The sequence below is a fragment of the Thunnus maccoyii genome, chromosome 6, assembly GCF_910596095.1.
Source record: "Thunnus maccoyii chromosome 6, fThuMac1.1, whole genome shotgun sequence".
In the NCBI taxonomy this organism is placed as follows: Eukaryota; Metazoa; Chordata; class Actinopteri; order Scombriformes; family Scombridae; genus Thunnus; species Thunnus maccoyii.
The window spans coordinates 22,825,165-23,038,437 of NC_056538.1; the positions used below are offsets into that span (position 1 = coordinate 22,825,165).

The following is a 213,273-nucleotide window of genomic DNA, read 5'->3' on the forward strand; positions in this document are numbered from 1 at the left end:
CTGTCAACCGATTAATTGTTGCAGCTCTATAGAAAATTCTCACATTTTGAGATTCAGTAAACAATGAATATTTAGTATTATTCCCTGAAAATTTACATAAACGATCAATTAATTACCAACATTTTGTTATCTGATGACTTGTTTCAGTCCTAGTGCACACAAACATACACACACAGATATTCTCCCTCCCTCTCTCTCTATCTCTCTCTCTCACACACACACACACACACGCACACACAGTTTTGATAATAACTGTATCTGTAATGGATCCACTGTGGTTAAAAATCAATGCCACAATGGCTGTGACTGCTGACCTGTATGTGTAGCAGGAGCTTTTTGATTGATTGCTAAACCATCAGGAAACCTGAGTCATCTCCTATGATTGTGCAGTAAACGTTGAAAATAATTCCACGAAGGCTTTGATTGGCTGAACTTTGCAACATTTTCTCTCCTAATTTCCTGTGACTTCTCAGTTTGTTTGTTTTTTTTTCCCCTGCTGTTGGGTTTTTATTTTAGAGTTGTTTATTTTCTGCATGTTTTACTTGAATGGCTGCCACGTTTTGACCTCATAAGCTTGATCTCATTAATTGCCTTGTCTTTTCTTGCAGTGGGTGTTATTTGTTTCGAGGTAGCTGGCTCACAGTTTGCGTTTCTCTTGCAATGCAATAGGTTTTGCTATTTATATGTTGTTTATTTGTTACCAAATATGTGCTGATTATCATCACACAGTCAGTGTCTCTTGAGATGATTTCTTGTAGAGCGAGCTCTACTGTACCTCTCCACACTTTTCACTGTTTGTTTTAAAACCTACTGCAAATTGTTCAGTCATGAGTAGTTTTAATTTTCTAACAAACACCTTCATAATTTAAATGGTCAAACAGTGTGTAAAAAAAAAAAAAAAAAAAAATGCGAAGAGCCTCAACATGGCTTTTAAGTGTAGTTTTTTATCATTAACTATATATAGATGTCTTATAAAATCTCAGAATCAGAATTTTCTAGGAGAAAATTGAAGAAAACATGAAAAGAAGTTGTTGTGTTTTTTTTTACAAAACATGAAAAGAAAATTCTGACATTGAATCACTATGAGCAGGTTATTGTCAGTCGTAGCGTAGCTGTAATGTACAAACTGTCATGGTATGTTATTCCCGTGAGTGAGCCTAACACAGGCCTTATAGAGTTAAACATGTTGTATTTTTGTATTACAGTAATTTGCTATCTGTTTACATTTGGTATTATTTGAGAAACATCTTAATGTGTGTGTGTTTTATAAGTCTCTGATTTGATTAAAGATCCCTCCCTTGTGCCTCTTTTATAAGTAGAGCATTGATGTGCTTGAGTACATGGGTCTGTGCTATTGGTAGTTGTTTCTGGGTGTTTGTTTATTGTTACTTAGTTAAAGATAGACTGCCATGTAGATCCACTTGTCTGAACATTGCAACTGGAAGCAACATACTGTGATAGTGGCTGATACTCTGATGCAAGTTCCAAGCAATTTTGATGTAAAAGTACACGCTTGCCTCAAATTGTTCCCTTCAAAGTGACAATGGACTGAGATCTTTGGATGAAAACAGTGTGTATAACAAATCTTGGCGTCTGTGGGCATTACCGATGCCCTCTTAAGTAGCCAACAACACTCAGTGCCATGAGAACACACATTCACTGTATCTATTCTACATGAACATGCACTATAAATGGATTTCCTCGGTGGACCAAAAGAAATAGAGCACTTTTGTTTGAAAAGGGTTTTTTCTTTGATCTTTCTATGTTGTGATAATGCAGATGTCCTTTTATTTGATGTGTCCTAGAAGGATGTGATTAGCATTGTTTAGATTATGTCAATGTCTGTCTACCTCAGGGCCAGATCAAAGCTCGACCTGGTGTCCAATCAGGGTTGTTCTTCTTGCCATGTGTGCAGTAAAATCCCTCTTCATTACAGCTTTGTAACACAGTGTGTGAAAGTGTTTTTTCTCAGTGTGGATTCAGGCACAACTCTGTATGCGTCAGTGTTCGGTGGCATGGTTAAAAAAAGAATAAAACAATTTACTATTTTATGCATTCTGTCTCATTTGCTGACTGTTTCTGGTGTCTGCTTTTAATAATTAACACACTTCATCAACACCACTCGTCATGCTCCAAATGTGTTCATTTGAACTATTGATTATATAAAAGTGGAACGATTTCAACTGTTTATTCATTACTTTTAGCTTTATATTTTAATCATATATTCATTTAGATTTTTATTTTTTACCATTTATTCACAACTTTGAGCTTTCTTTTTAATCATTAATTTATTACTTTTAGCTTTCTATTTAACCATTTATTCATAAACTTTAGCTTTCTATTTTAAATATTTATCCATACCTTATATTCTAACCATTTATCCGTTTACTTTAAGCTAAATATTAAGAATCATTCGCTTAATCGCAGCATATGTGTGTTCAGATGATACAATATGTGGATACATTTCTTTTTAATCAGAATTTCTTTTTATTCAAATTAGATAAGCTACTCCACAATCTTTCCATGTACCCTCTGGCAACTGCAGCTACCCTCTCCCAGGGTAGCTGTATGGTCTAACTCCTCTCTCTGCAGCCTCTGTGGTCCTGATTCAACCTCAACATTTCACTTTTACAGCGCTGCTATAGCCCTACCCATCATCTGCACAAAGACAAATGCTGCTGATCCCTCTTACCGGTTTATTGGCTCCTGCCACAAACCTTCACAGTCTTAAGCTGTTTACAGAGTTTATGTGTCATCTGGGCTACTTGCAAGCAGCTGGAGTCACTCCAGGCTCTGAAATGACCTCTGATGGCTCTCTGCCAGGGCCACAGCTGGCCAGTGTTTTATCCAGATGTGGAAGGAGCTAAGAATCACTTTATCAGATCTGCCAATGCTCCCTGCACAGCACAGTGAAAGTGAGACTGGTGAAACACAGTCAGACCTCTTAATTACAAGTACTGGCAGCATTTACTTTACATTTTTCTCATGCTGGGTTTTCATGTTCGCCTAATGCCTTTGGGATTGAACAGGTTATTGTGCCAGTGCAACGTGTTCTTTCGGTTTCCATTTCTATCATTCCCATAAAGTAGCCTGTGAGTGTTTTATTGTGTGATCTATTTTCTAGTTATATGACTTCAATCCCATCAGTTAAATTCCAGCCTGCAGTGTTTACAGTTTCTCTCTGCGATGATCATACTCTCTTGTTTTCTAGCGCAGTCTGTGTTTTTTCAGCTCACTCGGTTTCGCCACAGGGATAATTTAAGTTTCATTTTAGCTGCAGTTTATGACTACATTCAATTTTCTCCGCTAAACTCATTTTCCACTCAACAACAGCCTTAACATGGTGAACATATGCGTAAGTGCTATTGATATAATAGAGGAAAATCTTTAACACTGCTGATGCTCAATATGAGATTCTGTAAACTAACCAGGTCACATGGATGCTCTTGAACACTGTTCAGCAGCGTAACATCAGGCAGTGGTTTCCAACTCGGGGGTTGGTACCCCCCCCCAAACAGTCACAAGGTCAATCTGAGGGGTCGCAAGGTCATTAGCAAGGGACAAAAACATTTGTGCTGCATAAAATTATGTTTATTTTATATGGGGGTTTTTCATGTTTTAGTTTTAGCTCTTCAGTGAAATCTGACAAGGTAAAATCACTCACAGATCACACATTAATCAAAAAACGTTGGGAACCAGTGACATAAGGAATACAGCAGGTGCAGGAAGATGGAGGGTACACAACTCAAACTCTTGAACTTGCAAACACACAAGATGTGATTCATCTCAACCATCTTCAAAGAAACGTGCACCATTAACAAGTTTAGGCGATAGAAAATTAGCTATTTTTGAGATAAACAAGAGATAGATATGACTGCACTTGAGCAAAGTTTTACGCCATTAGGCTACTTCACTGATAAGAGAGCAGGCAAAGAGAAAATGAAACAGATTAATTAGTGAATCAACCTACAACGTCAGAAGAGGAAACCCCTTTAATGACTTTTTCAACAGCTATTGTGTATTTCTGAAATCAAGTATCAGTTTCTCTTTAGCAAACAGTGATGTCAAATTCATTCACATCTATTTTTCCATCATTAAACATCTATATAAATGACAGGTTGATTCATTCATTCAATCCTAATTAATATTAACTTGATGATCCAATTAATTCCCTGTTTACACTTTGTTTTAATGATCATCGTTCAGTTAATTAATTGCTTGATAACTCTTTTCAAGGCTCTCTGGTTCTTTCATTACCTCAGAGCTTTACATTAGATCCGATGTCAGATGTTGTTCACCACTGAACTCATAGCCAGAGCAGATGGGGGTTGAGTGCCTTGCTCAAGGGCATTTAGAGAGTCAACAGCAGTTGTTAAAAAAGTGAGGGGAAAAACTTTTAGATGTTTTCATTTGATCCGTCAATCTGGTCCGAAGCCTTTCTCTCTAGTTTTCTCCAACTTTAATTCCCATACTGAGGAATTAATTTAGTATTGTAGCGAATATGTGATTTTGACTCAGAGCAAACAGACGATCACCCCTGTGACCCCCCCCACCACGCATTCGGTCCAAGGCCGTGCTCAGTGGAGGAGCAGATTGAGTGGGAGCCAGTGTATGTAATCTCCTCAGTTTAATTAGAGTGAGCGTGGTGGGCAGCTAAAGTAAACCACATTACCCACCATCTGGTGGGGAGCAGCTCTGCTCTTACCCACCCTCACTATCATTAGCCTCTACAAGACAAGACACAAACACATACATGACAGCTATTTATTCATCCTGCCACTTTCAATACAGACACAACTGTATACTAGTTAGTTGCCATGATGAGGGACATACTCGTGCTTAGACCTCAAATGTAGTGTCTTGTAATCAGAGAACGCTGCACACTGAAATGTCCAAATTAAAATAGATGTCAACTCTGTAAAAGCCACATACTGTCCAATACAGGTTCTCAGACATTTCAACTTCGCCTTTTCATCCACTATGACCTCCAATAATAACTACAGCTTGTTCCATATGATGAATAAGCGAAAAGTCTATATGAGCAAACAGCAAGTAAACATCATAAATTTTATATTTCAAACTTTTGCGTGAATGTGGGATTGCTGAATATTAACTATGAATATACGGAAAAATAAATCTTACTTAACTGCAAGGTTATTCTCACCAGATCCTAAAATGAAAGTCTTCAAATCAGCCACCAGAGGGCAGTATGCTACCACAGCTGACACCCAGCCCAGACTGCAGGCAGGGCTCGAGCACGGAGGATTTACTGCTCCACAGAAGGCACAGCTCAACTGGCAGCCAGCAGAGCAGCACAATCATTTGGAGCACAGATGAGAGGAGCCTGGTGTGTGTATGAGAGTGTGTGTGTTGTGATAGAGCATAGGGCATAGATCAGTGGTTTCTGCCCTCACCCTCTGCTGCATCATGACCTGGACAGCTTTCAGTGTGCTTCACTTCTTGAACACATGATTGTGTCATGACACTGCACACATGCAGGGCCAACAACCTCAGCCATGCTCTGGGCAAAGTTAAAAAGGTCCAATCTGTAGTTGTTTAACACATAAATTTGATGTATATTCACATAAGAGAAATCAAAATACGCATTTTACCCACGTCTGCAGATGGAGTTTTGGACAGGGGTTTTTAATACTGTCTTAAATTTGTATGTGGGAGTTATTGATCCTAACTTTGACAGCCATATCTGGGGTGGTGCCAGAGGCCTTAAAAGTCACCACTGACCAAGCTGTACAGTAGTTGTGGCTTTCTCTACATTGCTTGCTCGACAACCCTCTCGTCTCTTCTGATGGAAAAAGACTATTATCACCATTTTATCATCACCGGCTGGAAGACGTGATGACACACCTCAAAGGTGTGGCAGGGTTCAGCCAGAAAGTTTGATCATATGTGGCAAGATTTTCTGTCCCATTTTCAAAATTAAATCTGACAAATCCCCATTAATGTGTACAATGTAACAGGACTTCCTTCTTTTAGTCTCCCTTGATATAACATACTTCTGTATTGGCTGGTGTTAATCAAGCAATCTGTGAGAACATTTTTATTTTGCACATTTATATTCTGAAAATTCAATAGAAATATTTCAATGAAAAATAAGCATTTTGTGTTTTAATATAGACATATTTCATTGCTCAAACTGATGCAAACCTTGAACAGCATCAGAAAATATTAATAATTAACTTAAATTCAATTCTCTTATAAATTATCTATATTATTAAAAACACCTGTCAATAAACTGGGAAATGATAACTTACCGCTTTTTTCTTTACATTTTGATGTTGGGACGAGTCTTTTATTGATGTTGTAGTGATTTCCAACCCCAGGGTGTACTATCAAATAAACGCACAAATACTATAGGTTAACAAATTAGTGTGGAGCTGTGTTAGTATAATATATTTACAGTTGCACCTATCAATTATCTACCAGCAACCAACCTCCCATCAACCTGAGTCAGTTGTAACATTGCATGCTTTGATTGAGAGTGCAAGAAAACTAGTTAGCAAACAGGCAGCAAAGTGGAAAAAGATGATTAAAAGTAATTAATGGATGAAATGACAATATTCTGCCACTCAAACTTGACCAAATCTACTGAAAAAAAGGAGACAGAGCCTAAATATTGTCAGTTCCAGGACCCCAGTGTATGAACAGACTGTTTGTGTAATTAAGAGTTTCCAGATTAATGGGGGTACATCAGATGAAAAACATTGGGAACCACTACATTTGGATTGTACACTCCGCTCTGCCCTGTTTGCATCTGTTGGCAGTCCAACCTTTAATGGCCATCTCTACAGAACAGCCGCAGCCAACAGCATCAGTGGCACAAGTCTCATGATATCCCACACATCAATGAATCAGTTTTAAATGCCTTGGTGGGCTGGATTTTGGCAGGAAAATCATCAAGGCAAAAACACCAAGTCTTAAAAGAAGCTTCCCTCTTTTCTGTTCAGTTAGAGCCTACTGTGGGATTTACGCGTGGGGACCTAGAGACTGAATTTGAGGTTTGGACACTGAAAGAGGCACGCATAGTAATGGCTGAGATAAGAGAGGAGCTGATCAAATCTCCCTACACCAAAGGGGGGAGAGTGCTTCTCCCTCAGAGTAGAGAGACATAGATGCAGCTCCAAACTGGGAAGCAGCCAGTCTCTTCACAGTGGAGCTTCAGACTGTGGTACATGAATAAATGAATGAATGTAGCCTACACTGGGGAGTCTGTGAAGCCCCCCCACGCCCTGCGCAAGGTGACAGACTGCTATCGTTGTTGTCACGTTGGGGGGATTAACTCATGAAATTTAAATTTCTGATCAAAAGATGAACATGAGGCAGAAGTCTTGGTCACTTATTGATCAATGAGCGGAAGCCCCAGATGACGATGTTCTCAAATTTCTTACTTTGTCTGATCAACAGTACAAAACCAACATATATTCACTTTATAATGACATAAAACAGTGAAAAGAAACAAATCCTCACATTTGAGAGGCTGGAAAGAGAACATTTGCCATTTTTGCTCGGAAAATGTCTTGCTTGATTATTAAAATTGTTAGCAATTCATTTTCTGTTGATTTACTAACTGATTGATCCACAAGTTGTTTCACTGCTAAATATAATAAAACACCTTAAAGAGCAGCCTCTACAATAACCATGTTAAATCAACACCTCTGTAATTACTAAGCCTTCATAAAGGTAGGATTTTTAGTCTGTTGTATTAGAGTGCATTCATTTAAACTGATGTAGGTGTAGCTAATAAACTGGAAACCGGTTGTAAAATGCCTGTTATTCATGAGCATTTCCTTTCAACTGAGGACCAGATTAAGTGGAGATGGTCTTTAAAATCATGAAGCACAATGTTGGAGAATGTCTACAGAAAGAAAATAAGATAAAATTGTTGTGAAACTGACTTGGTTCACTTTTCATATGATAACTTATGCCACAAAAACAAGTATGCATGCAAGACACACGAGGAATAAATTACTATTTAATGGAAGAACTGATTAGATACATATCCCCAAATGCAAATGGCCGCATTCATCTCACCCAAATGATTTCTAGTAAATGATTTCTATTTACTTGGCTGTCTGAGGAAACAAATGTCACCAGAAGAGGGAGACATCAAATTCCTGTGAGAATTACCAAACAAGCAGCTCTGTTCTTCTTGCTCTTCTTCTGTGCTCATTAAGAGCTTTCTACAAAGCCTTAATGGTCAGGCACCATCATATCTTAAAGAGCTCATAATACCCTATTATCCCACTAGAACACTGTGCTCCCAGAATGTTCCTAGAGTCCGTGAGAGTAAAATTGGAGGCAGAGCTTTCTGCTATCAGGCTCCTCTCCTGTGGAACCATCTTCCAGTTTGGGTCCGGAGGGCAGACACCCTCTCTACGTTTAAGAGTAGGCTAAAAACTTTCCTTTTTGATAAAGCTTATAGTTAGGGTTGCCCCCAGGCTTGCCTTAGACCAGCCCCTAGTTATGCTGCTAGGCCTAGACTGCCGGGGGACTTCCCATGATGCACTGAGCGCCTCTCTCTTCCTCCTCCTCCTCTCCATCTGTACACAGTCGTGTACCATTAATGCATGTTACTAACTCAGCATCTTCTCTCTCCTGTAGTTTTGTGTTTTCTCATCTCTCTCCTTTCTTCTCCTGCTGCTTTCTGCAGGTATTTTTGCCTCTGGAGCAGTAGAATCTGGATCTGTGATTACAAGCCATCGACTACCCCTGTGATCCTGCTCAACACCCACTGCTACAATTATTTTTTTCAGTCTTATTATCATTATTATTATTATTATTATTATTATTATCATTATTACACATCTCTATTTGGAACTTGCATTGTGCTGTTCCCTCTCTCTCAATCCAATCGGTCGAGGGAGATGGCCGCCCACCCAGAGCCTGCTTCTGCTTGAGGTTTCTTCCCGTTAAAAGGAGTTTTTCCTTGCCAATGTTGCCAAGTGCTTGCTCATGGGGGAATACTGGGTCTCTGTAAATAATATTGTGAAGAGTACAGTCTAGACCTGCTCTATATGAAAAATGCCCTGAGATAACTTCTGCTATGAGTTGCTGCTATATAAATAAAACTGACTTGACTTGATTTGACTTTGCCTCTATGGCCGAACTATTGAGCGCAAAGCTAACATTATCAAACATTATTAACCTCAGTACTCTGGTGGTATGAATTTCAGCTGTTTCTCCATCACAATTCAAATTACACTACTGCTGCAATTCCATATGACACCTGTTAGATGAGCCAAATAGATCTGGGCTATTTCTTGGATTCGGCTTTGGCACTCAGACGAGGAGGAATTTTCTTCCTGGCAGTTGTTCCCTTCACCTGGACTCCTGACTAATCCCACACCACACATATGTGAGATACGTAAATAAGGATCAAATCAGTTATTTCTTTTCAATAAAATCTCAATGTTTCTTCCGAGAAGTGAAGTGACGACAGGCTTTGATCTCCTATCTCTGCGAGTTCAAGCTTTTTTCTCACCATTTTCAAATCCCACAGTCTTCTTCATCTGAGTTGTCAATTATTCTTACTATTTTTAGAGTAACTGATTCATTTCTGAACTACTCAGGTTTTCTGCTGTATTTACTGCAACAACAAAAAAAAGATCTGAAATACAGAAATACCGTTTTGACAAAAACAGTCTGTGTGCTGGTTGAAAAAGTGAAGAGAGAAGAGAAAGTCTCATCTGTCAGCGGGCAGACGGAGCAGACTTCATTTTGTTCTTGAGTGTTGAGAGACGATAGCTTTGGATTCCAAATGACAGGCATTGACATGATATGAGACTTTTCAACAATCTGCAATAATGACCTTTTCTCAGAACCTACAAACTGTCAGGTAATAACAAGTCTTGGGTGAAAACAGACAATCTTTTGGCACAGGTAAAAGTGTTACCTAGCAACACCCGCTGTCCTCTCAATAGTCAGCTTGGAGGTATCTCTGGAGATGCTCCCCCCACCTACAAAGACCTGGTTCAGCTTGCTTCCACAGGCCCCATGACCCCCCTGGACAAACAACAGCCTCATTCTCTGCACCGCTGCTGACCTCATTGTCTCTTTGTGAAGGGAAAATCCAGAGTTGCATTCTGTTAAATGGTGCATCAACTGCGAGCGGGACAGACCTCTCTACCTCTGGCACAGGCCTACAGATGAGCCCGGACACCGCTGCCTTTTCCTCAGGTCAGCACACAAGGAAAACATGGTAAGAGAAGAGACCACAAAATATTCTCTACACCTTGCTCCATCTGTCTGCTGTATGCACTTCTGAGAAAAACACGTCTCTCACACTGTCACCTTCACTTGCACCCTCACAATTTACAGAAACAGATGCTGTTTACACATGTAGTATTCATAGCAAACTTGTATCACACTTGTTTCTCCTTATGTTTATTTTTTTTTATAATCCACATGCATTTTATGACCTAATTCTGTACAGCTGTACTACATTTCTACATTGCTTTTGCACTAATGCTAATTTCAGTGGCTAAAATTGCATGTTTAGATAAACTCAAGTGCTACAGTAATACAAGGGAGCAGATGGTATGGCATTTATTTAAATGGATTTTGTACTGTAATTGTATAATACCAAGTCTGCATCTTATGTCTATAGAGAGGTTTATTATAATTACTGTAATACTCTCAATATGTTGTTTTTGGAAACAGCTGCTCATTGAGAGAGTTTAGCCCAACAAATACACATTCAGTTCTGAATGATAAGACATTTCTGAAAAGTGAGAACATGAAACATGTCGAACAATATGCAAGATATGTGTCACATACACCTGTACACACCTACGGTTCTGACTCAATACATCTGGACTGGTCAGTGATGGCTGATATCCAGGATTACAATTCTCCTAATTAAATCTGACAGAGCCTGACAGGTGCTCTGTTGCTGAGGAGCAGATGGTCAGCAGGTAGCTTTTGTCTCAAATAAGCAAACTTGCCAAAACATCATCAATAGGAACGAGGAGTAAATGAGGTCTGACGTGCCTGCTGTAATTCTTACAGAGTCTTGATGGAGACACTTTATCAGTGATTGAGAACCCGGTGGCTGTCAGTCAACCCTTCCACTCAGAGAAAACAGCAGGAGTCGAAGAGACCAAGGGAGTGCAGAGCTGGTTAAAAGGGATTCATTCTACACCTCACAGTAAGCTTCAGTGATGATGAGTGGCATTAAACCTCTGACTACAACAGCAATCTTGCTTTATTACTGCAAAAAAGCTGCAGAAACATAATACCCTAACTGTAAAGTAGACATCTCCAAGTCCCTTTACTTTAAGTTCCCCATTTTAGCATTTATAGGCAACATTTGAACATTTACTAAATGGTTTATTGCACTATAATGTAGTTGTAAGTAGATAATGAGTACATAGTAAAATACAGATGTAATATTATGAAATATGTCCTCGTAAGAGAAGTTATAATTATTATACTCTATTAACAAACACTTGAAATGTCCATATACACTTATAACTACATTAATGTTCATTTATTAAATGTTTATATACTGCTTATAAATACAAAATAGGGGGAATTAAATATCAATCAAACCATCTGCAATGATAAGAAGTACAGCAGTGCTTCCTTATGAAAATGTCACTGAATAGATTTGCTTGTGTTTCAACTGTTAAGTGCTGCCCATGTGTAAAATATACCTTATTAATTTCTCTTTCTGTCTCAGTCCTGTGTGTCAGTGTACTATATATATGTAACAGTTGACATTTAATAACTCTTCTCAGCTCATCTTTGAGATCAGGCAGCATTAATTCCAGTCTTAACCATTGATTTAGCTCACAGGCTGGTGAGGCTCCTGGCAGCAGTGTGTGCAGTTGGACTCCTGGGAGGCTTAGCTGTAGGTGTCTGGTTTCTAGGTGAGTCATTGTGTCTGAGAAAGAATCGCTAAATGAGCTTAACAGGGACAAGCAACTGGAAACTGATGAGCAAAATGCCTAGTTACAACTAGTCTGGCTTCTGTGCGCTTTCAAGTCAATTCTGCTGAAATATTTTTGATTATTTAAATTAGTTTTTAAAGAACTGTGACAAAGACTTGTACTATTTTACAGTCGGAAAAAAATAACTTATCAGTGCTCTCTGACAAATTATACAATGGTGATACTGTTTCTAAATTATCTCAAACTTAACTTTGTCATTTGCATACTGCAATTTCTTCCAACATGGCGATCCAGATATATCTGAAATGAGCTAATATCTGCTAATATATTGGTATTGAAGTATTGAAATTAGTTTTAATCTTTAATGATACATTATTCTCATTTTTACATCAGTAAAACTTTCATTGGATGCAAAATAATTCATAACTTTGCATTCAATATCACCACCGCTTTATGGGTATGGGTTTAAAAATGAAGATCCCCAAAATTTTGATTGATAAGGGCTCATCAAAATATTTTTAAGGACCACATCAAAATGGATACTTTCTACAGGCGGCACTCCACACTAAGGATTGGGATATCTTGTCCTCTGCTGCATCAATTTTGACTATTCTTGTTTTAATCTGTCTCTCACAAGTCCCCAAATTTCATGGACTAATAAATTGCTGGAATACCCTCAGAGGAAATAGGCAAAAAACAAATACATAAATCATCATGCTGAGAATTGTTTTAGTGAGCTTTTTTTTTTTTTTGCTAAACAGCAGCACTGCCAGCTATGAAAATATTTCATTACTTTCCTCTCCTGCATCATAATATTGTATTGCTCTACCAGACAGGGTTTGTCTGTTCTGTGTACTAATTGTGGTTTGTTTTTGCTGGTGATTGACCGCCTCATTAACTACAGTATGTCTTTACCATATTTAGTCAAACTTCTACTGAGGCCCTCTTCCCCTCAAAGCCCAGTGGGACTAGGGGATGCTAAGGAGACGTCCTTCTGCAATGTGACAGAGGAGATTTCTATCTCTGACCCCAGGAAAGGTCTGTGTTACCTCCTCTCTTTGGTGTTTTTTTGGAGGGAAGCTTTGTTTCATTGTCTTATGAATTAACAAGCAGAGCAGGATTTTGTGGTTGCTCATTGTTATGCGATTCATCACGCTGGGTTATAGTTCACCTCTGAAGTGATTCTGAGTTGAACAGTAGCAAAATTATCATTCGATTGTCATTCGACAGCTGCTTCTTGTTGCCTTTTGTTCACTCTCGAGAGATGCCCATTGACCGACCAGAAAACATCACACATAATGATCTGTTTGTACTGACTGCATTAGCATAGATACTCGTTTTTCCTAATCATTTCCCAGTCATAGAAGAGGCTCGTTCATTACTGTTGACTGAGAGCTTGTCTCTGGAGGGATTTTCAATCAATCAGGTTCAGTGTTTTACAGAATCAGCCCGGAGAACTCCCTCCTGGAGATCCAGCTGGGGAAACTGCCCACCTGGCTGCCGGTGTGCTACGAGAGGTGGAATTCTTCGCTGGGAACACTGGTCTGCAGACAGCTGGGATATCTGAGGTATGTCTTGTACTCCTGACAGGATCACACACCGGCCCCCTGTTGCACTCAGCCCTTAACATAGATCGAAACTTATGGACCTATTCACTAACTTATAGTTTAATCTTAAACTGCTCTGCCAAGGTTGAATGCTTGGCTTATTTATGATCTGCTAATACCTCATTTACAATCTTGCTTCACACCTTATGAGTCTGAATTATCTAAATACTCACTCCCACCCATTTTGCATATGTTCTCCTTCCAGACTGACTGAGCATAAAGGAGTGAATCTAACTGATATTGGGCCAAACTATACTGATGGCTTCATACAAATTACCTCAGAATACAAGAGCAATCTGGAAAATATGTGGCAATTCAGGTAATGCAATTTGTCTGAGGACATCATATTCATAATGATGCAGAGGAAACTGTGGCTACTAACGCATTAATTATGCATCATTAGTTACCCAATTTATTTTCATTTAGGGGGAGCTGTATCACAGGGAAGGTTATCGCTTTGCAATGTTTTGGTGAGCAAATTAAACTTAACTTTTTGTTTGACTTTGCACCTAACACCAAGCCCTGTAGTCTCTAAATAATTCTTGAAAAAAAGCTTAATTTCAGTGCCAGAGAGAGTGAATGATGGCGCTTGCTGCTGCACTTTCTGACCAGTTCAATTCATTTTTGATGAATGGATCTCTGTGCAGAGTGTGGTACAAGAGCGAAGCTGCCCAGGATAATCGGGGGAGTCGAGGCCACACTGGGCAGGTGGCCCTGGCAGGTCAGCCTCTACTACAGCAACCGCCACACCTGCGGAGGCTCCATCATCACCAGTCAATGGGTCGTCACAGCTGCCCATTGTGTGCACAAGTAAGACTGCTGACCTTCCCAGCACTAAAGGTCAGAGGTTACAGACTTCACATAGGAGAATAATCAGTCATTAACAGCTGCACCACACAGGACAGATGACAATTCTCTCTTATCCTGTCCCTTCTTTCCTTTCTTCAAATGTCAGCTACAGGCTACCTCAGGTATCCAGCTGGGTGGTCTACGCAGGCATTGTGACCCGCAGCTCGGCTAAAATGGCTCAACACACAGGGTACGCTGTGGAGAAAATCATCTACAACAAGAACTACAACCACAGGAGCCACGACAGTGATATAGCCCTGATGAAACTGCGGACTCCGCTGAATTTCTCAGGTCAGTGTAGAAGTCTCCTTGAAAACTTTGCAAACACAGCACTCTAAAAAAAAAACACAGAAATCTCAATAGTATAGCCTCAGTTTACCATTTTACTTTCTTGTGCTGATGCCTTTCGGCAAACAAGCCCCAAACGGAGCACCACAAGAGTAGTACCCTCCTCCTTTTATATGGATGGCAATATTATATGTATCATTCCCAGGACTGGGAATTTATATTTATAAATCCTTCACTAAGTTTGTGTGTAAAGTTATACTTAGTTTTAGTTTTCTACTTTTAGTAACTTCTAACTTGATTCAAACTAGCGATATACTAAATTGTTTTGCACCATTAAACCTTAAGGAATGTGCTAGGAATGCAAAAGCAATCAACTACTGTATGTAAACAGGAAGTCCCTGGAGCATCGAAAGCTGTAACAGAGCTTCCTAAGATAACAGTTTTTGGGGCAAAACAACATATCAAAATGAACTGCCAGTCCTTTGTAAATGTAGGAATAACCTTGTTTTATTCATATATGAATACATAAAGAAATGTATATGTTTCAGAATCAATACATAGCATTCATGCAGTTTAGAGTGAGAGAAATATCGGATTATGCAACCAGATCTGGTCATTTATTGGTGTAATGTTTTGTAATTTGAGGTATGTTGTGTTATTTTTGTAAAATATAGTGTAAAATCTTCCCAGTTTACATAATTATTAGACATTTTGATCTACTGATCTGTCAGATATGCCGACATATTCCACACTACCTCTTACAATATTAAATCTAAACAGGTAAAACATCAGCAGCCAGTTGGTTCAGTCAGCTGTGCAACAGCTACAGTACACCTGGCAGCTAACAGGTATAAATATTTATTAACAATTCATCTCTATGTAAGAGCTAGTTTGTGTGATGCACTGTGTTTTAATTTAGTCATCAGTAAATCTCCACTTAGTAAATACTTAGGTTGTAACTAGGCTAAATTTAAACTAACAGCTGGTGCAACTGGCTCCAGGTGTGTCGTGAGTACGAACTTCTGTTGCAACAATGAACAATGATATGAAGTAGGCACTTTTATCAAACTTATGCAAACATACTGTATGTTGCATCATAATATAAAATCCTACTCTGAAACCACAACGTTGTACAGAAAAAATTCTATACACAAAATTCAAATGCACGCTTGCAACCTAAACAAAATTTACATAACAATAACTTGTGATCCCAACCACATTCAGAGTGCACAATGAGCTTGAGAGATCCCATCACAAGACAAAATCAAAACAGAAAAAAATAACTTGGTATGTGTTTGTCTCCCTTTTTTTCCCTTTAACTAGACACAATTAGACCCGTGTGTTTGCCTCAGTACGACTATGATCTTCCAGGGGGTACGCAGTGCTGGATCTCTGGATGGGGATACACACAGCCTGATGGTGGTAAGACGCTACTGCATCGCTCTAAGTTAACAGCCTAACAGTCTAATTCACACATCATAACAGAGTGTGCCAAGAGTATTGACCGAGCAGCCTTAAATGTGTGTTTTCTCTCTCTCAGTTCACTCACCTGACACCTTGAAAGAGGCACCAGTTCCCATAATAAGCACAAAAAAGTGTAACAGCTCCTGCATGTACAATGGAGAGATCACATCACGGATGCTTTGTGCCGGATACACAGAGGGAAAAGTGGATGCATGTCAGGTCAGATGCTTGTTTTGAACAGCACCTTGCATAGGCGTTTTAAAGAAGGATCTTGCCTCCGGTGATTTGTTTACAGTGAAACGTTGGCATAATGAAGGCTGGGTCAGTGTGTAACAATCGTCATCTGTATTTACCTCTCCAGGGGGACAGCGGGGGTCCTCTGGTTTGCCAGGAGGACAACGTGTGGAGGCTGGTGGGGGTCGTTAGCTGGGGAACAGGCTGTGCTGAGCCCAACCATCCAGGGGTTTACACCAAAGTGGCTGAATTCTTGGGCTGGATCTACGAAATGATTGAGGTACGCACATATTTACTCAGGGACTGTACTTATGTACAATTTTAGGGTACTTCAAGTATTTCCAGTTGATGCTACTTAAGACTTTTACTTTACTACATTTCAGAGGGAAGTGTTGTGCTTTTTAGCCCACTACATCTATCTGACAGCTAGCTTCTTGATAGTTTGCAAGATACATCAAGATACAAACAAATCATGTGTTCACCTAATCAAATGTAATGCAATGTTATAGATTAAACTACCCAACAGTATATAAAGTATTTAAAATTAGCTCTTCCTCAACCAGCTGCAACATTACAATTCATCAATAATAGTAATAATGATAATCCAATAATATAAAATAACATTCTGACAGGGGCCATTCTGCTACCTATATGAATGAATGAATAAGTTTTAAGTTTACTGATAATATGTATTTCTACTTAAGTAAAATATGCAGGATGTTTACTTGTCATTATATGTTAACATCAAGATATTGCCTCTTCTACTTAACTAAAAGTTGACAATACTTTTTCCACAAATATCAGACAGCCCTAATTAATTCCATACCCATTATTATGATTTTAATATTGTTAGTAACAAACAAGGAATTGGAAACTGAACAATGGAATATAATTGGAGTTGTTCACACTGATTGCTAATCATTTTTATTTCTCTTTGCAGAATTACTGAGGGATCATGAAGCACAACAAGCAGAGGACGCTACTAATAACAGAAACTTAAAAATAACTTTTAAAAAATAACATAGTCAGTATTTTTACTCTAAATGTCCGTTATATCATGTATACACAAAGGCAGGCTGGAGACATCAAAATGCATTTTTACGTTGTATTTTTCATGTATCAAATATAAATTATGGCTCTTATAACACTTTGTCCAGTGTCATTATTGAGTTGCAGCTCTTCTTGTTTTCTTCTTCATTGACATAAAAAAAACAGTTACAATGTCCTCTTCCACAAACTGATCATATACAGAATATCAAAATATTCATCTTACGGTTTATAGAAGTAAAAAAAGAAAAGCAAAAATAAACAAACTGAACTAAAAAGATTTTTAAAAAACCCAAAACAAAACAGGTATTTACAGCCATTGGATTAGAAGAAATTGAAGGAATTGAATCAATGTACTGTTTGACCTTTGTAAAAACCAAGAAGTTTGGCTTTTTACCTGTAAATTTGCCTTTATGAATGTGAAATTTAGCCAATAAAATAAAAGATTTGTAATATATAGCTGGTAATTCAATTTAGTTATCTTCTAGTATGACAATTAGCACAGCTGTTGATAAAGATGCAGCTCTTCTTCTCACCGCGCGGAGGCATCTGTGTGACGTTTCCACTCATCTAGTTTCCATAGAAACTAACAACATTAGCTAAACCAGCGTTAGCTCTTACTTTAAGTTGGCAGGAATTAACTAGTTTGTCATATTTTTAGTGATATTGCTGTACAAAATATAATATGTTAGTGTCTAATTAAATAGCAACACTGTTGACAAGTTGACTCTCTAACTTCAACTCACAAAGTTTATTGGTTTTTTTTGGTGTTTGACGTTCTTGTCAGACAGCTAACTAGCTAAATTAGTGTTAGATTAGTAAGTCACCTTAAGATGTCATTCACTGGCAGTACGGGGGCTGTTTTGCAGCAGGTCAATCAGTTTTGGTCCATGCTGGATGATCTTTGTGAGAATGACCCCGAAGCCTACCACAAGTTCATCGAGAAACAGATGAAGGAAGGAGCTGAATATAGTGCACCGCCTGAGCTCGACTCATGTCTGTGCACTGACATACTGGTACGTCACGTCGTTGCTAACTTTGTTAACTGTTAACTAAATTAATTAAATTGACTTAAGCCATACAAGCCTGCATACACAGTTCCTCACGACAAACGTTTTACTGAAAGCAGGGAGAACACAGGTGAGTCTCATTAATGATGGCTCCGCTCCATTTAGTTGTGCGAGTCGCTCAATACACAGGTGTTACACCAAATTCTGTTACCCAACAATTCAGTGACCCAAATTGGAATATCAGCTAAATTGACACTGCAAACAGTTAATCCTCTTGCATCATATAATCTGATGAAGCACAGATTTCAGCACGCCAAAATCACTATCAAAAATATCAATATGGAATCACCCTATTTAGTAACAGCTATCGAAATTAAGTAAAGTTTGTAATGGTAAAATAACCAGGTCACATAATGTATGGGTCACAGAATTTGGAGTAACACCAGGACCCTATAAGCACAAAAACGAAATGTAGTCTTAATGATATTAATGAGTTACTCCTGTCCATCGATTTGAGTAATGATTTGTCTGTCTTTTAGGCCTACAACTAACGATTATGTCCATTATCAATTCCATTCTTGATTGATTATTCAGGTTATAAAATGTCAGCAAATAGGAGAAAATTCCAATCACAAGTCCCCAAAGCCCATGGTGATGTTTTCAGATGTCTTGTTTTGTCTGACTGACAGTCTAAAGCCTTAAGATGAAAATCAAGAAAATATTTACATTTTAGAGGCTGGACATTTTGCCATTACTTAAATGATAGACTGATTACCAAAACTGTTACCAATTAATGTTCTGTTGATTGACTAGTTGATTAATCAACTAATTGTTTTAAGTTCTACTGTATGCTTGATACAAAACATCTGGGTTTTGCTACATATGGTAACGCTGTCACACCTGTAGCTCTAGCTGTTGCACCTGTATCCATTTACAGTGTCGAAATGTTGTGTGTTTTGACAGTTTTTTGACAGTACATCTGTGTCCTCAACAGGAGCCGGGGAAAGGGTTGTTATACATCAACATATGCAGCTGGAAACGTGTGCCTGCGCCTCAGGATCCCAGCAAGCCATTACCTGTGTGTGCAGGAAAACTGGAAACAGACACAAATGAAGGTCAGAGTAAAACACAAAGCCGCCCTGCATCACAAGCGACAGAAATGCCCTTTGTGTGACACAATATTGACATAAATTGGTGTTTTGCAGGCCGCTACGCTGTGTTGGATGTGGCATTAAACGCTTCAGTGCTACAGGAAAGTAAGAAAGACAAAACAGAGATGAACCAGGTTTATATGCTGGCACTGAGCTTTGCCCAGCAGCAGCATGGGTTCAGGTTATCTCACCAGTACACTGTCGTCAGCCATAGCCCAAAAAGTAACCCAGATGACTTGTACCGGCGCCTTGGGTTTCAGCAGAGGCCCAACACAGCCAAACAACCTGACACAGGTGGAGTAAAAAGTCAGTACCCTGAAAAGCTGCTAAAAGTTCTTTTCTTTGGAGCTACTTTTCTTTGCTGGTGCAGCTGTATCATCTTTCACCTCCTACCAGATTTTCTAATAATCCATAATGTTCTTTTTTACAGGCATACAGACACCAGCTGCCCTCCTGCAGCAGATCTCCTGTCTACGTTCAGAGAAACAAGACAAAGATCCGGCAGCACAAATTATCTGTAGACCTGCGGAGCACAAGAAGAAGGGTTTAATCCAGGTCATCTCCACCACATATCAGCAGCCTCAGAAGCCAGACTACCAACTAGAGGTGAAGACTGATACAGCAGGAGTTCCTTGCAACGTGGAACTGACAGTGGAGCTGCCAAAGGTTAGCTCCATGTCAGAGTGCCAGCTGAGAATATCCAAGGTTAGCGGATACACACTCCCCTGAACAGAGTTATAATGAACCATTTTAGAGTCTAGTGTATGTCAGTACATTGTTGGATGTCATAAAAAATACATCATTGCCCTGTTTCAGGTATTAGTCTTATAATGTGCTGAATGTATTTTTCTACACAGGAAGATGTCTTATTGGAAGTGGAGGATGTCTACTATTTGCTTTTGGAGTTCCCAAAAACTGTAAATGAAGACACTGCAGCTGCCATATTTAACAAGAAGAAACGAAGACTTACTTTAAAAGTGGATATTTTATGACATTTCAAAGCCAATCAATCTGAAGTTATTTGCCTCCATCAGCCCCCCTGCCATGATTGGGCAGAGGACGCTTCTGCTACTAAGAATACCTTCAATAACCAAAACAAATTAAATTTCTTCAATCTGAAATACCTTGTGAACACATGGAGGGACTTGTTCTGAAATAAATTTGTCAGTGTCCCTTTGTGCTGTGGGTTATGGGTTTATCTGCTGCAGCAAATTTAATTCTTAATGCAAAAAAATTAATTGACTTTAATGACAATCTGTGGGCTTTGGTTATTAATGTGTGGGTGTATGAGTGGAGGTGTAATGGCTAGAAGCTGGTGTACTGTGCCATTACCATGCGCCTGTGGAATAATTGACTACAAAATGATCCATGCAATAATTCATGTTTATTAAAACATCAAAATCGATGCAAAACAACAAACATCACAATTTGGCAATCTGGAACTTGTGAAAAATGTCAGTAAACACTTTTTTTTATTTTAAGGGTTGCATACTATGCATTGATTACAGATTTTTAGAGTACAGCTTATAATGAGTTATTTATTGTAAATCACCTTTAACTTTCTTTTTCAAGTATCACATTACTGACCATCAAGTCCCACACATTTATTTAACAGTTGCAAACAATGCCTAATATGCATTCCTTCATAAAAGTGATACCAGAGTGTCAAGTCAAATTCTTTATGAAACATTCACATTTAAAACATGTTTTTTATTTATCGAAATGGTGTTAGAGCCATTGGTCCCAGTTAACTGTATTATAAGTATTCTTTATCGTGGAATCACATGTATTTTCAGTGGAGTCCTGGTTCAGTGGGTGCAGCTGAGGTTTGTAGTGGTGATCTCTGGTTTTTTCGGATTCTACCTCCTCTCTCCGTGGTCCTCCTCCACCCACGCTACAATCTTTCCTTCCCAGCCAGGAACGACTGCTCCATCATGGAATACCTGCACAGCAACATCCAGCATTTACATATCCAAGAAAGCCTCACATCTATAATGTACAAAGGTTTGGATAGGAACTGAAAATGAGTACTCAGTGCTATCAAATTCTCTAGGATGGAGATCAGTACACCTGCAGTGTTTTGAAGTAGAGAGCAGGCAGAGCTATTATTAGCATATCATACTCTATAACTCGATTTATATTTACCTCGTGAAGCTGATATGAAAAGAAGCAGGGGCTATAATTTTACACCCACGCCTACCTCCTCTTTCACTGTGCCAAATTCTGGGTCGAGGGCCTTGAAGTGGTATCTGAAACTGCCTTGTCTGTCCACGGCAGCCTTGAAGTCTCGCAGTGTCACTTCGCCCAGCCTGCAAGAGCACAGCGTCAGTCGTGTGCAGATTTACACACACATACACCCACACAGACATTAAGCTTTTCTAGGATAAACATTTATTCAGCGCAGCCACTGAAGCATCCATATATAGCTCTGGTCATGCATGAATCCAACCACGCACTCTCAGCGTACAGCTCTAACTCAAAGAGCAATTTGCTTAGAAATCATATATGTTACAGTGAGGGACCAAACAAAAACACTATTTACACTATAAATCCATCATTTGAGTGTTTTTATTTTCACCTTTTTGGGATGTTAATCAGAAACGGAGTGAGCGAGCGATCAGTGAAGTAGAGCACTTTAGTGGAGACTGCGGTATCCAACCCCGGGCTGCTGTGGGAGTGTGCCATTTCTGCAAATAGTTATGAAAACAGCAAACACATTTTTTTTTTTTTTTTTTTACAAGAGTTGAAAATGGCTCTAGCCTCACAGCCAATAACGCCCTCCATACATAGTGGTGTAACTGAACGGCACAATTTGATTTAGCAGGCGGAGTTGAGATGGTGCAGAGGATGACAAATCCTAAACAAAACAAGGATTCTGTCTGTCTCACTTGAGCTCGGAGGCCAGGAGTCACGGTCTGTTGAGTTGGCTCTCCGTCCTGGTGATTTAAATTCCTCCTAGAAGAGGAAACAATTACTCATGATAAACAGTCGAGAGTGTCATTTGTTGTTGACTCATCATTCATCGGGTGACATACGTCGCTTTTTTTTAAAATGTACTCTGACATGATTTGTGTGTTTCTGTGAGCTAATGTACCCCTCTATCCTGTCTGCGTTGGGTTTCCAAAGAGTGTAAGCGGTCCATGAGACTGGACACACCCTGCTCCAGAGTGTCCAGGGTGTGATGTTGGGGGTCGTGGCCAGAAAAGCCGTCCCTCAAACTACGCAGGGCCTCCCTGACCAACTGCAGCTCTTCCCCCTGTGAAACAGCCTCGTGATGATCATACAGTTCATATCAAGCTAAGAAGTATGGAAGCCTATTTCCGCCAACAAAAGAGGGGGCAAAAAAATACAGGAAAAGTTATTCATGATAAAATACAAATACTCATGATGAGTCAAAAGTATGAGATAGTAAATCTAAATTATAAGATACTAAGATAAAGTCAAAGTCAGAAAAACTGAAATACTAATTAAATGGTTTTGTATCTTATGCATCTTCTACCCTATGTATTTTGACTTATACTTTATGTTTTATACTTTTTAATTCATGTTTTTATTCACCCCCATCAAAAGGAGCAAGATGGCTTTGAAAATAGCTAAAAATGATCAACCACAAAGAAAACATTTCATTTCCCAAGGAGCACAATGGCGCATTACAAATTATTAATTATTAAGTCACAATTTTGATTATATCTTATAATTTTAATTTAGTATCTTATGAATTTGCTCTAGTGCCTTACAATTTTGACTTAAGATCTTGTGATTTTGACTTAAGTCAAATAATGTGACTTATCACATAATTTAACTTCGTTAATGTCATCTAAGAATTTTAGACTTAGTATCTCATAAGTTTGACCTAGTACTACATAATTTTAACTTTGTTAATCAAGATCAAAAATCATAATTCTGACTTAGCATCTCACATGCAATTTTTAGTATTTTTCTTTTATTATGCATCCCATCTGGTCTACTTTTTTTCTTTTCCTGGCAGAAATGAGCTTCCATTCATAAAACATCAAAATCAACACATTAAACAGCAAATTATTGTATTATTACAAAAGGGTGAAATAATAAAGGGTAGGTCTACATACTGGAGCAATGCGTTGGAATGCTGGAGGAGATGTTGAAGTCACTGAGTTACTGTAACCACCGCTTTCACTCCTGAATGACTGTCAAATAGACAACAATATATGTAAATATGCACACACGGCTAGCTGAGTCAGTCTCATCTTTTAAAGGATAAGCCTGGTAATATTCTATAATTTTCTTATTATCCACAAATGACATTAAAAGATCAATTAATTGATCCTATTAAAAAGTATTGCCTCTGTAGCCATCACCTTATGGAGCTTATTCCTCTCTGCTATTAAGCTCCACTGTTGTCTAAAAACCATTAAAAACACATCAATGAACCACACAGTTGCACTGGGTGACATGTTCTTTCATTACCGTGGATATGGTCACTGTAGTTTATTGATCCCACATACACAGTTCTGTGGGCGTAAATACTAAGGTGCCAAATGTGTATTAAGCTGTCTGAAAATAGTCCCCTACTGAACTACAACCCAGCTGTTTTACAAAATTTCTTAATGTATTTTACAAATGAAACTATATATTTGCACAACCTGTTTTTACAGATTTATTTCCTCAGTAAGAATAAATGGGCCAGTAAATTTGTTTGACTTTAACAAAAACCTAGAATATCACCAGCTCTATCCATTAAATCTGCTATTAAAACCTACTTATGTAGACGAATTTTGACTTGATTTTACTTAGAGTGTCCTTCTTTCCCTTTTTATTAGATTTTATAATTTAATAAATATTATTAAATATGTGTAATACATTCAAACATATATTATAGAAATATTTAAATCATATCATGATCCATACCCGTCCATGGCTGACTTCATGGGCTTTGTGCTGAGCTTCATCGAGCTTTTGTTGTTGCTGCTGCAGCATTCTGTCCTTCCTCCCAAGTTGCTGCTATTGTGACAAGAAAGATAGATGATATAAGTCCGCCTGTGCATGCATGTATCTAAAGAATGCACTGAAGTGTAAATAATAAAAGACAATACCTCATATTCACTGAGTAATTTGCTCCGTTCACTCAACTTCTGTTTGAGCTCTGCCTGCAAGCAGACACATCAGCATGATACTGTATATGAGTGCTATATTGCTCTCACATAAACTGCAACTGTGGGTCAAGTCGGTCAAATATTTTATCATGTCAAACGGAAATCATCACTTGTCTCACATTTTCCCCTTCCAGCTGATCTTTGGCCATGTTGCTCCTTAGTAGTTCCTGCTTTAGCTGCAGCACAGCATCCTCCTGCACTGCCAGGCGCTGCTGCAGAGCATCCTAATGAGAAAGAGGGAGAGATCAAAGACAAGTCCAGAGAAGACCTGAATACAGATACACCTGAAACCACCTGCCTTATTGACAGCATGCATCCACCTCTAAACTTTATTATCTTTGTAAAGAAATTAAAATATATACAGTATATTACGCATGACAGAACGTGCAGAATCATCAGTTTGGGAGGGCACAGAAGTGGAATATTGAATTATATCCTTTAATCCATTTTAATTCACACACAAAGGACAAATTTAGAGTAAGAGGTTTACCTTGATGGCCTGAATGTGGCGCGCCTCCTGTTTGTGTCTCAGGAGTTCCCTCTAAGAGTGGCACAAATGAACAGAGACATTAGAGAAAGGGACCCTTTAGTTGTATTGCAGCTCATCTATTTAAAAACCTAATTACATTTACTTACTGTACCTTGAGATCAAGGGCTTCCTCCATGCTTTGGTCCAGGCGACTGCGGATTAGAACCTTCAAAGGGAGAGGGTATGAGCAGCGTAATTAGAGAATGGAAAAATGTCAGAACATAGAGGAGGCAGTGGGCCTGCATGACAGCGGGCTAGCAGATCAGAGAGATTCATTTGTGCTCTACAATAGCCACTCTCAAGATGAGTGATGGCTGAAAACATCATCACAACAGAAGGGCTGACACTGACACTTCACACAGAGTGGCGAGCAAGTGTCGTTTTCTCTAGTTAGCAGAGAGAGAGAGAGAGAGAGCACTGTACCAGCTGCTGTTCAGCGTTAGCTCGGTTATCTCCGAAGCTCACAGATCCGTCCTGGTCCTCTTCGGGGAGGGAGCCATTGAGCAGCAAAGCCTGAAGACAGACACACACATAGCCATAATTAAATATACATGGCAGAGAAGCCAGACATATTTCTGTGTTTGTATTTGTAAATACAGCAGTTTTGTATTTTTATACTTGGCTACACAACACTCTTCTCCTTTCAGTTGATCAGGCTGTGAATTGAACTAAACTGAACTGAATCAAATTGAAATACCTGTAGGAGTACACACACATTTCTTCCTCTCACCTACTCTAACCCACAAATATGCACACATACTACAGTATGAGCGCAAAACAAAAACTCATAATCATAAGTAAATAATTCAAAAATTAAATATGTGACTAACTAATCCATAACCCAGAAAGGCAAACAGACAGAACTCATCAGCTTAGCAGGAACACTGCAATGTGTTTGGACATGTTTGATACATGACAGTATTATGGGCAGTGTTTAGTGGGCAGGAACAATTATTTGTGTCACTTCACACATCTATTTTAAGTACTGTGCAGTGTGTGTGCACCCCTAGCATGACTAAATAACATTGAACACAAGGTGTCAATATTTTGTCCTTTAATATTACTTGAACAATGAAAAGAACTCCTACACACCGTCTCCCTTAGTGATGAAATATTTCTTAGATCGCAACGTTTTGATTTATCCAACCGTCACCAGGAATCTTTTTTAAGTGTGTCATCACCAGTAGTTACCTGAAGGCGAAACACCATCCTCCTGGCTTCCTGCATTTCCCTCTCCAGCTGCTCCTGGTGGGCATCCAGCTGCTCCTCCCAGGACTTCTCTTCCTCTTGCACATCATGCCCGAGGGAGGGACACAATCCGCAGAGAGACACCTCCTCTGAAAGGGAGAGAGGGACAGGGGAGATGAGGTATGGGAGCATTTTTGAGAGGGATTCATTGCATATAATCTTGCTGTACAAGAGTTGATGTGCAGCCAACAAACCTATGACAGATTTCTTCTCTGTCAGCTCAGATTTGTCATCCCGAGGCTCTCCCTGGTCCTCAGACTGATCATGGACTATTTCTTCTTTAGGGATGTCAGTGGACTGCGTGATAACATACTCCTCTTTGGGGGAGTGAGCAGGGCTGGCTGAGCTGAGACTGAAACAGATGGTGGGCACAGGCAGGAATGAATGTGTTTGCATCTCCTGCCAAATGAATGGCAATAAATAAACCTTGCAACATAAAATGGAGATATAGACTTTAATAACTCCCCAAGGAGCAAAAATATGTGAATTAATCCCATGGAGGGGCTAAAAATTTTAAAATATTTTAAATCATATCCGTTTTTAAAGACATAATGCCCATAGGAATATGGCATATCACAGACTATTTAACTAGTAAAAAAAATGATTCAAAAAGCAACAGAAAAGGATTTTAACCTGTTTAAATCTGAAAGCACACACAGAAAGGAACAGGAATGTATGCAACTCTGCCATTCTCTCCCAGGAAATTCTTGACATAGTTCGCTTGCCCTCTGGCCATAATTTCAAGACATAATGCTCCTTTGCTTTTCTGAATGGCTGGTTTTCTTGCAGTTTGTACAAATATGTGTTTTGTGTGAACGCAAAGCATCTCCAGAAGCCTGAGGTTCAGGCCGGCTGTCATCTTCACTAGGCTGTATTTGTAGAAATAGGATACAGCTATTCTGACCTGTGACCTATGGCATTATGCATGGTCCTTTAGCAGGGGATTCCTTCTTTTTCCCTCTTTGTATGTGTGGGAAAACCTGCCTGTGTCTGAGGAAAGAGACCTAAACTCTACGCTAGGGAAGGGATATAAAGAATCACAATTCATCACCCTGCTCCTCAGGCTAAAACACTAAGATGGAGAAAAAAAACTGTTGACTTAACTGTGGGATAAAACAGTGTTTAGAAACGAAAGAATGTCCCGAGGGATTGCATTTGCACGGTCAAACATGTTCCCCTTTTACATAAGCAGGAAGATTGTAGCAGATGACATTTTCTGCTTATCTAACTCTATTACTCAGCACAAGCTAACATCACAACAGACAGTATGATGGCGCTAGAGGAAAAGTCAGTGAATCACCAAAGTCATTAGGAAATATCATCTGGGCACCATGCTTATCTGTACCACGTTTCCTGGCAATTTATCCAGCAGTTGTTGAGATATTTCAGTCCAGGCCAAAGTGGTGAAATGAACGACATTCATATATATATATATATATGCCGCTGGCATGACTGAAAAAGTATAAAGATATAATTTGAGTTTTAATTCATGAGGGTTTAATTACATTAAAATTATCTGACTACATTCACCACACTGAGAAACTTCAGATAGATGGTTCCCTCCAGCCTCTCAGAAAGAGTTAGTGCACCAGGTCACATAAAAAACATGAACTTGAGTGTCTTATCAGATGCTGCTGTGATTATCCCAAAGTGTTTCTCCAAATGGGATCAAAGCAGCTGCCTTCAACTAATCTTGTCATTGCAGATGATGACATTATCAAGATACCCTCAATCAGTATCTCTGGGTGCAGCAGTTCGATAAACTCCCACAAACATATTTTAGAAGCCCGCTGCTGATCTGTTGCACCAAAAGAACACATACATCCACATAGATTTGGACCATAAACCAAAGATTAAGCGCTGGGATTTACACGAGATGAGTCCCAGTGCAACAGATTAACATAATCTGTACAGTACATTTTCTCCAGTACTGTGCTAAGTAGAAAGAAATGCTTCACGTTTTACTCCACTACATTTATCTGACAGTTTACTAGTTACTTTGCAGATTAATTTTACATTAAAAAACATATCATAATCTTATAAAATACAATACACTGTTCAAGATTGAACCAGTCTTTTTTGTTTGTGACCTCTTACAAAGACATTTGCCCTCTAAACGTCTCAGGTTGTTTAATTAAAAAATGTGTTTGAGGCTCAAAGAGGTAAAATATAAATAAAATATTTTTAAAAAAGCAAAAAAGCAAAGAAAAGTTAAAAAAAATTCAAAATTTTAGGCATCTTTGTATATTGACAGAATGAGGAGCTTTGGAGCTTTCCATCTACAAGCTATTAGTGTCTTGGCAGCTGTAAGTCCAGCTAGCCAGAGACATCTCTGCTTAACACAGAGTTCCAAGTTGGAGCTGTCATGAAGTAACAGGACTTCTGGCAAGTAAGAAATTGTTTTGGACCATATGCTTGATAGCATCTCTGAAACCCTCCTCCAGAACTCTGCAACCCTTGGGCACTCCCACACCATATGAAAAAATGTGCCCAACACATTTTGAGTGCATAGGGTGCAGTTTAATGATGGTAAAACTTTCATTTTATGCAATGTGCGGGTTCCTGGAAGATAGTTGCATGTTCTGCCAGATTAGTTTCCAATCTGGGTTGGAGCTATTTGAGGAGAGGTCTGCCTTCCACAGTGTGTCAATAGTTAGGGGCTTACAGGAGGCCTTATCCAAGACGGAATATATTGTCGAGATCAGTCGGCTGGGGTTGGTAAGAGCTGTATGAAATGGATTTGTGGAGAGAGGTATGTTCCAAGGCACACCTTAAGTGTGCATCGCTGTGCAGAGTTGGTGATAGAAAATTAAAAATGTGCCAGGTAGATTGAAATGTTTCTGGATGTCTTGAAATGCTCAGAGGCCCACAAGACCATAAATGTCAGAGAGAGCGTGCAACCCTTTACTGCTTCATTGAAGGAATGAAATTGGTTGGCTTCCCAATTGGAGGTTATTGTTATGAAAAATGGGAGACCAAAGATGCCAGGCATAATTTTGCAGTGCTTTTCGGCAGGATGCCAGGTGGAGATTACTTCAGTAATAATTGAGCCAAATTTCTTTCTTGATCGTTTGAGTAAACTGTTAAAGTAGATCAGATGTGAGGGTGCACCATGTACTCTTCCACTGGCCTCCAAGACATGCGAGAAGCAGGATTTAACCATTTGGAGACAGGGCACAGTACAAATGACCAGTGATACCACTGGAAGTTAGGTACACCAAATCCCACTTCACCTTTTTGTCTCTGGAGAGTTGACAGTTTCAGTCTGGGTTTTTTGTTCCCCCATACAAAACTATAGATGTTAAAGAGTGGGTTTTTTCCAGTAGTCTTTAGGTGGTGGTAAAGGTATCATTGAGCTAAGAAAGTTGATTCTTGGGAGGACATTCAGGCCCTGGCGGAAGCTACGAGATACAGACATTTTTTAAAACAGATGTTCCCCATCAACACCATAGCAGCAGAGTTTGGATAAAGAACTTGAATCATAGCACTGAAATGATTTCCAATCATTTCATTTCATTTGAATGTCTTGAGTGCCCATAGAAAATGCCACTCATGGCGATCAAAAGCCTTCTCTGCATTGAGAGAAAGGACAGCTGTTGAGGAGTCATTGTTATTAGAGAACTCAATGATATGGAGAAGCCGGTGTACATTGTCTGAGGAAAAGTGGTTTTTGATAAAACCTGTTTGATCCTCATGAATTAGAAAATTCATATATGGTTCTAATTGAGAGGCTAGCATTTTGGCATACAGCTTGATATGAGTATTCAGTAATGACAGTGGTCGATAATTTGAGCAATCCTGTGGATCCTTACCTTATTTTAAAAGTAGAGAGATAATGGCTATGTTACTGTTTTTAGAGAATGAACCCTTTGAAATTGCCGAGAGGATCATATCCAGCAAGAGAGGTCCTACCTTGGGCCAGAAGGCTAAATAAGATTCTGGAGGTAAACCATGTAAGCCTGGTGACTTGCCTTTATTCATTGAAAGAAGAGCTTCATGGAGCTCAGATAAAGATAAAGAAGCATCAAGATCAATGCAATCCTCCTGGGAAAGCAGCAGAAGCTGAAGTGGGTTTAAAAAGCTAGAGCAGGATTGGGTATCATAACTTATCTCTTAAGTATATCGAGAGGAGTAGAATGCACCAAAGATATTATTGATTTTTATTGGATCTGTAAACAATTTACCACTTTTTATTCTTTTCCAACCAATAAATCATCTCTCAACCTCTTTATCTTGTGACCCTTTGGAGAGGGCCTGACCCAAGTTTGAGAACCACTGGACTAAACTGTAAATAAAGTAGTTAAAACTAACTCCACCTCAACCAGCCACAACATTAATAAACTACTTACACACTGATTTATCAGTATTACTAATGTAATAATGTAATGTATAATAATATATCAGTCACAGCAGCCATTTCCTGCAGAATGAGTACATTTTTAAATTATATTTTTACATTGTAGTATTGGTACTTTAACTTAAATAAAGGACCTGTGTACTTATTTCATCACTGTTTATCATCATGAAAACTTTATATTTTCAACTAGAAGTAGTCTTTTATTTAGTGGTTAATTTAAATAAGTTAGTTAAATATAGCCTGTAATTGCTTTGTCTGGCAAATAGGCTACCAAATCTATGAAAATATGTTTTACAGTATTTTTACAGCCTTATTTAACTGTAGAAAAAACACTTTGTTATTCAAATAAAATGTAAAATCTTTGTCTGAATCATGAAATGGAAGAGCTGGTAATGGAAGTGAGACAGTGGTTGCTAGGCAATAGCAGCTCGGCTCACACAGACACAGGGACACACCCACACCTACTGCACTGTAAATACTGAACAATAACCTGCACAGTTTGGCTATGACAGGAATGTTGTTATGGAGAAATGCATTTGTCTGAGACATCACATGTAGATTAAGATGATATAGTTTCTTGCTAGACCGAATTTACTGTAGGCCCATATTACTGCTGCACTCATACATTGTTTACAAAAACAGCCACCTGGGTTGATATAATGTTCAAATAATACCAATAACAGCTCTTACCATTTCATCTGTTTCGCTCCCATGCTGGTGCTTACAGGCTTAACCTCCCACACAGTCGGAGCCCCGCATCTGGGTGATGCCCTGCTTCTCAGTCAGGACCATAGCCCAAACACAGCCAGAGGCAGCAGGGAGGGGAGCAGCCCTGAAAGCAGCAACCAGAGGAGTCTCCACGTCGCACACTGTGTTCAATCAGAAATAACAGCATGTTCAAATCCTCTCCAGCAGCATATTCCTAAAACATAAAGCTCCAAATCCCAATCAAAAGCCCTCAACCATTCCCCAAATCATACCAAGGCTCAGTCCGAGCTGGCAGAGAAACAGAGGGAGAGAGGATTGGTGTTCAGCAACACCAGCGACTGAAGTCTGCCTGGTTTCTCATTGCACTCGCCTTGTGGTTGAGCTCACCAGCTCCCATTCACGAACACAATGTTTTTTGTTCCTTGCGGACAAGAACTGATGCAGCTCTTGTGCATCTTTTTCACCCTTTTTTCTCTGCCGGCCTTTTTTTGCATTTATTCCCTCTGCCCTCCCTCCCTCCCTTTTTCTCTTCTGCTCTGTCGCACTGGCTTTGTATCAGTCCTTCCTTCTTTCAGTGTGCGAGGATGTCAGACATGGCTCTGTCTGGGTGTGTTTACCCTCCCCCCATCCCTCATTCCTCCTCCCTCCTTTCCCCACTGCTCTCTCCTTTCACAAGGAGGAGGGAGATTTGCTCCTTCTCCTTCCCTCTCCTTCCCTTGTTTGCTTTTTGTGTACTGTATGTCACTGCAGCTGAAATGAGAAACAATCCTGAACATATGGATTAAAGAGAGACATGAAAATCAATGCGATGAAGGTATTTGCTGAAAAAAATCACAGGCTTGCACAACATCATAGCACACATGCTGAAACATATGATAGGTAAATGTTATATTTACATAGTCTGAGCAAATAAACAAGCAACTGGGACATGGTATTTATAGAATTCACACGTTAGCCTGTAATTACAGCCCGCTTTACATTATTCATAATGTCCTATATGCAGAGAACAGCCATTTTCACTGCAATTATAAAATAAACTTAGAAAAAACATATTATTTGGAGAATGTAATAAAATATTAGAGCCATCAGATTGAACCAACATTGAAAGAGTGTCATGTTCATGATTTGAGCAGCGGGGAACAGGAACAAAAGATTTCATATGAGATGTGCTGCTAGTGTTAAGTATTCTTTTGAAAGGCGTTTTGGCTGAGTGTACCATCATTAAGATGTTAGAAATGTTGCTGGTGTCATCAGCAAGAATGTGAAATAGGTTTCTATGTGACTGCTCGCAGTTCTGCCAGTAACAAAGTGTCTTGAATTCTGTATGAGCACCATCAACACAGCTTGAATGAGCTGAAATTGTATGTAGACCAGCAGAATAATGCAGCATTTGCACTGTATGTTCTATGGGAAAGGCAAGGTTGCCACACAGACTGTCAAAGTTAAAACATGCATGTGTGTTTGTATTATATCATGTACGTCCCCTTCCACTCAAAAGTGTGTTTTGCTCATTGTTACTTCACTTGGATGTTTGAGCTTCACTGTGCAGATTGATGTAGGCTAGAGTTTAACACTAGCACACACAAGTTCCTCTGGCCCTGTTTACTCCTGGCATAAACATACATCTCCGGTGATCTGATTGCAAGTGGACAGCTCTAAGTGCGGTTACCGAAAAATCACATGAAGTCTCTAGTGCACATACTGAGAATGGACTTTTCAGTGAAGGAGACATCTTGTGTCCAGCAGTTTAGCTTTTGAAATTAAAAATATTTGCATATTCATAAATTCTGGATTTTTAATGAGGTAGAAGGATACGTTATGTTCTTTTAAAAATTTCAACCAAGTAATCAGACTTTTTTTATGCAAAAGCAACATCAAACACAATTTATTATTCAATGCAGAGTATTTTTTAAATGTCTTAAAACATATCTGGAGAGGATCTGTATGGGCACCCTTCTAGTGAAAAAAGTAAAAATAAAAAAAGAAAAGTCTAATAAACTGAAGAGCAGAATTGGGTGCCCTTTCAATGAAAAAAAAACCCAAAACAAAACAGGCCCCCACGTGTGATACCATGATGAGTGCCCTTTTAATGAACAAAAACAGTGTCCTAAAGGTGCCGTATAGGGTGCGCTATATGGGAGAAAAACATTGTGAAGAGTATTTTCTGAATCACCCTATAACATGTTAATCTTACTTGGAGATGTAGCCTTTTTTTTACCAAACATGCATCACTGTTCTCTGCTGATGGAGGCCCATTGAATTTATCAGGTGCCCTTTATATTTTTTTGCTCCTGTCCTTCAGATAGCCTGAGTCCACCACTGCCAAGCAGCCTTTTCTAAATCTGTAATTATTCACACTGAGGATCCCAAACATGAATACTGTATGTAATGCAGTACTTTGATTGCCCGGCACTTTATTTTTAGAAGAGATGGTTAAAATTTGTGAATTTGTGAAAACAGGAACATGCAGGGAAATTTGACTAGGCTTATACCTGTGAAGAGTAAAATAATAATCTAATAATCTTCTACCAAGAAGATGTATATAAAAAATGCACAGACACCTATTTGGTGGTTTTGAAGATCAGGATGAAATTGCTGAACTCCTACAAAACTATTGCTCTTACACTGGAGAAGAAAAGCTTAGTCAAAGTATATAGTTTCTCAAGAACGAGTAAGAGCACAGATGTTGGGCAGAAGGAATTGCTGGTGAAGCTACTGTATTAGTTTGGCAAGGTTAGTATCTTCTTGAAAAACCTTATCCTCCCCCCAAAAAACAGCCTTCATAAAGTTGTTACTGTTCCTATTTCATACACTCATTTCAATTCTTTTCAGTGCTGCTTTGAATGTTTTTTGCCCCAATATTAAAAAGACAAGGACAAATTCAGGTACAGAACAAGCAGACAATGAAGGTTTGGCAGACCAAGATGCGTGACTGAGGCGAAACAAAGTGTGTCTTAAACAGAAAATATTCGGTTCATGCAGGATGATATATGAGATGTGACTTGTGTGGTGGGAAAGTCATTCCACCTCCAGAGAGCAAGGAGGTGAGAAGAAAGTTGGTTCGCCACAGGGACAGCGTGTAATCGGCCAATTTGTGAGTCAAATGAGTTACTAAGATAGGAAGGATTGTTTGCATGGTCACTGTGGATTCTGATTGTTAATTATTATTGTGCCTGCCATGAGACAAAAGTTACCAATCTTTTTATATTTCAGTGACCTTCAAACAGATATACACTGTGGATTGATAAGATTTTGTCCCTGGGAATTTTAGTTGCCAAATACAATTAAAGAGAGAAGTCGGCAAGCGTTTATGTTATTGTTTGTGTGGAGAGGGTGAAAAATGATTTAAAGTCAGTTACTGTCATTATAAACCTGCTACACTTTACAAAAAATTATAGTGAAATTCAATAACAGAACTGTAGTAAAATATATATTTTGCTTTGAAATAAAAGAAACTGAAACTAGAAAACAGTCAAATCTTACACCCTGTAAATTTGTAAGAGAATTCTTTCATACAAATGTTTTTTTTTCATTCAAATATGTGCAAAACTTAATAAAAATATTGTGAAAAATGTTGAAAAAAAATCTAAATTCTGTGACAAATTTTGAAGATATTCTGCTAACTAACAAGCAACAAGCCAACATGAAACATCACATAATCTCCTTGACAGAGCTAATAAATGCTTTCAAACAAACAAACAAAAAAAACAACAACTTTCTGGAGGTGTCATGCTTGTTTTCCATTGTTTTCAACAGTTGACATGCTGTAACTGCTTCAAATCTGGTTTGATTTCAGTGAATCAACCAAGCTGCAAGAACCAATGATTTATTGTGAAAAAAAAAAGACTTCTTGTTCCCGAAAAGGAGATATTTTTTATGTGTTTACCTTGTTAACTCTACATTGGTTTGGATCAATCTGCTAATTCTTGTCAGAAGCTGTGATCAGTTATTGCCCTCAGACCTTATATAACTTATTACCTTATTAAAATTTGCAATCAACTCTGTCCGTTTAAAACATTCTGTATCAGCTGCAACTGTGTGATGGAGCTGCCTGAGAGACAGTTAGACAAAATTAAAATAATTTAAAATTCATCATAATTTAAAATAAAATAATACTTTGATTCCCACGGGGTATTAGAACCTATTCTTGAATGAAAGGAGTACAGTCAGCCTTCTCAGCCAGTGGTAATATGGAACATGTAACCAGTTAGACTACCACTTGGGCCTATTAATACCACTAATTAGGCTACCACTCACTTTTCATCCAATTGTGCCTTTAAAATATTTGCTGGTATAACTGACAATATAAATATAAATAGGCCAAAGCCTTTTGAATCAATTTGGGGTTGGTTGGTGCAAAGCGTTCCATCTTTCCACATACAGTTTATACTTTATGTTGATAATTACTATTTTAATCCACTGTGTTATGATATTTTCAGAGTCCTTTGTATAGTCACAGTGTTGATGGCTGATCATGCAGGTGAGGGCTATGTGTGGAACCAGGCAGTGCATAGTACATCTGTTTTAGATGGGTCAAAGATAGGTCAAGTCAAGACATGTATAACAATGTACACAACACCAAAGACTGGTAGTGGGGAGGAAAGAGGTGGCCTACTTTTGTTACATTCATCATGTTCACTGTTGACTGGTACGCATATGTAGGTAACACTACTGCATATGCGTATTCATTACCTCACCTATATAACATATACATGTATATCTATAGCTACAGCTACCAGAACCATTACTCCTGCACATATTTTGCACAACCTTTCTATTTTTACAACCCACAAGTCAAGTAGCCTAGTACTGTTATGTGTATAATGTTTATAATGTATATAGACTGAAATCCACTTACTTGACTTTTTATTTTGTTGTGTTTATTACTTCTAGTTCTTATCTTTTACCTTGTTTTCTGTACTGCTGTAACACGCGAATTTCCCCTCTGGAGATCAATAAAGTCTTATCTTTTTTTTTAAAAAAGAGACTTGGAACAACTCTCAAATGTTGTGTTTACATTTACAAGTATATCTTGTGTATTTGGCACATTTTTTTAAAAAAAGGAAAAAAAAGAAAATTACATTTTGTTCTTATCATACCTCAATGGGCCAACAACTGCTAGACCCATAGATTGACTCCACAGATAATCTTAAAATCCTTTTACTCAGTCTGTCAACTTTGCACATTCTCAAAACTAACAAAATCCAGGTTATTCTTGGATGTGCAGTATTGGTGGGTAGCTAACTGCTGTAACAACATACAAAGTGTGAATATCAGCACTTTGGAGCAGGAAGAAGGGGTATTAAGGTATAATCATGTTTTATGTTTACAAGCTGTTTGTGTTAAAGGGTTCAAGGTGGAGAGTTGACATGTTGTTCTCCCCTGTTTTAAAATCTTAGTTTACCATTACAGCTAACTGTACCTCATTCTTATGGAATTAAGTTTATGCATACAAGTATGTTATGTTATTAATCCTGTGAACTGCTTTTGACCTATAGCGAGCAGAGAGACTCCAGAACAAATTCACAGTAATAAGCCTACAGCATATCAAATTGTCACGGCTAACAAGCAAAATACTCACACATTAAGCAGAAATAGGCCAACACGGTCGTCCTCAGGGAGTCCTCTCTTGCTCTTTCTCAGCCCTGGTTTGGTCTGCCAACTCTCGAGAAAAGTATCTAGGTCTTTTGAGAACTGCATGAACTTGTTGACTCTCAGTGTGAATATAAAATATGGCTAATTAGCTAGCAGAGATGATGTACAATGATGGCCAACTTTCTGTTGTAAGTTAATTGATTTGATGTTTAAAAATGTATGAAGTGGTAGTAATGGTGGTTATATGTCCTATTTAATGCAGACAAACCTTTTAATTATCGTTTCAATGGTTCATATCCCACAAATAATATAGTATTGTTAATTTTGCAGGTAAAAAATTGCCGTTTGAATGTCCTCAAGCTGTGACAGCCCGCCACCTTCAGCACGATGATTGACGGACCGTTAAACCAATCACAGCTCGGTTTTTCCAACGTTCAGTGGCGATTGTACGACGTACATCAACGTTACGTACGTCAAAAAAGCGAAAAATGTGCTCAATTCTTTAATGAATTTATTCAACACTATCCCTGTTTCTCCAAATGATTTCTCTTTGATTTCTCTGTCCCCTCGGGTATTGTTTTGCTTTTTAAAGGTTTTAAGGGAGATAGCAATCACCTAATAGCCTACTGTTACATGCAACTGAAACCGTTGGGAAAACTTGTTTTTTATGGCAAACAAAGAATAAAAAATAAGGCAACAAGACATCATAACACCCTCTGCTTTATCATATTGCTTTGGCTATTGCCACATACGTTTTTGTTTGTTTGTTTTGTTTACTTACACAGTCAAAGAGATATCATTTAAAATGCTTCACAGGTTTTATCCAATTAATCATTATTTGCAGAAACTCAAGATAGACAGTAGGGAGCTCAGAGGAACACTGGTACATTTATTTTGGTCTTGCCTGCATACAAAACAACTGTGGAGTAAATTGTCATGATTTATTGTTGATTATATCTACCGTCACTTTACATTACTTTGGAAAAATGTGTTTTTTGGATTCAATGAATATGTCAGGTATCTCTGCTTGCCGTTCTATTTAATTAATTTTCTTTCTATTTAGACCACATTTTATTTTCACAAATCCAAATTCTTAAGCAAAAAGTCAAACTTCTCAGAGCTGACAGTCTATAACAAACATTACATTTCTTCTGCGTCTGAATGTACAAACAAAAAAGCTGTTAAAACGTTTAACCACTGAAAGCTTTATAAGATACTTATTTAACTATTTCTCTCTTTTTTGTATCATTGTAACCTTTAGTCCCCCTTGCATGTTTGTAATACTTGTTTCAATAAAGTTGTTAAAGAAAATGAAGTAAGTGGATCTACATGTGATTGGAAAGCATAATAATGAAAGGTATGGATATTGCGGAAAGGAAGAAACAATGTTAAGTACTGTTATGTATTATTGTATTGCCAGAAGTATGTTTCAGAGAGAAAAGTTGTAAAGAATACACTAAAAAAGACTGGAGAGCAAAATTTCCGATATTTTTAAAAAGTATTCAAGATCAACAAGACTGATGAATAGAACCCGATAAATATTAGTATTATTGTTTTATTTTCATTTGGTTCCTTTTAATTTATTTTATCATGACTATTGTGTTTATTGTTTTGATTGTAATTCTTTGTATAGTAGAAATATTAGAGGGTATAACTTTAGTGCACACTCCAGATCAGTGGGTGGCGGTAATGCTCCCGAAAGCTGTTTGCCAACCGCCAATCAAACCAAAAGAAGAAGAAGAACAAATAGACGTAAGCGGAAGTGAAAGAAGAAGCTGTGAACCGTGTGTTGTTATTCTCGAGAGCTACTTTCTTTCAAAGGTACAGCATGTTCACTCTCACAAAATCATTAAAACAGAATAGTGGTAGTTTTTAATGGTATGTTTACAACATGCACGTAGTGGATTTTTAATAGGTTCATTCTTGATGCTTGAATTTTCCTGTTGTATCTGAATATCCAACTATATTGGCTAGCGAGCTATAGGCTAAGGGGGAAGTGTGCTATAACAGTATTATACAACTACAGTGTTGTCGCTGTACTTTAATTTCATTAACGGTCGCTTTCTCTATAAATAATTTCTGTTTGTCGTTTGTCTCATGTCAGGTGTCATCATGTCAAAGCAGCCGCTGGGCAAGACGTTGTTGAGGAATGTAATCCGCCACACAGACGCTCACAACAAGGTGTGTGTGTGTGTGTGTGTGTGTGTGTGTGTGTGTGTGTGTGTGTGTGTGTGTGTGTGTGTGTGTGTGAGTGAGTGAGTGAGTGTGAGTGTGAGTGTGTCTGTGAGTGAGAGAGAGAGACTGACCGCGTAATCGAGTCCACATTTGGCAAGTCGAAGTGGCTTTTGAGCTAAACCCGGTCTAATGTGGTCTTCATTGGGTTAAAAAGCAGTGAAATCGCCCCTTTGTTGTTTCCACCAATGTGAAACTGGGCTTTAAACAGTTTCTGAGGGTATTCATGTTAATCTAGTCCAGGTCTGACAAGTTGACTGCAAGTGCAGTGGTTTTAGACCCGGTTTAATGTAGTCTGGGAAACCGTGAAATCATCCACTTTGTTCTGTTTTCATCAGTGGTGGAAGAAGTATTCAGATCCACTTAAAGGACGGGTTGATAGTTTTTCAAGTCTGTCTTAAAAATATCAGTCAGGTGTCCATATGAACACTGAAAGAGGTTTTTATTCCTCCTGTTCATACTGGCTATTAAAAAATCCCCTTCAAATGCGTGATGGGGGCTGAAAATCCACAGCTTATATGAGGCTTCAGCAGTCTGAGTTAGTCATATCAAGTGGATAACTACCACATTTGCAGTCTTTTTAGCATCAAATTCCCTCTTTGTGTTTCCTCGGACAGTGTTTCCCTGTTGAGCTGCGGTGAAAGTATGGTAATAAAAAGAGGGACTTTGGCACTAAAAAGACTGTAAGGTTAAAAGATATCTACTTGATTTGATTCATTTGAACAGCAGAAGCTTTATATTAGCTTCAGATAAACCTTTGAATACATTTTTGCACAGAAAGAGGACTGTGGATTTTGGCTACCATCACTTACATTCAGGGCACAAAATTAGCAGCCAAAAGCTGGTAAAATATGCAAGTGGCTGGAAGATTTGTTTCACTCACCAGCCAAAAAAATAATAGTAATCTACTGAGGGGCTGGTAAAATTTGAACATTCACTAGCCATTTGGCCTGTGGACAAAAAAGTTAATTAAGTGCATTATGAAGGGATCTTCTAATGGCCATAAGAAGAGGAGGAATTATGATGGCACGAAAAACCTATTTCAGTGTTCATTTGGGCACCTGAATATTGATTTAAGACAGACTTGGAAAATTGTGAACCCGTCCTGACAAGTTGACTGTAAGTGCAGTGGTTTCAGACCTGGTTAAATGTTAGTGTGGAAAACAGTAAAATCATCCTTTTTGTTCTGTTTTCATAAATAGAATAAAAGCCTCACAAATTTGAAATTGGAGTTAAATCAGCATTTTGCTTTTATCACAATTTATGATAACTGTAAGTTGTGGAACAATTGAGAATAAACAGTGAAATAGTATCCCTTAAGTTTCCCTCAATTTTTCCCCTTTCAGCATCTTTCTCTGTTGACTTTGACCACTCTGTGTCTCATGTCATGTTCAGAAAAGCAGCTGTAGGAGAGGTTATCCTTTGCTGTACTGTGACAGTCAGTGACAGTGTATAACAATGCTTTATGTCCCTCTGAAAACCATCACCGACATTGTCTGACACACTCTTACCAACATCAATGTGTGCACCTGATTCTGATTAGAAATGTTACAGCTTACTGCACAACATGATTGTACTGTTGATTTAATTGCCACTGCTGCCTGTCAGAGATGCAGATGTAAATACTCTGATGTAATTAACAAAAAACAGATGGAAGCACACAAGACATTCGCTTAGAAATGAAAAAATTGTAACTGTGCCACATGAATAACACACCAAGGCACATCTGTTCATTTAAACTTCTAAATGTTATAAAGTTCATTTGAAAGTAATAGAGATTTTAAGAAGTATTCTCCAACCAAGACATGAGAGTTAAGGCATAACAATGGCTGCCCCACCTTTGGAGCTATATTATGACTGTAGATTAGTAATACTGATATTTGGCAGCTGCTGTATTTTCACGAACTGCCTGTTAGTTGTTTACCATTGACAGATGGTGTTTTCTTTGCCCCCAAGTGTTGAAGGATGTATATAACCTCTGTAAATATTTGAATCCTGTATTGTTAAATTCTATTGGCGGATTCAGATAAAGCATTTCAAGTGTGTGTGTGTGTGTGTGTGTGAGAGTGTGGGTGTTTGTGTCCGTGTCTGTGTGGACTTTCATGTACTTACTTTTGTTGACAGATCCAGGAGGAGATGGAGATGTGGAAAATGCGAGGCTGGGAGGTCCAAGCATCTCACCACAAACATTTGCCAGCTACGGAGTGTGTAAGGTAGGAACAGAGAATGTCCCAGTTTAATTTTAGCCACCTGAACAAGAGTGACACCAAAGCTCATATGGGAGTAAGTTTCATAATGTAGCTCTCAGTTTAGAGAGCTGTTGTTACTGTATGTTTGCTTGTTGATTTATAGGTGATGGTTGTTTTCCAGGGGACGTATGCATTGTGATCGAGTGCCAGATGAATCTAGAGACCAGAGTCGAAGCAGAGAGCGCGTCTCGGACCATGATGACAGAGAGGCTCGATACTGGACTCGCAAACTGTATGAATTTGAGGCCAATGATCCTGACAGGTACAGAACACGACTGAATCCTCACCTGAATATTTTTTTGAGTGTTTTGTACAATTTGTGAAATTACATGAGAAATGTCCAACTGACTAATCTCTTAATTGGTTTCTTTATCATTGTAAGCGAAGGTGCATATTCATTGAAATTATTCATTTTAATGTGCCATATTTAGACAAAATTGACCAATCATTTTATTATGTTTTCACATTACAGATGGGGACATAGTGGCTTCAAGGAGCTTTATCCTGAGGAGTTTATAAGTGACAGGTAAGCAAATATGCAGCACTGCACTAAATAAGCAAGAAATTAATAAGGCAGCCTTTCTGTTAAAAATGTTCTCTGAGCCAAAGCTGGGATATCCCGGATGACATTATCATGGGTTATTTTCTTCAGACTTCACAAAGCAGCGCAGCGCCACAGAGGACATTTTACAATAAAAATAAAAAACAAATAAGCTTGATGTGTCAAATTGGTGAACTGCTCCTTTAAGTCATTATTTCATACCAAAACCTCCCTAACATTAATTTTGTTTTTATTTTAGTGAAAAAAACAGTTCCACAAAGAAGATTGGGCGACACAAAATTAAAAAGTCCAAGTCTGGTACAGAAACGAGCTTATCAAAACACTCCAAAAAATCCTCTCAAAAGAAGAAGAAAAAGAAAAAGAAGAAGAAGAAAGACGAGGAAGGAAAACGAAAGAGAGCGGCGTGCTCGAGCACGAGCAGCGACCGCAGCAGCGATGACAGCAGTGCGACCAAAGACAAGCAGAGGAGGAAAAGGACTAAAAGTCGACATAAAAATAAGAAAACTTCAAAAAGCAGAGGGAGAGAGGAGGACAGCAGCTCAGGGGACAGCGATGATCATGACAACAGAGAAAGGGAGAGACAGACACACAGTCGCAAAAGGCGAAAGCAGGACTCCCACAAAGACTCAGGTTTAGACTCTAAAAAGAAGAGGAGGAAAAACTGGAAAGCAGCAGGTGAGGAGAGCTCGGATGATAGTTCGGGAGACTGAGATGCACGCACAGATGCAAAGGACTGGTAACGGCCAGGAGAACTACTGCGGATTCCTTTGTTCACCTTTACTGCACAGAGGGCTTTTCTCTGCAGGGCCAGTCTGTATTATACTTTGTTAGACATCAACAAACCTGTGCTGTCGGTCCTCTCCGTGGGCGTTCTGTGTAGCAATATCTCACCACCTCTGCAGCGGCTCGAAGCGCACTGCACAAGAGTGCAGTCAGCATTCAGAGGCAGCGTGAAGAGGGATGGAGGGGTATCCACCACCTATCTCATGAAGAATTCTGTCCGCTGCAGGCACACTGATTGATCACTGACTCTCATCTCAGACTGTGTGCCTCATGTAGAGACTTGAATTGACCACTGTTTTTTGTTATTTAAAAAAAAAAGGCAAATTATGCAACTGTCCTCAGTCTCACCAATTATGATAGAATGTGCATTTGCTCATTTTTTTTTTAGATTTGTAAATTTTAATATTTGTATGTAGCACATTGTCATAGGTGAAAAATAAACATCTATTTTGCTGTTTTTTGTTTTTTTTAATGGTTTTATTTAATAAAATGTTTGAACATATATTTAGTTTAAAGCTGGTGTTATTCTGTATTTTTCTTATTGTCAGAAAAATCACTTGAAAAGACCAAAACCAACAGTACTATTAACAAATATGTTCTGTATTGCCAAAGCCTCCTCTATCATCTATGCCATAGAGCTCCATTGTTGTCCAAAAACAATTAAAAACACAACAATGAGCCACTGTGGTTGCACTGGGTGACACGTTCCTTCATTACCATGAACATGAGCACTGTAGTTTATTTTGATTAAATCCCACTTACACTACGCTGTTGCTGTAAATAATCACCAAGAGCACCAAAATGTGTATTAATCCACTGCTGAAAATAGTCCCCAACAAACTTCTGTTTATGTAACGTTAGCTAATACCTACAGTGCCCAGCTGTTATAGGAAATTACTGAGCCTTTTTTAAAAAAAAATGAAAATATATATTTGTGACCTGTTTTCAAAGATTTACATCTTCAGTATGAATCATTTGGCTTGGAGCTGAGAGCCACTGAGAGAAGGAAAGTCAGAAAGAAGCGGGAGACAGACAAACGTAATTTGTTTGGTCTTTTCTTGGGGTTTGTTGACAAAACAAAAATATAGCATATTGCAAGCCTCATCCTTAAACAGAAACGGTTATACACGTCTAAACCTGTGTCATGGATTTGACATTTTCATTTGATTTTGTAAACATACTGCCGCATGAATGTAAGAACCAGTTTCCACCGGTCTGTTTAGATAACATTCACATGTCAGAGCGAAATACAGCCATGTAAGGAGACGGCAGTGCAAGTCTAGATAACCAAGTTAATAATTCATACTCAAAATTACCCCCATTACAAGAAAAATTTTCCGATTTGAGGTCTTCTGATTTTTTATTTTCTTTTATTCAGGCTGTTTGTATAGAAATAAACAGGGCGTTCTCCTCTCCACAGGCCATCACGGATCAAAGGCCTGTCCCAATTTGAACATGCTGTCTTTTTATGATGCAGAACATATACCTTAACAAGCTGCTATTCGTGATCAAAGTGAATATATTTAGTGATTTGCAGAATTGCCCTTGATGACTATACAAGTCAGAGAGCACTCAAGAGTTCATCGTATGCTGAAGAGCAGCAGATTGTCAACCCCATATGGCCTTATTGCTAAGGTAATGTAGTACTTTGGGTGAATTTTAAGCCTCAGAAAGCAACTCAATAACTACAAAAACAACCCTGAACATACAAATTGAACTACATTCTTATAGACAGCACTATTCAAACCATATTAACATCATGTTCTGTGCCGCTGGTCAGTTTCTTTGTACCACACTTGTCAGACTACATTTAACAATTTTTAGACTGACAGCGTCTAACCTGGTAACAAGAAGTCAGCCTGTGCCATCTGGGTATTTTTAGATAATCTGATGCTGAAGGAAGTGTTGGTAAACCATTTTGAAAGTATGTGTGTACTGGAAAAGCCTGAAGCAGTATGCTGAGTCTGTGTCAATAGGCTAAGTGTTCTCTCTGAGCAGCAGAGAGTGGGCTGTGTCGAGCTTGGCTGCAACTGCCCGTGTCTTGGAAAAAGAAGAAAGTAAATGAAATTCGGCCGGTCAAATCAATGTTGACGGAGGGTTTTAAAACACATTGTCAAGGTTAATAAGAATTTGGCAAAGGGGGGAACATCCAAAAGTGACTTATGACTGCAAATACCTAGTGAAGACACAGTATTCAATATATTATGGAAATATACTGAACAATTTGGGCCTGTTTTTCTTGCTACGTAATAATTAATTAAATATATAAGTAGATTTCATACTATGACTCTTCAAACAGTAATAAAGTGACTGACAGAGAGTTTGCACTGTAATTGTGCTCATATGGTTGAGCTGACTGAGGTCATAGTGTTTCCAAATTAACAGAATTCTAATTTATGGTTTTAATTGTTTGCTATAGTTGGACACTATAAAGTAATGGGTCATTTACTCAATTTTCAGGGCACACACAGTGTTAGCTAGAAGAATAGAAACAAGCTAAAAGGAAATTATTTTAAATTTAAAGTATAATAAAGTTTTTTTTTTAAAGTATAGGTGTACAAACATCACATGTAGGTTCAAGGATTTTGTATCATGAGGATCAAATTGGGATGGTAATACTGTTTGTTTAATGATATTTAATAAATTTGAGGTTTTAAATCAGTGTGCAGATGTTATATTTTCATTTAGGAACGATGAAATCAACCAATCCCAGAAAAAAACTTGTTAAACTTCTGCAGAGCTGGACTATAATTTAAAGAGTAGTGAAATTTTAGAGTAGACTGTGTTTATTGTGGATAAGACTCCAAACTAAATGTGCATTAAACCATGTTCAGATTGGAATTCTCAAACACGTATCACTATGCATTAAACATAGAAAAAAAAATCACCTTCTCCAAGTCAAGGCACTTTTTTTTTTTTTTTTGCAGTCACTCAGAACTGCTGATGAGACACAACACACTTTGCTCTACTCCCACTGTTCACTAGCTTGGCTGTCCTGGCCAATTTTGAAGCCCCGGTGAAGTCTCAGTCTCCTCCTACCTAAGCAGATTTCGTGTTAGTTCGGATGAATAATAGTTACAGATAGGAGCAGACAGAAATGGTCAGCAGCACATTTCCACATTAGACATCAGCTGAAAAATTAGCACACCACAAATTGATAGCTGACATTACACCCTGAAGTTAAGTCTTTTTCTAACTGGAAAAAAAAAACATTATTTCATGCTATGTGAAAAGCTGATACACACAGTACAGAGAATGGCTTGGTTAAAGGTGATGAGGAAAAGAAAGGGCTGACCCCCTTCTTAAGACTCAATCCTCTGTCACTGCGGATGCAAATAGGAGATTCAAAAGGATTGAAAACCTCCACTGTGACTTATCTCTCTGGTCCATGTTTTATCTCTCAGTTGTCCACACAGCTCAGTTTCATCCCAGCCTCTGCTAAGTAGCTATAACCAGAGGAAGAAGGCGGCTTTTGTACCAACAGACAAATATCCCTCATCCACCCTGGTCATATCTTATCCCTGTTGTTGAGCCTTTTTGAGCTGTGATTGAAGAAAAACTGAATCTTAAATGCAGGATGCTGCTAATAATCATTATTAGTGCATTCTCACTAACTGAGCTTTGTTTCCCCCTAGTGGGATGCAACAGCTCTTACAGCCTTGTTAGTGACGGCTGGTTGCATTTGAATCCAGTTATCACATCCCTCGTCATCCCACACCCCATTCTGCTCTGTGGTCATTATTGTGCAGCTTTCACAGAAGTGCACGCCTTATAAATAGTGCTCAGGAATAAAATATTTATCATCTCAACTCCCTACAGTGGACACATACTACCGCTGATGCTGCTGCTGCTGCTGCTGCTTCTGAAGCGCAAGAAGAAAACGCCACTGGTGACACACGATACAGTTAACCCACACAAAAAATTTAATACCCTTCGTGAGGGGATAAATGGTCCAAACTTTGACATACTAAATAGGGGAGAGGTGTGATGACACAGGTTTTTAATGTAAAAACTTGCAGCCAACACCCAAATGCTTTGTAAAAAGTCATGTGACATATGACTTACTTACTTACATAGTTAGTACACATACACCAATGTTTTATTATACTTATATATGTCTTTTTTGTTTGTTGTCTTTTTATCTAGACCAGCCAGATACAGTACCGATTAATATACAGTCACATCTGGAACAATATTTAACATCATACAGTCCGACCGTCAAAGAGGAATCCGCAGTTTTTCCAGGTCCATCCTCTCTATACTAACATTAGAAATTATTATTATTGTATAGACTGGTGGTGATACTTGTCCTCGTATCTCGTGTCTTCTGTGCAAAAGTTTTTTTGAAAGAACCCAAAACATGATTGACATAACAGGATACCTGGCTGTTCACTTTACAGTTATGATGAAGTTTTGTTTTTTGTTTTTTTTTTCTCTTTTTTTCTCTTTTTAACAATTAAAGATAAACAGTCACATCCAAACGCCACACCCCCTTGGCATGTCACAGAGACAGAAAAAAATTAAAAAATCCAAAAGAAATGCTCCCCGTTTCAGGGTGGGAGGCAATGATGGAGAGGAAGGTTTATGACTACAGTGAGCAGCATCCTCCATTCGTACATTTTTTAGAATAAGGCACTGCTGCATAAAGAAAGGACATGGCCAACAAACCTCTCTGGGAGTATGATGGGGAGGCATGATGAAGGGAGACTGTGTTCTTCTCCAGCAACTCACAGAAAGTTTGCATGTGTAAGTACATGTACTTGTGTTTATCGTTTGCTGTATGCAGGTTAAAGTGTGTGCTTGTGTCGTATGGCATGTCGACATATTGTGTTTTTACATGTATGTTTGTGTGTAGCTTTCCTCAGACTGTGCTCTCAAGCATCCACTCAGTGCTGCTGAATGTAACTCTCCTGTTGGCGAGCGGTGATGACTCCACGTTGAGCTGGTTGGTGGACTTGTGCCACCTCGTCCTCGCTCTGCGTGGGTAACTATGACTCTGAAATATGGAGTAATCCCCTCCGTCAAAAGAGAATCTGTGCCTAGTTCGTGCCAGCTCATTAGGGAGTAATCCCATGTTGGCCAGGGAACTTTTCTTGTCCTTGAGCCTCGGAGCCTCATTGGTGCCAGCATTCGGGCCTATGAGACACAGGGACATGGTGGAGCCTGTCAGGCTACTGTCCGTCTGCGTGTCCTCAGATGGGGGACCGGAGTGCTGTGCATCCAGGCTGGTTCTTCTCTTCATTTTTTCTACAGTCAGAGGAGGCAGCTCCACCTCCAGGATGGCAGTGGTGGCTGCTGGATCCTCCTTCTTCTCGTTGTCCACCCTCAGCACCAGCGCCATGCACTCTTTGGGTGCCTCGGCTTCACGCTGGCCCTCGTCAGAAGGCTGCTTGGAGGTGGAGCGCTGTAGCCGCTGCTGGCTACCGTTGGTCTGGGAGTGCATGGTGGAGCTGACCTTGGTTTTGCTGTCCTCTGGGCTGCTGTAGGCCTTGTAGCGGATCATCAGGATGATGATGAACACCAGCACTGAAGCAACAATTATACCACCGATAATGATGATCATAGTGCCTCCCAGGAACTGGCTGTGCATGAAGCGGCATTGGCTGACCTCACTGGCCGTGTGGAACTGCACGCAGCCAACCACACGTGTGGCTGTTAATGATGTGATGCCATCGTCGTAAACCGCCAGCACACAAAGGTCATATTCCCGCCCTGCGGCCAGATCATTGATTAAGAAATTCTTGCTGGTAGATGGGATCATTCTGCAGAGAAAAGAAACAGTGCGGTGTTGAAGATGTAGAGGATTAATCATTGAAATTACAACGCCCACATTTACTGATTTGCATAAAGTGTATAAAATCACACAAAGGTGTGAGTTGCACACAACAAAAATGACAACAAGGCCACTGCAGTTCTAGCATTAAATATAACTAATTCTGGTAGACAAACATATGCACAACACTTCATTAAAGTTGACTTATGAGAGAATATGTTATAATATGAAACAGCAGTGAGAAATGGCGCCAGTGGGTTTTGTGTATAAAATAAAAGCGAAAGGTAAACTGCAAGGTGATAAATAAGGCAGATGAGGCTCACTGTCTAAAAAATACACCACAACAGCTGCAGGCCCGGGACAGCTGACGCATGATGTGGAGACAGTTTCGATGTGTGAATACCTAAGGTCACATTTTGACAGCAACCGCAAGATTACATGACTCTAAATACGAAGGAGAAAAGCATTGTCTTCAGGTCAACATTGGCGTTAATATAATTAGAAGCGTGTTCCTTTTCCCTACAGGCGGACTTTGATGGTTATCATTTGTAGGTAATAATGTACCACCTAAAGACAAAACAACACTCAGCTCCATGCCTAAACTGGATGAGAAAATTATACAGGAGAGCGACTCATTATATCTGATAAAAACCTGAAGAAAAAAAAGAAAGTCGACCACTATTATTAACTTGCTCCATGAATACATGAATCCTGAAATACTTTCCATCTAAATTCAGTTCATTTGCGTCACATATTGGATAAGAAACACATCAAATCTTTTCTCATATTTAAAAGAGTATTTTAATAAGGCCTACAAATGGTAGTTTTTGCTTTAGTATTTTAAAAAGGGTGAGCTCATTTTGCATTTCCATTATGTTTCCATTAATTTAGCCTTTTTTATTAACAATTGCATCCTAACTTATACATTAAATTGCAACCTAATATAGGAAACCTTGTACTTGTTGGAAAGTAACTAAATACATTTACTCAAGTGCTGTAGTTAAGTACAATTTTAAGGTACTTTACTTGAGTATTTTCATGTTATGCTACTTCTATATTATATTTCTACTTCACTACATTTTGGGTGGAAACATTTTTTAAAATCTACTTACTCCACTACATTTGTCTGACAGCTTACCAGTTACCTTACAGATCCAGATTTTACATTAAAAAAATATATAAGAAGCTTATAAATTCATTTTTCCCATTCATTTTTAGTTACTGTTTCACATTAAGACTTAACATCCAAAATGATCTAAAATATGATGCATTGTTATAGATAAAACTACCAAAAAGTATATAAAGCAGTTAAAATCAGCTTCACCTCCACCAACTACAACATTAAAGTACTGCTTACATGTTCATGCATGTTATAATGATCATATAATATAGGATATTAAGTACTTTACTTAACTACATTTTGTTGCTAAAACATCTGTACATTTAAGAAGTAAAATTGTGAATGCAGGGCTATCCTTTTAATGGAGTCTTTTTAGTTTTAGGAGTAGGAGTTTGTGTGTTTGTGTGTGTGTGTGTTATTGATCTGAATACTTCTTCTACCACTGTAGCCAAGCCTATCATTAAACAACCACATTTAATCACACTCTGTGTTGCAACCAATTAATGCAGACACTTGCTAACGATACAAAACAGTTACATGTAGTGAAATAGTTGGCCCTCGTGTTATTGTTTATTGCCTTAATGATGCTGAAAAGGCCTCTTAGTCTTTCAGGGTGCTGGGGTCAAAAAATCTATTCAGCAGATTGAAAAAATCTGCTCAGATGTTGTTGAAAATTGTACATTTTCTGCATGTTACAATACATTTTAATTTGTAGAAAAATATTCCTCCTCAGTTTATCCCACAGACTACACTATAGGGTTTCTGCTTATTTTTGGACATACTTGATCATTTTGCATCTTTGGGATCTGTCAATCTGCCGTAATGGACCGTTGTGTCATTAAGCAGATGGTAACTCCAGATGTCTTGCCTTTCCTCATGTCCCTGCTCTACCACCCTCCCCTCCCTTCCTACACCCATCCATCCACCCCCTTCACCATGGCTTACCTGTACACCAAAGTGTCATCTGCTGTGCTGTTGTACTGTATCTGGTACATCCTAATGCCGGGGATATGGCGCTCAGATGGCCAACGGATCACAGCGGAGGAGGAGGTCAGCTCATTGACCATTACCCTCCTGTCCTGTTTGTCGTAGCCCTTGGTGTCATTGCCAGATTTGGAGGAGGTGGTGATATCTGAGAGTCCAGGGTCCTCACGCATGTGGCCTGTGTTGTTAACAAACAGGGGTAAGGGGATCATGTTGATCTCAACAGCAGCTGTGTCGATGCCTGCGGCATTGGATGCCACACAATTAAATGCCCCGCTGTCCTTCAGAGTGGTGATGAGAATATCAAGGGTGCCATTTTCATACAGGATGGTGCGGGAATTATTATGCACCAACTTGCCGTCTGGTGACCGCCAGTGAATGTCTGGGTCTGGATCACCCACGGCTTTGCATTTAAGAGTCACCCCTTGCCCCTCCATCACATACGGCTTAGTGACAGTATGTTTGGTGATCAATGGAGGCTCACAGATAAACTCCTCCTCTTGGATGGACCAGAAGTATTTGTCCATGAGATGTTCTGGTGAGGCGCAGGTCTCCAGATCATCCTCTCTGGTCAGCCTGCGCAGCCACAGCAGCTCACAGTTACAGTGAAGAGGGTTTCCACCAAAGCTCACAGCCAGAGTGGAGGAGCTGGAGCCCTTGGCGTCAGACAGGACCTGAGCGTGCTGGAACAGGCTGTCTGGTGGCAGCTTCTGCAGCCTGTTGGAGGTCATGTCCAGGCGGACCAGCTTGGTGAGCAGCGTGAAAGTCCCAGCACCAATGTGGTCAATCAGGTTGTGGTCCAATGTGAGTGTGTTAATATTGGTCATTCTGGCTATGGCTTCCCAGGGCAGGGTGCGCAGATTGTTATTGGAAAGATCCAAGTCCTCTATGGTGGAAACAAATTCATCAAAGGAGGTGTGGGCCACCTGGTGGATCTGGTTGTTTCCGAGGATGAGGTGCCGCAGGTTGATCAGGCCTTTAAAGTGGTCGCTCTTTATGACACTCAGGCGGTTTCCGTCCATGTGGAGCGCCCGCAGGGATCGCAGGCCGACAAAGGCATGGGGGGTGATCTGGCTGATGGTGTTGCGGGACAGGGTGAGGTGGACCAAACTAGTCATGTTGAAAAAGTCTTTCCTGCGGATGATGGTTATGAAGTTGTCGGTGAGCCGCAGCTCAACGGTCTTGCGGTCAATGGTGGGGGGCACAAACAACAGGCCAGTCTTAGCACAGAGCAGAGTCAGAGTGGGGGAGAGGTGCTGGCAGATGCAGCGGCCGGGACAGCTGTATCCCTTCACCAGAGCTGCACACAGCAGCACGCACAGAACCAGCCGGTCCATTGTTGATGAGTTTCCAGGTCCTGTGAGTGAGACAGACAAAGGGAAATAGAGAGATGCACAGTCAAAAAATAGAGATCTTCGAATTAATAAATAGCATCATAGCCTTTATGAGAGCCTGCTGCAAAAATCCAGAGTCTGACCGAAATTGCTGAGAATACCAGCAAGGTATCAATCACAAAATGAAATGGAGCTTTTCTGAAATAATGGCACCTGGCATGATGAAAGGCTGCACCAACGCTGTCAGAAACCCATGTCTCTGTACCCTTTTAATGGAAATAACAATATTTTTTGTGCCACCAGGCTGCATCACCACTGAACCGTAAAATTCTTTGAATGATCACAGGACACTTTTCCTTTATTAGCTAACTCTGGCAAATACATTTCCATCATGTAACAAGGTTTGTGTGTTTTTCTTGCTCTAAATTCCACATCAGCAAGGAGAATTAAAGGTAGAAAAGGGCGCTTGTCAGCACTGCTCAAGGATTTTTATGACCTTTTCATGCTCTCTGCTCTCCCTATGCTTCAGAGATGTACTGCAAAATTAGACAGAAACCTGTCATGTAAATCACAGCAACAAAAAATAAAGGTGAAACGGCGGAAATAGGGCTTGTTTTCAAGTCTATCCGATGGGGGCATTATTGAATGATTCTCAGGTTTTGAGGATGTTCTGATTCTCTGATTCCCATTTAGAGGTATTGATTTCAGACTCAGAGAGAACACGCCTGTGGTGACAGGAGTAAAAAGTGATCCTTGGCTGTAATAACCATAAGAGACCCCTGTGGAGCACAAACGTTGATGTGCTGATGCCACATTGCCAGCGCTTTTACCCTCTTTGGCATCCATCTTGATTGCTAATGCCTTAAGCTTCACTGTTGATGAGAAAGCCTGTTAACGTTGATAAAGTGAAAGGACGACAACTGACTTCGCTTTTCTAGGTTTAGAGAATGACATAAGGGTTTCTGCGACCCGCCACCCCATCCAACCCCACAGGGTGACAACTTGGATCCCTGTCAGATCCAATATGTCAATCAACAGCAATAATTTTTTTAAGATCCAGCATAATTATTTTGATTCACTCAGCGAAAACTGGCTGTGGACTTTAAACACAAACAGTGTCTGATTTTCGCTGTTTTTGATGCTTTATCCAATTTGTCATGACTAATTTTAGCACCTCTTTATCTACTTTCCACCATGTTGAGGTGGTGGTGACGTCCTTAACACCAGCAATTTTGTCCCCCCATTTTGCCCAAAGCAAAAGCATCAAATGCTCGCAGAACCAATAGTCCTAAATTTAATTTGATTTAAAATGCCTGCGGTGAAATTTGTGGAATATTTTAAATGCCACATGTCAAAGCTCCTTTTCTCCTTCTGTCAGACTTTACCTTATGTACATTCTTTTTGGTGTGCACACAGACTCACCCATGTCTTGGTCTGAACACATTTCGTTTCAAGTTATTATGAATGTTCAAAATAGTGTGACAAGTGAGAAATTGCGAGGGCATTGCTGTCATTTTACATCAACCTGCGTTACTTTTGCCAGCCAGCAAAGAAAATTCTTAGTTGCTTTTCTGTTTCGCTCTCTTGCACTATCTCTGATACACACACACACACACATACACACACACACACACACACACACACACACACACACACACACAGCTGGCTTTCTACTGTCTGACAGACAACAGGGCACCTTATTTACTATGAATCACTTCTGTCCAATCAGAGCTCTCATTAAAATCTGGATTTATGTGATGTCATTTTCTTAGGGAAGTAGAACAACTTGAAGCACAAGCTCCCATCAGTGGGATCGTTTCCAGGGTGCTGCTCGAATTTATTCAACACTGGCAGTTGAATTACTTCTACTTCATACTACATTTCATTAGACCAGAGTGTGTTTAAGAAAGACACCAGCCCCCCACCTACTCTTGGTTTGTGTTTACACTTCCAACCATCTTGTTCTAACTCTGCAGGCTAAAATATAACCTCCAACTGTGAGAAAGAACCGCCCTAACTATTTTAAAGTCCACTTCCTTCATCTATTAAAAAAATATGCATGCAGGATAAAACAACATGCACATAGTTATTTTCTGTGTTAATTCATACTGAGGTTAAACCATTTTCTTGTGCAAAAACACACACTAGGTGGAACATATCCAACCCCCTTGAGAGAATTTATTTATTTAGCAAAGCTCTTTTATTGTTGGCAGCACAGTATGCCTGCCTTGTCAAAATTAATTCCCCAAATTTCCCTTTTTAAGAAGCTGAGAGAGTTATAACATTAAAGCAGGCCACAGAAGCGCAGATCATACTTCATGTTAAATAAAGTCCTATATAATAGTGATGGAGAGACAGAGAGAGAGAAATAATATATAAAACTGTTGCCCGTGTTTGTTAAATTTCAGTATAATAGTGACCTTGCTTGATTGTGTTATTATTCAGATGGTAACTAGACCACAAAGCTCATGGTTTCTCAGAGGACCATCTGTGCCAGAGCGTTTCCTGCCACACCGTCGAGGATACTCTATTGATCTTTCAGCATCTCAGGGAGGGGGAAAACTTTGTTGCCACGGCAACTCTGGTGTAGAATGTAGGTCTTTGAATTGCATTAAGATGATGTTGAGCCGCCTGAACAGCCAAGGCCTCAATCTTAATGGGTGCTGAGAAGGTAAGAAGGAACGTGAACAGATGTATGAATGGCCGAGGAAATTAAAAGAAAAGGGCAGCTCTACCTCACATTTCTATTTCTGCTTTATTGCTTAATATTAGTGCCGGCCACCAAATCGATATGTAGATAGCAGGAGAGAGCACAAGGTGAACTATAGTTTATGGGGTTTTTTGTGTCCAGTCATGCAGGAGCATCAAATTTCACAGAGGATTACTAAGACACATTTAATTTAAAACAACCATGTATTCACATTCTGACAATTTAACAATCTGATTAAACTAAAATCTTAATAAACAAAATTGCACATTTACCAACACCTATGCTTACACTGATACACATTCTATGCATGCATGCACATTTAAATATGCACATACTGTATGTACATATATGCTAGTTGTGAAAAATCAGCATCTGCCGCTGAGTTTGATAAGTTGAAGTGTCGTGTAGTTGTAAGTAAACTTTATTTGTAAACTCCACTTCAAGTTTCTCCCTATTTACTTGTGAACATAGCAAAGTGATCATTTTCATTGAAATTTGAAGATTTGCACCCTTAAGCCACCCATGAGTGAACCTGACATTCAACATTATGCTCAAGTTTTGATCTATACCAGATCCTAAAATCCACTGAATTAACACAGGTTCGAATGTTAAAAAAAAACCCTGCAGACCTGCAGAAAACAACCTCAAAATAACATGTAATGATGAATAAGATATGAAATGTTGATTGGATTTTAGCCAGCGGCTGAAAATAAACACTGGTGAAACAGCACACCCTGTTTTTTGACTCCATATCAAAATAAAAAACTTTTATATAGAATCTGGTTGAATTCAAAACATTCTATGGGTCTAAAAAACTTAAAATAATTTCGTAACACAGCTAACTGTGTAAAATCCTAAAAAAAACATTTCTTATTTTTAAAATATTCAGTATTGTTCAATTTAGTATTCAGCTCTGCAGATACTGGCTTCTTTATCTGTATGAGTTTTATTTGGATAGGACAGAAATATCTCTATTTCCAAATAACTATTGGATGGATTGTCATGAAAATTTGTAGAGACATACATGGTTCCCACAAGATGAAACCTATGGACATTGGTGATCCCCTGGCTTTTCCTCTAGCATCATCATCAGGTCCATCACTTTGGTGTTGGTGTTAAGGACAGTGAAAAAAGTTAAATAGAGGGAGGTGCTCCTGCATCAGGAGGTAGAAAGGTGAGATACATTTTCATTCTATATTGTTTAAAAGTGTTTATATAGTTGAGTCTTTATGACCAAGTTCCAATTTGGAGTGATCCTTGTTATTGACAGCTATGCATTGTGATTCATGCCCTCTGAGGCACAGTGTGACTTGTGTATAGCTCTTACAAAGTGTGATAAGTCTTGCTATATCTGCTTGCAGAATGTAGTTTATATTCTTGGGTGTGAGGGTGGATAACAAGGGGCCATTGGGAGCTGTCCTTTAACTAACTATCCCATGGTGCCCATTCAGTGCTTGTAGGAATGGTTTATCTTGAATAAAAGATGTAAATGTTTCTGTTAAACATCTGGCTGTGTGGTGATTGTCCACTCTGATACCAGAACAAACCGGATGAACAAAAGTGTCATTAGCATAACTTTGGACGTTCCTGCATCAAAGGTTTATCATACTACTTTTCATACTTTATATAGCTGCTACTGATCCATCAAAAAAATGTTAGGATCAGTCTGATCCAGATCCTGACCACAGATATGATTATTAAAAATTACATTTCATTAAACATAAGAGAATGCAGTCATCATATTTACATACATGCATAACTCTGCACAAGGCATGTGTCGTGAGCACATCACAACACTCAGCCACCCACACATGAACACAGGAGAATACGTGAAGAGACAAAACATCATATCTACACATTCATGGATCTGCACGTAAATACTGTATACACACAAACACACTGAACAAAGAAAGCAGTGCCCAAGAGGAAAAAACAAGGAGGAGAATAAATTAACAGTATATGCATGTTTTTCAGCTTGGTTTTCTGGCTCAGATATACTAATGGAAGTGTGTGTGTTTGTACTTTGTGCTCTGAAATATACTGATAGAAAATATGAATTTGGTCCTGGCTGCTTCTCATGAATTAAATCAAGATTAATTAAATCAAGGCCCAATGAAGGAGGATTACTTGGTGTTGTATTTTTAGATCTACATAAAGCATACAACAGTCAATTATGAGGTTTTAATATCAAAACTCTCTAAATTTAATTTCTCATCTTGAGCACTAGCATGGATGTCTTCATATTTATCTAATAGGATACAATGGGCCCTATTTTAACAATCTAAGGCGCATGGTCTGAAGCGCATGGCGCAATTGCATTTAGGGTGTGTCCAAATCCACTTTTGCTATTTTAACGGCAGAGGTCGATGCGCCAGGTGCATGGTTCAAAGGGGTTGTCTGTAGTCTCCTAATTAATCATGGGAGTGTTTTCGGCGTAACATGCAATAAACCAATCACAGTGTCATCTCCCATTCCCTTTAAGAGCCAGGTGTGCTTGCACCTTGGCAGATTGCTATTATGACAGTGCATCTGCCAAGTTGTAAGAAGGAGCACTTCTCTGCAGAGGCAACTGGATTGTGCGCAAAGGGAAAGAGCATGATCCATAACGAGCACACTGGCCTCTGCTGCTCCTGGACCCTCCTGTGGTCAGCCACAGACCACCAGTTTAAGGTCCTGTTCATTAATTTGTTGCAAATTTATCTTCGTTTGGTTTTTGAAAAGGGCTAGGATAATTACAGCTTTGGTTTCTTTAAAATCATTTTGTTCAGTCATGGAGTGACAGGTCAAATCAGCCAGGTTTTAATTGCTGAAAGTATGGAAACCTTATCACTGTGCTCTCAAAAATGTTAAAGAATATTTGTTAAATATTGTTCAAAAATTAAATCATTAATTTGAATCATGTAAAGAATCATCAACACAGTTATCAGGACTTGATCAGCTCTCCAAGGTTCTGATCTGGCTGCTGGCAGCAGCTAGAAGCTGTGCAGATTTATTTCCTTCGTTAGTTTAATCATTGTTTTCACCTCATTTATTTCCTCATGTGTTCCTCATGTCATCATGTATTGATGCTGCAGGAAAGTCGATCTGTGTTGTCCGCCTGTTTAAATACCTATGTGTATTGCCACGATTTGGTCAAATAATTAAACAATTTAATCCATCATTACTGTGATTAGTTAATTCTGCTAAATATTATGACCAAGCATTATGACATGTACATTTTAAATATATTAATATACACAATAATAATCTTTCACATTGTAATCCTTTTATTTGTTACCTTTTGCATGTTTGTGCGCTGCTGCGCATCCTGTGTGTGTAACAAGCCGAGTGTATGTTGTGCAGCTGCCTGTGTAGGTGCATATTACTGTCCTGATAATGCACCCTTGAAATAACAGTGAAACACTGCGCCATTGACTTTAGACCAGGTTTTTGTTGGTCATTAGCGCAATCGCTCTCTGCTGCCTGATAGTAATGCGCCAACAATGCGCCTGACCACACCTTACTTTTAGACCAACACATCCATGGGCGCACTGATGGGCGCAAGTGCCATTGCTATTTTAACAACGTGGGCGCTGGACGGGAAAATGACAACTGCGTCAGTCTTAAAATAGCAAAGAGACTTGTGCTGTGCCGGGTGTAAGATAGGGCCCAATGTGTTAAAGTTTGTGATGCACCATCCACTAACATGAAGTGCACAAAGGGTGTTCCACAAGGGTCAGTGTTAGGTCACCTATTATTTAGCCTATATATTAATGATTTCCCTCAACAGTGTCATGATGTAGAACTGCAAATGTATGCAGATGACACTGTTGTCTACGCACATGCAAAAAGAGCTGGCTTGATCAATCATGTCTGAGCCTAAATGCAAACAAGACAAAATGTATGTTTTTCTCTAACATGATACAACCTCGTAACGCTGATATTCTCATCAAAGGTGAAAGGATTGGCATAGTCACTGATTTTAAATACCTTGGTGTGATACTGGATCCAAATTTGAACTTTAAGAAACATGTTTAAAAAATGGTTAAAACTCTAAAGTACAACTCAGCAAATTTTAGACATATTAGAAATTGTCTATCTTTGGATGCAGCCAAGATATTTATGCTATGATTCTTTCCCATATGTCTTATTGCATTACATGTTGGGCTGGTGAAACAGCCATAAGACCTCTTGAATCCTTATACAAACAAACTCTAAAAACTCCAGACAAAAAGCCAATATATTTCCATCACTGTAGGGTACTGGAGAAATATAATTTACTGAGCTTTGAGAATTTTAGATTATTTTCAAATTTGTGCCTGGTTTATAAAATTTTAAATGGTTTGGCCCCTCCTCCACTACATGACTTTGTGTACACTCGCTCAGTAAATTCTATTAGATCCTCCAGAATATGGTCTATACGAGATTATACCATACCATTTTGTTGCACTGCATTCGAGCAGTCAGCATTCTCTGTAAAAGCCACAACTCAGTGGAGTGCCCTACCTGATGATATGAAGAGCTGCAGTATGTTTAAAACCAAATTAAAAAGTCTGCTAAAAGCTACTCAGCTCCGTAACCACTGACTCTACGTTTTATCTCATGGTCTTCTCATGAACACAAATAATCTTGCTTTTAATTTAACAAGCATACATTAATCATTTCTAGTTGACATTGTGAGTGTAAGTGATGTGCCATTGTGTGTAGCTTTGTATTTTGTATTATGTGTCCTGTGTGTTTTTTGCTTTGTACCGTTTGTTATTGTGCTGTTATATGTTTTAATTGTGATCTGCCGAAGGGACTGCAGATGAAAATGAGCTCTAACTCTGGTACAGTACATCAACTCGTTAAATTTATGTTTAACACTGTACATGGTCCCAATATATAAATACAATAAATGAATGTTCTCATGGTTCAAATATTTAAAACAGCGCTGCACACATAATATGAGCTCCACATGTAGAGGACACCAGAGCAGATAATTGCTTAAACAATCAGCTGCTCACTTATAAATGACTAAAAGTAAAAGCTCAGAGAATGTTAGAAACAATTTTAGCAGGAATCAAATGAAAGCTATTTCATTGTATAGGACAAGCTTCTGCGAGGATGACGATGCATTTTCGCAATTTTAGAGACAGTCAAATCCATGAAATCAGCAGTCAATCTTCTTTTAAGAGCCAAAAAAAAACTGATTTATTTTTTACCTGCTCAGTTACACCCACATGTTTAACACTGCTGGAAATTTTAATTAGTGCATCTATGAATTCCCCAGGATATCCTCCTAATTAAATAACCAGAGAGAAGCACAGGCTTTACAAATTGTACAATTATTCAAGACAACTCAGAATATCTAATAATTCACAGGAGTGTCACAAGAGGAAAACACACGCACACCCTAGTTTCATGAAAATTTAAAAAAACAAGCTCATAGTGTCTTTCTAATAATCGTCCTCTGTGAGAATAATTGAGTTTTAACTGCCATCATTAAACTGCACAGGAATGTGCTATTGCCTGTCAGTTTATATTCACTCAGATTGAAATACGGCCCCCTTGATTTGATCTTGAGATGAGATGGGTGACTTTAAAGTGCAGCTTTCCTCTGATTATCTTTGTATGGTTTGTTGTCATGAGAACCATCCTTGGCTGTTGATTGACAGAAACTATTTAGTAGTTCATTCATCGTTTTAGTGCTGCTTTTGCTACTTTTCTTTGTCTTACTGTATGTGTCTTACTGTAGGAGTTAAATATCACTTCCTGTGTCCACTATGTGGTGCTAGACAACATCCACGAATTATAGGTCTTGTTGCTGTATATCATGTGTGGACCACACCGTGTAAATTTCATGTTAATCGGATGATGTTTGTCACATAAGGCTGGCTTCCTGTTGTTAGTAAATGGCACTATGACTATGACTATGACTCAGTATTTACATGTAGATGTTTTCAGGCTTAAACTCTTATCAAGCATGTAAAATTTGGGATGGATTTTACAAAGTCCAGTCGAGTTACAACAACTTCTTGTTTCATGGCAAAACATGCAAATTGACTGGCATACAACGCCAAGGGCGTTCCATGAAAACTCAAAATTTGAATAACTTTCCATAGCAAAGGTCTTTAGATGACACAGACCAAATCTGAAGTTGGTCGGGTCAAATCTCTAGGAGGAGTTTGTTAAAGTACAATGCCTGTGAACGTCAAAAACTGTGCAAAATTGCACGGTAAATTCAAAATGGCTGACTTCCTGTTGGGGTTAGGGTATGGCTCCAGGAGGCTCTTTAAGTTTGGAGATGTTAAATCTACATACCAAATTTCATTCATCTACATCAAATTTAAAGGTGGGGCCTTGACTTTGAAAAATTTTCGGAGCCATTTGCCACATCCATGCCCAAGACCTATAAAACTTATAGTTTTTCATCACTGCCGATGCATGTGCGAAGTTTCATGAGTTTTCAATCATCTTTAGCCTCTCAAAAATGCAATTGATTTGGAAAAATAATAATTCCTTCAGATACAATAGGGCCTTTGCACCACTCGGTGCTTGTGCCCTAAAAAACAGCTGAAAGAAGCTCAAACACTCTCTACCAACTCCTGAGGGAAATATCTGGCTTCACTATGTTCACCAGCTAGTTGGTAACTTTGTCTGTCTGATGTTTGGTGATGAGCGGGTAGCGTACAGTGGGTTTATTAGAGCTTTTTTGTTGTTGTTGTTGCTGAAAACAGCTGCCTGCTGCGGCCAAAAACACAAAACAGTGGAAGGAATTGAAACAGTAAAGTTACAGTACAGAAAACCACAATGATGAGCTAAAAGACACCAAAACTAAAGGGGTTGCAAAGTCAGGTGATCAGGTGAGTTCATTATTATGAGCAACCCCATACATACAGTATACATAACCTTGTGATCAACTGTTAATATGAAAATATTCATCATAACTGCTTTAATTGACAATGAAAATAATAATTAGTTGCAGCTCTAAATTGCAATACTGTTAGTTTAATTTGTCAAAGTTGAAGCTCAGTAATATTTTGAATGTGACATTGAAAACAGTCATTGATCATATACAAACATTGCTGCCCTTGCCTCAGAAAAACATCTGCTCAGAGCTGCTGCATTGTAAGGATATTTTCTGGCCATGACTTTGTCAGAAAACCGTAAACGCCAATTAGACAGTGCAGGCAGTGAACTGCTAGCTGCCCTTGTGTGACTCTTGTCAGGATGCGGGCATAATTATTGACAGCTCAAGTTCATTGGAGTCAGCTCTGTCTCCACCAGTGGAGGCCTAATACAGGGCTCCACAGCCCCGGGGACTGGTGGTCGCATCTCATCAAGGGGGGTGGGAGCAATTGTCATAAACAGGAGGAACATTTGCATATTATAATTATGTCTGCATGCAAAGAGGGTCTTCTCAATTACATCCCATTTAAAACTTTCAATGAAGAACTGAGAAGCACAAACTATTACAACTCCATAAACTTTAATTGTAACAGCTTCCCCTAAACAAGATAAAGACCATTAGGATTACAGTGGAGCTGCATAACTATAATCATGCACGTCACTTGTTGATTGAACACTTAGGTGATTGATTGTTACCTTTTATCTGCTACCTGTTCCTTTTTCATTTGAATTCCTCCTCTCACAGATACATTCAACCCTGAATAGCTGCTGCTAAAGTTGCAAATTACTGCAATGCGAGAAAATGTGTTTTAAAAAATTGAGCTTTTCATGTTTAAATAACCAAAAAATAAATAACTACTACCAAAAACAAAACAAAACAACAAAGACAGCTAAATTAGCTAGTAAATCATTATATCTGACTGTTTTCCAAGAGTGTGTCATCAAAGTTTATCTGCTTAATGATAATTATTTAATTGATAATTACTCAACCATGTCACATATAAACACGATGTTACATGGAAAGGATCGGAGGACATACTTGTGATTAATGATAGTTTCACTACTCTGACAACAGGCATATAGTCGTAGAGAAGGAAATCTCAGAAATCTGGCAAAATCCGCCTATTATTTTCTTGATTAATCAATAATTGCTACTTCCATAACATGTCAGAAAATTGTGAAAAATGTAGATCATAATTTCCCAGAGTCGAAATTGCTAATTTTGTCTGACTGACAGTCCAAAACCAGAAAATATCTAGTGTCCTATTATACAAGACAATAAAAAACAGAAAATATATAAATGACTAAAACAATGAATGAATTACAAAAATTGTTGAATGATCTGATTGATTAATCACCTAATTATTTACATACATCATCATTTATTAAGAAATTCCTGTACAACAGCTCCCTAAACATGTCTACAACACTCAAATTATCAAAGGGGAAATAATCTTGATTTAATGTACATTAATGACATACAGTATGAAGGCTTTTTCATGTAAAGCAATTGCTTCTGGCTTTTTACGTCTCACAGACACAAGTACTACATTTCTACACAGAATACTGATTATATCCACTGAATTGTTCACTGAAATAGTCTCACTAATCACAAGGACCATATGATGCATGATGGAATTATTAGATATGGTGTTGTTCCAGTCAATCCACTTTATGCACAAATTGCCTCCACAATTAAGCCAAAAAAAAAAATCAAAAAACACGGACTGCTTTCCATCTGTTAGCTGTTGTGATGAATAGAATAAACAGGAATAGCTCTGCCCTCTGATTTACAATGGCCACTTGCCTATTTTAGATTTGCTGTGAGAGGTTTGCAGAGCTCGAGAGGAACTTTGCCTTTTTCACACTTTGCACTGAAGACACTGCAGCAATTATGTTAAACATGAACTATATTGTTTTATCTTTAAAGTCAAATGGTATGGTTAAAATGCTCACATGAGACAAAATGTTCTCCTAATGAATGCACTGAAATATATTTTTGCAATGTTGCCCCCAAAATACTTGATCTTTATCCTAGGGTTCCCTCTGAATTTGTTGTTTTTTGCAGTCATTTTAGAAGGTAGCATGTCCTGACATCAACAAATATCTTGACAATGCACAGTGTGGCTGTTACTCTTTTTCTCCATGTAGCAGTTACAGTGACACCCTCCTAGAGATTGCTGAAGTACAGTTGACATATTTGTCAAAAAAAAGGGAGGAAAAAAGGACAAACAAACAAGCCAAGATAAAAGCAGTTGCTTCTAGCAAACAATAAGAGGACAGACAGTGATTCTGAATGACACCCAGTTTATGGGATTTCTATTTCTAGGCTTAGTTATTTTAAAATCTAACAAGGGTCAGTGACACAAATTGGTGATGTTCAAAGTGTAGCAGCATGATTGTCTGTTCTATATGTGTTTTCTGGATGTGTTCCCATGCGGTGATAGTTCTGTTATCTCTTCATTGATGCATGTCTGCTTGTTCTCTACACTCATTATTTTGTCCACTGACTCGCTGCTTTATTGGGGCCCAAGCACTGAGTGGTGCGAAGCATGGACGTATAAAGAGAAGTGGATACAGCGTTGCAAGGCGGGGCCCCACTCATCCCTATGAAAGTTGCTCAGTGGTGCATGAAGCCAGAAAAGTTTGACTTCTTCTGCATAGCTTCCACATCTATAGGGCCCATAGAGCAAGCACACCAGCAACTCAGATACCCCCTGTGGGGGATTAATAAAGTATTTCGTATCATATCATATTTCCAATGGCCAAGCTGGCTACTTCTGGTTTAGCTCTCTGGCTGATGGGTATAAAACAATTCAATCGTACGTCTCTTCTAGACTTTCCAAATGTTATCGGACCAAATGGATCAAATGTATCCGCTGATTTATAGATGTCTCTTTCACAATGGAAGTCCATGCGAAAAAGTGTTTTTGGGCCCAATAGCATCACATGATGTTGTAATTCCACGGTTTGGCAACTATGTTGAATTGGCTACAAAGCCCAGTGCTGTTCCTGGGGGCTTGGTGCGAATGCCCTATTGTAATGCATGTTCTTCCTCCCCTTCGTCTTTCTTCTTCTTCTTTACACAAACGTCAGAAGTGGTGAAAAATGATGTTTTATGGGTCTTGGGCATGGTTGTGGCAAAATTGCTCAAGAGCGCCCCCCCTACAAAATTTTAAAGTTGAAACCCCCGCATTAGATTTCACCTAGATGTACCAAATTTGGTAGGCACATGTATCATGTCCAGACTTACAAAAAAGCCTCTGGGAGCCATACCCAAAGCCCAACAGGAAGTCAGACATTTTGAATTTACTGTGCAATTTTTGCATAGTTTTTGCCATTTGTAGGCGTTGTACTTTAACGAACTCCTCCTAGAGAATTAACCAGAGCGACTTCAAATGTGGTCAGTGCCAAGTAGAGACTTATTTATAAGAATTATTACGCTTTTGAGTTTTAATTGACATAGTGTGCCAGTCAATTTGCATGTTTTGCTATGAAAAGTTGTTGCGACTCGACTGGACTTTGTCAAATCTGCCCCAAGTTTTACATGCGTGATAGAAGTACAGGCACATCTATATGTTAATATTGAGTCATAGTCATAGCGCCACCTACTGACAATAGGAAGTCAGCCTTATATGACAAACGTGATATTCATGACGATGCATATGCATGTCAGGTGACCTCCACTTAATGTATTGCTGTATTAATGACCCACTTGTGTAGCACTGCCTATTGGCAACAGGAAGTGAAGCCTTATGTTACAAACTTCCTTTGATTTACATGAAATTTTAAGTGTGTGGTCTACATTTGATATGCAGGAACATAATGTACATTTAGTGCATGTTTTCTAGCACCACATAGTGGATACAGGAAGTGATAGTTATCTCCTACATGCAATGTCCAATATTCATGAAAAAGTATAGCCATGTCAGTAGCACTCTGGTAAATGTATTGCTGTGTGTCATCCGACCTCCAGTAGCGATACCACGTCTGCTGCTCCCTCCAACGCACATGAGGTGCAAGGGACCGTTCATCGCTGCTGAATTAAATTATTCTTGTCCTCTTGATCCTCAGCATTCCCTGCCCTCGTTGCTCTGTACCAACGAGCTGAATAGACCCTCTGAATTGGTGCCTTATGGTGCCACTTTGTGTGACAGTGATGCTGTGCAATCCACACTTGCTTTCAAATCCTCCCGCAAGGCTCCTATACTTCATTGATCCCGCTCTGTATGTACCCTACCCTTGCAAGGTATTATGTATGCCTGTTATGTGCTCCACTGCCACAGCATACTCTAGCAAAGAGCTGCTTTACACTGTGGAGTGAAAATGTATCAAACGTTTGAACTTAAAACCTCTCCTGGTTGAACAATACTCTATTCATACAACAGGACAGCCACTCACTGAGCATCATTAATGTACACAGTCTCATGTAATAAATGTGGATCACTGACCAACTTGTTCTATATTAAAGGAAACATTTCTGAAACAAATAATACAGACCATCTGTTAATCGCACATTTGAATAACAATCAAATTCCTCCCCTTAAAACTGTTACAATAATGCAAAGATTTGGAAACTCTTCAAACACAAGACCAAATACAAACACACACATACTATCACAGACCAATTGTTTTTGCGTTACCATACTAGATGCTGCCGACCTCATTAATCATTTTGTTTCTTCAGTAAATATCCAATGCATACCTTCTCATATGTGACTATAGCTTCATTTAATTAACAAAAACTATTGAGATTTATTACCAGCGGTATCCACATGAATAAATCTACTGTAAAAATCTACACAGCTCTAATTGATATAGAAGACAGTGGCTCAAATTCACTCAAGGCTGTGCTTATTAGTGTGTGTTACAACCCTCCCCACGAGCCAGAAATGACTGCATGTGATTCACACTCAGTGCACACAAATAATGGACCACACAGCTTCAATTTGACACACTTCATAGGAAAGCCTGTGCAAAGCAGGTTTAGGGAGAACTTTTTGTCAAACATATATTGTAGGTATTATATACAGTGCAGCGTGTCTGAGCTTCACTAATCCCATCTCTGCATCAAATAAAGCACCTTGCAATGTCAGTGCATACATGCACAGCAGGGGTGGGGCAGTAAATATGCATAAGGTGTGGATTTATCTACAGTTGGCTTTGTACCAAACGAATGAAGTGAATTAAACTGAACACTAGCTGCTTCCAACAACATCTGTTTGTCACCAGGTACCAGTTATTATGTGCTTTTTTTGTTTACTGTGACTCTCCTGAACCAACATAAGACTTCTGAGCACCGGTTGCTTTTGTATCATTGTCAGCACTGTATCTGAATTAGTATTTGTGCGTTTGGTTAATTGTTTTACTTTTGTTTAGGGTTAAGAAGTGGTGTCATGTTGGTCTTTTCTAATGTATTCTTTAAATGTAATCTTTAACAAAGGGCTGGATTATCCTGCTAGGGGGCCACAGGGCAAAGAAATAAGCTCTGGGCTCCTATTGCTCACTTTGACTGGTTGGTGATCCACCCTTGCTGTAACTACATTAAAGTTAACCTGTGGATTTTTTGGAAACAGAGATATGTTTACGTTTAATATTTCTCACCAAAAAAATCCTCATAAAGATTTTGCAGAGCCTTTGTTGAATTGCTACATTTCTTGGTGTGTATGTATCTGTGTATGAAGTCATATGCATAAGGTGCATGAGATGCAAACAAATAAGGGATTCACTCTTAAAAACATTGCTCCATAGTGCTTCTAGTGGTCAAAAACTCCTCAGGATACCTTTAAAGGGGACATATGCTTTTTGTGATTTTTTTAACAAAAAAAAGATGTCTGTGTTAATTGTGGTCAAAGTTCTAAAACTTGAGGTGAACATATGTAAAAATGCTCCCTGAAAGTCAAAAGCCCAGACTTCAGTCTGCTCTGAGTGCTTTGTTTGCAATGTAAATGTTAATTCAAGTGTTTAAAAGAGAAAAAAAAATCTTAAGCTACACCTACCAGGTTCAAACAGAGGTCATGTATAAGAAAGTCTGATATGCATGATTCTCAGAGTGAATAAGGTCTTTGCCATCTCTGCCTCCAATTACAGTTTGGGTTTTTATTGTGGGGAAATCAGGTCAATTCATTTAATCGATGGCATGTCAGTATAATTAGTAATTATGTGAATGAAATGTGTAGAATGACTGCAGACAAGCTCATGCCACACTCTGTGAGTCCCTAATCACAAACCTGTCAGGCCTGTTATTTGTGACTGAAAGGCACATTTAGCTCTCTCTCTTATCAGTCACATAATTATTTTTATCTATATTTTTTTCATAGCTGTGCACAAAGTTAATATGGCTCAATCTTTGTGATACATAGTCAATAGATTAGCAAAAGACATTACAGTCGATTTTACTTTCTCTATAATGGAAAGTCAGTGATACAAAAAAAAATGGATTAGCTGCTGTGTAAAATTGTTGATGTGTTGCAAACTTGCCAAAGGAAATAAAACTGATTACATTTTTTCTGACATTCGATCCTCCATCTGAGCATCTACTCTATATTGTTGCTACCACCTTGGTTTGTGTTGTATAGTTTGTTTTTTTTTACCCCAGGAAATATATTTACTACAATGTAAGAAAATAGATTAGCTCTATAGATTGAAATAATTTTACTGACCAATGTAAACAGACAGGAGCCATTAAATACTGTACAGTGACTTTGCCACCAGCTAGAGAAAGTTCATTATGGGTCATTGTGCTGCTGGCTGTACCATAAATAATTAGTTCACAACCTATTTGATGAAGGTGGCATTATCAGAAATTGCTCATGTTCTGTGTCTAGTTAATTAGTAAATTTGATAAAATAGCTGCTAAACCAAATTGCAGTCCAAAAGCTATCAAGTTAGGAACAAATTAAACCCAAAAAATGAGGACATCAGAGAACATTCAGGGGAGTTTGAGCCAAAATTGCTTTTTGGTTTTGTTCCCTTCATTGACAGTAAACATGAATTTCATTTAAGATCGTACATCAAGCAGTTTCTACATATTCAACATATCCGAAACGGGTGCCACTGCCTTATTCAATACAGACGCCTGTTCAGTTCGGGAAATGGTTTGTAAATAAAGCTGCTGCCTTGGATTTGAATTAATTTTCAAAGAAGATTTTATGACTTCCTAGGTTTGATGTATGATCTGAAACAGAGAGGGCAGCACATGCAGTAGCTCATGTTTTTGTCTTTTCGGTTTGATGCTCAGCTTTTTCTTGTGCAGAGTTAGTTTTTTTTTCTCAGTGATTGCGTGGGTTTCCTCCAGGTGCCTGATCTTTCATCTAAATGATTTACAAGGAAATTAACATATCGCTTGCTAATTGCTGGAATATGTAACAAATGGTATGGTCTTTCAGAACAACAGATATTTTATTTGTTTCATGTTTTCTGACTGATGGTTTTCATATGCTGCGGGAGACAGCCTCAGGGAAAGAAGTGAGAATAATGCAGCTATAAAGCATTCAGAACCAACACTGAATAAGACTGGGATACTTATGTTTCAAACACCACATTTCTAAAATCTACTTCATCCACTAACACAGACCATAATCTTGGACAGCAGGGCAACCTGCTCAGTGCCATTATTGCACTTTAATATAGCCCTGCCCGTGCCACTTGTCCATAATACTACATCCAGGCAAGCTCATTGTGCTGCCAGGACCACTTATAACATCCCTGCCTCATGTGCAGCTCCTCCTCCTCCTCACTCTCCTCTGCCTATGAGCCAATGCAAATTACAGTAACAGCTTGGACGTGAGTATAATCTCAAGTGGTGCGAGCTGGACTCCATGGCGAGGCATGCGGGCAGATGGAAGCAGAGACTCTGCCAGGCGTCTTTAGGGGCTCCCACTCTTTCTCCAGCATGCTAGACAATGGAGGAGCTGTGGCTCATAACCAGCTACTTGTCTACCACTAGCACGCAGCCTACTCCCTTACGCTGTATTTGGTAAATAATATGAAGGAAGGAGGCTCCTGTCATGGCCTTGTTTAGCTCAATGCACAGATGGACAGTGATATCGGCCACATTATATCATGAGACACTCACCGAGCAGAGAGGGCTGACTTGACTTGTGCAGAGACATGCACATTTGTGATGAAAGAGTAAAGAGAGCACACTACAGCAGTTTTTGTATGTTTCTCTGCATAGCAGGAGGTAGACGCCTCTCCCTTGAGCTAAGGTAGATGTTTATAAATACTCCTTTAAATAAACAACCTATTCGATTTGCATAAAAGATCATATCTGCAATCAGCGAACATTCATTTTAACACCTTAAGAGTAAAGCTTTGATTTTTTTTCAAGCATATATTATTCATAAATGCAGAATGCAACTCCAATGAGTTCGCCATTATTTCCAAAACTGTAGTTATGTGCATGAACATGCATCATCCATACAATATTCATGTAATATACACTACGACACATAATTACTTCATAGCCTAGTTAGATATGTCGTGGGTTTGGGTTGCCTCAGGGAGAACTATTTATTTTCAGTATTCAAATATGTTTAGCTTATGCTTGAGCGTCATTCTGTCTGTATTACTGAACTTTTTTTCACCGTCTCTAAATTCAGTAACTTCTGTCAGCGATTGCCAGGAGCGAGACATTAGAGTTTTTTCAGTCATTTGTGATGCCCTACTGATTTCTGAATGAAATTATACATTTATGAACTGTAAGTAGAGACATTTTCTGTGGTTACGGATACCTTTTTAGGTTGAGAGCTTGCCTCCTTGGATTCAAGCACTGCAGAGAAAGTTGCATGAATCTCAAAATGTGATGTACTTTTCATTGTGAATGGATGAGCTCCAGGCTTTACACTTGCATGACAAGTTTTTGACTGTTTTGCTCCTCTGGGAGATAGGCTTGTTTATGCTGACAAATTCTTATTGTGCTATTAATGTAAATGGATTCTTTAACTCAGTTGTGTCCCTTGTAACTAATGAGGATGCTTATGCAATAAGGTTGCACCTCCATGTGTCATTAAACGCCTCTGAATTTTTAATCATGTGATGATGCAAGTGAGGGAATGCCGAGACAAACATATGTGCTTTGGAGGAGTTCAAACAACGCCCTCCTGTATGCATACATACATACATACATAACAACAGTACAAAAGAATATGATGTATGAAGAAATCAATAGAATGTGAATAAGCTGAGCTGTGTGTTAAGATGAGGCTGTTTAAGTGACTCAGTCTTCAATGTGTCTGCCAACCCTGCATGCATCTGCACTAACAAAAAGATATTTGACTGAGAGAAAGAGAGAGAAAGCACCAAGACGCTGAGCACTACTCCCCTGGAGCTATGCATCTATTGTATCTGACTTGTGCTTGCACGCATGCAGGTGTGCTTGATTTTACCATATTTTCTTGCACTATTATTTCAGATAGCTTCAGCTACACCATTTCAAATTCACAAAGGCCTTGTTACTCTGAGACGTGCATGACATGGAGTGTGTAGCTTAATTTTCTACAAATGATTAGAGCTCCAGCAACAAGAGTCAGCTGCAGAGATGATACCTAACATGGCAACACGTGCTGTAAACCTCAAGGATACCCTGGGCTGCCACTCGACACTGCCTATCACCGCCCTCGATACTTGGTATTCCAGGACTGCAACACTAACTGCAAGACTCAGATTACTTTGACAAGCGAGGCAGACCACAGAACACAAGACAGAGGATGGGAGGCGTATATGCACAGTGCCGCCACTAGAATTTTGAATATGTGAGGGTAATAACTTGACCTCCTCCTCACTCTCCCCTCGATCCTTGATTAAAAACATGTATTCTCTACCTACTTACAGAACAGCATTTCCTCAGTTGTAGTACCATAATTTTGCGCACACAGAGATGAACTGGTGGGGAATCCTGTTGTTACGCTTCTTATCCCCCTCAAACTTGACAACCAGGATTAAACTTCACTTGAAAGAACTGCTGGGTGAAGATGTCAAAAGAACACATATGGGCCAAAATTGCTGTGCCTTCACAACACAAATTGCTTGTATTTGACAGGAAAAGGTGAATTTAATTCTTTTGAAAGGGATTTAACTATGGGAATTATTTTTCTTTTTTAGGACAGAAACAAGCAGGATGTCTCGTGGTGGGAAAAAATATGCAGAGTTATGCAGGGTGTATGACTGTTGTAGACACTGCTTGTTAGGCGTACGACGAGGGGGAGGGAAAACACTGAAGGGAACAGCAGTTATGTTCAATTCAGTAACACAAGCTGGCTAATTAGCATTGCCCTGCCATTCCCTTTGAACCAGAGGAGGACAAGTGGGAGCCATCATATTTCTTTGTTCTCATCACTGTTTGAGTCCCCCCTGACCGCAGAAACCACAGGGGTTCTGACCACAGAGGGTCAGAGGTAGGCAAAATAACCCCACCTCCCAGCCTCCACCTCCTTGAACTCCCCCTCGGGAATTACCCAGACATTCTCCTAAAACCACGCCCTCAGCAAAGTACTGTTACTGGCAGCACATCGGATCAGATATAGTACCTAGATGTAGTGGGATGACATTTTCAGGATGCAAACGTACTCCGAGTACACCAGACAGATGTTAAGGGGATACAGGTACCTACTGCACTTCAGATGCACACAATTATTCTCGGCTGACTGCTCTCTGAAGACGCAGCACAGATCATTAACTCTATCCTCTCATGGACGGGGTTTTAATTAATAGTTTCATGCTATATAATGTAAGATTGAAACATGACACAGCATTTATATTGCTGCAGTGTTTTGAAGGGTGTTTTATGGCACATTTCAGGTTAGTTAGAGATGCAGTCAATTACATTAAAACTCCAGAAAGAGCCTTTTTGTACCACTGATGGGTCATATAATTTGACATAGTTGGCAAAGTCAATAAAGTCCACAAAAGGTGCAAGGTCGGTGGGGTTTGCCTTTAAGTCTATGATTAGGTAGGAAAGAAAGTGTCTACTTTGACTGGCTGACTGACTGGATGAATTTGGCCTGATAAATATCACCAAACTGACAAGAACAAGCTGCAACAGACAGCTGCTCTGGTAGGCACAACAGATACATATTTTCTAAAACAACTGCCCTTACAAGGGTATAATTTACACCGGGGAATGGGGGAATACTGTACAAAATCCTAGATTTGTCTACTCCACTTTTACAGTTTCAGTTAGATTTTCTTACAAAAATCTCTGTGAACAATGAACTCTTACTGTCCAGCTGTCAAAATCCATATAAGAGAAAAGTAGATAAAAAATGTTCACACTGTGGGTTCACATCTAAAAGCTTAATGAACAGTGGCAAGCGCAGGAATGGGTGCTTTGCGGACTTATTTTTGCGCCTCAGGCTAGATACCCTCCTGTCTTCTAGGTGGACAGTATTGGGGTGCAGCCAGAAGAAGACTACAGACACTCCCAAGTTCAATAAAATCACCTCTGCATGTTTAACGGGTGAAAAAAAATAATTTCATCTACACATTTATTTAATATTCTCCTAGAACTGAACATCAATCTGTCATAAAGTATTATGTTTCTATGAAAGAAACTGAGAATGATAAGTAAAGTTAGCACATTAACAATGATAGATAATCAATGATATAGATTTAGACAGCATTTCTTTTGTGTTGTTGTTGTTATACTGCCATTATTTTTGAAAAGATGATGAAAAATTTCTTCCTTCCTCATTTATTATTTACTACATTGCTATAAATGTATAATAATGCAGGAAATGGCATTCACTTTTTAATTAAGAAGAACCTCTGACATCATTGTGTCCACCGATTTCTGAAACCAAACCTGAGCTCTTTAACACAAGTTTCACATCTGTTGCACTCACAAATTATACATAAGACTGTCTAATATACAAATGAAGAAATATACAAATTAAAAATTAATATACAAATAACAGCTTTAGTCTTTGTTTAGCATTATGCCTGTATGTATCTTTCTGTACATGTTTTCTGCTCTGTGTGTATATTAAGAGCTGCTGGAAACTTGAGTCAAATTCCTTGTATGCCTAAAAATACTTGGCCAATAAAGCTGATTCAGATTTGACAATCTCCACCCATCTGGCAGGGTAAAACAAATGCTACAGGGGAAAAAAAAAGAAAAAGCATCTGCAAATTTGACCCAGTTCTGCTCCGCACCTGTAGTTTCACAGTCTTCCCTGTAATAAATTCCCACCAGTGATCTACATAGTACCGCATTTTCAATCTGCTGATGCACCACTGCTAGCACATGTTCAGCATAGTTAGAGCTGCCCTTAATAAAGGCAACTGCAACTGCTCTGAGTTAATATGCAGTGACTTGGAAAATATGATAAATTCACCAGATATCAAGCCCTGGTCTCCATCGCAGGTTTCACATCAGCATCTCGATCAGCTGGCGGTTGGAGAGTCAGAGCTGAGGCAGGCGACTACTACTGGGCTCACAGGAAAACACCACCTAGAGGACAGGAGACATGTTTAGTTGTTTTGTTAGAATTAAGACATGTTACAACTGACACGAGCTAGCTAGCTTCGCTAAGCTAGCCAGAGGAGGGGTTTGTTTTAACATATTTGTTTATCATCTAGTCCTCGACAGTGTTCAAGTTTAGGAGGCAACATTCCCCAACACACGAGAGAGGCAGTCATACATTCATAATCTCATTGACTGAGCTTGCTCTTTTTTCCACTTGGCAGCTCGGGGTGCGATATGAGCGCTGATCTGATTATGAAACAACAGGAAAGAAGCATAAGTAGCAGGAGAGGCACCAGAAAAACAGAGTTGGAGATGCCATGACTATGAATGTGTGTCCTGTCATTAATATTTCACTGCATCATTGTAGCTAAAGGAGAACAAAGTGTAAAGGGGAGCTTAATGAAAAATTTATCATATTTTGACACTGCTTTGGAATTTATCTGTGCAAAACAAAGAGCGGGCAAGTCCTCCACTTGTGATGAAATTTTGTGACGGAGAAAATAGGGTGATTAATGCCTCCAAATAATTACTGCATGCTTTAACATAAGGTTATTTCCATTATATATGTACACATAACTGATGAGGATGGATGAGGTTTTGTAAGTCACTGAAAGGTGCAGTGTGCAGGACACACACTCCTTCAAAGCATGTAGGAGAACTTACAGTGGCTGCGAAACTCACAAACAACATGAAAGGCCCTCTCTAGAACCAGAACCAGTGTTTAGTTTGTCCGTTCTTGGCTACTGTAGAAGCATGGCAGGCTCCGTGGAAGAGGACCAGCTCCCTAAGAAGATATAAAAGGCTCATTCTAAGGTAACAAAAACACAACAGTTCTTACTTACTACTACTACTTACTTGCTTATTAATATTATATTCCATTTCTGCCAAGTCCATTCAGCTAGATGCCACTAAATTCTACACACTGCACCTTTAAGAGACTATTTTTACTGCGAAATGTTTCTTTCATTCTTGTGTTTTCTCAAAGGTGACTGCCAAGGTCATAGGCCCTCAGTTTCTCACTTGTCCTTAAAATCCAAAACAAGCTACATGACATGTCACAGCTCTGCCTGCAGTGCAGCTGCACGCAATCCAAGAGAGATTACCATATCGCTTGCATTTGTCTGCAGAGAGCCTTCATGCATTAAAAAACATAATTCTCCACTCAGGTTCCTCCAGCGCTACTGTACCATCCATTTGTATTCAGAGAAGGACTTCAGGCTTGTCACCTTCAGCCATCCCTCCAGCCAATTAAGTATTTATGACGCAAGCTTTTACTTTTTGATCACGTCACTTCAATCCTCTTCAATTTATGTTGGGCTGAAGTCAGTGCTGTCATGCCAGAGTATAAGAAATGAAGGGGAGAGACAAAGCAAGAGTGTAGGTGTCACAAATTTCATGGTGTATCATTGCATAGTATACAACACCATGCATGTTAACTGCTTCTACTCATGCCACAATGTGACACTGAGCAACCACTTGGAGGTGCATAAAGTTGTAAAAGTCCCTCACCCCTCCACAATGGCCTAACAACAGATTTTTCAGTTTTATCTTCGTTTCCAAGCATCAAATCATCACCTGGCCCAGTGTGATAAGTCTGGTGTCGGCTCAGGACAAGCCGGTCTCACTTAATCTCCAACATGGCTCCATCAAACACTTCCCTGCTCCATTTTCTCCTCTCGCAGCCACAAGATTTTACCTCTCTCCGTCTCTTTCTTTTTCTCCCCAGGTCCTTATATGAAGTGAAAAGATGGAAAAGAAATTCCTCAGTGCCAGGCAACTTTGGACAAAGGACATACTCTGTTGAGTTATTATCCATCCCTGCTACTCTTTCCTATCTGGGCAAGACAAAGACAGTTGTTAGGGATCGTCCTGTGCTTCCAGCTTTGTTACTTAGAGAACTGAGATATGACAACAGGGGCCAGGCCTTCCTTTTTTACTTTGCTGCAGTGTTATTCTGACTTGATGTGTGTGGCATAAAGAAAATGAAAGGCGAGCAGGGTTGCAGGAATGATTTATTGACATTTATTTTTCAAGCTCTTTCATGAGAAAACAACCATAACCTTAAAACTCACCTTAATGATCAACATACTGTCTTAAAAGATGAGCAACACGAGCATGATATGTATTTCATGGGCTTAGAAATAAAACTTGATTGGAAATAGTCACAGATGTACCAACACTGGAAGGATTATCTGTCCGTGTATAACAATTAGAAAAATAAAAAAGCAGCGTGGTATTATTATATTAGAATGTAAAAAAGATATATCTGAAGCAAGCTTTCTTCTAAATTATGATTCTATTGGAGATTTTCTAGGAAAACTTTGCCAAGAGCAAGTATCAGGAAAAGCGGATAAGAGCTGCATTGATTTATTTAAAGATCGGTATATAATAGAATTGTCTTTTTATCCTCCTTTTTTAACCAAGAACACAAGATTATAAGAAATAAGAAATTACATATTTAGAAGACAATGTCAGAATTATCTTATTACTGGCCTAAGGAGAGGGGGGATTTTTTCCTTCTTAGATATCAGCTCTGCAAAAGAAAGCTCTGCAAAAACCTTTGTGCATCTCATTACATCAGATCCTGGCCATCAAGGGAGACAAAAACATGCCTCGGAGCTTCAATCAATTATAGATTCGAGTGAATGCATTTATATTGGAGATAGGCAGCTTTCTTCGTGCTCCATTTTCCAGAAATCGACACAGCAATGGCAATTCCTGAGTTTACCGCCAGGTAAGCAAGGACCCACAGCCTTTAATAGGCCACATCAGTACGTGAAATTAATTCCACCATAACGACGTGAGGAGGTTTTTGTGTATTAATTACAGACTTTAATTATTTTCAATTTGCCTGACAGGAATAAAGGTTTTGGTTAGAATTTAATTTTTCAGCAAGTACCTCCTTTCGCTAACTGCAGTGATCACAGAGCCTGAGATGAAGACAAGCAATAAAGCAGCCGCAGCTGTAACACACTTATTAAAGGACATTCTCAATGTCATCATGACTCAGCAGTGGACACACAGAGCTACTCACTCAGGAAACAGTGATGCTGTTACGAGGTGTAGAGTAGCCTGATAGCTGTCATAACTATGAGGTGAAACTCATTCTCAGCAGAACCATGAAACTGCATGCCATCAGACCATTCCTCTTTTCCCCTGGCTTTATAGTAATTTACTCTTCATGCCAGCACTTTGATTAATGACTTGATATACACACAGGATCATATAAACTATATGGCAATGTATCAATCATAATACTGGATGTATTCATGGATTTTAACAGCTGTGTTGCCACAGTCAGATCCTAATTACATCTAACTAATAGAGTTGCATGACCCGAAACTGTGAACATATTGAAGATATGTCTAATGTATTTAAGCACATCACATATATTTACATATATATACAGTTCATTCATTAGTTTCAGTATTTTCAGACTCAACTGGGGACAAAACCACAAAAGTGAGGTGATTATTAAGGACAAGCAGCTGTTTTTGTCTGAGCCGTTTCCGCTAATCTAAAACACCATCAGACTCTAATGAACGCTTCTATCCCACTGAACTGAGCTCTTTACTTGAAATGAGACAAAACAGTTTGAAGGAGAATTGCTTGTAGGAGCAGTTTGATTGAATAATTAGCTTTTTATTAGCTTCTACAAACCTTTGGCATTAAAGGTCAAGAAAAGATAAATGGTGTGTGCGTGCGTGTTTGTGTGTGTGTGTGTGTGTGTGTGTGTGTGTGTGTGTGTGAAACCCAGCTAATCAATACTCATGAATCCTGCTGGAGGACAAGGTTACCAGGAGCAGGCCTAGAACTGATGGAGCAGGTTGGGACCACAAAAAAACCCCATTCTCAGTGATAATTAAACCTGGTTGTATTATGGTTAGACTCTATCAGACAAAGGCCACTGGATCACATGTAGAGGTCCTGTGTAATGCATCAGCTGAAGGCAATTTCATCCAATCACACCAGCATGGGTTAAGTTACAGGTCTGAACAAGCAATTAGATTTTACTAACATTACAATCAGATCCTGAAAACTGTGGAAGTGGTGTGTTTGCATTGTGACTGGAATCCTTCCTTAATGCAACCAGGGTTGCAACTAAGGATTATTTTCATTATTGTTTTATTTGCCAATTATAGTCTCAATTATTCTATGAATCTTTTGATTGATAAAATCAGAAAACAGAGTCACGTTGCAGCCATGTCTTCACATTGCATACTTTGCCTGACCAACAGTAGACAAAGTAAACAATTTGAAAATGGGTCTTAGAGGAGGTTGTATTGCTGTACAGATTGTAAAACCCCTGAGGTAAATTTATGATATTGGGCTATATGAATAAAAATTCACTTGACTTGGACAGTCAAAATCTGAAAAAGAAAAAAAAATCAATATACAAGGATGTTGGTAAGACTTTATGAATATTTCATATTCATAGCAGAATATCAATCATTCATTTCCCAGTTATGGATGCTTCACAGGATGAGTTATAGTTGCTGACCAGCACATTTATAAATGCTACTATAGTACAGTGTGTTATAAACTGTTCATTAAGTGTTTATACACTGCTCATGAATGCTAAATGGATGGGAGTGATAAAGTGTTACCAGACAGGGTAAAGTAGCAAATGCTCACATTTAAGAAGCTGCAGCCATGAAATGTTTTGTAGTTTTTGCTTGACAAAGTATTTAAACAATTAATTACAGATGCATTTTCTGTCCATCAACTAATCCAATAATTGACTAACCTTTTCAGCTCTGAGTTTAACTAAAAGAAGTAACCACCCAAGATGAAAACTACAGCCACATGAGACATAAAACAGTGATATATAGGCCACATACAGTAAAGAGATCTCATTATTTTGTTGGGAAATGAAAATGCTACCCTGTGAAATGTCTTTGAGATCATTTTTGGCTCCAACTACATTAGAATACTATGGGGAAGGATTGGACATGTTTTAGAGATATGATCAGCCAAAATCTTGTAAAACCTCAGAGTAAGTCAAAGCTTACTAAACATCAAACATCCTGATATGGTATTAATCCAAAGCAACTGGCAAGTGATGAATCATTAAATCTTAAGATTGCAGTAAGCCGATATAAATAATAAAGCTGCTTACCTTTGAGCGTGTTTACATTTTTATACTAAAACATAAAAGGCAGCATCAAGAGTAAGTGCAATAATAAGTATTTATTTTTTGCTCCTTTAAGAGAACATTTATTAACATTACTATTATTAAATCTTCATTTTACTCGTTAGTTAAGAAAGTATGTTCCTTTTTGACCTTAGAAATAGTAGTCTGTCAAAATCCCAATTTACATCTTTTACTAGAACTTTCCACCATATCAGTTTTCATCAGCAAATTGTGTTTGCTCAGTTGTCATGGAGATGGATCTGCAAACTCACTAACTGTTCTAATTTCATCCACAACACCTTTAGGGCTTTTCATTCTTGCTGGCCTACAGTTAGCTCCACCTGCTGATGTAGTTGAAAGCTTGTCAGGGGTTGTGACATTTTTTACTCCACATATATCATAGGTAACATTCATATCATCACCCTCCCTGTGTTGATGATGAATCAGTGTCTCGTGTGTTTAAGATCCAAAGAAAAAGAACAAATTGCTCACTAGGATTAGATTTCACATTTCCCTAATTCCTGGAGGATGGTTTTGCAATGTGGTTCCACCAATTATGTGCGTAATCCTTCCACAGGCGGGTCTATAAATCTTAAGAACACACTGTGTACAGGGTTTGGCACCGTCACCAGACTGCGTGGTGCAGTTTATGGAAATTGTAGAGGATATGACATGTTTATGTCACATCAACACGAGAAAACATTATGACAACTTAAGCAGCTGAACAGTAGAATAACAAGAGTCTAAATGTACTGTACATGTGAGCAGACATAGGGACAAGAGATTAATATGAAGGATATAAAGGACTCCTACTGCTCAAGCAGCTCTTATTAAGAATGAAAACAATAATTAATCTCAAGATTTCTATGTTTTTTTTTACTTCACTATTATTCTAACTTCATTAACAGCAAGAATACAAAACAGCTCATGATGAAGGATGATACAAATTTAGATCGAACAATTTAGATCGTTTTAACAACAGTGGTGGCATTGCTATCTGCACGTCTCATGCTATTAGCATGCAGCGTTGTTTCAATAATAGTGACACTTTGATCATTTTATGCAGCCATAATAAGAAAAGACAGGTCTTATATACCAAATGAAGGTTTTACAACTACCTCCCCCTTTCCTCATTGCGCTTTAACCTGAGAATGCAAATCAGCTTCATGAAAACCAAGTGATTTCATGGTTCACTGATACGTAAGCATATGGTCTGCAGTCGACAGGGAAATGAATTAAAAGGGAGGGGGCATAACTATGAATCTTACCTTAATCCTAAACTGTTCATTTTGTTCACATTTAGTGCATTTGTACATATATACTGCAGCATCACATTTGCTGCATTATACTCTTTGGGATCATTTAAAAACTCTGGGGAATTCAAGCAAGTTTTATTATGCCATCAGTATTTACAGTATATGGTAAAGACATGGTCCCCTGTTCACAAATTCAAGCATGAAGATTACAAGGGCTTAGTACGACAAGTATTAGCATACCCTGTTACATACAAGCCTCTAAGCAGGGTTATAAGAGAGTAATAGAGCTGCCTTTAGCTGGTTGAAATTTTGCACAATTAATTGAATTCTTGAAAAAAAGTCTGCAATATAGTATTGGCACCTTTGCTGCATAATCCCCTCGCAGAGATAAATGATTCTGAGGGACTCTGAGTCAACAGATTTGAAGACTGAGGAGAGAAAAAAGCTTTTATTATTTTTACAGTCCCCTCTCCCCCAATAAAGTGGGAGGGCAAAACCATTTTACTGAGCCCAAAGCACGAGTGTAATTTGCTAAATGAATGTGACAACTTGTCTGTAAACAAGAGCTGGGACTAACTATGAATCATACTGGCTAGCCAGATATTTTTCCTTATTTACTATCTGCAAATAATGTCAGAGTTGTGCCCGTGCCCTGCCAGAGCTGTCACTTTGACAGGTTGTGGAGGTGTTGCTGCAGCAGTCACCAACAAAACAGGTTAAAAAACAAGTGTTCTTTATTTCCTAACCTTCAAGAAAAAATCCAAATTCTCTCCAGGCTGGTAAATACTCTAAGCACCACCATAAGAATACTGTTTAGGCCCAATCACATTCAGTGCACAGGTTGAGTTGTGCTTCTCCAAACCATTTCATTTTCCCCTTTTTTTTGTCATTTGGCAGCATTTGCAGTAGTCATATAGTGATGAATCGTTTCATACTGACCTAATTATCATTAGTTATGATCTTCCTGCCTGCCTTTGTTTCTGTCTTGTTTGTTACCCATTTCCCCAAGCTAAAGAGAATGCCTTGGCCTTGATTTACCGACAGTATATACTGAGGGCGGCCTTTTTTGTCTGAAGGATTCATATAGGAGCTCATAGCATGAGACATAACTTTATGTGTGTTATTCAATACAAATTCTATTTTTATCCATGCTAGCGGCATCGCAATGTCAGTCCATCCATTTGGTCCCCTCACACATATTTGCACACTACATGGCTTTCCAAGAAGTCTTCCCAGAGGATGAATCCCAATTACTTTGGTGATCATCTGACTTTTCCTCTAGTATTACCATGAGGTTGACATTTGTAGTTTTGAGTTTTTTTGAAATGTCTCAACCATCAGATGGATTGTCATTCAATGTTGCAGAGACAATGTGTTCCCTTTTAGGATTAGTGTACTCAGTTTGATTATCCCTTAACTTTTCACCTATAGTAACATCATAATAAGCCATACTTTGTATCAAGAAATAATATGTTCTTTATTAGACAGTAAACAAACACAGTTAAACCTTAATTAGACACCATACACCTAAATTATGCTATGATTAGAAACCAAATAGGAGATCCTAATACATTATTAGACACCATTTAATAAGATCATAGTCTAATCAGAAATCAAATACAATGCCATATCAGATAAAAAAAATATGCTACAGTTAGATTCTACCATTACTACCAAACTATGCTGACATTAGACACCACATTTAATACTACCAACATGGGCCTATGATAACCTAATTAGACAAATCAGGATTTAATTAGACAAATTTAATGCCATATTACATCAGGCATAGCCTTTATAATAGTCAGATAAAACACTGAGAGCTCAGAGGACAATACCTTTATTTGGCCTTCATTAAGCATAGTTTCACTTTCTTACAGGGTCATTTATTGCTCATTAGAAGAAAACTGTACTGTAAACTAAAATCAAACCACATAGGGTCACATCTGGTCGCTACTTCACATTTCCCTCATAGCCTGGATGTTCCATAGAGTTTGTAGGTAGTAATACATAGACTAATACACACTTCCTTGACGCTCTACTCCCACACCAGTTAAGACATCAGATCAATTAATGCCATGTCACAATCCAACCCCAGTAACATTAGGCTATGGAAGCTGCCAGGACATTGCATCTTTATTTCCCACTATTAGACCCTTATTAGACTTTCTTAGAGGATAATTTGCGACACATTACAACAGAACTGTACCATAAACTAAAGTGAAATCACATATCTAACCCTAGCGGGAAGTGGGTAGAGGGGAGTTCAGTTGTACTGTTTGAATGTATTTATTTATGTAAGATATTTATTAGGTTTATATTTGGGTGTGTAAACTCCCCTCTACCTACTTCCTGCTTGCTGTTACCCCCCCCAGAACTATTAATAGGTGGGTGAACCCCTGGGGAAATCACATATCTAACCTGCTAGAGTAACTGTAGCATATTTTGGAACTGATATGGCATTGTATTTGATTTCTAATTAGACTATGATCTTGTAAAATTGTGTCTAATAGTGTATTAGGATCTCCTATTTGGCTTCTAATTAGAGTATAGTTAAGTATAATAGTGTCTAAGTATAACACCGTATTGGTCCGAATACATCTGAAAAAAGTAGGGTTGTCTTATATTTGGGGTCTAGACTTTTAAATGTCGATATACATTCACAAGAAATGGTGCCAAAAATCTATAAAACGAGCGCCCCCCTCCTGACTGAAGCAAGCCTCCTTCTCTCACAACTAGCCCATAGTGCCAGGGGGCCTGAAAGATGGAGAGACACAGTGATCATCTGGGACAAAGTGATTCAAAAGTAGGCCAAGTTAACCAACAACTGAGTAACAGTAATGTAACAAGTGTTGTCATCAACTCTACTCCACTATCTCTCCTCTGCTCCGCTGAGCTCCGTGTGTGGAGGGGCAGCCCCGCCCGCGGTGAAACAAAGGAGAGGAGATAGACTCAGTGCGACCATAACTGACAGCAAAACACAATAGAGAGTCTCACACTGTGCTGAAATGAAAAGAGTGCACATAAATTAGGTAAATAACATAAATAAATATAGTCTCTATTGCGTTGGACTGTCATTTATGGTTGCACTGAGTCCCTCCTCTCCTCTGCTTCACCACGGGTGGGGCTGTGTGCTCTGTGTGTGTGTGTGCTCCATGGAGCGGGGCAGAGACAGTGAACCAGGTGAAATACTTGACAACTACACTCGTTATGATACTTTAAGTGCAATAGTTTTGCAAGTAAAAAGCAAATAAGAGCAATTTAATCCAAGGTGTAAATCTTTTTCCAAAAATGAGTCTTGAAAAAGTGGGGGTCATCTTTTAATCAGGGTCGTTTTATATTCGGGTCAATACAGTATATTTTGGGTCTAATACATGGACATTATATGCAGTTTCTAATTACAGCATAATTTAGGTGTATGGTGTCTAGGGCATAACTGTGTTTGTTTACTGTCTAATAAAGAACATATTAGATCTAGTTTTTGTCTAATTTGATTCAAAGTACGGCTTACTATGTCTTATTAGTATATCATAAAATAAAGTGCAACCGCCTCTGGTGTACTTTGTGTTTAGTGCTAATTAGCAAATGTTAGCATGCTAAACTAAGCTAGTGAACAAGATAAACACTATAGCTTCTAAATATCAGCATGTTAACATTGTTGTGAGCATGCTGACATTAGCATTTAGCTCAAAGCACTGCAGTGCAAAGTACAGCCTCACAGGGATGCTAGCAAAGCTTAATCTTATTAAATAAAACAATGCAAAGCAATATTGTGGATTAAACTGAGAAAATATCTACAGCTAATGCTAATATTATGTCTTTATTTTAGGAAAATATAATCTATGTTACCCTGTTCCCCTTTTTGTGCCAGACAGGCACTATGTTTCTTTGTCAGTGAGGTATCTCACTCTCACTCTCACCTCTGTCAGTTCATACCTCAGATTTGGATCTCACTACATACTGTAGGGCAGCATTTCTCAAACTGTGTGGTGCACCCCACAGAGGAATGGCCGGGGGGAAAATGTAGTGCGGAACTAATGTTTTGAAGTCGGAATCTTTTTCACGGCGGAACAATAACAAACCGTGCTTTCACATTAGCAATGGTTTTCATTCAGACAGAGAGTCTGTAGCTTTATAGAATAGAGAGATATTTGACGGGGACGAAAAGAAAAATAGGCGATGCTTCCAAGACAAACAAGATCAAGTGCTTAGCTGACGGTAATCAATCAAAAACCGAGTAAAGAAAATATGACAAAGCCTGTCTTGCTCTTGGGTTCACAGGAATGTGGTGGGAGATGAGGAAGGTCCAGTGTGTATTTATGTCTGAAAACTCTGGCAGCTGACAGTATGAGACCCAATAAATTAAGAAGACACTTAGAGACATTACATCCCAGTCACGACAATAATTGCTTTGTAAAAGCTGTATCAGTGATCAAAAAAGCACTGATTGCATCATACAAAGTCACATACAGAATTTCCCAGTGCAAGAAACCACACAGGATAGCAGAGGAGCTCATACTCCCTGCAGCTTTAGATGTGGTGTCAACTATGCTTGATGAGACAAGTGCTGCAAAATTGAAGGCTGTCCCTCTGTCCAAGGACACAGCTGCAAGACTTACATGCGACATTTCAAATGACCTTGAACAAGAATTCATTGAAAAACTGAAAGACAAACGTTTTGCCTTACAAGTGGAGAAGGCTACTGACAGCAATAACTACTGCTTGTTTATTGCTTATGTTTATTTTGTCATGTCAGAGTCACTGTGTGAGGATTTGTTGTTTTTCAAGTACATCTCAGGTAGAGTGACAGCTGATGAGCTGTTTTTGCTTCTTGACTGTTACCTGACAGAACATGGGCTGAAATGGGAGAACTGTGTGGGTGTTTGCATGGATGTTGCACAGACCATGGCAGGGAAAAGGAAGGGAATGCAGGCACTAATCAAGAAAGTCTCACCAAATATGCAATGGACGCACTGTGTCATACACAGAGAAGCTCTAGCATCGAGGCAGATTAGCCCTGAACTAAACAAGGTTTTGACCAATGTTAGCATGGTCAGTTTCATCGAAACAAGACCCCTGAAAGTGTGGCTGTTCTGGGAGCTGAACATTCAGCTGTGTTGTTTCACAGCAAGACTAGGTGGCTCTCGCGAGGTAAAGTGTTGTCGCGAGTCTTTGAGCTCAGAGAGGAAATGCGGGTGGTTTGGAGGAGGAACATATACATAAAGTTGCAAGCAAGTTAAGCGATGAACTATTTCTGATGGATAGTGATATATTTGGAAAGCTGAAGGAATTAAATCTTAAACTTCAAGGCAGAGACAAGCACCTTTCTCACCTGGCAGACAAGATCAAAGCATTCACTCGAAAGCTTGAGATGTGAAGCAGGCAACTTGATCAAGGAAACACTGATTCCTTTGAGAATCTGAGTGAATTTGCTGAAACCAGTGATTATGGAGCCACCACAGTGATTCCATGTCTTAAGGAGCACATCTCTTCCCTTAGAAGATCCTTAAAAAATACTACCCAAACAACAGTGCTTAGTATTAACTGGGTGAGAGATCCATTCAGTGCAGCAGCACCTGCTGATTTCAGCTCTGCCGAGGAGAACCAGTTCATCGGGATGACATCTGACTCCACCCTGAGGCAGAGGTTTATAGCACAGACACTGAGTGAATTCTGGCTTGGTGCAGAGAGGGAGCATCCATTCATAGGGCAGAGGGCTGTGGGCACTCTGCTTCCCTTCACTTCATCCTGTCTCTGTGAGATGGGCTTTTCTGCTGTTGCCTCACTAAAAACATGTGCAGATCTAAGCTAAACATTGAGCATGACCTGAGAGTGGCAGTATCAAGCCTGCAACCCTGGTTTGAAAAGATGTGCAGGGCACAACAGGCTCATTGGAGCCATTAATGCAGTGATAAGACTTGAGCCCATTTTGTCACCATTTTGTTGGGGCAGGGGACATGAAAATTTTTCTTCCTCCAAAGGGGGACATGACAGAAAAAGTTTGAGAACCACTGCTGTAGGGGGTTAGAATGAGCTGCAATACTTCCTATAAACCGTTAAATGTGTGCACATTCAGCTCAAAGTGGTTTGTTTCTCAAGGATATTTCTAGGTAAATGAAATCTAGATTTTTCTCTCTTGTTCAATACAAGTCATTCAATATTTGACACAAAACTTCAGATATAAACTTGTTAGGATGATCTACAAAGTCTCACAGTGTGTCTTAGAAGTGAAAAACCCCACAGCTCCTTAAAACAAATAGTTACTGAGCACCACCAGGCTCAAAACATCAACTTTTAATCACATTTGAAGCCATATACTTGAAAGTGAAATACCCATAACACCTCAGTGCCCTGCATGGTCTTGAACTACATAATCAAAGGGAACATTTGCGCCTTACCAAGTTTAACTGGGGGACAACTCTCATGTACTTCACGGTCATTTTAAATTCTGTTTCACCCCATGCATCACCAGTATTTCTCCTGAGGAAAATAGCAGGCTGAAGGATTTTTAAACAAGACTAAGATTCTACAGCCATGCAAGCAGTTCTGTGAGGCTGCACAACAGTGCTTTGACCTAAATGCTAACATCAGCACCCACAATGACAATGTTGACATGTTCACAATCTTAGTTTAGCGTTTTAGCAGGCTGATATTTGATAATTAGCACAAAACACAAAGTACAACTGAGGTTGATGGGGATGATCCTTTTTACAGGTATTTCATCACAAAGCAAAGTATTAGCTAGATGAAAAGTCAGTCAATCACCGAAGATATTACGATTCATCCTGTGAGGAACATGAATGTCTGCAGCAAATTTCATGCTAATCCATCCAACAGTTGTTGAGATATTTTATTCAAAACCACAAATGTGAACCTTGTTGTCCCACAGAAAAAGTCTGATAATCACCAAAGTCCATAGAGTATATCGTCTGGAAACCATAAATGGCTGTAAAAAAAGTTTTGGGCCAATTCACTGAGTAGATCTTGAGATTTTTCACATGATGAATAAAAACTGTGACCTGCTGGTGGCACTACAGAAAGTCAGCGGATTATCAACGTCATTAGGATTCATCCTCTGGGTATCATCTGCACTAAATTTCATGGAAACTCATCCAATAGATGTTGAGATATTTTAATCTGGACCAAAGTGGTGGACTAACCGACCAACACAACAACATTGCTATCTCTGGAGCAATCTCATGGCTAAAAAATTCTAATTCATTCTCTGGGTCAATCAGGAAATGGATATTCATATAAATATAAGTAGCTTTAAGCATTTGCAAATCCAAGGTTTTTCTTATATAAACTGTGATAAAGTAATTATGGTAAGAATGAATGTTCTGTTAATACAGTACTAAAGCTGAACATTCAACATGCCTCAAACTCAAACTACAATATTCTACAGGAAGTGTGCATATTCGGAAATGCATGAACTGAATGTGAATTTCCACCATCCCCTTTAACATACTGCATATTCCTGGAGCTACATTGGTTTCCCTGTTTTTGATTCTATTCACTTAGGCACATTTATCACTGTATGTATTATTGATATACTTGGGAGATAATGTTACAACAAGGTCTTCGGGATACATCCAGCTCAGATGAATGGCTGTTTTTTCAGGACACTCAGTGACTCCTCTTGGTCTATTTGACAGTTGTAAACATATGTGTACTGCTGGCATGACTGAGCTAGCCATCTATAATGGATATGGAGTTGTGTGGGGTGGAACAAGTTACCTCTAGTGAGATACTGGGACTCTATAAAATGTTAAACTTGGTCTCTCTAAATATGCTCTGCATTTCCATGAATAATATTCAGAGCTTAGAGTAGGAAAAAGTCAATCGCTCTCTGCCAGGCTTTCAGAGATTTGATGCAATGAGAAAATATGTCTTTCTTAAATGTATGTCACTTTAGAGCTCTTCTCCATCTTGGTGTGCGGCAGTCAGTCAGTATTTAATAACCTGGACTAAATCTAGTTTTCTACCAAGTACCAAACTTTAAGATGTGCAGTGCGCCATTGACTACAGTACAACGGTTTTTAGATATTTTATACAAACTGTATAATTCTCAGAGGATTTGGAAAAAGCAGTCTCCCCAAGCTGGTACCTTGTATGAATAATAATATGCTGAGAAGTTTAAATTGAGCTTTTTAGACGTTTCATGGCACACAGACGGTTTTCCCTGGGCTTCCCTTGTTGCTGTTTGTGCTTGTGATTGCTCTGTTGAATCCTTTTTGATCTCAGTGAGGCAGTTGACACAGCAGACCAGGTCATCCTGCTTGAAAGCCTCGAAAAAGGGTTTATGTCACAGTTACTCCCCTTCAAACGGTTCATGCCATAACTTGCTGATAGATCATTTTCTGTTGCTGGAGGTAGTGCATCATCTTGTCCGCTGTATTTCATGTTTGATGTTTCCCATGGATCGAATTTAGTCCCGTCTTTTGATTACTGGGCCATTAAAAGCCTTTAATCGATATTTAAAAAATGTCTTCAACAAAGTTCTCACAGTAATTTGATTATTTAGAAGAAATGTTCTGTCAATACACAATGAAAGCCAATTCCAAATGTTCAATAACATCTGATACTTGAATAATAATCTATGAAACTACAAATGAAATGAGAGCGAATCGCCTCCAACCCCTGACTATGTCTTCTATTTTTTAAGCCACAATGAATTTCACCGTATTAAAATCCAACTCTCAGGCACACTTATCTCTGCATGGTAATAATGTTGGCTGATCCAACTCGGTCACATCATTTGCAAACAGGATATCTATTTCCCCAGCGAACACCCACTAGTTACAGCCTTTAAAATCCATTGATAACGTGTTTAAAAAGGTTTGCAATAAAAAGATGTTCATATCTAGTCTGTAATGAAATTATTAGGGCTGAACCCTCTGTCAAATTATACCAGCAGATTCACCTTAATGATTGGCTTGCAGATATAAAGTGATACATCTCCAAACTTTCTGTGACTTAATGATAATGAATCTAGGATTGCTGAATTCCACCCACTCAATTCTATTAACCTGATTAAAAAAAAAAAAAACCTCTGTAGCCTTTTAAGGAATTCTGTTAGGTCTGTGCAACAAAATCAGGTGGTTTTTCCACTTTTTCTAAGATCAAGATGTAAGAACTGTTCTGTCTTGCTTCCTCCAGTAAAAGTAGTGATAAAGTATATACTTTTCCAACCTTCAGAAAGATTTTTTTTTCCATCCAAGTTTTTATTCCATCTTATTTTCATCACCATGACTCACACCAGCTGGATATCTGCAGTCAGGCCAACTAGAAGCCAGGATCATATTACCCCTAATTTGGTGATTTTATACCACAGCTTCCTTATTTTTGTAACTGATACTATTTTTTACTATTCCCCCCAAGGCTCTTTATCTTTGTATGTGAAGAGTTTAGGCCTGCATGATAATTAGCATTGAAGAAAATACTGTATTTTCAGACACACTGCACATAATTTCCCTCAATGTCTTCCTGACCTTCTTTTTGAACCTTATTTAAAATCGTTCCTTATTATTTTTTCTTTCTTTATTGATGTGTTTGTCCATGTGTAATGATTATATTTATTATTGGATAATATTATTGATGCTGTATTAAGATTGTGGTTTAGCTTGTTATCTAAAACAATGATATTCATTATGTTCATATTAGACGATTCTGCAAGTCATGATTTACATCCAGTGCCAAAGTATGTAAATTGGACGTAATGTGCCCTTAATGTAAAGAAGTGGAAAGTAAGAGTGTGGAGGTCGGGGTGGTGGATGAACATTTCATGCTCCCAACTCTCATAAGGGAGACTGGAGTTGTTGTCCATCACTGACCTGCAATTTATGTTTGATGTTTTTCTTAGACTTAACCAAGTGTTTCAGTTGCATAACCATAACCTTATCTTAATGATAGTTTGTTTGGCATGACTTGATCTTTCTCTAACCTGCCATGCACAGATTCTGTAGAAAAAAATCGGTTTTAAAACATTGGCACTGAACATAATAAAGGGTTTTAGCAATATAGTCCGATACCAATGTTCAGTCAGCTGGGTTGTTCTATTATCATCCTAGTGGTATGATTAACTGACATGCTGTTTCTTCTAATACAATTTGTATCACATTGCTGTTGTACAGATTAGTGATGCAACTAATAATGGTTTTTATGATCAATTAATCTGAAGATTATGGTCTCAATTCATCTGTTGATCTATTGGTCTGTAAAATGTCAGAAAAAGGTGAAAAATGACAATCACAAGTTTGTGAAGCCCCAGCTGAAATATTCAAACAGCTCATTTTGTTTGACCAACAGTCCAAAACCAAAAGATATTCATGCATGACCAAGAAATCCTGCAAAGAATCTTAATAATTTATCATCAAAATTGTTGCTGATTGATTGACTAATTGATTAATCAACGTATTATGTCAGCTATAGTACAGGTTAGAATACAGTAGTTTCTCACCAAAACTGCATAAGGTATTCAGAAATTGCTCTGTCCTTTGAATGACATTGCCATGACTTGGTATTCAAACATCTGCTTGTATATTTCTCCTCCAGAGACTGAATTCTATTACAAGTTTCCTTCAAACCTTTTACATACCTGTCCCTTCGGAAAGCTGCTTTAAAATCCCAGCATAGCAGAGAAGCCGAATTTGAGCACCACAGAGCCGTGTGTGACTGTGAGACAGAGGCCAGCGATTAGCCACGTCCACTGGGAAAAAGTCAGACAGTAATACCTCGGAGTGATGATGAGTAAAATATGTGCATAATATGGTGAACCATCTTGTGCACATCACCTGCTGTAATGGTATTCACTTGATTAATTGAAGTTAACAAGTCTGGTTCTTGAAGCTTAAACACTCAAGTTTGCTGTGCATATCTGATGAAAGGTCAGCTCACTCCAATTTATTTGCCAAAAGGAGAGGACACTGGGGAACAAGCACAGACTGGGAATTAAATCAGTGAATGCCACCCTGATGCTGAAACCTGGTTGTTTTCTGTGAGCAGCCTGCTTCACGATGACATGCACATCTGAATATGGGTAACGTGGCATGACTAATGATCAATGATATGACAAAGAAACTCCAATCATAACATGGTGACAAGTTTTGTTGACATATATTTAGTTAGGAAAGAGGATGTCTATCAATATTAACAGTCGATGTAATTGAAACGTCAATTATGTCAGTTATAATTTAAACATGTGTTTTAACTCTCTGAAGTCAAAGTTCATTTTGAATTTGATTTTTTATGCATTCATTTTTCTCTGTTTAGCACATAATAAACTGTCTTGACTCCACTTGTATGGTATACTTTTTTCAGCACAAACTCAGCTGTAAGCGTAACTTATCATTTTATCAATGTAACAAAGTATAAACCTACCAGGAACCCAAATAATTATAAGAAAAATGACACAGGTGCCTATAAAATGTACAAATCTTTTGTGATAATGACTAAAATTAGTATTATAGGAACAGTTCAAGGTTGTGAAAACATTGTTTCACTATTAATAAACACGCTCCCACACATATACAGCAAAAATGTAAGAAATAATACTATAATACAGTCTATTTATATGTAGTCACTTATCCTGACTCATTTTTGTTCCTTTTTCATTGAAAGTACATGCATACACTGTAAATTGCTAAATATACTTATAGTAAACACAAAAAAATGTTTTAGGGTATACAAACATAAATGAGACACTGTGTGAAAGCCCCACATTAGCACTTTTAACTTTTAACTGGTTTTCTCAGCTTGTCATCACATGACATATAAATGATATATATATTAAGTACTCTTAATAAATCATGCTCATTACACAGATGAATAGACATGCACTCTATTGCTATCTTCACACATAGACGTGTTTTTTTTTGTTTTTGTTTTTGTTTTTTTTAACAAGATTAGGTCAAAACCTAGTATATGGCTGGACTGTGTATGGTCAATGTGTGAAATTGTGGCTAGTTTGTTACAGGGATTGTCAGTGGCATCTATAATGTGAATTCCTGGACATTAAATGTTCATCTGCTATTTTCTGTCGTGGTCCCAGTAATATTTGCTGGTAAAGTGTACTGAAGTAGCATATAACATGATATGGCTCAGTAGCGTTTGAGTCAAAAAAAAAAAAAAAAAAAGCAAGAACAATAATTTCCACTTATATCTTGGGATATTTGATTTGAAAGAGAACTTATTTTAATTCTAATTATAACTATTCTAATTATCTGTTAACTCCCTTTGCTCTTTCATCTGTTTCACTCTGCAGATGTCTCTCATTTTTCATTCTGAGTGTTTTGTTAGAGTGATGGTTATATCGGTTGCTTTAACTGTGCGCTCTCTCTCATGCCTCTATGCGCCTTTTTTCTGCCTCTTTCCAGGTCGATGATCATGGAGACTGCGATGGAAATTGTAAATGAAAGTTTTGACAGCATTTTGGGTGCAAATTCAGGAGGCTTATCTCCGCCCGGTTACCGCAGTTACAGTCAAATCAAACGCACCTGCAGAGCAGCCGCCCCATGCTAAACTGATATAACAGCTAGATTAGTCATGTTTTACCTGCCAGACTTGTTTTAATACTGTTTTAATACTGTTGTTCATGGTTTGTGATGTGAAAACGTCAGAGAAGTAAGAAGCTTGCGTCCTGGTATTAATTCAGTTACAAAATCCAAACACACTCCGGAGCGTCTCTCCTGCCAGCTGCTGATGGCGCTGCTAGCCAGAGAGTCGATCACACTGGACAGTAGAGGAGGAGACGGTAGAGAAGCTGGTATACATCTGTTTAAACAGGAGTTTAACCGACTTCACTGAATTTAACACTGGAGCTCAGGAAATACTGTCACTCTACGTCACGCTGCTGTTCTCCGCTTCCATCATCTCGTGCTGATTCATTTTGAAAGAGCAACGGCCAATGGGGAAACTCCAACACTCAGCCAGCTGACCAATGGTGAAGCTTCATCACTCACCCACTCACTCACTCACAACCTAGGTTATAGGGCTGGTCTGTGAACGATCCAGCCAAAAAGAGGTTCTCATTTTGGATTCAGGAGAAAGAATTTAGGCAGTCAGATCAAAGTGCGAAAGTGATTAGAGGAGTTATTGATCCATTTATTTAGGCAATGTCTCTGTTAAAAGAGAGCGGACTTCACCTCAATTTGTGTCTGCAAGTCCCCTGATGACTGCATGCACTCAGAGACCGATTAAATTGACAACCAACATTAAAAAACTATTCCCCAGCCTGCAGTCTGCGTTTGAACGATATATACACTTAGAGGCTGTAACTGTCAAGTGCAGAATATGTGAATGACTAAACGGCTTATACTGCAACACATTATACTTATGGGGAGGAGGGAGATATAGTTTTTGTTTCATTAGAGATATTATTCTTGAGTCTCTCCCTTACTGTATTGCTGTAATGTTGCAATGCTGATAAAACTGGTCAAATTTAAATGAAGAGAAGCGACTTCTTGCATTTAATTAACTGCACTTTACATTTTCAAGCTTTGTAGAAGTTTTAAATCCAAAACATACTGCCTGAAAATCTGCAGGGAATGTCACGCTCTGCAGAGACAGCCTGACATCTGCAATAATTCATTGTTGTATGCAATTTTCCAATGTCATGAACAATATATCCGCAAAAAATTGACCTAGCCCTCGAATAGTATAGACGTGGAGACAAGAGTGTTAAAACCCGAAAAAATACTCCACAGAGAGGGCATTCAACCATCTTCCCTTTTCCTGGCAGTCACTACAGCCAACCTCAAATCAGCATGAATGAAGGAACAGCAGTGAAGAAAAACGACATGCTGTGCTGTCTGGAGAGAGATGTCCTTCATGGGCTACAATACAGCAAATGGTGTTATTATCTATGACCACTGCATTCTGTTATTCCTCTCTCACCCTTTCCTTGTTGTGCCTACACCGTGGTGATGAAAGAGCCATATTTCACCTTGTTATTTACATATAGCTATAATAATCCTCCGCGTTCCTTCCCCTTCAAGTTTATTTTGATATTCTACAGTATTTACGATTAAGGGATTTGCGGCACATACGCAACACAGGCGGAGGGAGGGTAATGAATAAATTAAGCATTAAGAGTGAAGACAGAGTCCTACTCAGAGGTCACATGTATTTTTGCTGCCATTTTAAAACAGGCAGATCACTGAGGAATACAGCAGAGGAACACGTCCAACCAGATGCAAGTGAGCGGCTGTAAATGGGCAGCCATCGGGGAGCACCTGAATAATTTATAGCTCCTCTTCTTCTGCTACACAATCAGGGAAGGCTTATTTCAAACAAAAGGGAACATGATGTCTGTTATGAATTTCTGTTATGCTTTGTCTCGCCCTGTCATGTTTGTACTCCACATTTTCATATGCATTAGATTTATTTTATTTGATCTATCAAAACCACTGACATGCAGTTGTAATTGATGCAGCTGCATTTGCCTTCCGAGCTGTTTACAGAAAAGAAAAAAGAAAAAAAAAAGTCTGTTGTAGATGTTTGAATCAGCGTATTTCAGCGTATTCTTAATCTGGTAACTCATCTTCCTGCAGTCTGGGACGTCCCACTACGTCTGTCTCCAGAGATGCCAGATCTCACTGACACAATTCTCCAGAGAAACTCACAGCATGAACGGTTAAACATGGCACTTTGTGAGACATCTTACTGAGAGGCTGTGTGAGTTTTCTAACCAAGACTCCAGTAGCATAGCTGAACACATTTATTGTATCATTTGCTGTGGCTAAAACATGCTACATTTTCAAAATATACAATTTAAAGTATAGAATTAAAGAGAAACAATCAGATTAAAGGGGATATTTACCAAGATTTGTGGCCGCTAAACAGCTAAATTGTGTCTCTCCTTGTTTACTAAAGGGCCACACTGATCTTGATTGAAATTGCGTGGTTTTGGCGCACTATAGATTTTAAGGCATTCTTGTTTAGAGGTGCAAGATACCAGAGGAGGGAATGGAAATCCATACAGATAGCTACTGCATCTGATTTATCACCACAGACTGACCACTGCAGACCACTGCGCAGAGGAAACTGAAATTTAAGGTCTGGGAAAAGCAGTTATAAAATTGGCAGCACTGTTTAGGCGCACACACAGAGTGAGAGAGGCTATATCAGAAAGAAACAGAAAGAGAGAGAGAGTTTTAAATATACAATGTTACTTTGACAGAGCTCTATGCTCAGCAAGACAAAAGAGCAGGAATGCAACAGTCTGTCTATTTTTCCTATGACTTTACCTTTCTGTTTCCTTGAGGTCCGTCCTGCCTATTTTTCCTGACTATTAATGGCTCCCAGCAGGTCCAGTCCATATGAATAAAGTAGACAGTTATAGTTAAGTAGACTGTTATATTAGCACTCAAAGGATGAATACACGATTACAGTTCCAGAAGTGTCCAATCTTTTCCATTGGGCTATTCCGAGTTCAGCAGCAGAAAACACTTTTGTTTGTTCTCAAGTCCTTTCCACACCTGCACAACGCAAGTCAACAGCTCGGTATCAGCTCTTATTTAGTGGCAATTTACGCAAATTATATGAACTGTGGATAGGCTCATTCACATTTGTAGTCTTGATAAATAACATTCTAAATTTTAAAAAATTGCAGTGACGCAAAAGTTTGTACCCCTCAAGGTAATTTGCATCAGACTTAGCAAATATCCCCCAAAGATTCTACATCCATACTAGGGGCTCTGTGAGGCTGTACTTAGGCACAGCAGTACTTTGAGCTAAATGCTAGCATCAACATGCTAACATTCACATAATGACAATGCTGATGCAAAGCAGGAACAATGTTTATAATGCTCACCATCTTAGTTTAGCATGTTAGCAGACTCAAAATGGATAACTGGCACAAAACACTCACTATACTTGCACAAGGCTGATGGGAATGTGATTAGTTTTGGAAGTTGTGTTAAAACCATAAATTAAAATGGATTTTATTCGGGGTTTTATGTAATGGGTGGGGGTTGAGTGCAAATGTATTCTCCCCCTTTGCTGTGAAAACCCTAACTGAGATCAGGTGCAACCAATTGCCATCAGAAGTCACATAATTAGTCAAATAGAGTCCACCTGTGTGCAATTTAATCTCAATATAAATACCCTGTTCTGTGATGGCCTCAGAGTTTTTTAAAGAACATTATTAAACAAACTGCATCATGAAGACCAAGAAACTCACTCACCAAACAGGTCAGGGATAAAGTTGTGGAGAAGTACAAAGCAGGGTTAGGTTATAAAAAAATATACCCAGCTTTGAGTATCTCACAGAGCACCATTAAATCCATCATTAGAAAATGGAAAGAATATAGCACAAAAGCAAATCTAACAACAGAACACCTAAAAGTGACAGACTAGGTAAGGAGAGCGTTAATCAGAAAAGCAACAAAGAGGCCAATAATAACTCTGACGGAGCTGGAAAGATCCACAGCTCAGGTTGGAGAATCTATTAACTATTAACTATTAATCATGCACTCAAAATCCACAAATCTGGTCGTTATGGAAGAGTGGCGAGAAGAAAGGCGCTGCTGAAAGAAAGCCGTAAGAACTCCCGTTTGGAGTTTGCCACAAGCCATGTGGGAGACGCAGCAAGCATGTGGAAGATTGAACTTTTTGGCCCTTGTGCAAAACGCTATGTGTGGTGGAAACCCAACACTGCACATCATCCTGAGCTCACCATCCCCACAGTGAAACACGGTGGTGACATCATCATGCATGGGGATGCTTTTCATCAGCAACGAGAAGGAAACTGGTCAGGACTGTGCAAAATGGATGGAGCAAAATACAAGGAAATTCTTGAAGAAAACCTGCTATGGCCTGCAAGAGACTTGAGACTGGGGTGAAGGTTCACCTTCCAGCAGGACAATGACCCTGGGCATACAGGCAGAGCTACACTGGAATGGTTTAAGGCAAAGAATATTAATGTCTTAGAATGGCCCAGTCAAAACCCAGACCTGAATCCATTTGAGAATCTGTGGCCAGACTTGAAAATTGCTGTTCCCAAACAGTCTCCATCCAATCTGACTGAGCTTGAGCTACTTTGCCAAGAAGAACGGGCAAGAATTGCACTCTATAGATGTGCAAAGCTGGTAGAGACATACCCCAAAAGACTTGCTGCTGTTATTGCAGCGAAAGGTGGTTCTATCAAGCATTGACTGAAAGGGGTGAATACTTGTGCATCCAACAGATGTCTCCTTTTTTGTCTTAATTATTGTTTGACATTTTTCATCTTCAAAGCACTTTACCATTTGTTTTGGTGGTTTTCGTTTTGGTTCAAAAGTCCAATAAAATCAATTTGAATCTAGGTTGTAACCCTGCAAAATGTGAAAAAGTCCAATGGGGGTGAATACTAAGATTTCAAGATTTAGTTTGTCGTTTTCTTGTGTATTTGCATACACAAAAAAACTGAAATGCTGTTCCTCCCAGCCCACAGCAGTGCAGCAACAACAGAAAGGATAAAGATATACTGTAGATCTAAAAAAGTCCCTTTAAAAAATGATAAAAACATATAAATCTCAAGAGAAAAAAAGTAAAAAAAGAATGAGCAGTTAGCAGCACAGTACATTAAAGTGCATTTAGAGAGAAAAGTACATGTCTCTGTTCAATGTAGACAGCTCTTCCATGTCAATGAGTAACCAGCGCTGATGGAAGAGTTATGTAATCCATTTTGCTGTCCAGAGAACATTAGGCAACATGATTGTTGGAACTGCCGGTTGGTATGGGTTAACAGTTCACCTAGCCTGCACTCCTCCGCGCTTGCCCTGCTTCCACTTCCTGTTGCACTGCTTTCTATGCTGCTTCCTCTCTGGTGCAGCTCCATGCAAGGCCATGGTCTCCTTTGGGTCCACTGGGTGTAGCAGACCAAGCATGCTCAGCTGATTTAGCTCTCCCAGACAGAAGGGCTGGGCGATATGACCAAAATCTCACATCCCAATGTAGGTTATTTCATATCCTGATAACGATACCTATCCCGATATAGAACATTTTAATTCAATGAATAAATAGTTGGTCTGTCTTTTACATAGCATGTAGGTGTTCCCGATTCAGAGGCGTGACAGAGATCAGACTGATCAGAGCTGTAAACTCTGCCATGATGGAGTACAAAGACATTACTAGGATGAGGGGAGAACATTTCTCTTCTTTTCATAACATTAAAAGTTAAGTTCGACTTTTCTGTTGGCTTCCCAACTCATTTAAAAAAAGACGAGAGAGAGAGAGAGAGAGAGAGAGAGCAGCTGTGGTCGAGTGAGCTAGAGAGTGAATGAAGTGAGGGAGCACTGGCAGTCAGGAAGCCGGTGAATCAGATCAATAAAACATTATTTTCTGATTGTTTCACAGCGGTTACGTTCTAAAGCACAAACACGCCCACAACCACCCACACCTCCGCTCAACCCTGCAGCTGTACGCTGCACTGCCTGATTTGGTCTGAATACGAGCTAACACAACAGCATCAGCTCCCTGTCCCGCCGTACCGGCTGTCCCTTTTACACACACAGTTGATCCGGCTCTGTGACTACCTCCGTAGAAGGGTTGTAAAAGGGGCCATAGAGAGCAGTGGAGAGACTCTCACACACTGAGCTGAACTTAAAAGAGTGCACATAAATTTGGTAAATAACATAAATAAAGACAGTCTCTTCTGCGTTTTGCTTTCATTTATGGCCGCTGTATTGTTTTGATTTAAAAAAATATATCCAAAAATGATATTTCCTCTTCTGTTCTTGCTGATTAATGCTGTTACCTCTTCTTTAGAGTCTTTTCTGAAGATTATTATTATTATTATTATTATTTCTTTTTCCATTTTCTATGGGATTAAGGTCCAGGGATTGTGCTGGCCACTCCATTATTTGAATTCTGTTTGTCTGGAACCATGATTTTGCTCACTTGCTGGTGTGTTTAGGGTCATTGTCTTGTTGAAACACCCATTTCAAGGGCATTTCCTCTTCAGCATAAGGCAACATGACTTCTTCCAGTATTCTGATGTACTCAAACTGATCCATGATCCCTGATATGCGATAAATAGGACCAACACCATAGTACGAGAAACATCCCCATATCATGATGCTTGCACCACCATGCTTCACCGTCTTCACTGTGTACTGTGGCTTGAATTCAGTGTTTGCAGGACGTCTGACAAACTGTCTGTGGCCCTTAGACCCAAAAAGAACAATCTTACTCTCATAAGTCCACAAAATGTTACACCATTTCTTTTTAGGCCAGACAATGTGTACTTTGGCAAATTGTAACTGCTTCAGCACATGTATTTTTTTTAACAATGGGACTTTGCGGGGGCTTCTTGCTGGTAGCTTGGCTTCACATAGACGTCATCTGATTGTTACAGTAGTCACAGGCAATCTTAGATCTTCTTTGATCCTCCTGGAGCTGATCATTGGCTGAGCCTTTGCCATTTTGGTTATTCTCCGATCCATTCGAATAGTTGTTTTTCTTTTTCTTCCTCGCCTTTCTGGTTTTGGCTGCCATTTTAAAGCGTTTGATATCATTTTAGCTGAACAGCCTATCGTTTTCTGCACTTCTTTATAGGGTCTCCCCTCTTTTATTAATTTCTTAATTAAAGAACGCTCTTCTTCTGAATAGTGTCTTGAATGACCCATTTTACTCTGTTTTTCAAGGACAAATGCGCAGCCAGCATATGCAGCGTCAGTTGCCTTGACCCTTAAATAAGGGCCACCTGTTTAACACCTATTTTTTACACATAATCGATGACCTCACTACTTGAACTCGGCACTGCTATTTTTTTGAACACGCCCCTTTCAGTAAATGATTCAGTTTCACAGAATCAGCAGCATGCGCGTCATGCCTGTTGGGTCTGTTGGTTTTCTATACCTTTACTAAACCTTCTAGAAACTTACTTGCAGTGTAGAAGTTGAAATTCTAACAGAAACAGTGATTTATCTTGCTAGTGATGTGGGACTGCTATTATTTTGAACACAACTGTATGCTACTTTTGTACATTTAAGTGATCACATTTGTAGTCATGTACAGTAAAAACACACTGTAACAATCGCTACAGAAACATTTACTCGGCAGGTAGCTGCACTAGTTTTTACTGTTGGCATTGGTTGTTTCTTTTCAGCCTGTTTCAAGCCATCATCACACACAGCAACACTCTCTGGGCCAGCAGACACAAGAGCATGGCTCAAGGAGGATACAAAGGATACAACCAATGCCAAACAGAAATAACAACATATCACTCTAAAATGTCTATCATGGACAAAAATGTCTGTTCATCTAATTTGAAACCAATTTAAAAAGGCGCTTCTTGTGACTAGATGTTTTCCTCAGTATCAACAGTAATCCAGGTCATTGTTGTCTGTACATCCAAGGTTACCATTGGAACTACACAGATTTTATTTTTAAAAAGTTTAGATTTTTTCAAATTTAAGTACACGGATCGAACATGATGTTATTTTGCAAGCAGCGAAATAAATGGTAGTAGAAAATAATTAAACACACACAGTCTAGATTATTTCCAACAATGTCTGGTGTAAATAAGCATGAATACAGATATTTAGAGTGAAATAAACTGATACAGATAGTGGATTTGCGTTACAACCAATTAGCCAAAACTGGCAGCTTGTTAAGAAATCTTACACCATATATGTCAATGTTCATTTTTTTGACTGACATTTCCAAACACTGTTCAGCTGTCAGGTAGCACTGAATATTCTGTTCTAACAATCTTTTACACTATGTTCTGGTTTGTTAAAAGAAAAAATCTCTTGTCTGTCTGTACTACTGCATATTATCTTGCTTGAGATCTAACATGTTGTCAGAGGGGTTTGGAGACAGAGGTACACCAACTAGTTGAAGAAACACTGACTGCAGATGAGGCAGAATCAGAAAGGGTGCGCGTTCAAGTCACAGAACTCAGATTTTAATGTCAGATTTTCCTATTACAATTTTCTCATGCTACATTACAACAACAGGAGTCAGACTGAAAGTGGCTGCTGAAACATCTTTGGAATGTAAATATATGTGGATAGCCTATAAATACTGTACATAATCATACAATAAACAATGAATACATGTAAATATAATACTGTGATAAATTAGCATATTCATTTGATCTTTTATTAAAAAAAAACAAAGGTCTTTTAATGTTGTATTTTAAATGAGTGCAGTGATTTACATTTCACTGTGGTTTTTAACAAAGATCCAAGAGGATTATGTCCCATTTGAAGCTTGTCTTTGGGATCAGACAGCAATTTGCTGCTGTGTGAGATAGTAAGTCTTGCTGCGCTGCACATGTGGGCAGCGAATGAGAGGAATGTTTGCTCACCTCTCCATCATAATCTGTTGTTCATCAAAGAGATCTATTTTCTGCCCTCCTTTTGTAGCTTTTCACTGGACTGCAAACTCTGACAAAGTGCCCGAGTCCTGCTCTTTAATGATGACACATGAGAGTTATCCTGAGGATGTTGTCAGATCAGGGGATGTGCTGTGGGTGTAAACCTGGGTGGTGACACGTGGGGAGTAAATCAAAAATATGGTATTTTTCTGTAATTCAAAAAGATGATTTGCCTTGTGATGGATTGCTGCTATCAAAATGTTTAGAAACAACTGATAAAAGCTCAAGATGCTTTTACACAGTTAAATTAGACTTAACTGAGACTATTAACCCTCACTTGCTAATGTGTTTATCCATAATTTGAGGTGTCACAACTTAAGCCATCATAGGCAGATGGGATCAAAGCATGTTTTTACACTGTAGAGTAACAAGTAATGTGACTTGATATGTTTAGATTTTGTCAGCGCTAAATAGAAAATGTGGTGCAATGCTGTTCTGCAAATTTTCCACAAACTGATTTTTGGGCAGACATCTACGTTGCTGCGGTAATGAAGATTAATTCACGAATCCTCCGATACACACCCTCCTAAAAATGGATTCCATTGTCTGTGAAATCTAGCTGTTGTTCAACTTGTATCGCTTTGACACAGTGTGTTTTGCAACAGCCATTTCTCAAACTGACACAGAATGAAGAAGGGTTGCGGCCTCCTCCTGTTTAATTATAGCGCCCTGAGAAAAGCAGCAGATGCCAACAAAAGACATCAAAACAACCATTTGCATGAAGAGAATCTAATTTCAAAACGATTAAAAAATCTATAGTTTGGCGTGCTGATATTTTGGTGGGTGCTGAATGTGCTCTCATGGAGGAAAAATGGCTCCTCTAAGAGCTTTGCAATTTCATAAGAAATTAGACTCGTGTCAATTGGTTTTGCTTTTTCCTGCTGTATGATAACACTAGAAAAAACATAATTTATATTAGAACATGCAAGTCAGCTGCAAAACAAAAAAAACTGAGGGGACTGAAATAAGAGTAATAAAAGTGATTCTTGTGCTGTTGCACATCATCTATCTCTCAAACCTTTCTATAGCATTGCTGGTAATGATCAATCATTTATAAAATACCTTGCTTGGGGCTAGTGAATTATTATTAAGTATTATGTTAATGATTTGATTCTATATAGAAAACACTGGGTAATTTCATAACCTGGGGTAATGCTAATGAAACTTTTGTCAAATTTAATTTAAAGGAAAGAGAACTGTTAAATAAGCATTTTAGAAGCATCCCAAAGAATCAGCACTAATTAAATTACATGTTATGTATTTATTTACTTGCAATTTTTCAATAAAGTTTGTATAAGTAATGAATTTTAACTTTTTTTGTTTACTGTGTTCAAACTGTGGCTGTCAAGGAGCAATATGAGATGGTATCAGCGATTAAGGGTCACACAGATAAACCTGATTTCTTTCCTGACTGCTGAATTGACAACTCAGATTCTGCAAATGCTGATTCTGCTCTGTTATTATCACTGCTACTTTGCACACTTATTTTTTTCTTCCCTTACCTTTTTTTTTCTCCAAAAAAACAGAGGATTAAATAATTAAACAAATAGTTTTTCAAATTTGCTCTCATAATATGTCCTCCAGAGCTCTCTTTGCATATTACTGAGTCCCTTTTTGAACTTTTGCATACAGTATTTAAATATCTGTGGTTTATCATTGTGGTAGCAAAGTGTCATGATGTTTGCAAATGAGTTTTCTCACAAAAAAAAGCCTCCATGGAGCCAACACATTTGCACCAACAAGGTCATATGAAGACAGCAAGAAATGCATGAACAGGACTATCAAAAAATAATGAATCTGTATGAGCCCTGTGTTGCACTCAGTTCTGTGCTCTATATAAAGTAGCTTTTAAAAGGAAAACTAATGACAGCATTGTCACCGGGCACCTCGCGTGTAATAAGATGTCAAAGGTGTTAAACTCATTTCCTGCAGTCAGCACCCCACCAAAAGAGACCTAAGTCACCTTTTCAAAGTAGATGTGGAAGTGAATACTCTCATGACCACATCATCAATGTTTGTGTTTAATTTAAAAGTGCTTTCGAAAAAACCCACTGGATGGCTACAGAGTAATAAAAAAAATCTAAAGAATCTGTTTCAAAGAATCTTAAGATATTCAACACATCCCATCATCATTGATAATTTTCTGCTCATTTCATTAAAGATGTATTTATTTATAGTTGAGAAATTAAGGGACTATTAATTTTCTGTTTTAACTCATTGCCAAATTCACTGATAAAGCCAATTTCTGCTTCCCCCTTGCAATGCTGAAGCCAGACACTCCCCTAGTGCAGAAAAGCATCCTGCAGGACTGCCAGTTCAAAGCAAGAAAAATCAATGTCCTCTCACAGCACCACATTATGTAAACTCCAGCCCCTTGAAAATGATCACGTTCAATATCTGCAACGTTTAGCAGCCTTTCCTGTCCTGTGTTGATGTCTCTCGTATGTTCTTGAACATGGTGTCTTTCAGATAAGATTGCACTACTATGAGTAAGTGCAGTCCTATTGTACCTCGTGATTACTTTGAAACACAAGAAAAGTAATTTAGCCAGGGTAGATCATGTTACATAACTTCTTTGTGCTCATATAATAACTTTTGTTTTAGGGCCTGGGAAAGTTGACACACAATTACCACTGTATGGCTTTTCATGACATTGATGAAGTTGTTTGGAAAGAGCTGGAAAAGCCACAACAAGTCAAAACCTTCTGTTCCATTACGGACTCCGACTTCTTACCGAAAGGAGCAAAAAAAGGAAAAAATGTGGTTTGTCAAAAGTAAAGCAAATGAGAAAACAATAGGAGAAAAAAACCCAAAGTAACCCACAGCACGAGGCTTGACTAATTTTTTTTTTTTGCACAAACACATTTATGAAAACATGTCATTAAGGATATCCAGCTGCTCTATTCTCTGAGAGGTGATAATGTGCTCTTGTAAGACTTTTAACAAGAGGAACACACATGTGGCACCGGTTCATGCTGAGTTTAAGTCATGTGAGAGTAGAGCAGCTGAAGAGCTTCCTTTATCTATCTGCAAACACTAACATAGGCACAACTTGGTTTGTCCCAGAATGTGGAGCACACAACAACAGCAGCACATTACAGACATTCACCTGCTAGGGATCCTGTTTGATGTCCTTGATGGCAGCTCCATAAATAATTGCTTCAGCTCTGCATTAATGGTGAAAAGAGTGTCCCTTCCCTGAATCACTATTTACAGTACAGTATAACACAAATTCCCTTGAACATCTATAACAATATCAGCACTGTGCACGTTCACAAGTTTATCAAACCATCTATTGTATGTATTCTCAATCTGTGTTCGCAGCAGCCCAGGGTGTTTTCTGCTGTTCATCAGAGGGGCTGTTTTCCCTATTGAGATAAGAAATTAAATCTGCAGGAGCAGAGGATGCTGGGTTTGCTGCAGGGTGGCGAGGCAGCAGCTCTGATAATGGAGCCGACTCCCATTGCGCAGGCTATGAGGCAAACAGCCGTGGCGCCAACCCAACCCTGCATATGTGAGAGGATAGCTAACAGTGTCACTCTGCAGAAGCTCGCTCTCTCTCTCTCTCTCTCTCTCTGTCTGTACGTGAACATGTGGTTAAATCTGCATGTGACAAAGAGGGGGGGAAGGAACAAGATGCTGTGTTTTTGCTGTCCTCTGTGTCTCCATTTGACTTAATATATGTGGGAGAAAAAGGAAAGAAACTGTAGGGGTTGGCTTTGTGTTTAATGTAGTGAGAACACGCCTGTATTGTGTGTCAAACATACTGACCCTGTGGAACAAAAATTCAGTCATCAATGCAGTCAGAGGAGGGAGACATCAGTTATTCAGCATATTGTTATCAAAGCCTTTCCCACCTGTTCCTTTGCCCCATTACTTTCTGTTCATTTTCACAGTCAGGACAGGTTATGTGTGGTAGTACATTATGTAAATGTGAAAAGGGTTTTAATTTCAATTTGGGAACTCACCAGAATATCCTGTCGTTTCGGATGCTCCTCACAGGGTTCACTTCAAAGCAGCCTGCAGAGAGAAATAAACGGTCACACCTTAATGTGCAAGCACAAATAACATTGGGGGCCATACGGCAACAGTTGTAATAGTGTCAGAATCATAAAAAGCTTCAATTTATATTTCAATCTTTGATTCCATCCCAGATTCAATACAAATGATTTGATACTTCTGTAGCAGTAGAACAATCTGCCCAAAGCCTCTCCTCTCTTCTAGATGAAATTTAAAACAGGAGAAATTCAAGCAGAAATATCAACGAATATCAATGAACCTTGGACTGTACGCTGGAGCACTATCCTGAATGCAATGAATGATTTCTATGAATACTCACTGCTGAATATAGAATATGTATTGTCCACACTACCTCTTTGTGTTGTGCAATAAATAATGGACTGTTATCCTTGTACCATTGAGGGTGTCATTATAAACTATATTATTAGTTTGTCACCAAAAGATTCTTGTACATTTAAAGTTTGACAAAGACAACAGATTCAATACTGTGTGACATCATAGGTGACTATAAAACTATTTTCAAATATGATATGTCAATTAGAGCTGATAAAATGTGGAAATATATTTCAATTACATGCAGTCCAATACTACAACAGTGTCCACATTGACCACAGAGTTGAAGCGTACGTGGGTGGTACACAGACAACCCACCACAGATCATTACTTTTAATTAGCCCCACCTTTATAGTTCATTAGTGACAGCTGTACTGATTCTGCTGTCGCGTGTTAAACTTGCAAACCAACCTTTCACACTGCTGATAAACATTGACATGTACCGTCTTTAAAGTAAAAGGCCAGGGTGTATAGCAGGTTTTACAGGTGAGTGACTTTAAGTGGTATGACACCTACAGTGTAATTTGTCATCACTGGTCTGTATCATTCCAAGAAAGGACACACTATTGTACTTAGTATTTAATAAAAGAACCGGTGAAAGAAAAAATATGTCTCATCCTGCATTTATTGTTCTGCTATCTCTTTATGTTCTGCTCTATCATCATGAAAAACATGAAACATGGGTGGGGTTCGGCAGTGGCCCCACATCACATTTGATAGGATATATTTATGTTTATGCCTCAGGGTGCAAGATGAGCCCTTAAACATAAATATATCCTATCAAATGTGATGTGGGGCCACTGCCGAACCCCACCCATCATGTAAAACCACAATTGACAATGGGTTGTTGTAGCCACAGTAGCAGAGTGATATCGGGGCTAGAGGTGTGTGTTTGTCAGGTGGCAAAAACCTTTTATATATCTCCAAAAGAGCGTGGCGGCAGTTCAGTTTATTTATTTTACCCTCATCCTCCACCTGCTGATCTGAGAACATGGCTGAGTGAGATGTGGGCGGTGGCCAACAGTCCTCTACAGCTTTGTATCTCTGTGATTCTCCAGAGACTCACTGAGCAAAGCCTACTCTATATCAATCCCAATCGAACTGATAAAAGATTTGACAAGCCGACATATTCCGTTTCACTCGGAAATGCATCAAATTTAGGGATGCATTATTTTCATTAGTGATTAATCTGCTTTCTCAATTAACTGATTTATTGTTTCATGCAATGTCAAAAAAAGAAAGTGAAAATGCCCATCACAATTTCCCAGAGCCCAAACTGACTTGTTCATATGTTCTGACCAACCGTCCAAAACTCAACAAAACATTAACAGTTCAATGGGTTATTAAAATTATTATATTTTTTTATATTTATATTTATATATTATAATATTTTCTTTGATTGATTAACTGACTGATTGATTCAGCTCTGATCAGACTACATAAGATAAAGAAGCTCTAACTGACATTTCAGTCAGCCATTAAATCTGCAATAACTTGGAAACAAATTGTGAACATAACATTAACATATTGTTAGCAAACAGTTTCTGATTTACACTTCCAACAGTTAAAGAGCAACTTTATAATGCATTTGAAGCCATGTTTCTGTCCACCTGGCAAATTTAAGTCCAATATTCAATCTCTTTTAGCTCTGGTTTTGGTCTCTACCAACTCCTGAGGGAAATATCTGGCTTTTAAGCTGCAAAATGCTTGACTACATTCCCAAGCTAATCTCTATTTATGTTTGTTTGCTGTTGCCGCTGAGGAGGTAGAGTACAGTGGATTTATAGACTTTTGTCTGACTTAAAACAGCTGCCTGCTGCAGCTGAAAACAACGCAATGAGAGCAATGAGAGTGAACCAAAACAGTAAAGTTGCAGCCAGACTGCAAAACAATGAGCTGAAACTTGCTATAAAGCTCTATAAAGCTGAGGGGAGCTGTTGGGTCATCATTTTCCATAGGTTTATCACATACACACTGTCATTTCACACATTGTTATTATAAAAATGGTGATTATAGCCCCTTTAAGGTTAACACAGAAAACCTAAATTTTATTCGAGTGACTGATTTTATTTCATGCTGCACTTAACTGCATTTACAGAATTATCTTCTCTGGTGTTTTAACCAGCGGGGAGCACATAAATACTGTACATGAATGTGAGCATCAATCCACATGCAAACAAGACCATTTTCAGGCATTTCTGGTGCAATGATTTTATGCACACCACAGTTAGCATCAACCTCATATGTACAAAACTCTCCAGGATCAGGTTGAACCAAATAAAACAAGTCATGTGTAAATAGTTATCAGAGGACATGCACAAACTTCTTGAATATCAATTAAACTGCTGCAATACTGTATATAGACTAAGACAATTCAAGGGAGCCACAATTTCCTCCCTGTGTGCCCACACCACAACTAAGAGGAGCACATGGAGCCATCACAGTTAATTGAAGCTTTTGTAGATGAAAAAAGAGACCACTTTCCACTTTTTTTTTTCTTTTTCAGGAATAATGACAACAGGGGAATAGCTCTGATTCTCCTCTGTCAAATTTAATTGCCAAAGCAGCAATCTTGATTAGGATCTCAACACTCAGTTTTATCAGTCCCAGCCACAGCAATACAGAGTGTTTGTCCAAGCAAGACGTATTTACCGACCCAAACTCTCACTTCTGCTAAGAGTAAACAAGGCCTCTATAAAAGACCCTGACATTGAGAGCAACCTTCAAAAGGTTGCTCAGTAGCCATCCATTACATCCAAAAGAGACCATCTTTCTAGTGTCATGTTCACAACTCTCTTTCAAACTGCAAGATCGCCCTTGACATGTGGGTCACATTCCAAACGTTAAGCTAAATCTGAAATCTTCTCTTGTGTTTCTCTAGTATTTTCTCAGTTTCTTTTTTTCTAAGGATGTCATTGTGTAACGTCCCATGGCCAGCTTTGTGATTGACCTAAGAGAGTGATGTGAGAAGTGTAATTTCACGCATGCCACACTTCTCTGTGACATCCATCCTTTGTTCATGTTCTCTGAAGCATCCAAACACTGAGGAATTGATTAATACACACTGTACACACATTCCTTGCTGCAAATATCAGCAGAGCTATTCATGCTCCTTTGGCTGTAAACTTACATATTGTGAGTGCATGCTAACTGCCCCTTCATCTACTCATCAAACTCCCACGCAGTCACATCAAACACAGCCGCTGCACGCACATGCAGACTAACTCTTGAGTGACACAGTGGCTGGATCAATGAGAAGATTCTTTACTCTACAGTATAATTATTGTTATTTTTCTAATTAAAAATGCTGTTTTTTGGATGGTGTGTTTTGTGGAAAGGTAGGGAAAGGCTCCATTCTGGAAAACAAAAGCGGTTTTGTGTCAAAACATCCTTCAAAGATCAAATGTCAAATAGACTCATGTACTGCTTCTAGCCATGCCCTCATTTGAAGCATAAAAAAGCATACAGTATAAAAGCATATAGGCCAGCAATTAATAATTATTTTCATTATCAGTGAATCTGCTAGTTATTTTCTTGATTAATAAATTCATTATTTTGGATATAAAATGTCAAAAAAAGGGACAAAATGCCCATTATTATTTCCCTGAGCCCAAGATGAAATGTTCAAATTATGTGATGAAATGTTTTATTCCACCATCAGTCCAAAATATAAAAGATATTGAGTTCATTATCACATATGACAAAGAAAATAATAAAATCCCCACATTTAAGAAGCTGGAAACAGAAAATGTTTGGAATTTTTTTTTAAAATTAATTATCCCTTGACAGATCAATTAATTGACTGGTAATGTATGACAGCTTTAGACAGACTTACATCTATAACATGAAGTCTATTATATCGTAATTATAATATATAAGACTGATAATTTATACATGATTGATGATTCATTAGATACTAAAACTGCAGCTGTCAGGTCGGTGGTTTGCTTTTCCCTGCTTTTCTAAACCCCGTGTGGCAACCAAGGCTTCTCATTTGCAGCCACCCTCAAGGACAAACAGCTATTTGTTTGGTGTTTCAGGACTTCAGAGCTCCAGTACACAGGATGAGGCAGGAGCTTGGATAACTGTAAGCTTGGATTATGTGTCTCCACATAGCGACAAAATGGATGTTTCACAGTTTTTTTTTTGTTGTTTTTTTTTTTACTGAAGGGTTTTGCATGTGAGCATTCAACAGAAACTAATAGTTTCATACTGAAACAGAAAAATGCCATTTTCTGTATTTTTGCACTACCTGTTCATCGTTGGTTTGTGACTCTAGGCCAGCAATGTTCATAGAAACATTATCACCTCAACAGTGGAAACACCCTCTAGAATTCCTAATGAAGAGTGAAAAAGAACCTGCTACAGGGCCTTTCTATAGCGGCGTATAAACCCTGGGTGAAAATGCTAGGCACACAGCACATCCACCTCTCTATTACTCTGCCTGACTTGCCACAAGGCTAAAATAAACATTTTGAGGCTAGGACCCACAATGCTATTATAAAACCCTCAATAAAAACAAATAAACACAAATTTGATCTTGGGCTTTGGTGAACTTAACCGGTCGGATGAATTGTGAATAGTGGCGATAGACTAGCTTATGAGTCTAAGTACAGCCTGGTTATTCTGTCTGTTTAACCCCCCTCCCTTGAAGCAATCGCTGCTGAATACAAAACAAGAAGTGACATGGTGAGAAAGGATGCGAGATATACCTGCTCTAATAAGCTGCATGCTTAACTGATGGCTTGACTGCGGCGCTGCCTCTGTCGTGCATGTTAAGCATGTTGTGATTTCCATCACAGCTGCTGTTACACTGCTGCCTCCGCTGAGTGTAATTTAACAGACAGCATCAATGAGACTTCAACGCCCGTGACCCTGTCACCAGTTCACCGGCTGTCCTTCCTTGGACCATTTTTGATAGGTACTGACGACTACATAACGGGAACACCCCACAAGACCTGCCGTTTTGGAGATGCTCTGACCCAGTCGTCTTGCCATTACAATTTGGCCCCTGTCAAAGTCACTCAGAACCTTATGTTTGCCCATTTTTCCTCCTTCCAACACATCAACTTCAAGAACTGACTGTTCACTTGTTGCCTAATATATCCCACCCCTTGACACGTGCCATTGTAATGATATAATCAATGTTATTCATTTCACCTGTCAGTGGTTTTAATAATGTGGCTGATTGGTGTATGGTTCTATTAGTGTGCCCACACAGTTGGCGCGCTGACCATTACCAGTACCTCCAGGGTGGCCAATGTGACCACCAGAGATGAGAGCGCCCCAGACAAAGGCAGCGACCCAAGGCAAAGTAGAGGCCTGTGCTGTGGGCTGCACTGCAGAGAGCTGGAACACATAAGTACACAGAGATAATGGCGGTGGCGGAAGTGGGAAATGATGAGGAGAAAATTGCACTGATGTTTTACTACTGTATATTTACTATGACTAGGATGTTGTGACTCCTTTGTTAGGAAGGAAATCATGTCGTGGTGCAGATAGTGACCATGGTGACACTGAGCGATAATACAAGTTGCCTGAGAGAATCATCAAATAATATACGCTCTAATAATTGCTCTGGTTGTGCAGCTATTTTTAATAAAAAAAAAAACATTTGCAAGTCTGTGTTACCCTAAACCATGTCCCACATATATAAGTCAGTGAACCAAGGGGAATATGGTAATTGAATAATGCTTTAGTCATCTCATATGAATAATTATGCAATAAGCACAACACATAGTTGTGCACCACTGGCCACAGAGGTCAGCAGGGTTACCCGTGAGCCTCCAATATGCAGACTACGAGCGTGCAAGGGCTCACAGCTTCCCTGCGTTCTTGATAAGTCAGGGGAGGATCGTCTCTGTTGCTCATGATCTGGTGCTCTGGTAGTAAGCTCTTTCTCCTCCTCCTTTCCCCCTTGTGAGCTGAAGCCTCTGATGATGTCCATACTGCTATTTATACACTTAGCCATGCTCAGCATATTTACCCATACCACATAAATAATCAGGAGGTATGAGAGATACTATGCAAGAAGGATGGGTTTGCTTTAACACAGCAACTTCTGGCTGCCCACATCCACAGTACAAGGTACAATGTTTGCATCATCGCATTTCTTACTCCATCTCTACCGTACTCATCCCTAAACCAGAACAGAGTTACTTATTAATGCGGACGTAAACAATTGACTGACTGTATTAATGGCTACTTTGACTGCAGAGTCTTTAATGGTTGTATTGATCGTCCAGATATTATTGATAGAGGTCTCTGAGAGTGTAAAACCCATGTAAGCAACTTTTCCAATATCTCACTAAAGGAATGGCTGCACAAGATGCTCAATTTCACTTTTTGACCTTTTTTCTGGTAGGAATGACTACCATCATGTAGAGGGGAGCCATGTGTCACAGTTTGAGGTGAATTTATCATTTATAGGCTACTACTGAACACATTTATCACTGAATGATTTGCCAAAAATTAAGTATTTCTTATTGCTATTCTCTACTAATTACTTAATTACATGCACACTGAAAAACAGGACATTTTAATGGTAAATAACAAAAAATTGTTATTGTGTGAATATTCTATCAGGCATGGACACAACAGCAGCAGAGAAGCAAACGGTAAATGCACTAAGAATAGTTTAATGCTCCCAAAGTGATATGAATGTGAACATGATCTGTTTTTTATATTGATCTTAGTGATGCTAGTATCGATATTCAACATAATACTCCACTGACAGTAGAATCAATACTTAAGATACCAACCCGTCCACCCCTAACCTCTGCTCTTTTTGCTCAATACACTGGAAAAAGCACACTATGGGGATTTATTTCAGTGCAACTGGGAACAGACTAATGGTTAAAGGATAGATGGGTGTGGCCAACAAATTTCATCCAATTTTGGCTATCAGAGCGAAACATGAATTTGTTTCTAACCTATCTTCAAGATTAAGCTGGGTTGCATAAAAATGGAACGGCATGGAAAATGGTATGATTGCATCCCTGGTTTATACTTTATACTCATGTTTGTGCTACGTTTCACAAAAATGGATGCAGAAATATTCAGTATCATCAGCAGGCTGGGCTGGGAGAAGGTTCTGTAATGGCAGACCATGTCAGCTGCATTCATCCTCTTTAAAAGCAGCAGACTGTTTCCTAATGGTCTGCAAGGAGAATCCAGGCTGGCTTTTCCTTTGAGTACATTGTTCCTGTGCAGAGGGTGCCAAAGCCCAAAGCACAAATATACAGCACTCCAAATATGATTATACAGTGTTCCAAATATTCTTCCAAGGGCACATGATGCCCCTGTTTAAATGTAATTTTAGAGACCGTGAAATTCACTGTTGTTTCCATGTGTAATGATGTGTAGTCGGGTAAGTTATTTTACAAGACAATGAAATATTTACTGTTAGGTTAGAACTACAGGAAAAATTACTACAAATTAATAGTTAATTAATATAGTTTTGTGATTTAAAACTGCATTCAGTTCCTCATATGGGTATATTTATATGCTACTTATTAGATCTTTGATGGAGTTCAGGATGCTATATTTGTAATCTGTGTGGTTGATTACAGAGAGGTGAAAAAAGCAGGAGCTGGTTTACTTTTTGGTGGAGCCTGGTACCATAATGTCGGATGGTTGAATTAATTCATTAAGACGCCTTCATTGATAATAGTAATTGTGTAATTTTGCGTTGAAAACACGCAGTACATCTCTCAAATTAGTGACTCCAGCTGGAGCACACGTACTGTATCATTCCTGCTGCTGTATGATAGCTGCAAGTATTTTATCAACTGAGAGGGAAGAAACTCATACATCCTGTATGTAGTTATGCATGACATTATGGGTAAGAATCACCCATTAATTAAACCCATTATAATTACATTAATTCAATCTTTTGCTTAAGATGAACATCTTAATGAACTTTAGATGCTAATGTTAATGCAGCAGATGTAAAATGTATTTGAAAATGAAAGAGGGAAAAGTAAACATTACAAAAAGGTTTTTTTTGTGATTTTGGAGACGCCTCTGTGTGTCTTTACCAAATAAAGCCATGAAAAATGCTTTTGGCAGCTGCTTTTAAGTTTAAAAGTGGTCTGATGAAATGCATCCACAATTGTATGACAAAATGGGTGACAAATCTGCTGCACCCCATGATCTGCACAAAGACAACCTCAGCCTACATGTTGAAGGGTTTCAAACAGTTTTATTGTGTCTCCTTGGCAACAACAAGTCTAAACAGCTGCTTGAGGAAAGCATAGTCACTTCAACTACTGTGGTACAATCAAGTTTGATTGGAGCCACAACATTACCAAAAAAGGCAAAATGTACAAAATGTGAACTAGAACTGTGCTGCTTACATTTATGCCTGCATAAAAACAGAGCTGCATGTCTTTTGTTACTGACAAGGTTTCAATACATAAAGAAGCAAAACAAAAGCCAAGGCTATGGCTTCCCCAAAAAGCTGTGTTCTCATGTTGCTGCCAGGGAAATACAATAAGAAAACATTTTAAACCCTGCTGCAGTCATTTCGCTGATCAAACTACCCATTTAATTTGAGATGTATCCATTCTGCAAAAAAAAAAAAAGACTCAACACATTTCTGGAAGTGTGATGGGAGATAGCTTATGGCACTGTCAGGGTTGAAAATGGAAAGTGAAACAATATCTTTTTAAGTCTGCTGCAGAGGCAATGTTAAAAGCATTTTGAGATTAATTTTAAATCCAAAGCTGTCATTTATGGGCCCACAGCTTATTACTACCTATCTAATGATGTGAAATATGATACAGTACTCCAATTTTCAAAATATCTGAAACAGAGCGAACTGTGTCCAAATGCCAAATTATCATTAAATGGGTAGAGTAAAACTATAACAAAGGCTTCATATGAAGACACACAGGGATAAAGCTTAGTTTATTTTCTATTCTTGTCTTTTTGTGTCAATACAGTGGAGCGTTAATATAAACACATTTAATTTTAATCATAGAAAATGTTATTCAAATCTGCAGTAGCTCATTTAATTCAAACTGTGATTACAGTATGTTTCCTGTTTTTAAACTCATTAAACTGGAATTCATGCATTTTTGCCTCATGTATGCTTTAAGCTTCAGGAATACATGAGTATAAAAAAAGGGAGTTTAGATACATAACTTCCACATTCAAATGTTCAATGTTCCACATTTCTCATATTCAAAGATTTAAAACCTTCAAATGATCACTGAAATTTTTATAAATGTCCAGGTTCTAGAGCAGAATGCAAAGTCCATGATAAGGCAAGGTAAGCTGAGATGAGATACAATGAAACTTTAATGAGCTCCATGAAGAAAGTGGATGGCTGCAGCAGCAACTATTGATAGGATATAATAAGAACACCCTGAAATATGTTGCTTTCAACACTGAATGCCATTTTCAATATACTGGGTACAGGGTTACAAATGCTTGGCAGTGCGATAAAGAAGCAAAACAATGCCATTTTCAACATTTAGCGACGTCTGAATGTTTAATGTCAAACAATTTGCCTGAACCCACTTGTTTTGAAAAGCAATTGTTTTCATAGCTCTCTCAAACAGTCATGGTTAGCTGGACTTGGACAGCCTTGCTTAGTCATGCTGACAAAACAGTGCTTCCACAAAACACCAGAAAAGCCCTGTTATGATCCACAGTCACAGCCTCATTTGAACTCGGGCACCAAATGTGTAGAGCGCTCCATTCTTTGTTTAGCCCCTGAGATGTGTTTGAATGTGTCCAATTATTTACTTAAATATCTGCAGGCCCCATAAATGCCACCATGTTGGGGTGCAAGAATAAAACGCAGCCTGGAATTCTCCTGATGATATTTTATTAGACGGGCATTTCACAAATGGTTTAAATAAGTTTTGTCATCGTAGCGTCAATGGGTATACAGGAACATTTATATCACTACAGTGGCTAATAATAGCAACCTTCCAGCTACCACTGCAAACACTGTGATCGGAAACAACAGTAAGCCTGCAAAACTGTCGCATCCTATCCATTCATGTCAGCATATTGACATCCTCGCTGATATTGAAAGGGATTATGTCACTTAAGTCTGCATGTTTTGCATGCCTGAAGAAGTGTTCTACTTGGATGGAAGCTGATCTTGCCTTGCCAGTCAGCTCTGTTTGAATACTGACTTCCTCCTTCGCAGATAATCCCATGAAAAAGACAACTCCTTAATGCCTAACATCCTTAACACAGCTCTCTCAATTCCTTGAATCAGAATTAGCCGCCATGGACGCCCATTCCATTTTGTGCCTCATCGTGGACCTTTTCCACGTGTCACTGAAGATGTGCCATGAGCATGCATCAGGTTCAAAGTGATTAGGATAAAAAGACACCACTGATAAGATATATGTGTGTATATGATGGGCATACGAGGCACATAGAGGTCTTGTGTGTTGCTGTTATCATATTAAAGCATCTTAAATTCTCTCCTCTCTCTGTATATACGGGTTTTACAATCTAAATTCTTTGCCACTCATCTTATGTTGGATTTAATACAGATGCAGCTCAGGCCTGTCTTGGTCCTCACTGCAAAAAGCTGTAGATTTCCATTAAGATAAATTGGAAAATGCCCTGATAGAAAGCCCACAAAAACTCACTGTTTACTGCTGTTGACTCGTAAAAAGACAATAACCAATTTGCTTTTTGACAGCAATCCAGTTTCTTAGGTACAGTGCAGTGTATAAACAGAATTTTCAATACAGATTTTATCTCTTCCAGAAAGACTCCAAAAAAATTATGTTACATTATGATATTGTGTAGGGCAAAAATCATATGTTCTTTACATTTCAAGTCCTCCATAAAATGTAAAGCCGGTTCTAGTTCATGAGATATGTTCCTGATAGAAATGAGAGAAAGCTAAAGGACAGGAAAAAGAAATATGGGCATGAGTAAACGACATTACTGACCAAATGCTCTCAACTCCATCTACCAGTTTCTGAGGAGGTGCAGTGAAAGGCAGAGAGGCTGGGATGAAATTGGACTGCAGTCAAACAGATTGTTTGCCAAGAAATTGCTAAGAAATGTCAATCAAAATGTTGTGCCCTGGAGTGCAGGTGGAGTCAAAGTGCTTACTAGTAGAAAGAAGAAAAGAATGTTTTGAGCAATATTAAGTGCACCATATATACAGTTTGGGCTGCAACTAATGGTTATTTTTATGATTGATCCATCTGTTTATCATTTTGTTGATTAGCCATCTTGTCTATAATGGTGAAATATCTTGATCACTGTTATCCAAAGCCCAACCAGAAAATATTCACATTTGAGAAGCTGAAACTAGAGAATTTTGTCATTTTTCTTAAGAAATAACTCATGAAATGACATTTAATTGATTATCAAAATAGTTGGTGATCCAATTAATCAACTAATCAGTGCAACTCTATATACAGTATATTGGTACCACTTTTTAGTAAAACACCCTGCATATAGGGTTTATAAATGGTTCTAATGGGATTATTAATCCTTAATAAATAATTTACTGATGTTTTATTGATCAGTTGGAAGTCATTATTGAGTTGTATTGCAAGGTTGTAAAACATCTTTCTGGCTCAGGACACCATTCCTTTGTCCTTGTAGCTACGGGGCATCTGGACTACAATCCATTTATTAACTATTTATTCACATTTACAGCTTCAGACTTGATAGATTTTTTTGAAAATCCTTTAACTTATTTACATTTATAATTGCAGATCATTTACTAACCTTTGCTGATGGTTTATTAGTAAGTGAGAAACTCATGAACATTTATTATTGATATGACAATTACATCCCCAAAAGTCTTATTAATGGCTTATAATTGATCTATATTGGTAAAACCATAAGTCATGACTTACAGAGACTGCCTTATGAAAACATGGTATAATATATTTTAGGTGACTGTATTAAGTCATAACACATTCTTATGGTTAAGAACAGTAAGTGCACTAAACTAATAAATACATATAGTAGCATGTTGAAGCCCTGTACATGAGTTGTAAGAGCGATACTCCATATATAAATATCTTTTTCTTTTTTAGCCTTTCAAAAACAAACCAAAACAAGCACAAAAGTGTAAAGAATAGATTAACCACTGTGGTATATACATACATGTGTGTATACATGTATATGTATATATATATATATATATATATACATATATATATATATATATATACATGTATATGTATACACACACACACACATATGCAGCTAGCTAGCTTACAACCTACAGCAGTAACTGAACATTACTTCAAAGGCCATGGAGTACATAGCTAACTACATTAGTTAGCACTTTATATACAAGCTAGAGGACCCTTAAAATTAGGTCTATATGACTAGCAGGACATAATTTGTTGGTTTGATGTCAGAATATCCAAACTGACCTTTTACATGTAAACACATGACTGCACATAACCGTACCAATGAACATGACATCTACATAATATATTCCATATGGTTCTTTTGAGGACGAATGACAAGCCATAATCAAAGTTATCCCAGTGGCCTGTATGTTTTAAATTACAGAGGCATCTTAATGCATTTCTCTGGAGCACTATTCTTTGTAGCAATTCAAAGCAGTTAAGCATGTGTCTCCACGTTAAATCGCTGCATATGTAGCATTACCATATACTGTACTGTACATATACCTTGCCCTTTGAAAAGCTCTTGCAATTTCCTTGGTTTTCTGTGGTGTTGCAATATAAGATAAGACTAACCTTGCAATGGATTATCTCTTAATTTAGCTACACTGTTGACATCTTTAGTCCTGGTTCTTGCAGAATTTTATTTTTATTTCTATGCAAATTTGATGTTAGCATAAGAGAATGGTGATCCAAAATTAAATGGCAAATATAGTAACAAGTGTATTTTGCCAAAGAAATCAAGGTTACTCAAAAATCAGATTTACTGTAATTGGAGTAACAGCTGGCAAAATACATGCTAAGATTTGTGCTAGTTGCATTTTTTAAATCAATATGCATATGGAGTGTTGTGTATAAACAAATTTAAATCACAATGACCATTACAAATCATAGCTTCCTAAGAAAACATAACATCTTTAAGCCTCATGAAAATCCTTCGGGCGTATTCGAATAAATGAGGTCAAAAGTGGTTAGTAACAGATCACTGCATCCCCACAAATCACCAACAACCATATGCTTTTCTGCACATTCTAGTTATACACAGTCAAACTAGACAGCCTTGTATTATGCTGCCTTTAACCACAGAGAACAAGAGATGAGGGTGTTGAGAAAAAAAAATTGTTGATTGTTAATGGCTCTGGGAGCAGTGACAGACAGAGCAATGAAATGGCTTTCTAATGTCTTGTTGCACCATGAGAATGAGGCGGAGAGGGGTGAAAGGGTTTTTGTTCCGCCAAGGTCAATTGTTCCACGTTGATTTTATTACGAAGTGGAAAAGAGCTTGATAATAAGCTTGCTTAATAGCTGTGTTTCAAAAGTTATTGGTGGGTACAACAACAATAACTGGGATCGTATTGTATTTTAAGCGTAGGCGTTGGGTAAGCCAATTGTACCTTCACTGCCAAAATAAGTAACAGCTGTACAAAGCATTATTCGCTGCATAGACCTAAAGTTGTTGCGACAGTGTTAGGTTGCATTGAATTTGAGCAGCACATATTCTAACAGACACATTAATTAACATGGTTTGTCAGTTGTGTTTTAAGTTGCTGGAGGCATCTTGACCAGGCCAGCAGAAAACAAGAAGTGAATACACCGAGCTATTTATCATTAATATGTCAACATTTACATTTAGGTTGGAGAGAGGAATCTAATTATGTAACCCAAGCCATGTTTTATCCCTTATGGGAATAAGTAGTGAAATAAGACTGGCCCCGCAGAGTTTAAAGCTAGATTTCAGATTGGTGTCATCAGAGTTAATCCCATTATGGGGGCAAATAGGAGCCAGGGTGGAAAAATGGATATGTATACAGAGAAAATGGGATCAGAGAAGAGATTCAGCCAACCAAGCTATGTAGGGGTGAACTCATGGTTTAATGGATTAAATCCAGTCAAGCCATGATGATTAATCTGACCTCTTTGTTGGAGAGTTGCCCCCTTACACCTCAAAACTTGTGAAATACAATATGTGTCTGTGCTCAATCTAGATCACAGGAGGTTTGAATCCAAAAAGTCCTGCAATCATGGCCACCAGACAAGCCTTTGGACACTCCACAGATTCATCTGTGAAAGGCAGATGACGGGGGAGTTTGACTTGTACAACATACCATGCCATGACTCACAGATGGGAGCCAGCTCAGGCAGGATTTGTCACCATAATGGGAATGGTGTCTGTATATGTGTACTGTGTGTGCGCGCATGTGCTTGTGTGTATGCACGTCTGTGAGGGTGTCTGTGAGCACGTAAATATATGTGTGGTGAGACTGTGGTGTTGACTTTCAGCGGAAAGGGGTGGGTGGAGGAGAGGCGCTTTGACAAGTGTGTGATGCATGCTTCTGTGACGGCAGCAGCCATCAGAGAGCAGTGGGCTGTTGAAAACTGATTACCCAGACAGGAGGAGTTTACCACGACCCCTGTCACTGGGCCTAATCCGTAGTTCAGTAAGGCCTTCGGTACATAGCCTTTTAAATGTACACTAGCGTATGACACTGGCTTTTGAGGATTTCTATTTTTTAAATCAAAAGCAGATTGTAGGCCTAAAACTAGGAACACTGCATTTAGGGCTGAAATGCATAGACACACACCCCAAGTGGTCATTTTAACATCCTACAATTATAGATATGATTAAATGTTGGATAAAATGGTTTGAAAATTCACAAGTTAAAGGGGACCTATCATGCTTTTCCTTATTTACAGTCATGTATATAATGTTACAATGTCGGATGTTCATATTAAACATGGCCAAAGTGTCAAATAATGATGTAAACATATGTAGAAGGAATCCCTGTGAGCAAAAAGCACCAGCTTCAGACTGCTCTTTATGCTCGGTTTCCAACAATTTCCAGCCCAAGCCGATGATTTCTTTATATGGTCATCTGCTCCATGCACAACGTGCAAGTCACTGCTCTGCTCCGCTAACATTTTTCCATTGTTTTGTGGGTAGTCAAATCAAGCCATGACTCTTTAGTTGAGCTGGCACGCTGTGAATGTTTTTCCATTACACAGCACGGCAAAGTAAAATAAGCTGTTTACCTGTTGGAGGTGTGCTGCTCATCTGAAGCTTTTCATCAAACATCATCATCACTGTGACTGTTTCCGCTTGTACTACTCCTCTCTGCATTATTTCAAACTGATCCGCTGAACAAAGAGCTCCAAATGTCTCCATGCCTTGTGTCGCTGCTAACGAAGCTCCACTAATTAGGTGAGGAACATGTTTCATTTCCTGTAAATTCTTCACAGTTAAAGTCTCCTGTTATTTAGTAATTTAAAAGCTTTTAATTTGAAGCAGTAAAGCAGGAAATTTTGGGTTTGCATCAGCGGCAACTTAATACGATGATACGGCTGCCCCTTGGCAGCTTCTGGAAAGCTGGCAAATCAGAACAGAGTGGGCTCACTGGGAGGGGGGCCTTAAAGAGACAGGAGATAAGACTGCCTGTTAAGAGACAGAGGCTGAGCTGAGGGGGGCTACATAAAAGGCCTGTATAAGATAAATAAGGAGTTAATGCATGTATCCTGTAAATAAGGAGAACTGTTAATCATGCAAAGCTACTCTTGTGGAGTCTCAGAATAAAAATATAGAGCTGGAAATGAGCATAATAATTAAACAAAACTGTTCCTGTAGGGACTCAGCCTGTTTTCCTTTAAATTCAAAGGTACTGTACTTGAATCATCTTTAGTTTGTGAGCTCTACAGTTGTCAGTCTTGACTTTGGCTCACACTATCAGCACAAAAAAGGCAAATAAGTAAATCGGTGTTACAGCTGGTACTCCTTATCAAGCTGAAGAGCAGGCAGCCAAGTGATTATACCTTATTTTCATTTTTTATTTGGTAATTATGAGGTAAAATATGGCAAACTTTGAACAGATGGATGTTTTGGATGAACTGGGCTCTAATGCTAACAATTACCATCCTGCCGTGACCAGTGATGCTACTTAGTTAATGAGAATGGGCATAATGGAAGCTGTCAATCTCAGATTTTTGAATACACATCTCTAAATGTGTAGGAAGAAAACATTTACTTTCTGTTTGCTAAAAGCCCACTCCTCCATTTTGCATCACTCTTCTCACACCCAAACCTCTCACAAAGTTATCCATACCTAAAATATGATCAAGGAAAAGAAGTTTTGTGTGAGCTATAAGCTATAATCTTGTTGTTATTAGTTTACAGTCCTGCAATTCTAACCAGAAAAAGCAAGACTACCTATCCAATGACAAAACCAATAAAGATTTATATTAAATTCTGGTTTCATCTTTGTGTTTTTGTAATGACTTTGTTCAGGTCAATGTTCTCAGCTGTTTCACTCTCAATGAAGGAGAAAGAGCAGGCGCTTCTCTTCACTGACTTACTTCTCTAGAGACACCATGAACTTGTAGTCGAGTAAAAGAACGCTTCAGTGCTTTCAGTCGACTCAAACAGCGCTCAGTCTGCTCACTGCTCATGGGAATAGTCAGGTAAAACCTTTATATTATCAGGTTTATCACTATCACCAACAAATGCTGAATCTTGAATCATTATGCTCTGAAAATAAGCTATTGTATATTTCGTTAATACACTTGAATATTGCATTGTGACTAGTAGTAGGTAATGCATTATATGAATCCTAGGCAAGAGAACATTCCACTTGTGGGTTGAATTTAGTCATTTTCATTATAGTTATTTGTGTTGTGAGGAATATTTATTAATTCTCAACACTTATGTGCCACATTTGAGACTTGATAACTTGAAACTACATTCCTTCTCATAAGCTACAAGGTGATCCAACAGGGAAGACAAACAATAAGCAGGAATGGATGTATTGAAAAAGGTCATGCTGGTAATTTTCTGTATAAAGATGTTTGGCAACCAACTCTCAATGGCAGAGATGAATGCACAACACGAGCAGATTTATTCAAATCAATCCACTCTTGCAACTGTATTAATGCAATGAATGATATGATAGTCATGTGATAGATTACATATCTACAAGCATGTTTAAAGCCTCTGTTAGTTGGTTTTACATTGTTAAGCAAGAAATGAAAAGCAATGACGACAGGAAAGGTTAGAGGAGCACATGGTTGGCAGTAATGCAGAGTAAACATGATTTATAGTTAATGGAGTAAAACATGTAGAAACAGCAATCTGTCCCTTTAAATGCTCGATTAGTGAATGGCTGCTGTATTACAGTAGAGTATGTGCAGGCCAGTACGAGCTGCCTGGACAGACCATTAGCTGCCTGAGCACGAGAGGTGAAATAATTACCAGAGACATCAGCTGAGCCCCACAGCGTACAACCTACAGTCAACATGAACATGTGGAGTTCATCAATGGCTTGAAAAAAAATCCTCACCTTGATATCCCTACATATATGCATGTTTACTGACACTGCTGCAAAGCATGAAGACACTTATTTATGTTTTTTTTAATGCCTACATTTACTACAACTTTATTATCTATTGTAATTGTACCAGCATGCCACAGAAGTTAGATTTTATCCCATTACCACTATACCCTTTACACCAGATGTGGAAGCAGTAAAGGTCATCTATAGATGTATCACTGATTGCCCAATCTTAAGTCACAGTAAAAGGGGTCACATGAATCAAGGTTCAAAATAATCATACATTACTTTACATTCTCTGGACGCAGTGCAGCCACAACAAGATCATAAAAGGAAACTAGGGTCAGGGCTCCTTTCCCTAGTCAAGATGTTAGTTCAAATTATTGTTTATTCTCACCTGGCTCACGGCAGGTGGGGGATAGATAATGTAAACCTTAAGCCTGGCTCACTGCATTACATGATAATATGAAATGGTGGTGCAGTACTATTTCTTTAACACGGATGACTTGGAGTGAGCTACTGTAAGATGGAGCAGCTCTCCTGACTGATGGAAGAGAAAGAGGCGAGCGCTTCAACATATGTAAACAATTTCACGTGTCTTAACAGGGTCCTGTGAGGATTGAGATAGTCATGCTGTATTTAGCTATACTTTTGAGAATATATGACATACAAAGCATATAGTCAGTCAGTAGAGAATTGGATTATGTTGTAGGATTGGTTGAGTATTTTATTTTTCTGGTTACTTTTTTCTGCTGTAAAAACTGTTGTGTGGGGCGGAGCAGGTGAAACCAGTTGCAGACATAGGCGAGGAGACAGGGATATGATAGGAATAAGGTATTTATTATAAGGCGAGGAAAACCTGGGGCTTGGGCTGGTAGCTGGGAACCAGAAGCTGAGGCAAGGGGAGCTGGTCCAGAGTGGAATCCGTGGTGGGAAAGCAGTGTAGAGCAAGTGTCCAGGGCAGGGAAGCAGGGCTGATGAAATGAGGGACAGGAGACAGGGCCCAGAGACCAAGCAGATAGGACTGCAGTGAACAGGGTTAAACCAGGAAACGACAAGATAACAGGATACATGCAGGCGAAATGGCTTGAAGTGTAGACTGACTAGAACAGGGGCTACGATTTTGCAGTGTGGATCTGGCAGGGCAGAGTATAAGTAGAGGTCTTGATTATAGAACAGGTTGCAGCTGGCGGGGCACTGCTCTGTTTCCAGCACACCTGTCTCCACTCACACAATCACACGAACTGGGAGAGAGAGGGAGAGAGCCACTGGGGAAGTGGCAACAGGTAGGGAGACACAGGACTGAGGCAGGAATCGTGACTAAAACTAGGTAGTGTGAATACAACCTGACTCCAGCCTCCATATATTTAAGTCTACTGAGCGTTTCTTACTCAAACAGTTTTGCGTAGGTTATCACTGGAAAGAGGCACCATCTGTTTACCGTGGCACACAGTGAAAACTTCTAAAATATAATTTCAAAACAATTATTAAAACTATACAACTTATTCCACTAAATTAAATCAGTGAAGAGTCACCTAAGGATCTTGGCAATTTCTCAATACATGTTCCCTTCTCGTACCTGTTTTATTATAACAACACAATGATCTGTGCTTAGGTACATCCAAAAACCATTGGGGTAAACTTTAAATAAGGTCTTCAGTCTTGTGTCAGATCATTAGCAATCAAATAAAGCTCTCAGTTAGACGCAAACAAACAGGTGAGTTCAGGAAAATGTCGACTTTTCTTCTTAAATAAGGTCATGCAGCATTCTGTAGTAACATCAGAGGGTCTGAATGAAATATCAGATGAATCTCACTGACAGGAGTATCCACTGCCTGTTATACTGTACAAATCAATGAAATGAATCTTCACTCTTACAGTATATTGATTAATATATTGATTTGATATGGCCGGTGTTTTAATTTTAGAATATTTCAATGAGATTTTTTTTCACACTTTGCATTCAATTCAGTTCAATTCAATTCAAATTTTATTAAGGACACAACTCATGGAGGGTCCATGGCACAATAAAATACAAAGTGTAAAATATAAAACAAAAACAAACAAAACAAAACAAAAAAGAATAAATTAATAAACAATCTCAAAAAAACACAACTACAAAAAAAAAAAAAAATTATTCCACAATAATCAGGCAATTGCATTTAGGCTATAATGCTAATGGTTCCACAGTCTAGATGAGAACCTGACGGTACTCAGTTCAGGTTTGGTCAAAGCTAAAACAATACCGTTAGCAGAATCAGATAACCTGCACATACATCTATATATATATATTCGTATTACAGCAGAGCAGGTAGGTACTCCAACATTAACAAACATTTGGCTTGTGCTGCAGCTTCTTGGAGTTTTAAGCAGCAGCCTCATACTGTCATTGTAAGCCACTGTGTAAGTCTCTGCATGCTGCCTTTTCTGTAGCACCGCCACAGGTGGGCAGTATATAGTGGGGTACAAAAAGCTTTAAAAAGAGAGATCTTCACAGTCACTGAACACATACTAAATTTACGAGCCAACATGTTTGCTTGTGCGTACAACCTTCAACACTGTAAATGTCCCTATCATCTGATAAATCATTAGTTATATAATGGCCCAAATATTTAGCCTCATTACACTCATTGAGGGCAATGCCAGACAGGAAGAAATCAGGAAATACTACTTTTCTGTCTTCTCTACTTCTGACTATCATAATATTACTCTTAGTTGCATTATATTTGATGTCGAAATCTATACCATATTGTGAACATACCTTCAATAACTGTTGAAGACAAGCACTACATGGACAGAAAATCACCAAATCATCTGCGTACATAAGGTGATTAATGATAGAATTGCCAACTATACACCCTGTTCCACATCCGCATTGTATCAGTCTTCCTAAGAATCCAGAATTTACTCCCTTTCAAAACTTTAAAAAACAATTGCTAATTTATGTTTGCGTAATTCACGAAATCTACTTGAGTGACACTTGGAGTTAATGTCAGTCTACTGAAAGAAAAAAACAGACCTAAAGCCAAACATTTATTGAAAAGACTGACTGTGGTGATAGAAGCCTGTTGAGGACTTTATTTTAAGTTATTTCCAACTAGAATATATCTCTAGAGTACCTGAGGGAGAGAATTAGATTGAAATTGGAATACTGTACACTGAACCACAAGTAGTAAAGTAAGTGGTGAGTGAGGAAGTAAAATAAAATAAAATATGTGAGCGGTGCAAAGCTCTGAAAACCATGCAGCTGTCTGACCTGTGAGATGACCTGAACAGCATACTGAGTGAATTTTGTTGTTTTATTTACTCTAAAGCTGGGCTGTTGTGGCTGCTGCTGCTGCCGCAGTGAGTTTTCATGCCTGATAAATTACTGTATAGTTTGAATGGACTCAATACTTAATAAATCTTAACCATTCCCTTGAAATCTGAGTGGTTTCACCAAACCATAAACATCTTTTCTCACAATGCCCTCCAAACTTCTGGAGAATGGCCAGCTTGGAGTATATTGTGTGTTTTGTTTGATGATTTTAATGCTCAACCTGAGGGCACAGGTCCCCCACCCACAACAATACTGCACCTACATAGCAAGGAAGAATGTCTCAACACAGCTTCTGAGGCACATGTGAAACGTAGCTTAAAATATAAGAAATCTTTATGCTTATTAATGTCAAATAAAACACTTAAGAAAACCCAGACAGTTCAGTTTTCACAAAATTACGTGCAAGGCCTCATTAAGTTTAAGATAATGTCTATTCTAATATTAACCCATATAGCTGATCAAAAGGTGCATATGTGGTTTGGATATTCTGCTCGTCAAATCCCCATGAGATTGACTTTGAGGCTCGCTTTGAATCCACGTTCTCAGCCAATAGTGCCTCTCTGAAGGAAAACTAAAAAGAGATGAAAGTTGGCATCTGTCTGCCATGGAATCAGAATTCTCTGCCGTACTCCGACAGCAGCAGTGTCAAAAAAAAAAAAAAAGGAAAGGAAAAGAAAAAAAAAAAAGCCTGGGATGACAAGGAATGAAACGATCACCATCCCTGACAATTTCTGCAGTAGATTCCAAAGGAGATGCTGCATATGCAAACAATGGCAGGATCCATAAATGATATACCTTGTGTGTCTGAGAAAAGAACAGTGTGGGTGTAGCGCTAATGGAGCACTCTTCTGACAGGCATTTCTTTCAGTTGTCTTATGAAAGCAACCTGTATCTTCCACAGGGGGCGAATACTGTACAGTGGAATGTTTGCAGAAACATAAAAAGATTTAAGACTTTTATTTCAAGAATCACAACAGTTTGTTTTACAATCGCCTACGTACATTAAGTCAGGTCTCTGTGGTAGCTCCTGCACTCCATTATTAATGTTCCTCCTTTACAAAAAAGTTAAATGTTGAGATACTCTACATACTTCAGTGGTAGCCACTTAACCGCTTTCTTGTGACAGTGTTATCATGAAAATGACACTTTGCCATCCCTTGTCTAACGACACACACTGTCACAGTCTGATACTGCTCATCTCAGCATAGTAAATCACACTTCCCATAAGCTTAGCGGCTGCAACCCCAGTGATGACTATGTGCTCTGAACGCAGCTTAAACAGGGACCACAACAAAGCAAATTAGTCCCCCAACCACCACTAATTTCCCCCCCACAGAAGTAGTCATCTTGTCCAGAGTCAAACTGAAAGAAATGGAATATGTAGTGGCATGTTGGCCCCCTTGTCACAGACAGAGAAAGACAGTTTGCCGAACAAAAAGAGACGAGCCCGATGGGGAAATTAGTCTGCATATTTTTAAGAGAGCTGTGAGATGAAATCGCTACATGCTTTTAATTAATGACAGGAAGAAAGTGGATGGAGAGGACGGGGGAAGAGCGTCTACAATCAACATAAATATCCTACAACGGGGTCTGAAGGGAATGTAGCGGCGGGCATTGGACTGTCAGCCAAGGGTCTGATTAATGACAGCTCTGTAGTCTGGAGGTGGTTTTATTCGCAGTCATACAGCTCTCCCTTCAGCCCTGAGCGCCTCAAAAGTAGATTACTCCTCTACAAATTCACTCATTATAAATCAAACAGGAGACATTATCTCCAGGAATATCCCCGCTTTGTTTAGAACTCAAATGTGTAAATGGGGAAAACACTGAAATATTTAGTACAAGATTTTTTTTAAGAAATATGTTAAACTGTAGGTAAGATAAATTTGATCCAATACTTTGTATGAAAACAGCAGTGTATGAATTCATAGTGGTGGGATAAAGATAATGCACATGAAGAACAATAACAGACAGCAGAATATACAGTATATATAAATGAACATTCATCAATGCCTTCAAAAAAGCCGGGCTGACATGCTCTCTGAAACGACATGCACATCTAGAGACAATAAATTGCACAAGGCTGCTATGACAGAATCTTGGCTGACAGGGTGCATTTTTAATCTTGGAACTGTTGTCTCTAATATAATATTAATCTCATATGAATGCTGAAATTGTAAAGACTGTTAAACGGGCGCACAGTGACTCTCCAAGCCATACATCTGTATGAGAAGACATTTGTAAAATAACATGGCAAATCATTTGTTTGGCAACTGCGCAGCTGTCTACGCTGATGCATGTGTGTGTGATTAGATTTGAAAGAGCACTCTAAATTTTTATCCTGATGCCCTAAAAGACAAGACAATGAATAAACAATTTGTAAATGTATTCATGCCCTTGGTTCACTTGTTCTAACAACCATTGTTGGCAAAGATTTGTTATCATTTTTCACACTTTGTTGTTTGGCTGTAGTTAGTGTGTCTGGACAATATTTCCTATAAAAACTGTTTTGTCTTTCATTCCAAAAAATGCACTCCTAGTTTAGTTGTTTGGCTCATGTTCATAGTGATATTAATTCAATTATGGTAGGTGTGAGCCATCCACAAGAAAATCTTAAAGGAGATGAGCAGGATTGTGATATTAAAAAAAAAAATTAATTTAACTTTTCTGTTTTTGTTTTTTTGAGCAGGCACCCCTCTGCAATGCTCACTTGTTAGGTGTTTGTGTTTGTGCCAGTTTATTATTATTATTATTATTATTATTTGTTGTTGTTGTTGTCATCTGCTACGGCTCAAATTGCAGTGAGCTGGAATGTGCTTAAACCATGAAACTTGACCCAATAACCAGAAATGATGTGCATGTGCTTCCCAAGAAATATAAGCCCAATCAGCCAGATGGTGGTGCTGTAATTAAGGCCCAAAAATGCAATTTTGGAAAGGCCACTCCCCTCACACCGTAAGTCCAATTTACTTGAAATTTCACTCACACGTCCAGCTCAGTGTGCTCTACAAAAAAGCCTTTGGACCATAAAAGTCCGCCATGATGGATTTTTTTTGCCAATTTGCATAATGTGAAAAACAATATTGTGGCATCTACTTTTTATCTATAATAACTGAGCAAGATTGGTCGAAAAACATGGCTGTCATCAACCAAAATATCGGGCGGGACGTAACAAATATTTTGTCCAATCATCATAAATTTTGGTGCATAATGTCAGTCCGTGATTGGGAATAGATATACCAAAGCATTTTGAGCCCAATCCATAGGGGGCACCAAAAATACCAGAAAGGTGTATCTGAAAACCTGGCGGACAGAATTTCACCAAAATTGGTGTGCATGCTCTGGGGGCGAGTATTAACCAAAATCTGAAATGCCATATTGATTGGTGCAAGTCGACGTGGCCTAACACATATTTGCTCATAACTCAAGATGCCTTTGGGCAATCCTGATTAAACTTCACTGGAGACATCTTGCGCTATCTCCTGAACATACACACCAAGTTTCGTTCAAATCCGATGAATGGATGGATGGCGGAACTTTGAGTGCGCAATTATTGAAATGCTGCAGGCTTTAGGATGATGAAACAAGTGCGTGATTGGTCTCACTCCTTCTTTAAACAGAATTAAACTAGCTGAAGCGACTTCGCTTGCGGCTTTAATTTTGGACGACTGAGCTGCTTCCTCCTGTTGAGTGCAAAAAGGTCTGAACCTGTGAATTGCCACTTGCAGCTATATTTAATAATTGAAATACTGAGTGATTTGCTCCCAGTAAACAAAGCCCCTGTACACACCTGCTGTGGATCTTCACTTCAACTTCGATTCAATTTTTAACCATTTTACCATGTAACAGTCACAGCTCCTCATGTAGGATTACTGGTATTCTGTGCAGATACAGATCTTACCAACAGCGCTGAGCTGCTATGAGCAGCAGTGAAAAGAGCCAACACACCATGCTCTGTACATACATGTACATCCATGCACCTCTTCATCTAACCACTTCACCTGTGCATGGCTCCTTTTGCTCACAAACCAAAATCAAACTGCAAGAAATAAAACCTGCACAGAGTTTTTATATTCAAGCTGCTGAAACATCATCATTGCTGTTAAGATAACATCAGTCCTCACTGATCCACTCTGCTTGTCAGAGATGTAATTGTCTCATCTAAACATTAGCTAACCTCACTGCCATTGTTCTTACGTTTCTTCACAATAAACGCCTCCCACTGCCATCACATTAAGCACATGCAGGAAATGGTAAACTGGTTTCAATGGTTGCTTTATGAATGAACACAAGCTCACTGCAGCAAATGAAGAGAATACAAAACAATGTCATTGACAATGCCATTTGTGTAACTGAATGACTTGGCAAATATCAATAAGTACAGCAGAAATACAGAGAATTGCTGGATCCTTGAAAATTCAGGCATGGTGCACCCCTACGAGTCATTGAATGTAGCAGAGATGCTACATTAACATCTTCACACCAGCAGGAAACAACAATTTTGAAAGGAAAACATCAATCTAGGCATCTTCTTGCAACATTAACATGTGCAGTATGTGTTTTATGTGTAATGCTGGGTACAGGATTTTCTTTTTTTTTAATTAAATAAAATGTTACCTGATGTTGATCTCTGACAGAAAAAATCCCTTTGGAAAATCAACTGAGGCACAAAATAAAGGACAAAAAGTCAAGTCACCACAATACCACAACACTATAATACCGCAATACCACAATACCGCAGTCACATGATGCCTACTGTGGGGTTGAGCTCATTACGCTCGTCACCAATTTTTTTTTAAATATCAAATACAACTGAATGGAGATATGTTGGGAGAATCTGCGTTGCCTCCGCCCAAGGTGCCCAAGGAAACAGAGGCGCAGCAAGTGAGCCAGCATCCAAGCTAGGCTAAAGGATAACCCCAGTCAACCAGCTCTCCCGTCAATTCTCCTCATCAAACATCCGCTCCATCATCCATAAATGACTACTGAAGACTGCTTCTGACCTCCCGTAGAGAAAAGAAAAACTGCTCACCCTAGCTCACAGCCCTGTCTTTAATAGTACTCGCTGAGGGACTAAAATTCTCTTTGCTCCTCTAAAGTCACAAAACTTTGAGTTCATGTTTATTGTTAGCAGGGTGAAATTCGAGCACTATGGATGGATGCTTTTTTTCTTGTTGCCTGTAAAATTTCCTCTCCATTACCACTTTCTGTCATGTGTACATACATTAGATAAAAACACTGCAAGTTCACTTTTGGCTCATTTCCTCGTCTCATCTCGTCAAACCTCCATTTTACATTATTCATAGAACGTTTAACATTACTGATGTTTTTTGTATTTATGGGGCAAAACCCTTAATTCAACCATTAACTCACATAATTCCTTTGCTGCTCAAATTGAAGGAACAAAATGAACACCAGTATGAGGACTGCAGTGCTCTGCAACAGCATAAGATATGTATCAAAATGGCCAAAAAAGGCTCTTTAAACTTTTAAGTTAAAGAGGGCACCGAACTTATGTCAGTTATGAACTATCAACCAAACATGCACTGAATGTATCCCAGTTAATATCTTATTTAATGTTTAGTTAATGATTATGTTTTCAAATAGTTAACACTCATATGTCTATGACAGGTGCAGGCCTGTACTGGTTCTCTTGAATCTGAAAAGAGCTGCTAGAAGCAAAGTGTAGGCAGTGAAATACTGTCACACTTCAAACAGCTGTAGACCTTTCCCAGTCGTACCTTCACTCCAACCTAATTTAAATACTACATCCCAGAGAGCTCCAGCTTTGAACTTTCCCTACTTGTTCTCTCATATCATGCTGTCACCTGGCGCTGAAATGCGTCTTTGTGTTTTAAAAATAATTTTGTTCCTAGTCTGATGTTTCTCATGAGCAGCAGGTCTATACAATATTAAGTGGGAAATGCTGTCTCTGTGCCAGTGGTTTGGGCTTGGAAAGCATGTGAAACATCTGTCCAAATGTGCTGTACATCATTCATTTATGTAGGACTAAATAATTTTGAGAGTGACCCAACTGCCTGCATACATAAGTCTAGATTTCTCCTTTTCATGCTTTATAAAATGACAGGTCTTGGATCAGACACCCTAAAATTGTTCTGTGTCCGTGAAAAATGTTCAAGAGTCGCAAGTCTCTCTGTTCAGGTGTTTGATCAGCTGCTCTTTATTCACAACTGAGCGTGATTCCTCGCTGAGAGAAGCATGTTTACAGTGCATGTTTTCATTGATTTCCTAATTAATACCAATCAAATAAAACCAGACTTGATGAAATGATAATTATACTAGAATTCCAGTCAGGTTTGTGAAAACTATGTGTTTGTAACTGTAGAGCAACTGGAAAACACACAGCCACTACTGAATACATGCACTATATAAATGTGTAATATACTATTAAATTAATTGCTAACTGTTTTGATAATCATTTCTTGTTTTGAGTCATTTTATAAAGAAGAAACTGTCCAAACTATCTGATTCCAGCTTCTCAAATGTGAATATTTTCTGCTTTCTTTGATCCTCTATGACAGTAAACTGAATATCTTTGGGTTGTGGACTGTTGGTCGGGATGAAAGAGGACATTTAAGGATGTCACCCTGGGCTTTGGGAAACAGTGGTTGACATTTTTCACCATTTTCTGACATTTTATGGACCAAACAACTACTAGATTGAATGATAATGAAAATAGGCATTAGTTGCAGCCCTGACTGTAATTATGTAATTAAGTACTGTACAGCTACAGTAATTGTACATTTTCAGCGTATACTCTCATGGCCATTACTGTTCAAATATATTCTATAAAAAACATATCTGGATTTGCATCCTTTGAAACTGACATGTTTCTTTTAAGAATAACTTTCTACTTTTCTATTTAAACTACAAACTTTCTGCTACGCCTTTTATCTACATATTTTATTTTAGTTTTTTGAGTTACAACTTTGTTTAAAGGGGAACTCATGAGTGAAAAAAATTGTATAAAATTCTGATTTAAATTATTTAAATTACAGTATACTTTATTTATTATTTTACTTATTTTACACTACTTTTCTATTTTATGGTTTACTATTTTATACTTATTTTATTATTTATTTACTGGAGAGATTTCTTTATTTGTATCCTCTGTCTGTGCCCTTCTTTCTGGTTTGTATTGGGCTTGTAAAAAAGTGACGTAAAGCATCTCCGTATATTCATGGGAATATTTACAAAAGATTTGTAGCCCTTTTTTTAGGTACTTATAAAAATGAATGTCAATCAAAATGTAGCAATGTAAGGCTATTATTAAAATGCTTGTGTTTCTCCTGAAACTAATTACTCCCGATTCTGATGTTATAGTAATAACTTATTTTTCACTTCAACAGTGGTTGTTAAATTAAACATTAAACTCTCTTTGGTAATTTCCTTATAAATTGACTTTGTAGAAACAACACCCTGAATTAAATTTAGCAAAAACAAAAACTGCATGAAAATGTTGGACTTGAGCCACTTGATGTTTGCACTCATTATTATTCTGTTATTCCTACAGCAACAGAAATACTTTATTTTTGCTGCACATACTGACAACATTTAAGTTTTCAGTCATTTGTTCCCAAAAGTACACAGAAGGAAAAACACTGACTTGAAAAGTCAGAAGTTTGTGCTTGTGTTAACAGATAAGTGATGCCTGTTACATCTTTGTCTGGGACTGTTATAGTTTTGATTCTATGTGTCTTCTCTCTGCATCAACTCCCTCTGAAACAAGGTAAGGAATTCGTGACATGATCCCCTCTCAAGCTGAAAGATTTTGTTTGACGGTGATGAGAGATGTTGCCCCACTTTCTGCTTTAGGCCCCTTGGGAACGGTCCTCAGTCTTCCCTCCTCGCCTGGTTGAAAACAGAGAGCCAGGCGCAGTGAAACAACTGCACTAAATACAGCCCTGCAGTTACCATAGAAACCAGCACTGGTGCATCCCTGACTAGTCCTACTGTATTTCATTTTGCACTTGACCCAGAAAAACACTAGGAGGTTGATGTTTAGTTTCTTCCCAGTCAAAATTCAGAGTATAGGTGATATAACAGGCAGGAACAAAGAGCTACACATTAATGAGGAAGAGACAAAAACCCAGAGCTTTCTACAGGAGACAAAAGGGAAATTTGCAGGGGTGTGAAAATGATAGAGAGGTAAAAACGTGCACGCAAGTCATGATGCCAAAGGCGCTTCAGGCAGAGTGAATTTACAGTGACAACAAAATCGAGTACCGCTATGAGGCCGGCCATCGCTAAACTGGACTGGACAGCACATGATCGTGTATGAAATATTGTATAGTTGATGTATTTGAAATATATCAAGTCCTACTTGTGCTGACACCTTTCCCAAGATAAAGGACTATGCGACACAGATTTTTTTTTAGGTGTAGTGTAGCAATGCTGTTATTAAAGTTATATAATGCAAGATGCTGCATTGCATCAAACAGCATTGTTACAAGACAGTGCTGCCCATCTCTATTTTAAAATTCAGACACGGATTACATTAATTTCCATGTGATTTTACACCAGCCGACAAAATTATGACATTTATAGGAAGAGTACATCAACCTTACGTGACAGGCTGTAATTATCACAAAGTTCAGCTCTTAATTTTCAACTTTTTATAATATGTTCCTATTCTATAGGCCTCCATAATGTCCAGGCATTTCACCAAGTTAAGTCATTCTATATTGTACTCTCAGTTCCACTGGGACATCATTACAGTGTCCAAATGGGTCAGGAGCAGCCCATTATACTGCATCCAGGCTTTACTCTACTGAACATGATAAAGCCTCCATATCATTACCACCCTTTTTTACAACACCCGCTTGTTCTCACAAACGTCTTTAATGTGATAATACACTAAACATACGCAATTCCACACAGTTATTTGCACTGAATAACATAATAACGGCACTGAGCACTTAATGGCCAAGAGAGTGACATGAGAACTACTATACTGTACAGCATGTGGGGTTTGTATAAGAGCAACTGTAATAAATTATGTAATTACATCATTCACAAAACAACAATGACTTTTGGGCTGTGGGTACCCAAATATATATTAGTTCCCACATCTATCAACTCAACAAGTCACAACTGATCTCTAAAGTCCTCACGCTTCAAAGGAATTACTGCTGCTACAATCTAATTTTGTGGCTTGTGGTTATACAGTATATACTGTGTTTACAAAAAAATGGTATCAGTAAGGACTTTCTATATAAAAAGGAATATTTTTCAGTCAGCAGATACAATAAAAACAAAATTTCAATAAGACAATCAGAGAAGACAAATGGAGGACTCTTGAAGACATTTTATATGATAAATCTTTAAAAGCGATAAACTCTGGATTTTTTTGAGAACAGCAAGTCCTCCTTTTTATATGCATCGTGAATGCATGTTGCTACTATTTCAGTGCTTTTTTAACATCATTCATCTAGGAAAACTTTGACTTCCTTGCAGGATATGGTCTTTTTTTATGCAATGCCATGCTGTCAACAGACAATACTAAAAATTATACTAAGATAAATCTTTACTGATCCCACAAGTTCACAAGTTACAGCAGCACAACAGACAGGCTAGGAGGTCAGAAAACAAGAATTATTTAAATAAAATAAATAAAATTAAAGGAAAAACAAAATAAAATACAGACTTGTTAAGAGTCGCTATACATATAACTAACTTTGATACTAATTCTAATACTAATGTCATAGCTTTTAAAGATTGTTTTCATCAGATGGTCTGTAGATTGTTTTCTTGATTACTTGATTAATTGTTGGTCTAAAAAAAAAAAAAGCCAGAAAATGAAAAAAATGAAAATGAAAAACGCCTGTTGCAAGTCTTTGAAGTCCAAGCTAATGTCTGTGAATTGCTATTTTTGTCTGACCAACAGTTCAAAACCCAAATATATTCAATTTATTATCACATAATATAAAGAAAAGCAGCAAATTCTCACCACTGAGAGGTTGGAGTTAGGTTGGAGTAAGGTTTGGCATTTTTGCATGTACAAAGCTTACTGGTCTCTGTAGAGTTATTCTATTTTTCTCTTAGTCCCTTCTTTAGGGCGGGCAGAACAAAGGGCAGCGATACAAAAGCACCCTTGTAGCTGATGCATATTCAGTGTCAGTGGTCTCTCTTCGCACTGTAACACCTTGCAGAGGGAGAGGAGAGAGCTTCTCATTCACCTCTTTCACCCACATGTTCACAGGCTGTGTGACGATTTGAACCTGGTGATACTCTGGTGTTCTAACCTTTTGCTTCCCACCATCTTATTATCCTTCATCTGAGAAAAGCAAACGACTCTTACCCTGTACATAACAGAATACATCATAGGCTGTTACGCTCACAGAAAAACATTCTAAATGGTCCACACACTGTTGTAATAGCTGATCAGGAATTCACATGCAGGCCAAAAAAGCTTATATTAGTGGCAAATTGGACTAATTTTCTGATTATTTTTTTGCATTGAGCTGCAGTGCTTCATAATGACTGTTTGACATTGGGTAAACACAGGGTTGCACACTCTTGTTTTTGTCTTTTAATGGTAATTTGAATGGCACTGGCATATAGGCCTACACTGCTGTATGGGGCTGAGCCAGTCCTCTGCAGTTAGGGCCTGGTGGCATCATATTACACTGCTGGAAATCTTCTATAAGTGTGAGCAGTATGGCACAAGACAACTGCGGTCTTTCTAAGTGGTGTTTGTGAGCACTGTGAAAAGGAAAAGCAGTCTTAGAGATGTTATGACCAAAAGGCATCTGAAAGCGTGGGAGGGGCACAAAGAAACAAATTTTATGTGACAAGAGTAGTTACACAATGGGGGAAATTGTCATAATCCATTTTAAAAAATCACCACCTGCAACCTAAATGCCACAGAAAACCTAAGCCCAACTCTGGACCTCTATAGTATGTAAACTAGGGAAATGTAAACATGACTGTGAAATGGTGTGCCTTAAAGCACAGTGGAGCAGAGGGAAAACTGTACATGGTTCCTGCACACTTCCTTCCGTGCAATAGGAAAAGAAATGCACCAGAGAGTGAGAAGATGAGCCTAATAAACATGCAAAAATATTCTAATGTGCATATTTTGAGTTATGCTACATCTGCAGTAAAGTTCAATATGATTACATGTCAATTTAAGTTTATAATGTCTTATGTATCCTCATATTTCAAGTCTTGATTCAGTAAAACTGCTCCACCGATCACAGAATAACAAAGCAGAAAAGAAGAAGATTAAATTAGGGTTGATATAACCCCTGTAATGGCAGGCCTTGAGAGATGATTAATGGTAATTGTATGACTCGATCAGATAGTTAAAAGGAATTCAAATGAGACTTGGTGTGTAGGCTCAAATGGACAAGGCGAACAATGCAGAGTTTTTATAAAGATAGACTGTTAAATCCCTGTGAGATGACTTTGCAGAAATCCAATAGACAGTACAGGATTCCTATCCTTTACATGAGTGAAATGCCCCATCATGTGGAATCAATAACAATCTGTACCACAATCTCTGTTTCAGCAAAAAAAAGTTGAGCGTGTCTGAAAACAAAATGTTTAGAATCATAGAATAAATGTTGGAAAAAGTTTTTATGACTGATCTAATTTAATATTTTATTAAAAAGAATAACGGACAAAAGTATCTAATAATAAACTTATAAAAGAGGCACTCAATTTTACATGTGAGGCTGTGAAAAAAACAGCTGTTGCTCTAAAAATTACTCAAATTACATTGCTTGAATAATTCCATCTTGACTTTCCCTAGAGAGATTTTTAACAGATAGTCTGCATTACAACCTGGACATGTGGAATTTAAAAGATGTGGGCATTTTCTAGACAGAAAGGGTGCTTTGTGCTTAACCCATGCTACAGTAGGGACTCTAATCTCTCCCCCAGCTTTATGGAAGTGCAATCCTAAATTGCGGGAGTGGCCCTTTATTATTTTATTAAAGGGGATATATTATGCTTTTTGTGATTTTCTGTTATTTATATACTGTTATGATATTGGATATCTATGCTAAACAGTGTCAAAGATCTAAAACTTGAGGTTAACGTATGTAGAAATGCTCCCTGCAAGTCAAAAACCCAGACTTCAAACTGCTCTCAATGCTTAATTTGTAACAATTTTTCAGGGTCAGAATGAGTTTAAATCATGCAAAGATATTCCAGTAGAGGTCCAGATTAAAAATATAGACCTTGAAATGTGTATATGTCACCCTTTAATATTTTATCTTTCCCTGAAGAAATACATACAGAAGAAAGAAAAGAGTTTTATTTATAAAACGCTGTATAATCCAATACTTTAGGAAAAAATACATAAAAACTATTACTAATACATAATTATTTAGTGTTTCCCCTACATTCATTTTAGTTATGGACGCCGCTGCTAAAATTTCACAAGATCACTGTACGAGCACAATAACACCCTACGTTACTGTGGAATTGTTTTGAGTCATCCTGCTTCTCCTCATTCTTCATAGGACATCTACATGAAAGGTACTGTTATAAGAGTAGCGTAGCTCCGTTAAGGAATAGGGCAGCGCGTAATGTGTGTGTGTAGCAAGCATGGTTGAGCAAGTGGCAAAAAAGTGATGGTGAACGCATGCGGAGCGGAAGAAAAGGTTAGCATTAAGTTATCAGTCTGGCAGTAAATGTATAGTACAGACTACAGTGTGTCAGCTAATAAATGCTGCAGCTTCTCAAGACAAACAAAATACTCGTCTATCGAAAGGGGTTAGCCCCGAAGTTAGCGACAATGCATTAGCCTAACCTGACCAGGCTCACTTAAGGTGGACTGACCTTTCAGTTGGACCAGCAATTTTCATTTTAGAGTCAATCTCAGCCACTCTTGAACAGAGGAGGGAGAAATATCTGGCTGCTGAGTGTCTTCTGCGTTTGATCAGCCACCCCAAAGCAGACAATCTAGGGGAAACACTGTTATTAATATGTAAAACTATTCTACAACCTAATTCAAAAGCTTTCAAGAATATAATTTAGCTTAAAAGTTAATTATTTATCTTGGAAACAGCAGTTGACAAAATAATCTCACTACAAGGTCAATTTAGTAGCTGCTCTCATGATATTATATTCAAATTTTATAAGAATATTATTACTTTCTGGACATATTCTGGGTCACAATATGAATCTCATCAACTAACACCAGAACACCTGAACTGACAACACACATACCTTGATTATACCATACACATGAATCTGTGGCTTAGATGAAATCTGTTCGTTGTTGGCCCCTGATGTACAGCATATGGACTCGCAGCAGACATCATTAGCATGGGTGATTAACTGGCCAGGTTAAGTGTCTTGCACTTGAGGGCCTTACGATACTATCCGCCTCTATCTAGGGATCAAGTCGCCCGTGTGGCAAAAGCATCTAATCTCCAAAATCAGTGCAGCAGCAGGGTGCCAGCTCCGGTGTTGGTGACACATCATCCGTATTAGGTGACTGTGTTTGCGGTTACACTGCTGAACGTGAGAAACAATGGGGACGCGAGCCAACGTCACCGGGGAGTAAGACGAGGGAAATGTGTCACAACAAAGCGACTGAGGGAAGCTGTGATGATTCTTTCTGGATTAAAGAACGCCCGTCTCACATTCAAATTTAATGAGAGCATGTTGGGAAAAAGTCATGAAGGGGCTAGGGTGGTGATGGTGGTATGGTAATAACATGGCAGAGCTATCCCATTAAAGCAATTTAAAAAAAAAAAATCAATTTCGAATCTCAAGTTCAAATCTCATCTCACATCTCAATCTCACATCTCAGTCGGTGGTTGACTGTGAGCCTTAGTGAGCTGGCACTGGGGATTTCTCTCGTTGCATAGCACATTCTTCTTTATGAGTCTTTGAGGCACATAACACGCACCTTTAGCGACAGATGGCAGTTTCCTCCAGTTACCACAGAGTGTTTATTAAATTATCTTTAAACTAATGACGTGTAATGAACTGTATTTTTTCTTTTTTTTTGCTTTTTTTCCCTAACCTGCATCGATGCCAAGAAAAGGGTATTCCCCTTGGCACAGTGAGATCCTAAAAGTCTCAATGCACTGCATTTACGGGTGAGAGGTCACAGTGCTGCCAGAGCGCCTTTCCATTCTCTGAAGGCACAGTTAAGGTTTGACAGAGTAATTCCAGGCAGGGAGAAAGGATGCTTTCACCATTACATGCTGTTGTTCTTGTGTAATTCCTTGAGGGTCCATTGCTACCTTTACGTGCCACAATAGGCTTTGAGGAAGGTGAAGTTCCACTGGAAAGGGAACTTCAGGCTACCACTTTCACTTCCTTGAACTCCCTGAATCCCTTTCTGCCTGCCGGTCAATTGACTCCTCCTTTTCACTAAGAGAGGCGGCCATGTCACGGCACAGTTTTAAGCCTGATGCCTCTGCAGCAGTTTGCATGACCAGTCCCTGCTCACTACTGTTGTTCACCCACTGATACACTAGAACTGTGTCGACGGCAGCAAATTGATGAATCCCCCCGTATCCATATCCAACCTGTTCTCAGAAACAGCAGGGGGATGAATATATTACAGCATGACGATTCATTAGCTGAATGTCAGCCACTAAGTGTGCACTGGCAGGGCCTTGCCTTTAAACCGCAGTTCACTACATGAAAGAAGACCTTTAGTTAGAATTGAGTCATCCACACGATAACTTAATAACTTACCATAATAGCTTCCTGTATTTTGATAAGGGATTTTCACTGAAACTTCATCTGTAAACCTTTGCCCTCTATAAAGTGATTTCTTTTTTTTACTGTGATAAAAGCTTTTCATTTTTTAGCAGGTATATGAGCGAATGTGGGTTTATGAACAGCCACCCTCTCATATTGGCTGATCCAGGAATCCAAAGACATCAAAAAGAAACCCCCCATTGACAATTTATTGCAAAAATGATTCTGTGTGAAAGAACAACATAGAACACAGAACAGAAAATATGATGCAACAACTGAAATGACTGAGATTTTCTGGCATACAGATGATCAAAAATTGGAATAGCTGTTTCATTTTGATGTGTTTAAGTTACTAACTTTGTCTCAGAAGCTTGGAAAAGAAGGCAAAACGGACCATTTAACTAGTATTTACTCTGGTGATTTATGATTTTTGTTGTAGACAATGACAGTCTGAAGATTTTTCAGTTTATGTTGTTTGGAAACATATAAGCAGCCCTCTCGTTCTGGCTTGCATGAATTTGTGGTGTCTCATACAGAAAATTCATTCATTCATTCACTTATATCTGAAATCATCACTGGAGTATTGTGTTAGGGGACCTGGGACATATATTTGTTGTTTTGTGTTACCTGGCCTCAGGTTTTCTGGTGTCCATCAGATGGGGGTATTTTGATTAAAAAAAACAGTATTTAGAAATATGTACTATGTGAGCACAATATAAACTAAAATAATCAAAAGATAGAGCTAATATTCTAGTCTATCTACCATTCTATGGTAACAAGAACACTTCACCCCTTATGAGTAGGATGTTTTAACAATAAAGATTTTGAAAAAACCCTTATGAGTGGGACATTTGCTAAGGGAACAGGATAATTCTGTACATTTAATGACAGCTATACACAACAGAATAAAGTACTTTGGACACATTTTGATTTTGGCAATTTAAATTAAAATGGTTATTATTCATATTTATGATATAGAATTGGATGCTGTTTAACGAATATTGCAATTACAGTGTGATGCTTATTCTTAATCAGTCCTTCAGTTGACAGTTGAACCACTGGTCCTTAGACAATTGGTTCTCAAATCTTTTCATGTCAAGGACCCCCAAATTGATATGTAACAAGCTGTGGACACCTATTTGATAAGATTTTTGTCCCAGGGCCGCCTATCTGAGAGGATAGTTTTTAGATACGATTTAGTAGAGAATTCCATAACTATAGGTAGGGAGGTAGGTTGAACTACTCCCCATTTTTATGGGGAGTACCAATGACTTGGACCAATCTTAATCACCCTTGAGGCCAGTCAGCTAATTTTTGTTTGTTTAATGTTCCAGAGTGAAGTCCAGCATTTGACTTGTGGGTCCAACAATCCCATCCTAGAGATGTAAGCCATGTCGGTGAGGGAGGAGACCATGTAAGGTTTATAAGCTTTGTTTATTTATTTAATGGATAAAATACTTAAGTAACAGCAACTATGACTGTGAATGATGCTGTTGTGTTTCACAGATGGTAAAATGAGACCTACACACTATCAAGGAGAAATTCAAACCTGATCAGCTGTATGTATGTAAAGTGTTAAAAATTATGATCCAAACTACCCAAGCATATTGGTGCAGTGAGCTAAACTTGATTTTGTTGGCAGATGAAAGAGCTCAGAGAGAAAATAAGGATATGTTGTTAGTCCTACCTCAACACAGTAATTGTTGTACAACGTGCAGTGCATTAAAAAGACCCAATTTTAGCTCACTCTCTCAATACATGATAATTATGCTTCTCACTTTAAGTAGTGGATTTTTCCCTTCCCTGTTGTTTTCTTACTTTTAGACCCTTCCCTTTGTTTGCCATGATATATAATATAGGATTATTGCTGATTGGAGTAGAGTCATTTCATTTAAATAAATCATTCTTTCTCTTGATAAAATCTATAGGAAAAATACAGTATGAACAACAAGTTTTCAGTATTGTGTCAGAGTTGTACCTATATTTTTGGAGGACATAATCAGACATTTACAGAACCGAGCATACAGTGAAATTGATATGTTTGTATAGTGTATCCAGAGCCTGATAGTGCATGTACCTATGTGCCATTCAGTTCCGTTATTGTACACAATCTATTAAAAATACATCAATGAGTCACACCATTGCACTGGGTGACATGTTCCTTTATTACCATTAACACTGCCACTATAGTTGGCTGGACTGGCCACAGACCAGCCCTATAATCCCGAATGTCTGTCCATCACTGACTCACTGAGTGATGAATTTACACCATTGGTTGGTTGGCCCAGTGTTGGAGTTTCCCCATTGGCTGTTGCTCGTTCCAAATGAATCATTGCGAACAGTTTCTATTACGTTTTAAGGGAGCTTTTACAGCGGAGCCCCGAGTGCAGTTCACTCTCAGTGGGACTGAGAAATTAAATATCAAATGCTGTTTTCATTTTCAAATTGTTAGAAAATTGCATTTTAATTTCAATTTTGACTTAAATATTACTTGCATAAATGGAAAATCAGGTTACATTGTTTATATTGCATTTTAATTTTCAAATTTGAATTAACATTTGAATATTGTCCACTGTACAGTGGGGGTACCACTTTTGAAAATTAAATGTCATACAGATTTTCCATTTTCATTTTAATATAGTCACAGAACGCTCATACTGGTATGTGAAAATGAAAATGCAAATTGGATTATTGCATTTTCATTTTCACTCAAATAACACAAACATATGTGGAAAATTATAATGCTATTGTGAAATTACATTTTCATTTTCAAGTTCACATTATCATCTTAATGTAGTCCCCTATAGGCTTCCATAACCTGCCATTCATTAAAGTTTGCTATGGCCATCTCACACTAGCTCTATGTCCCATCTTGGCCTCCCCAGTCAAAATGTCTTGGATACGTCACTGGTTCTTTGCTGTCTGAAAGCAAACATAAATAAAACAAAATTCTTAAGGAAATTTGCTCTGTTAGCAATTAATATTACACAACTGCTCATATATTGTAAAGAAAGAGTTCAGCAAGGGATTTGGTGAATCTCCACTCTTTTTTTCTCTGCAAAGCCATATTCAAAAAACAAGATAAGAAGATGAAGGTAAAAATATTAATGTTACAGCAATATCTTTATCTGTCATGCACAGAGTATTTCACTGCAAACACTGTAAAGCCTGAAATTTCCAGCTAAATCCCCTAGGCCATTTTGTGCAGTAGAAAGATACAGCCCCGGCATATAGAAAGAAAGACCAGAATTCTGTTTTTAATACTTAATTCTAGAGTCAGAGCTGGTAAGTGATCTTCACACTCTCTGAATACTAATTTGCACATACGTCGTCCTTGAGAACCATGTGATTAATAATGGATACAGTGTGACTATATGCCAATAGCTGGGGTGAGCTGTAGAGCAGTGAACTGCAACACGGGCTTTGAAAATGTGCCTCCTTCCATCTCCACATCTCAAACGTAGTGTGTTCAAATCAACCAAGACAATTAAGAGTTAAATTTTGCCACGTTAAATTGATCCTCTCTTGTGGTTTTGCCGCCATAGGATACAGGAAATCAGTGAAATCTGATCATGTAGTCAGAGCCTGCCCTATAGCTACACAGCTGCATGACAACTGTGTGGAGCAAGCATCTCTCAAACTGCTTTCATACTCACATTCATACATGAGGTGTGTATGAAAATATGGGTACAAATATCCTCTATAAATAAATGACTTGATTCTTTCTCTTGATTGTTTGGGGTATTATACACTGGCAAACGTTCAGTAGAAATACCGTGGATTAACACCACAATACATTCTGAGAGTGTCAAAGCTCAGCACAACAGATTCATCACATTGTCCTATTATAAAAAAATTTATCAAAACAAACAGCTGGCAAATTAGTATCAAAGATGTGAGATGTGATTCAGTCCAAAACCCTCCTTTTTGCTGTGAACCTCTCTGTTTCTAAACTGATATTACATGGCTATGGTCCAAATTTAGATACATGCATAACAAAGTCTGCTGACAGTAACATCTGCGTCATTTCTCCTTTAGATACATCTTCATTGGTGGGTGAGACAGTGTCTAAAGCATGACATTTTATTTTAGCCTGAGTGAGATCTGAGAGAAGCCATGCTTGCAGAACAATGTTAGTTAACATGTAAATATTGTATATTATTTGCACTGCATGTAGAACAAATGCGTTAACCAGCTGCAGACTCTTTTGCTAGGGGCCATTCCTATGTCTTCTTAATACAGTTAAAAACAGAAAGCAAACAAGTTAAACATCCATAATTAAACAAAATTGAAACACTTTCTTCAAATTTAGCAAAAAGGATACAGTATCTAGACCAAAGAATACAATGGTGTACTCTTGTTAACCAACATTTGGTGCTGATGAAGACTCACTGCGCATCAAAATTTTAGTTACTTAATGAACTTAGAGCTTTAAATGAATATGAGTTGTTGCTGTCTTTAGCTTCAGTCCTTGTGAAATGACTGAATCTCTGCTACACTGGTTGCTTCTGTGAGGTATCTGCAGCACACAAGATCCCCTTTTATATTTCCTTCATATCTAATACGAGTCTATCATTAAAAGTAGGCTTGAGAGTTTTTTGTGTTGTATGAACTACTTTAAAAATGGACGGACAGATGGAGCTTTATTGTAATTCTAAAAAGAGATCTCAAGGGGAAATGGAGGATGAAAAAATCTCTGCCTGAATTACAAAAAGGTACATTTATTGGCACTTAGCTGGTTTCTGTATGTGGTACACTGTAGTGATATGCACCATTTGCTCTAATGGTGGTAAAGTTTTAATTCTCTATCCCCTGGAAATAGAAATCTTTACTATTCTTGTAGTCATTAATAGGTAGTTGTGGTCGAATTAGTTTTGCAATCACGCTAAAACTTCAAAATGTTGAAAAAAACAACAACTGCAGGAGCTGTTTTTATAGGCAGAAACTGAGCCTCTACTGCAGCACCTTCCAGGTTTGTGACAGTCCTGGTAACCATTGGAAACAGCCTACTATGCAGAGAACAAAGGCAAACCTGAAGGATGGGACCTGCCAATGATTCCCCCTTGTGTGCAGCCACAAGACTCACAGGCCATGTTGATTTACTGACAAAAACAAGGTCCCCTTCCGTGTGAGTCAATGCTGGTGTGGAACACTCCTCAAACAGGATATTTCGCTCTTTACTGGTGCTCATCTCTCAAAGGTAATGGCTTGGAAAATCTGGATGTCTTTAAAAGGCAACAGGGACTACAAGGCCATTATACATTTCTTATCCTTCTGACATTGCCATCACAGCTTAGACAGGCTGACACAGGGGTCACTAGCTTATTACTTTCTCATAAGTGGTGCTGCAGCAAACGAAGAGAACGCTAACATAAAGACTTCATTTGGTGATGGTGGCTGGTGTAACCTGCACATGGCAGGTTGATTCAGTGTCAATCCCAACCATTGCTCCTATCATAATCATTTCAAGCATTTAGAGGAAGTGGAATTGGAGTCTTAGCAGGAGCAGAGAGTGATCCCTTCATGTGCTGTAGCATTTCCAGTGGCACCGTTATGATGTCTTTATGCTTTCAGGTTCGGAAAACACTTTCATTCGATAGCTAATCAGGCTCCAGCAAACCACCTATTAAAGATTCAGAGAATATATCTGTGCACCACAAGAACATGTGGTCAATAGTTGGTGTACATGACTTACCTCGCTAAGCCGGCTTATACTTTAGCTCATAGCACTTCTAAGCTTCTTAAGGAGTAAGCTCAAACTGAGCTAATTATTCATGGACAGCCTCCATCTCAGGGAACAGAGCCAAGGATGAGCACCTAAATCATGAATTTTGTCCTGTAACATATGGAAACTGTCTAATTACCTATTTCAAAAACCATGCAGGAAAATATGTCCTTGCTTTATGCACTCTACATGTAACCCTGCTCTCTTCTGTGCTTGTAATTCTAAAAGTTAGTCTTACATCATGCCTTTGTCCTCCATTATCCTTTGCTCCTGGTTTGGCTTGGTAAGCTTAAACTGTGTCGCAGCTATGACATCTTGATATTTTAAATTAAAGTGTAAGTCAGCTCTAGCTCTGATTTCTTTCTGTTTTCTAATTCAAGGCAAGGCTTTTGTCCCCACAGATTTAAAAGCTGACTCATACTGTTAATTGTTATTCATCTTAATATGGCCTTCCCATGTGCCTTTGTCATTTTAATTTAGCTACTTCAAAGTCTTTTCATGGTGCTTTTCTGTTATGTTGCTCACTGTGACTGGAAATGGGAACATTTTGCACATTAGATTAGAGGGAAAGTAAGGAGTTTGTCAAGATTTAAAACTAATTCTCAATTTCTTTACTACTACAATTAAATTAGTAGTCCACTGTAAAGACCAAACAATGCATATATGCAATATTTCATGCAAAACACCCTGTCACTGTCATTTTCTCATATTTTCTCATCGTATTTCATGTTTATATGCCTTAGAAAATGAATACCCAGTTCAAAATTGTGTGCATCTGCCAAAATACATTTGCATCTGCATCCAAGATCCCAAAATAACAGAGGTATTATAATTGCATACCATTAGCAGGGATTCTTCATTACATTTACATTCTAAATCCTGCTTAATCTTTTTTTTTTTTTTTCTGGCACGTCAACATCGATTTTCCCACATAAGTAAATTGCTTGCTCAGGCACTTCATCACCTGCCACACTGACAACTTTATAACTTCATTCCTGTTATCAGCATATTACCTAAAAACTCATTTATAAGAGACAATTGGATCACCTGTGAGGATCACTGTTGCGCAAAGTAAATATAATTGTCTATGTAAGATTCTTCAGTAATCTCATCCAACATGATTAACACGGAGTTCCTAACAATGACAAACTCCTAGTCAAACATAGTACTGTGAAAATAATTATTTGAATAGTAATCTGGCAGCCTTTTGTATGGGAACCATAATGAACTTCTATCCTACATGCATTAAGGGGGGTGCGCAGTGTGAAAACAGTGAGAGTAGCTCTGCATTAAGCACTTTCTATAAACTAAGACTACATTAAGTAGCAGCAAGGTACCAGGTTGCATGAATAGATGCAGAGCTAAATTATGATGCTATCAACCAAATGAAATGTAAATTGTATGCAAAAAACCAAGATGAAAAATCAACATCACCGTCAATGTATCAGAATAAGGCATACATAATGTGAAAAGCTTCTGTCAACTCCTGAAAGCAACTGCAGGTAATAATGTATGAACTGAGTTAAATGATGTATGACTCAAAGTAGAAAACAACTTTCAAACGCAATATTGAAACTTTTACATCATTCACTACTGATATACATCTTTAAATTAGGTCTGAACTGTATAATCTAGCATCAACATCAGCATGTATGCATGTGCAAAGTGCAGTGTATGGTTAATTATATCCCCTATGTTACGCAATATATCTCCAATTATACCACTTAATACAAAATTATCAGAGTTCACCATTCATGACTTCAAGACAAACAGTCTGGTCTCATATATTTATTCTGATATTTTGTCAAACTGACAAAAAGAATACATATATGACTAACTGGTGAAACTAACTTCACAGTATATACTGCAAAAAATCAATATCTGTGTTCTTTTTTCTAGCATTGTTAAGCCCTACTTTAAGATTTGCAAAATAAAAATACTCATAACCTTTCAATTCCAATTACGTTCCCAGAAGACTTTGTTGCTTGAAATGCCATGTTACAAGGTCGAAAAAACCTTTTAACTTGCATTAAATGTCTAATTACCTCAATAAGCAGTACAACCTAAATGTTCACTAACTCCTGAAGTAATTACAATTAAGTTTTCTTTGTCAGTTAAATGAAAGGACTTTTCAGAGATATTACGTAAGCTATTAAATCTTTAATTTTGCTCTAAAATACTGTACGGAATCCAAGGCTACATGAATACAGAACTGAGGACATCACAGAAGCCATTAAAGCTACTGCAATGTTTTGTTTCTGTTTATATCAGGTGGATTTAATGTTCATAGGCCCCTCTTTGTCACACAAAAAATGTTTTACCTGGAGCCAAATCATTTGGAGTGTATGAAGTGTGCTTGGACCAGAATGATAGAGCTGTAGGCTCATCAGCCATATGTTAGTCTGCCGATTAGACTACAGCCATGCTGAGAGAAACACTACCCCTCAAGTCAAACACAGACGTGCATCTGTTTTGGATAGTGGTTGTTTTACATCTTGAAGTCTCTTTATTGCATATCTAATTTAAAGGGACAGTTGCATTTAAGTTTCTCTGCTTGCCAACACATAACCCGTTTTGAAAGGCAGTCCAGGGACTTTTTAAATCAGCTTCCATCAACTTATTTAAAGAAACATTCATGATTTTCTGTAATAGGTTATGCTGAAGCGTAATGAATCAGGTTATCTTACTTAAAATGCCTTTTCCTTCTGTATTTTGTCTGATAAGACAAGAGAGAAATAAGAGAAATCACTTTCTAGCAGTTTTTAAAGGTTATTTTTATGGTATAATACAGTGAAAGATGGAAAAGATGGAGAGAAGAGCAAGGAGTGATATGTGACAAAGTGTCCCTGCTGGATTCAAACACAAGATATCACAATTACATGCCATACACTTTATCTTGCGGCGCCACCAGGACGACACAAACACCTAGCAGGTTTGAGGGATGCCGACTCCCATGGCAACGCATCAAATAACACTGATGTGTCTTATCATCAAGTCTACAAAGGAAAGAAAATCAAAGAGCTTGAGCCACACAATGCCACCAAGTACATTAAAGCTAATGCCATCATCAACCCAAAAGTTTAGTTTGTTTTGATCACTTACAACTTATACAACTCAAATGCACATGTAAATAAATGATAAACGAATAATAATAAGTCATTACTTTTGAAGCAGTGACACAGAAAAGCAAGTTTACATCGACTGAAAAGGTGTAGGCTGAAGCTTTAGATTATTACACCTACCCTTTTTACATTCATTATTTTGTACAGATCCCTTTAGATTTATCCACTGAAAATGAAAGAATGAAGAACAAAAAGGAAAGAAGGAAAATAAGAAAAAGACTGTTTTTATATATGTATCTTTATATATGTATATTATATATACCCAAAAGTCCCAAACAAAATTCATATACGCACAAATTTGAGGTCATGTGAGTTTATAAATAATATGTTAGTTGGTTCATGGTAATGAGCTCTGTTTAAAATTCCTATAGCTCTCTCCTGTAGCATAAAAATTGGATTTGTGCTTGTTTTGTTTTGTTAGATGTTTCAACAAACCTCCACACAGTAGGTAATGTATGGAACTATAATATATGTCATTAGTTTAGACTGATAATGTCTTTTGTTTTGTGCAATATTGCAATGGACAACATTTTTGTCTTTACATGATGTATATGTTGTTTCCAGCATAGTTTGTGGTCTGTAACAACTCTCAAAATTGTATTCTCATAAACTCTTTGTATTTAACATTATCATGATTTGTACTTGATTATTGATTTTTCAATATAAAAATATTATAATTTAGTTTTGTTTAAATTTAATGAAAACTTGTTAATATCAAACCATTGTTTTAAAGTTTTCAATTCCGTTTCCACTGTATCCAGAAGCTGCTCAAAATCTTTACCAGACCAAAAATAAATCTGTATCATCTGCAAACAAAACAAACTTTAGCAATTTAGCAGATGTCATTAATGTACAATATAAATAACTTTGGACCCAGTACTGAGCCTTGTGGAACCCCACATGTAACCTTCAGCAAGTCAGATTATCATTTGTTTGCACATACTTATGTCTATTTTTAAGATAATTAAGAATTGAGAATTAATTAAGTCAGTGTACTACCCCTCTAATATCATGAATAATCTATGATCAATAGTGTCAAATGCCTTTTTATAAATCTATGAATGCCCCTACAGTATATTCCTTATTCTCTATTGCTGTGAATGTTTCTTCTATCAGTTCCATCGTTACCATTGCAGTGGCTCGATTAGATCTAAAACCAAATTGATGATCACTCAGTAAGCTGTGTTTTTTTATGAAATGACCAAGTCTTTGAACAAAACATTTTTCTGAAAGTTTTGAGATCTGTGGAAGGAGAGAAACTGATCTATAGTTTGAAAAGTGCCTATCTCCATTTTAGTAGATAGAAATGACCTTTGCAATTTTCATTTTGTTGGGAAATATGTAAGTTTGGAGTGACTGGTTACAGATATGGGTCAGTGGTTTCACTATATACTTGATAAGATTTTTTACTAATGTCATGTCAATATCAGTACAATTAGCAGATACTTTATTCTTAAAATTGTTTACCACGTCAATAAGTTCCTTCTCTTTAATTCTCTTTAGAAATATGGTGTTGGAATTTATATCAATAGTGTCATCATCTACACCCTCCTTCATTATTGGGGCCACAATATCATTTGCTAAATTATAGCCAACATTCCCAAAGTAATCAATAAATTCATTAGCAATCTCTTTTGTTTTGGTTATGATTGGTTGATTAAAGTCATTTGGATGATCTGATTTTCCTGTACCCTTTTTAATTATGCTATTAAGCACTTTCCATGTACCTTGGTTATTATTTCTATGCTGTTCCAATAGTTTGTTGTAATAATCCTTCTTATTAAGTCTCATCATACTTGTCAATTTATTTCTATATTTTCTATATTTATTTTCTGCTTCCTTTGTTATACATCATAAGAACTGCTTATATAATATTTTTTTCTTTTTACAGGTATTTTCTAGTCCCCTTGTGATCCAGGGCTTGACTTCATACTTGTGCTTTCTTTGTGTTCATATAGGACAGTGTTTCTTATATAAGGTGGTAAAAGTAGACAGAAATTCATAAACTTTGTTTGGATCATTATTTGAATAAACCTCATTCCAGCTTTGCTTCCTTAAGTCCCCTGTAAGAGCCCCTATGGCTTCTGGTGTTCTGTGTCAAATCAATTTATAAGTCTAAGAATTTCTATAAGTTTTAAACTTAAAAAAGCTCTGTAAGGTTGCGAAAACAGGAAGGTGGTCACTTATTAAGAAGCAGTGTACTTACTACTCTACACCCAATTTCACTGGCAAAAATGTTACCTATTAATGTAGCACTGTCACTTGTTATTCTATTTGGTTTTAAGATAATAGGAAATAGACTTATACTGTGTCAATAAAGTCTCCATTCATTTTGTGTTCATTTAGGTTTAACAAATTCACTTTAAAATCCCCACATACAAAGACCATATTTTTGTCATCTTATCATACATACCAATCATCTTATCATTGAATGTGACAAGACAGAATCCTGGTGCAGCTTATGATTATATTCTTAGATTTCTCCACATTTATTTCTACAAAAACACATTCCATCATATTTTTCTATGGTTGTTGACATTCTTTCTATTTTGCATTTGAATTCATTATTCACAAACAGGGCAACTCCTCCTCCCTTTTTGTTCATTCTATTGATGGTAAATAACTTGTAGCCCACAAGATCAACATCAGCCCCCTTCTCTTTACTGAGCCAAATCTCTGATACAGCAATTACATTTAACATGGTGAATTGTCTCAAATAGCCCTTTTTTATATACAATTTCTATAAAGACTTCTACTGTTGAAGGGTATTATTGACAATGTAGCATCCATTATTACATTGCTTTTGAATTGTTCATTTAGGTAATACTCACATTGCAGTTGGTGTTACTATACAAGTGATTCTCAGGATCAATGTTATTCGCAATTTCATACATTTTGTGCTCTGTAAAGTCAAAAGTTTTCAAGTTCAGCTTTTCGCAGTTATCATGTCCAGGTAAATTGTTACCCACATAGTCTGATGATTCCATTTCTCCAAACTCATCATCATCCATGTCTTTGAATGGAAAGGAATAAACCTTGTCCAGTGTTGTTGTAGCAGTCATAGTCTATACAGATCTAGGTCTTTTAGCTTTCTTACCATGACCACTTTTGCAGTTTCAAGAGATCCATTCAGCCGAATCATGACTTTGCAATTTCTTGTTCAAGTGGTTTGTGTTTTGTTTTTGCTTCCGAAGAAAGTGAGAGTCTCAGGAAGGAAAATCTATTCAAAGCTCAGTCACTCCACATTACGCCAATACAACAGCATTTGTAGCTTTGCTTCTAAGTGGAACAGCATTTCAGCAAAACATCTGCTTTTCATTTTTCCATAAAAAAAGGGCCCAACGAAATATTGCCAATTTGGTGCATTTCACAAATCTTTGGTACTTACACATTAACATTAGCATTTTAATCCCGACAATTTCTTTGAACGTATAATTTTAAAATGGAATTTTCTTGTAAATATGTGTAATGATCACAGGGGACACCATTGTAGACCATAAAATGCACAACGGATTTCACTGTCTAATACGATGAAGTCTCTTCCCCAAAGCTACTCCAGTGACAGCCAGCTGCCAAGTGTCTTGCTTGCTCAGCTGTCTAATCTAAAAAAAAAACACTGACATGTCAAAATTCAAAGACTTTCACAGCTGTAAAGACATTCATGAGGAATTCTTTAATTTCACGATTAAATTTGCCACGTAAGGTTGTAACATATTCTGTACTCTACATGAACATATGTTCTTCACGTGTCTTCTCGTTAGCATGTGATTCAAACTTCAAAGCAGTTTTACACAAATATACCGTATTTAAAATACTGTCAAGATGATAGCACCGAAACATATGTATGTTGTAATTCAATTTTAATCTCCTATTTATATAATAGTGTTATTAAAAAGCCTGTTTAGTCTAAATACAGTCAAGTCATGATACAATGGCAGCACTTCACTGCTGAATGTCTTATCACAGTCACTCAATCGACTTCTCCTCCCCAACCGTGGATCAAAGGGGTATCCATCTGCTATTACTGTGCTAATGCCATGCGCTCTTTCAGTTAGAGGATTTCTCAGACGTTATCTCCTTTTCATCCTGAACTAGAGCTTTATTTCCTCAGAGACATGCACTCATAAAGCAGCACCCAATCATCCAGCAACAAACGAACAAACAAAAGTATGAGACAAGAGGAAAGGGTAATTGTTTTAAGTTTTATTTTTCACTGTTTGCCGTATTAACATGCATCACTGTGCCAATTAGGTAATGTATTGATGTCATTTATGGATGCTTTATTTTGCCAAATGAAAGGTGACAGAGGCCAAGCCGAGTCAATAATTGATGTTGTTAAGATTCAAATCTTACCTCACTGCTGAGCTCAAGCATAGAAATCCTGACATAAGTTGCTTTTGGTTAGGAAGATTAGTAATATAAAATAAATTAGAGACACTGACAGCAAAATGCTCCCTTAATTAATGTCACATCATCTCTGCAATGTGATCTTAGATGCTGAAATTTCTGTACATGTATAATATTTTCCTATAGCTAATACAAATGGTGAGGCAGTTCTCTAATCCTTGAAGTGACACTTTCTGGAGTAACTTCTGTTATTACAAATTTTGTGACAAATGAGAAACTGTGGCACAGGACTCACTGGATAAATACCAAATTAATATAAACACCATGACAGTGGTATTTGCAAATTAAACGTATTTGAAAGTCCCTCTAAGATTTTGCTCTTTTCCAATTGAAGAGGCGGTATTAAAGTGTACAGCCAGAAAACAAATTATTTTGACAATCAATTGTTTGTAATTTTTCAAGCAAAAATTGTGGGGAAAAAATGCCAAATATTCTCTGGTTGCTTCTGCTTTTCTTAGTCATGCATCATTGTAAACTAAATATCCTTGAATGTTGGACTTTAACTCGAACAAAACAAGAAAATTGACAATGTCACCTTGGGCTCTGGAAAGTTGTAAAAGACATTTTGCCACTATTTTATGACATTTCAAAGAGATTCATCTTCAATTGTCATACTGTATTTTTATTGTGATTATGTTTTCATGATTTTATGCTGCTTTGCTACAAAAATAATTTCTTCTTGAGGGACAATAGCGATCTGAACTGAACTAGATTAATGGATAACAAAAATAATTGTTAGTTGGAGCCCTCAATCCAATATCTTTGAGTTATGGACATTTTTCACTATTTCCTGACATTTTAAAATTCACAAAAATGATTGTTACAGCAGATTTAAGTATGAATGCATTAAAACTCAGAGAAAATGGTACAAAATGTTCTCAGATCCTTAACTTATTGTATATCAGGAATTAAAGCAAGAACATATTTGTGAGCCTGAAAAGTTGTCCAGGAAGACATGTGTACAATGTACTGAATTAAGTATTATATGAATTTAAAACTGTTCTATGCCTGAAATCAGGCATAGCGTCTGAGAAATTTCACCCTGATAGATACAAGAAGCTATGAAAAAATATTCCATCAAGAAGAAACCTCCCTGTATTCAATAATGTACCTCAGTAAAAATACATGTAAAACGAAGCAGTAAAATGTACTTGGGGCATAGGCCCTTCAGATTCTTAGATTGGTAAATTAAGCAAGTCCAAGGGGTCTAGGAGGTAGAGTGGGTCATCCACTAAACAGAAGGTCAGTGGTTCGATCCTCAGCTCCTCCAGTCTGCATGTCCTTGGGCAAGATATTGAACCCCAAATTACTCCCGATGACTGCGCCATTGGTGTGTGAGTGTGTGAGTGTGTGTGTGGGTGAGTGAACATTAGAAACATTGTAATGTGCTTTGGATAAAAAGAGCTATATTGCTACTGATGAGCAGGTTGGCACCTTTCATGGCAGTATGAATGTGTGGGTGAATGTTGGCATGTGTTGTAAAGTGCTTTGAGTGGTCGGTAGACTAGGAAAGCACCATATAAATGCAGTCAATTTACCATCCAAGGAAGTCTCTTTGAAATGTGGTTCAGTAAAAGTATAAAGTACGTTCTTGCAGGATGGTAAACCTGAGGAAAAGTATCAGCATCTTTAAAGTAGTGAACATACTTCACTTTCCATCTCTGCTAAGTTAAATGATACATGCTGCCCTGCAGGATAAGCCTGGAGTCTTCAACTATCCATCCATCCAGACGTTCAGGAAGGAGGCTGACACACTTTTATGAATGTCCTACATCACTAATCTTGGCCACCATAAATGAGGCTCTTTTAGTCAATAGACATCCAGTCCACAACGACTACATGCAGTCGTCATTTATCAAGTCTCTCGATAGAGAAAGTAGTTTGTCAAACTGATCTAATGAACTGATCTCGCTGAAGCCCGTCAAAGTGCATCATCAATAAATGTAAGCATGGATGGCTCCGAAAGGCCAAAAGCATGCAGCTATTGCCTTCTGGAAGATAATCACTCTTTAACGAGATTATCACTTTTTTATTGCTGGCCTGGTTTGTTTGCTTGTTTGCTACACAGTATATTGATGTTGGTATCAAACCATAAAGCTTTCATATTGTTTCACGTCTCAGCACCGCTCATATGAACGTGATATACAGCTGACCTTCTACTGGGCGCTGTTTTCTCTGACAGGAGTTTGGTTGGCATGTCTCAATGCATCTTGACAGACAGGTATACGCTGAGGGCTGAGACTGTTATGCCACTGCTGTTTTTCTTTCAGCAGTGAAGTTTGAGTTGGTGTAGCTTTTGTTTGGCCTGTTCACATCTCATCTAAGTCAACGTCACCCACCTGCCCTCAGTGCTGGCCCTTGCAGATGATTCCCCACATCACCAAAGATTGAATTGTGAACATGGCATGCTAAACCCCTCATCCTTTGGTGGATTTGTCTTATATAAGCATACCAGCTTAGAAATTGGAAAGTTAAGGGGGAAAAAAACTCTCAAAAGTCCTCTGGTAGTGTTTTGAGTTAATTAGACTCAAGAGAGAGATTGCCAATTTTGAGATAATAGTAATGGGGGTGGAGGGGGGGTGTTACCTTTGCTATAGCCAGTCCCTGCACATGTTGAGTGGAGGAAAATCCTAATTTCTTTTAAATATTCACGACCCTCACATTAGCATTTACATATAAGGCTTATCCAGAGCAACTTAAGCACATGGCTCAGTATTCATAAGTAAGTCAACAGCATCAGATCAACTGAAGACATTTGGCAGTGACCTAATCATCTCAGCATTCAGCAGACCATGAGTGTCCTACAGAGAGTACACTGGTGTGCTGGACTAACAAGCTTCTACTCATACCCTTGAACAGATTTATGTAGGGCACAATAGGCAGTCACACTTCACTTACTGCAATATAGGATACTGTCTTTATTGTGAAAAATGCTGGACAAAATGTTCACGTTGTCAGCATGGAAAATGTTCTGCAGATAATGATGAAAAAAAGAGCTTTCTGCTGCATTGGATTCCTATAATAAATAGGTATTCCACAAGCTTTATGCACAAGTAGGGTACAGACATTGTACTATTATAGTCTATAATAAGCTACATTTGGCTGAAGCTGCATTGTGACTTGCCAGTAGCTGCACAAAGCGAAGTGTGCACTTGATCCACTTCACATTCTCTGCTCCAAAATAAATAAATAAATAAAAAATAGACAGTTTTTTGGATATTTATCAGTGCTCCATTGAAGGACAGATCCTCAAAAAGGTTTTGATAGAAATCCTCTTTGAGTTTTTTGTTTTCTTTGTTTGTTTGTTTTGTTTCTTTCTTGTATATGACTTCTGTTTTCAACAGTGTAACTGCTCAGTGTCTGGAGAATGGTGTAAGGACTGAGTTTTAGCAACAGCAAATTGTTATGTTGAACACAATTATACACCAAATGTATTGTTATTTAACAGTCTTGTAGTTGCTTTTATATCAATTTTCTCATTATCTCATCACAAGCTGAAGCAGATGCTGCTTATATGAACAAATTAGCCAATAAATCCAAAAACTAACCTCACACAGAAAGAGTCTGTGTGTGCGTGAAATACTTACAGTATAGAACAGACTGATATTTGATTTTGGGGTGTTATTAAGTGCAAAATTACTAATACAGTGTGTCAATTTAGCAAACTGTAAGTGTAAGTACTGTATGTTAAGTAAGTATAGTGTGTCACACTGAATGAGTTACTAAATTAAATATACTCAAAAAAGTCAGTATGCATAATAAAAAAGCACTCAGCTTTTGATTGTGCTGTTGATGTATACTATTGTCCAACAATACAATGCACAAAGGAAACAAAGGAGCTGCTCACAGCTGCTCAAAATGATAGTAATTTCTTATTGTTGGTGAAACAGCTCCAGAAAGATCTGTGGAAAGATGTTTTGCTTTGTCTTTGTCAAGTTTAATTGGCAGTGGCATCCTAAAATTGGTTTGACTGACACCCAGCAGTGCATATTCTGTAATTTCCTGTTCGTATAAAATGACAAAATCTGTTAATTTCTGGTGTACAAACTGCAAAAACAGTGTACTAAAAAGATTTGAGTATGGTAGATATTGTACGCAATTAGTATGCATGGAACTGGGACACAGCCCGTTAGGCCCTGGTGGCTAACTGGTCATAATTTGCTGTGTGTGTGTGGGTGCATCTGTATGGATGTATGGATAGATGGACTTTACATTGATATATCCACAGAAAGAACTGAGAATGGTTGCTGAATCACCCTGAAAAGAATCTATATCATATAAATTACATTATGCTAATCTATGCAACAATCAGCCTGGACAGCGATCCAATGCATGCAACACATGAAAATTCCATGTTCTGCAGAATTTATAAGACCTGCTAAACAGCAAGTCAGCCTGTGGACATATGGGAGTTAATGGGCACATTCTAGGGCTACAAAAATCAATCCCAAGAAACAAGCCAATAAATATCATCAAAATTAAGTATTGCTGAAATTAACTTACAGTTTGAACCAGTACATCAGCAACAGCACATGTAATTAATAGCTAAACTTCACAAAACAATTTGAAAACAAGGATAGAGACATCCAATAGATGTTGATCCGAGGGATAGATTTTCTGAGCCAGGGTTCAAGCTCTGCGTCAGCAAGAATCCACCTTGCTTAACTGTCCTTCTACTCATGTATAGGAATGAGAATTGTTAAGATTTTATTGATACCAATGTCATTATCAATTCTGCTGATTGGTTCAATTCTTTATCAATTCCCTTATTGATTCCTAATCAATTTTCTGTGTGGAAAAAAAGTGGGCCTACACAGGGTTTCAGTGTCAAAGCAACTGTTTTATTATCTCCACTGTTTATCAATGTCCTTGCATGCTGATGAATATATGAAACATAACTGGTAGATGAGATAAATCGTCTGCAACCAAAAGTTAACTCCATTAACTAATGAATTAATTCATTTGAAAGAATTGTACAGTCTCCTATATATATCTCTATATGAGAATAACAAAATGAGTGGGAGGAGGATTGCTCCACTGTGTTATTAACGTCATGTCTCCAACAGTGGAGAGCAGCCTCTCTTCTGCACCGTTAGCTCTGAGGAAAGCCATCATTGTCCAAGACACTGAACGGGCGCTGGGTTTTTGAGGTGAAATAGACTGAGCACTGACTTATTTTCTCCTTATTTTCTATTCTCTTTTCTTTATCTCACCTCAGAATTGGTTTAAGTTGTTCAATGATAAAGTGTGTGTTGGTCAGCCGGTCTGGTAATGCTGTTCGCTGCTCCACTCTGCTAATGATAGTCTGTGAGTGACGGCGTAGAAAGTTCACAGTATACTTCAAGCTTGTCTCACAAAGGTAATCATTTACTCATTAAATCAAAAATATGCTTGGAACACTGCCTTTTTTGAATTACAAGATGGAGTGTGTGCACTTTAGGCAGTCCGGAGGCTGCACTGCCCTCGCAGTTGAGTTCCATCTTTTTCGTTCTGTCATGACATGCCTGGGCATCGATAAGAGGAATTGATAAGCTCGGAGGTATACAATTCCAATGGATTGGACAATTTGGGACTGGTTCTCAACTGGAACCAGTTCTCGATTCCCATCCCTACTCAAGTATCTGTAATAATATGCTGAGAGATGTGTTATACTGCTTACTTAATTAACCAAATAGACCAAAAAGTATAAACTCTTAACTGAGCAGGTTATCACAACTTAGCAGTTTGACTGTTTTTCTTCATTTCAAATAAACATGATGGGGGGGAAATCAAATATTGTTGATTACACACTTATTTTATCTACAATGAGCAAAATGAAAATATTTTAGATGTATTACTTTCAGAAAAAAACATCGATAATTATCTGTGCTTCATTTCTGCAGGGAACCTGTCAGCAGCACCTTAAATCTATTCTAAGGGAATGTGCTCAGTATTTCAGAGACATGAAGGTTTCAAACAACAGGTCTCAACAATTTAAACAGCAATCATCTGTGACTTCACACAAATATAGTGCGCAACACCTTGAGATGAACCTGCTAGGTTGTTATTGTTTCAAAAAATCCACTGCAGTAAATTATCAGTTTGATAATGGTGAGGGAATATCAAATAATACATGCACCAAAGCCTGCACCAAAGTAGAACTTATTTTATGGATTTGGGCCAAATGCATGAATACTCTGCTGCTGCTGTTTCTTTGAGCTAATATATTTTTCATCTCCTTTAAGCTGTGCATTTTTTTGTGATGATCAGGCCTAGTTAGAACAGTATGAGTGCAGTATTTCCTCTGAAATTCTCCTCACAGACATTAAAGCTATGGAGAGATTTAATCAAGCTATTGTTTGTCAGCTGCAAAAGCTACGAGAAAATCAAGATGCTTGATTGTGAGTTCCTCAGAATTCAACATGCTTGTTGCTTAAGTATTAAAATGTTAGGACTGTGGAAAAATTAAAGCAGAAAAAAACTACTGTAGTAATATACTCTGATTTATTGTTCCCTCTATGTTTAAAAAACACCTTTTTGTGGTTGCATAATAAGGTATAAAGTGAAACACATCCAAGCTCCCACAGCCGTCTTGGAACAACATGCGTAGTTACTTTGAAAAGAAAACTAGATAAAAATATGGTCAGTGGTCAGTCAAGATATTATTCACAGACTCTCTGTTTTGCACTAGGGTGCTAGATTATGCATGTGTTTCTATTAAAGCTAGACATTCAACCAAACAGAGAAAACAGAATGTGAAGGTTGAGGCTCTTAACCGTTCGCTTCACTAGAATAGTTAATGCTCCTGCGGTCTTCCAGCCTTTAATAGGCAGCAGAGTTAGACATCTCCAATGAGGCTGGTGAAGTCTGATGAAGAGCACGCATGCGACTTTCTGACAAACAAATCAATATGCAAGGACAGGATGATTTCTCATCACAGAGGCATATTCAATAGGAGTAATTCATGAAGGCATTATCTTTTTCCTAATGCCTCAGTCAAGAATGAAAAGTGCATTAAATGCACTACATTTTGTCCAATGCTTGTAAGTTCAGAGCAGAAAGTCTTAATAGGGCTAGTGAGACCTGTGGTAGTAAGCGCTGCACAATTATATATTGTTCTTATGCATTATTTAATGGGACTGTGGGGAAGATAGTGTTCACGTGCATTTCAAATTCTGTATTAGAGCTTGTAGCTCTCTTAATTGGCTTTCTCAAGAGAGCCAAAGGGAAATGCTGTTCTGGTAGAAGATATTGATCAATATGACCAAATGCAGCTACTGAAAGCATGATCTAAATCAATGTCACCTTCAGGTAAACAGTAGAAGCCGAGAAGCTGCAGTTCAAGACATCACTGTAAGTTATGATGCAATGCTATGCTATGATACGATATATATAACACCCAGCAATTGTATCTTGTTTACATAATGATATCATATCAATTTATTTAAATGGCCATATAAAGGCTCTGACACACAGTGTCAGGAGCAACAGTTTAAGGCTGTGGCAGTGGCAGGATGACTGCACAATTCTGGCTCTTGAGGGAGACAGATGCCACCAATAATTTTCTTATCCAAGTCAACAGAAAGAATGGGCGACTGGCTGGTACTGTGCAGGAGATCTCAAGGGCATAAAATGTGATGCTCTTCTGCAGTTTAAATGCCATATGCTCCACAGCAGGTGACATGCATTTCCCAAATGAATATCTGTGTCAGAACTCTAGCTGCTCTAGACAGGTTGAATATGAGACGTTTGCATTATGATGGCTGCATACCACTGGGCTCAGCTGGATGTTCAATATCATACCACATCCTGCGCTGTATTCCTGAAAGAATTAGCTCTCTACACCCAGTATAGATCTTTATGTGAATCTGTATCCCTCCTTCAGACAGCTAGTGTCTCTCAAAATGACTCTCCACGGCTTCTTTCAATAGCCCCCTACACCAGCGCCCATTCTACATTCTGGTCACACCTCAATGCTCCATTTTACATGTGACACTCATCATGTAGCACCGAGCAGGTCAGTTTTTAAGCACCATCGCTCCCCGCGCTCACCTGTTTCATCAGTCATGGCCCGAAACAAACAACCGCGACTTATCAATGGTTAACAGGCTTGCTCCAGGCACGCATTCATGCTCTGTGACAATAAAAGACAGTTTTCGTTATTCAGATGTACTGCTCATATGTCTGTCTACTCTGGTTTATGCACTTTTCAATTATATATTTGGAGCCTTTTAGAGAGTTTTTTGCTGCTTTGCTTTTACCGCAGTTGAGGACAGTTTGTTCCATTTCAATTTATTGACTGAGTATTTGCAAACAAGTGTTTGCTAGTACTTTTGATTGACTGCAACGTATTTGTAGTGACATAAAGTTTTCAATCCGCCTAGTGTGCATGTCTTTGGACTGTGCATGAGTTTCCTATGATTACTCTAACACATGCAAATAAAAGGTCTGGACTAATTAACGCATTGAAGCCCAGATCCTTCTTACCGTGAGGCTAAATTACAAAAAAACATTGTCAAATGATGAATTCTTTACTGATGAGTAAAAAGTAACTTTCTTTGAACATGGTTATCTATACAAAACTCTCACATGAGTGATCAATAGCTCTCTTTACTGTACAACTTGTATAATATTGCTGCAGTAACCTCTTTGTGTAATATTTTAGTGCTCTTACCTTTTGCTCCAGATGAAATTCCTGATGCAGCAAAGTTGAAAAGTGGGAAGTGTTTAATCTCTCTTGAGGCCTGTATTTTATTCACCTGTACTTCCTCTAGTGTTCAGTACTTAAACTGCACTGCTGCTTTTTTCTGTCACATTGTTACTTGCTAAAAAAAAAACCAAAAAGAAAGAATTCGAGGGTAGTTTCAGTTTAATTGCTTCAGTTCTTCAGTGGCTACTCCTCTGATCTTTTGGCTAGTTGTAATTACACCATTTCTTACACATTTTTTCATGCATCTTGAACACTAAATAACTTGACTTGCCTTCCGGAGAAACGTCTATCTCATTCTGTCAACTGATAAGAACTTAATTGGTACTTATTTTCACTTTTCAGTACTGGTTCATTTTGGCATGCAGAGTCCAAAATTCAACAAATTAGAGTAGAGGGTTTTTTTTTGTTTACCACTTCTTTTAAGTCTGTCATGGTTTGCATCATAATATTCTTTGATCCTTTGTTGTTTATTTCCAGACTATGCATGAATGCAAAAAAAAGTCACTCATACAAAGGCAGGGAGAGTTTTGAAAAGGAAAAGGAAAATTCCTTTGAGACTGAGACGCCTCTCATATCCATGCATGATTGCAATTCCAAACCAGCACACATTTCTGCACAGCAGTGTGATACTGTACATAATAACTGAAAACTCTGCATACCAAAATTTGCTTAGTCTAGAAAAAATTATCTTCAGACCAAATGTGTACATTTTGCAAATGTCAGGTTGCGAGCATAACTCCCCGCAAATGGCTATTTCAATGTGCCTTGTATAGGGACAAAAACAGGTTTATAAATTCTCTTTTATACTCCCTTGTACAGATCAATAGCTTGTGCTCGCTGTTATTCTCCCATTCCTGCAGTTGCTGATAACTCTCTACTGGTCCCGATTTCATAATGCTAACACATGACACCGGCACCATGAGCAGCTGCTGTAACACAATGCAACAGAACGGCAAGTGAGAGAGACCCCTTTAATCTCACCCCATGGCCCGTATACAGCAACCTAGAAAGCAGAAACCACTGCACACATGCCAATGTCACTTTCTTTTTTATGCATTACCTGCTAAGATATGAATTTGTTATGCAGCCGTTTCCTGCCTGCACTTGCGTTGCTGAACATGGAAGTGTTGGCAATAATGCATGATAATGATTATGACCATCCTGCCTGATTTCATTAGGTAAACACAACAGCAAGTGCTCTCAGCTTCTGCTGTAACATCCTGCAACACACTAACAAGCCTAAGACGTGATCATCACCACTTACTGCAACACACATTGCTTGTAAAAGAGGACATCTAAATACATAAGAGCCCTGCTACATGCACTGCTAATTCAAATTACAAATCCAATAAGGCTCAAGGGTATCAACCCTCCTAAGAAGAAACCTCATTAACCTCTGTTTTTAGGAGTCTGTTCAAGTCCCTAATGTTAAACCTGTATGATGCACAGCTTTAAACAAACATAATTTCAATTTGCTCTTTTCACTCAGCCAGTCAAAAACACAAGGTTTAACCTTTACTGAAACTCTTAATAACAACCAGCAAAGCCCCTGAGCTAGCTGCTTGTGTTTGTGATTTTTTACCATATGAGCCTCATGTGACATATATGTTTTCTTGCTCTTAGACATAAGCTGCATCTGTCAGAATATGGAACAATGCCAAGACCTTGTGACAACTTTCATTTCTCATCTTGCTGTGTAATTTCAGTAGACAGCTGTGAAGAGGTGGTGCCACAGCCGTGCAGGAGCATATATACAGTCCTGAGGCTCACTGAGGGTAAAGGAGGGTACATACAGTAGATGCAGCTGGTAGTCAGTTTTTTCCAATAGCACTGCAAGCTGCAGCAACGCTCACTGCACACCCTGATGTAGCAACACAGCTGGCCAATGCCTACATCTTCCCCAGGGGATGTCTTGGAAAGTATTATGCGGATAAAGCTGAGTTATATCAGAGATGACTTTAGTGTAAGCATATTGACATCTAACCCTACTTCAATCTTATAGATTTACAACCCTACTACCTCCATGCAGGCATTCTGGACTCTCACTTCCCCCATCTGTTGTTTCACATGTCCTTTGAGTGATGAACAGATATTTACAGAGACCAGACACTGACCTCTCTGGCCCTACACCGCCTTTGCATGCCAAAATTAGAACAGCCAGAGTCTAACAAACTTCCTACAAATGCAGAGCTGAGGCTAAGAAGGCTCAGCTTATTGAAAAACTGGAAAATGATGAGGCTAAAGAATCCCACCTGCATATGTAATTGCCAGCATTCATTCACAGCACCCATGAGATCATTATCATGCTGCATCAGTGCCTCTGTATCCCTTCATCATCGCTTAACCTGCTCTGCTGATTGTCAAAAATAAAGGTGATGTGCAGCCCTCTAACTCACACAACCAGAGCACACATCCTACTGGGGCCTAGAACCCTCATAAAACAAAATCCAGCTCAACTCAAAGGGACATTAACAAGTTTTCCTGATCATCCGAGCACTGTAGCTCCACAGTGAAAGTGTCAGCTCTCTAAGCAATCAGTGCACTTGGGCCTGATGGGAAGATTTCAGTGCTGCTGCTAATTTATGAAAAGTCTCGGTCTCTGCGTCGTGCTGATGCAGACACGCCCGGGCCATTTCCACATGCGCTCCACTCTCTGGGAATTCAACTCATGTGTCACTGTTTAACCATCTTCATCACACAGTTTGGAGCCACAGCACAGCCGTGACAGGGCTGTTTTGGGCCCATCGGACTCCGTCTAGCAGGCTGTAACAGCACTAATACTATCAATAACTGCTCCACCACGTGAGCTCTGAATATCTCAAGTAGCCTGAAAACATCTCTGATAGACAGACAGCGTACAAGCTGACTTCTGTGACTGACTGCCTTTAAAGTAGAGCAAGATTTGCACATTATACAAGCAAGACATGGAAATAGATATAAAATATATTGCTGCAGACATACAGACAGACATATAGACAGAGATAGATAGATAGATAGATAGATAGATAGATAGATAGATAGATAGATAGATATTGCAGGCCTATTAGGCCTATTCTACATTTAGTAGTTTACACAATATATGCGGCACATCACAGATTTGGCTCCACTTGTCTACAACAGCAAAGAGGCCAAAATCTATCCACACATGTGTCAGAGGTGCCAAAGTCCATTGCACATTTCTCTCTAGTCTACTAAGTGACTTACCAAAAGTGGGACTAATAAAGCTGATGCCGAAGGGTTGGTCCCATTGCACATATTTTCCTCCGTCCACACACTTGTCTCACCGGGTAAATTCACAACGAATCTCAGATGGTTACGAGAGTTCATTTATTCCAAATTCACGCGTAAAACCTTCTTATTAGGGCTCGTCGGAGCTGCTGAAAAATCCGACGGACGTGATGAGCGACAATCTGCTGCTGAAGTGTCATCAACAAGAGCCAGTGGGGGTATCTTCCAGTTACCTGCGTCGGGATGAAACCCCACCTTAAATCCCAGTACGATCCGATTAAGGTTTAAAGGCAGAAAATGAAATCCCCCCCAAAAAATCCCAAAAGAGCTCTGGAGAGTCCGAGGCTTGCGTCCGAGCTGTGTTCAAAGGGGTTAAAGCGTCAGTACGTGGTCGTTATCAAGTCCCCCGCGTACGGGTTTGTTACGCAGAAATACTGTAGATTTAATTACCAATAAATCTCATGCTTGTTATGAATTGCAGCCCAGATTGTGTCAGGACAGATAACTGCAGACCGGGCTCTTTTCAAGCGATATGTTGCGCTCTTGAAAAAGCATCTGACGCTTGAAGGTTGGCGTCAAATTCAGGCTTCAAGTCCGTAAAAAAAAACATCACGAAGGTCGAAAACTCTCCCTCAACAGCGGTTTTCTGGTGATTACAGCACTACAGCGCAGTTATCACGCCTGTTTTACTGACAGTTGTTGGTCATTACTGTAGCATTTCTTGTCAACTTCCCCCTGTCTGAAGCGCAATGAAGGGATCCCACCCATGCGTGGATACCGTGTGTGTTTTTTTCCCTCCTCTAACAGCCTACTACGCTTACCCATGCGAGCAATTAGTTTTCATACATGATTGGTCTGTCCGCTCCCTCAACAAAGCAATGCGGTCGATTTCTCCGGGCGGGATGAGGCAGGAAATCTTGCTGTGTCCCACAGAACAGGCAGCCTTTGAAAATGCGCCTCTACTCCTCATGCAGGCGTCCACCTGCGTAACAAGAGCCCGATATAAATGAATACATGTTGTCACGCCATGATGTCTGGAAGAGAGCAAAGCCAAGTGGCCACTGGACAAATTCTTGGTATCAGAGGAAGCGACTGACACCTCTCATGGACAGTGCAGCACTGCAGCAATGTGATGTCATTTGAGCTGCATTTAAAGCATATACACGACAAAAAAAACAACAACTCTAAGTATCTTTTTTTCTGTGGTGAGTATGAGAAGAAAATATTTTAACATGATGATGTGCTCTTATGGAGAGGAGGCGCTTTGAGGTGTTTGTGATACTCCGGGATGGGCTGGTAAGCTCATGGTCCAGCACAACAAGATACTGCAACGGTGGGGAGGGAGGGAGGGAGGGGGGCGGGGGATGTGTTGGGTCATTGCTGCACTTAAAAAACGCACACACCTCCCCTGTAGGCGAGGACTTGTTTACAGCTTTGTCTTCCAGCTGTAGTGAATATCCTTTTTATTTTCTTATCCTTTTCAATCTTGAATGTCCAACATCATAAGAAGCAGCAAAAATAACTTGACCACCCACGTTGTCTCAGGCAGTACCTCATGCTTTGCTTTTGGACAAGTAGTCCTCTTGAAACGGGATATCTAGCCCATAGGAGAAAAAAAAAACACGAATCCTCCCACCAGAGAGAAAAAAAAACAATGGGTAATCCTCTCAGAGTTGCAGAAGAGAGCCAGAGACAGCCCATCCTTCATCCTAATGTGTACATCCACAAAATGCCTCTAAGAAGAGGATAACATGATTTTTTTTTGTGCATATTTATCCCCCAATGCACTGTCTGCTTGCACAGAGGCAAGTAGTATCAAGTTGTATTTTATACTATAAATGTTACTAGAGTTTCATATTTTTCCCCCTCTCCATGCACTTTTGAAGTTGGTGAAGAAATCCTAACTCTTCCTGCGTGGAGGCCACAGGAGTCAGGACATGTGATGAAGTTATTCCTGAGGGAAGAAGACTGAGATCCATAAAAACTTTCAGAAGCTGTTGCTGTACAAAGTAGTTGAACTGTACTGTCATCAAACTGGACTTAAGATTGTACATTGGATTCCACATCCACTGTTATATAATTGAATTATTTATTGCACGTCACATCTAATTTTTTGTCTCTTTCATATTTCATTTCTTTCTCCACAGCACAGTCCATATTTCTTTTGGACAGTCACTATTTCATTTCAAGTTTTATATCCCATTTTCCAAATATTATAAATCCATTCTGTAAATAGATTATGAAGTAATTTTAACATTATTTTGTTTTATTCCCTTATTTATTGTTACCTTACTTCTGCTCTATTTTTATTCTTTATTCTTCTATGTTACAAAACCGCCAAGACACATTCTTTGTATGCCTGCATTCTTGGCTAATAAAACCGACTCTGATGAAGAAAAGGAATTCAAATCCAAATGATTTGGTTGCAGAAGCATCACACATACACACTTGTATATTAAATAGTACATATTAGACCTGAGAAATGAAGAGAGTGAGGGAAGGAAAGTATAATTCATAGTACGTCTGCTGTCAGTTGAATTAATTAGCTGTAGTGAAAAATGACTTTTGTAACCACATAGGAAAATTTAATATAGAATGAAAATATCATGTATAACAGGTCCCAAATGTAAGAATATAATAATGTGGGGATATTGAGAAATGAAAGCACCATAAACTGCAAGGTTACTGCTCATTATAGCACACCACAGGCACACTTTATGTCCTTAAAGAAAAAGCTGTTGGAACAGTACATCTTTATAGGAATATTTCTTTTCCTGAGGCGTTGCTTTCCTAATAAATATCATGCTCTTACCAGCCGTAATTCTCACATTATCTCCGTTTCACTGCCGCAACATGACAGGTGTCACAATTATCTGATGTGAAACTCTTTGTACAAGAGGAGCAGCATGTTGTAATTAAAGGGCAGTTCATACTGGGCGAGGCACCTCCAGGGTATTTTAAATGGATTGCTGTGTTGTGACACAGACTCATTTTTGGGGACTCGTGCACTTGCAAAGCACATTTCCTCTTTTGAATGTTAATATTTCTACCAAAACATACCTACTTAACTCAAACTCAACAAATACTCACTGCATAGTTATCTATAAAAGGACCTTTAGACTCTAACACACCCTCAAACTAGTTTTGTGCCTTTTGAAAAGACACCAATCCTCCAAAATTTCATATTGCCACAAAATGTGCGGTAGAGTTTAAGTTTCATTATGTGAATTCTCTGAGCCTGATCTGAATGAGCATGTGTGTCCGCGAGGTGGGTGACTGCTTGGGACGCATGCAGCGAATACTGATGGAAAACGAAAAAGAGCCGTGAAGGAAGCCCATCTGCTATTTATATCAGACTGCTCTCCATGGGGCAAACTCCCTCTCACAGTAATGCACTGTAAAAGTGATTGATTAGTGTGATATTGAGAGATTGTCCGTCTTAACTGCCTTCACTCACCAAAATGATGAAATTACTGCACAGTAGTCTTTGAAAGCATAATAGCAGATTAGGTCAGTGTGATCCATCCGCTCTAATAAGGAAACTTACCATTCCCCAAAGTGCAAAACATAAGAAAAGGGGTCTGCACTCAGATCTAGTGTACACCACCCAGCCACTGATACCCTCCGCGGGTGTGCTTAATGACCTGGAACATATTACATACTGTGGTTGCTCAATTTAGGTTCAGGTGTACACAGTCTTTGTATGTGTCCACCTCGAAATGCCATTTTTGACATAACACAGTTGCCCTTGTCGCTGTTTTAACAAATTGCTCAGATCAATTTCCATTAAGGACAATGAAATTCCCAATTTCTTCTCCCTGGCTGAGCCCAGAGGACCACTAATGTGACGCTCCATCAGTTCAATGTGTCAGTGAATGGTCTCGCGTGTGCCCCTACTTTGAATTAGGATTAGAATTAGTGCAGGGACAGAGACAATAAAACGCTGTCTTCAGAAACAGCATCATTACAGAGCATACAGTCCTCTACAGTGGATTAGAGCAGTTGAATCACTCTGTACATTAGCGCACCCTCTCACGGAGCAAAAAGTTCCTCTTAATGTGCTTCAAACCCTCCATCTTTCCATCAAATGCGGAAGCGCTGTAGATGTGATTTCCACTATAAGGGTCACTAACTGGCTTATCAGCAGTGCTTTTTTAACACAGTGAAATAACAGGCATCTGTAGGTAGCAGAATTATTCAGCTGAGGTCAGCCTGTTTGGCATATATACATTATATATGTGTACAGTGTATATATGAAGCTCTCAGTGCCTTTTTGATTTATTCTGGCAGGCTTGTCATCACATCTCTGTACAATCAAAAGTAAAAGTACAATCAGTGTCTTCTAGCGGACTCCAAGAAACATTGGCATCTAAATTATATGCGCGGCAAACAGCAGGAATCTCTGCAACTGCTGTTGGCTCAGCATGAATCAGGGTCACTGGCATGGTGTCTGTGTCGCAAACAACACAATTGCTATATGATATTCCACTCCAACCAGTTTCTCATAGCGAGAACAGTTATGCTTTCATGTTTCATATGTACTGTGTCTCGGCCTTGGCCCTTTCTATGTTAAATAAAAGAAAATAAAACAAGTGCTGACTTAACAACTTTAAGGGCTCTTCAATGTGTCCTTGTATGGGAAATCTTAAAGATAGACATGGGCTCTCTGAGGAAGTGTGAGGTACAGCTCACTCACAAGCAGTTATCTCAGTTTGTCATTATGCTTGAAGTTATAAAAAGAAACTTGCTGCTCTCTAGAAACAAAAGACAAAGCTTTGAGAGTGAAGATAAACATGTTTTGTTGTTAAAATAATAAGTTGTTCATTTTCAGGGAGATCTACAATGATACTTCCTAGTTGTAAGTATTTTAAAACAGTAGAAAATATATCACTGCATGTAATTAAGGATCTGACATGGTACCATATTAAAACAGCTAGAGGATATGTTTAAAAATCAGGTCATTTATTCATCAAGGGTTAAGACTTTTAAAAAGGAAAGATTCAAAAGGTCTCTCCCTTCCTTTCCTAATGAAATTTAAATCACCTCCTCCTGGTCCAAGAGACACCTTCTCAATGGCAATAAAAGAAAAAGCAGACAGGGATGTCTGGCCTCCTTAAAGTGGCTTTCTACAACATTTTTGACACCCTCTCTGTTAATGGAGCTCCTGCACTCAGTAATTCAGACTTTCAAAGAGCACTCTGTTTCACTTTCCACGAGGGCATGAAATAATCCATCACCTCTGTTGTTTTACAGTAAATGAATCTCTGCATGCCTGCTGTCTGAAAACTTTTCTGTGGCTAGCTTGGATTTTGCTGAACATATTTATTGTTGACTTCAAATTATCATGTCACCCCGATGAAGGCTGAGAGGGTTTTTGACATTAATCTTCGTCTACTCTTCTTCAAGGGCAGCTGGACTGTTTTTTTACTCCTTTTTTTTTGATCATGAACTTTGGAGGAGCTGCAAGGTTGTGACATGTTTGGGTTTTTTTTACTCTTTGAATATAAAGATACATGTCAGTTCTTACTGACTGCTGACTGCAAGCAAGAGCTCATCAAGGTGAACTTATATATCAGACTGAAAAAAAACCTAAATCCATATTTCACTTTGCTCTAATAACATTATGAGAAAATGGCATCTACATTATAACAATATGAGTTTAGGGCTAAGGGATTGGCATTACTACTAGCTGTGGATAGCTATGGCATACAAAGTTCATGATTTAATAAATAATTTCCTTTTTTTCCAGTTTTACAACATCGCTATTATTTTTTTTAATTTAAAGCTGCATTACTTGTTTTTTTTTGGCCACCTGGGGGCAGCAGAGAAAGCTGAAAACACAATATTAGCATATTATCACATTGTAATGTTATGGCACTTGTGATATTAGCATTCATTTGGAGTTTTTTCTGATTAATGCAAACCCAATAGTCACTCTTCTTGTTCTGTTTTGGTCTCCATAAACTCTTGAGGTTAATACTGGACTCTTAAGTGGCTAAATGCTCCACTTAGTTCACCAGCTGGTGGCTAACTTTGTTTGTCTGCTGTTTTGTGCTGGACAGGTAGCATTTAACAAAGCTGCCTGCTGCTACAGTTGGAAACAAAGTTGATGGAAGCACAGTTGTGGGTCAGAAAACCATGAAAATGAGCTGATGCTAAAACTCCTCATAGAGTTGAGGGGAAGTGCTGAGTCAGATAATACATTTCTGAAAGTTTGTCACTTAAAGTGACTCCTTTTACGTTACACATAGTAATTTGATCTATTGTTGATTTTAAAAATCCAATTCTGATTCAAGGTATTAATAGTGAACAAGCTTATCCATAGTTATCCATAGTTAAAACAAGTCAAGTCAGAATTTCTCAAATCTGATTCAATATGGGTATTCAGAAAGTCAGACACACACAGTCTATCCGATCCAAACTGCACTTCCTAAGGAACGGTTCAGCTGAGTATTTATATCTAAAACCTCTATTATATATTATTATATAATATAGTTATTACACCCCAAGATCTGTCTGCATGCTGTGGGTGAGGTAACCATGATTTCAACCACTGCCCCTGATGAAGTCTACACAGTCCTGCCGAGAACAATTTCAAATCCCATATTTCTGTGTGTACATTCAAACAGAATTAACTCAACAAAAACTCAGCAGAAAGTGCACGGCTGAACATTACTTTTATTTTCTCATTGTATGCTTTTCTTCTTTCTTTTTCTAAACCATCTATTTTTACATTATGTGCTAATTTTGTCTCAAATTGATCCAAAGTGTTTTTGTCTGTGAGGCAAGCAGACAAAAAAATGAGAATTGCGATCTCAGGAAGGGAAAGAAACTCTCAGCAGCAGATTTTTCAAGGTACCATGGCAACAGAACATTCAAAAGAATGTTGATGAGAACAGCAGGCAAAGAGAGGCTGATTACAAGGGAGACAATTTGTTACTCCAATTGCAAGAGCAACAGAGTCTGATTGCACACACACAAGCATTGTGCCATATTCTTTATCTGGCCCACTGTGCAAAAACACTGTTCTTTTCTGTCCTATCATGGTGCTTCACTCAGAGGATGAGTGAGAGCGGCTGTAGCATCTTAACGTGGAGATGAAGGGCTCAGTCTAGGTTGCTGCTGTAACAAGGCTAGTTTAGCACCTAAAGCGTTGGCAAAGTGATGCGATGTGGCCACAGCTTTGATTGGCAGCGGGATGAGCACCAGACACGCAGTAGGCGGAGACTTTTTTTTTTTTTTTAACCCCGAGAAACTCCATTTCAAATCACACAAGAGGAAGTGGCAATCAACACAGCGCTGCAGCTGTCTATCTTGGGTGGCTATTCTCACTTCCCAATCTCACTCTCCAGTGCTCGGCAAACAGACCACCATCCTGACAAACATAATCACTCACAGCACAGATTCAGAGAGCATCTGTCAGTGGGAAAAAAGCTTAAAAAAATCTCTACATACACACTCAGTTAAACACCTTTTTGCACTGAATACACAACTGTCAGTTACACATTAATAGGTGATGATTGCTCTGTAAAAGTCCCTATCATTACGAACTTTGACAGAAAGCACTGAATAGACCGATAGTTACAGATATGCATTTGTTCAGTTCATTTGCAAAGCAGAAAACTCAAAGAGAATCACTGATGCCATATTGGTTGGATGAATATTTATATCTGATGTTTTACATGAAAAATATGGAGTGGGATAAAGATTTAATGTCACTCAAGTTTTAACTGTTAATTAAATATCTTTATGGTCATATAGCTGTAGCCAAATCGTGTGTCACCAGTACACTTAATTTTGTTTTCTATGTTAAGATGAAGTAGAGCTGCAACGATTAGTTGATTGACAGAAAATTAATCACCAACTATTTTGATTATCGATTTGAGTCATTTTTTAAGAAACAAATACTACAATTCTCTTCTTTTGGCTTCTTAAATGTGAATATTTTCTGGTTTGTTTAGTCTTTTACGGTGGTAAACTGAATATCCTTGAGTTGTGGACTGTTGTTTGGACAAAACAAGACATTTTAGGTTGCATCTTGGACTTTGGGAAACAGTGATGAACATTTTTCAACATTTCTGACATTTTATAGACCAATCAAACGAATTGATTAATCAAGAAAATAACAGATTAATCAACAATGAAAATAATCGATAGTTGCAGCCCTTTGTCAAAGTGACATTTATTGGCATTTTAAAAGTATGCATTCTCTTATTGTCTAATAACTTTCATAATATATTAGAGATGCAGCGATTGCAATTTTCCAATTCCGATTTCTGATTTCTCAAAAGTCTGACCTGCCAATTCCAATTTTTGCAACTCGAACCATAGTGCCGCCATCTGCGGAAAATTTGAGACTGATCAGGGCTGTCACCAGTCATGGCCAATCAACTGAAATCCGGCCGTTTTCGATCAGTGGCCGATCAATTGGTGGAATCAAAGATGCACAAGACCAGAACATGCAATGGAGGGTGGCTGGGGCCCATTTACACCTAGAGCATGTTGGATCCAAGCCAGGGTACATCCTGGCAAGGCTACTTTTGGATAGGTGTGTCTGTGTAACACTTTGAACTGCAGCAGTCTATGTTGGATACAAACAGACGTTGAGTTGATCCTCTCTATCGCTAACTGCCAAGTAGTGTCTGAGATTTCATTTGCGAAGTCTTCCTTCCATAACTCCTTTACACTCCTCTATCCAGCTATCAGGTGGAGAAGATAGGAGGCAGGGAAAGTGCTTTTGAACAAAGCTGCAGACCTGCAGATATCTGAAAAAATGTGTTTGTGGAATATCATATTCCCTCCTTAGCTTTTGGAAGGAAACAAAAATGTTATCTCTAAATAAATCTTTAACACAAGTTAACCCTTTCCTTGGCCAAGCCTGGTACTCTGAATCCAAGATGGAGGAGGGGAAGACAGAACTGGCTGTGATAGGGATGGAGGGCAGAGCCTTTCTGTTTAAAATATATCCTTAACTGTGACCATATCTTTAATGAGCCAATCACAACCAGGTTATTTGTGTGTCTATGTTTACTAAGGGGCAGGGGAGCACACAGTAACAACAAGATGGACAAGAGGGAAGCACTATTTCACTCCAACTGAACCCACAGGTCCCTTCCCCTCATGAAGACCAGAGACCCAGTAGGATAATTTCTGGATCTTCACCAACCAATAATAATATAGGTAATTTGGCAATCCCAGGCCCCTGTCTTCCTTCCACCTTTCCAAATATGCTTTTCTTCTAGACACAGTCTTGCTCTATATGAATGTAGATATAGCTGCATCCAATTCCTTAAAAATTGCCATTGGCATTAAAACCAGTACCATCTGAAAAAGAAACAGAAATCTAGGCATGATGGTCATTTTCACCGAGTTAATTCGTCTAGCAAGCGATATGGGAAATGTGGACTAATATGTAAGGTTCTCTTTAGCTTTGTCTAATGCTGGTTTAAAGTTATTTTTAAATAAGCCTTTATGTTCCTGGGTTACTGAGACACCTAATTAGGTAAATGAGTCTTGGATCACTTAAAAGGGAATTTTTCAAATGACATTTGCTGTGCTCGTGCATTGATTGGAAACAATAGACTGTTGGTAAAATTTATTTCGTCACCTGAGATCACTCCAAATTTAGAAATAGTCCTCATAGCCATAGAGATGGAAGGACATGGTTCTGACATGTAGAGTATGAGGTCATCAGCATACAGCCACAATTTGTGAACCTGGCCAGCCTTGCCAATACTGGATAAGTTTGTGTTTCCCCTGATAGAAATTGCCAGTGGTTCAAGGGCAGCATTAAATAGGATAGGTGAAAGTGGGCATCCTTGCCTAGTACCCCTATAAAGAGAGAAGTATTGAGATATGATCTTATTCATACGAACTGATGCTTGAGGACAGTTATATAAGACTTTGATCCATAAACGAAAAGATGGCCCAAACCCAAACCTTTCCAAAACTTTGAACAAATAGTTATATTCTACCCAGCTTTTAGAAAATCAAAACCTCTACTGTTTGCCAGCAACTTATTAGGATGTATGACATCTTAATAAGGTTATCCAAGACATTATCACAATCTTAACTATGGCACTGTAATTGCTGCTAACAAGTGTGGTCTCTGTTCTATCTCAAGCACAATGATGTCAAGGTCTGTAACACAAAACACTTGTTCTTATTGTTGTGCTCCAGTGTAGAAAGCATTTACTAAAGAATTAGTCATGCAGCTTATCAATGTGGCATTGTTACTGGTTATAGCTGTTGTGAATGCAGTCTAGTATATGTCTGAGGTATTCAAGCATTGCTTCTATAAGTAAAGAAGTAATAACATCAAAGTGACAGCAGCAAATCACGGCAAGTTCCCCCACAGATGAAGTGAATTTAGCTTAGGAGTCAGTGAAAGGACATCTGACTAGATGGATCCGGAGGCTGCCATTGTATGAGTTCATGTAGGTGAGTTTCAAGGCTCCACGCCATGGTTTTGTGCTGTAGAATAGATGAGTGTTAGGGTTCAGTGGGTGTATGGAATAGAGGCTACCAAGGCTGAGATAAAAGGAGGATGCCGACTAACACACGGAGGATGGGTGGCAGTGACTAAAGGCCCTACCTGAGCATAACAGCACCACAGAGCTGCTCTCATCTCCTCTTCTCAGGCTGACTCTGATAGAGTGTGTTATCAGTGCAGACAGGCCGGCTAAATCACTGGTTGAGTAAAGGTTAGAGCTACTGGTCTGTTACTTCGCCTATGAGGGCAGGTAGGTGAATGTCAAAGCAGCCTGAATCACAGGGGAACACTTCGGGGTGGAGGGTGAGTCAACCCCCAGGGCAGGCGCTGATTTATGCATTACTTGTGTTCAATGGTGCAACACCATATTAAAGCATGCAGTTCACTGATAAGCAATATGTAATCTACAGAGATCACTGGGTGTTTTTATGTAGAGTACTCTGGATGGGTTTAAGTTTTTCAAGCTTGATGTTTCATTTAGTTATTCAAGTGCAACACACACTGGGTGCGTCGCAGTGGATGATCATAACAGACACCGAATGTGTTATACAGACAGATGAAGCAGTCAAGGTACAGTAGCCTAGATGTGCAGTTTCAGGGAGAGAATGTGATAAAATTGCTGCTTTTAAGAAAGGTTTGACACATGTTGACATTGAGAAATAGGACAGTTCTGACAAGTCAAGCCACTGCCGGAGTGTGGGCTTATGGTGACGACCCACTAGATACGAACAAATTGTGTAACACTGTCCCTGCCACTTCCTTGTTAGCAAATGTGTAAGTAAGCAACCTACAACATTCTCCAACTGTTTACATGGTATTTGCGCAAAATAGCACTTCATTTTGTTTGTGTATGTAATCTTGGAGGTGTGGGACGTACAAAAGAAAGATCCCAGAAACTGTAATAATAATCTTTTCCTCCAAAGACATTTATCCACATCCTGGTAAAGACCAAACTTCTTGGCCCTCCTTTACATCACTTTTTCCTTTGTTATTTTTTGTAGCAAGTCAGGATGAAGTTTCAAGGTGACTTTTGCCCTTATTTGCATAAAATAAAATAGAAAATTCAACTTTGGACACCTCCTTTTTGCATCATTTGTCAGGGTCACGCCGCCTGTTATCCAACAATGATTTGAGAGGCAATTCACTTGCATCCCATGGAAAATGAACAGGAGCGATTTTAAGCCTTATAAAGAAAGTTATGAACACAGCCTTCACATTCATACACATAGGATTAGGTTACTACAATCATTTGACTTGATTTTGATATAGTTTTATAATATATGGTCTCCTGTGGCACACTATTTGTATTTAGGCTCCACTCTCATTAATCATTCTGTGTTTTCTTGTTTGACCTCAGCAAAGAAATAAAAGTGTAAATACACAATGTCCTGTTTCCACCTGGGACTTAGAGTAGATTTGGGATTTGGCTATAATTGAGACTATGCAGTATTCCATTAGTACAGCTGTCCAAATGGGAGGGAGCCTGTTCAGGCCTCCCTGTGTACTGTATCCGCCATTAAAAAAGCCCTCAACACAGGAAACCTTTTTTAACATTATTGGTTTCAAGTTTGTTCTTCTTTCTCACAGGGCATGCTTTTATTTGGGATCTTGCAAGTTATGCAAAATGTAAGTTTGTGAGCAGCTGTTCAGGCTCCATACTTATCATTGGAATAGTGAATGAGATGCATTCAAAGGCTGACTGCGACAACTACTCTGTCTGCTCTGCATTGACTGTCCTTTATCCATAAATCCCTTCGTTGGACAATAGTGCTTCAGGTTAAACAGCTGTTGTTGCTCTTTCCACACAGGAGTCAAGTGTGTGCACAGGAAGAGAGCGAGGGAGGTGGAGTCGAGCCTTTGGCACCTTGCAGATCTGCAACTTCAATAGATAACACTAAGTATGCTCAGAGATTTAGCCCACAGCCTCTTTTTTTCTCTTTTTCCTGCCACTGTCATTTTAACCAGACTTGTGATAGAGCCTGTTTGCTGTGATACCCCATTAATTTCCCCAGGGACTGATCATTCAATATTCAATAGCTACTGTTATGCAGCACCAACTGTGGATCAAGCTACTGAGGCTGCTCTCCCTGACCAATATCACCAGTGCTCAGAACAATCTCTGCAAGGGGATCATAAGATCAGAGTGAGATGTGAAAAATAACCTTGTTTTGGAAAATTTTCTCTTCCACTTGTCAGTTTGTCTGTAAGACTGAGCTGGTGTTACATGCAAATGTAATATGTTCATATGTTCTGTATTAATATACATGGAGGAAAAATGTAAAGTGACGAAGGAATACAGAGTAAAATATAGACAGGCTGTGACACATTTTAATGGGCTGATCTTTCTCTATGCATATGTTTAGCAATGAGACATCTTTATGATGTACTGAATGTTCTTCTGAAATGCTCCTCATGACATGGAAAACACAGGCAGACGTTAATCTATTTATCAATTCTTAATCTATTTAACACTTCTTTTAAGCCATTTTCTTGAAGTGTCATTAAAGTGCTGAATGCATTAAAATATCAGAACCCGAGAAATAGTATGCACAATTACCACTTTGAGAGTAACAGACTGCGTTCAGAAAAAATACAAGCCACACTGCAGTTCTGCAAATAAGAAGGTGAATAGCAATAAGGGCACATGCCTGTTAGCGCCTTTACTGTACACAATCACTGGTAAGAGATGTCGTGTGTAAAGCATGACGGGGACGATCAATTGGTGTTTAATCCTGCTTTGGTTTAACTGCATAGGAGCTTTTTTGAGCAATTAACTCTGGCAATGATGGTTGAGACGGTGTGAAATCTCATTAGACACCATGACAGTGCTGTAACTGCTGTATATATCCACAAACACATTGATATAAAAAAATAGAAACTATCAAATGTGTGATTTGATAGTCTAAACATTCAAATGACTTTTTAAAAGGGAGGAAGGATGACATGCCAGAAGTAAGCCTGTCTCCTAGAAGTTAAGTTTATATACTAAGAAAGGATTTTGAAGGGATATGTTACGTTCTTGCACTGCGTAGAAGTGGTAGATGTTTAGTGTGGTCAGATTGGATGGTGGACAAACAAAACAAAATATGATGCAGTTTGAAAAGAAAAAAAATGTCAACAGTGAAGCTGTTATCAATGAGATGAAATTCGCTGGATTACAGGCTGCATCATTTCCTGTGAATACAGCACAAGAATAGCAGACTCTGCCACTAACAGTGAAAACTACAATATAGAGAGGTAACTACTGATTGTAAATACATTGAATGGCTATTGCGGACAAAATGCAGACCATAAATAGCATCTAAAATAAGTTTTGATTTCATGAAAGTCTTAAGGATTATAATTTTAACCATGATGGTGTCAAACAAGGATTTATTGGTTTTGGAAGGCACAGACAAATGATGCTGTCAGAACAGAAAACACTTGTTATTCTGGATGGCAATGAAAAAGTATTTTGTTTTTTAATTTGCATGACTTTTTGACTTTTGCAGATACGCTCATCAAAATAGTTTCCATATTATATCAATATAAAATATCCAGATGGTATTATGTTTCTTTAAAAGTGTATATGCTGTTGGAAATTAGTGGCATTTACACTAGGTATGATTTCAAGGAGACAGGGTTAGAGGGAAAGTCACTTTTAAAGATTATACAGTGACTTTTGGTTGTTTTAAACATAAGACACTGCACTGCAGTACTCTGAATTGAGCAATTGAAAATCTTGTCAGAGTGCTGTATCTTTTTTAAGAGCTTTCAATGTTTTTATCCAACAATTATCCATAATTTGCCTCAGTGCCAGGCGCAAGTTTATTTAATGAGAAACTGCCAGGTATACATCACAGCAAACACTGTTATACTTTGTTCTCTGTATGCTGTTAGTCAATTGATGTTACTCCCAGACCACAGATCTGCCAGGGAGAGCTTCATATATGGCAAAATTACTGGCTCAAGGTCTGCCCCATGCAGCGCAATCATCAATTCCACATCTTATCTTAAAGAACTAAGGGATTCTTTCTGAACTCTTACCATGGGTGGAATATTGCTGGCACAAAAGCTGTTTACTTCAAGTAACAAAAGAGAGCTCGTAGGCTGAAATGGGAAAATCTGAAGGGGAAACAGGAGATACAGGCTGTCAAATATGCCTGTGGAGTATCCGTGTGAGTGACAGAGGGAGAGAGAAATGAAGAGAGGCAGTTTAACAGCTCAGATCGACCTTGAGTTTTCAGTCTCAAATATAAAAGAACTTAGCACCACCACTACATGTTGAAATTTAATCTAATTTTCTTGACAATGTTCTTGTCACGTTAATGATTAAAAATGCTGTGATGTGACCTAATTTAAGCACTAAATACCATGTGATCATCAATGTCCTTAAGTGAAGCTAATGGACAGAGGGTGCTTTCTCCTTATTCATTCTTAAAATGGAGTTATTTTAGCTAATTTCTCTGAACAAACTTATTAGATAAAACAAAAATTATCACAGTAATGTATGACTATAAATTACCCCATTTAACTTATTTGTTAGCTTTTTTGTTCAGTTAGAAGAATTCAGTTATATTGGGTGCCTGAGTCAAGCAACTTTTTTAAAATCAGATTCTGCAACAATTACAAACTCATCCACTCGCTATCCAATTTGATCAGACAGTGCTGGATATGTGGAAGGCTCCTGGCAGCAGACCCTTCCACTTCAAGTGTTCAGCACTGAGCAAGTCAGAGAGTTTCGTAGTTAGTGAGTGATTAGGACCAGTTGTTGGAGAGCAGCCAGGATCGGAGTCATTGGAAAGGCAGGTAGGGTATAAATTGTCTGTTCGATTCAGACTACTCATCATTCTCAACCCCTCGAGTTAAGTGATTTTTCAATTTGCTCAGTAGCTATGGGCAGTGTGATTGAAACAATGTCAGATCCAATACAAGATTTGAATTGCTATCTTATTTAGTCACTAACCAATCTGTACTCATAGATTAGAGTGCTTCAGTTATTCAGAGATATTGTAGTGTATGACAGCACACAAATCTGATAAAAATGTAAGACCAGTTTCTGGAATTGCATAGCGTATGCCTCTCTGTAGTAACTTGAAATATCAATGCTGCATTTTATTTTAAAATGCACTTTAAATTTTTTTAATATATATTTTTTTGAATATGTATGATGCCAGTAACTACAGCTAAAATCTCAGTAATGACAGACTGCACTGGCAAGATAGCTGGTTTTGTTTTTGAACTGGGTGATAGAGGGTGTTACGGTATTGTGTAGAAAGCCCCTCAACCCGCACCATGAAATCCAGAAAACAAGTTGTAATCAAGGTTGAAAAGATTGAGAACCTCTTCACCACAATATTCAAATATCTAACCGTCTTTGAAATTAATTTAACACAAAAACTGAACCTCTTGTTACCTTCCCGCTTTAAATGAATTTGTGGCAGCAGAATCAGAGAGACGATGCTGAGCAGCTGAGCCTGTTTCAAATTGCAACTGGAAACAGTTGCTTTGCCTACTTATTCTTCTAAATCGATATGAGATGGAAAGATGGAAACTTTATATGAGGCCACTGGAGGGAGGCTTTAAGGTTGGATTTTAAAAAAAAATCTGAGATTGTGTGGAAATGAATAGCATTTTTACACAACTCATCCAAAAAAGGGCTGAAATATTAATTCCTAGTGACTCCTTGAGAGACAAATATAAAATTGGACCTAAAGGGAAATAATTTTTAACCAAGTAATTACTCTTAAATTGTCTACAGACAAAAAAAATACTTAATTTGGGCTTATCATGAGACCAAATAGATACATTTGGTGAATTATTTACTTAAGCTGTCAAACAAATGAGTCAAGACAGTTGGAAGTAATAGTGGCCAAATAAATACAATGGGCATCCTCTAGCAGAGCAGGATGATAGAAAATTAATTCTTCATGTGCCTCCTTTTGCGTCTTTGCTTTGTAGGAAGTAAATGACAGCCAAGAAATGTGAAACAAATGCCAAAGTGTTGGTAAAAATATCTGCTTATTCAATTGTTAAATGGGGTAACATGATCTAAAATCAAAATACTGTACAATCAGCATTAAGGTGGGTGAATAATGCACCATGTACAATAAACTGCATATGACAAAAAGTCAATTTTAAACTATTGTGTTTTTTAACAGCAGAAGGCTAGTCTGAAAAATAATAAATAAATTAATGAAAAGTAATCTCATAAGATCTCTGTTTTCTCCTTTCCGTATGTTAGTTTCAAATACACTAGCTTGCCTAAAGTATTAAGTCGTCATACTTTTGTGTTCTTGGGCTCGGCCCCTTAGTTCCACTTGAAGGTAATATTGAGGCCACAGCATACAATGACATTTTAGACAACAGTGTGCTTCCAACTTCCAACGGTTTGTTGAAGGGCTTTTCTTATTTATTCACAGACAAGGTCAATTTCCAAAATATTTTTCCGAGTTTGGCGTGAAAGAACTTGAATGGCCCCCAACAATCCAACATCTTGATGATGAACTGAAGCACTGAATGTAAGCTAGGCCTTGTCATCCAAAATGAGGATGCTTTTGTGGCTCAATGGGAGCAAATCTTTGCAACCAGGTTCTAAAATCTTGTGGCTTCCCAGAAGTGTGGTGGATGTTGTAGCGGCATATTAAACTCATGGTTTTGGAATAAGATATTCATCAATCACATATGGGTAGAATGTTTGAGTGTCCACATACTTTTGGCCATGTATTGTATGTTATGATATGAGGATGTTCTTCGCTGTATTGGTGCATATGGAAAACAGCTTGATATACTGCAGGTTTTTACTGATATAACAATATTGCCTCAGATATTTAGTCATTATATAGCTAAAAATATGCACTGTGAAGTAGTGTTCAATTAGCTTACTCAAGCCAGTAGAGCTAAAACTATCAAAAGATTCCCCCATTATAGAAAGAGCATCTATTAGTTCCAGTCATTTAATACCTGAGTAGTTATAAAAGTTATGAACCTTCATTTGGATGATCCGAACTAGGCTCTGTGTGAATCCAAATCTGAGCAACACTAATTTAGTCAAGGTTATTAATTTGGTGGATTTGGATCCAGTGGTAAATTGGCAGTCTCTTTTGCAACAGTCTTGCCAAGAATCTTAGAAATATGGCTCTAAATCACGCTGTCAATGAATTTCATGCAGGCACAAGCCAAAAAATCCTTAAGAGCTTCTTTTTTTCCCCAGTTTCCAATAATACCTTAACTATTGCGTTCATGTAAGCAGTGCAAAAAGAAAGCAAGTTGTATTAGAGAGTATTTGTTGACTATAACATATCATTTTAGTTACTTACTCTAATTACATACACAAATATGGAAGAAAGAATTCTGTTTTAGGATGTTACTCAAACATTTGAGCTTGTAAGAGCATTCAGAGAGGTGATTCTGTAGTAAGTGGAGCATAATTACTTCCAATTTGCAGCTTACAGTTTTATGAACTGAGCATGATTCAGATGAGTACGCAGTGAGCCCTCACACACTGCTCTCTACTTCAATCGGTTTTCAGAAACATTCTACACTCACTCTTTTTAAAAATCAGAACACCTCAATTATTGGGTGATGATGATGTATCCAATATCCTTAATTATTTTAACCTCTTTGGCTTTTTTGGTCCATTTGATAGAATGTCTCTCTAGAAAAAAAAGACATAATAAATGCATCATTACTTTTAACTTGAAATAATTGATGATATCCTACATGTATGCATATTGGTTCATTTATTTGCCACTCTTTGAAGGCTGGTCTCAGACTCAGGATTATACATTTGATTTAATTGAAGTTCTGCTCAGATAATGAGCTGAAGTCTGTCCTCAGCTCATTAACTGAATAAAATTAAAGTTTTACAGGAACAAAAAGACAAAACTTCTAATTTAGATGAAATTGTCAAAGCACATGAAAAAAGCCCCCGAGAAGGAATGGTTTGCTTGATGCCTCTAATATCATTACAACATATAGGACTTCCCAGAGATTAAAACAGAATATCAGAATGTAAAGAAATGATGTGGATCAATTATTTACATATCTCTGATACTATCATTTTCATATATTATACAGTATTTTATGAATACAGATTCATACGGATTAATATTATAGCACTGATTTATACTTCGTTTAGACTGAATTTCTTTATGTGACCTTCAGTATTTTCATACCAGCACAATGCTAAACATGCAAGTTTATTCATAGCTTTACATGATATTTAATAAATAGTGGTCTTGAAAATAGCAGCCAGACAAGGTAATGTAAAATATCTTGGAAGGAGAGCTGGGCAATAATTGATATTATATGGATATCATGATATGAGACTAGATATCATCTTAGATTTTAGATATTGTAGCATTGTGATATGGCATAGGTTTTGTCTTGGTTTTAAAGGCTGCATTACAGTAAAATGATGTAATTTTCTGGACTAACCAGACTGTTCTAGCTGTTATATTATTTGTCTTCTCCCACTTAGTCATTATATCCATATTACTGATGATTATCAAAAAACTCACTGTGTAAACTGTGTAAGCACCAGTAGTCATCCCTAGAATATTGTCGCAATATCAATATTGAGGTATTTGGTCAAAAATATTGTGATTTTTGATTTTGTCCATATTGCCCAGCCCTAAAAATATGACTGCCTCTAAAACACAGTGCTTGTAACAAAATATCTCTCAGCCAGATTACATTCACTTGACCACTTGAGTTGCTACTTTAAACAAGTAGCTTTAAATTTGGTATGTTACATAAAGACAAGAGTCTTGTGTGTACAGATTTGACAGCTCTCCCCTGAAACCACGAAGCCGACATGCTGCAGAAAGGGAAACGAAAAATGTCAAGCTATAGATCTCTGGTTTAACTGACTATGCAGTTGGAGTCTTCAGAGAATGGCACACTGACATTTGTTAGCTGCCTCTCGCTGTAAAACTGGCTTTGCTTTGCAGGTGATTTTCCAAGGTCTATTTTTGTCAGATAATGACTCTCATTATAAATGCCTTCGCTTTACATTGCTTCTACTGCAGCAATCGTGTTCAATAGAGATACTTAGACAACAGCGGCGGTGTGGTGTCAAATGCAGTGAATCTGACCAGTATCCATGAAATAGCTGATGGATTGTCAGGTTTCCCACATTCTTGTTCAGAGCAGAGGTGGAGGTGCCGCCCTATCAGAGTGTTCTTCAGCGCCTCCAGCTCCCTCTTGATTGCCTGACATTCTTTATCAACAGTCAAGTAATACTGTTCCCTTGGCAACAGTTTCCTGCTGATACAAAGAATCAGGTATCACCTTGAAAGTTTAAGAGTGTGGTTGGCAGCCTCAGTGTTTTCATTTGCGTGCAGCGGCACCATCATTTTCAGGAGGAAACTAGGATTTAGTTGTCAGGTTTAAGCTTTTATTTTCGTCCCCTTCTTGCACTGCCTTACATTCAGGTCATGACATTCTTCTATTTATTCCTCTTCAACACCTCTGATGGGTCACCGCAGTGCCACACAAAGCGCCTCTACAGAGCTATATCTGTTCTCTGTTAGGTGAAGGTCTTCTCTTACATGTCAAATCTCAGGCACTCTTTTAAGATGGGTAATAATTTAAACTGTAATTTAATTCACATTTTATAATGTATAATTCAGGCGACTTTGAGATTAGGCTCTTTCAAGCTGCCTGGGTGAGAGATTTCATTGACATTTTTTTTCCCCTCATTTGACCTTTTAGGACTGTGATGGGGGATCACAAAATGTAATTCAAATTATGCCATTAACTCCCTGGCCAGTGCTGACATTCATCAGCCCTGAATTACATGGAACAATGTTATATTCACCTGCGTAGCACATCAGCAGCACAGTTAGTTTCATGTAATACTTAATTTCAGCTATTTTCTCCGAGTCATGAGAACACTGTCTCTTCACAGGCATATGGTATTATTCTCTCTCATTTAAAGCTACAAGAGAGATTATTTGGCAATATACGTGACTCATAAGAATTTAAAACTGTTTGCAACTTTCACTATTCATGAACTACTGTTTGTTTTGCTGGAAAGATTTCTTGTCAGCTTGCTATTACAAATTAAAAACTGCAACTTCATATGTTCCAATATTTGACTTTTCTTGCATATAATATTAGACAGCTTATAAAAACAAGAGTTGATGAGGTTTGAAGTAGATTTTTCTTTAAAACATCTTTTTTAATGCATGAATCTGAAGGACATTACTTGCTATTTCCAGTGTTGGGCAGTAACACATTACTGAACACACATTACAGTAAGGTAATTACTTTTTTCAGTAATGAGTAGTGTAAGGGATTACAATTTGAAATGAATTGCATTACAGTTACTAATCCCAGTAATCCTCCGTTACTTTTACAAATAGGTGTCTGTGTCGCCACTGTCTTACCAGGATTAAGGGGGAGGATTGATATCAGTATCTGTGTTCAGCTGACAGGCTGCTCTGGAGGAGGAGAAATGTGACTTGCAGTAGTCTTAGTCGTCTTATTCACATGTTGTGTGTTATTAGCTAGCTTTCTAATGTTAGCCACAGGCATCCTACATTCAGGAGTCAGCTGACCCTAGTTTAGTTCAGAATTGGAGGGTGTGTGAATCATGGATGTATTAAGTTGCTCAGTGGCGTATGAAGCCAAAAAAGTTTGACTTCTGACTATAAAATAACCCGGGTCTTCTACATCTGTGCCCAGTAGGTCTATCTGTGGACTACAGTATCTACATGACACACCCACTTTACTACATGATACACCAACTTGGTAAGATTTAGGCATGAACAGTAGGATGGTTGGGGTTAGGGGTCAGGGGGGTATGTGCAGTGCGCATGATGGACCTGGGAATTGTATTTACATGGTTTGGCCACCACGTCAAATTGGCTTCAAAGCCCGGCGCTGTATCTGATGGTCAGTGAATCCTTCCAAACTGAATCCTGCCTGCTTGTTAAACCACAAACAACTCATATTCTATTTCTACATGTGTTGAATACAAAAGATGCAATGTGTGTGTGTGGAATATTTTGAGTTGTATAAAAGCAACTTTGACAGAGGTAACGGCTGGGTAACGAAAGTAAAGTATCGAGTAATGTAAGGCGTTATTTTTTCTGCTGAGTAATGAATAAAGTAACTAATTACTTTTACAATGAGTAATGTATAATCAGTAATAAAAATTTCAAGTATCTTGCCCGATGCTGGCTATTTCAAGAATGTGTGTGCATGAATTTTATTTTAGCATTTCTGACAATCATTCTGGCACATTGGAGAATTAAGGATATGAAACATGTTACCTCTAACATGGGTTTCATTTAGATGCAATTAAAACATTTATTTTAGATTCACTGCTAAATTCTACACATAATCTAATGATCTAATCTAAAATCTAATCTTAATGTCCAAATGGTGACAGTACTTGAGTAACAAGAGAATTAGGTTACTGGATTATGTTACCCTTCTCACCGCCAAAGTCCCACCAAATGATACACTTTCATCTGGTGTCTGAGTTCTTCTCATGTCAAAGGTTAGCATGTGTCAAATATTAGAGAGGGAGGCAAACTCGCCAATGGAAAGAAAAGATTTGAACATCACAACTGGCTCACATGGCCGGCTGATCATCATGGGTCAAAGGCTTTATAACATTCACTTATACGGCCGCACTTCAGGTGCACTCATGTGCACAGAGTGAGCTGTGAAAAGTCTGTAGTAACTGTCAAAATAGAGGAAATGTGAGGAGACGTGCAGACATATTTTTTAGTCTGCAGGCTTTTTAAAATGGCTCAGGCTAAACCAGGGTGTTTATATTCATTTGTAAAAAAATATCCAACACCTAGATGGTCTAGGAAAGCTGCTGTTGTTTGCCCATTGATTTGCAAATAACTCCTACCTAAATGCAACCACATTCTCATTAGTAATTCCTCTAAATGGATGTACTCTCCTCAGCTACATCGACTCTGCAGTTTTGGACTGGCATGTTGTTAATTTTCGGACTGGCTTTAGTCTACTGTCACTGTTCATATATACATTTGGACTGACTGGAGTTGAAAGCAGGTATTATATAATATAATTCTCATTTATACTTTAATGGATTACTACTGATTGAACTGTCTAATAAGCAAAAACTGTTTGCCAGTCTAGTTCTTCAACACAATAGAGGAAAGGAGTAATTATCATTTGGACTTTGCTCAACATTGGCTACTTGAATGAGAAAATAATGATACATAGGAGTTTACACTGTAATCTGTCATTACTGAATTTGTGAAGGTTCTATATAAATGATCTGCATGTCATATGCCTTATTTTACAGGTCTGCAATTTCCTTATGAAGGAACTATGTAATTTGGAACTAATTACAGTGAAAATAGAGAAAAGGTTTTGGTGTATTTAGGTAGGATTAAGTTGGTTGTGTTGAGCTTGTAAACAGCTGTTGATTTCCATGAAGTTCCATTTAATGCAAAATAAATATTCATTCCTTATGCATTCAATGGAAACTTCAAAAGTTGAATTTCATGCTTGCCTGTAGATAAATTTAAAAATTCTGCATGCTCAACTGTGCACTTACTAAAATACTAGGTTATGCTTGCATTGAAAGATTTCCAATTGACAACAAAAACCTTCTTCTGCACACTGTCAGCACTAATAGTACATTTAATGAATGGATATGTTTATGTAGGTGTGCAAAAAATCCTTTTCCTGTATGGCTACCTATAATTATTTTCATATTGCATAGTAATTTCCAGGAAACTTTCTTGGAAATTATAAGTAAATTATGGACCTGTAAAATGAAGGGTTATTATATATTGCTATGATGGAGCATTTAAATGTACTACTTGACTGGACACATACAACATTACATTCAACCCTAATCTTATATTATATATGGTTTTTTCGATTAGTAAAATGAGAGACAGATGGAGTGCGGCGTGCAGATATACAACATCCTCGTGTCAGTTTGTGAATACAGAGAGGATTATATGTGTCATAAGATGTGAAAAGCTTGTAAGTGTGAGCCGCTGCCGGGTCACTGTGAGGGCCAGGGTGAGCAAATGCCCTTCAACCGCTTGAAAATATGATTCCCACTCTAGGGGAGATTTGTCAAGGCAACATTGATTGGGACTGTGGTGGGAAGGGTGACACGCACAACATGCTGAAACAAGCATCTTCTCAGCCCAGAGCAGCAATACCAATATTTCATACTGATCTCTTTCCAATAGGTAGCCACAACCACAAACACGGACACACCAGATTTACTGCTGCTTAAAAATGTAATTATAAGGCTTGACAAATAAAATCTTTCATCTGATCATTTGGTCAGTGAGTGTGTTATGGGTGAGAATCCCTCCTACACAGTGGGAATTTTCATTTTTCATTTTCTCTTTTTTTATGTAGGATGTCACATTGATTATTGTGGATGTAATCAGCCGACTTGGCAGTGTGATTAGTAAAGACAAATCTCAATGTTTTGCTGCTTTGTGCTGTCTTCACTGTTACTGTGTACCGCAGAGGAGAGTCCCATTAACAAAACAAGTCTGTGCACAGAGTTGTTATAATGATGCAGTTTATTTTATCAAATGATGTCACTGTGGTATTATCACAGTTATAGCCCTGGTGGATCCTAGAAATAAGCCAGTGCTCCTTGCCAAATGCTTCCTAATGAACCGTGCTGTATCTCTTGTGTAGTCAAGAGCATATTGAGCCACACACACACTTGGGTATGAAAATCCTGCATATGACAGGTTAGCTCTTAATGACTGCACTTTGCACCATGCAAACGAGGGATACAAATGAGGGGAAATAAAATATTATTTAAAGCAGGACGTGTATTTTTCTGGCATGGTGGAAGTCAAATGAACACCATGTTTTTGCTTCCAGGAAGACAATATTCTTCAGTCCACAAGAGCTGCACAAAATAGCAATAATTCCATGGGCTTGAGCATGATATAAAATGTTAGCAGACAATCCTACATAACGTTTGTGACATATAAGCTAAGTTAGTAATTTATACTCAGTTGGAGACTCAGTTGGGGAGTTAATTCCTCATTATGGAAAATGCATTGCAATGTCACCACCATCGATTTATATAAGACTCTAGTGACACTGACAGTTTGTAAACATATTCCTTTTCTTAGACCCAGTGGATTTATATGCCTGAGTGGGGAAATTAAATAGGAATATGTGGACAATTAAATTAAATGGCACTAATTGCTTCAATCGTCAGTTTACCATTCATTTTTTAAACAACACCATAGACGTGGATTTATCCCTCTTCTGTTAAGGGTCTGATGGCAGCATAAAATTTCCATTAGCAGTGTCTCTGAGCCACAAAATCTGTATTTTCAATGCTGACTGCTTGCTTTCTTTTTCTGTGGAGCCTTCACTGGTTTTTCCTATGCCTGCCAAATATGAAGTTAACACTCCACGACCAACAACTATCGTTTTCAATGCATCTACAAAAAAAGGAAAAAGCTTATGAGGATGGACTTATCTGTCTACACCACACAATCCAGGGTTTCCCTCAGAAAATTGTTTAGCCGAGGTGGTCAGCCATCCAGATCCTGTAGCAACTCATCTTGTGATCAGTGTAGTTTGTATATGACAGCCTAAACAATAGTTATACTCATAACATATATGGTATTTGCTGCATTAAGCAGCATATCTACTCTGTTCTCTTAAGATTATGGAGATATTGTGTGTGCTCGATGTTGCTGCAGTGTCATTTGAATTGTCACTCAAGATAGCCATCACACAACACTGTGAGTTACATGAAAAGGCTGTCATCACTGGTATCTAGAAGGCATCAGCACACCCATGTTTCCATTCATAAGGCAATCTAATTTGCCAAGATTTTTGCTGTAAAATCCTTATTTGAGGTCAAAACTAATAAAAAAGTTCACCTGCACCATTTCTGAGCTGGAGAAGACTGCTTTCCAGCACTATGCCATTGCTGATATTTCTCACATTTGTTGTGACTGTTCACAGTGGGTGATATGACAAGATATAATGTGTGGGGAGATTTGGCCATATGTTGTAAGGAATTGTGGCAAGTATTGCCAAAAAATAAGCAGGACTGATTTATGGTCATATTGGATTTTTTTACATTATTTTTGCATCAGTGTGATGAAGTACTTTGATTCATCAAGTATTTAATGTGCTGGATTATCCATAAACATAGAGATCTTAGTGAGACTTACTGAACAAATTTCAAATTCCTCCAAATTAAACAACCACATAAATTGTTTGACCATGTGCACTCCAACGGCACTCCAATCTGATGCCCTTATTGGCAGCCATTCGTCAGCATAACTTGTCTGTGCTTTCCAAAACCATTACAAATCACTTTTGTGACAACGCAACGGTTAAGGAACCACTTTGTGGTTTCTGTGTGTAAACAGGGAAAGATTGATTGGGAAAGATCATGGTTTGGGTTAAAATGATCACTTTGTTAAGGTTAGGGAAATATGTGGTGTGAGTTAGAGTTACTACATCCTTAAAGTTAGGCGACCTCTGTCGTCATGGCAACAATAATAACCATGGGGTTAATTTTAGGTGACAATAGTTAGTTTTTTAAATAATCTTCCCAACTTGTGGTTGGAAATGTAAATGGGAAACGAACAGCGGTCTCCTGTGGCAAAGTCCACTCTTGGGTTATGACCTCCATCCACCCCTACTAATCCAAATGTGGAACTTTGTCGCCATGCATAGACATCATCTCAACTGCTCCACTGCTCCAGGTCATAATTACTACGGCTGCTAAATGATATCTCTCACTCAAACATAACTATGTTGTTTTTGGGTGACTGACATATTGTGTCATTTTTCTTGAGAGGACTCATAAATAAAGCTTTACTATAACCAATAGCCTCTATGCTGCAAAAATACACTCTAATCACACATTAAATATAACAAATGATTGGAATAAGAACATATTGCCATCATCTGAAGTAGATTTCCACTAAAAACTGAAGTGAATGGAGTCAGCCAGTATGGAGAATTTCAGCACCCTGGAGAGCGACCAACACACAAACAGTCCGCTTGCTGCAGCCGAGGATGACAACTTAATGAAACCCGCCTGGTGGTGATGAGGGCAGCCTGACCCCCTCTTTGATGAATCAAGTGCCTCAGCTCTCACAGGGAGGATGAGGTTAGCATTCCTTGTGCCTCTACTCCCAATTTTTACTTTACCCTGCACGGTCAGCATTTAAAATTACACTCAATGTATTTTTTTTTATTATTATCTTCTCATTTATCATTCATTTGATTTGGTTATTTCCTTTTATTTCATTCCTAAAATATAAATGAAATACTTTGCAGGGGCGTCAAGGTTCAGCAGTCCTGTGGATTGCCACTGCAAGTCCAACGGCACATCCTGTCAGTTATCACAGCAGACATTAATCCCCTGAATTTCGGGGTCTCAAACCTCGCCTTGGACAAATGAAAGAATAGATGATAAGGATGTCCTGAGAGAATCCTGCTTACTCTGAGTCCAGCTTCACTCACTGCCATTTTAACTGCACTAAATCAAATGTTGGCCTGAATTGACTAGAGGGAAAAGTGGCTGTCTGTAAGTGTGTGTGTGTGTGTCTTATTTTGTATGGGCTACCCCTGAACTCCCCGTGTCTCAACTATAGCTGAAAAATGAAGAATAACAGGGCACTGCAGGTGGTTACATGTATATATCAAAATGAGTAAACTGAACTACTAACTGATAATTTAATAACTTCAATGATTATTTGTTAATCGTTTAAATTATTTAAGAAGCAAATATGCCAAACATTCTCTGGTTTCAGCTCCTCAAATGTAAGGATTTACTCATTTTCTCTGTTTCATATCATTGTAAATTGAATAAGATGTATTCACAGCAGACATTTTGACTGGTCAATGTAGGGAAAAGCACAGGTGTTACTAATAACATTAATGATGGCTCTGTCAAGTGCCTCAGTAAGACAGTATGACAGAGTGCCAGTGAGTCAACATGCACAATAACACGACCCTGAAACTGAAGCAGCTGAATGGAATTTAGTCAACATTACCATTTACACCTGTGCTTTTCCCACTGTGACATGTAGAAATGTCTATAGGGTTTTGGATTACAGCTGCAATGATTAGTTGATTAATCGATTAGTCAAACGACAGAAAAATAATCTGCAACTATTTTGATAATCAATTTATCATGTAAGTTGTTTTTCAAGCAGAAATGTCAAACATACAAGTTTCAGCCTCTCATTTGTGAGGATTTGCTGGTTTTATCTGTTTTATGTGAAAGTAAACTGAATATATTTAGATTTTGGACTGTTGGTCAGACAAAACTATCAATCTGAAGATGTCACTTTGGGCTTTTTTCCATTAATTTCTGACATTTCATTGACCAAATGATTCATGGAAACAATCGATAATAAAAATAATTGTTAGTTGCAGCGCTATTTTGGATTGTTGCATGGACAAAACAAGCAGTTTGAAGATACAATTTTGGGATCTGGGAAATTGCAAAGGGGCATTTTCACTATTTTCTGACACTGGATAGATTAAATCACTGTTTCCCAATCTATGAGTCGTGACCCTCACAAAGGCTCACATGATAACTCCATGGGATTGCAAGATGACTAACAACAAAGGAACCAGAAAAATAGGCCTCATATCTCTGCAAAACAAAATAGTGCTTATTTTTTGAGACTTCCCTGTAATGTTTGCAATTTTCTGGTGAATGACTGGATAATTTGACCTCTTCTAGCCTCTAAAAATTAAATAAGAGTAAAGATATATCTTTGGTAGAACAGGTCACAACCGGGGATGATGGGTCACAAGTTAACATTTGTTTCAAGGGGTCTAAAGCCAAAAAGGTTGAGAACTACTGGACTACATGATTAATTAATTAATCAAAATGTAATGTAATGTAAATTATCATTAGTTGCAGCCCTATTTTTGTCTTTATTGTTCAATCATGACTCAAGTTTCAGAGCATTTCAGCAGCCACCCCGAGTTCTCTTCTTACTGTAGGTAATCCGCATCGCTGTCTGCATATCAAGATCTTTCCCTGCTGATAACAGCAAAACCACCTACACTGTGGTGAAGAGGGTAAACCTGTGTGACATCTAAGTACTCCCTTAAGTACATCTTAGTAAACCTGTGACATCTAAGTACTCACTTAAGTGTTTTGTGTGATTCTGTACACGGGCAAAAGCAGATTCTGAGAAGTGCAAAACAGTTTCTGGTAGAAAATTGGTAAGTTTATGACACTGGCAGATAAAAATGGTAATGTGATGTAACTATTTGAAAACTTTAATAGCCACAAAATGATGTAATGTGACAGTGATTCGGTTGGATCCATCTGGGAATGAAAGCAAACTTGTTTCCGCTTTTAAATAGAGCAGTTTGCAGCTTTCATCTGTGGATGGAGAACTTGCTCACCGCTGTGTGAGAGACAAGTTTGTTCTTCACTGTTGATTGTTTTGTTCATGACAGATGAATTACATCAACAGGTGTCTAATGCAGCACGCAGTGGGTTGTAATTTACAAAATCAAGGTTACGTTGCCATTGTAGAGCTGAAGAGGTAATATACCTATAATGATGCTAAATACTATAATAAAGCTGTTTTTGTTTTTTGGCTTGACAACCAAATATCTTACAAAGCCTGTGGCTCGCTGATGGCACTGCTCTGGATCACTGAGCAGCTGGAAATCAGTACAGGTGTGTGTGTGGTTGTGAGTGAGACTATTTGTTGTTAGTATTTGTTCCAGTGTGTGGGCATAAAGTGTATCTTGAAAGAAAGACATTTTTATGTAAAGTTACTGCAATAACTGTAATAATTGGCTGTATTACTATACGTTTTTCATACTTTATTGCAGGAGTGCAAGAGTTATACATATGATATTGTTCATACCTACATCATTCCTACAACATTTATATATTTTATAGTGTGAAATATTAATAATAGAGAAAAAAAGGGGGAAATAAAATAAAATAAATAACTCAATAATACATACACAAAGAAAAGAAAAGAAAAGAAAAGAAAAGAAAAGAAAAGAAAAGAAAAGAAAAGAAAAAAAGGAAGGACATTAACTCCTCTAACTCTTCAAAAGTATTATCATACTTAAAAATTTAGTCCAACTGAGGTTGGAAACTTCTTATGCAAAAGGAGATATGGCCAAGATGGCAGCGAAGTTGCAGACAATATAAACAAATACACAATATAAAGTCAGGCAACAAATAAAATTGTACTAAAAACAGATAACAATAGTAGGAAGGCTAAAATAAGCCTGTTAACAAAAGAGTCAGTTACCATAGAATTTACAAGAGCAGAAAACATTCAGTGGAGTTTTTTGTTAACAGACAAATATTATGTTTACATTCAATGGTATTCAACAAAACGCATTGTGCATAGCCTTGAGGTGCAACAAAGGTCTTGTGTTGTTGTGTTTCCTTTCTCGTAAAACATTTGAAAAGCTGATTCTTCTTAAAAGTTTACTGGCTATCAGTCTTCCTCTTTCCAGCCTTTGTCGGTGCATTCTGGTGTATCCTGGCACATTACCACCACCTGTGGGTCTGTGAAATAGTGTGAAACCATTGGCAGGATTGTGTATAGCGTCATCCACGTGCACATCCATGTGAGCATCTACAAGTCAAAACACTCACAGGGTACCTTTAAGGCCTTTTCCCCCAACTCTGTACATTAGGGATAGGCAGTTGATACAGTATGTCTTGTAATCCAAGGTAATGATTAATTGAATTGACTATCTCCATATGATGTCACTCCCTGTGGGGGGAGAAGTTCAGCCAAGGATTTCTGTTTGGTCTGTGCAATGATAGGGTCAGCAAACTCTCTCAATGTATAAAATTACAAATAATGGACGCTCACACAGTCTCTGTCTCAGTCTTTGTCTGTATCAAGCAGAATGATGAGAACATGGCCATCTGCCAGTTATCTTAAGCTCCACACAAAATCAATATTATAGGTCTAAAATGCAATTTGATCCAAGAACATAACACTATAAAATAATCTTGGCCTACAGCTGCTGTACAGTACAATCACTAGCACCAATATTACTATGAATAAAACCCTGCTTAGGACAAAACCCTGCCTGTAAAGGAAAAACAGGAAAGCAACATGCACAGTGTAGCTTAATAATAATAATTTGCTGGGAAAATACTTGTTATTTTTAAAAAAGAGAGGTTTCACAGTGGTCCTTCGTGTGTTCAATCTAATAGTCCACAGATGAACTCATTTTCGGTTAATAGCAGTCTAGCTCTCCCTACCCGCTGATGCTTCATGAAGTCTTATTTCTTTTTCTTCTATATCTTATAAGCTCAGCGGTAGATCACGGTCAGTGAGGGGAAATAATGAAGGCTTTGTTATTGAGTTAAACATTTTTTTCTCACCAGTATGAGATGAATGTCTGTATAAGCAGACGTGGGTGCACAGTGTCAAATCCCCTGAAGGAAGTCTCTTCTGCCCCCAGCGAAAAAACCTCCCACCCCATCCCCTTTCATCACCTACAACCCCCCCCCTCTTTTCCCTTTTTAAAATTTTTATTCACTGCTGTTGGCACCAATAATCATCACAACTTTTCACCTCACTTGAGGCAGCACCACACTGTCAGGCCCCGCAGGCTTGTGCACATCATTTTCTCCCCAAAACATTCCCTTTAAAGCTGAAGGACCAGCCCTCCTATCACAGCTCACACGGGAGCTATATCTAACCAGCTCCCACACAAACATGTACTCTTGTCAAACTTTTCAGCGAAAATGTTAATGCTGTGTAATTGTGTTGATAGAAAAGACCAATTTGAATGTTAAATCAAGCTGAGCTTACTTAAAACACATTTTTATTCAGCTATTATGTTGAGCCATGATAAACCGGTAGATTTTTATGCTGTCCCACCCAGGGTCATCCCACCTGTTTCTAATTGAATATCACAGCTGTACTATTTCATTCTGGCAAACAGTGCAAATCTATGGCATCTCAATTAGCGAGTAAGGTGCTAAAAATGTGCTACTTCACTTTTCCTTGAACCACTAGCCACGTTGATTAGAGAGGAGCAAAGAATTAAAGGAGTTACTGGAGGCAGCAGGGAACACAAATTGTTTCTCTGACTTTTGGTACTGAGTCGAGACCCGGCTGACTGTATACCAGTGTTGTTAGAAGTTATTGAAGCATATTCCAAAGTTTCTGGTTATAAAATGAATTGGTTCAAATAAGAGGCTATGCTGGTTTCTCAAACGTGTTCCCCTAACCTACTATCTGCATTTAATTTTAAATGGTATGATGAGATAAAACTAAACTCCGATATAGGATAAATTATTACCACTAATATGGAAACAATGCTAAATAAAATTCAAGTGAATCTGGATAATTGCAGTAAGTTATGCTTGACGTTATGGGGGAAAATAAACACTATAAAGATGGTTATAGTTCCACAGATAAATTACCTAATTGGAATGATACCAATATGTATTCCACAACAATTCCTACTAAGATATAACAACATGATAAAACATTTTCTTTGGGATGGAAGAAAGCCCATAATTCAAATGCATAAGCTCTGTCAGCCAAAGAAAGGAGGAGGCCTATCATTACCAAACATAAAACATTACAGTATCTCTTTTGAAAAGGCTAAGCTTGCCAGACACTGGCATGGAACAAATTGTGAATCAGATTGGATCTTGATTGAACAGGAACTTACTTCTCCTTTTAAACCCATCGAGGCTCTAGCACAAACACCAAAAAAGGAGAAAAATGATATGACAAACCCCATTCTAGCATATTCAAAGATAGTTTGGCAAGAAGAAGTATATAAAATATATTAGATCTCTCATCAAAAATATGCATCCATATGGTACAACCCCAAAATGAAAACAGGTAAACAGACAATTTATTGCGCTCAGTGGTTAAGAAAAGTTATCAGAACACTAAATGACATATTAGAAGAGGTCATTGAACTTCCATCGAGAAAAAAATCCAACAGAGCACTACTTACAAATACCACCAATGTTTCATAAAGCATCAAAGTGGTATGAGATATGTCCTTGGGTAGATATCAATGGTTGAAAAAACCTTAGGATGATACGGGAAAAAGACCTGGCTTGTACATTTGACGAAGAAACATGGGAGAGGATTCTTTCCAACAATGGGGAATATATCAGAGAAGCCAGAGGCAAATTTATTCAATACAAAATACTTCGTAGATATTATAACACTCCAATAAGACTCAATAGAATGGGTCTAATTACAGACAGTTTATGTTGGAAATGTAAAACAGAACAAGGTACATACATGCATGCATTATATGAAGGTCACTCCTTTATGGAGGAATGTTCTGGAATATATTTAGGTGAATGGTTAGAGTGGGAACTGCCCAGATCACCAAAGCTGTGTCTCCTTGGGGACAAAACTATAATACTCTTTAAATTTGCATTTAGAGTATTAACAACTGGCAAAGAACCTCAAACTCTGAAAATGCAGAGGGAACAAATGATAGAATCTGTTGCATGTGAAAAGATGTTGGGAAGATTGAACTGGAAAAATGGTTCCAGTTGGTTAAAGAACAATGGGACAGCCTTAGCGGGGATATGTCTGTAGGGAGCAGCCTAACCCTGACAAGAATCTGATGGTTTTGTATCTGTAACTGTCGCCATGTACTAATGTTCACCACATTATTGTAACCAAATAACTGCCTATCTTATATCAGTCTGTTTGGTTGTCTGCCTGTTTGTTATTGTTTTTGTTTGTTTGTTTTTTAATTGGTATTTTATATAAAATCCAATAAAAATCTTTCAATTTAAAAAAAGTGCTTCTTTATCCATGAATAGATTATTTTTCAAGTTCTGTTTGTACCACGCCACAGAGAGGGCTGGCTGCAGGGTCAGAGTTTCATTTAGTTGCCAGAGGACACGTCAGCAAGCCAGATGCTCACCAGCACCACCAGTAGCTTACACCGCTTTCTAAAATTGAAGGACAAGTTTTTTTTTCACTGTATTACCCTGCTGCCCATGAGGCACATGTGTCACACACTGGCTAAACCAGCTATAATTACTGTATACCACATGATTTCAAATGCAAGTTTTCCCTGATTCACAATGAGCTGTCATGGTCAATTACCACAGCGTCGTGTATCAGTTAAAAGTTGGCCGCTTGGACCTCATATTCGCTGGCACAGTTTTGATGTCAATTTGTGAAAAAACTCTGGCAGGTCTAGAGGAGCTCCTTGACTCACGACGATTCTAATCCGGGGCCTGGAGGGAGTCAGGGAAAGGATGAAGTGGGGAGAGGGGACACAATGTGCAGGCTGCTGGAGTGGACTTCGCTGTGAGGTCACAAAAACTGTTAACAGTCCAGGCACTCGGTTCGCTGCAGTATGTCATAGCTCTGTACCCACCACTGCAATTTTATTTCCCAGTGGCCTCAATTTGTCAAAAGGGATTCTGTGTGTGTCAGGACTTCCCCTCATAACTAAGGACAGTCTAGTTGTGAGAGAGAGAGGCCATAACAGCTGCAGTGAAACTATTCTAATGCTAACACCCCTCTACTTAAGACAGAATAATCACTGTCAAACAACTACATTTCCTCTGCCTCCCCCCACTCTCCCACTTTCTTAGTTGCTTCGGGCCGTTGATGTGTCATGCTCAAATAAATAAATAGAAAATAGCATTTCCATCTGTCTGGTAAACAAGCTGGCTAAGCTGTCACCTCGGTTCACCCATTTTGGATATCTCCCATAGATGAGGAGATTCAGATGCTATACGCTGTACACAAGCATTTATCAAATTAAGCCGTAGCTTTAATTTCATCTAAGTGCAACTGCTATGTTTATATATAAAGTACAGTATAATGGAGTGGAACACAGTGGCAAAGGGCAGACACTAAGCATTTTACTTGAATTAACTAGTTGAAGAAAGAAGAGTGAGAGAAATAACATTTCAAACACAAAACAAACACTCTGAATCAGCAAACTCACTTTTACATGTTGCTTCTCTCCTGTATCTTGAAAAACTCTGAGTTGCTTTTCCTTTGATGCATGAGTTGCTGATCTGTAATAATAAAGAGGTGATGGAAAGAGTTCAATATATTCAGAATTAATTAGAGCAGCTCAATAAGATAAATGATAGGAATTATAATATTTATAATACTGTAATATTGATTGTTTTAAACAACTAAAACAGCTCTCAATAGATTATTTAATGCCAAAACAATTAAATAAATCAAATATATCTTGAAAGTCCATCACTGTACTGAAACACTAAGACTTTTACTAATTATACAATTACCTTATATATTGTTGCTTATATAATAAATGTAGATGTACATTTCCAGTTAAATAGGAAAACACATTGTCATTGCAAACAATGTATTACCACAGGAACACATATTTGAATCCTGTTAAGAGAAATTAAAGAAGAAAAATGGTAGAAACACAGTCACCCAAAAGCAAATTACTTCACACAAGCACATATGCATACACACACACACACACACACACACACACACACACACCAAAGAAATGCTGCAAGTCAAAGGTTCATTACAACTCCATTTAGTCTAATTTATGTAGGCACATTCCTCAGCAGCATCGTACCTTTTGTTCTCCTTTTTAATAGATGATTATAAAATTGAAAGTTATTCAACACCTGAATAGGTTTCCAGCTGAGATGGAAGTCAGCTATGAATGGTATATTTATGCAACTTCAACAAGCAATTTGTCTCTATAATTGTGAACATCATTTTTTAAAATGACCTCTGAAATGTGACTGCTTGTTAGTAATTACTGAAAAAAGCTGTCCCATTAATGATGCTGTTCATGTAACTCAACTTCGGTTAAGTCTGCAAATACATCAATCATAAACTTCTGACCATCACTTTATTAATTTAACTTTTTTTACCATGTTATTCTTCACAGAAAACAGTCAACAGATACTGCAGAAATGCCAAAAAGTGAGACCTAATTGGACAAAGAACTGGTGTCAAACCTGTGATCAGCGATGAATATTTAATCCCGTGATCCTGTGAGCAGTCACTGTAACACTTATGCATAATTCTGCACACTGCATGCACATGCACACATACAAATACAGAAAGACAGAGACAGATACACACCTCTTGCCTCCTGTCAAATCAGTTTAGCCACAGCTTCATAAACAAGGTGCAAATAAGCACTGATACCAGCAACACGAGCTGTAAAAACCAACAGCTGTGTTGATATCTCCATCAGCAGCAACAGAGATGACTCTGCTGCAGATATGACACTCCTCTCTTTATGCAACTTATTAGCCAAAGTCATCACTTAACGAAGCTGCAGGTGATCAATGCAGACTGGATCATAAGGTCACCCATTTCAGATGCTGTCTGCTGGGATATGACATGAATTTTAAAATGATCACCCCCGACATATTGCCTCCACAAAACAACACAGCACAACTGTTTGCTTACCAATTGTGTAATGCAAAAGGAACTGATTTAATTTTGTTTGTTGGGGGGGAAAGGCAGCATGTTGCGCGTGCATTTCCTCTCGACACCAGAGTAATTTGTGCCGTGTGAAATCAAATCTATTTCTCATTACAGAGGCAGTGTTTGAGAGCTGCAATGTTGCATATCCATGGGACAATGCCGGACTGTTTTGAATAAAACTCATTGTCTGATATTTGTTTTCCAAGATAAAAATGAACTTCACTATAGACTAACTTTTCGAGCGCAAAGCTGCACAGCCTTGGTGTATTGGTTAAATTATGTGACCAAACAAATATGAATTAAAGGAATTGCATTCTGTTTTCACAGCAGCACAACAAAGATCAATCCTCAAATGCCTAAAAAAAAAAATCAGTCTCCTACAATCAGCTTGAAGATCTCAAAATTCTTCCCGGTGGAGCTGATTTATCACAAGATTAATGCAGGATTTAAATGGTTCAGAGGAATATTGGTATTCTGTCTTTTTTCTTTTTTTTTTTTGATCAAAGATGTTATAGCCAGTCTAGACAGGAAAGAAACCCTCAAATGCCTCATTCTGAATAGCGAGGAGGACAACCTGTGGAAAAAGAGCCCTCAGTTCCTCCCAAAATACAAGATTTGTGGTTGCTGCAGATAAGGTGTCACCAACAGAAAACAACACACTCAATTTTGTTTCCATAGCTGGTCCTGTATCTTCTATTAGAAACGATTTTGAGCCACTTCTGCTAACATCACATTTATTTTTCTGTTGACCTTTCTTTAGGCAAGGATAAGTCCTTGAGAATAACTTTTGTTGTTCTAGCTCTAAATGTTGCCAGATGCTGCACTGTATTATCCATCTAGTAAATGCTTAGTGCAGACATCCCATCAGGCTAAGCCTAAAATGAATCCTACGGCCTTGTCAGTGTCAGATACTGACTCCAGTATTAAACTGAAGATGCAAACACATCTGTATTTGTATTTTTTTAACAGTTCCAAACAGCAAATGGCTTTTAGGTCATTTCACTGTGAATGCAGAATGAGATGACAGAATTTATGAAGCAATGTGCTTTGATCTTGGTGTGTTGTCCTCATTTTACAGGAAACACCTGCCTCAAACACATTTAGGGAGATTAGGAGTGAGCTTGTTATCTTTCCACTCCACGTTTGTGTCTTACAGGACTGGAATTTCAATGCAGGACCAGACACTGTGAAACTGTTTCCACAACCGGCAGAACACAGACGTTGTTCATTTGTTGCTGAAATGTTGTTCAGCCGCATTAAGGAACCGCTCACATTGATAAATCCAAGCTGTGCTATTGTGATGAGGTAAAGTGACGCTGAATCTTTGAAGACCAGCAGGTCAACAGTAGTTGAAATGCAATTAAAAAGCTCTATTATGCTCGAACCAACACGAATGAATAAAAACTCAACCCTGATGTATTAAAAGATACTTCTCTAGGTAAGAACAGGGATTTCTATGTCATTTAATCAAATGCATTTTTAATATTCTGCTAGGTTTTGTGATTTTAGGATTAAAAATCTCTCCATGCCTCACCTCTAAAATAACTCAAAGAACAATAAACTTGCTCAACCATTTTCATCTTCAGGATATTCCTTGAATGCCCGAGATATCTAGGGAGATGTTTTTTTGTTGGAAAAGAGAATTACTCCTTCACAATCAAGTTTGCACTGAATAAATACTTGGAGCTTGCTACATTGTCTTATTGATGTGCAGAATATACATGGGTAGGCGGAAAATCCCAAACCAAATTTCAGCGAGACGGATTGTGATCTCATCATCAGGGAAAGGCGATGGTTAAGATTGATTGTGCTGCGTCTTTTACAAAAAAAAAAATAAAATAAAAGAAGGTTCTCTTGGCAGCCCACATTGTGGATTTCTCATAGGAAAATCACTGTTTGCTCTGCAATAATACATCTGTGGCTGTGTACTTTTGCTCCAGGCTAGTGTGTGTCAGCCAACAATCTTTAAAGTATGTCGTGATGTTTTATGGTGATAGTTTGACAGTGATGTAGTTAAACTCGCTGCCAAACTTGCTGATCTATAAAGCACACTGACTGTTTGTTAATGTTATTTGTTATCTGCCATTACCTCCTGTAAAATATACACAAACCACACACACCTCTCGTTGTCACCATTGCAGAGTGTAAGCCAGTCGAATAAGACAAAATAAAAAGGGCAAAATATTAGAAGGACATAAACAATCAGCTATCTCATTTCTGCAGCCTAACTGTCAGTCTTATCTGTCTCGTCCCACTACAACAATGTTAATGATATCTCACTGGCCCCTGCCAATAGTTAGAGCACATCAGGCGAACTAGGCCCATGCTTTGTAGATCTCATTTGATTTTCACTGCTGATAGTGGATGCAGCAATTTATGCCAGTGCTCATTCAAGTAGACGGAGATCAAAGAACTGCGTCCTACCCCTCCTCTCACTCGCATCTCTAGTTTCATCAGATCTGCAACAGGACTCCTTACAGGCTTCCTCATTCACCCACTGAATCGCCAGGGTCAAAATCCATTCCCGCAGAGCAAATGTGTACGAAAAATCAGAGGTGCTTGAGAAATTTGCATGTATTTACATGTTTATCAAGCATGGGAAAATGAGTTCTTCCAATCTCTGCTGATCGGATCCGTATTGTATTTACAGAAAAATGCCTTCTGACATATTATTTCCCCTCCAGAACTAGAATAAAAACAGGCTGAGCCACGGTTATCATTTTCAGGTGTTGCTGAGCTGTAGGAATGATTTCATCACTTTGTACAGACAACTATTTATAGACAGTGTAACTGTGGCCAAGGTTATTTAGCCTTAAGTATCTGTTTAAGTTGACACTTTAATGCAATACAAATTACCAGAGAGGAAAAAAAAAACATTTTCAATCATGAATTTTATTGTCAGGTTACATTTATGACTTACATCTATCTGTAATGGATTCTGCACAAATTGGTTATAAAATATCAATCAATTTGTTCTACATTATGCCTGACAGTCTATTTATTATTGCTGTTTTTGTTTTATCTATCCAGCTCCACTATAAGACAATGAGAATATTACTATCAACAGCTTTCACTAAGTAGTTAAGAGCACATCCACTTCAAACAACTGATGACGCATATTCAACAGTCAGTTCTACTCTTATTGACTGTGAATGCAAACTACTCTTCCTTTTAGAACAATAATGAGATGCTAGCACCTTGCTAATGTTTGGCTCGGGGTAGCTAACAATACAGGACTTGGACCAAGTTTGGTTACATTTGAAATAGGTTGGAATGAAAATGTAATCTCAGTAGATAGATGGTACACTGTACTATGGTCTATCAGTGGTTACTGACTTTTTCAAGCAAAGTTGGTTGCATGTGTATGACCTTTTACCAGTTCAACCAAAGATTGAACTTGTCTTCTAAGACTGTTTGAGTTGAATCATTTTTTAAGTAGGATTAGAGGAACATTCTTTAAAAAATAACATTTTGTGCAGAAGAAAATTTATTTTCTCGGTTCATTTCCCTTCAGATTTATCTTCTGACCTATAACATTTGTATTCAACTGCAGTCATGTCAACTTGTGATTAATACACGACACACAAGTTAATTTTGGGCCAATTTGCCATTTGTAAGAAAAGTGAAATTCTGCTTGGAGTCTAGCAGCCTTGCTGTGTCATTTTAACAGGAGCTCATTACAGCTTCACCATGACAAACCTTATTCCCTGAAGAAAGGAAATCATTTACAACAAAAAGCAGCCAGGACCTGTTTCCATGAGACCAGGTAACACAAACCTGGCAATTCCCTTTGGTTGTGTGTTGCTCATTCGAGATGTTAAATTAATATAGATTTTTTTTATGTATTAACCCTTTAAAAGGGCTACAGACAAAAAACCTTAGAACAAATGAATAAACATAAGCTGCATTCTTTGATTTGGTTTGTACAAAGGGAGCACTGAGAGCTAAATGTAATGTTCTTGCACTTGTTATGATCATTTTATGCAGCTAAAGAACAAAACAAATGGTCATCTATGACAGCATTCATAGATGCAAAAAGGGATGTTCAACATTAGCCTAATTACTGAAAGTAATTCTTATGATGACTAATTTATTAATAACTGTGAAAATATGCAAATGAATATTCATTAATGCTTTTGTGATGAAACACTACATCTGTAAAGCCTTTTTACAGTCAGGCTCTGTTCTTCTTTAGAGCAGATGCTCAAGTAGTTTTGCCCACAAAGCACATCTCGGAAAAACAACAAATAAACAAACAAATGTGCCAGATATTCTATCTGACATTCAATAGGAGAGCTTATACAAAAGCAGAGACTGCTTGCACCAGACAATGTGCAGCCAAAGAGTCTCATTGAACAGCGAAACTATCATACATTGAGGTAATTCACAGAGCAGTGATGAAGACAAGGCACCATGATTTAGCTTCCCATTACCACACATATGCACACACCCACGCCTCTGCACACAAACACACTCGCACACAGCCATTGTTCAGCATCACACTGTTGGACAAATTGCACCCTAAGCAGATGATACAAAGCGTTTTTGGTCTCTGTAAATATTGCCATTGCGTTGTTATTCAACTCTAAACAGGGCAACTCTGTCAGAAATTTCTTGATTTCATAAAAAAAACATGCCTATAAAGGAGGAAATGAACTCTGCACATGAACAGTAAAATGATAACCTACGCACTCGGTTATGGTTGATATTGTTGCAATATGGAGGAGACTATTCTGTTGTTTTCCAATTTCGCCTCAGACTTATTTGTTCTCTAGATACAAAGCACATACATCTGAATGTAGATAGGAGATAAAAACGTACTTTAAGCTGCGTAGCATGGTGGAAACAACATAAAATAACACAAAAATGGACGGAAGATTTATCTGTTTTATCTGTGCAAAAAAGCCTGTATTTGACTTTCAGGTCTTTCTGTTAACTTGTTCTGAGGTGTCATATACAGCTCAACCTTTTCAAATGTCAGGTCTCTCCTGCAGGCCACAGTAAAATAAAAATTCAATGGCAGCACTGTTTTTCTCAAGCACAATCAGTATTTTTTTTTTGCCTCTGGTTCATCTTGAAAAATGATTGCTTCTCGTGATTAAAGCTGCATACAAAGTTGAAGTTTTATGATTATTTTTACAAGGACATTGCACACTTATCAACATTACTGATGTTGTTGTTAGCTTCCTGCAATTTTTAAACTGTAGTCAATGAGCAAGACACTGCAACATGAATTAAAACATATACAAGTAGCAGGGACACATACGGTAGATCCACTTACAAGGGTGAGGCTAGCAAGAGAAAACCTTTACTGGTAGATATTAGGTTAGCTTTCTTAGAGGCAGGGGTGGGTTGTAACTCGTTTCAAGTAATGCAAATGAGTAAAAAAAGTTTTTTAAAAACAGAGTATTTTTTTAGGCCAGTAAACCACTTTTAACTTTGCTACATTTGCCATTTATACCTTCGTTACAACTAGTCTGTTATCTGCTATGCATTTTGCTACATTTGCTGTCATTCAAGCTGTGTGTGAGCGGTTACTCAGGAGAGCTTTAACACGGTCTCCCTTGCAGTACAAAGAGAGCATGCACTTGTGCCAGATATTAATGAGCTGGGCAGATGCAAAAATTGAGACAATCAGGCAAATATCTTTTCTGTTAACATTTGGTCGATCTACTAATGTAACTCAAATCTAGTAACTGCACACTATGATAATGGTGGCCGTGTTGGAAAGCAGCCTGCATCGCCCTTTCACAAGCCGGCAGAATTACTTTCACTTTCTGTATTAAAAGCATATTTAGTCTATGCAGAACAAATGTAGGCTACATACTGTATAAACATCTAAGTCAGGTGATCACTGGATTGATTCTGATATATTAAGAGAATCCTCTCCTTGTGCAGAGCATAGCTTTCTCTTAATGGAAATTGGCCTATTATACTATGATGAATTCATTAAATAGAATGTCACTGGTGAAACTGATCTTGGCTTTCACTCAGTAGGCTATCAGTTGTTATTCAGGAAACAATAATGTTTGAGACGCAAACATTGCTATTTTTTTCTTTACGTAAAGATTATGTTCACAGATGCTTTAGGAATAATCATATCGTATTGTGTGCCTGTGCTATTGGAGAAGGCAAATCATATGCAGCATCCTTCATATCAAAGCAAGTGGTTTGGTTGGCTACATGTCCATAACAACAGATAGGCTATAGACAACAACAATAGGCTAGGCAGCTAGCAAGTATGATATTTTAAAGTGATCTTATCGATACTTTCATGTAGATAAAAATATAATAAGTGAAATAATTGTATTAAACAGAAATAACTAAATTAGAGATAGATAGAGATCAACATGCAAAGCAAAATGCATTCCGAAGTAAGTACTTTGAGTGGCTTATTGGACTTTATGGGGGTAATTGTACTTTTACTTGAGTAAAGATTTTCAGTTCTCTACCCACCACTGCTTAGAGGCCATTTAACCATGGTACATATTTTATGGACTGAATTAAATCATAGGATGTGTTTACTTTTTCTATTTGAGCAAAACCACAGTTCTTTCCAGCAACCTCAACCAAGCCATGAACTTTCCCTAACCTGCCCCTCTCCCCTAACCTCAATCAAAGTGCTTTAGTAGTCTAAACCCAACCACACAGGAAAGGCAGAACACAAACCTCAGTCTCCGGTGTTGAAGTCCTTTGCTTTGTACGCCCACTATCGACCCCCGACCACCCTCCTACAACTGTGTGATGCAAGAACGTAGCACTTCCTGGCCTTGAAAAATCATTGCCACAGAACAAAACAAAGAATCACTTTATTTTATTTTAGAAATTTAGTATATTAAAGTAATTTCTAAGAAGATAAAGAGATAATTCAGAGATAAAACCTGAGATAACAAGAAAAAAGAATGAAACAAAAACCAAATTTAAATTTGAAGTTAGATTTGCTTTTTAATGTAATTTATTGGTAATTACACTATGAGAAGATGCTAGCTGTTATGGGTACATTTTAGCTTTGCTCAAAATGTTGCATATGTACATGAGACTTGACCACAAAAAGAGGCTGCTTACCTTTCATTTTTGAGCCCAAGGCTGTCCATGTTAAACCCCCCTTACACAGCCCCTTGTCATCTTATCAACAAGCTAGTGTTTGAGGTCTTTGAAAATCCTGCATTACACTGCCCTGTCATCACACCTGCTGGAGGGCATGTTGCAGCTGCACAACTGAGAGACTCTGACTGCTCGCTCCATTTTAAAGCAGCAGAATGAAGGGGAAGGTGTGTGGTCTCACCGTCGAGGTGTGGTGACCCATAGAACATGTATCATAACTGATTTTCTTTCTTTATCCTCTTGCTTATCCTTTCCTGAAAGCTGTAAATGATGTGCGGGCCAGAGCTTATCCAGACCCACATCTAGGAACCGGCCACTGCAACAGGGCTTAACACCACCTAGAATAGGCTTATCAGGCGCTGCAGATGCTGCTACCAAAAGATATCAGTCTTCCTTTGGTACTGTATCCTTAGCAGGTTTTGAGAGTGATGTAGTAATGAGAAACAAGACAGGAATTTCACAGTCCAGGTTGCATGTTTATTTACAAGAAAGGTATTAATCAGCATTACCTGGCCAACCTCAATGATTTCAATATGGAAGGTCCAAGACTGGATTTCAAATAATGAACGTTTGGTAATGGAACAAACAATTATCATTATCATAGATTATATACATCACACTTTAAAATATAGTATTATCCACAACTATTTTGTATTTTATAGCATACCTGTATTTTAACATGCTGTGTATAATGGGCGTAATTATTCAATTTAACTGCATCTGACATGGTTGCATAAAATGTACAATTAAAGGTAGAGTTCCTAATGCATGCATACATTTATCTAAATCACCCTGTCACTTGGGGTTTCCACATAGGATTTAGACTGTGTGGATAGGTGATGGTAATTCATCATTTAATTTGCCAATGTCTATACTGCTAATAATTCAACAGCAATTACGATGAAATGGATTCATGTGTTGTGAAAACTGCAGTGTTTGACATCCACAGTAATGAGCTTCCTGCGTATATGCAGAAAAATTGATAATAGTTGTTTTTTCTAAAATGTTCAAAGGTACAAAGACATTTAAAGTGATTATGGCGCAGCGTAATTCAAATAATAAACCTGCTGCTTTGAATAATTTTTGTGAATGCCAGAGCCAAAGGCCATTCTTCACCATGAATTCACCTATAGCCCAGTCAGACACTGCTTTGCTGTTGTTTGCTGCCATGATTTTGTCACACTAAATCCTGTAATTATTTCTTTTAAACTTTGTTGTGATTCTACACAGAAAAGGGACCAAACATCAAATAAGGCAACAAAAGTGCCTCCTGTAGGTCAGATTATGTGGTAGCCGGCTACCTCTTGTTTTGAAGTGATTGTCATCAAAGCAAAGGAGCGCAGCATGTGGACTGGCAGCATGCAAGTCAACATGTTGCTTGTGTTACGAGATACTTGACATTGGTGATTTCTGGCTTTTGAACTTTATAAAGCCGTAAGCATCTGAAGAAAAGTGGCTGCCATAGGTATATTTTAATGCCATTTTTCTAGAGGTAATTTTGCTTTATTTTTTCTTTTTCTCCTGCGTGGTTGTTGCTCATTTATGACAAGCTTTAAATATTAGAAAATAAATCTGGTTATGAGGCCGGTTGGTGACAACTAAAATCTGTTTAATTAGTTCTCTTATTAATTAAAAACCCATTTTGCATGAGGAAACCAAATTACTAAATGTGGAAAATCTCTGAATAATGTTGGCTAAACTTTATTTCAGAGTACAAACACGGTAAGTTGATATTCCCAAGAGAAAGAAAGAAAGTTCTCAGCCAAAATAAAATCGCACACATGCAACATCACACAAGGCAAAGAGACTGAGGCCAGAACGGCTGTGATTATAGCCCCCTAAAACTCAGCAAAGTGGTGATTATAAAGATCATGTTACAGGGTTTCAAAGTGTCTCAGGATTTCCTTGCTGACTCGACTGGCCCCAAATCAGAACACAGCATTTGATCTTCTAGCCGAGGACATGCCGTGAGCATTAGCTGTTAGGTTGTGATGTGAAAGTGAAGAGAGTATTGAGAAGTAAGTAGTGTATGTGAACCACAGCGTCCTAACTGCAGTATTGTTTTACTGTTTAAGCACCATCGAAGCATGATAAAACGGTTTATTCTATTTCAGGATGGCTGTGTCCTCATGAAAAGAAGTATCTCCCATGTAAGGCGTTTATCTTTATCACACCAAAAGGTTAACATCACCCACTTAATTTCCTTGGGGCGGCGAGTTAAATTTGTTACAACAATAACACACATTTTATAAAGGGTTCTGTGTGTAATCACTTTAATGAAAATATTAAATGGGAATGACATGAGGTCGAAGACTAGAGGCTCTGATGCCTCTGACTCACCGATGTAGACTGGGGCTTCGACTCCCTGCAGCTGTTTTTGGCTTTCTGAGAGTACAAAGTTTGGGAATCAAACACAGTTTTGCTCTTTAGGTTTTCATTTGCATCTTGAACGCATTAAAACGTTAGCTTTGACTTTTTTCAGTAGTATATTTACAAAAAAACCATTCAACTCTGAAAATAAAGGCTACATTTCAAGTTTAAATGTTAGAAAGTTTGTAAGAACTAATGGCTTTATTAATGGTCTATAAATCAATTAGTAATATAGATCATGAGAACGACTCATCAGGAAAACCAAAACCCCTCCAATGGGCAGTTTGACCACTAAACTTAATACTTATGTATTAACGAGCCTCGGAACATCCAAACCAAAATCCGCTAATTGAAAGTTATTAACATTTACAACAACAGACATATTATATTATAATTATATTTAGAAAATGAAAAACTCACAAGTATTTATTAAAGCACTATGATTCTATTATTACCAAATAGAAAGGTTGAACCATGACCAAAAAAGGAACACTGTTCTTATCAATAACTTATAACTGATCTGTACAGCATTGGTAAATGATTATTTAACCATAAATGAAGCAACTCCTTGTGTGTAAACCCTTTATAAAAGGATGCCTAAATTGAAAGTGGCATCAAACATTTCAATTTAGTACATCACTTTCATGATTGCTGGCAACAATTGAAATACAAAAATAGAATCTGCAACCTCAACATCAATAACGAACATGTTATTAATGAGCAACAGGTGGGCTGTTGATGGGAAAATGATCTCACAATTCCACTAAAAGGGGTCATCTGTGTTATACAGAAATTATTGTTCAGGTAACAATTTAAGTCTCAAACAGAATTAGCTCTTCACTGCTTCACTGCCTGTGGGGTATTTAGTCAGGTGATAATTATTCCAGCAGTCACCAAGTGACACGTGCTGGAATGACACAGAAGCCAGGACTAAAAAATAAATAAAAACATAC

At 38.3% G+C, this 213,273-nt stretch overlaps 5 protein-coding genes across 14 annotated transcripts; 3 read left to right on the top strand and 2 right to left on the bottom strand.

The window, feature by feature from the left end:
- The first annotated feature begins 5,209 nt into the window (after positions 1-5,209).
- tmprss5 (transmembrane serine protease 5) lies at positions 5,210-17,473 on the top strand. The gene is made up of 15 exons (XM_042414517.1): positions 5,210-5,347; positions 9,939-10,194; positions 10,889-10,923; positions 11,026-11,164; positions 11,808-11,888; positions 12,834-12,947; positions 13,342-13,477; positions 13,722-13,835; positions 13,943-13,986; positions 14,164-14,326; positions 14,472-14,656; positions 15,977-16,075; positions 16,194-16,336; positions 16,479-16,631; positions 17,292-17,473. Exons 1-15 carry the CDS (start codon positions 5,210-5,212, stop codon positions 17,298-17,300), a joined length of 1,809 nt encoding a protein of 602 aa, XP_042270451.1. The 3' UTR covers positions 17,301-17,473.
- A 465-nt stretch (positions 17,474-17,938) lies between these two features.
- On the top strand, positions 17,939-20,732 carry pih1d2 (PIH1 domain containing 2). Of its 2 annotated transcripts, none has more exons than XM_042414023.1 (5): positions 17,939-18,414; positions 19,403-19,523; positions 19,614-19,853; positions 19,990-20,264; positions 20,417-20,732. In XM_042414023.1, the coding sequence occupies exons 1-5, from the start codon at positions 18,232-18,234 to the stop codon at positions 20,549-20,551; spliced, it is 954 nt and encodes a 317-aa protein (XP_042269957.1). In that variant the 5' UTR covers positions 17,939-18,231; the 3' UTR covers positions 20,552-20,732. The 2 variants fall into 2 exon arrangements, with proteins under 2 accessions (XP_042269957.1, XP_042269956.1); XM_042414022.1 differs by having other exon boundaries at positions 17,941-18,414; positions 19,614-19,865.
- An 85-nt stretch (positions 20,733-20,817) lies between these two features.
- On the bottom strand, positions 20,818-37,525 carry dixdc1a (DIX domain containing 1a). 4 transcript variants are annotated; one of them, XM_042414019.1, is made up of 17 exons: positions 37,397-37,524; positions 37,115-37,195; positions 31,516-31,694; positions 26,663-26,820; positions 26,412-26,557; positions 25,644-25,733; positions 25,333-25,386; positions 25,182-25,232; positions 24,811-24,915; positions 24,632-24,685; positions 24,447-24,539; positions 23,648-23,725; positions 22,654-22,815; positions 22,448-22,514; positions 22,138-22,246; positions 21,760-21,868; positions 20,818-21,502 (listed from the first exon to the last, which is right to left on the bottom strand). In XM_042414019.1, the coding sequence occupies exons 3-17, from the start codon at positions 31,536-31,538 to the stop codon at positions 21,419-21,421; spliced, it is 1,383 nt and encodes a 460-aa protein (XP_042269953.1). In that variant the 5' UTR covers positions 31,539-31,694; positions 37,115-37,195; positions 37,397-37,524; the 3' UTR covers positions 20,818-21,418. The 4 variants fall into 4 exon arrangements, with proteins under 4 accessions (XP_042269953.1, XP_042269955.1, XP_042269952.1 ...); XM_042414021.1 differs by having other exon boundaries at positions 24,447-24,536; positions 37,115-37,525; XM_042414018.1 differs by having other exon boundaries at positions 37,115-37,524.
- A 1,316-nt stretch (positions 37,526-38,841) lies between these two features.
- nkapd1 (NKAP domain containing 1) lies at positions 38,842-43,393 on the top strand. The gene is made up of 6 exons (XM_042414347.1): positions 38,842-38,949; positions 39,233-39,309; positions 41,485-41,573; positions 41,731-41,871; positions 42,082-42,135; positions 42,410-43,393. Exons 2-6 carry the CDS (start codon positions 39,241-39,243, stop codon positions 42,879-42,881), a joined length of 825 nt encoding a protein of 274 aa, XP_042270281.1. The 5' UTR covers positions 38,842-38,949; positions 39,233-39,240; the 3' UTR covers positions 42,882-43,393.
- A 3,461-nt stretch (positions 43,394-46,854) lies between these two features.
- On the bottom strand, positions 46,855-168,237 carry lrfn1 (leucine rich repeat and fibronectin type III domain containing 1). Of its 6 annotated transcripts, none has more exons than XM_042413129.1 (6): positions 166,928-168,237; positions 105,934-105,985; positions 75,787-75,940; positions 74,081-74,196; positions 50,793-52,188; positions 46,855-48,716 (listed from the first exon to the last, which is right to left on the bottom strand). In XM_042413129.1, exons 5-6 carry the CDS (start codon positions 52,166-52,168, stop codon positions 47,816-47,818), a joined length of 2,277 nt encoding a protein of 758 aa, XP_042269063.1. In that variant the 5' UTR covers positions 52,169-52,188; positions 74,081-74,196; positions 75,787-75,940; positions 105,934-105,985; positions 166,928-168,237; the 3' UTR covers positions 46,855-47,815. The 6 variants fall into 6 exon arrangements, with proteins under 6 accessions (XP_042269063.1, XP_042269064.1, XP_042269061.1 ...); XM_042413130.1 differs by lacking the exon at positions 75,787-75,940 and adding an exon at positions 124,630-124,744; XM_042413127.1 differs by lacking the exon at positions 75,787-75,940.
- Between the last annotated feature and the right edge of the window lie 45,036 nt (positions 168,238-213,273).

Coding starts and splice junctions, on each gene's coding strand:
- pih1d2 (XM_042414022.1), top strand. CDS start 18,232: ATGTCATTCACTGGCAGTACGGGGGCTGTTTTGCAGCAGGTCAATCAG. Junction 18,415..19,402: donor GTCTGTGCACTGACATACTG/GTACGTCACGTC, acceptor TGTCCTCAACAG/GAGCCGGGGAAAGGGTTGTT. Junction 19,524..19,613: donor GGAAACAGACACAAATGAAG/GTCAGAGTAAAA, acceptor GGTGTTTTGCAG/GCCGCTACGCTGTGTTGGAT.
- nkapd1 (XM_042414347.1), top strand. CDS start 39,241: ATGTCAAAGCAGCCGCTGGGCAAGACGTTGTTGAGGAATGTAATCCGC. Junction 39,310..41,484: donor ACACAGACGCTCACAACAAG/GTGTGTGTGTGT, acceptor TTTTGTTGACAG/ATCCAGGAGGAGATGGAGAT. Junction 41,574..41,730: donor CCAGCTACGGAGTGTGTAAG/GTAGGAACAGAG, acceptor GTTGTTTTCCAG/GGGACGTATGCATTGTGATC.
- dixdc1a (XM_042414019.1), bottom strand. CDS start 31,538: ATGGGAGCGAAACAGATGAAATG. Junction 24,686..24,810: donor ATCAGCTGGAAGGGGAAAAT/GTGAGACAAGTG, acceptor GTCTGCTTGCAG/GCAGAGCTCAAACAGAAGTT. Junction 22,247..22,447: donor CTCCTGGCCTCCGAGCTCAA/GTGAGACAGACA, acceptor AACTATTTGCAG/AAATGGCACACTCCCACAGC.
- tmprss5 (XM_042414517.1), top strand. CDS start 5,210: ATGCTACCACAGCTGACACCCAGCCCAGACTGCAGGCAGGGCTCGAGC. Junction 11,165..11,807: donor GATTCATTCTACACCTCACA/GTAAGCTTCAGT, acceptor CCATTGATTTAG/CTCACAGGCTGGTGAGGCTC. Junction 12,948..13,341: donor TATCTCTGACCCCAGGAAAG/GTCTGTGTTACC, acceptor AATCAGGTTCAG/TGTTTTACAGAATCAGCCCG.
- lrfn1 (XM_042413127.1), bottom strand. CDS start 52,168: ATGGACCGGCTGGTTCTGTGCGTGCTGCTGTGTGCAGCTCTGGTGAAG. Junction 48,717..50,792: donor GATGACACTTTGGTGTACAG/GTAAGCCATGGT, acceptor TTTTCTCTGCAG/AATGATCCCATCTACCAGCA.